Source organism: Orcinus orca, chromosome 11, assembly GCF_937001465.1.
Source record: "Orcinus orca chromosome 11, mOrcOrc1.1, whole genome shotgun sequence".
Taxonomy (NCBI): Eukaryota; Metazoa; Chordata; class Mammalia; order Artiodactyla; family Delphinidae; genus Orcinus; species Orcinus orca.
The window spans coordinates 75,400,594-75,688,951 of NC_064569.1; the positions used below are offsets into that span (position 1 = coordinate 75,400,594).

Sequence of the window (288,358 nt, forward strand, 5' to 3'; positions counted from 1 at the left end):
CCAAACGACTTAATTCGGTAACATAAACAAATTTCAATACGTAAACAATTTAGTCGGGGGGGGGGAACTGGACTCACTTATGTTAATTATCTACAAAACATAACAGATACTAATGTTAACTGGGCATTCCCTATCTGCTCTGGTGAATTATAAGTTTTTATGTGAAATTTCAGACACCTTTTTTCTCACCTCCGTCTCCTTGTTTGCAACAGATTCCGCACTCTGCTCTTCCTCATTAAAGATGCAGCCACCTGCTTGCAGTTATCCTCTGGAAAAGGACGAAGTCACACCCGAGGAAGAGAGGCACCTGAAGGCGGAACTGGAACAACCTCAGTGCGGTCGGGAGAACAGCAACTCTGACGGCGTCCCCTGGAAGCTTCCAGCAACCGGGCCTCTTAGTGGCGTGGAGAAGACGGAGCCATCCTTCCCAGAGGTGCAGCGCCCAGACTGCGGGCCCTCTCCTCGACCCCCCCTAGAAAGCCTGTCCAAGAAGCACTGTCAGAACCAGGGGAAACTTCTCCACTTTGACCGGCTAGCCCCGGACCGCGTCTCCACCTCGCCCACACTGAGGAGGTTAAGAGGCCGCAGCTGCGAGAGTGTGCGCGGGCTGCGCACCGCACTGCGCATGCGCCGCCTCAGCCGGCGGCCTTTAAAGGGCCCGCCTGGGGGCAGCTGCAAGGAGACTTCCGGCTCCTCGCATTGCTTTTCCGGCGCGCTATTTGGAAGCCCCGAGGAGTCTTCGCGCTCCCTGTGGCCCCTGAGACTCCACTCGAGATTGCCTCCGGAACCCGAAAGGGCACTCAACGCAGCCGACTCGTTTGAGCTCCAAATGGCGCCCAGTGATGAGCTTGCCCTTCCCGTGCCTCAGCCCCTCAACGAGGGGTCGCTTCCTCAGGCCTCCCTTCCACGGAGTGGAGGCCAGCCAGCACCCAGCCGCGCCCCACAGCTCCCCAGGCGTCAGGTAACACAGTTCTAAGCCTCCTGCCTCTCATTTGGTGGATGCAAAGCATAGTAGGTCTCGAGGTTGCCATATTGCCCGGTCGCGGGGTGGGGTGCTGTGTTGGGAGACGGCTGGGGGGACGCACAGTGTTTAGGACAGTTGGCTGTCAAGTAAAAGGGGTGCAGCAGTTTGAGGAAGGAGCGTGGAGGTCGAGCTCACTTTCTTCTTCAATATACTTGAAGGCACTTTAAGAAGGAACCCAGGCTAGAGATTGTCAGTCGTTAGATAGTAAAGGTGGCCCTCTTGCAAATCCACGCTATGTGAAGACCACCTGGCGTGGCTGGTTTAAAAGGGCAGAAGGAGCAAACTACTTAAATTTCTAATGTTCTAACGTTCTCCCCCTGAAAAGAAAAATTCCAAAACATTTTAGCTAGGAAAGTTAATGACCTCTCCCTTCAAGATGTCTGCTTTGGAATTTTGGGTGGGTTTGAGCACGACTAAAACATGTATTTTTAAAATTTATTTCAGAGAGAAGAATTGCATCAGTCCAGGTATGTGTGTCTTTATTTTCTCTAGTGCTATGAAGTCTGTTGACTGTTTACTTTTACGTCTTTTACTTCTGTTCTGACATAGCAAACCTGATGGTGTATTAATCAGGGCAGTTTGTTTTACATCCCTCAAGTCACTCTTCGTATTATGGGTGAAAGAGTCTTAATTTCAAGAGTCTCCTTTAAGCGCCCAGCCTTTTGCTGTGGCTTTTGGGGCAGGGTATAACAGCCACAGGTGAGCATGGTTTTCATTTTGAATTGTCAATGACTTGGTCCTGTGGCTTAATTAACATCCACCAGGAATAGGTTTTGTCAGGGAGAGAAAATGTAAAGGCCAGAAACATTCAACAACTTTTCAAAGAGAAATTCAGAGGACAAGGATAAAAGGAACAAGATGTGCTGTTTAAATCTAGGATGACCTTTAAAATGCCTGTTTTGACAGACTGTGCTTTTATCTAGAATGCAGGTAGATTGTGTCACTTCAGAAACCAGCTCTGAACTTTCAGCTTGGTCCCCCAGCTGTGGCAGTGGATTTTCCATTTCTTTCAGGGATGAAGAGATTCTGTGGCAGTAAGGGAAAGATTCAAGCCCAGTTACATCCACCCAATTTGTAGGATTGGTGGGAAAGCCCTCAGTTCATTTGGAAAGTCATGGAGGAATTCTCAGGAAATTAGCTATTGTTTTATTACTGGACCTCAATCCTCAAGCAAGTTTGCTGTTCGTAGTAGGAAGGATGAGATCCATCTATGCAGTCTTTGTTTATTTTTAACCCTAGTTGACCTAAATGTCAGCTAAGGTAGAGGATATTTACAAAGCCATAGGCAAATACAAAGTATTGTGTTAGTATATTGGCTAGCTATTGCTACATAACAAACCACCCCAAACCTCAGTGGCTTAAAACAACAGCCAGGTATTGTTTCTTATAAATCTGTGTGTCCATTGAGGATCAGTTGATCTAGGCTGTGCTCAGCTAGGTAGTTCACTCCACATGTCCCTCATCCTTTTCATGGAACCAAATTTCTACACGGGGCATGTTCTTGTGGTGAGGGGAGAGGTTCAAGAGGATAAATGGAAACATGCAAGGCCTCTTGGACCCTGGGCTCTGTACCTTGTCTAATTCTACAGGCCAAAGCAAGTCACGTGGCTGAACTCAAGGGCAAAAAATTATGTGTCACCAGCAGTGGGAGAACATTTAAGTATTTCATGGCAAAGTGTTTGGATGCAAGGGTTGGTGAAGAAAGTGTCCTTTAATGGAAATCTTCCACAGGTGTGAACCAGAATAAAGCTCTAAAATGACACCTAATTCAGATGTGTCAGAGAAAGTGAAAAAGAGAGTAGTGTCAGAAAAAGATGATGTTGTTTAGAGTCAGTCATGCAGAGTTTAATAGGGTGCTTAGGAATTTTGTTCTTTACCCTAAGAACAGTGTGAAACCACTGAATGGATTGATATGATCATATGGTTACAGGGTAGACATGAGAGTTAGATGAGAGTGGATTCCAGCAGAACAATTAGAATGTTCAGGTATGAGAGGTTGGTAGGTTAGGCTCTGATGAAGGCAGTGGAGTTAGAAGGAAGTATCTCGGTTCAGGAGATACCATCACCTAGACTTTGTGAATAGTAGACCATCGGGGGAGAGGGGAAGGAAGTTGTCAAGAAGGACTTCCGAGCTTATGGCTTCCACTGTTAGGTGGCAAATGGTTCCATTCTCTGATCTAGGTAACCTTGGAAGGGAGAAGGGGATATGGGTAAGTGTGGTGTAAGTTTGAACATGTTGAATTTGAGGACCTATGGAACATCTGAGTGGATATTTTGAGTGGATAGTTGACTAGAGAAAGCATCGTGGATGGAGATATATATATATGAGAGTCTTTGATCAAGGAATGCTTCCTAGAGCAGGTAAAGTCTGTCCAGCTTTGTGTGTAAGATGGAGTTAGCAGATATAAAGGCTAACTGATGGGACACACCAAGCCACTTACAAAAGATGACATGCAGGTAATTTTTATTGACCTGCAGAATCTTTGTGAGGCAATAACAGAAATAGTCTTAAAAGATGCAAAGGGAAAACTTGGTCAGAGGGCTTGAGGCCTTAAAAAGTTCTGTGAGGTTCAGCATGTCACAATCACATACTACAAAATAGTGGAAGGTTACAGAAAATCACAACGGAATCAGAGGGGAAGTAATTTAGACATCTTGGTATCTGGTAATGACCCTGAATTATTCAGTATTGTTTTTTTCAGGACTTAGTACAATACTTGGCATGTAGTAGGCAATGTTTATTGAATGAATAAATGAAAGGCTAAGTAACTATAAACAATATGTTTAATAAACATTCATGCATTACTGCTAAAAAGAAGTAATTTTGCATCAGCTGCAGACCACTCAATCTATACTTTTTTAATCAAAAGTTCACCAGAAGCATGAATTTTTGGTAAACAGCTAACCGTCTTTGGCACAAAGATCCTCTGTCTGCCTGTCTTTTGCTCCCTCCCTTTCTCTCTCTCCTTCCTGTCACTACAGTCTTTTCAGCAGTCATTTGTTCAAAGGGCTTCTTCCTGCAGGTGGCTATTTCCCAGGCCTTGTAGTCAGATAATGTAAGGTAAAGGGCTCTGCACGAGGCCCTGATGTCCATTGAGGAGCTGGGGGACTCACCTCAAAAACTTATTTAAACTTTATTTAAAACATAACTAAACTTATTTAACTTAGGCCTTTAATATGCCTATGAGATGGTATAAACCAGGGGCTAGCAGACTATATAGCCTAAGGCCCAAATTCGGCCCACTACCTGATTTTGTAAATAAAGTTGTGTTGGAACACAGCCACATCTATTCATTTAAATACTGTCCGTGGCTGCTTTCGCACTGCAACCACAGAATTGAGTAGCCACTACAGAGACCATATGGCTCACAAAGCCTAAAATATTTACTCTGTGGCACTTTATAGAGAAGGTTTGCTGACCCTGGTATGTTCAGTTAAGAAATGCTTGCCTCTGTGGCTGTCAGTCAATCACAGCAACTTTTTTTTTTCCTTGTAGCCCTTTTGCAAAATTTTTTCTTTTAATATAGTGTTTTAACACATGGCCTGACAATTGGGCTGGTTTATATAAATGAGAAGGGCCCAATCTCCTCTCATTTCTGAAATCAGCTCAGTGTTGACTTTGATTCCAGGTTTTTCTTTGTGGACTTTTTTTCTTATTGTTGTTCCCTCTGCCTATATATAACATTCCAGTGAATTAACACTCATTCTAAACTTTTTTCTCCTATCACCAAACTATGCCTCCTGGAAAACAGTCTGTACAATTCATTCTTACTAAAGTGTGAAGGACTTCAGGCGTAAGGCATATCTACACTCATCTTTCCAAGTAGAGCAGTGTATTTATCCCTTTTGGGTTTCCCTACACCTCATAAATGCCTCCATCACAGTACCTAAAACACTGTATTGTATTTCTTTCACATCTGTCTCCCTTCAGAAACAAGATCTTCCTGAGGGCAGAGACCACTTATTTACCCTTCATCTCAGCAGCTATTACTCAGCTAGAGTCTGTCCCCAGAATACTTACTGAAGGAAAGGATGGGTGGAAGGATGACAGGCGGGCTACTTGGCTTACAGTTTACTTATCTGTCCCGGATGTATTTGAATTTTAACAGAGGACATGACTTGAATCCAAGCAGTGAAGCCATGTTAGTGGAATTTTAAACATCAGGAAGCGAGTGGGGGGATTTTGTGGGTAGGGACACCTTCCTGGCACCCCTTAAAATCGATAATCACAGAAAACTGCCTCACCTAACTTTTTAGTCAGCCCTGAAACTGAGAAAGGAAATGTACATACTATTACATCTATGAGAACAGACTAACTTTCCAGTGCTCAAAAGAAATAGGAAAGAAAACCTAAATATATCCAAAACATGAAAACAAAATGACAAGGAAGAGACCAGACAAAAACATTGAATGCCAGTAAAGCACTTCCCAAAGCCAGATTTATCTGGAGTTATCCTGGGGGGTTGGGGTGGGGGGTTGCAGTACGGCATGGTGTTAAGAATTACTGGAATCAAACTCCCTGGGTTTGAATTCTATCTCTACTTCTCTGGCAGCGTGACCTTGGGCAAGGCTGTGAACAACTCAAAACCTCAAAGTTTTCATCTGTGAAGTGGAGATGCAAATACAGTTGACCCTTCAGCAGCACAGGGGTTAGGGATGCTGACCCTCTGTGCAGTCAAAAATTTGCATATAACTTTACGTCTGCCTTCCTTATCTAAAGGTTCAGTAACCAGTGGATTCAACCAACCACGGATGGTGTAGTACTGTAGTATTTCATGAAAAAAAAAATCTGCGTATAAGTGGACCTCTTCAGTTCAAACCTGTGTTGTTCAAGGGTCAACAGTAGTACCCATCCAATAGGCTTTTGATATGATAAATAGTGTAACTTAAATGTTACCTTTTTTAAGAAACCATCATTCATTCATTCATTTAGCACTTCCTGTATGCAAGTCACTGACTTATTCTTTCTAAAATATTCTGACCCCAGAGTGAAATGATCGATCACAGGATGCTCATCTAATGTGTCTAAATGTTAGATTCAATACAATGTTAAATCCTCCCCAGACTTTTACCTAAAACCTGTTGTGCAGCTTGCACTGTCTGTAAACTCTTAAGTAACGCCATAGGGGAAGAAGGCCCTGTCTCAACTGTTGAGCTTAAAAGCTTATTAGAAAGTTACTAACTAATGATTAATAGATGGCATATTGGTTATTTTGTTTGCTTGCTTGCTTTATTTAAATCTCAGCCATCCACAGCATCATATTTTATTGTGTTGCTTTCTTTTTTCCTCCAATTGTATTGAGATATAATTGACATAGAACATTATATAAGTTTAAGGGGTACAGCATAATGATCTGAAATATGTATATATTGCAAAATGATCACCACAATAAGTTAACATCCATCACCACACATAGTTACAGTTTTTTCCCTTGTGATGAGATACATGAATACTGTTAATTAGTCGGAAGAGGAGCCTGCAGCCTCAGGGCATCAGGGAAGGCTTCTTGATCCGGGCATGGCTGGAGGCTAGAGTGGGAACCGGCAGCTTCCTTTCATATCAGGAACCATGTGTTATTCTTGCACTGGCATCAGCTCCCCCAGAATGTAAACTCCATGACAGCAGGAGTTGTGCCTGTTTTGTTCATTGCTGTATCCCTAGTGTCTAGAACACTACCCAGCACATAGTAGATGTTCAATGAAAGTTTAAGGAAGAAGAAAGGAAGTGCGTTTGTTGGTTAGTTAGGTTAGGTCAAGCCTCGTAGGGGAAATTGTATGATCCCTTTTTGGAAATTTTCTCCTCCAGCTATTTATCTCTCTCTAGCTCTTTTCAACCTCCCCCATCTTCCTAATCTGTTTTGTGTTCATCTCTTGAGTGTACATTGGGTTGCTGGGGATTCGTACAAGTATGGTTTGATCCCACTGGGTAGTATTTTGACCCTTGTCCAGAAAAGGTAGTAGCCTCAAAAGACGGCAAGAGTTCTAGAAAGTTACCAGTATCAGCAGTTACCCTGGTGCTCTGAACACGTGTGTGTTTAATAACCATTACTGATTGAGCCCAAAATGTCACAGCATGGTGTTTTCTCCATGCAGTTGGAACTGCAAAGACTGTCTCTGTTTCTGTGTTCAAACTGTGTCAGGAAGGGTTCCATTTGTTCACTCCACATTCATGAAGTGTCCGCTCTGTGCCAGACCTTGGACAGTAAGCTAGAGGCTCCCCATTCATTCTCCCTTCTCCGTTGGATTTTCAGCAAATGGAACATTTTGGTAGAAAATGGGAAATTATAATCAAAGGAAAGTTCCTAACAATCTTGTGAGACTCATAATGAAAAAATATTTCCCAGATTTAACCAAGAAAGCTACAGTTCCTTAAAGTGGCAGTCGAGTTGTCATTTCTCTGTTGATTATTTCTTAAAAGGGATTTTTTTTAAAAGATTGTTACTGATTCTTAATTGGCTCTTCCTGTATAATAAACTCAGTTATAAGCAAGCATTCCCATTTGCACTATATCTCTACCATACGGTAGAACACTATGGTTCCTAAAATAGAACACCTACTTTTTCTAGTCACACAGTTACTGGAAAACCGCCTGCTGGAAAAGGTATATTTACCACGAATTTCACTATCAGACAAGGAATGAGGCCTGATAAGCTTGCCTGATAAAAAAAAAACCTTTGGGTTATCTTACTATTGTCAGTCTACAACAGTGAAATTGAAAAAATATTAGAATAAAAAACTCAATTGTACTTTTTATTAAGGTAAAAAAAAAACCATTGGGCAACATTCACAGCAGAGGGGAAGGATTAGGCTGTGCCTTATCCAAACACTAGTACCTTCAATAAGATTTTTACTCCATTAAGACACATATCACTATAGGGCAGTTGCAAACCTCCCTCCCCATATTCTCTAATATCTTTGTTATTTTCCTTTAAAATTTGCACCTGGGAGTTAGAGCCAGTAGTCCTTGGCTTAAGCCGCCTGTACAGAAGGAATCTTTTTTTTTTACTTGCAATTTTTTTTATTTTTTAATTTTATTGGAGTATGGTTGAGTTACAATATTTTGTTAGTTTCAGGTGTACAGCAAAGTGATTCAGTTATACATATACATATATTCATCCTTTTTCAGATTCTCTTCTCATATAGGTTATCACAGAATATAGAGTAGAGTTCCCTGTGCTATACAATAGGTTATTTATCTTATACATAGTGTGGTGGGTGTATGTTAAACCCAAGGAATCTGTTTTTTAAAAAAATGCAAGTGATATATTTGTCATATTTCTGAAGGAGGAGCTTTAATTATTCATCTTCATACATTTCTGCCAAGATAAAGGTCATCACATAATTACTGCCCCACCCACTGGCAGGGAAGAAAAGAGCAAACCTAAACCCTTGATTCATAGATCATGAGGGATGGAAAGGGTCTCACTCAAAGTTGTTTTCCACATAAGGAAACTGAGGCCCTGGGAAGCGACATGCCATGGTCACACGTAATGAAGGTCAGAGTTGGGAATCACAATCCTAAGTCAGGTGCCCTTGCCATTCAATTGCATTGCCCCCTTCACTCACCTCCTGTGGCTGTCGTAATAAATTACCACTAACTGGTGGCTTAAAAACAACAGAAATTTATGCTCTGAGAATTCTGGGAGCCACAAGTCCAAAATCAAGGTGTCAGCAGAGCCACCCTCCCTCTCAAAGCTGTAGGGGAGGACCTTTTCTTGCTTCTTCATGCAGGTGTTCCTGGGCTATGGCTGAATTACTTTAATCTCTGCCTCTGTCTTCACATGGCCTTCTCTCCTTTTTGTGTCTCTTCTCTAAGTATCTCTTATAAGTACGCAGGTCATGGGATTTAGAGCCCACTCAGATAATCCAGAATAACCTCATCTCGAGATCTTTTATTTAATTACATCTGCAAAGACTCCTTTTACGAATAAGATCACATTCACAGGCTCCAGGAGTGAAGAGATGGACATATATTGGGGAGGGCGGGGGCAGGGATTTCCGTTCAACCCACAACACACCCTCTTTTATCTAAAGTAATAACTACCATTATATCAATTTTTAAAAACGCTTAGTGCTTTGAAATGGTTTGTAGTATCTTTTTCTCTCCTTCCATTTACAAGTCTTTTTGGAGTCAGACTTGGGTATTTGAATTGAATTCTTGCTCTGCTGTTCACTAACAATGAGACCTTAAGTGAGTTCCTGTCCTTCTGAGCTTCAGTTTCCTCAGCTCTATAATGAGAACAGTAATTTCCACTTCATAGAGTACTTGTGAAAATCAATATGATAATGCATGTAAAGCTCTTACCAGAATGTCTAGTAAAAGCCCATGCTCAGGAAGTGCCAGCTGATTTTAAGTTAGAATAATATTCACCGTGACCAATCTGTTCTTTACAAAGTGTATGTATTTGAGATCTACTGGGGGACACATTTCCCCCACCAGAAACTTTTCTGGCACCAACACGTGAGCACAAGCTCATTCCTGAGTGTGACGCGTGAGTGTATGGCCTGCTCAGCTGAGGTGGGGGGAGCATTCTCTGGATTCTCTAAATTGTTGCCATCCCAGCCCACACCGTGGACCTTCGGATCTTCAGCAGAAGACAGAAAAAGGAGAAATCCTGGTACCAGAAAGGAGACAAGATTATTCCAGCAACCATGGGACTAATCCCTTCAGATCTGACCGGCCTGGGGCAGCGCAGCTTAGGGTTAGTGAAAGTGTGGTTACGTTTGGGTTTGTGGGGAGTGGGGTGGCTGGCAAGCCCGAGAGGGCTGCGAAGTCTGGGTCAGGCACCCAGTTAGTTATACAACCTCCTGGGTCCAGAATTTTGTCCTGAAACAAAGAATCAGAACAGCCAAGCATTGAACCAAAAACAACAACAAAAAAAGTGTTTCCCATGGATATTTGTTTAGTGTACTTTTTCAAACAAAGGGTAGCAAGAAGCTATACTGTAGTTACACAGTGACAGTGGCCTGCCAGCCACACCCCAAACATTTTGCAGTTATTATCAGCTCATTCCTTAGTGTAATCTCCCTCTGAGGAAATTAGGTACCAAAAAATTCTCTTCCCCACCCTCTTCACACAGAATGCCATGACCCCATGCACATACCATTTTGTTTGGGGGAGGGAGATAAAAAGTCTGAATTTATTACAGTGATTGCTTCCAGTGGATAATCAATCCAGAACTGGATACAGTGACCCTGTGTGCATGCCATGTCTTATGAGAAGCAGTCCTTTTAGAATAGCAAAAATAAAATACCAATTTGGAACTACCAACACCTCTCCCCTCAGAGACCTAAATGCAAAGTCATTCTGAATTCACTGCAACTGTTTGCATTAATATCACTCATCCAATGATGAGCAACCCTGGGTGACACAGGCATGGGATCCTGTGCAGAGTGCCCAGAAATCTAGTTGGCTGCCAGGCATGGGTGATGCACGGGCATGTTTTCTGTACCAATTCATGTCTCTTCATGTTAGTATGTGCAGATGTTCTTTCTTGTTGTTTTCCTAAGTCTCTGGTTATAACTGTAATTCTTGATATGTAATTCTTGATAATTCTTGACATAAGAATGTCATCAGAGCTTCTGTTACGCCCTCCCAGGGGCATGCCCCCCTTTCCAGAAATAGCATCACTGGGTTTTGAACACCAAGGCAACAAAGCCAAGGTCATGGCTCAAGCACTATGCAAGCTAGTTGTCTTCCCTATGCTCCATATGTGCACATGGAACTCCAAAACCTGCCCTATGTGCTCCCAAATGGATGCCTTATGTCAGAAGGTAGCCCAGACAAGGAAGAAATGGATAGGGGTAACTTAATCACCTTTAAGGTCTGTGGGGGAGACTCAGATTGCACTTTGTGTATTGTATATGCATATAATTATACAATTGTGATCCAGAATGGAAAAGCAAATTCATTTGAGGACTATCTGGATATCATCCTGTAGGTCAACATAGTTATTCATTCAACAAGCTTATTTGATTACCTATTCTATGTCAGGTTCTATACTTGGTGCTTAGACTCTATGATATATAAGACACAGCATGAGCCTTCAATGAAATCATTATAAAGAGGCAGGGTGGAAGTAGGGAGGGAGAGAATTGGCTCTCTCTGAGCAGATCAGAAAAGACTTCTGGAGGGAGAGCGAGAGCATCTAAGTGGGAATTTAGAGATGAATATGAGTGTGTCAGGCTCAGTGGAGATAGGCAAGCAGATGGAAACTACCTGAGCCAAGGCATGGAGGCATGAAGTGCAGGGTGAGTTTAAAGAACAGTGAGTAGCTAGCTATTAGTGGAGTACACATTCTGCAGGAGATCACGTCAGGAAAGAGCAATGGATGACTCAGTGTGTACAGGTTTGGTTATTATTCATTTACTGAACAAATATTTATTGAGCCCTTACTAAACACAGGGATTTAGACCAGGAGGTAGGAACTTAGGATAAAAGGAGAGGAGATAAGACATGAATCTGCAAAACTACCTTATAAAGTAAGGTACTTTCCTCGAGGGAGGACAACATCAGAAGAGTCTTTTATTCATTCGTGTTCATCAGTAACAATGGATTGAGTACTAAATGGGCACCCACCAACACAAATTATAAGACATGCTTCTTGCAAGGAAGGAGGTAGCAGTCTAGTGGAATAAACAGACAAATAGAACATATTATACTATATTCAACCAACATAATCACATTTATTGACAGCTTACTAAATTCCAGACGTCGATCTAAGCGCTTTATGTTGATCAGTTGATCCTCACACAGTAAGTAGATATGATTATTGTCTACATTTCACAGATGGCAGTCAGGGCCAGAGAGGTTACTTGCTCAATCAAGATCACACAGCTAAGATTAAAATCCAGGCAATTTGAGTCCACATTCTTAACCACTGCTCCAGAGAACTGTAGAAGCATGGCAGAGAAACATATAAACCAGCCTAGAGGAGGCCGGGGAAGACTAATTCTTCCGCTCCACCATTAGTTATGTCCTCTCTGAGGTCCCCAGGGAATATAAAGATAGCTTATAGACTCATGCCAAATTCATAATAGTTATCAGATTGTGTACCATCTAGAGTTGAAGCTCAAAAGAGTAAACTTTTTTCCCAAAGTTTACCTAGCTTACATTTCTCATTCAAATTACTGTACTTTTCCCAACCCCCTCTATCCCCATAAACACCAAATCTCATTGTATGCTTCCAGGGTCTTTATCAAGAGAAGTATAAAGTTTACAGGGAAGCTTCTAATATTGCTTTTCAGGAGACTTCTTGGGGCTCCCAAGAAGAAGTTTATGTTATCTAATACCTTTTGCATAGCACTGTGAAAATTCCTGGCTGGATTTGTATACTGTTAATTCATTTTGTATCAGTTCCAATGTCCTGTTTGCAAAATGAAGAAACTAGAATTGTATTTCTCATTCAAATTACTGTAACTTTTCCAACTCCCACCTAATTCAGCCCCCTCTAACCTCATAACCACCATGGACATCAGGTTGGCAAATAACAAGAAAGGGAGAGTTGTGAGAAGTTGTAACTTTAATGATTTTGTTACAAACCTCATCATAAATAGATGGTGAAAAAGTCAAATAAGAGTGCAGAATGCTGAAAGATGACATTCTTGGAGAAGGAAGTCCAGGATGAGGAGATCTGTGTCAGTTAAGACAGCATTTGTCTGCATGTAACAACCAAACTAGAACAACCTAAGCAAATAATGTTTCTCTTATAACATAACCAGAGCCCAGGCCAGGACAGATGTCGGCATCCTGCCAGGCTCCTTCTGTTTTCCTGTTCTGCTGTTATCTTTGCAAGATCACAGGTATACTTTCAGGTATCAAGCCGTATTCATGACAACAAGAAGGACAAAGGGCAAAAGGTGAAAGGAAGAAGCTAGCCACCTCTGTCCCCTTTGAAAATTTTTTTCCAGAAGCCACACCCTGCAACTTCCATTTAAATCTTGTTGGCCAGATTGCTGCAGGGGAGTCGGGGCTTGTCAGTGCATTAACTCTGGCACATGCCACCCCCAGCAAACAGGGTTTTGATAATAATAAAAGTAGAGAGCATGCATGCTGGCTGGGCAGCTAGCAGTGCCTGCAACATTACTCTAAAATTCTCCAATTAAAAAAAAAAAAGAAAGGCAAGTCAAAACAGATTTTAAAATGCCAGGAAATGCAGCTAATTGAATAAATCTGAGCCTGATTGTATCTAAGTAATTCCTGTAAAGTTACTTAGGTAATCCATGGCCCTAAATCTCATGGGATGAATAGGAGTTAGACAGGTTCAGAGAGGGCAGAGCATTCCCAGCTAAGTCACTGACGTGTGAAACATTTTGCGTGGGAAATTACAATCCATTCCCTGTTTCCAGAGAATAAATTGCAAAGTAAAGAATATTAGGAAGGTAACTGGGCCAGATTATGGAAGGCTTCTGTGGATGCTTTAAAAATGTGTTTATCGGAAGCCAGGAGGGGCTAAGTCAGACTTACAAAATTCCTTTGTATGTAAAGCAACCTATATGCTAAGCTATTTGTGATGAAAAGAGAATTTAGAGGTTACATTGGTCAGTAAATAGAAGGAATTGCATCTCTTATTCTCAGAATAGACTAAAGGAATATCTGAACAGCTATTATGGGGAAGCTCTGAAAATCCTTACAATTCGGTGCAATCATTCCTTACCCATTTTGTTCCTTAGTGATCACAGAGCAAATGCCCAGTGGCTTTGGAGCTACTCCCCACTGTGTCTGATGTCAAGCATTTATTTTCTGAACATCCAACAGACAGGAAGTTTCATGAAATAGGGTGGAAGAAAGGAGAAGGTAGATAGGCCTGTTTGCTAAGCTTTTCCAACAACAGTCCTCATTTTTCTCTAGGAAAAACAAAAGGGCTGCCTTTAAACAACCGGCCTCCAATATCTAGGGGTGTCGTGGCCATGGCCATGCCCATGCATCCTGTTCCCTCTGAGGCCATGTTCATAATTTGCAAAGACTCTTGTGTTTAAGGGCTTTCTCCTAGTGTCCTCCTGAGTCAGGACATACCCAGTATGTTTATGTTGACACTTCCAGGTGAGCTTTTCTGCTTTGGATTAGTCAAAATCATAAGCAGTCAGTAAGGCTCAAAAAGGTGTCAAACATGGGGCGGTGTGTGGGTCATCACAGCCCTCCATGCCTGGAGCCTGGAGTGGCCTCCTGCAAAAGCAGGCATTAATCAGGCTGCCAGCAGTCACTTCCGAGTGCCCACGCATGGGCATGTAAGCTGTAAGCTCTCTCCTTCCATCTCTTAAACACAGATTCTACGAGCACAGGAGGAGTTCTGTGGTGCTCAACTCATCTGGACTTGAGGTGTTCCCCAGGGACCTTCTGGTGTCAGATGGAGCTGCCAATTACGTGTGCCACCCGCTTCTGCTGCTGAATTCAGGTCCTGTCCATTCACCATACTTATATTACATACCTGCTATGGGATGGGTGTTATAATAAGCAAAGGGTATTTTCAGAATATTTAATGACTAATAGAACATGGGCACTGACACATTAGAACAGATGTCTCACCAATTAGGACGAGCATCAGCCATGAGTTACTGGAACCAGCTGAATACCGCTCTTGGTATTGGGCATTCCACTTACAGAGATGGATAAGGTATAGACCTTGCCTCAAAAGGTCCTCTTGTCAAATGATATACCCCGTATCTAGGACCTGGAACAGGTACACCAGTGACGGTCACCATCCTGGAGCAGAATGCCCTCTCTGGGCTGGTGGGCAGCATCGCTGTCATTGCTGTAATGCCACCCCCCACCCTGTTCTGGCCTTCAACCTCACACTGGTATCTTCTAACCACGGTGGTACCGTGGGGAGGCAGCGGGCCCAGTGACAGCAGATTACTGTTAGAGCAGATTAGAGAGAGGCAGCCTTAGGGATAAATCTGCATTTTGAACTCAGTTGTGAAAGAAAAGAACAATTGTGGTGTTCAGGACACATTCCCATGATTCTGATGGTAGCCTTTGAGAGCCAAAAGGAGACTTCAAGATCATCATCCATCCTGGTAGTTTTTAAACTGGTTTTGTTCTTAGCAGAGTTCTTTTTACAAAAGAATCCTTACTTGGAAATCCAGTCTATAAAACAGATCCAGGTGGAGTTGTAGTGCTTGAAAATGGGGCAGGTCCCAAAGACTTACCTCCAAGGCATCCCTAGAAGCCCAGGATAGCCTGTGACAACACACATGGAAAATCACCAAGCTCTTTCCTCATTCACATATGTGCCAAGTGAGACACAGGAAGGAGAAGTGGCCTAGCCATGGTGCCAGCTGGTTTGTGTCAGAGGAATGGGATCGAGACTCCTGACTCCTAACCCTGTATATGCTCCACCAGTCTGCATCAACCACCCATTACACAGGCAGCTGTGAATAAAGCATAACTAACATATGTATAGCTCTTCACTCTTTATAGAGCCCTTTCACATCTACTGTCCTATATGACACAACAATCCAAATGCCCAAATGAATGAACCAAGCGGGAATTAAGTGATCTACTCAAGGAAGGCCCCTAGAAATTAGAGCTAGTTCTAAGCACAGCTAACCTTAAGAGGTTAGTACATGTTCTGTGATGCTTTGCAAATGCTCTAAACTGGTTAAAAACTAAAGCAGTACTTCTCAAATACTGGTCCCAGACTAACAGCTTCAGCATTGCCTGGGAAATTCTGGGGTCCCATGCCATACCTTCTGAATTAGAAACTCTGGGGGTGGGGCCCAGCAGTATGTTTTTTAATAAGCCCCCCCAGGTGATTCTGATACCAGCTAAAGTTTGAGAACCAGCATGCTAAGGAACAAGGTCATAATTGCTGCATGCTGTTCTTTGTTAAGTTCTCTGCTAGGCATGTGTGCCTGGCATCACAGTAGATACCGCGTAATAAAAGATATGCAGCATTCTTCACCATATCCCTCCAAGCCCTCTTCTCCAGGAGGTTAGAATAGAGTTCTCATGTCCCCATCATGGTCTGATGCAGTGCTTCTCAAGCTCTGATGTGCATATGAGTCACCTAGAGATATTGTTGAAATACAGATTCTGATTCAGCAAAACTTAATATTTAATAAAGGTAATGACAGATTAGGGATTCAATAGAGAGACAATTTAAATTTTCTTCTGAATACTTGTGAAGATTTCCCAAGGCCCTAAAATTACCCCTGAAGTTAGAAAAGCAGAGGAGAGAAATTTGCTAAGACAAGAGATCCCAATTATTGCAGTTCAAATTGTACATAATAATTTACCACCAGGCATTTGAAGCCTAAGAGAGGTGAAGCAGATTTGTCTCTGAGGGAGGTTCCACCTAATCTCCCCTTTACAAAGGTCAAAAAGGTGGTCAGAATGAGCAGGATAATCGGTTGGATTCCAGGGTTCCAATGAAAAAAGTCCCTCAAGCACACTGATTTTTAGTAAATGCTGCTCAGGTAATTGCTTGCATCTGATGGAAGTATTATGCAGTCTCCTGATAAACTGGTAGAAACAGAGATGAACCTTTAAAACATCCATTTTGTGTACTGAGTTATCGGAACATCTCACCAAAACCTAAGAGATGATTCCCACGTTTTTCTGGGTAGCGTTAGAGATTGATGCAAATGACATAAAAATCAAGAATCCACAATCTAATCTCTTTACTTCCTGATCATCAAAAGAATGTGTTACTGAAAAATGACTTCCTTTTCAATTTAAAGCAACTCCTAAGGAATATGTGGATGGTGGCCAATAGAGATAATAAGCCCCCAACCTAAAGATTGGTGACATGGGTTGATGTGCCCCTATTTCAGGAATCTACACTCAACCACACATGGGGGTTATCAGGCCGATGCAGTCTCTGAGTCTCAAGTTTGGTCAGGCTATTGAAGTTGCATATGCTGGGGTGGTTTCCAGTATAAAAATAAAGTCCTTTCAGCCCTAAAGTCCTGTGACTCTGTCTTAAAAGAATACTCAACATTTTATTGCATTTTATAGATTTCTCCTTGAATGATGGGGGGGAAAGGAGGCTGAAACAGGACAATATCACCATAAGGTAGCAATAGTACACCAGCCTTTCAGTTGGAACATCGCTTCGTTTACTCATCTGCATAAATATAAGTATTCATCCTGTGCATTCTCAAGAGAAGGAGAATTAAAGCAGGACAAATTCTGTTCGGCTCATTTGTAAAGCACTCCATTGATCTGTCAGTAGTTACTCAAAGTACTAATATGTCTTCTTTAATTTCACCCACCAGAATCCAAAAAGCCAAGATGGCCTTTCTCCAAGAGAGGAGTGGTGAGTGTTGTGCATTGTCATTTTTGTTTTAATTAAGCCTCCAGTACCTAGGAAAGTAAGAAATGGCTAAAGAGCCTCTTCATCCTACTTTATCTTTTCATGACAGCAGATGGCACATGAAGTTTAAATTGTATCATCACATTCATAGTAGTGGATACAGAACTTGCCAAATGATGCCGCTTTTTGCAGTGATACAGTGCTAATTGCCAGTGGTTAATGAGCTCTGCAAGAAAACAAAGCAATCCTAATATTGCAGTGCCTTACAGCTCCAAATTTATAACTTGACACAGTGTGGGAAACAGCTCACTCGATGAAGAAAACTTGCACAAGCGTATGCCCCAGTTTGTAGTCTGTGCCCAGTATACTGGGAACATTGAAAAATTAATGAGATATTACAGAAACAGATTCCACAAATACACTTCTATTTCTGGGAAAGCCAGTTGGATTAGACCTAGCGGGTTTTCTTTAAATTCATTCTTGCACCCTCAATTATTGAAGACTTATAAATTGAAATCAGTAGTGCCTGATTCTTTCCTGCCTAGGTCAGGAGTTAGCCACAGTGAAGCCTTTCTCGCAAGCATGCTGGGGGCAGAGGGAAGGAGTGTTCCTCGCTTCTGGAGTGAGGAGGAAGGAGAAGGACTGACTGTGTTCTCCCCACAGTACCTACACACCACAGCCAGCAGCACCAGGAGGGCCTTATGAGTAGTTACTGCACTTCTTTCTGTTAAAAATCTGCCCACATGGCCTCTGCAGTTGGCCACCAATTATCGACATCTACCTTGGAGGTTCTATGGATGCACACACATTGATACTTAACTACTGTAGCTAAATTAAAAGTCCTCTGAGGTTTCAATCCCAGCTGCTCCATGTACTGCCCTGTGACCTTGGCCAAGTGAATCCATGTCTCTCTCAGCTTCAAGTCCTTCCTGTAAAAAGTAGGTGGTAATAGTGGCAGCCTCTTAGGATGGTTGTGACAAGTGAGTCAAATAATGCGAGTGAAGCTCACCCCGGAGCTGGGCACCTGAGACAGTCGTTACTGGCCATATTATTGTTAGTGTTGTTCATAACCAGGGCTTGGAAAACTGTGTGTTCCCATAATCAAGTATAGGAGTGACTTTCACATTATTTTTTCAAGGGTTAAAAAGTTGTGTGAGTGTCTTACTCCCCTTGGGCTGCTGTAAAATATCACAGACTGGGTGGCTGAAACAACCAGTATTAGTTCTCACATATCTGGAGGCTGGGAAGTCCAGGATCGGGGTGCCAGCATGGTCGGGTTTTGGTGAGAGCTCTTTTCCTGGCTTACCAATGGCCATCTTCTCTCTGCGTCCTCACATGGTGTAGAGAGAGCTCTGGTGTCTCTTCCTCATCTTATAAGGGTACTAATCTCATTGTGAGGGCCCCACCCTCATGACCTCATCTACGTGTAATTACTTTCCGGTGGTTTCACCTCCAAATACCATTGTGGGGTTAGGGCTTTAACATATGGATTTTTTGGGGGGGAAAGAAACATTCAGTCCATAGGGACACAGTCTAAACATTACAAGTTTCAAATCATAAACTGTTAGTAAAACTATGATACCATTGTCACCAAGGCTGTTGCTCACCAATCTTTCTCATTTTGCCCCTCTTTAGGGACATGATTTGACTGTTTTCCTGGCAGGCCTGAGACAGGGCCTGTGGTGCAACCTCTCCTGGGATCCTTCCTTCCTTCCACCCTCCCTTCCTTCCTTCCTTATTTGATATCTTTATTGGAGTATAATTGCCTTACAATGTTGTGTTACTTTCTGCTGTACAACAGAGTAGATCAGCTATACATATATCCCCATATCCCCTCCCTCTTGTGTCTCCCTCCCACCCTCCCTATCCCACCCCTCTAGGTGGTCACGAAGCACCGAGCTGATCTCCCTGTGCTATGCAGCTGCTTCCCACTAGCTATCTATTATACATTTGGTAGTGTATATATGTCAGTGCTACTCTCTCACTTCATCCCAGCTTCCCCCTCCCCGCTGCATCCTCAAGTCTGTTCTCCATGTCTGCGTCTTTATTCCTGCCCTGCCACTAGGTTCATCAGTACTGTTTTTTTAGCTTCCATATATGTGTGTTAGCATCTGGTATTTGTTTTTCTCTTTCTGCCTTACTTCACTCCGTATGACAGACTCTAGGTCCATCCACCTCATTACAAATAACTCAGTTTCATTCCTTTTTATGGCTGAGTAATATTCCATTGTATATATGTGCCACATTCATCTGTTGGTGGACACTTAGGTTGCATCCATGTCCTGGCTATTGTAAATAGAGCTGCAATGAACATTTTGGTACATGACTGTTTTTGAATTATGTTTTTCTCAGAGTATATGCCCAGTAGTGGGATTGCTGGGTCGCATGGTAGTTCTATTTTTAGTTTAAGGAACCTCCATACCATTCTCCATAGTGGCTGTATCAATTTACATTCCCACCAACAGTGCAGGAGGGTTCCCTTTTCTCCACACCCTCTCCAGCATTTATTGTTTGTAGATTTTTGATGATGGCCATTCTAACTGGTGTGAGATGATATCTCATTGTAGTTTTGATTTTCATTTCTCTAATGATTAATGATGTTGAGCATCTTTACACATCTTTCATGTGTTTGTTGGCAATCTGTATATCTTCTTTGGAGAAATGTCTGTTTAGGTGTTCTGCCCATTTTTGTATTGGGTTGTTTGGTTTTTTTGATATTGAGCTGCATGAGCTGCTTGTATATTTTTCCTTCCTCATGTAAATGAAAGCAGGGTCAGTTGTCAATCGGGTCTAGGGTCTCAGGAGAAGGGGCATCTCCCACCAGCTTGCCAATTCAAGGTCAACCACTACAGAATCCATATATTCTCATACTGTCAGCCCTCTGTGTCTGTACATTCTGCATCCTTGAATTCAACCAACTACAAATGAAAAATATTTGAAAAAAAATTCCAGAAATTTCCAAAAAGCAAAACTTGAATTTGCCATCCACCAGCAACAATTTACACAGAATTTACATTACATTATGTATTACAAGTAATCTAGAGATGATTTAAACTGTATGGGAGGATGTGTGTAGATTATATGTAAATCCATTTTATAAACTGGACTTTAGCATCTGAGGATTTTGGTATCCGAAGAGGTCCTGGAACCAATCCCACTAGGATACTGAGGGACGACTGTATATCCATTTTACTCCAGTTCCGTGTCACCAGTGCCTACTACAAATTTCCATTCCACACGCCTCTTAGTTATTAAATTTGAGGGCCCAGAGTTAACCTTGGCTTCTTTTCTTTATCCTCCATATCCTCTGATACCCTTCACATCTTCTCATTGCATCTCCTAGCCAATGCCACCATAGTGGAAGCAGCACAGGTTCCAACAAAGGGTCTGTAACTCTAATGAGTTAATGTTTCCTCCAAGAGGACTGTCCCCTCCCTTCTCACTAGCATATCCACCAAGCACTTTGGCCAGGAGGTCATTCAGACCCTTGGAAAGCCACGGTGATTGTCCTTCAAGACAGAGGGCTGGCGCCCCCTTTCCCACAGCTCCAGTGCCTCTTCCGTTGCCTCAGCTTCTTTATTTTCCAACTGGCTGCTGATTTTTAATTTCCACAACATGCAGTCACTGTGGTTTCAGACATCAACAAAAGGCATACGTCCCAGCTGCTGTGTAGGTCCCCAACCAGCTCCAGGATTCCTTTGCTACTGTGAAGCCTATAAGTCTCTAGTAAGTTTCTTCTTTCAGTGCCGTAGCCCTAGCAGAGAAGTCAGCCACAGCCCTTTAGCACTTTCTGAACCGATTGTGGGGTCTCCTTTCAGACACACAGGGAGCTGCCTCCCCACAACGGATAAGCTGTGCCTTCTCTGGCTCCTTAACCTCAAGTCAGAAAACGCCCACCAAACTGCTTAGATCCACACCAGCGTCATGTGCCCTGAGGCAGTAGAACAAGTTGAAAAATGATTTGTGCTAAATATTCATTTGAAATGCAGCCAAGTTGACTTTAGAAAGCCTCACACTTCGTTATTTGATAGCTTCTTCCTGGTTTAGTTGGTAAAATGAGCTCTTTAAGCAGGTAATTCATGACATTGCACCAGGATATTGAATGAGTCAGAAAAAATTGAAAGGTCACGATAAAGTTTAGAAGCAAGTTACAAAAGGATGTATAAATATGACACCATTAAAAATTAATTATAAATACAATCAGAAAAAGGTTTTCAGTAGTTACCCCGAGGGGAGGAAGGGGCGGTGGAGATTACAGGTAACTTTGTGTAACTTTTTTTCTTTGTGGTTTTGTTTCTCAGATTTTCTATAATAACCATATATTACCTTTGTAATCCAATTTTTTTTTTTCTTGCGGTAGGCGGGCCTCTCACTTTTGTGGCCTCTCCCGTTGCGGAGCCAGGCTCCGGATGCACAGGCTCAGCAGCCATGGCTCACGGGCCCAGCCGCTCCACGGCATGCAGGATCCTCCCGGACAGGGGCACGAACCCGCGTCCCCTGCATCGGCAGGCAGACTCTCAACCACTGTGCCACCAGGGAAGCCCTGTAATCCAATTTTTTAACTAATATTATTTAAAATAAAAATTATAACAAAAATGAGTCAGAGGTTCCATCCTAAGGAAACTAGAGTTTCTAGCATATCCTGGTATTCTCCAGCTGTGAATTATCATGTTAAGAAGTTGCTTTAACGCTCTGGGCTTTATTTAGTCATCTACTAAGTGAGGGGTTGAACTAAGACATCCGAGGCCCCTTCTCATGGTAAACTTCTATGATCCAACATTTGGAAAAGTTAGAATATGAGGACTCCAGGACCACAAGGTAGTGCTAGACTGAAATCCATCTATTTGCTATAGGAGTGTTCTGAGCTCTTTTTTTTTTTTTTCCTATTAGTAAAATGAGAGATTTGCATCAGACATCCTCACCAGCCTCTCTCCTCCATGTCTGACATTCTGAGGTCCTGTGGGTCAGACTATGGCTCAGAAATGGTGTCTCACCTGTTAGTGACTCATAGACAAAATGTGCAGTCTGTTCTCATGCATGTTGGACAATGAACCAAAGATGCCGAGGCTACCAAAGGTGTGTTGTTAAAAGATTGAAAATCCTGTTTCTAACAATTTTTAAGGGGGCAAAGACAAACACAAGCACATATCTGCCTCTCCTCTTTGAAGGTTACAGACTTCAGGGACTATGGGTTCCACAGACTGAAGGTATCTCATGCATTGTTTTCTGTGTGGCATAGCTTTTTTTGTTATTTCAGCCATTATTTTAAGTTGTCAGATTATTGGCTTGTTCATAATGACAGCAAAGTGCAGGAGAGAAGCCCAGACCTGGGCAGACCGAGGTCTGCTCTCTCTAAAGCAGGGGTCACCAACCCTACCAGTCCGAGGCCTGTTAGGAACTGGGCCACGCAGCAGGCGGTGAGCAGCGGGCGAGCAAGCAAAGCTTCATCTGCCGCTCCCCATCGCTCGCATTACCTCCTGAACCATCCCCCTGCCCCGCCTTCTGTGGAAAAATTGTCTACCACGAAATCGGTCCCTGGTGCCAGAAAGGTTGGGGACCGCTGCTGTAAAGCACACTGAAATCTCAGGAAAGTCATTTCACCTTAAGTAAGGTAATGGACGTGAGACGACTTTGTAGACCATGAAGCCCTGTACAAATGTTAGTAGTTGTTACAACCATTCCCCTCTCTGGGCCTTAGTTTCCTCATTTACAAAACAAGTTGGTTTTGATAAGACAATTTCTGAAGGTCTCTTAAAAACTTTAAGTCTCTTATTTCATGATTCTTCAGTAATTAATTTCAACAAGTTTTACCAGTGGAACCTGGATCAGACTTCCCAGTTCCGGGTTTGCGGTTCTTTTGGTGGGTTGTTTTTTTTTTTTTTTTTTGCAAAAAACTGAAAAGGACTTATAAAATTCGCAAGCATAGTTCAAAACATCAATTTGAATTCGTTTTCATTTTAAACTAAAAATAGCATGTCCATCCCATGTGTGGGAGGAATTGATACCCCAAAGCCATGCAGAGAGAACTGTGGTTTAGATAACTCTACCCAGAGGGATGTCTGGGGCTTGCAGTGAGAAATCATGATTTGGGGGATTGCTTGTTCCTGCTGTACTGCAAGTCAGAGGAAGGGTGAACAGGTCAACCCATCGAAATGTTTTGTTCTCTCTTTTCTCCCACATACAGGATAAGACCTGGAATGAAGTCGTGGAAACACATCAAAAACTTCCTACTAATCAATTAGACTTGAGAAAGCAGCAAGAGGCTGTGTGGGAACTCTTCACGAGTGAATGCACTTATTTCTTGGACCATTTATTAGTTCTTAAGATGGTAATGCTGGCTTTAATTTTTGTAGTAGATGGAAAACACTGCTTCTTTAGGGACTTGTTTCTCTCTTCCATGCTGAAGGAAGGAAGGAAGTATGGGGTGGGCTCCCCTCTTTCAGAGGATCTTACGGAAATTTTGTTTATTTTTGGTTATCTGCAACTTGGTTTCTCTTCATTCTTTTCTTAAACATAGCCTCTTAGGATTGGGTGAGACCTTCCAGCTCCCCATGTGATGTCTGAATCTCTTCTGCCTGATTCTCACCCTGTGCTTACATACTCCTCAAGTCAGGGAGCTCACAGCCACCCTCAAGGCGACCATCCCACCTTCGTTCAGCTTCCTCTTTTGGCTCTTATACTCCCTTATGAACAGTGCCAGGCAAATGCTTTTTATCAGATATGGAGCCACAGTTTTTCAGGGCAACCATCCACGTGTAACGCGGGGGTGGGTGGGGAGGGGTGGATTATACGGTGTGTTCACGATGTCTGTCATGTAAATGGTGCTCCTGAGGTTGTGCAGTGCAGTAGCCCTGATCTGGGGAGGCTCTGAGCAGAGAATTCCTTATAGAAGAACCACAGGGCAAAGGATAGGAAGGGAGCAAATGCCTTCTAAGACCACAGAGGAGGATGGGCCACATTGCTCCAAAGGTTGCCTCTGCCCATAAGCATTTTTGAATCCTGGCTGCTCCCTTACACAGGAAAAGGCACTGTGTTGGGAGACACGAGCTCAAGTCCTGGATCTGCCTCTGACTTGCCATGTGAACTTAGGAAAGTCTAGTCCTCCATTCCATAAAACACAAGTTGGCACATGCTTTCTGTAAATGTCCAGATAGTAAATATTTTAGGCTTTGCCAGCCATGTGGTCTTTATTGCAACTACTCAGCTCCTCCATTGCAGTGCAAAAGAAGCCATAGATAATTTGTAAAGAAATGTGTGTGGCTGTATTACAGTTACACCTTATTCACACAAATGGGTAGCAGACCTGATTTATCCCACAGGCTGTCGTTTGACAATTCCTGTTCTAAGCTATAAAAGAGAGATGGCAGTACTGTCTCTGACTGTCTGATAACATCTGATCATTGAGATGATCAGATTAGTTTCCTTTGAAATCAAGTGCTATACAGATGTTCTTTTCTGTAAGTAATATTTATTGTGACAGTCCTACTGCTAAGTACTTTAGCAAAATGTAAACCACAAAGACACTCAGAAAGTTAAAACTTAGAGACTGTATCAGGATACAGAAAACTAGCTTAAGTAAGGATCTTATTGACCCATGTGACTGTAAAGTCCAGAGTTGAGACAGAATTCAAAGTTGGTTTGATCAAGGGGATCAAAAGCAAGGACAAAATTTCTTTTCGTCCCTCATCCCTGCCTTCCACAATATCAGTGTCATCCTGTGTCTGGCGTCTGTTGTAGTCACAGAGTGACTGCTGTCCTTGAGGCCACGGAGAGAGTGAGAAATAGAAGGGGGAGAGAGAGAATCTCAGCGCACTCATAGCCAAAGTCTTGATTGTCATTCTGATTGGACTGGCTCAAGTCACATGCCCACTTCTGAGCCAACTACCCGGATAAGGAAGGAAAGTGCTCATTGGCTTAAGATGATCACATTCAAGGTATGAGGAAGAATAGATGCTGAGGTGAAAACTGGGATGATATTAGGGAAGGGGGGGCACTGAAGCTGAGTGGTACCCAATAGATGTTCACTGCAGAGCACTCACCCTGTGAGCTCTGCTACCTCCCTTGCCCTAATAGACAGTACAGAACTTTCCATCCCACTATAAGCTACATAAGCTTTTTAAACTAGCATTTTTCTGCTTAAAAGAAAGCCAATTTGAGTTTATTTTCAAATGCCCCAGTGTATTTAAAGTATATAAATACCTCTCTTTACACAATCAATATGAATTTCCCAAAGTTGCTTGTAAATTGGAACTTTGTAACTCAAATAATAAAATAAATTCACTGAAAGGCTCAATGTTTTTCTTAAATGGCAAAAATTTCTATAAAGAAAATAATCTTATAGCACAAAGATGATTTTTTCTAAATTTTCCCAATTTATCTGAACTAATGATTTCTGTTTCTTACAATTACATGCTTTAAATGCTTGGATATTGACAGATTTCCAGACAACTGATGCTTCCTGGACTGGGGGAAACTCTGAGCCAGTGGTTCTCAAAGTGTGGTCCCTGGACCAGTAGCATCAGAATCACTTGGGAACTTGTTAGAAACCCATATTCTCAGACCCCATCAGAGACCTACTGAATCAGAAAGACTTGGGGTAGGTCCCGCTAACCTCCAGTTTAACAAGGCCTCTAGATGATTCTGATGCAAGTTCAAGAACCATTTACTGCATTAATTAAGAAATATGGAAATGGGAATTGGAGAACGCTGGTGGTCTAAAGTCCAGTCTTTTCACACCTACAGTTCTTGAAATATTTGGTTCCTTTGAATGCTTCATCATATTTATACAAAGTATTCCTGTTTGAATAAATTGATCTCTCTTTAGTTTATAGAATGAGAGGCAGGTATTCTGTGAGGATCGACTTGCTGTAGTTTTTCTCTTGTAGGAAAACATCAAATCAAGTAATGACATAAAGCCTCTCTCAGTGTTTTCATTAATATTTAATGGCTTTATCCACATCTAAACATCTTACCAGTTATTCAGGTAGAACTCATTAGTTCTCTATTTTTAATTTCCTGAAAGTAAAGGACATTTGGGTCTTTCACAGAGAAAGGAATAAATAAGAACTCAGTATGAATGTTGTTTTGGTCTCACGTGCTGTTGGCAAGAAGAGAACCTTGGCGATTTCTTTGGCACTGGGAGCAGAGAAAGCCCATCTGGACAGATTATGTTCAACAGGAGTGTTGTTAGGGCTCATAAAGCAGCAGCAGCTTCACACAGAAGAGCACCTCTCCCGTATGTTCTGTGGGGGCTTAAATGTCATCATTCGTGTTTAGCACACCTCTTAACGATTGAAAATACTGATCTCCAAGTTGTTTTGTAAAATTATACTCGGGAGGTTTATGTTTAATGTTCTTTCAAAGGGCAAATATCAAAATTGAAAAACAAAGTAATATGCTTTTTTTTTTTTAAGATCTTCATGAATACATTAAAATACCTACAGACTCATGAATATCTCCTGGATGTGGATTTATGGAGACTTTTTGCAAACCTGGAGGAGTTAAGTCAGGTGAGCCAAAGTAGGAAGATTCCAGTAGCCATGTGTTAAAATTCACCAGAGGACGATGAAAATTCATGCTTAGTCTATTCTTCTGGCTTGTATTCCATATTGGAACATGGAATATGGTTTCTTCCATATTTCATCCCCATTCAATCTTATGGTCGGGAGTTCAGGTTAATAAGGAAACCTACACATCCATTGGTATCCTTCCAATAGATGGCAGTTATTAGTTAGCCTTCAGTAACATTTTAAAAAATTCTTCCATGGCTGTTTAAGAAAGTAAACATAGGGCTCACTTCAGCAGGACATGTACTAAAATTGGAGCGATAAAAGGATTAGCATGGTTCCTATGCAAGGATGACACAAAAATTGGGGCAATGTTCCATATTTCCTCTAGAATACAAGCTCTGAACACCTTCTAGAATATGCTCAGGAACCCATCTTGTTCACTGCTGTATCCAGAAGACCTTGAACAGTGCCGAGTACATGGGAGGTCTCAATAAGTAATGTTGAATACATGAATTTCCTCAATAAATGATGATAAATACAAAAAAAAAATTCCTAAGATCTCCGTCATCACCATAAATGTCTATTGTCAAATGAATGTTCTTTCTCACATATATTATAAATAAATAATATCTTTCCTCTAAAAAAGGAAGTGAGGTACCAACAAGAATTCATTTATAAGAAAAACTTAGAAGAAAATATGTATTGGAAAGTAGAGGAAAATAAATCTTTGAATTTTGCCAGGAGATAAATTTGAAATGGAAAACATCTGTGAGAATGACATTTGAAGTTCATCAGATTTTTATTTCTTACCCCTGGAAGTATACCTACTCTTGTTTTCTTTCTCTCTGGCCCTAGACAAGCTTTGGTTTTGTGAACAGTCTTTTCCACATCTTCAAGGACTATGTCGACACTTCTGAGACTTTACCATCGTTGGATTTCATTTCTGTGCTCACAAAGGTAAAATCCATATGGGAGATCTCAGCTTCTATGTGATAAATTCACCTACCTCTCAGGATAGTTGTTTATATCTCCTTAATCGTTGTTATTGTTGTTCCTGGGAAGGTTCCACCTGCACCCTCCCACAAGCTAACTATCCCTTTCCCCACCAATCAACATTTTCAGAAATAACTTGCAGAATCTGTTTCTCCATTGTCATCTCTCCTGTGTGGGTTTTATTAAGACAAAAATCTGCATGCATGGAAAAGCCCTTTTCAAGTCTGGTTTTTCAAATGACTTCAATTTAAAGCTGTATTCATGGCAGTAGTTTGTGTAGGCTAATTACATGGTTCAGTTGTTCTTCTAACAAAAGTGCCAGGCTCTCTGAAAGGAACAAAATAAACCTTCAAATCCATTAACACCCTTAATAAGACTTCTGTGTATGAAAGGAGGAGAAAAGAGGAAAACTTGTACCCGTGGTCTGATAAATGCTATTTTTTTTCTTAAGTAGGTATTTGAACCTCTTCCCCTACTTTGAGCTTTTTAATTCAGTCCCTGTCTATGCTCATTTAGCAAGATTTAAATTGTTGCAATCTACTTAAAGAAACATAGATTGAGGTTTATTGAGCACTTACTAAGTACTTACGTGTGGGACTGATGCCCTGTGCACAGTAATGTGCAGAATTAGACACGCCCCCTGCTTTGGGGGAGTTTTCAGTCTAGTGGGGAAGAAATTAATCCAATGATGACACTAATGATTATATAATCAAATTGAGATCAATGCTAGGGAAAAAAGGAACATAGATATTATGAAGGAAAACTTCTAGGTTGGGGCAGATGGTGAAGTAGTTACAGACAGGAAATTCTTCCTGGGGCGATGATGCTGGGCGATGATGCTTGAGGTGAGATATGAAGAAGAAGGACAGTTTAACAAGGCAAAACAAGCAAAAATTAGGTATAAAGTGGGGAGATCTTTCAGTGACCTTCGAAAGCAGATTAGAATAAGAAAAGCTTTGAAAAACAAGAGAAAGAATGTAAAGTGTTGGGAATTACCTAAAATCTCACACTCTCTCAATTCCTTTAGAGTCAGAAATTATCTTTTTTTTAGGACCATCACATGCTACACATTTTTTGTTTTTGTTAGACAAAGGGGCAGAGCCCTTAGTAAGTTACATAATGGACATGAATATTTGGATGTGTATTGGTTCAAGGTCTGAAGTCCCCTTGGTTTTCTTGATAATTTCTTTACTCCATCAAAGGCTAGGACAACTGGTGGGCTTTGCTCCACTTGGCTCTATCCATCTCCTTGGATCAGTGCACTAGCCTGGTCATCCTCTTCTCATGGTAATGGGTGGAAGCACAAGAGAGCATAAACACCCATTATATTGGGTGTTTCATTTTGTGGCTCTTGCTTGGGACATAGAAGCTGGTGGCAAACATATCCGGGAATACTCATCTAAAGGCTGACATCTTGCTTGGGACATTAGCACCAAGATCTGGCATCCTAGAATTTATTTTTAATGTAGTTTTTAGTAAATAGTCTGGAGAAATATCAACTTCTCATCAAAACACGTAAGTTGTCTTAGTCTGCTCAGGCGGCTATAATGAAGTGCCACAGACTGCGTAGCTTATAAGCAACGGAAATCAATTTCTCACAGTTCTGGAGGGTGGAAGTCTGAGATCAGGGTAGTGCCCAGGTCATGTGAGGGCCCTCTTCCAGTCAAAGACCTCTTACTGTATCCTTTGCATAGCGGAAGGGGCTAGACAGCTGCCTGGAGCCTATTTTATAAGGGCATTAATCTCATTAATGGGGGCTCCACCTTTATGACCTAATCATCTCCTAAAGGGCCCACCTCCTAATACTGTCACACTGGGGGTTAGGATTCAACATGTGAATTTGAGGGGAACACACATATTCAGACTGTAGCGTAAGTGCACTTACAGCCTACTACAGCATAGACTCTTTGCTGAAAGTCAATAATAATACCCACATATGAATGCTTCCTGTTACATTACAGATGTGTAAAGATGGGCTATAAAAGTGTTTCCTAAATTTAAAAAGGCCTACATGAGTCAGGTTAATTTCAGTTATACCACAGGAACAAACTCCAAATCTCAGTGGCTTGGTTTCATATCTCACCTATGCTCTGCTCCTACTTTGTCCTCGCTCTGGGACCGCTGCTGAGGGAGCACCCACCACCTGGAATGTTACCAGTCTCAAGGGCAAAGATGTAAGAGACTGAGGCAGAGCTCTTACTGACTCTTCAAGTTTCTGGCATGTCTGTTCACATTTCATCGGCCTAAGAAAGTCACATGGCCAAGCTTACCCTCGGTGGAGTGGGCCTATATATTCCTCCCCAGGAAAGGGAACTAGATGAGCAGTGATAACAGTCTACCACGGTGTCTCACAAGAAGCTCACCAGTGGAAAATTGGGACGTTTGTTATCTACACAAAAGCCATCTGAGAAGTCGCTGAGAAGGAAGCTGAGGCTTGGAGAAGTTAAATCACTTGGCCAAGTTCACATAGCCAGTGGGTTGTAGAGCTGCATTTCTAAGCCTGACTGTTTATGGTCTTCACAGCAGGCTCCTCATAATGGCCTTTCTCAAGCATCTCAAGGTGACCTGTGAGAAGACCTGTTTATTTCCAAGCCCGCAGCTATCACCAACCCCCCAGGAAAAAATTAATTCACATTATCAGCTTTCAAATTACTTCTTCTTGAAGGCAAAACTTGACATTTCCCCCCATAGCGTTTTGTCTTCTGAGGTCCTATAGCAAAATATTTTTCTAGGTTTTTGTTATTTCTGCCTTTACTACTGTCACTTCCTTTACTGGCCTGTTAGGCTTGGTCTGCTGTCTCTACTCACTGCAGTTATAATGTTACCAGCAAGTGCGTCTTCCTTCTCCCATTCACCACATTATGACACTTGGAAATTCCGTAATGGGACCCATTACTCATTATACTAATTAATAAACCTATCAAGGAGCACGTAGGCTTAGCAACGTGGTAGGCACTATGGATTCCTAAAGAGAGTGTCTGCCAGTAAGGAGCCAGAAACATTGGTGAAGAGAAAAGAATAACTGTCATTCCCGAGACAGACACTTAACTGAGATGTGCCCAGTTTGACCATTATACATATGAATGTATACATACGAATTGGCCACTTGCCTCATTTTAAAATAAATTTGATATGGCTTACGAATGTGTAGTCATTATAGCAAGTTTAAGGCATTACGTAAGCATAATGAAGAAGGAACACAAGTGTTAGATTGGGTAAGACAAGCACATAAAACGCACGCTACGAAACTACATTTAGTAGAAGTGCCCCAAATTTGACTCTCTATTTTTAGAAGCTGGAAGGAGAATTCAGTATGTGGATATTTTTGAGGAAGATTTCGTGAAAGGTCAGATGTTGTCACTTTAATCACTTACTACGAACACAAGCTTGACATCAACAACATGAGCAGTGAAACCAAAGGAGGTGTTTGTTATCGGGTTCCATGCAGTGTGTGTAGGCCTCAGCAAAGCATAAGTGCAAGGGTGAATTAAATCAGTATGTCCTAAATAGAATTTTCTTTATGGGCAAAAAAAGGCAACTTATTGAGGAGTTAACTGTTTATTATGGGGATATCGGGGGTTTTTTAAACAATGTTTATTTTGAAGATTACCTGTTACTATCCATGCAGTCATAGCTCCTACTTGATAATGGTGCCTCCTCCACTTTCCCTGTTCTAGTTGCTGATAAAAGTGAAGAGAAAGAGAAAGTCTGTCTGTGCTCTCTTTGCTTCCAATCATTCTCCTTCTGTCCTTCTCCTCTTGCAGTATTTCCAAGGAAGCCTGTGTCAGAGCCACCAGACCTACTGCCTGAATTACTCAGCTGCTGTCTTTTATCTTGAGAGTCTGAGGCAGAGAGGGGACTTCGGAATTTATTTAAAAGTAAAGGACCAGGTTCTTTTCTTTTATATTTTTCCTGAGACTCTTTGGATATAACAGGTACTAGGGATTATTAGACCCAAATTAAATGGGAAAGAAGGAAAATAAATGATCAACCATACATTTTAACTACAAACCTGCTTTCCTTATAAAGACATCATCCTCTGCATACTTAGGATTTTAAATGGTGCACTTCTGGAAACACTGATCATCTAATGTCCCTCCTGAGATTTTGGCTGGAGCTTTACAGTGCTTTATTTGTTCATTGGTTTGTTTTTGGAAGGAATTGGTGAGAAAACTAGAGTAGGAACTGAGGCTTTGTTTGTTACTAGAGGTTTGGCTCTTGCAGGATTTGGCCCCAGCAAGGTCCTGTTGCACAAAAGCTGGGCGCACCATTTACCTTGTATTCTGTGTGAATGGTGCTTCCTGGAGGACGTCAGAGCACACAGTGTAAACACTGCCCCTGAAGTTGTCCAGCATGGTGGCTATGGGTCCCAAAGTGTTATTAGAACAAGGAATCTCTGCTAGGGACCTTCAGTGTTTGCTAATAAGCAAAACAGAAAAGAATTTTCCTTGCCTTCCCTACTTCCTTTAACCCCTTTTTGACATGTCTTTAGTCTGAACCGTACCTTTCAGCCTTTCAGTATTATGCCAGAGCCCTTTTCATGACCCAAGAAAATGGTCCAAGCCTTTCCAGAAAACCAGCTCTTCCCTGCAGCTGCAGGAAGCACCTGCCAGAGCATCACCTCAGAGCTGTGGGAGGAATGGCCACCACACACAGTTTCCAACAACTTTGCTGTGAATTGGTGCATCTTTGCCATGGCCAGGATGTGCCGGGAAACCTGGGCGTGGCATGAATGATCTTGGAAAGAGACTTGGCTCTATTTTTGTAGCTTCATCCTTTCAATGTTTTCTTTGCTACTCAAACCAAAACCTGAAAGCTCATTAGATTTCCAGGGTATGAATAATCTTGTTGCAAAAGTTTTCCCTGGAAGTTTATGGATGAGACCCTCGCCAAGCCCCCAAACTAGGGAGAATCCAGGTTCATTCCTCTCCCTTCTGCTAGGGCAGAGAATAATTTAACAAGGCTCAGACATTGTTTTCAAGTAACTGGAAAATCCTGTAACAACTGTGACACAGAAGTTTATATTTATATATAAAATACATACAGCATCCAAAGATATTTAGGGAAAGGAATAAAGGATGCACTGTTGTAATGATGACATATGATACTTTTATAATGCATAATGTTTTGCCAAGTACTTTCTCAAACAACTCTTTTTTTTAAATAAATTTATTTTATTTATTTATTTTTGGCTGTGTTAGGTTTGCGTTGCTGTGTGCAGACTTTCTCTAGTTGCAGCGAGCAGGGGCTACTCTTCATTGCAGTGTGCGTGCTTCTCATTGTGGTGGCTTCTCTTATTGCAGAACACGGCTCTAGGTGCATGGGCTTCAGTAGTTGTGGCACGAGGGTTCAGTAGTTGTGGCTCACGGGCTCTAGAGAGCAGTCTCAGTAGTTGTGGCACACGGACTTAGTTGCTCCATGGCATGTGGAATCTTCCTGGACCAGGGCTCAAACCCATGTCCCCTGCATTGGCAGGCAGATTCTTAACCACCACTCTCCAGGGAAGTCCCAATACCATACTGTATAATGACTGTAGCTTTGTAGTATAGTCTGAAGTCAGGGAGTCTGGTTCCTCCAGCTCCATTTTCCTTTCTCAAGATTGCTTTGGCTATTTGGGGTCTTTTGTGTTTCCATACAAATTAATTTTTTTTCTAGTTCTGTGAAAAATACCATTGGTAATTTGTTAGGGATTGCATTGAATCTGTAGATTGCCTTGGGTAGTACAGTCATTTTGACAATATTGATTCTCCCAGTCCAAGAACACAGTATATCTTTCCATCTGTTTATGTCATCTTTGATTTCTTTCATCAGCATCTTATAGTTTTTGGAGTACAGGCCTTTTGCCTCCTTAGGTAGGTTTATTCCTAGGTATTTTATTCATTTTGTTGCAGTGGTGAATGAGAGTGTTTCCTTAATTTTTCTTTCAGATTTTTCATCATTTGTGTATAGGAATGCAAGAGATATCTGTGCATTAATTTTGTATCCTGCAACTTTACCAAATTCATTGATGAGCTCTGGTATTTTTCTGGTAGCGTCTTTAGGATTTTCTATGTATAGTATCCTGTCATCTGCAAACAGTGACAGTTTTACTTCTTTTCCAATTTGTATTCCTTTTATTTCTTTTTCTTCACTGATTGCCATGGCTAGGATTTCCAAAACTATGTTGAATAATAGAGGTAAAGTGGACATCCTTGTCTTGTTTCTGATCTTAGAGGAAATGCTTTCAGTTTTTCACCATTGAGAATGATGTTTGCTGTGGGTTTGTCATATATGGCCTTTATTATGTTGAAGTAGGTTCCCTCTATGCCCACTTTCTGGAGAGTTTTTATCATAAACGGGAGTTGAATTTTATCAAAAGCTTTTTCTGCAACTATTGAGATGATCATAAAGTTTTTATTTAACGATTTGTTAATGTGGTGTGTCACACTGATTGATTTGCAGATGTTAAAAAATCCTTGCAGCCCTGGGATAAATCCCACTTGACCATGATGTATGATTCTTTTAATGTATTGTTAGACTTGATTTCCTAGTATTTTGTTGAGGATTTTCATGTCTATGTTCATTAGTGATATTGGCCTGTAATTTTCTTTTTTTGTGATATCTCTGTCTGGTTTTGGTGTCAGAGTGATGGTGCCTTCATAGAATGAGTTTGGGAGTGTTCCTTCCTCTGCAGTTTTTTGGAATAGTTTCAGAAGGATAGGTGTTAACTCTTCTCTAAATATCTGGTGAGCCATCCCATTTTTAATTTTCTAGTTTCTAGTTGTGCCCTTTTTTCCACTTAGAGAAGTTCCTTTAGCATTTGTTGTAAAACTGGTTTCGTGACGGTGAATTCTTTCTGCTTTTGCTTCTGTGTAAAGGTTTTGATTTCTCTGTCAGATCTGAACGAGAGCCTTGCTGGGTAGAGTATTCTTGGTTGTAGGTTTTTCCCTTTCATCACTTCGAATATATCATGCCACTCCCTTCTGGCCTTCAGAACTTCTGCTGAAAAATCAGCTGATAGTCTTATGGGGATTCCCTTGTATTTATTTAATATTTTCTCTTTGTCTTTAATTTTTGTCAATTTGATTACTATGTTTCTTGGCGTGTTCCTCCTTGGGTTTATCCTGTAAGGGACTCTGCACTTACTGGACTTGGGTGACTGTTTCCTTTCCAGTGTTAGGGAGGTTTTCAGCTATTATCTCTTCAAATATTTTCTCAGGTCCTTTCTCTCTCTCTCCTCCTCTGGGACCCCTATAATGCAGACATTGGTGTGTTTGACATTGTCCCAGAAGTCTCTTAAATTGTCCTCATTTCTTTTCATTCTTTTTTATTCCGTTCTGCAGCAGTGATTCCCTCCATTCTGTCTTCCAGCTCATTGATTCATTCTTCTGCATCACTTATTCTGCTATTGATTCCTTCTGGTGTATTTTTTCATTTCAGTTATTGTATTCTTCAACTCTGTTTGGTTATTTTTTATATTTTCTATTTTTTATATTTTTCTAACTCTTTTATATTTTCTAACTCTTCTCACTTTATATATCCATTCTTTTCCCGAGTTCTTGTATCATCTTTATGGTCATTACACTGAACTCTTTTCTCGGGTAGATTGGCTATCTCCACTTTGCTTAGTTGTTCTTCTGGAGTTTTTATCTTCTTCCTTCGTCTGGAACATATTCCTATGCCAACTCATTGTGTTTAAATTTGTTTGTATTTTTGTGTATGTAGTAGCTTAGTTACATTTCTCAGTCTTTGATAAGTGATCCCCTGAAGGGGACGTCCTATACGTGCCAACAGTACACTCCCCTCTCATCAGTCAAGGGCCAGGGACCAACTGGTCCCAGGTTAGGTTCTGACCTATGTTTGTGGACTTAGTTCTGCAGGCTGCAGGATCGTAGTTTCCTTGCTTCTGGTGTCTGACCCCTGACACTGCTCTAGCCGTTATGCACGCTTCCTGGTGGGAGGGGCTGGTGGTTGGAGCTGGGTCTTTGCCCTCTGGTGGGCAGGGCTGTGTGAGGGGGTGTGGCTAGAGGTGACTGTGGGCTCAGGATGACTTTAGGCAGCCTGTCTACTGATGGCTGGGGCTGTGTTCCCACCTTGTTGGTTGTTTGGCCTGAGGCGTCCCAGCACTGGAGCTAATAGCCTGTTGGATGGGGCCAGGTCTCAGTGCCAAGGACCCAAAATGTCTGCCTCCAGCTAGAGTTCACATAGGTCCCCGCTATGTCCACCACCAGCTTTTATGACTCCAGAGAGATCCATGGCCACCCCTGCCTCCCTAGGAGACCCTTCAATACCAGCAGGTAGGTCTGGCCCAGGCTCCTGTGTAGTCACTGCTTTGCCCTGGGACCTGGTGCACATGGGACCTTGTCTGCACCCTCCAAGAGTGGAATCTCTGTTTCCCCCAGTCCTGTGGAGCTTCTGCAATCAAGCCCTACTAGCCTTCAAAGCCATATGTTCTGCTGACGTAGGGCTCAGAGCTCTCACTCCTGTGGGAGAACTTCTCTGATATAATTATTCTCCAATTTGTGGGTTGCCCACCCGGGCAGTATGGGATTTGATTATATCATGAGTGCACCCCTCCTACTGTCTCATGTTTTCTTTTTTATGTCTTTGGATGTAGAATCTTGTTTTGGTAGGTTCCAGTCCTTTTTATCAATGGTTGTTCAGCAGTTAGTTGTGATTTTAGTGTGCTCGTAAGAGCAGGTGAGCTCAGTGTCCTTCTGCTCTGCCATCTTGTCTCCCTCTACTCCTTGGTCAGGTTTATTACTAAGTATTTTTTTTTGATGTGATATTAAAAAGGATTTTTTAACTTTCCCTTTCTGATATTTCATGTTAGTGTAAAGAAGTGCAACAGATTTCTGTGTGTTAGTCTTGTATCCTGCTACCTTGCTGAATTTGTTTATCAGTTCTAGTAGTTTTTGTGTGGAGTCTTTAGGGTTTTCTATATATAGTATCATGTCATCTGCCTATAAAAACAGTTTTACCTCTTCCCTTTCAATTCAGATACCTTTTATTTCTTTTTCTTGTCTGGTTGCTGTGACTAGGACTTCCAGTACTATGTTAAATATAAGTGGTAAGAGTGGACATCCTTTTCTTGTTCCAAATTTTAATGGGAAGGTTTTCAGCTTTTCACTGTTGAGTGTTATGTTGGCTGTGGGTTTGTCAAAAATAGCTTTTATTATGTTGAGTTATGTACTTACTTTGGTAAGTGTTTTTATCATGAATACATGTTGATTTTATCAGATGCTTTTTCTGCATCTATTGAGATGATCATGTGGTTTTTGTCTTTTGTTGATGTGGTATATCACATTGATTGATTTACATATGTTGAACCATCCTTGTAACCCTGAGATGAATCCAGCTTGATCATGGTGTATGATATTTTTTATGTGTTGTTGGATTTGGTTTGCTAATATTTTGTTGAGAATTTTTGTATCTGTATTCATCAATATATTGGCCTGTAATTTTCTTTTTTGATAGTGTCTTTTTCTGGTTTTGGTATCAGAGTGAGGGTGGCTTCATAGAATGAATTTGGGAGTGTTCCTCCTCTTCAGTCTTTTAGAAGAGTTTGAAAAGGATTGGTATAATTTCTTCTTTGTAGGTTTGGTAGAATTCCCCAGTGAACCCATTTGATCCTAGACTTTTGTTTGCAAGGAGTTTTTTTAATTACAGATTTATTGCATTTCTAGTGATCAGTCTGTTCAATTTATTTATTTCTTCTTGATTCTGTTTTGGTGGGCTGTATGTTTCTAAAAACTTGTCCATTTCTTCTAGGTTGTGCAATTTGTTAGCATATATTTGTTCATAGTGTTGTCTTTTTTCCTCTTTCATTTCTTATTTTGTTTATTTGGGTCCTCTCTTTTCTTCTCTTTTTTTCTCCCCCCTGCATGGCTTTGTGGTCTCACTCATTGATGCCTTCTGTTTGCAGTGCCCTGTCAAAGCCTTGGTAGTACAGAGATAGACAAGGATAGCGAAATGTTTAAAAGCGCAAGTTGTGGAGTGAGAACATCAGACACTCAAAGTCAGACAGAATCACTGACCCACCACTTATGGGCTGTGTGACTTTGGGCAGATTACCCAATCTCTCTGAGTCCAATTTAATGGATTATCCTACTTTTCCTCACTGATTTTTTTTTAAATATTTATTTATTTATTTTTGGCCACATTGGGTCTTTGTTGCTACGTGCGGGCTTTCTCTAGTTGTGGGAAGCAGGGGCTACTCTTCATTGCAGTGTGTGGGCTTCTCATTCGGTGGCTTCTCTTGTTGCAGAGCATGGGCTCTAGGCATGCAGGCTCAGTAGTTGTGGCACGCAGGCTCAGTAGTTGTGGCACGCAGGCTCAGTAGTTGTGGCTCACGGGCTCTAGAGCACAGGCTCAGTAGTTGTGGTGCACGGGCTTAGTTGCTCTGTGGCATGTGGGATCTTCCCAGACCAGGGCTCGAACCCGTGTCCCCTGCATTGGCAGGCAGATTCTTAACCACTGTACGACCAGGGAAGTCCCGTCTCTTTTCTTCTTGATGAGCCTGGTCAGAGGTTTGTCAATTTTGTTTACCCTTTCAAAAAAATCAGCTCTTGATTTTATTGATTTGTTTCTATTGTTTTTTTGATTTCTATTTTACTTACTTCCTCTCTGATCTTTATTATTTCCTTCCTTCTGCTGACTTTAGGCTTTGTTTGTTCTTCTTTTTCTAATTCTTTTAGGTGGTAAGTTAGGTCATTTGAGATTTATTTTATTTTTTGAAGAAGGCCTGTATCACTATGAACTTCCCTCATGGGACTGCTTTTGCTGCATCCCAGAGATTTTGTATGGTTGTGTTTTCATTGTCATTTGTCTCAAGATGTTTTTTAATTTCCTCTTTGATTTCATTGTTGATCCATTGGTTTTTTAGTAGCCTGTTGTTTAGTCTCCATGTAATCATTTTTTTCTCATTTCTGTTTCTGTGGTTGATTTCTGGTTTCATGCTGTTGTGGTCAGAAAAGATGCTTGAAATAATTTCTGTCCTCTTACATATAGTCAGGCTTGCTTTGTGTCCTAGCATGTTTCCTATTACTTGTTTTCTTTATTTAGGAGCTCCTATATTGGGTGCATATATGTTAACAAGTGTAATATCCTCTTTTTGTATTGATTCTTTTTTTTTTTTTTTTTTTGGCGCAGGCCTCTCACTGTTGGGGCCTCTCCCATTGTGGAGCACAGGCTCCGGACGTGCAGGCCCAGCGGCCATGGCCCATGGGCCCAGCCGTTCCGTGGCATGTGGGATCCTCCCGGGCCAGGGCACGAACCCGTGTCCCCCTGCATCAGCAGACGGACTCTCAACGACTGTGCCACCAGGGAAGCCCTGTATTGATTCTTTTATCATTTTATAGTGTCCTTCTTTATCTTTCTTTATGGCCTTTGTTTTAAAGTCTATTTTGTCTCATACAAGTACTGCTACTCCCACTTTCTTGTCATTTCCATTTTCATAAAACACCTTTTTCCATCTCCTCACTTTCAATCTGTGTATCCTTCGCCCTAAAGTGGGTCTCTTGTAGGCAGCATATTGTAGGCTCTTGTTTTATTATCTAATCTGCCACTCTTTTTTATTATCTAATCTGCCACTCTATGTGTTTAGATTGGAACATTTTGTCCATTGACACTTAAGGTAATTGTTGATAGATATGTATTTATTGCCATTTTAAACCTTATTTTTCAGTTGATTTTTTATTTCCTCTTTGTTCCTTTCTTTTTCTTTTTGTTTTTCCTCTTGTGGTTTGATGATTTTTGTGTTATGCTTGAGTTCTTTTGTTTTTGGTTTTTCTGAATCTGTTGTATGTTTTTTATTTTTTGTTGCCCTGTTTTACAAGTATGTTAACCTATTACTATATCTATTTGTATTAGATTCATAGTCATATAGGTTCAACCATATTCTGAAAAAAGTCTTCTAAAAAAGTCTACATTTTCTTACCCCTCCCCCCACATTTTATGATTTTGATGTCCTCTTTTATATCTTCATGTTTATCACTTTGCTCTTTATTGTAGTTATCATTGCTTTCACACACACACAAAATAATTGTAATCTATATACTGGCTTATTTAAATGATTTATTTTCCAATTGTGACTTTCTTATTCCTATAGATTCTTCTTTTCTATTTAGAGAAGACCTTTCAATATTTCTTTTAGGATAGTTTAGTATTGCTGTGTTCTTTTAGTTTTTGTTTCTTTTTGTTTTGTTAGTTTTGTTTGAGAAATTCTTTATATCTCCTTCTATTCTAAATGATAATCTTGCTGGGTAGAATATCCTAGGTTGCAGGTTTTCCCCTTTCTGGACATTGAACATATCTTTCCACTCCCCTCTGGCCTACAACATTTTCTGTAGAGAAATCAGCTGAATGCCTTATGCGGGTTCCCTTTTAACTAACTCTGTTTTTCTCTTTAGAATCCTCTCTTTAACTTTTGCTATTTTAATTTTAATACATCTTCGTATAAGTCTGTTTGTGTTCATCTCGTTTGGGACTTTCCTGTACTTGGATATCTGTTTCCTTCTTTAGTTCGGGAATTTTTCAGCCACAATTTCTTCAAATACATTTTTGATTCCCTTTTCTCTTCTCCTTCTGGGATCCCTATTATGTGTAGATTGGCTTGCTTTATATTATCACATAAGTCTCGTATATAGCTTTCATTCTTTTACATTTGTCCTTTTGTCTGCTGTTCTGATTGCATGATTTCCATTATTCTAATTTCTAGATCACTTATTTGTTCCTCTGCATTGTTTAGTTTGCTATTTATTGCCTTTAGCTTGGCTTTTGTTTCTGCAAATGAGTTTTCTAATTTTAATTGGCTCCTCTTTATAGTTTCTAGTTCCTTGTTACAGTAATCTTCATTCTTCTCAATAGCCTTTCTTAATTTCTACAGTTTTCTTTTTATTACCTCCTTTTTGAACTTGGGATCTAGTATTATAGACTGGTCTGTTTCGTTGTTTGTTGGTCTTTCAGGGGATATCTCATGTTCTATAAATTGGGAGTGATTCCTCTGCTTTTTTTTTAATTTAATTTTTTATACAGCAGATTCTTATTAGTTATACATTTTATACATATTGGTGTATATATATCAATCCCAGTCGCCCAATTCAGCACACCACCACCACCACCCACACATTCCCCCCTTGGTGTCCATACATTTGTTCTGTACATCTTTGTCTCGGTCTCTGCCCCGCAGCCCGGTACATCTGTACCATTTTTCTAGGTTCCACATATATCCGTTAATATACATTATTTGTTTTTCTCTTTCTGACGTACTTCACTCTGTATGACAGTCTCTACATCCATCCACGTCTCTACAAATGACTCAGTTCCGTTCCTTTTTATGACTTGAGTAATATTCCATTGTATATATGTACCACATCTTCTTTATCCATTCGTCTGTCGATGGGCATTTGGGTTGCTTCTGTGTCCTGGCGATTGTAAATAGTGCTGAAATGAAGATTGGGGTGCATGTGTCTTTTTGAATTATGGTTTTCTCTGAGTATATGCCCAGTAGTGGGATTGCTACGTCATATGGTAATTGTATTTTTCGATTTTAAGGAACCTCCATACTGTTCTCCATAGTGCCTGTATCAATTTACATTCCCACCAGCAGTACAAGAAGGTTCCCTTTTCTCCACACCCTCTCCAGCATCTGTTGTTTGTAGATTTTCTGATGATGCCCATTCTAACTGGTGTGAGGTGATACCGCATAGTAGTTTTGATTTGCATTTCTCTAATAATTAGTGATGTTGAGCAGCTTTTCATGTGCTTCTTGGCCATCTGTCTGTCTTCTTTGGAGAAATGTCTATTTAGGTCTTCTGTCCATTTTTGGATTGGATTGTTTGTTTTTGTTTAATACTGAGCTGCATGAGCTGTTTATATATTTTGGAGATTAATCCTTTGTCCATTGATTCATTTGCAAATATTTTCTCCCATTCTGAGGGTTGTCTTTTCGTCTTGTTTGTAGTTTCCTTTGCTTTACAAAAGCTTTTAAGTTTCATTAGGTCCCATTTGTTTATTTTTGGTTTTATTTCCATTACTCTAAGAGGTGTATCAAAAAAGATCTTGCTGTGATTTATGTCAAAGAGTGTTCTTCCTATGTTTTCCTCTAAGAGTTTTATAGTGTCTGGTCTTACATTTAGGTCTCTAATCCATTTTGAGTTTATTTTGTGTATGGTGTTGGGGAGTGTTCTAATTTCATTCTTTTACATGTAGCTCTCCAGGTTTCCCAGCACCACTTATTGAAGAGGCTGTCTTTTCTCTGTTAGATATTCTTGCTTCTTTATCAAAAGTAAGGTGACCATAGGTGCACGGGTTTACCTCTGGGCTTTCTATCCTGTCCATCGATCTATATTTCTATTTTTGTGCCAGTACCATATTGTCTTGATTACTGTAGCTTTGTAGTATAGTCTGAAGTCAGGGAGTCTGATACTTCCTTATCCGTTTTTTTCCCTCAAGACTGCTTTGGCTGTTCGGGCTCTTTTGTGTCTCCGTAAAAATTTTAACATTTTTTGTTCTACTTCTGTAAAAAATGCCATTGGCAATTTGATAGGGATTGCATTGAATCTGCTTTGGATAGTATAGTCATTTTCACAATATTCATTCTTCCAATCCAAGAACATGGTATATCTCTCCATCTGTTTCTATCATCTTTAATTTCTTTGATCAGTGTCTTATAGTTTTCTGCATACAGGTCTTTTGTCTCCCTAGGTAGGTTTATTCTTAAGTACTTTATTCTTTTTGTTGCAATGGTAAATGGGAATGTTTCCTTAATTTCTATTTCAGACTTCTCATCATTAGTGTATAGGAATGCAGGAGATTTCTGTGCATTAATTTTGTATCCTGCAACTTTACCAAGTTCACTGATTAGCTCTAGTAGTTTTCTGGTGACATCTTTAGGATTCTCTCTATATAGTATCATGTCATCTGCAAACAGTGACAGTTTTACTTCTTCTTTTCCAATTGGTATTCCTTTTATTTCTTTTTCTTCTCTGACTGCCGTGGCTAGGACTTCCAAAACTATGTTGAATAATAGTGATGAGTGTGGACATCCTTGTCTTGTTCCTGATCTTAGAGGAAATTCTTTCAGTTTTTCACCATTGAGAATGATGTTTGCTGTGGGTTTGTTGTATATATGTCCTTTATTATGTTGAGGTAGGTTCACTGTCCACGTTCTAGAAAGTTTTTTATCATAAATGGGTGTTGAATTTTGTCAGAAGCTTTTTCTGCATCTATTGAGATTATCATATGGTTTTTCATCTTCAGTTTCTTAATATGGTGTATCCCATTGATTGATTTGCTTATATTGAAGTATCCTTGCATCCCTGTGATAAATCCCACTTGGTAATGGTGTATGATCCTTTTAATGCATTGTTGGATTCTGTTTCCTAGTATTTTGTTGAGGATTTTTGCATCTATGTTCATCACTGATATTGCTCTCTAATTTTTTTTTTTTTTTGTAGTATGCTTGTCCGGTTTTGGTATCAGGGTGATGGTGGCCTCATAGAATGAGTTTGGGAGTGTTCCTTTGTCTGCGATTTTTTGGAAAAGTTTGAGAAGAATGGGTGTTAGCTCTTCTCTAAATGTTTGATAGAATTCGCCTGTGAAGTCATCTGGTCCTGGACTTTTGTTTGTTGGAAGTTTTTCTTGTTTGTTTGTTTGTTTGTGCAGTATGTGTGCCTCTGACTGTTGTGGCCTCTCCCATTGGGGAGCACAGGCTCCAGATGCGCAGGCTCAGCGGCCATGGCTCACGGGCCTAGCCCCTCCACGGCATGTGGGATCTTCCCGGACCGGAACACGAACCTGTGTCCCCTGCATTGGAAGGCGGACTCTCAACCACTGCGCCACCAGGGAAGCCCTGTTGGAAGATTTTTAATCAGAGTTTCAATTTCATTACTTGTGATTGATCTGCTCATATTTTCTATGTCTTCCTGGTTCAGTCTTGGAGGGTTATACCTTTCTAAGAATTTGTCCACTTCTTTCAGTTTCTCCATTTTATTGGCATAAAGTTCCTGTAGTAGTCTCTTAGGATGCTTAATATTTCTGCGGTGTCCGTTGTAACTTCTCCTTTTTCTTTTCTAATTTTAGTTTATTTTTTAAACCTTTATTGGAGTATAATTGCTTTACAATGGTGTGTTAGTTTCTGCTTTATAACAAAGTGAATCAGTTATACATATACATATATCCCCATATCTCCTCCCTCTTGTGGTTTCCTCCCTCCCACCCTCCCTATCTCACCCTTCTAGGTAGTCACAAAGCACTGAGCTGATCACCCTGTACTATGCAGCTGCTTCCCAGTAGCTATCTATTTGACATTTGGTAGGTGTATATATGTCACCGCCACACTCTCACTTCATCCCAGCTTACCCTTCCCCCCACCCCAGTGTCCTCAAGTCCATTCTCTATGTCTTTTTCTTTATTCCTGTCCTGCCCCTAGGTTCATCATAACTATTTTTTTTTAGATGCCATATATATGTGTTAGCATACAGTATGTTTTTCTCTTTTTGACTTACTTCACTTTGTGTGACAGACTCTAGGTCCATCCACCTCACTACAAATAACTCAATTTTGTTTCTTTTATGGCTGAGTAATATTCCACTGTATATATGTGCCACATCTTCTTTATCCATTCATCTGTCGATGGACACTTAGGTTGCTTCCATGTCCTGGCTATTGTAAATAGAGCTGCAATGAACATTGTGGTACATGACTCTTTTTGAATTATGGTTTTCTCCGGGTATATGCCCAGTAGTTGGATTGCTGGGTCGTATGGTAGTTCTATTTTTAGATTTTGAAGGAACCTCCATAGTGTTCTCCATAGTGGCTGTATCAGTTTATATTCCCACCAACAGTGCAAGAGGGTTCCCTTTTCTCCACACCCTCTCCAGCATTTATTCTTCGTAGATTTTTTGATGATGGCCATTCTGACTGGTGTGAGATGATATCTTATTGTAGTTTTCATTTGCATTTCTCTAATGATTAATGATGTTGAGCATTCTTTCATGTGTTTGTTGGCAATCTTGTATATCTTCTTTGGAGAAATGTCTGTTCAGGTGTTCTGCCCATTTTTGGATTGGGTTGTTTGGTTTTTTGATATTGAGCTGCATGAGCTGCTTGTAAATTTTGGAGATTGATCCTTTGTCAATTGCTTCATTTGCAAATATTTTGTCCCATTCTGAGGCTTCTCTTTTCGTCTTTTTTATGGTTTCCTTTACTGTGCAAAAGCTTTTAAATTTCATTAGGTCCCATTTGTTTATTTTTGGTTTTATTTCCATTTCTCTAGCAGGTGGGTCAAAAAGGATCTTGCTGTGATTTATGTCATGGAGTGTTCTCCTATGTTTTCCTCTAAGAGTTTAATAGTGCCTGGCATTACATTTAGGTCTTTAATCCATTTTGAGTTTTGTTTTGTGTATGGTGTTAGGGAGTGTTCTAATTTCATTCTTTTACATGTAGCTCTCTATTTCCCTGGATGACTTTTTTTTTTTTAACATCTTTATTGGGGTATAATTGCTTTACAATGGTGTGTTAGTTTCTGCTTTATAACAAGTGAATCAGTTATACATATACATATGTTCCCATATCTCTTCCCTCTTGTGTCTCCCTCCCTCCCACCCTCCCTATCCCACCCCTCCAGGCGGTCACAAAGCACCGAGCTGATCTCCCTGTGCTATGCGGCTGCGTCCCACTAGCTATCTACCTTACGTGTGGTAGTGTATATATGTCCATGCCTCTCTCTCTGTCACAGCTCACCCTTCCGCCTCCCCATATCCTCAAGTCTGTTCCCTACTAGGTCTGTGTCTTTATTCCTGTCTTACCACTAGGTTTTTCATGACATTTTTTTTTCTTAAATTCTATATATATGTGTTAGCATGTGGTATTTGTCTTTCTCTTTCTGACTTACTTCACTCTGTATGACAGACTCTAGGTCTATCCACCTCATACAAATAGCTCAATTTCGTTTCTTTTTATGGCTGAGTAATATTCCATTGTACATGTGTGCCATATCTTCTTTATCCATTCATCCAATGATGTGTACCTAGGTTGTTTCCATCTCCAGGCTATTGTAAATAGAGGTGAAATGAACATTTTGGTACATGACTCTGTTTGAGTTATGGTTTTCTCAGGGTATATGCCCAGTAGTGGGATTGCTGGGTCATATGGTAGTTCTATTTGTAGTTTTTTAAGGAACCTCCATACTGTTCTCCATAGTAGCTGGACCAATTCACATTCCCACCAGCAGTGCAAGAGTGTTCCCTTTTCTACACACCCTCTCCAGCATTTATTGTTTCTAGATTTTTTGATGATGGCCATTCTCACCGGTGTGAGATGATATCTCATTGTAGTTTTGATTTTCATTTCTCTAATGATTAATGATGTTGAGCATTCTTTCATGTGTTTGTTGGTAGTCTGTATATCTTCATTGGAGAAATGTCTATTTAGGTCTTCTGCCCATTTTTGGATTGGTTTGTTTGTTTTTTTGTTATTGAGCTGCATGAGCTGCTTTTAAATTTTGGAGATTAATCCTTTGTCAGTTGCTTCATTTGCAAATATTTTCTCCCATTCTGAGGGTTGTCTTTTGGTCTTGTTTATGGTTTCCTTTGCTGTGCAAAAGCTTTGAAGTTTCATTAGGTCCCATTTGTTTATTTTTGTTTTTATTTCCATTTCTCTAGGAGGTGGGTCAAAAAGGATCTTGCTGTGATTTATGTCATAGAGTGTTCTGCCTATGTTTTCCTCTAAGAATTTGATAATTTCTGGCCTTACATTTAGGTCTTTAATCCATTTTTAGCGTATTTTTGTGTATGGTGTTAGGGAGTGATCTAATCTCATACTTTTACATGTACCTGACCAGTTTTCCCAGCACCAAATATTGAAGAAGCTGTCTTTTCTCCACTGTACATTCCTGCCTCCTTTATCAAAGATAAGGTGACCATATGTGTGCAGGTTTATCTCTGGGCTTTCTTTCCTGTTCCATTGATCTATATTTCTGTTTTTGTGCCAGTACCATACTGTCTTGATTACTGTAGCTTTGTAGGATAGTCTGAAGTCAGGGAGCCTGATTCCTCCAGCTCCGTTTTTCGTTCTCAAGATTGCTTTGGCTATTCGGGGTCTTTTGTGTTTCCATACAAATTGTGAGATTTTTTGTTCAAGTTCTGTGAAAAATGCCAGTGGTAGTTTGATAGGGATTGCATTGGATTTGTAGATTGCTTTGGGTAGTAGAGTCATTTTCACAATGTTGATTCTTCCCATCCAAGAACATGGTATATCACTCCATCTACTTGTATCGTCTTTAATTTCTTTCATCAGTGTCTTATAATTTTCTGCATACAGGTCTTTTGTCTCCTTAGGTAGGTTTATTCCTAGACATTTTATTCTTTTTGTTGCAATGGTAAATGGGAGTGTTTTCTTGATTTCACTTTCAGATTTTTCATCATTAGTGTATAGGAATGCCAGAGATTTCTGTGCATTAATTTTGTATCCTGCAACTTTACCAGATTCATTGATTAGCTCTAGTAGTTTTCTGGTAGTGTCTTTAAGATTCCCTATGTATAGTATCATGTCATCTGCAAACAGTGACAGCTTAATTCTTCTTTTCCGATTTGGATTCCTTTTATTTCCTTTTCTTCTTTGATTGCTGTGGCTAAAACTTCCAAAACTATGTTGAATAAGAGTGGTGAGAGTGGACAACCTTGTCTTCTTCCTGATCTTAGTGGAAATGCTTTCAGTTTTTCCACCATTGACAGTGATGTTGGCTGTGCGTTTGTCATATATGGCCTTTATTATGTTGGGGAAAGTTCCCTCTGTGCTTACTTTCTGCAGGGTTTTTATCATAAATGGGTGTTGAATTTTGTCAAAAGCTTTCTCTGCATCTATTGAGATGATCATATGGTTTTTCTCCTTCAATTTGTTAATATGGTGTATCACGTTGATTGATTTGCGTATATTGAAGAATCCTTGCATTCCTGGGATGTATCCCACTTGATCATGGTGTATGATCCTTTTAATGTGCTGCTGGATTCTGTTTGCTAGTATTTTGTTGAGGATTTTTGCATCTATGTTCATCAGTGATATTGGCCTGTAGTTTTCTTTCTTTGTGACATCCTTGTCTGGTTTTGGTATCAAGGTGATGGTGGCCTCGTAGAAGGAATTTGTGAGTGTTCCTCCCTCTGCTATATTTTGGAAGAGTTTGAGAAGGATAGGTGTTAGCTCTTCTCTAAATGTTTAATAGAATTCCCCTGTGAAGCCATCTGGTCCTGGGCTTTTGCCTGTTGGAAGATTTTTAATCACAGTTTCAATTTCAGTGCTTATGATTGGTCTGTTCATATTTTGTATTTCTTCCTGATTCAGTCTTGGCAGGTTGTGCATTTCTAAGAATTTGTCCACTTCTTCCAGGTTGTCCATTATATTGGCATATAGTTGCTTGTAGTAATCTCTCATGATCTTTCGTATTTCTGCAGTGTCAGTTGTTACTTCTCCTTTTTCATTTCTAATTTTATTGATTTGAGTCCTCTCCCTCTTTTTCTTGATGAGTCTGGCTAATGGTTGATCAATTTTGTTTATCTTCTCAAAGAACCAGCTTTTAGTTTTATTGATCTTTGCTATTGTTTCCTTCATTTCTTTTTCATTTATTTCTGATCTGATCTTTATGATTTCTTTCCTTCTGCTAACTTTGGGGTTTTTTTGTTCTTCTTTCTCTGATTGCTTTAGGTGCAAGGTTCGGTTGTTTATTCAAGATGTTTCCTGTTTCTTAAGGTGGGCTTGTATTGCTATAAACTTCCCTCTTAGAACTGCTTTTGCTGCATCCCATAGGTTTTGGGTCGTCGTGACTCCATTGTCATTTGTTTCTAGGTATTTTTAAATTTCCTCTTTGATTTCTTCTGTGATCACTTCGCTATTAAGTAGTGTATTGTTTAACTTCCATGTGTTTGTATTTTTTACACATCTTTTCCTGTAATTGATACCTAGTCTCAAGGCGTTGTGGTCGGAAAAGTTACTTGATACAATTTCAATTTTCTTAAATTTACCAAGGCTTGATTTGTGACCCAAGATATGATCTATCCTGGAGAATGTTCCATGAGCACTTGAGAAAAATGTGTATTCTGTTGTTTTTGGATGGAGTGTCCTATAAATATCAGTTAAGTCCATCTTGTTTAACGTATCATTTAATGCTTGTGTTTCCTTATTTATTTTCATTTTGGATGATCTGTGCATTGGTGAAAGTGGGGTGTTAAAGTCCACTACTATGATTGTGTTGTTGTCGATTTCCCCTTTTATTGCCGTTAGTATTTGCCTTATGTATTGAGGTGCTCCTATGTTGGGTGCATAACTATTTACAATTGTTATATCTTCTTCTTGGATCGATCTCTTGATCATTATGTAGTGTCCTTCTTTGTGTCTTCTAATAGTCTTTATTTTAAAGTCTATTTTGTTTGATATGAGAATTGCTACTCCAGCTTTCTTTTGGTTTCCATTTGCATGGAATATCTTTTTCCATCCCCTTACTTTCAGTCTGTATGTGTCTCTAGGTCTGAAGTGGGTCTCTTGTAGACAGCATACATATGGCTCTTGTTTTTGTATCCATTCAGCCAATCTGTTTCTTTTGGTGGGAGCATTTAGTCCATTTACATTTAAGGTAATTATCAATATGTATGTTCCTATTCCCATTTTCTAAATTGTTTTGGGTTCCTTATTGTAGGTCTTTTCCTTCTCTTGTGTTTCTTGCCTAGAGAAGTTCCTTTAGCATTTGTTGTAAAGCTGGTTTGGTGCTGCTGGACTCTCAGCTTTTGCTTGTCTGTAAAGCCTTTAATTTCTCCACCTAACCTGAATGAGATCCTTGCTGGGTAGTGTAATCTTGGTTGCAGGTTTTTCTCCTTCATCACTTTAAATATGTCCTGCCACTCCCTTCTGACTTGCAGGGTTTCTGCTGAAAGATCAGCTGTTAACCTTATGGGGATTCCCTTGTGTGTTATTTGTTGTTTTTTCCTTGCTGCTTTTAATATGCTTTCTTTGTATTTAATTTTTGACAGTTTGATTAATATGTGTCTTGGCGTATTTCTCCTTGGATTTATCCTGTATGGGATTCTCTGTGCTTCCTGGACCTGATTAACTATTTCCTTTCCCATATTAGTGAAGTTTTCAACTATAATCTCTTCAAGTATTTTCTCAGTCCCTTTCTTTTTCTCTTCTTCTTCTGGAACCCCTATAATTCGAATGTTGGTGCGTTTAATGTTGTCCCAGAGGTCTCTGAGACTGTCCTCAGTTCTTTTCATTCTTTTTTCTTTATTCTGCTCTGCAGTAGTTATCTCCACTATTTTATCTTCCAGGTCACTTATCCGTTCTTCTGCCTCAGTTATTTTGCTATTGATCCCATCTAGAGTATTTTTCATTTCATTTATTGTGTTGTTCATCGTTGTTTGTTTCATCTTTAGTTCTTCTAGGTCCTTGTTAAATGTCTCCTGCATTTTGTCTATTCTATTTCCAAGATTTTGGATCATCTTTACTATCATTATTCTGAATTCTTTTTCAGGTAGACTGCCTATTTCCTCTTCATTTGTTAGGTCTGGTGGGTTTTTATCTTGTTCCTTCATCTGATGTGTGTTTTTCTGTCTTCTCATTTTTCCTGTCTTACTGTGTTTGGGATCTCCTTTTTGCAGGCTGCAGGTTCGTAGTTCCTGTTGTTTTTGGTGTCTGTCCCCAGTGGCTAAGGTTGGTTCCGTGGGTTTTGTAGGCTTCCTGGTGGAGGGGACTAGTGCCTGTGTTCTGATGGATGAGGCTGGATCTTGTCTCTCTGGTGGGCAGGTCCACGTCTGTTGGTGTGTTTTGGGGTGTCTGTGGACTTATTATGGTTTTAGGCAACCTCACTGCTAATGGGTGGGGTTGTGTTCCTGTCTTGCTAGTTGTTTGGCATAGGATGTCCAGCACTGTAGCTTGCTGGTCGTTGAGTGAAGCTGGGTGCTGGTGTTGAGATGGAGATCTCTGGGAGATTTTCGCTGTTTGATATTATGTGGAGCTGGGAGGTTTCTTGTGGACCAGGGTCCTGAAGTTGGCTCTCCCACCTCAGAGGCACAGCACTGACTCCTGGCTGGAGCACCAAGAGCCTTTCATCCACACGGCTCAGAATAGAAGGGAGAAAAAGTAGAGATAAAGAATTAGTAGAAGTAGGAAAGAGGGAAGGAAGGAGGGAAGGAAGAAGGAAAGAAAGAAAGGCGGGAGGGAGGGAGGGACGGTGGGGGGAAGGAAGGAAAAAAGAAAGAAAGAAAGAAGATAAAGTAAAGTAAAATATAATAAAGTTATTAAATTAAAAAATAATTATTAAGAAAAAAATTTAAAACAAAAAACGGACAGATAGAACCTTAGGACAAATGGTAGAAGCAAAGCTATACAGACAAAATCTTATACAGAAGCATACACATACACACTCACAAAAAGAGGAAAAGGGGAAAAAATCATAAATCTTGCTCTCGAAGTCCACCTCCTCAATTTGGGATGATTCGTTGTCTAAAGGAGGGAGGGAGGGAGGGAGGGAAGGAAGGAAGGAAGGAAGGAAGATAAAGTAAAATAAAACTTATTAAAATTAAAATTATTAAGAAAAAAAACGAATGGATAGAACCCTAGGACAAATGGTGGAAGCAAAGCTATACAGACAAAGTCTGACACAGAAGCATACACATACACACTCACAAAAAGAGGAAAAGGGGAAAAAAATCATAAATCTTGCTCTCAAAGTCCACCTCCTCAATTTGGGATGATTCGTTGTCTATTCATGTGTTCCACAGATGCAGGGTACATCAAGTTGATTGTGGAGCTTTAATCTGCTGCTTCTGAGGCTGCTGGGAGAGATTTCCCTTTCTCTTCTTTGTTCTCACAGCACCCAGGGGCTCAGCTTTGGATTTGGCCCCGCCTCTGCGTGTAGGTCACCGGAGGGCATCTGTTCTTTGCTCAGACAGGACGGGGTTAAAGGAGCCGCTGATTCGTGGGCTCTGGCTCACTCAGGCCGGGGATGGGGGTGTGGGGGGTGTGGGGGGGGGGAGGGGCACGGAGTGCGGGGCGAGCCTGCGGTGGCAGAGGCTGGCGTGACGTTGCACCAGCCTGAGGCCCGCCGTGCGTTCTTCCAGGGAAGTTGTCCCTGGATCCTGGGATCCTCGCTGTGGCGGACTGCACAGGCTTCCTGGAATAGGGGTGTGGATAGTGACCTGTGCTCTCACACAGGCTTCTTGTTGGCGGCAGCAGCAGCCTTAGCGTCTCCTGCCCGTCTCTGGGGTCTGCACTTTTAGCTGTGTCTCGCGCCCGTCTCTGGAGCTCCTTTAAGCAGCGCTCTTAATCCCCTCTCCTCGTGCACCAGGAAACAAAGAGGGGAGAAAAAGTCTCTTGCCTTTTTGGCAGCTCCAGACCTTTTCCCAGACTCCCTCCCAGCTATCCGTGGTGCACTAACCCCTTCAGGCTTTGTTCATGCCGCCAACCCCAGTCCTCTCCCTGTGCTCCGTCCAAACCCCGAGCCTCAGCTCGAAGCCCCGCCCGCCCCGGCGGGTGAGCAGACAAGCCTCTCGGGCTGGTGAGTGCCGGTCGGCACCGATCCTCTGTGCGGGAATCTCCCCGCTTTGTCCTCCGCGCCCCTGTTGCTGCGCTCTCCTCCGCGGCTCCGTAACTCCCCCCTCCACCCCCCGCATTCTCTGTCTGCGAAGGGGCTTCCTAGTGTGTGCAAACCTTTCCTCCTTCACAGATCCCTCCCGCTGGTGCAGGTCCCGTCCCTATTCTTTTGTCTCTGTGTTTTCTTTTGCCCTACCCAGGTACGTGGGGAGTTTCTTGCCTTTCGGGAGGTCTGAGGTCTTCTGCCAGCGTTCAGTAGGTGCTCTGTAGGAGTTGTTCCACGTGTAGATGTATTTCTGGTGTATCTGTGGCGCGGAAGGTGATCTCCGCATCTTACTCTTCCGCCATCTTCCCCTCGTCTCTGCGTGACTTATTGAAGAGGCTGTCTTTCTCCACTGTATCTTCTTGCCTCCTTTATCAAAGGTAAGGTGACCATATGTGCGTGGGTTTATCTCTGGGCTTTCTATCCTGTTCCATTGATCTATATTTCTGTTTTTGTACCAGTACCATACTGTCTTGATTACTGTAGCTTTGTAGGATAGTCTGAAGTCAGGGAGTCTGATTCCTCCAGCTCCATTTATCTTTCTAAAGATTGCTTTGGCTATTCAGGGTCTTTTGTGTTTCCATACAAATTGTGAAATTTTTTGTTCTAGTTCTGTGAAAATTTCCATTGGTAGTTTGATTGGGATTGCATTGAATCTGTAGATTGCTTTGGGTAGTATAGTAATTTTCACAGTGTTGATTCTTCCAATCCAAGAGCATGGTATATCTCTCCATCTATTTGTATCATCTTTAATTTCTTTCATCAGTGTTTTATAATTTTCTGCATACAGGGCTTTATTCTCCTTAGGTAGGTTTATTACTACATACTTTATTCTTTTTGTTGCAATGGTAAATGGAAGTGTTTTCTTAATTTTACTTTAAGATTTTTCATCATTAGTGTATAGGAATGCCAGAGATTTCTGTGCATTAATTTTGTATCCTGCTACTTTACCAAATTCATTGATTAGGTCCAGTAGTTTTCTGGTAGCATCTTTAGGGTTCTCTATGTGAAGTATCATGTCATCTGCAAACATTGACAGCTTTACTTCTTTTCTGATTTGGATTCCTTTTATTTCTTTTTCTTCTCTGATTGCTGTGGCTAAAACTTCCAAAGCTATGTTGAATAATAGTGGTGAGAGTGGGCAACCTTGTCTTCTTCCTGATCTTAGTGAAAATGGTTTCAGTTTTTCACCATTGAGGACGATGTTGTCTGTGGGGTTGTCATATATGGCCTTTATTATGTTGAGGAAAGTTCCCTCTGTGCCTAATTTCTGGAGGATTTTTATCATAAATTGTTGTTGAATTTTGTCAAAAGCTTTTTCTGCATCTATTGAGATGATCATATGGTTTTTCTCCTTCAGTTTTTTAATATGGTGTATCATGTTGATTGATTTGCATATATTGAAGAATCCTTGCATTCCTGGGATATATCCCACTTGATCATGGTGTATGATCCTTTTAATGTGCTGTTGGATTCTGTTTGCTAATATTTTGTTGAGGATTTGTTTGCTAATATTTTGTTGAGGATTTTTACATCTGTGTTCATCAGTGATATTGGCCTGTAGTTTTCTTTCTTTGTGACATCTTTGTCTGGTTTTATTATCAGGGTGATGGTGGCCTCATAGAATGAGTTTGGGAGTGTTCCTCCTGCTGTATGTTGGAAGACTTTGAGAAGGATAGGTGTTAGCTCTTCTCTAAATGTTTGGTAGAATTCGCCTGTGAAGCCATCTGGTCCTGGGCTTTTGTTTGTTGGAAGATTTTTAATCACAGTTTCAATTTCAGTGCTTATGATTGGTCTGTTCATATTTTGTATTTCTTCCTGATTCAGTCTTGGCAGGTTGTGCATTTCTAAGAATTTGTCCATTTCTTCCAGGTTGTCCATTATATTGGCATATAGTTGCTTGTAGTAATCTCTCATGATCCTTTGTACTTCTGCAGTGTTAATTGTTACTTTTCCTTTTTCATTTCTAATTCTATTGATTTGCATCTTCTCCCTTTTTTTCTTGATCAGTCTGGCTAATGGTTGAACAAGCTTTTCGTTTTAATATCTTTGCTATAGTTTCCTTCGTTTCTTTTTCATTTATTTCTGATCTGATCTTTACGATTTCTTTCCTTCTTCTAACTTTTGGGGTTTTTTGTTCTTCTTTCTCTAATTGCTTTAGGTGTACGGTTAGGTTGTTCATTTTAGCTGTTTCTTATTTCTTAAGGTAGGATTGTATTGCTATAAACTTCCCTCTTAGAACTGCTGTTGTTGAATCCCGTAAGTTTTGGGTCGTCGTGTTTTCATTGTCATTTGTCTCTAGTTACTTTTTGATTTTCTCTTTCTTCAGTGATCTCTTGGTTATTAAGTAGTGTATTGTTTAGCCTCCATGTGTTCGTATTTTTTACAGATTTTTTCCTGTATATGATATCTAGTCTCATAGTGTTGTGGTCGGAAAAGATACTTAAATGCGATTTCAATTTTCTTAAATTTACCAAGGTTTGATTTGTGACCCAAGATATCTATCCTGGAGAATGTTCCGTGAGCACTGGAGAAGAAAGTGTATTCTGTTGTTTTGGGATGGAATATCCTATAAATATCAATTAAGTCCATCTTCTTTAATGTATCATTTAAAGCTTGTGTTTCATTATTTATTTTCATTTTAGATAATCTGTCCCTTGGTGAAAGTGGGGTGTTCAAGTCCCCTACTATGGTTGTGTTACTGTTGATGTCCCCTTTTATGGCTGTTAGTATTTACCTTATGTATTGAGGTGCTCCTATGTTGGGTGCATATGTATTTACAATTGTCATCTTCTTTTTGGATTGATCCCTTGATCATTACGTAGTGTCTTTCTTTGTCTCTTGTAATAGTCTTTGTTTTAAAGTCTATTTTGTCTGATATGAGTATTGCTACTTCAGCTTTCTTTTGATTTCCATTTGCATTGAATATCTTTTTCCATCCCCTCACTTTCAGTCTGTATGTATCCCTGGGTCTGGAGTGGGTCTCTTGTAGACAGCATATGTACGGGTCTTGTTTTTGTATTCATTCAGCCAGTCTATGTCTTTTGGTTAGAACATTTAATTCATTTACATTTAAAGTAGTTATCTATATGTATGTTCCTATTACCATTTTCTTAATTGTTTTGGGTTTGTTATTGTAGGTCTTTTCCTTCTCTTGTGTTTCCTGCCTAGCTAAGTTCCTTTAGCATTTGTTTTAAATGTGGTTTGGTGGTGCTGAATTCTCTTAGCTTTTGCTTGTCTGTAAAGGTTTTAATTTCTCTGTCAAATCTGAATGAGATCCTTGCTGGGTAGAGTAATCTTGGTTGGTGGTTTTTCCCCTTCATCACTTTTTATATGTCCTTCCCCTCCCTTCTGGCTTGTAGAGTTTCTGCTGAAACATCAGCTGTTAACCTTATGGGGATTCCCTTGTATGTTATTTGTTGTCTTTCCCTTGCTGCTTGTAATATTTTTTCTTTGTATTTAATTTTAGAAAGTTTCATTAATATGTGTCTTGGCATGTTTCTCCTTAGATTTATCCTGTATGGGACTCTCTGTGCTTCCTGGACTTGATTAACTATTTCCTTTCCCATATTAGGGAAGTTTTCAACTATAATCTCTTCAAGTATTTTCTCAGTTCCTTTCTTTTCCTCTTCTTCTTCTGGAACCCCTGTACTTCGAATGTTGGTGCATTTAATGTTGTCCCAGAGGTCTCTGAGACTGTGTTCAATTCTTTTCATTCTTTTTTTCTTTATTCTGCTCTGCAGTAGATATTTCCACTATTTTATCTTCCAGGTCACTTATCCGTTCTTCTGCCTCAGTTATTCTGCTATTGATCCCTTCTAGAGTATTTTTCATTTCATTTATTGTGTTGTTCATCACTGTTTGTTTGCTCTTTATTTCTTCTAGGTCCTTGTTAAACGTTTCTTGTATTTTCTCCATTCTATTTCCAAGATTTTGGATCTTTACTATCATTCTGAATTCTTTTATTTCCTCTTCATTTGTTAGATGTGGTGCATTTTTACCTTGCTGCTTCCTCTGCTGTGTGTTTCTCTGTCTTCTCATTTTGCTTAACTTACTGTGTTTGAGGTCTCCTTTTCTCAGGCTGCAGGTTTGTAGTTCCCCTTATTTTTAGTGTCTGCCCCCAGTGTCTAAGGTTGGTTCAGTGGGTTGTGTTGGCTTCCTGGTGGAGTGGACTAGTGCCTGTGTTCTGATGGATGAGGCTGGATCTTGTCTTTCTGGTGGGCAGGTCCATGTCTGGGGGTGTGTTTTGGGGTGTTTGTGGCCTTATTATGATTTTAGGCAGCCTCTCTGCTAATGGTTAGGGTTGTGTTCCTGTCTTGCTAGTTGTTTGGCATAGGGTGTCCAGCACTGTAGCTTGCTGGTCATTGAGTGGAGCTGGGTCTTGAGATGGATATCTCTGGGAGATTTTTGCCATTTGATATTACATGAAGCTGGGAGGTCTCTTGTGGACCAGTGTCCTGAAGTTGGCTCTCCAACCTCAGAGGCACAGCCCTGACGCCTGGCTGGAGCACCAACAGCCTGTCCTCCACACGGCTCAGAATAAAAGGTAGAAAAAACAAAGAAAGAAAGAAAGAAAGAAGAAGATAAAATAAAATAAAATAGTTATTAAAATAAATAATAATTATTAAAAAAATTTTTTTCAGTAGTAAAAAGAAAGTAAGAAGAGAGCAACCAAACCAAAAAACAAATCCACCAATGATAACAAGCACTAAAAACTATACTAAGAGAAAACAAAAGCAAAAAATAACAAAAAAAAACGTACAGACACAACCCTAGGACAAATGGTTAAAGCAAAGCTATACAGACAAAAATCACACACAGAAGCATACACATACACACTCACAAAAAGGGGAAAAAATGTATATATCGTTGCTCCCTCCTCAATTTGGGATGATTCATTGTCTATTCAGGTATTCCACAGATGCAGGGTACATCAAGTTGATTATGGAGATTTAATCTGCTCCTCCTGAGGTTGCTGGGAGAGATTTCCCTTTCTCTTCTTTGTTCGCACAGCTCCTGGGGTTCACCTTTGGATTTGGCCCCGCCTCTGTGTGTAGGTCGCCTGAGGGTGTCTGTTCTTCTCTCAAACAGGACGGGGTTAAGGGAGCAGCTGATTTGGGGGCTCTAGCTCACTCAGGCGGGGGGGAGGGAGGGGTACAGTGTGTGGGGCGAGCCTGCGGCAGTAGAGGCCAACATAACATTGCACCAGTGTGAGGCATGCCGTGTGTTCTCCCGGGGAAGCTGTCCCTGGATCACGGGACCCTGGCAGTGGCGGGCTGCACAGGCTCTTGGGAGGGGAAGTGTGGCTTCTGACCTGCACATGCACACAGGCTTCTTGGTGGCTGCAGCAGCAGCCTTAGCGTTTCCTGCCTGTCTCTGGTGTCTGTGCTGTTAGCCGCGGCTTGCGCCCATCTCTGGAGCTTGATTAGGTGGTGCTCTGAATCCCCTCTCCTTGCGCACCCAGAAACAATCGTCTCTTGCCTCTTAGGCAGGTCCAGACTTTTTCCCGGACTCCCTCCCATCTAGCTGTGGCACAGTAGCCCCCTTCAGGCTGTGTTCACACAGCCAATCCCAGTCCTGTCCCTGGGATCTGACCTCCGAAGCCCGAGCCTCAGCTCCCAGCCCCCACCCGTCCTGACAGGTGAGCAGACAAGCCTCTCGGGCTTGTGAGTGCTGGTCGGTACTGATCCGCTGTGTGGGAATCTCTGTGCTTTGCCCTCTGCACCCCTGTAGCTGCACTTTCCTCCGTGGCTCCAAAGCTTCCCCCCTCTGCCACCTGCAGTCTCCGCCTGCAAAGGGGCTTCCTAGTGTGTGGAAACCTTCCCTCCTTCACAGCTCCCTCCCACTGGTGCAGGTCCCATCCCTATTCTTTTGTCTCTGTGTTTTCTTTTTCTTTTGCCCTACCCAGGTACTCGGGAAGTTTGTTGCTTTTTGGGAGGTCTGAGGTCTTCTGCCAGCGTTCAGTAGGTGTTCTGTAGGAGTTGTTCCACATGTAGATGTATTTCTGATGTACTTGTGGGGAGGAAGGTGATGTCCACGTCTTACTCTTCTGCCATCTTGAAGCTCCTCTCCCTCTCATTTCTAATTTTATTGATTTGAGTCCTCTCCCTCTTTTTATTTTTTATTTATTTATTTTTTTGTGGTACGAGGACCTCTCACTGTTGCGGCCTCTCCCGTTGTGGAGCACAGGCTCCGGACACGCAGGCTCAGCGGCCACGGCTCACGGGCCCAGCTGCTCCACTGCATGTGGGATCTTCCCTGACCGGGGCACGAACCCGTGTCCCCTGCATCGGAAGGCGGACTCTCAACCACTGCGCCACCAGGGAAGCCCTCCCTCTTTTCTTTGTTGAGTCTGTCTAATGGTTTATCAATTTTGTTTATCTTCTCAAAGAACCAGCTTTTAGTTTTATTGATCTTTGCTACTGTCTTCTTTGTTTCTATTTCATTTATTTCTGCTCTGATCTTTATGATTTCTTTCCTTCTACTAATTTTGGGTTTTGTTTGTTATTCTTTCTCTAGTTCCTTTAGGTGTAAGGTTAGGTTGTTTATTTGAGATGTTTATTGTTTCTTGAGATAGGATTGTATTGCTATAAACTTCCCTCTTAGAACTGCTTTTACTGCATCCCATAGGTTTTGGATCATCGTGTTTTCATTGTCATTTGTCTCTAGGTATATTTTGATTTCTTCTTTGATTTCTTCAATGATCTCTTGGTTATTTAGTAATGTATTGTTTAGCCTTCATGTGTTTGTGTTTTTTACATTTTTTTTCCCTGTAATTGATTTCTAATCTCACAGTGTTGTGGTTAGAAAAGATGCTTGATATGATTTCAGTTTTCTTAAATTTCCTGAGGCTTGATTTGTGACACAAGATGTGATCTATCCTGAAGAATGTTCTGTGTGCACTTGAGAAGAAAGTGTAATATGGTGTTTTGGGATGCAGTGTCCATATATATCATTTAATCTATTTGGTGTATAGTGTCATTTAAAGCTTGTGTTTCCTTATTAATTTTATGTTTGTATGATCTGTCCATTGGTGTAAGTGAGGTGTTCAAGTCCCCCACTATTGTGTTACTGTCGATGTCCTCTTTTATAGCTGTTAGCAGTTGCCTTATGTATTGAAGTGCTCCTATGTTCGGTGCATGTATATTTGTAATTGTTATATCTTCTTTTTGGATGGATTCCTTGATCATTATGTAGTGTCCTTCCTTGTCTCTTGTAACATTCTTTATTTTAAAGTCTATTTTATCTGCAATGAGGGTTGCTACTCCAGCTTTCTTTTGATTTCCATTTGCATGGAATATCTTTTTCCATCCCCTTACTTTCAGTCTGTATGTGTCCCTAGGTCGGAAGTGGGTCTCTTGTAGACAGCATATAAATGGGTCTTCTTTTTGTATCCATTCAGTGAGCCTGTGTCTTTTGGTTGGAGCATTTATCCATTCACGTTTAAGGTAATTATCAGTATGTATGTGCATATTACCATTTTCTTAATCGTTTTGGGTTTGTTTTTGTAGGTCCTTTTCTTCTATTGTGTTTCCCACTTAGAGAAGTTCCTTTAGCATTTGTTGTAGAGATGGTTTGGTGGAGCTGAACTGTCTTAGCTTTTGCTTGTCTGTAAAGCTTTTGATTTCTCCATCGAATCTGAATGAGATCCTTGCTGGGTAGAGTAATCTTGGCTTTAGGTTCTTCCCTTTCATCACTTTAAATATGTCCTGCCACTCCCTTCTGGCTTGTAGAGTTTCTGCTGAGAAATCAGCTGTTGACCTTATGGGAGTTCCCTTGTATGTTATTTGTCGTTTTTCCCTTGCTGCTTTCAGTAATTTTTCTTTGTCTTTAATTTTTGCCAATTTGTTTACTGTGTGTCTTGGCATGTTTCTCCTTGGGTTTATCCTGTATGGGACTCTCTGTGCTTCCTGGACTTTGGTGGCTCTTTCCTTTCCCATATTAGGGAAGTTTTCAACTATAATCTCTTCAGATATTTTCTTGGGTCCTTTCTCTCTCTCTTCTCCTTCTGGGACCCCTATAATGCGAATGTTGTTGTGTTTAATTTTGTCGCAGAGGTCTCTTAGGCTGCCTTCATTTCTTTTCATTCTTTTCTCTTTATTCTGTTCCGCAGCAGTGAATTCCACCATTCTATCTTCCAGATCACTTATCCGTTCCTCTGCCTCAGTTATTCTGCTATTGATTCCTTCTAGTGTATTTTCATGTCACTTATTGTATTGTTCATTTGTTTGTTTGTTCTTTAATTCTTCTAGATCTTTGTTAAACATTTCTTGTATCTTCTCAATCTTTGCCTCCAGTCTTTTTCCAGGGTCCTGGCTCATCTTCACTATCATTATTCTGAATTCTTTTTCTGGAAGATTGCCTATCTCCACTTCATTTAGTTGTTTTTCTGGGGTTTTATCTTGTTCCTTCCTCTGGTACATAGCCCTCTGCCTTTTCACCTTGTCTTTCTGTGTATGTGGTTTTTGTTCCCCAGGCTGCAGGATTGTAGTTCTTCTTGCTTCTGCTGTCTTCCCTCTGGTGGATGAGGCTATCTAAGAGGCTTGTGTAAGTTTCCTGATGGGAGGGAGTGGTGGTAGGTAGAGCTGACTGTTGCTCTGGTGGGCAGAACTCAGTAAAACTTTAATCCGTTTGACTGCTGATGGGTGGGGCTGGGTACCCTCCCTGTTGGTTGTTGGCCTGAGGCGACCCAACACTGGAGCCTACCTGGGCTCTCTGGTGGGGCTGATGGCATACCCTGGGAAGTCTCACGCCAAGGAGTACTTCCCAGAACTTCTGCTGCCAGTGTCCTTATCCTCACCATGAGACACAGCCACCCCCTGCCTCTGCAGGAGACCCTCCAACACTAGCAGGTAAGTCTGGTTCAGTCTCCTATGGGGTCACTGCTCCCTCCCCTGGGTCCCAATGTGCACACTACTTTGTGTGTGCCCTCCATGAGTGGAGTCTCTGTTTCCCCCAGTCCTGTCCAAATCTTGCAATCAAATCCCACTAGCCTTCAAAGTCTGATTCTCTAGGAATTCCTCCTCCCATTGCCGGACCCCCAGGTTGGGAAGCCTGATATGGGGCTCAGAACCTTCACTCCAGCGGGTGGATTTCTGTGGTATAAGTGTTCTCCAGTTTGTGAGTCACCCACCCAGCAGTTATGGGATTTGATTTCATTGTGATTGTGCCCCTCCTACCACCTCATTGTGGCTTCTCCTTTCTCTGGATGCGGGGTATCTTTTTTGGTGAGATTCAGTGTCTTCCTGTCAACGACTCTCCTCTGCTTCTTTGTTTTGCTTATATTTCTTTGACTCTAAGAATTTAGGAGAAACAGTTATCTACTGTGGTCTTGAAGGGCTGTTTTTACGTGAAAGCCTCCGTTTGTAGTCTATACGAGTCTAGTGTTTTTGGTGCAAGGGCTGTTGTTAGTATGGATGCCTGCCGTGTCTTTCCTCTGTGTATGCTGGTTGTTATCCCCTTGATAGGGGGTCTTATTGTTTCTGTGGTGACCAGAGCCTGCACTGGAAGTTGAGTGGGGCCTCCTCTTTGCTCTGTGCTTGTCACAGCCTTGTTGGGACAGGGTCTGCTTCCCAGTTGTTGGGGTGGAAGCCCCCATGTCTGTTTCTGAGCTGTGGTGTGAGGTAGGCAGTACTGGAGCACTCCCACTGGGAGTCACTGAGTATTCCTCCTCAGGAGCTGCCCACCGGCAAGTGCGATCTGTGGTGTCATCTGTCACCCACTGTGCGTGCTCAGAAAGTACACCATTGCTGGCACTGCCCTCAGGCCCTCCTCAGCCATGGGAATGCAGGCAGTCAGGCTGGATGTCCCTCAGGTGCTGTGCTCACAAAGCCACCAGCGCCGATCCATTGGCACAGAATTCGTAGAGGCGGAGCCCTGCCCGCTTCGAGCCCTGTGCGGGTGAGGCTGCTCTGGCGGGGCCCCACTCCTCCCTTCAAGGGCTTGTTAACAGTGGGGCTTCTTTGGTGGACCCAGGCTTCATCCTGCACACAGCCCCAGTTGCAGCCCAGGCCACACTCCAGCCCCTCCAGCTTCTCCACAGAGCCACCCCCAGTCCTCTCCCCAGCTCTGTCCACTGAAGCCCAAGTTTCAGCACCCAGCCTCCACTCATACCAGGAGACACATGTCTTGGGCTGGGGAGTGCAGCAAGGTGGCCAGGACCAGGTGTGCTGGTGTCTCTCTCTCCTGCCAGCTGTAAGCTGGTTGCTGCACTCTCCTCTGAGCCTCTCAAGCTCCCTTTCTGTCCCAGCTGATCTCCCAGCCAGTGAAGGGAGTTCCCAGGGTGAGGGAGCCTTTCCTCTTTCACAGCTCTCTCCCAGGGGTTCAGGTCCCGTCCTGCTTTCTTTTTTTTTCTTTTGTCCTACCTGGTTACACGGTGATCTTTCTCGCAGTGTTGGCTGTATGAGGTCTTCTGCCAGCATTCAGTAGGTGTTCTGTGAGAGTTGTTCCACGTATAGATGTATTTTTGATGTATTTGTGGGTGTCATTGAGCTCCATGTCCTTCTATTCCACCATCTTGGTCTCCCACCTATAGATTTATTTATTATAAAACTGATGCAGAGTCCATTGATCTAGACCCATCCACGAAAAGGACTTTTATGTCCAATCTCTCATGACAGAGAATTTTTTTTCTTTCCCTAATGTTTCTGAAAAGTAAAGCCAATAGAGAGATGAAAAAAAACCTTATAGTTTTACTTTTAGAATCATCAAATATCTTTTTTTTTGCTCTTCTGAGACCTTCCAAAACACTAAAAGCTTCCAGTATCTCTGCCTGGATCTTTGTCTGAATTATTTACCACTGGTGTTTCTTTTCTGATATGTGGGGGAGATTAGGTGTTTTTATATTTACCCTGAACGCCGGTGGGTACTGGCAGCCAGAGCTGTTCCCTACAACATGGAAATTTGGAGCAGTGGCTCAGGGTTGTGTGTTTTGAGGGAATCCCTAACTGCTGCTGAGAAATCAGTTACTGGAACTCCCCAGCCTCCCACAAGGACCAGCAGGTAGTGCTGGAATGCTGCTGCTAGTGACTCAGCATGGAAATCAGCCACTAAGGCCACAGACTACAGCCTCTCCACACCTCCTCTTTCCACTCCTCCCCACTTCCAGCCTTTCCACGTCTGCAGTCCCTGCTCCCTTCATCCCTTCCAGCCCCAATGAGAATCACTGCCATTTTGAGCTGGTTGAGGGGAAGTCATCTAGTGCTGTCCCCCATTTTAAAGAAGAATCTGAGGTGCAGAGACGGGGGGCTGGTCCCTCTGCCTTGAAGCCTGGCCCCTAGAGCTCCATCCTCCATGCACCTTTCTGACCTGCCATCTGTAGGTGGGGTGGTAGGAAAGATCACTCCCGGCAGAACTCCTATAAGGAAGAGTCCCGGATGTTTTTAAAAGAAATGTGATAAAGCTGCTAGTGTAGGAGGGTACGACCCTCCAGGGACATGGTCAGGCTATGAAAGACCAGGACAAATTGCAAAGCACGAGGCTAGGAGAGAAAAAGGGGAAGTTGGAGAGGAAAGAGAGAGAGAGAGCTCTCTCCTTTCAAAGAAGAGAATGGAGCCAGCAAAATGGGGTGGTGGGTGGTGACTGTGGGCTGTGAGCCCTCCCCATGATCTGAAATCTTCAGTAAAATAAACACATACACTCATAAAATGTTTGGCATGAGTGGGTTTACAGTGGAAACCGACACAGGAAACCTACCAAAGGGCTAAGTGTGGCATTTGGCCCATGCTGTTCAGCGAAGAAACAGAATGTGTACAGACAGGAGCCCAGGGGCCAGAAGAAGCCATTGGAATATCTCTTTATACATATCTAAGAGAGTTTTGGACTTGTTGGAGGTTTGAGCCAATTGTACCGACCTCTCTGAAATGCAAGGGCTGACACCTGGGCATAAAGATGTATGAAGATATCTTTGGGAAAGCAGAGGGAGCCTTCCGCAGTGCACAGTCGTCCCTTTGTATCCACAGGGTATTGGTTCCAGAACCCCGACAGATACCAAAGTCCGAGGATGCTCAAGTCCCGTATATAAGATGGTATAGTATTTGCGTATGACCAATACACATCCTCCCGTATACTTTAAATCATCTCTAGATTACTCATAATACCTAATACAAGATAAGTTCTGTGTAAATATTGTAAATACAGTGGAAATGCTATGTAAATGGTTGCTGCTGTGCCGCAAATTCAGGCTTTTTGGAACTTTCTGGAATTTTTTTCCCCAAATATTTTCAGTTCACAGTTCGTTGAATTTCAGAATGCAGAACCTACAGATAGTAGAACCGACTGTACCTTGACCTACCTGAGGTTGGTCTTGAGGGTCTGGGTCATGAGGGTCAGGACTTAACCTGGGCCTGAAGTGAGCATGAAAGAGGGAAGAGGCGAGAGCCCGCAGCAAGAAAAATATTTAGTGTGAGAGCAGGGTCCATTTAGAGCTGAACTCAGGACCAGAATGGTGTGAGCAGGTGGGAGGAGAGAAGAGGAAGTGAACACACTCCTAATAATACTTCTTGATGTACCTGTGTGTGCAGTAGCCACAGACCTGGCTCCAGGCATCATGTGTCACCTGCACAAAGCCCTGGGACCCCTCAGGTTCAAACGGTGTCACATTCAAAGAAACAGTCCAGCAGATGAAACAAATGGAGGCGCTATTCTCATGTTGCTTGCATTTCTCAAAATACCATTTATGGAAATCCAATGTATCACCCATAGCAATACTTAACTAAAGTTTCCTTTCATGTATTCCCCATTGTGTGTACTCCTGGCAACTGCCTCTTTGAACAAACTCTCCCTATTGACAATTGTCTACATCTTTTTCCCTCTCCTCTCTTTTCTGTATCATGTAGAACAATTTAGCGTCCTCAACTTCTATTTTCATTTTCTCTTCATTATCCTGATTCCCTCCAACAAAGGAGTCAAGGAACTGACCCACGAAGCAAAAATCCTTCCTTTTCCTGTCTACCTGTGTAGTGTTGACTCTCAGTTCTCCTAACTGCATTGCAGCAAGAGTGGGAGCACAGTTGGCAAAACCAGAAATCTCCCCCAAGGGCCAGGGAAAAGGAGAAGGCAAGGGGCAAAACTAAACTCTTCAGTGACAAGGGTAAACAAGCCTGAAATATGTGTATTAATACATCTTACACGGCCACTGATGGAGTATGCAATTTCTAGGGGATTTAACCAAATTCAAACTTTTCCTGTGCATTCAAATCTTGACATCAGTTTCCCCATTTAGGAGGTTTGAGGGGGTGGTGTTATAGGTGGTGCTGATGACCTCGTCCTTCATCACCATTGCTGGGAAGGCAAGATATCTGAAGGAAGATTCTTTCATTTCTTTAATTGGAAAGCAGCAATGTTTCAGTCAGTAATATTCAATAATACTTCTTAAGCACATTGAAAAAACCCATTTCAGACCCTGAATTTAGTACTGGTAGATAGATGCTTGCTAAGACAATTTAATATGGAATTTTCAAAAGCAAAGTCTAGTCCATGGCTTATAAATTTTCCTAGCAAGCTCACAGGTGTGTCACGTCATTACTGAGTGAAATCTCTAAGGGTTTCTTGTGTCCGGACTTCTCAGTGTCTTGACAGGAGAAGTGATGTTCTGATCCACCTGCTTTTGCCTTCCCCAGTGGTGTGAGGACAATGAACAGTGCAGACGCCTTCACCTACCTGAGCTTCTAGTGGCCCCACTACACAGGCTGACTCAATACCCCTTGTTGCTGAAGAGCATCTGGAAAAGGAGTACAGACTCTACGGAGAAAATCATGATCTACTCCATCAAGGAAAAAGGTGGAAAAGTCAATCTGTAAGTCCCTGAGATGAGTGACCCAGAGCTCCAGTGTCAGCTTTAATCAAAGAGTTGGGGGACCCTCTGGCTCCTGGGAACCATTTGGGCTTCCATCCTAGGAGGTAATTCCATTGCCTTGAGGTCATGGCTTTCCGAAATGTGGATTCCAGTTTGAGTTTGCATTGTAAATCAAACACGCTCAAAACAATGGGCTCCAGTCACATCCTGGCGAACCCTATGAGAACTCTTAACTCCAAGTTCACGCAGGACGTGGCCCCGTCTCCAAGGCTTTCAGATGTGAGTTCAGGCAGGAAAAGTTCTACTTCCCAGATGATGAAGCCACTTTGTTTTTAACATCCATACTGAACCCACACACAAAGCAAATGGGAGTAAACAGCATGGGAAGCCTTTCCGGAGAATAAATTACCATCCGTCATTTTTTTTAGGTCACTGAAATCTAGGGCCAATCTAAATATAATGCCAACTGCAATCTTTAGACCCGAAATTTGGGAATAGGAAAAGAGAAAGCCCTGTGATGACTTAAGTTTATTTGGGTAGCTCTGTATAATCAAATTCAAATAAAGAAGTTCGTGGTATATGTCCATAAACCAAGATTTCCTGGGGAGCATCAAAAGGGAACAATTCAAAATGATGATTATCAGCTGTACAGAAATGACATATTTCTTTTTCTTTTGCATGTTTAAAAATAAAATGACCATTCACTTAGGAGTTTCTTTCCTTTTTAAAAATTTTTTGTTGAAATTCTAAAATAACCCAAGGAACTAGAATTCAGCTTATCAAGTGATTAAGACAAAAAATTCAGTTAAAGACAGACTTTTTCAAACTTTTAAAGTAATTTTGCAGATTATTACTCATTTTGATAAGTTTGTGAGGGAGATAACATCTCTTCTAGGAATTTCTCAATAAAATGAATTCTTATTGTTGGGGAAAGAGATCCCTGTGGCCTTCCTTTAAAGCTTAGAGATGGAGAATTCTCAAGGATTCCCTAACCCTGTGATTCTGTGGGTCTACGACTTGCCCTCCATGTTTTCAAAAATCATTTCAAAACCTCAATAGCAATATGTTATTAAAAACATTGGAAAATTAATATAGACCTTCAAAGAGAAAATGAGTTCTTACCAAAAGAAATAATCAACCTTACCATAAAGTGAATATATGTTTTATGATTAAGACAAAAGGATATGTTTGTCCTTGTTAGTCTGATTTTTTTTTCCTTCCTGTAATCACAAGCTGTGTGATGTAGGGAATATGAGAAAGCTACTAAGGGAACTGTTAGTATTATTGAAATAAAAATGCACAATACATTTCCAACTTACTGAGTTAAATTAGTTCAGCTTCATTTTTCTCTGCAAGAGGCTGATTTCAAATTAGTGAGTTTTTCTAAGGCATTTAAACAGCAAGAAATATGTTAAATGAACCTAAGATATGGTTTGGCTCCAGGGGCGGTCAGTATCTCTAAATGATTCCTGTGGATCTTGGTTAAATTTTATGCTGTAATGCCTTATGCATTTAAACAGATACTGGATGTGTCTTGTCTTTCAGGGGATCTTGAAGGAAAAGTGAAGTAGCTTGGCAATTTTCAAAAATGCAGACATCTACAGGAGATTATAGTGTGGCCTCCACTTTGGGATAGAGATAAAAGGTTTTTCATTCCAGAGGTACAGAAAGGATCAATTAGAACCTATGTCCCTTTCTAAACGTTTGGCATTCAAGTGGAAGTATACTAGTCTTACAAAGTCCCCAGCTGCCCACTAGAATTAAAAATCTAGCAAGAAGTAAAGCCTTCATCCACATGACATTGTGTGTGGGGAGGCTGACCTCCTCATGCCATTCCTGAACTGGTCTTTCTAAGCATTTTTCCCATTCTTTCCCATTCCCATGTGCATTTACTGGCATTTCCAAATGTCAGGAACTTTCTAGGCAGAGTACGTTGCCCCAGCTTCTAGAATATGCTGTCCTCCAATCACTAACAACATCTCTTTGATTTCCTCCCTTGTTTTGCCAGTGCCTGAAACACGTTTTTAAAGAACACATGGCAGAAAACATCCTGTCAGCAACCAACAGACACCTTCTCTATGAAGGAAAATTAACTCTTGCAGGTAAATAACTGCTTCCTTTACAAACCCAACATCTTTGCTACCTTGTGACTTGTCCAACTGTTGCTTATTGAAGGGTGGCAAGAATTGTATTTCCATATGGCCAAGGCAAGGAAGATGTGAATCAGAGAGCTCCTATGGAGTCACACAGACTCCAGCTTGATCAAACCACGACGTAACTAGCCACACGCCCTCCATTTTCTTTCTGTAAAATAGGATAACGATATCTGTCTTATAAGCTGGATGTTAAAGTGAAGTAACATATGTGAAGAGCTTAGCTCAATGTCTGGAATATAGTAACCACTCAATGTCAGCTGTTACCACCCTCATTTTACTCCTCCAGTGAGCTGGGCAATCATACTCTCAGTGTTGACTGAGAACCTATTATGTAACACACGTTGCATTGTGTAGGTACCACTGGAGGATAGAAAAGTCACTATTCTGGATAATCCTTTCCCTCTAGTTGGGAAGCGCTGCCATAATGAGCAGACCTGCAGTCTAAGTCCAGAAGAGAGTCTGATGCTGGAGTACCCAGGAAAGGCTTCATGTGGTCCATGGGACTGGAGGCAGGCTTCGGGGGGATAGAAGGGTGTAGTTCAGTGAAAGGACAGGAGGGAGGACATCCCAGATGAAAAGCACAGCAAGAGAAAAGGCTTGGAGGCAGAAGCCACTTGAGAGAATAGGCTCACGGCAGCGTGGTTAGGAGGGAGATCCCCGAGGCTGCCTGCCAGCTTCCCTTCCCAGCTCAGCCTTTGCTGCCTGTGTAACCTGGGGCCACTTAACAGCAATCCCCCCATGCTGCAGTGTCCCCTCTTTGGTGTGAGGATTAAATGAACTAATGGATGTATAAGCACTTGAAAGAACCATTGGCAGAGAGTCACGGCTCAGTAAATATTATCAGAAAGGGCTACCCGACTGAAATGAGATTTGCATTCATTCATTGCTTCATTTCTTCACAAAATCTTGATTGAGCACCTGCAGTGTGTGAAGCCCTGTGGGATGTGAGGTTGCCTGAGATCTTTTGGGGGGTGCCAGGCAGTAATTCCTTATTCAGTACACACCTGTTGAGAACCTGCTCTCTTTTAGGGATAGCGCCAGATGTCAGCTTGGGACATAACCCCCGCAGGCAACTGCCAACTCAAAAGATAGACATGCCCAGCTTTTTACATCAAAGGGCTTTTTCATGCGTGTTTTCCTTCCAGTGACTTATGCAGAGAAGTTACATTTTATCCCATGTCACAGGGGAGACTCGGGGAGGTTGTCTGTCATGCTCAGGGTCCCTTGGCAAGCTAATGGCAGCATCCAGACCCAGGCCAGGCTGCCTCACCCTAGCAGGCTTCCAGAACCATAGCCACTGCCCTGAAAGCCAGAGGGACCCAGCCAGGACACTGCAGGCAACAGGAAGCCACTGAGCGCTCGGGGACATGAGAGGCTTAAAAGGGTGCTGGAGAAAGAGCTATGGGAAGCAATGCCCAAAATGGCTAGAAGAGGAGACCAAAGCAGAGAGGCCAGCCTGAAGGCGTCACAGTGACGCAGGATGGGGTGGGAAGAGCCTGGGCCTGTGTTTCTCAACCATTCTCCACCTGTAGACCACTCCCCTCCCACTTTCGTTTGGAAAGATAACAATCTTACCCTTTCTTTTACAATTTCAAAACTAACTATATCATTGTGACAAAGCCAGATCCAACCAAAACCAAAAGTCGTGAAGCAAGACACAGTTCTGTGTACAATCCTGTGCCTGTCCCTGCAAAACTGGCCTCCACCTGGAATCATCAGAGATTTTATCTCCCCTCTTCCCTTTATCTACCAAATTCCCAACTGTGAGACCCACCAGCCTATCCTAAAATGTTAGAAATGGGCGTGGATCAAAAAGGATAAATGTGAGAGCTATTTCAAAGGCAAAAATAGGAGAGCTTTATGGTTGATAAAATGAAGAGGAAATGAGTCGAAGACCTTCAGGTGTGCTTATCTATCTACCTGAAAGGTTGGTAGATGACCCTGAGGGTGGCGGAGGGAGTGGGTCAGGGAGTCCGTTTTAGCGTTCAGGTGTGGACGTGATGGGAGGCCATGTAGGGGCTGGATGAACATGACCATGAAAAATCTCTTGGTGAAAAGCCGTGTCAGATGTGTATTCACATAGCAAGTGGGATGGGGGTGCTTGTCATGGAAGCATGGGTGGGAGACTGGCCTAAGAAGGAGTCGTTATGGTTCAACCCAACTTTTCAGGAAAAGTTTCTTGTAGAGTCAGATGTGGTAGAATGGGGATGACCTACGTAACCATTACTAACACCAGGCTCCTGTCTGACAGCACATGCTGTTAGTCAGATTTCATCAGAGAGGGGTGTGTCGTATAGTAGTGTCAAATCAAGTTTAAAGTCACTGGGACTTTGGCTCGGAGTTGGCATAGAGATATGGTGTCGGTGGGGGTAATAGTGTTAAAAGAAACAGGACATCATTTTGAATGGAAAAAGCATTGGACCAAGAATTAGGGGGTCTAGCCCCAACTGTGGGCTTTGGGGAAATTGTTTAAATTCTCTTAATCTCTTCTGTAAATGTTGATGATGATGATGGTGATAGTGATAACCATGACGATGGTATCTACTGCTTAATATGTTTCAAATTTCTTCTAGCCTTAAAAACTGTAGTGTTGAAATGAAGTGCATTTTCTCATTCCCAGAAGGTCCAAGTTTTTATAACTTTTGGAGCATAACCAGCTTCCCACTGGAATTCATGCCAACACGCCCTTCACAAACGCATTACTACTCCCCACAGACTGGTATTTCTAAATAGAAAAAGAGGTAACGTTCAGACAAATAGGATGGCACAGCAGCTGTAGCACCTAGAGAACACACGTTGTTCAAGCTGCTGCAGAACTAGAATAAGTCAGTGACGCTGCTCTGTTCTCTAGCAGTGTGATGAAAACCCCACAGGCCAGACTCTGAGAAAAAATAAAGACCTAATCGAGTTAGAACTGCACACGTTTGTAAGTCTCAGATCTGGTTGTGTGGCACATAGCTTGAAACTCCTGGGATAATAAATGTGAATACTCTAACTCTATGCCTACAGTCTTCCTCCTTAGTCGTCCTTTATCGTAATCCCATATTTACTTTAGCACTATCAGTTCTTGAATTTATCTTAAATCTTGTTTCTGTTTATTATGTATCTGCTCTCACTATAATTAAAGCTCTTTGAAGGAGAGATTTTTGTCTTAATCATCGATGCATAGGAGGTGCTCAGTATTTGTTGACTGCTTAGTGGAAAACGAGGGCCTTAATAAACGGTAGCTAAAATAATCATCATTTCCTAGAATGAAGTCTAGGACATAGAAGATGCTCATACCTGTTTGTTAAAATACTTGAAGTTAGAAGGAGAAAACAAAGCTATTTCATTTTGACAATGATCATTCACCTAATCAGATAGGAGTGGCAGAGGGTGAGGAAAGCAGTATGTAACAGGTCTTAAAGGTCTAGCCCCATTCCTCACCCTATGTGTTAGTTAGGATATTAAGCCAGCTCTTGGAGACAGACCGGTTTATTTATCTCGCATGTAAAATTCTGAGCTATATGACAGCTTTACTCCATGAAGCCACAAGAGATCTATCTGGCTTTCTTATGTCCTTTTGCTCTGCCATCCTAGAGACTGCTTTCTTCTGTGGCCCCAAGATGAGTCACCAGTGTGCCTACGTTCTAGCTCATATTCCATTGGTCAGAATTTAGTCACTTGGTCATATTTAGCTACAAGGAAAGCTGGGAGATGTAGTATTTATTCACAGTGAGCGTCTACCCACTAAAACTTGGAAATGTCATTACTACAAAAGAAGGGAAGAATGGTTTTTAAGGGACAACCAGCAGTCTTTGCTGCATCCCAGTTTGCAAAAAGGAATTTCTAGTAGTGATGGAAAACCTTAAAAAAAAAAAACTATTCAAGGACAATTCAAGATTGAATAAAATATCTACTTTCTCTTCTATGTAAATACAGAAAGTATCTTTCCTCTAAACTTAGACTAAAAATGAATCCCAGATATTTTATTTAGTAATTTAACCTTAGACGTCTCGTTTCCACAGGTAAATGTATATGAGAAAGAACTTCTAGAAAAATATAAATAAAATAGAATAATAAAAAATATTTACTGATTTTTCTTGTACTTTAAGTGCCTGTCACATCCCCCTCAAGGACTGCCTGTTCCTCTAAAATCATTTAAATTTAACCATTTCTTTTTTTTTTGGTATGCTAATATAAATTACTATTTTGGGAACTTTTAGAAAGGGTAACCTTTGTCAGATTAATTTTAAATTAAAAATTAATTTAAATTTTTAATTTTAAAAAATTAATTTTAATTTTTTTTTAATTTTAAAATTTTATTTTTTTATACAGCAGGTTCTTATTAGTTATCAATTTTATACATATTAGTGTATATATGTCAATCCCAATCTCCCAATTCATCCAACCACTACCACAAGCGCCCTGCCACTTTCCCCCCTTGGTGACCATACGTTTGTTCTCTACATCTGTGTCTCAATTTCTGCCCTGCAAACCGGTTCATCTGTACTGTTTTCCTAGGTTCCACATATATGCGTTAATATACGATATTTGTTTTTCTCTTTCTGACTTCACTAACCATTTCTTTTTCTAATTTCTAAGGGATAGAGTTAAATTGAGAGGGGGATATCTCATTCTAATATTTTATTTCTCTTCTACGAGTATCCCCTTCTTAGGGAAAAGTAGAAAAGCCTGTTTGCCTTCAGTTATTATCAAAAGTGATATCAGAAATATATTTGTAAATATAAAGCTTCATGAAGATTATTTAACGCTTGTATAGACACATTGTAAAACTTAAGAAACAAATTGTTTTAGTGACAAATTGTTTTAATCAGCTAGGGCTGCCATAATAAAATACCACAGACTGGGTGGCTTAAACAACAGACATTTATTTCTCACAGTTCTGGAGGCTGGAAGTTCAAGGTCAAGTTGCCAGCTGATTCAGTTTCTGGTGAAAGCTTTCTTTCCAGCTTTCTCAGTGTCCACACGTGGCAGAGAGAGAGAGAGGGAGAGAGCATGCTCTGGGGATGACATTCACCCTGTCAGATCAGGGGTCCTCCCTTAAGCTTTCATTTAATCTTAATTATTTCCTTATTCCAAATACACAGTGGGGAGGGGGGTAGGGCTTCCACATAGAATTTGGGGGAGATGCAATTCAGTCCACAGCTATGACAAAGTGCCTTTTTTTCTGGTAATGTATACCTTTGCCAATGACCACACAGATGAGTCAAGAGGCCAAAATGCTGGAGTTCTGTTAGTCAATAGATGTGTCCTAGGCTTAGCTGAAACCACGACAAATATCATCCAGGTAACCTTAGATCCACGTGAAATGCCTTACAAATACAATGTCTTTAAAGTTGGAAGGGTGGGCTCATATCAAGTCCCTGCCTTGGGGAGAAATCAGTTCAACCATAATGCAGTTTTCTGACCCACGTGATTGTAGCCCCCTGAGCTGCAAGCCTTGTGTGCCCTGATCCCCGGCCTGTGTTGTTTTCTAAGGGATTCTTTGATTTAAAAAGAAAGAAAAAAAAAACTCTGCTTACTCTTTCCAGCCCCAATTTCCTCTTCTTTCTTTCCTCAGAAAGCACAAGATTCCTAGGTGTTTATCTGTTTCTCTTTGATGATTTCCTCTTAGTTATGAAAACTAAGCGCAACAAAAAGGTAAAATGCTGTTGTCTCTAAATAATTCTGCTAAATGAGTTTAGAAATATTTCTGAATAAGTTGAGTTAAAAAGAGAAAAGTTTCTTATACATCAGATCGGACTTTACCCTCTAAAAAATGGAGGCATTTTAAAATACTGGCTTTTTCCATCGTAGAGTGCTGGACTGAAAACAGTAACAAAAGTAAGTCCCATTTCTTAAGGATGTCAAAGGGTGTGTATATTTTTAGAATGACTTAGTCTGTATACTTTCGAGGAGAGTCCCAGAAGCCACAGGACTTTAAGCCTGGCCTGCCTCAGCAAATAAAATTAAGATACTTTTGTCCATATCCGCCTTTTCCTCATCCAAATTGACTATCACAACAAAAGATGCCAGAGCAGGGGGCCTCTCTAAACCGTCTGCTGCCAAGTGCTGAGGTGATATCCACCACCCCTTCTCACGTTCTTCCTGAGAAATAATGCTTTGGGGGCTGCAGGTGGGAAGGAGCCCTGGTCTCTCAGTGTCTGCCTATAAGTAAGAACTGCAGAAGCCAAACAAACGTACAGTTCGCATCACAGGAAAGAAACGAGTCACCAGGGGCTAGAGCCACAAAATCCCTTCTAAGAATAGGGATTTCTCCCTTAAGTATTAATGGTTACCATTACTGTTGTTACTCCCCGTTAAGCCATGGGTCTCATGGTCCACCAAAGGCTTTCTATCTAATGTCCCATTTCACAGTTTCCCTGACTGGTGTGTGTGAGTGCTTTCAGGAAGAGGCCTCCTCTACAGCTCTCAGACACCTGCCCTTAGAGATGGGAAGAGGATCTGCAGTATGTTTTTGGCTGTCGGAGATAACTAATGTTGTTCTAACCCACTCACTTCTTTACTAAACGACTAGCCTTACACAGATGTAAGATTATGAGACTAGATCTCTCAGATCTTTTAATAACCTAAGCTTTTAGATGGCATGTTGGTTAGTTGAGCTAAATAATTTAAGTGTCTTTAAGCAATAAAATAGACACCCATTAATCCGTGCATAGTTGATCAGTGGTTGAGGGGGGAATGGGTGTTGGAGAATACTAAGTCAGAGTTTTGAAACTTGGATGGCCTCTTATTTTCAGCTACCCAGGCTAGCATGTCTGACAGGCAAGCTCTGAAAAATCTCTGTCCCCTTCTAAAACCTGACGTTAAGCACAGCTTACCTTCTTTTTACATGATGGCACAACTCAGAGCCCATGAACTAGTGGCAGCCCATTATTGGCCATATTATAAGATAATGTCCTGGTTTCATCCTTCACAACTTGATTCCAAAATAAGTAATGTTATCTGTTTAAAATTCCTCTTTAAATTCTTCCGTCTGATAAATCTGAGAGAACCACCCGGAGAAGACACCAGGTTTCATTTTTTTTTTTGGAAGAAGAAATAAGGAATGTTATCTGTTTTAAATTTCTCTTCACTATTTAATGCACAAATTACTTCACGTACATCCCAATCTCTGACACCCTTTTTTAAAAAATTCAGTATTTTATATATTCAAAACAATTTCAGTTATTTACAAATCATAGAGCATGGAATTTATTTATTTAGATTTTAGTATAAGATCCCATGGACAGAGTTGGCCAACATGAGGCTTCTCTTTTTTGTTCATTTAACTCAGTACCATAGAGGGATACTACTGTAAATGAAGATCTTCCCATTGATGTGATAATGATTTAAATGTTTCCCAGCTATGAAATTACCCTGTTATTTAATTAAACTTGGGGATCAGAAACACTATGCTTTAAATCACTGTGTACTTTGGGAAATGCTTTTCGAGACCCAGAAAGAATAGTAAGCTGTATTTCAAGCAATTGTTTCTAAAAATCAGTTTGCTTAAGGATGTACCTGAAGTATGTGCATCAATATTTACTTCCTACTTATTGCATTATTTTCCTCCTTAATTTTAGAAACTTGGAGGCTCAGACCCGGGTTTAATGTGCCCTTCACTTATTCCTGAGCTACAAACAGTAATCAAAGAAGGTGGTTCATGTATGGTACTCGATCAGCCCATTCCACTAGACAGATTGGTTGTCAGAGGTCTCGATCCACTCCACATGTCAGGTATGTGTCTATTTTCATCATTCAGCTCATCTGTTTGCTATCCCAGAGTTTTATGTTGGCCTTTTTTGGTAACAGGACATGAATCTAATTTAAATCTTCATGAAAGATAATACTGGGTTCCTATGTAGCTAAATATCACTCACTCTACAGGCTACTTACGGAAAGAGTATTGGATTTGCTTCCAATGTTTGGATGACCCAGCTCTGCCACTTGCTAGCTGTGTGACCCTGTGTGAAGGTACTTAAATTTTCTAAGCCACAGATTCATCTTGGTAAAATCAGGATAATATCTACCCCAGTGAGCTGTCATGAGAATTAAATGAAATAATACAGGTAAAGCACTCAATAAATGATAGCTATTATTAGGATTGTTATTCTGTTAATCATTTTCAGTACTGTTGCTGTTGTTAAAGCACTGGTAAACCATGACATGCTATGCAAGCCTAAGATATTTTATTGCAATTGCTCTATAGAAAAATGCCAGAAATAAATATATAAATATGTACATGTACATACATATATACATCATGTGTATAGATCAGAAATGTATATTTTTATTTTTCAAGCATTTCCTGAGCGTCTCCTGTGAACAAGGCACTCTGTAAGTGCCCTGGAGTTACAAAGATGGAGCTCTCAGAGCAATGAAAGATCAATAAATCCTGTCAGGAAAGCCCTGGGCCTCGGAGGGACTTGAAGGACATTCTGGCCTACTTACTACTGGGTGGGTGGCAGCAGTGTTCAGAAGGAAGCATCCATCATTCTGTCTTGGGTACAGGCTCCTAGAAGACCAGCAAAGCCAGGCAGGAGTGGAGTGCCTTCCTGTCCCAAGGGAGGAGCAGGAAAAGAGGGAGCACCATCCATGTCCTGCAGTTCCCACTCCAGCAGCCAAGCCCAGAGCACCAGTCATTAGCACGGGACCTACTTGTACTCAGCAGAGCCACATTACACAGTGAATACACCAATGAATAATAATAATAGCAAAACTTCACATCATTAAGTTATGTAAGTTGTACATTTAAATGTTTAACTCGTGAATGGATGCAAACTCTCTCCCCAAGAGCAGCAGGGCTCCAATGAGGGGAAACCTGTATCCAGAACTAGAGCCTTCTGCCTCTTTTGTCTATTCTTTCTGTGTCTACTAAGATTTGCTGAAAAGCAACTGGGCAGCCCTTAAGGCCTCTTAGATCAGATTTGGCACGGACCAATCACTGTCACAGGCCAAAGTCTGCATAAACCAGAGAGCTTTCCCGAGCAAGCCTAAAAGGGGGCATCTCAGAGGAGCACAACCTTCTTACTACAGTGGCCATAGTTAGAAGATTCTGCCATGATAAATGGGTGTGAGTGGAGGAAGGTGTCAGATCCCCCAAGCAAGAGAGGGAAGCAGCATGGGCTCAGGTCAGCCACAGCCCTGCCAGCCAACTGGACTTTATGGGAAATCTGACATCACAGGATTCCCTTAGGAGATGCATGTTTTTTCTCCTGTATTCCTTTTTCTTTTTCTTTTTAAATAAAATCAATACCTTTTTAAAAACCATACTTCCACCATCTTTTGTTACTTTTTGACTTGTCACTACCATTTCATTTGTTTTTTAAGTATTTTTCTCATTGCTCTGGTGGCTATTTTAACTGTTCAGACACAGTGCATGAGGTAGAATAGCTGTAGAGTGAGAGTGTGTAAAGTGTGAAAAAAGAAGAGATTGTGCTTTGGAGTGGCAGAGACCTAGTTTCAAATCCTGGCTATATTATTCACAAGCTGTGTGACCTTGGAAAAATTCACCTAATCTGTGCCCTCATTTGTAAGTGGGAATTAGTTGACTTTTTTTTTTTAATTGAAGTATAGTGGATTTACAGTGTTCCAAGTATACAACAAAATGATTCAGTTATACATACATATATATTCTTTTTTAGATTCTTTTCCATTATAGGTTATTACAAGATATTGAACTTAGTTCCCTGTGCTACACAGTAGGTCCTTGTTGTTTATTTTATATATAGTAGTGTGTACCTGTTAATCCTAAATTCCTAACTTACTCCTCCCCACCTTTTCCCTTTGGTAACCATAAATTTGTTTTCTATGTCTGAGTCTATTTCTGTTTTGTAAATAAGTTCAATTGTATCCCTTTTTTAAATTCCACATATAAGCGGTATCATATGATATTTGTATTTCTCTGTCAGACTTACTTCACTTTATATGATAATCTGTAGGTCCATCCATGTTGCTGTAAATGGCATTATTTCATTCTTTTTTACGGCCAATATTCCAGTGTGTGTGTGTGTGATGTGTGATGCGTGTGTGTGTGTATGTGTATATATATATATATATATATATATATATATATATATATACACACACACATACACACACACACGCATCACACATCACACACCACATCATCCTTATCCATTCATCTATTGATGGACATTTAGGTTGTTTCCATGTCTTGGCTACTGTAAATAGTGCTGCTGTGAACACTGGGGGTGCATGTAGCTTTTCAAATCATAGTTTTTGTCTTTTCCAGATATATGCCCAGAAGTAGGATTGCTGGATCATATGGTAATGCTATTTTTAGTTTTTTAATGAACATCCATACTGTTCTCCATAGTGGCTGCACCAGTTTACATTCCCACCAACAGTGTAAGAGGATTCCCTTTTCTCCACACCCTCTCCAGCTTATTATTTGTAGATATTTTGATAATGGCCATTCTGACCAGTGTGAGCTGGTATCTCATTGTAGTTTTTATTTGCATTTCTCTGATAATTTGTGATGTTGAGCATCTTTTCATGTGCCTGTAGCCATCTGTGTATCTTCTTTGGAGAAATGTCTATTTAGGTCTTCTGCCCATTTTTTGATGGGTTGTTTTATAAGTTCTTTGTATATTTTGGAAATGAATCCCTTGTCGGTCGCATCATTTGCAAATATTTTCTCCTATTCTCTAAGTTGTCTTTTTGTTTTATGGTTTCCTTTGCTGTTCAAAAGCTTTTAAGTTTAATTAGGTCCCATTTTTTTTATTTTTGCTTTTGTTTTCATTACTCTAGGAGATGGATCCAAAGAAATGTTGCTGCAATTTATGTCAGTGTCCTGCTTATGTTTTCCTCTAGGAGTTTTATAGTATCTGGTCTTACTTTTAGGTCTTTAATCCATTTTGAGTTTATTTTTGTGTATGGTGTTAGAGAACATTATAATTTCATTCTTTTACAATAGCTGTCCAGTTTACCCAGCACCACTTATTGAAGAGACAGTCTTTTCTCCATTGTATATTCTTGCCTCCTTTGTCGTAGGTTAATTGACCATAAGTGCTTGGGTTTATTTCTGGGCTTTCTATCCTGTTCCATTGATCTTTGTATCTGTTTTTGTGCTGCTACCATACTGTTTTGATTACTGCAGCTTTGCAGTATAGTCTGAAGTCAGGGAGTGTGATCCCAGCTCCATTCTTCTTTCTTAAGATTGTTTTGGCTATTTGGAGTTAGTTGACCTATCTTATACAGTTGCTGTGTGGTGTTAATGACACAAAAAGGAAAAAAATACATAGCACTGTGCCTAGTACATAGTAGGTGCTGAATAAATGATGTCAACTATTAATTGTTAATCATTATATTAGAACATCAGAGAGAAAAAAGCTATTCCTGACCATTTATTATCTCCTTATTTTATTTTCTAAGCCTAGCCATACCAGGTCATTTTGTTTATTAAGCCCTTAGTAGCCATATTACAAACTAAACAGATGAGGGATACCTTAAATAACTGAGAACTACAGTTACAATTTTGAGGAACATGGAATCTGAAATCCAGCCAAGAACAACAACCTGATCTTTAAAGCCTCACTTACTATAGGGAATTTATAAAGAGAAAAATCAGGGAGTAAAACAAAAACAGCCAGATCTTTTTTTCCAGAAAGTCATTTTAATAGGTTTAAGTCCTCTCACCCCAGAGAAGCTGGACAGAATTTCATGACCTTGACAGGCTTTGTTGTGGTAGAATTTAGGAATTATGAGGTTTAGTCTATTACAATCTGTAATAGTGAAGTAGTTCTTGCAGTTAAGAAAATAAAAGTCTCACATTTGCTTTGTTTCTGAAATGAGGCCCAACTTGCCTCAGTGAGTCTGAATTAAACCCACAAACTGGGCTTCCCTGGTGGCGCAGTGGTTGAGAGTCCGCCTGCCGATGCAGGGGACACGGGTTCGTGCCCCAGTCCGGGAAGATCTCACATGCCGCGGAGCGGCTAGGCCCGTGAGCCATGGCTGCTGGGCCTGCATGTCTGGAGCCTGTGCTCCACAACGGGAGCCTGTGTACCGCAAAAACAAAACAAAACAAAACAAAACACAAACTTCAAGGAACAGAAATAATGACTGTGAGCAAGCATCAGCTTAATGGTCATCCAGGAAGAGTCAGTGTTCTCCTCCTCCTCTCTGAAGTACTTGTTTTGACCCAGAGCCAGCCCTGGTTTGGTTTTGTTTGTTCCTGAACATAAATTGACTGTAGAAAGAATGTATAGGCTGCAAAATTTTATTCCTGGTGCTGTATAAATAATTCAAGGAAGAAGCTTTCATTTTAAGAGCTCCAGCTGTATAAAAAGAGGAAAATCTGCTCTCCCAGTATCTCCTATCATTTCTTTAAGAGACCAGCTAGGAAATGACAGAACAGACTGTTTCTTTTCAAACACAGAAACCATGCCAACATTTTTTGTTTTGTTTTACATTTCACGTAATTTAGTGGATGTTGGATTTTGAGTCCATTTTTTTGGCTTTTCTTGGACTGCTGTGAAGCATTCAGGTGGTTTTGTATTTTTGCTACATCTTAACTTGTTTAACTGTTGTTTTGATGTGACTTCCCTTTAAGTACAAAAATAAAACATTTTTAAAAGGAGTGGTGGAGGTCAAAGAAACAGTGATTGTATTATTTTTCATATTTGTATTATCTATATTTTACACACACAAAATCTACCTATTATGCTAAGCTTTTTCCTTGGGAAGGAACACATTTTCCATCACTTAAGCCATAAATGCATTTCCTCAGGCCCCAGAAGTCATTGGCTAAGGAAGAAAAGGTTTTCATATTTAAGTGGTCTCTCTTTGGACATAGCAGTAAAGTCTTGGTCTTGGAATCAGATTCTTTTTTAATCGACATAAACCTCCCACACTCATTAATAAACAAACAGAAATCCAGGTTCTTGTATTGAGGAACTGGATTTCATATTAAATGCTTTGGCTTTTTGTCTTTAATCTTTTTCTAGTCTTTGGGCTGAGAAACTCTTTCCTCATACAACATGAAAACAGCTATCAACAGTGTATAGCAGCATTCTTATTACAAGCCCAAACAGAAAACATCAAGGTATGTATTTCAATTTTGTAGGTTTTGATTCTTCAGACTTAAGGAAAAAAATCTCACCCCAAGCTCATTAAGGAACAGTGAATGGAAAGTTTTGTGTATTTTCCTCTCCTGCTTTGGGAAGGGGGGAGGTTGGAAGGAGGGGAAGGATATGAATATCTAGACCATACCAGGCTCAGAAACCTCAGAACTGACCATCTTCTTACATCCCCAGTGTGGACACAGCCTCCCTCATTTTTTCCTGCGGCAGAAGCTCAAGAGCTGCCTCTGACTTCTGGGAGGTCTGTAGGAAATGAGGGAAGAACTGCTTTGGATTGCGTGCTGGATTTTTAAGATGCTCCGATCAATTTCCAAAGCCCCAGTATGCACACAGTATGATGCCAGCTTAAGTGAGGGGCTCCTGCAGAAATGAACTGTGTCATGTCTTCTTTTCACCCTTTGAAACTATGCTACTGTTTTTACAGCTATGGAGCTGAAGAGCAGCTGCCTATCTGACTCTGGTTTCTTTATCTTAGAAGTTTCCATTTTTGTCTTTCCCCTGGTAGGCTTTCATCAGGGCAGCAATGTGGCCAGACAATTAATGGAAGACTACATTATTTTCAAGGAGTCAGTTTCCTCCCTCAGTCTGTTTTTCAAGTTATGCCACTGATTAAGAACTTCTGTTTCTACACAAAGTGGAAATTCAAGAAATTCAGCTTTCAAACTACTTATATTCCCAGTATTCATCTTTGTAAGTAGTCGTCATTGACTATTATGGTTTCTTGACTCCTCACAATTGTTTATCCAGCTTGCATACCATATTCATCTAATCCATTTGCATTTTCATATGTGATTACAGGTATTTATGATATATTCGATTTAAGAAAGAAAATGGGAAACATAGGCAAATGTTTCATCAGTCTTCAGTTTTAAAGAGCAAGTCAACAAATACAAAGGAAAATATTAATCCAAATATGTGAGAAATTTAACATTTTCTTCTCTCTATATATTTTTTCTTTCTTAACAGAAAACATGGATTGCACAATTAACAGCAGCAATCTCTTGCTTCACCAAGAGTCAGGAAACCAAGATGATGTCCATATTCACTTTGCCTGCAGAATCCTCGGAAATTTAAGGACCCAAAACAAGTGGCACACCTTTTTACACGTTGGGGATTAAGGTATTCTTTCATTCAAACTTGTAACACTTACCTAGTGATGAGCTAAAAGAAAATGTGCATTTTAAAGAAGTTCCAGAATTTAAGCTAGGAAATTCCTCAGCGTAGAGTAATAATGGCTGCAACAAATTTGAACCAGAAGGAATTTCTTGGTAAGTGTATACATGCTGATATCCAGACTACGTTATAATGCTTCAGTCAGGCTTGCAAGAGGGGTGAGGGAAGTATGATGCTATTATAATTCGTAAAAGGCGAATGATCAGGTAAATGCAGTATCAGGAGGAAAACAATGCCCACTGCTTGCATCTGATATGAATTCTAGCATCTTACTTTGTGTGTATCTGTAATGAAACCAAGTTTCCTACATGACTTATAAATCAGCCTTACTGCTCTACAGTCCTACCTCATACAAAGCTTGATTGCTCTTTTAACATACTAAGCAATGAATAATAAGGTCTCCATCTTAGTAGCAGTTTTTAAATTCCTAGTCTCCAACAGTTTATTTATCTCAGGTATACTTTATATAACTCTTAACATGGAAGGAGAAAATCCCAAAGACTAAATTCCATTGTTTTAAGAAAGAAAAAGCAAATATCTGTTCCAGTTTCACCAGTTAACAGTTTTACTTGGGAAATTTCATAGAAATAGTAGGATATCTTTCTCTAAATCTCACTTTTTGAAGAACAGTGGAGTTTGTCATAAAACTTCTTTCTGGTTTTGAGTGTGTGTATGTGTGTGTGAGAGAGAGAGAGAGAGAGAGAGAGAGAGGGGCACAGTACAGTTACTTCGTCTTATTTGGCAGGACTTGAAACATCATTAGAATTTCTTAAGAAAGAGAGCTTGAACTATTATCATGGTGGAATATACTATTAACTACATGTAAGGAACTAGTTCTTATAGTCAGATTATATCAAAAGGAAATCCACAGATTTCAATTTCAGACATGGTACCTTTTTCAGTTTCCAAAATGGAAGTAGTAAATTTATCAACTTGGACTGCAAGACAAATTATACCTTAACTGATCTCCTTAAGCTGGAGAATGGGATAGAAAGGATGATGCTTGGGGAAGTCACATGCACAGTTAATTCTTTGAGAAAAATGTGATTTCACCATGTAAACCAGGCAGTATAGACAAGTGCAGCATAACAGTTATTTTCAAGGGCCAAGCACCATTAGAATGGAGGGTCACAGCCCATGTATAATAATGTCATATTTATTAGGAGTAAGTGAAAATGAAAGGAAAATCAGGAAGGCAGTAACTATGGTTAATGCCTAAGAATAAATGAGAAAAAAAAGGCAAAGTACAGGAGAACAAATTTCAAGTGAGTTCTTAGAGATGAAAAATATGTACTTTTTTAGAAAAAAGTTAACAATTTCTTGCAAGGATTTCTAGATATCAGCCAACTTAGGAAAAGGGCAATGGACTAGGTGATCTCCCAAGATTCCTTTTAGTCTGAGTCCAGTAAACATATATTTGTTTATATGTATAAAACTATTTTCTCCCTTAAATCTCATTAAAGGAAGAAAAAGACTGACTAAATTAACATGTAAATTTAATTAGTTAAGATGTAAAACAGCTTTTACAAAGAAATATTAGCACTTCTGTGTTCACTGCAGCACTAGTCACAATAGCCAAGATATGGAAAAAACCTTAATGTTCACCAACAGATGAGTGGATAAAGAAACTCTGGTACGTACATACAATGGAATTCTATTCAGCCTTGAAAAAGAAGGAACTTCTGCAATATGAAACAACATAGATGAACCTTGAGGACATTATGCTAAGGGAAATAAGTCAGTCACAGAAAGACAAATACTGCATGATTCCACTTATATGAGATTTCTAAAATACTCAAATTCATAGAATCAAAAAGAGTGGAATGGTAGTTGCCAGAGGCTGGGGGTAGGGGGAAATGGGGAGTTACTAATCAATGGGCATAAAGTTTCAGTTAAGCAAAATGAGTAAGCTCGGGAGATCTGCTGTACTGTACACTTTTACAAGAGTTGTCAAGAGGGTAGATCTCATGTTAACTGTTCTTAGCACAATAAGATAAAACTTAAAAGAATATACTATGTATTTAAAGTGAAATTCTATAAAGCTCACAAAAGAGCATATCTAATATATAATATATTAAGTGCTTGAGGATATACATGTTATTGTCTTCAGAGGGAAACACAGAGTAAAATGAAAAATCCCTTCTGGAACTTTGGTTCCCAGGGGAAAAAAAAAAATCAGTAAAAAGCAATGGTACATTGAGCCTTTAAATGGTCACCTGGGTATTAAATGTACAATGAAAGAAGAGATTAATATTGTTTAATATTTTTTAGTTTTATTATTTTTCTCAATAATGAATGAAATGAAAAGGGGCTGTCTCGAGCAAAATAGCATTAGTAATTTCTCTTGAAATATGAACTTAATTACTATTCTTAGTTGAACATTAAAGCACACCCATTGTGAGGTTGGGCTTGACATATATATATACACTATTAATACTATCTATAAAATAGATAACTGAGAACCTACTGTATAGCACAGGGAACTCTATTCAGTGCTCTGTGGTGACCTAAATGGGAAGAAAATCCAAAAAGGGATATATGTATACGTATAGCTGATTCACTTTGCTGTACACTAGAAACTAACACAACATTGTAAAGCAACTATACTCCAATAAAAATTAATTTAAAATAATAAAGCACACCCATTGTCTATATCCAAGTGCAAAGTTCTAAATCTGTAAATAAATTAATGTAAAATGGCTAATTTTTTAAATAGACAAAATAATTTAGTCACAGAATATACTAGAAATTATTTTTTAATATCTTTAGCATATTTTTTAAAAAAGCAACAATTCAATAAAGGATTCTTCCATTGTTCTTTATACAGATTCAAATGTTATATAATTTATCAGTTACATTTATAATCAATAACCTTCCACTCACTGAGTTTAGAAACCACAGTATTTACTGAGCTAAACTCTCTCACAAATAAGGCACAACTACATGATCACAAGTAGTAAACAACACAATGAATCCAAAAACTAAACAAAATATTCATGCAAAAGTATCTACAGAAGTTATGAATATATGATCCAGTTCAAGAAGTACAGAATGTCATATACATAACTGCATCATGTTACAGTAAATTCACTACTTCTACAGGGAGAGGACCTAGCTATTTCCAATTCTGCTTTATACAATTTTACATAAATTTAGTAAGTTTATGCACAGTATTCACATTTGCAACAATAACTGATCATTAAAATTCAGGCAAAGGGCAATTAAGACAATAATGTGTGGTACATTATATAATTACAGAATACCATTCATCAAGCTCTTGTCTAGGAATACTAAATTGATGGCACGTTTAAATTTTGTGGATCAAATCATCCATGGTTTCATAGCCAAAGTGCATTTAAAAAAAACTGCTGTAGTCAAATAGGTCATGAATATCAAAATATATGATCATAATTTGCTTTCCACTTAAAAGCTAAACATCTTTATGCAAATGCAAGGTTAAAAAAAAGTGGCTTTAAAGTTCCCAAAACTATAAAATAATCATAAAGCCTCTTCAAGAGAGATGGGGAACTAACAAATTTGGCAGTTACTATGTAACACTACTATGAAGAAACTATTAAACTAGCTAATTCCACATTAAGAGGTAGTTGAACAAAATTACACACTGCATTGAGGTTGTTGTGTTTGTTTCCCTCTTTTCTTCAAAATAAACAAATCCTATACCAGCAGCTTTGTCTTCTTTCTACTAAAAATTCTGTAGGTGTAGGTGTAGTTTATTGTACACTAACCCAGCAAGACTTGATTTTAACTCACGTTTCTGTGCTTGGGTTTAGAATTTACTAACAGGTGATGCCAATAGGCTTTGCATTAGAGCTGAGAGCTGGGACTCCATACGTGCCAGCTCTAAATCACTGACAAATAGTACCAGCAGACATCTAAAATGTCGAACCAGTAAGCACTCAGAAGATGACTTTTTAATTAAAAGAAACAGAAAACCCTTTAATTTTTGTTTCCAAAACACCTTATTGGTGGGATTAATAGCAAAATATTGTTTCATTTCTAAATATAATAGCCTAATTATTTGGGGCCTAGGAAGTGAGATTAGCTAGATGAAGAGTAGAAAATCACTCAAATACATATGGTTATATTTGTTGTCCCCACAATTTTTTATGAATATGTGGGTGGGGGGACAAGACAGGGATAGGCCTTCAGTGCACCCAACTGGGAGATGAGTGAACAAATATTCTAAGCCAGAAGAATTCCCGTGAAGTTTCATATCATAAAAAAATAATAACAATAGTGCTGTGAATGTTTTTCCAACATGCTTATTAATTTACTTATAAGTATAGAATTAAGACTATTTGAAAGAATTTATATGAAAATGCATAAATAATTTTAGCTCAATTTTTATTATCCAACTTATTTTTAATAAAGATCCACTGTATTTCTTCATTCTATACGCTCAAGGATATATGTTTATTTGAGTCCAGGGACTCAATCAGGGTCCTTAGTAGCTACTGACAACAGAGTTTACTTAAATGGGTTTTTTAAATAATTAAATGAATATATGGCAATCTCTTTGTTTGTATACATTATAGGAAGAGCATAAACATAATTTCAGCATGATATTTGAAAGCAAGTGTACATTATAAACTATGTATTATAAATGAAATATTAGCTCCCATCCTTCCCTATTACCAAATGATTGCACTGAATGAATATATAGCTTTACTTTCTTCAGAGTAATAAACCAATATTAATGAGTTCTCTCTTCAGATGTTCTCCAATTTTCCAAATTAATAAGACTGATAAAGTTCAATTCCATTGTTCAGCATCCAAATAAGCTAATTTTTAATTACCCTCAATTTGCCAGTCTGTTTCAGTTCTAGTTATAATTTGGGGATTCCTAAATACATCTGTTTTTGGCGATACTCTATTATCCAACTGTTATTTCAAGGTAATTTCATAGCATTATTTTTGCAGAGTAAACAGATACACAGTTGATATGGAACCCCAAATTCAGAACCTTTTAAAATTTAAGTCAAATTTAAAACTTAAAAAATTTCTTCCCTATTAGGTAAGAAGAGAATATAAAGCAGAAAATATAAAGCAGAATATTTAATGTCTCCTTACCATTTTGTATTTGTTTTCACAGATAAGACTATAGCAATATCAGTTACTAGCTTTAAGATGCAAAATCTATAAAACAATTACAGTGAAGCTGAGCTATGCTTGAGAAGGTTAAACCAAATTACCTTGAAAAAAGCAGATCCATTAAAAAAGCAAATTCAGATTCTTGAAGATGCTGGAGAGACAAAATGAGGATATAAAATGAAGGCTAATCTCAGAAGACTTCCCACTTAAACAGAGAATACAAGCATTATACAACTTCTATTATTCACCTTCCAACTGGGGATGAGGGTGGGAGTTTAAAAATGAGATAGAAAAAGACAAAAAGAAAAATTAACCCTAATCTTTAAAATACAACCCGAGGATAACCATAAAATAATTTTCCAGAGGTTTTCATAAAATCCACCCAAGAGAATTTAATCAGTATTGTTAAAATAAAAACCATGTTTGAATTCATAGTTAATATTTAAATATAATCTGTATTTGGAACACTTGAGTAGTAAATTTGTAACATAACAATGCAACTGAGCTATGGACCTGTGTATAAGGGAAAAAAAGCTTTATAGTTCTATGCATTTCACAATGAGAATATTTAATATAATGTGTTATTGTGCAACATAGCTGATATGGTAACATCACCCATGTACATTTCTTGATACTAAATGTGGGAGAAAGAAGTAAGCTATGGAAGTGCATTCATGTCATTTCTGAACAATGAAATTATATTTAAAAAAATACATTGCTATTTTCCGTCCAAAATTCATTTCCATCCAAAATTTATTTACATTTCATTGGCTACTTCTAAACTTGGCATGAAAGCTATTCCAGGGTAAATGGAAAAAAGTAATGAAAGATGGGCTCGAGTCTCACAAAAATAGAAGAGTTTTACTTGATAACATTCCAAAATATATGAATTCTAATTTGGTTTAGTATTGCAACCACTGTCCAAACCGAATAGTAGTAGTCCAAGATATCTATTAAGTGTATTATTAAAAATCTAATGTTAGTGTAATATTACTCTGAAGTTGTGATAACCCATTATCCTTGCAAGTCATTGAAACATGCATCACAGACACGAACAGGCTTCTTGGAAGAAGGAGTTAAGGCATTTTTGGCTGAACACTCAGCACAGAAGATATTTCCACATTGTCTGCAGTGATGCTGTAAATGACAAAAATTAAACATTTTTAAGCATAAAAACTACCAAAAGTATTATGAGACTACAAGAATACAGCAAACTTCATTGTGAAGGTATACTAACTTTCAAGTGATTAGCATTTAATAATATAAAATCTCAGTATGTCGATTTAATCCCTTAGTTAATTTGAATGCTTCCTATTTAATCAGATACTGTACTAAACATTTAATATGGAATTTATCTTGGAATTCTCAGAAGAACCTTAGGAGGCATTTTAATGCCTTAATAAAGTGCTTAATAAAGCACTTCTATCAGGTGAAAATTATTCCTATTTACAAAATGTTTCAGGCATAATTTCTTCAATAGGAATATAAACTTGAAACATCACATAATGGCATTATTTAAAATGATTTGATTTTTTTTTTTTTTTTTTTTGCGGTACGTGGGCCTCTCACTGTTGTGGCCTCTCCCGTTGCGGAGCACAGGCTCCGGACGCTTAGGCTCAGCGGCCATGGCTCATGGACCCAGCCACTCCGCGGTATGTGGGATCTTCCCGGACCGGGGCACGAACCCGTGTCCCCTGCATTGGCAGGCGGACTCTCAACCACTGCGCCACCAGGGAAGCCCTAAAATGATTTTTTTATCTCTGCTTTTTTTCCTTTAAGAGAACCCTATGATGACTAAAACATGAGTTTAATACTGATGCACTGGTTCAGAAAATGATTATCCAAGAGAGTAACTCAGTAGGAAGGTAATAACTGAATTTAAAACTAAAATAGAAACACACTAACCAGAAACAAGATTTCATGAAACTTAACTCTATGTAGTTGTAAATTAAAGTTAATAAATGGCAAAACTTTTAAAATCTGTCAAATGCAGGACAATTTCGATGGTTAAAACATTGTCACTGAGAAATAAAATCAAGAACCACAGCAATATAACAAAACCATTTACCCGTCTCACGGTTACTGAAAAGCCTTTCCCACAGGCCATACAGTTTTGTACTTCATTGTCTTCAGCCCACTTTCTATTCAACGCTTGTGTATGTTTGATCTATTCAAAAAAAAAATACATTATAATGTTCAGTGCTGTAAAGAATGATAATTTCTAAGTTGGTGGCCAAGTTTTAAAATGGATAAAATTTTAAAAATCAGAAATACTTTGGTCAACTTCCATTATCAAAAGTTGTTACATAATTAAGTCTGAATGACAATAAATAAATAAAGCAAAGCAAGTTTTATACCTCAAAGGCATTGGTAATTTCTAACCTTTGGTGATTTCCCATTCATTCTAACCCTAAGGATCAATCCTTCCTTGGAACTCTGAGCATATAATCAGATCACTTCTTTATCACATAGCAACTCATTCATTCCTTTGTGCTCTTCCCAATAATGACAATTCATGAATGATGTGGCTCTCTAATCATTGGGGTCTCAGATAAGTTCTTTAAATCTTATATTTAATTACCTGTAACACCTGCAATACTGCTACACAGGCAGTAGCCATTCAAAAGTATTATTAAATATGAGATTTTTTTTAAATGCTGAAAATATGCTTTTCACTAAGAGGTAAATTCTAGACTAAAAAACTGCCTCATACACCAGGTGACTCACTTGAAGGGACTGATTCTCTCTGCCCAGTTCCTGCACTGCTGCAGTTGTATTATCCAGCTTTCTTTGCAATTCTAGTACTTTGGTTTGAAGCTTTTCTATTTCACCTTCTCCTTTAAGACACCTGAAATAGATTGCAAAAACAATTCATTTTTAAAAAATCATTAAAGACCCTCTCTGAACACAGATAATGAACTACTTTAGTAACTTTAAACATAATACATTAATTTCAACTCTGTTGTAAGGGTTAATTTTTAAATGGCTACTTAAATACCTGCAGGAGCACTTTTCTCAAGACTTCTATTTTTTTAAATGTGGAGTACAACAACCTTTTTATCACTTAGCATGGAAATAAACTAATTTTAATAGACATCAACCACCTTTCTAGTAGTGCCCTCCTTTCATCTTGATTATTTTGAACCGTTGCTTCCAATACTGCAATTTCACCCCGTAAGTCGTCCGTCTGTTTCTCAAGCTCACTGACTCTCCGTTGACTGGACTGCCACTCCTTCTTTATGGTGCCCAAGTTTTCATTTAATGCTGTAATCTGCATGGTAAGTTTAGTCTCATTTTCTTCATGCTGCTTCATTCCTACTTCTTTTTCTTTTATTTCGGAAAGCTGAGAAAAGGAAAAACAGTGGGTAAAAAACCTATTACAAAAGTAGTGCAAAATTTAAGTTAGTTGCTGAACTTTAAATATTGGCAACATAAATAATAACTTCTTCAGGGAAGAAGGCACTGATAAAACTGATTCCACAAACATCTGTGTAGGTTGAACTGACAATGGTCATAACATTGAAATGGTGGTCAGCAAGCCTCTTATAAGATCAAACTAAAGTAAAGCAATTTGAGATTTTCCTTTTTTCCACTAGAACAGGGGAAGAACACATAGTTAGGGATAGCAAGGTGCCCTGGAGATAGAGCTGGCATTTTCTTATGTCTCAAATTCCAAATGCATCCTTTTGTCTCTATCAACCTGCCAAAAAAACAGTACTTCAAATCACTGTGTGAACTTGAAATTGCAGTTCTTCAATGAAAACATTCAGCAGTCAATTTATCTGGGGATATCTGGACTTAATTCAACAGAGGAAAGCCAGATGCTTCCCATTTGGCATGCACAAGTTAGGGAAGGAAAAGTAGACTTTGGTCATTGTAATTCCAAACTGAAGTTTCCGTTCCCCCTTATCAACATTCAGTTTGACCAAACAAATGAGTTTAACATGATTAGCATTCATGCCATTTACCTCAATCTACATAGTTATAGGTTTGTTTGTTTTTCTGGCACTAAAAGTGCCCCCCCATCATGTTTTATTGAATTTTCACTTATATAAACCAAAATATAATCACAGAATAAAATATTTCCAATCACATGTCAGCTATTTAGACAAATCAGATCTCTTGTCTTAAATCAAAAATTAAATGTTAGGTGAGCATTTGAATCATAATTTTTAAGTAGAAAAACCCTCTCTTACTGGATTAATTTACAAAATCAATTAAAAAACACACCTCCCACCACTAACTTACCAGTTTAGCTTCCTTCTCCATAAATTCTTTCTTCAGCTCATCTTCTTCCTTTTTCATCTGCTCTTTTAGCATTTGCTGGGCTTTCTTCTCCTGTTCAAGGGTTGCCTTTAGGGAATCTACTTTCCCTTGAAGCTCTAATTTCTGCTGAATCAAAAGCTGTTTGGCATCCTTGAGATTTGTTACCTCCTATGAGAAAGTGAGGCCAAAATAAACCATCCTTTATAGTAAAAACAAAAATGTAGCTGAAATTTATGCAACTTATTACAATATAAACAAAGAGTTTTAGCCTCTTACAAGAGTCTTAAAGTTCAGTATTTCAAACAGTTGATTAAAAAGGTGAAATATTATGTACTTCCTGCTCAACAATCATTTAAATTCAAGTGATGCTTTGCATGCATATGTTTTGATTAAATTATGTGAAAATTTTCTACCCCTTATTTTCCCTTTCTTCATTTAGGAAGCATTTATTGGTTCAACATTTAGGCATCACACACTGTGTCACGTTCTAGGGATATATATATAAAGATGAATTATATACATTCCCTGCTTTACGGAAGTCACAGTCTGGAAGAACATAATGACATAAAGAGGTAAGTAATTATAAAGCAAAATGGCAAGTATACTGATAGACATAAGAGGTATTATGAGAGCACTCAAGGGAAAATCCAACCTTTCTCTAAGAAAATGACATTTTACAAACACTTTACAAAGCAAATTATAAGCAGTTAATTTTTTCAGGTGGCATGCCAGTCATGCTAATGATAGGAAAAATGTTCTAAACAACAGATTATTAAAGGATTTTAGGAAGAAAAACGATTAAAAAACAATCCCTTAAAATCTTAATTCTAAACTCTTACATATTTTGAAGTTTACTATCTGTAAGCATAACGGATAGCTCTGTCGATTATCACCTCAATAAAATCTAAACTTTTAGGGTTACTTTGCTTTATTCAGTAATTTGAAAACAAAGGTAACATAATTTCAATATGTGTATAGATATTATGCAACACGAGCACTGTGAGAGCGAGAGTATTTGTCAAAAAACAGCAAAACAATGTGCCTGGCACATAGTATGTCCTAAAATAAATAAATAAAATAAATATATATACACAAATCTTTTTAACAACACTAACACAATACAAAAGGAAAAACAATGATTATCTTCACATACCTTTATGCTTTCTTGCTTGTGAGACTTGAGTTCTTCACTCAATTTAGCAATTTCTTTTTCTTGTCTACACTTAATTTCCTCTATCTCTGCCAATTTACATTTTTCATTTACTAGTTCTTTTTCTTTCAGTGACTATAGAAAAAATGATTTATTAAAAAAGTTTTAAAGTAAATACTTAAAAGTAATATAACAAAAATGACTGCTACTATTTATGACTGCCCCTTCCACCTTAGTTAACTTGAGCAAATTATTTACCTTCTCTTGCCTCTGTGTCCTTATTTATACAATATGAACAAAAAGATCATTATAAGGATTAAATAGTTACAGTAACTATTAAAATTAATAGTGCCTGGCTAAAGTTTAGCTAAAACTACCATCTTATGCTTATTATCATCATCACTATCTTTATATAGGGCGCCTAGGGAGGAGGAGTATACATTATCTAATCTCTATGCCAGGTAGCTCTTTTTAATCATTTTATAGGTAAAGGAACAAAGACTTAGAGCAGTTAAATAAGCTATTAAAAGTAGAACCATAAAACTAAAACAAGATCTGCCTGATCTAAAACCCTTGTAATTAAAGGCCTCTAAACTATAGTTCTGTCAGAATTTTCTAACCTTGAGGCACAAATCATAAATTTCATGCCAGCCTCACCAGCGCCATCACTACAAAAACATCCACCAATTTTTAAAAATAATTCAGAGGTAATTCCCTGGCGGTCCAGTGGTTAGAACTCTGTGCTCTCACTGGCAAGGGCCTGGGTTTGATCCTTGGTCAGAGCACTAAGATCCCACAAGCCACACAGTGCAGCAAAAAATTAAAAAACACATAATTCAGGAACTGCACAAATAAAATATACCAAGAACTTCAGGAACTGTACACTTCAGAATAATATCAGCTGATGGAAATATAAAATTTCAATTATGAAACCAAAAACTGTTTCCTAGAATTTGAATTTCTCATTCATATAAAATTTTAACTGATCTTTAAACGTACTGGTCATAATACAATGCTTTCAACTTTATAACTTAGCATCATTTATATAAAATACACCCCTACTTACCTTTAGAAAAAGCTGGTTCTTAATTTTAAATACTAAGATTCTAGATTTAGTCAGAAAATAAAATACCTTTTCTTTCTGTATATCCTGTAGTGCTTTACTCTGCTCCTTCAATTGCTGTTCTTTCTTTGCTAAATCTTGCTCCAAAGTAGCCTTGGTGGTCTTCAGTTCTTGAATCAATTTATTTTGGTTTCCAATTTGATTTCTATTTGAAATCAAGTCCTCCTGTGCTAGAGAAAGCTTCTCTTCTACAGACTTATAAAAACAATTTCCCCAAATTATTATGTCATTTTTTGGCAAATTTCAACAGAAACATAATAGTTAACAGTTATACATAAGTTATGCATAGCATAGTGGAAAGTAATATATTTTAAAAAGATAGTAAATGGGCAGAAGACCTAAACAGACATTTCTCCAAAGATATACAGATTGCCAATAAACACATGAAAGGATGCTCAACACCACTAATCATTAGAGAAATGCAAATCAGAACTACAATGAGGTATCACCTCACACCAGTCAGAATGGCCATCATCATAAAATCTACAAACAATAAATGCTGGAGAGGGTGTGGAGAAAAGGGAACCCCCTTGCACTGTTGGTGGGAATGTAAATTGATACAGCCACTATGGAGAACAGTATGGAGGTCCTTAAAAAAACAGAACTACCATATGACCCAGCAATCCCACTACTGGGCATATACCCTGAGAAAACCATAATTCAAAAAGAGACATGTACCACAATGTTCACTGCAAGACTGTTTAGAATAGCCAGGACATGGAAGCAACCTAAGTGTCCATCGACAGATGAATGGATAAAGAAGATGTGGCACATATATACAATGGAGTATTACTCAGCCATAAAAAGAAACAAAATTGAGTTATTAGTGAGGTGGATGGACCTAGAGTCTGTCATACAAAGTGAAGTCAAAAAGAGAAAAACAAATACCGTATGCTAACACATATATATGGCATCTAAAAAAAATAGTTCTGATGAACCTAGGGGCAGGACAGGAATAAAGAAGCAGACATAGAGAATGGACTTGAGGATATGGGGAGGGGGAAGGGTAAGCTGGGACAAAGTGAGAGAGTGGCATGGACATATATACACTACCAAATGTAAAATTGATAGTGGGAAGCAGCCACATAGCACAGGGAGATCAGGTCGGTGCTTTGTGACCACCTAGTGGGGGGGATAGGGAGGGTGGGAGGGAGACGCAAGAGGGAGGAGATATGGGGATATATGTATAGCTGATTCACTTTGTTATACAGCAGAAACTAACACAACATTGTAAAGCAATTATAACTCCAATAAAGATGTTAAAAAAGTTAAATTAAAAAAGATAGTATGTTATGCCCTTCAGTAAGATGATGTAAAAGAGAAAGAATGCTAGATAACTAACTCTCTTGCCTATGCAAAATACTTGTAGTATTTTGCCTAGGCAAGTATAAAATAATAAAACGGAAGCAATTCCAAAGCTTTAGAAATAATCTGTATTTACTAGCTAAGTGATACGAAGAATATCAAATAAGTAGGAACCATATCAAACACACTCAGAGAACATATACATAATGAGAAGATATGGGGAGACATGGGAAGAAAGCAATTTAAAAAGATAGTTAAACGTGACATATATGCATACATGTTTTGTAGGATCTATGATGGCCCTTGACACGCTAAAAGGTTTATTTAATAAATAGAAAGGGATTTTTGTCTTGGGGGAAAAAATGTATTTCTAATCTGCCAACTGATTAAGTGAACTAAAAGAGTAAAGTCAACCAGACATCTGAGGCTCTACTTCTAACAAGGCCATCACCCCCATCCTCTTAACTTCTCATCTGTGTGGTAGAAGTAGCTCTGTCAGTTAACACAGTCCATAGTTACTAACTGTTCGAAGGCCCAAATATTTCAAGAAGCTGAAGCTGGGGGAAACAGCAACTTTTTGACTCATTAGGTTTTGATTTGGAGGTGGATATGGTAACAGGTGGGGAATGGAAAATGGCAGGAACCTTGCCACTCTCAGCTGCTAAGGGAAATAACTCTAAGATGCTCTTCCACCATCTAGAAGTTGTTTATCTTTCTTATTCTGGAGATACAGTTTCTTTGGAAAAAAAGGCAGAAGATACAATTCAGGAGGAATCACTGCTATCTAGGCTTGGCTACAGTAAGCATTTGATAAAGAATCGATGAAAAATAAATGAATAAATGAAAACCTTATTTAAAGGGCTTTACTTAAGCTTCCTGAAAGAGATTATTCCTTACAAATAACCCGGTTCAGAAGTCTTTTCTGATATAAATCAAATTTCCATTTTCAATAGTTTCCAGTAGAACACTAAAAACTGTAAGACTTGCTTTTTGGAAAAGACTTAAAGTCATCTAGTCCTTTACTAATCAAGCAGCTAAGCTTTAATTGAGTATACTACTAAGGTAGACAGGAGGGTAAAAGATGGTCCTGGACTTAAAGAAGCTGACCATATAGCCTGGAAAACAGAACCAGGGTATAAAATGGAAGTTGTACAGGGTATTAGAGCATCTGCTATGTGCCAAATGCACAGAAAAACGAGTGTGAGTGTATTCTCTGTGGAATGTTTAAAGAAGGCTTTGTGGGCATGTCGGAACTGACCTAAGTATCACAAAAGGTGAGAGTGATTTCACAGAAAAAGAATAAAATTTGACAAAGCCTAGCCCATGCTGTTGTAATTGTAATTGTAGCAATTGTAATTCGGTAACAGAGGTCCTGATCTAATGCTAAAGAATACCAACACTTGCTAGAGCCTAAAAGCAAGAACACCCCCAATCTCTGACCACAGAATTCCAAAATGCCCATGGTTTAAATAACAGCCTATAAAATTCTGAACTCACAAAATCCTAGTGACTAAATCTTTAAAGTCAAGTTCAAAATCTGCACTATTTTCTGAGCCAAGACATGTTGTTCTACCTTGCCTCTGAATATTCATCTATGTCATTCAGCAGTATACTGCCGTTTCAAATTTTCCGTTTATCTTTCTTGCTTCCGACTATATTATTTTCATCTGCTCAGCATCTTTTCCCTTGGAGAACTCCCTCTTCCATTAGATGGTTTACTGGGGCTATCTTTAACCCACCCACTGCTACTGGAATAAGCAAATCTCTGAGTATATCAAGTACCAACCCTGATCCTGAATACCCCAATCACATTATAGTAATGTAGCAAAGAAAAAGATTTTCTACACTGTTCTGTGGTAGCTATTGGTGGGTTTTTTTTGGGGGGGGGGGGTCTGTTCAACAATTTTTCTCTTTTCTCTTTCAAAATAAAACTTTAAAATTTTTAGTTATTATTTTTTCTTGATGTTTGATGAAATGACATAAAGAACAGTACTAGGCTAAGAAGATTTACATTTAATTCTAAACTTTTTATCCTAGAATTTTCACTTCACTGAGGGTGCAAAATTTACAGTTAAACGCCACTTCTACCTTTCCTGGAAAACAAAGAATAGCACACAGCATAGCCAGTTTGAAATATACAGTCAACAAATTTTAGTATTTCATAAATAATCCAGCAGATGGGGCTAAAGGCATAGATCAAGCCAGCCGGTCTTGCATTCTACTGGTGTCTTAGTATACACTATCAGCCCACAGATGGCAGCCTTGACTTATGTGTCATGTTACAAGGTTCTGAACGTCTCCCTTTCTCTCTTATACATAAGGTCATATAATAGTCACTGAAGCAAAAGAATGGCTGATCCATTATTCTGGCCTATTATAAATATTATTTGAACTTTCCTAGGAATTTCTTTTTTAAAAAATTAAGTAGTTCAGATACCTGTCATTTTGGAAGGATTAACGTCCAAATATCCTATTTCATAAAAAAATAAAACAGGATATTTTGTCAATATCCTATTTTATAAAAATTTGTCAATATCCTATTTTATTAAAAAATTTCAATATCCTATTTTATATTTGTCAATATCCTATTTTATAAAAAAAATTCTAGTGAAATGATGGTAAAACAATAAAGGGCTACTGCTCTTCCCCAGTGGCATAGTGGTTAAGAATCTGCCTGCCAATGCAGAGGACATGGGTTCGAGCCCTGGTCCGGGAAGATCCCACATACTGCAGAGCAACTAAGCCCGTGCACCACAACTACTGAGCCTGCACTCTAGAGACTTAGAGCCACAACTGCTGAGCCTGTGTGCCAACTGCTGAAGCCCAAGCGCCTAGAGCCCACGCTCCGCAACAAGAGAAGCTGCCGCAATGAGAAGCCCGCGCATCGCAAGGAAGAGTACCCCCGCTCACCACAACTAGAGAAAAGCCCACGCACAGCAACGATGACCCAACACAGCCAAATTAATTAATTAATTTTTTTAAAAAAGGGCTATGAATCAGAAGAGCTGAGATCCAATCATCGTTCTGTTATTGTGCAAACACTAGGCCTGTCACTAATCAAGCAGGGCCTCAGTTTCATCTGCAAAAGGAAGCTTTGAAGAGAGAGTCTATCCATGGCCTCTCAACAGTTGTTAAACTCCACAACAGCCTTATCCCTCTGTCTTTCTCTTCTTGCCCATGTTTACATTTGAATTTTTCTTTTGTGTATAAAATTAGAACATGATGTAGCTTTCGGGCATAATAAAAATAATTGTTGGCTTAATGAAAGAAATACTGATTTAAAAGATCTAAGTCTTATTACTGTGTTATGCTCTTGGGTAAATAATACATCCATATGAAGAAAAAACGTGATTTCTACAGAACTTCTACTCAGTCATTAGGTTTCATCTTCTCTATCACCTCAGTGTCCTTGGAATTCATGCACATTCTGCATCCTTACTACTACCAGCCCGAGCTGTCACCATCCGCACTTGGACTACCACAAAGTCTCCTCTCTCATCCCAACGTTCAGCCACGTTCCCCTACAATCCATTCCTTCTCCTGCAGCCAGTTATTGGCCTAAAATACAAATCCGAGCACATCCTTTCAGTGGTTCCCTCCTGCCTTTAGGATAAAGTCCAAACTCTTCCACAAACCCTCCCTGACTTGCAACAGTATTGTAAAGGAAAGCTAATAATAATTTAAAGCTACTTAGAGAATATAGGAAGTAAGACACTTTCTAAATGTCAGGTGGTATTTTTTTTAAAGAACTCTTGCTAATTGTGAACTATATATATATATATAATATCTACTGTTGGCCCTATGAAAATTCTTTTACCCAGTCTCCTGTTTGTCAGATCATTAGTCACCACTGATTCCTTCACTTCCTTGCACCCTGTACGTTTTGAAACGCCCTTTTGTTTCATATTCTCTCTCCCATTAATCTCTTCTGTTCCATCCTCTTTAACTCCAGTTCTAATCAGCTCACAGCTAGATTACTGGAGTTTATGGAGGAAGGAAGGGAGATAGCCTCTTAACTAATCTCCCCAGCACTAGTTTACGCCAGATCCAAACCAAGCTGCTATCTATAAACCAGTTCCAGGTTGTTGCCTAAATTATACCTTCTTCATTTTATTCCTCTGCTTAGACTCTTCATCCCCCCCGCAACCCAATATAAAGTCCAGTCAGTCGTCCTTGCTAGGCATCTAAGATACCTCACAGTTTGATCCCAACCTTTTTAACTTTAACTTCCAAACACAAACCAGCACTCTAGCAAGACAATTATGGTGACTGCCTCCTGGCTTTGCTGGTTCCCACTGCTGCACCTTTTCTCAAATGTGCCCCTGAGTGAACTGATCTTTCTCAGGACTCTCTGTGTATTCAAATTCTTATATCCTTCAGGACCTGGTCAAGTCCTACCTCCTTCATAAAGCCTTCCCTATAGCAGCCTATGAATAAAGTGACATAGCATATTTATGTATATTATATATAAAAATATTCTGTGATTTTCAACAGAACTTTTCAATAAGGCATTTTAAATTAAGAAACAAAAATCCAAACATAGGAAAGAATCAAAAAGCATACTATTTCACTATGACAAAAAAGAGAAATGGCCGGGGCTTCCCTGGTGGCACAGTGGTTGAGAGTCTGCCTGCCAACGCAGGGGACACGGGTTCGTGCCCCGGTCCGGGAAGATCCCATGTGCCGCAGAGCGGCTGGGCCCGGGAGCCATGGCCGCTGAGCCTGCGCGTCCGGTGCCTGTGCTCCGCAATGGGAGACGCCACAGCAGTGGGAGGCCCGCATACCGCAAAAAAATAAAAAACTCCTTAGATTTTTTTAACAGCAGTCCGTTTTAAAAGTTATTTTTTTTACATAAAGGCAGCAAAGTCCTTAGATAAGCCAATGTAGCAATTAACAATTTCCAAATTATTTCTATTAAAGATGTTATTTTTAAATGCCTGTATTTACATATATATTTTGTTATATAAAACAATTTAAAAAGCATGTTTCTCCAAATATAATAATTCAACAGAAAAGAAGCATGATATTCCACAAATACTAACATTCCTGTGCCCATTTGTGTTCAAATCAATCATTTAATGAATGTCTATAAACAACTTATTGGTTTTTATCATATAATATAGTTCACTATACCTTAAGATCTTGCCTTGTGGCAAGAAGTTCAGATTCCTTCCCATAGAAATCAGACTGAAGCTGTTTTAGACTTTCCTGACTTTTTTCATAGGTATTTTGTAACATTGATATTTTCTGTTTCTCTGCTGCAAGTTCCTGTGCTGCTTGTGTTGACTGCTGCTGTAGTTTATCCTCAAGTTCTGTCTGAAACATACAATAGTTTTTTAAAACAGTATGCATACCAAAAACCAGTTACAAATATAGAATGAAATCCACACAACTAAGATTCCTAAGAACAAACTGAATTGTAGTTATGCCCTAAAATTCTACTTTAATAAAGTGTAACTTACCTTATAGTTACAAAATTAAAGAATTACAAAATTCAACAAGTCCTAATTTAAAAGACAAAAAATGAAACAGCAATTAAATAAAGAAAAAAGAATTTCACTGAGAATCCCAAGTACCAAGGTCTCAGGAGACTGAAAGTAACAACTACATTCTGATGGAAGATACAGTGCTGCATGCTTTAAAAAATGATATAATTTAAGGTTGAACTATGGGAAATTTCTACACGAAGTAATTAAAAAGCCATTACTAAGTTGAAGTATACTGTTTCTACTCCTTGAAATTCAAGAATAACAAGAAATTTCTACAGGTCATCTTTATTAACATCAAGGCAGAAGAAGAGAAGAAAATGTTGCAAAGGTGCAACTCCTCTAAACTCTAAACCTTCAGTCTTTAAGAAGGTTCAGGAGATATGCACAAATTATGACATAAATAAAATATATGTAAGCATAGCATGAAAAGCAGCACTTGGCTTTTAAAATAAATACACTTCAATGAAACTGCTGTTGAAGTCATCAGCGACCCCCTTGTTCCAAAATCCAATATTCATGTCCTTGTCCACATCTCATTGAACATCCCAGCAGTCCTTCAAACAGTTGATGATGCCCCCTCCTAGAAACATTCTTCAACATGGTTTCCAGGACATCTTGTGTTTTAGGTTCTCCTCCTACCTCACTGGTCATTCCATCTTAAAATCTTTTACTAGCTCCTCTCTTGTTTGATCTCTCAATACTGTGTGACCCCAGGGTTCAGTCTCTAGCCCTCTTTTATTCTATATACAGTCTCTATTTAGAAGATCCCAACTAGACCCATTTTTATTAAGAATATAGATATAAAGTACTGTAGTTTACAGCTAGGCCTTGAAATATCTTTTTTAGGATCTGTTAGGAATAAGACTGATATTGTATTGTGTGTAAACTGCACAATGTGGAAAGCAGATATATCTGTGCAAAATCTTTGCCTCTGTGCTGTCAGTGTGATGTGGTTTCTGCATGGTTATATATTACTAGTGATTTTATCAAAACTTCTAAAACTTAAATTACATGGTAAAAGATCTGTAAGAGGCTGCCTAAGTGTTAGTTGGCACATAAAGATAATTGTAGAAGTTGAAGACATGATTGCTATATTTCAATGTTTATTCCCACTCAACATATTGCCTTCTAAGCTTTTTTTGTTCAAAGCATGATCTTAAATATATGTTTAAGTTAATGGACGTAACGCAGGGTTCCTACACTGTATTGGCGTATGTTGGTGGCCCTCTGTGCCCTAGATATATGCACACAGGGTGCAATTAAAAAGCTACAAAGTGAAAGTTGGTTTGGATCCTCTTCATTTCATTTGTTTAGCTTTTCTGTTATTTTTCTCTACTTACAAGTATTCCTGTGAATAAATCCTTGTTAAGTTAAATATTTTAAAAAATATTGTTTATTTACAATTGACTCCTGAATTTATGTCTCTAGCTCCAACCTCTCTGCCTGAACTCTGGGCTCATTATATCCAAGTACTTCCCTGACATCTTCACTTGAGTGATTGATAGATATCTATCTCAAGTAGAAATCTTGATCCCTGACAGGAACCCTGCTCCTCAAAAACATGCTACTTCCCCCAGTAAATATGGCCATCTATCCACTTGTACAAGCCACAAACCTAGAATTATTCTAGACTCCTCTTTCCATCATCTCTCACCATCTAACCTATCAGCAAGTCCTGATGACTCAGCTTACAAAAGATATTCCCAAATCATCCACTGCTAACACTTTAGTTCATGCCAGCATCTTGTACTTTCTAGACTACTGCAATAGTTTTTCAATGCCTTTCCTGCTTGCTCCTTTATGTCCCTTTAGTCAGATCCCACCATTCTCTGCTCAAAAATCTCCTAATCGATTCTAATTATCCTTTGAACAAAATACATCATTGTTATCTTCAAGATATATAATCTTCAAGATTATAATCTTCAAGTTTCTATGTTTATGCCTTTACCCCTGTCTACTTCTCTGAGCTCATCGCATATTACTCTTCCTCTCTCCACTATACTTAACTTATACTGGTCTCCGTTTTTAGAAAATACCAAGCTTGTTCTAGCCTTAAGATCTTTGCATTAGTTGTCCCGCCCCGACCACTATATGGATAGCTCTTGTATTTCATGTTATCAGCTCAAATCTCTTCAGAGGGGCTTCTTTGATCACTCAACCTTTTAGTAGGACTCTGTCCCATCACTGTCTTTCACATCACCCTGTTTAAGTTTCTTCCCCCCAAGAAAGTTTAAGTCCATGAGAATAGGTTCCTTGTCTGTTCACAGCTACACCTCCAACACCTAGAACTGTGTCCATGGCACAGAATAGGTGCCTAGTAATATTTCTTGAATGAATAAATGACAAACAGATGGGAGGTGGACAAACAGAGCCCACGACATCCATTAAGAGACTCTTATAATAGTCCACGTAAGAGAAAAAAATAGCCTAGACTAAGACTGTGGCAGTTGGGAAATAAGAAAAGGGGATAGATTCAAGAGAGCTAGGAAGCAGATTGCCAGGAGGTAGTGCTAACTGCCTATAGAGGAAAGGGGGCTCATCACCACACACATTATCTGATAACATCCCACATTACCTCCAATTTAGAGTCTTCACGATGAAGAATTCCTGGACATTGTTTTTCGTGTTGAAGACTACACTGCATTTTTTTTTTTTTTTGGTAGAATACTACTTCTTTTCTTTAACATTTCCCCCCCCCCACAAATCTAGTTTTCTTTCTCTTCAATCACCTTTATGGCTCAAATAAGCCCTCTACAAAGTCTCAACACTAATCATAATTGCCCTCTGGGTTCATATTTGGGCCTTCATTTTACTTACTCTAAATGACAGGCTGATTCATTCATTCATTTTTTTAAAAATCACTGATAGCTTATTTGTTAGAAAACACAGTTCTCTGACTTTGAGGGATTCAAATCTATTAGTGGTTAAGTTAAATAAAAGAAAATAAAAAAAATAAAAAGATCAACGTAACAGCTTGATAATGGGTTTAACAGAAGTAAACCCAAAGTTCCAAAGGAGAATACAGGAGGGTCAATCATTTACAATTTATCCTTCACAAGCTTATCAGTTTTTGCTCTAAAACAGGTCTGACTACATTTCTCCCTTCTAAAGATTTTTACCTTTAGTCTTCCAATATTAAAAATTTAAAGTGGAAACAACTATACAATATCTACTGTGATCTGATTTCATCCAATTCTGTAGCGTTATCTCCCCTCACTTCTCCACTTACGAGGTATTCCAATAGCAAATCTTCTATAACGACATTTTTTTTAAGTTTCGCAAACTTTGCTAATATTGTTTCCTCTCCTTTGAAATATCTAATTTCCTCTTTTTTTTAATCTATCAAAATTAGCATAGTCTTTAAAGACACAGTTCAAATGCTAGCTCCTCTAGAAAGCCAGTCAAAATTTCCATTAAGTTCTAATTTTTCTCATTCTCCTTTCTACTAGTTTTCTTTTCCCCTACATACCTGATTCCTCATTAAATTATAGGCTACTTGAGAATAGGGGCCATATCCTATTCATTCTGTATTCCCACATTAGGTTTCAAATAAGGTTGGTACAGGAACTGATGACTTATATAGCCTTGCTGGATTTACCTGTGACTCCCAAACAATCACAATCACATTTAAAAAAATGTATGTATATGTGTGTTTCATATAGATAGATAGATAGATGTAGATATAGATATATATGGGGTGTGTGTTGTGTGTGTGTGTGTGTACTCATACACATCTATACCCATTTAAACTTTATCCTTGTTTTTCCTATTTCACTGTGGCCCAGTGAAAAGTTTCCAGAGACCATCACTGTATGGTTTACCAGGCAAAATGACACTCTTAGATCATAGTTTGCTACACTTATATATAATATCCAACAACTATTTTGCTTCCACATGGCACTGGGCACACACAGTACTAGGTACTTTAAATATATTATCGCAATCTTTTTTTTTTAATAGATCTTTATTGAAGTATAATTGCTTCAAATTATCTCAACCTTTACAACTCTATGACCCTATTTTGTTTAGTCCAGAAAGATGGATCACTTTCCTGTGACCATAAACCTAATGTGTGTCACACAAAATTTAAATTCAAATTTGCCTGCCTCTAAAATTTATCTTCTTTCCATGATAGTACACTGCTCCTCAATAAAACCAAACAATTCTTGCCTTTCAGTGATTCTCTAGGTACTCCAAATCCCAAGTCTAATTTACAGAGACTGGCTATCTACCCAACATTCCCCCAAAATGCTGTCCTCCCCAAGGTTAAAGGTGTTCCTTTTTCTAGCATTCATACACTGACACAAGTGAACTACTGCTATGAATGTTTGTGACACACACACCTCCCCCCGCAAATTCATGTTGAAGCCTAGATCAAATGTGATGGTATTTGGATGTGGAGTCTTTGGGAGGTCATGAGGGTGGAACCCTCGTGAATGGGATTAGTGCCCTTATAAGAAGAAACACAAGAGATAATCTCAGTCATATAAGGATACAGCATATAAGGATATAGCAATAAGACAGCTGTCCACATGCCAGAAAGTGGGCCCCCACCAGACACTCAATATGCCAGTGCCTTTATCTTAAACTTCCCAGTCTCCGGAACTGTGAGAAATAAATGCTTATTTTTTAAACCACCAAGTCTATGGTATTTTTGTTATAACAGTCCCAAGTAAGACAACTACCAATAAGAACATTTCCTCTGAATCTCAAAATCCTTAAGGTGTCATCTAGTAAAGCCATGCAAAGTATAGGCAATATATATTAATCATAAATCAGGAAGAAATCTTACTATAATTAATAAGTTAATAAAAAAGAAAATATGCTAAAAATAGTTGGGTTTTTTTTTTAATTTACTAAGTCATACTGTTATAAAAATGAAGATCTAAGGAAAACTTGAATATGAGGCTAATAGATTTTGGGAAAAAATGACCTCAAGATATCAAATCATAGAACAAAATACATACTATGATAATTATATCCTGATGTATGATTATATATAACACACACAAAAAAAGGATAGACAAATTTGTCTACTCTTGTTTCTGTTATTAGAAAATTACTCTTTTGCAAAATGGCCATAATAATAGTTATAAAAATAGTGGTCAACATAAAATATGTATTTGTGGGGTTAATTTTTTTTTCCTCTAGTAATGTGACAAGCCAACTATTAATAACATGACATATTTTGCTTGTTTTACATACTAGGGATCTTATATCTTTCTACTCCATGAACTAATTAATATGCATACATCAACAGTGGGGAAAACCTCATTTTGTTCAAATATTAAGTTCAATCCACTTTTATCAACTCTTAGTCTGGACAAGTATTAAAACATACTTAAGGGGCTTCCCTGGTGGCGCAGTGGTTGAGAGTCCGCCTGCCGATGCAGGGGACACGGGTTTGTGCCCCGGTCTGGGAGGATCCCACATGCCGCGGAGCGGCTGCGCCTGTGAGCCATGGCCGCTGAGCCTGCGCATCTGGAGCCTGTTGCTCCACAACGGGAGAGGCCACAACAGTTAGAGGTCCGCGTACCGCAAAAAAAAAAACATACTTAAGGATGAAGAACGGATGCTTAATAATAAATCAGGATAGGTTTGGAAATGGAAACCATTATAACTTAAAAAACCAAACAATTATAAATATATGAAACCTATACTACTGAATATTTAAATATATCTCAATTTATGATTTTTGTTCTTGATTATATTCCCTTAATGAGGATAATTTATTTTTAAATTCCTGTAAAATTTTCTAATACACTAGAAATGTATAAATTATTCTCTTAACATTGTTAGTTATATCTTATCTTACAAAAAGGTAGTTTTATGCCTATCAGACAAATGATTAGTGCTAGAATTTCAAATAAGAATTATCTAACAACATGGTTATAGTGAATGGAAATCCAGACATAGATATTTAGTCATATAATTAAGTGCATTTATACATTTAACTTAGAAAAAATTTGAGCATATGTAAACTTTTCTTCGTTGTAACTCATCTGTGTTACTATCATATTGTTATTTTAACTGCAAAGTTTTTCTTCCCATAAAAAGTAAACAAATATATCACTACCTTCTGTGAAACAGCAATTTTAACCTCTCCTTGGAGTGCTTCAATTTGCTTTTTCTTCTGTTCAGTCAATTGCTTTAGCTCATTTATGTTACCCTGAAGTTGTTGTTCTTCTTTTTCCTTTTGTGTTAAACTATTCTGGGCCTGTATGACTTGTCCCTGCATTGAACTGAGCTCCAGCTTCAGCTGATGAGAAGTCTAAAAGAAAATAAAACCTGTTTAGCATTCATTTATCCATGCAACACACATTTATTGAGTACCTATTCATGCCAAGCACTACTCTAAGTAGAAACTACTGAGTCTATTGGCCACAAATAATCAGTAGTAAACCAAAAAGAAAAATCCCTACTCTCATGGAGCTTTCATAACTGACACTATTCACTACTGAATGACATGCTGGATTAATCTTCAATATTTGTTTAATCTTGCCTTCCTTTTTAACTTATACATCTGGATACAGCTTGCAAATGAACTAGATTAGTGTTCTCTTATATCAGAAAAAGGGAAAATCAACATCAATCTTTAGATTGCTGAAATGTCTACTGTTTTGAATATTCTCAAAATGCTAACTGCATTCCCTGACAGTCCAGTGGTTAGGACTCGGCGCTTTCACTGCCAGGCCTGGGTTCGACCCCTGGTCAGGGAACTAAGATCCCTGCAAGCAGCACAGTGGGGCCAAAGAAAGTAAAATAAATAATTTTTTAAAAAAATGCTAAATGAGCCTGTTGGCCACAGTGAATCAGAAAGGATAGCTTCATATTAACTGTGATAAAACCAAGATAATTTTTGGCAAATATGTTTAGTATCTGTCTGATGACACTAAACTATACCACACAATTGTTTCCTCATTTAGAGATTTGAGGCATATTTTGCTACTACCTTATTTTAACAATCTACTAGGATATATTTCTGTTCAAAATTAGATACCATATAGAAGTCACACTGAGGTTCCTCTGTGGCCAAGGTGAACTACACTACCTCTCACCCATCCAACCGAAGTCATGTTTACATATTTTATGCATATTTCATTAAGAACCTAATTTGAGCATCTGACCATTCAAAGTTACTTTTGAAAAAGTTTCAGTGCTATATATGGATGCTTCAGCTTATCTCCAATACAAAGGGAAATATTTTTGTGCAAAACAGGAGTCAGGTAGTGTTAATAATGATTATGTTATGATAACCAATAATAAAGTAATAGCTAACATTTGACCATTTATTTTGTTACAGCTGGTATTCTGAGCACTTTGAAATATATTAACCCATTTAATTCTCGCAATAATCCTATGACACAGATTCTACTATTAGCCCCATCTTACTGCTGAGGAAACTGGAGCACAGAGAGATCAAGTCATCTGCCTAAGAAGGCAAGGCAAGACAGCATAGCTAATAATTGGCACAGTCAGGATATAAATTTACACAATCTGGATTCACAGCTTGGGTATTAAACCTCTATAATTTTGCCACTTACATGGCTGGCATATAAAGCACAGGTGTCTTCTTTCAATCAACAACCAGAACACAATCACACTAAAGACTTGTCAGGACCATGTTTTGCTGCTTTATCAAATCTGATCTCTAGAAAGCTACATGCCTGGACTCTAGCTGCTAGAGGTATGTCTTCAGAGAATAACAATATATATTATACCCATTTATTTCCTCATTTGCTTGTTTGTTTTGATGGAGAACAAAAGAAGCATTAATCATAGAAAAATCTCTGAATTGTTATAAAACCATTATCAAATATGCCATTAATATAAATGTCCATGAAATAAAGAGCCCTTAAAATGTCATTTCTATGGAAAATCTATTAAGACTTTTTTTATCCATAGTAATGTTCCTTAATCTAGATTATCTAATTATAACTCTATAGTTAGTTGACTCAATTTTCTACCTTTATTAATAATAATCCTTTATTTTGGGCCTTTTATTAAACTAGCTTGAAACTTTTTAGTAGTAGGTAGAACACAAATGAAAAAACCTTCTTTTGACTTAAGTATTGTGAAAATATTTTGAAAATATAAAGACCTTATTATGCTTTACATATTTTTTGTTATAGAAAAAAAATCTTACCTCCTTCTCTTTTTCAAGTGACTTTTTCAGTTCATTCTGTTCCTTATGCGTGCTTTCTGTCTGTACTTGAAGTTGCTGCTTTAATTCTTTGCACGTTTTCTCCTAAAAAAATGGAAACTACATTATGCAGAAAATATTTGTAGTGAATTTAAGAATTTTGGTTTACAATCTCAGTAAGATCCACACAAGGAAATAAACCAGAATCACTGATGATTTAAGATGGGACAAAATCATCCATTTCAATAATAAAAACAGGCAAATATTATAGCAGTAAATGGGGAGGGAGAGGAAAAGGCTAAGAGTTTCTATTATCAACCAATAGTCACAATAAATACTTTAGATAATATTTAGACAAGATTTTAGAATACTTTGGAAACCACATTTTTATGTCACAGAATTAATTAACTTATACTATTTTAAAAGTAGAATAATGGGCTTCAAAAAATGGAAGCAAATTTTTTTAAAGTATTGAAACAACAAATAAAAATAATTACATATAACTTAAGTGGGAACATATACAGATAGAAGATGTTTCCTACAAACAGAAAGGAACATAAAAGCAACATACGAAAATCATGTTTTTTATGGTACTCAACACTTTCACTGAGCTTCATATTGAGAACAAAAGAATTTTACTTTTGCTGTTATTCTGGGTTAAAATATTTCTGAGAATACATTCCTCTTTACGCATTTCCTGAGACTCAGATTTTTTTTCTCTATAGTTTAAATATTTTTTACAGTATCTCTAAGACATGGTATTATCTAGAGTTTTAGAAAATTGAATGAAGAATTAAGAAAGCTTATAGCACCAGAGTTAAAAATCATTTAGATCTTTCTGGTCTTCTTTCTTTTTTTTTATAGTCAAGTGAAAAACATTTCAACTAGTAGCTATATTCTCTGTGGAAGTGTCCCTGAGGACAAACATGCTGTAGTCTTTCCCAAATCTAGCACCAGACCCAGAATAGAGAAAAACTATATACTCAACTGAAAATTTTCTGGGCCATTGGAAAATTACACACACAAACACCAATATCTTTTTCTCAGGTTAAGTAATCCCAATTCCTTTCCTCTAAGAACACTTAAAATCACTTAAATGCAGGGTGAAAAGTCAACAGTGAATTAAGCAGAAAAGTCACTACATTTTAAATAAAAATCACTTCTACCTAAGACAGTAAACATAAACAACTAACCAAATCTAATACAGCAGCTTTTCCTTTCTGGTTTTCCTTTTCAAATTCACTTTTGGAGTTCTTCAAAGAATCAGAAACTTCTGATAATTTCTCTTTTGCTGCAGAAAGCTCTGCTACTAGAGTTTCTTTCTCCATCTTCACTTTTTGTAGTTCTGTTACTGCTGTGTGAACTTTGTTATTCAATTCCTTGTGCTGCATCTTTGCATCTTGACTTAAATTTTCAATTTCTTGTTTAAGGACTTTTTTTTCTTCTTCTTGCTTGGTAAGCATTTGCTTAATATTTTCAAGCGCTTCAGATTTCTTCTGTAGATCCAACTTTGTATTGGATACTCTAAATATTTAAGAAACAATTTCTTTAATAATGCATAATTTACCATTCAAATAAATTATTGAGTTTTAAAACTTTCTTGTGTAGTTAAGAAGTAAAAACAATAATTTAATATCATAAAACCACACAACTGAAAAATGCCTTAGAACATCTGATCCAATGATTTAACAGATGAAGATGATTTTCCTCAAGTCAAATAAATTAGTGGTAAAGCCAAGACCATCTAAGCCCATGACTTAATCCAGTCTTGTTGACCACAATGTATCACCAAATAAATCTGTGCATATAGCAAACCCTCTAGTGTATGACAGCCAGAAATGTTTTCCCATGTGCCCTAAAGAACCTATTTATTACATTAGCCCCCATGCACAGAGAACTCTGCCTCTTTCCTTGAAAAACTAAAACACATTATGTGTTTGCCAGGTCTTAAACTTGAAAACACATAAGATAACCAGGAAAAATAAAGTTAAAAAATAGAAGAAATATTTCATTTCAAACATGGAGGAAAGACAAAAGATTTACTTTAATCCTAGAGCCTAGCAGATTATATAAAAGATTTGTTATCATTTAATATAAGTTTTCTACACCGGAATGAATTAAAAAGTTACAAGAACCTGAAACTAACAATGATATTGTAAATCAACTATACTTCAATTTTTTAAAACAGGAAAAAAAAAGTTATAAGAATGAGGAAATGAAGATATTTTTTAAGAAAGTTAAACTAAAGACTTTGCTTTCATAAAATGAATAAAATTATGCATATTACATATCAAAAGAAAAGAACACATTAAAGATCAACCATATTTTAAAGTGAAAATGAAACCAAGTGCAAAGTAATATTTCTAGAACGCATACTATTTCCAATGTACTTTACTATCAATGTACTTTATTATAAATTCAACAATATGTTAAAGAGAGGTTATTAAAAAATGTACCAGCCACATAATTGAAGTTGGGTATTAAAACAATACCAGAACTGCATCTACACCTTGAAGTTTTCTAACTTTTAGTCCCAGAAACTTACTTTTACTTTAAAAAAAGTAGCTAGAACATATGAAGGCACATTCACAGGATCCTGTACCTCGTGGATTTTTAAAGGTCTAAATAGAAAAGTCATTGTACTAATATTACTTTACCATTTAATATAGTTAAAATCCCTGTCAAGCAATCCTAAAATTGGGACTTGATATATTTACTATGCTACTTAACTTTTCCATAAGTAATTATTATAAAATCATAAGACTATGTGAATCAAAGAAAGTAAACAGAAATAAAGGCTTGCACAAATACCGTATGCTAACACATATATATGGAATCTAAGAAAAAAACAAAAAATGTCATGAAGAACCTAAGGGGTAAAATGGGAATAAAGACACAGACCTACTAGAGAATGCACTTGAGGACATGGGGAGGGGGAAGGGTAAGCTGTGACAAAGTGAGAGAGTGGCATGGGCATATATACACTACCAAACGTAAAACAGATAGCTAGTGGGAAGCAGCCGCATAGCACAGGGAGATAGCTCGGTGCTTTGTGACCACCTAGTGGGGGGAGATAGGGAGGGTGGGAGGGAGACACAAGAGGGAAGAGATATGGGAACATATGTATATGTATAACTGATTCACTTTGTTATAAAGCAGAAACTAACACACCATTGTAAAGCAATTATACTCCAATAAAGATGTAAAAAAAAAAAGTCAGTTTTGATATCTATCTATATCTATACCAGCTCTCTATTATGTAAAAAAGTTAACAGTAGATCCCTATTTATATTGAAACTTGTATATATATATCACACAAATACATACAGAATTTTATTTTAAATATGCCTGTTTTCTATTACACTAAAACCCTTTGAGACATATCTCATTAAATATTTTAAATTAGTGGCTTTACATTTCATGACAAACCTCTAGACATAAAAATAATAAAAAATTCTTTAGTACAAAAAAAAAAGAAATAAAGCCTTGCATAGTGACTATAAAACTTAGTTTATTTTTTTCAAAGTCACTTAAGGAAGTAATAAATAAATCCACAATCTGGGAAACCTTAACATCCCTTTCTCAGAAACTGACAGAAATGACCAGAGAAAAAAATTGGCAAGGATATAGAAGATTAGAACAACATTATCAACCACCTTAACCTAACTGATATTTATAGAACACTTTACCCAAAAACACATATATGTGTACATGGAAACTTAACCAAGATAAACCATACACTGTGCCCTAAATGAAAATTTGAAATGTCTGAATTTTACTGAGTATGTTCTCCTACCAAAATGGAATTAAATTAGAAATGAATAACAGTAAGATATCTAGAAGAGTCCTAAATATTTGAAAAGTAAACAATATACTCCTAAGTAACCCGTAAATCAAAGAAATCACAAAGGATATTTGAAAATACATTAAACAGCAGAGTAATGAAAATACATTATAAGATGGAACTTGGAGGGAAAGAGTTGCATGCAGAGTGAAGGTGGCCCTTGAGAAAGTGGAGCTCTGTACCCTGTTATTTGGGCTGAGTCCTATGACCAGGGGTGAGGTTTAGTCAAACCTCAGATGTGTTTACCCAGCCCTTCTTTCTTAGGCAGTACTCTAGAAATGCAGGACCCCACATAAGAAATGTTTGCATAAATTATAAAGGCAAAAATTTTAAAAACCTCAGTAGAAATGGAAAGAAACACTGGGCCCATAGCGGGCCTTGGGAAAGAGAACAAGAACCAACTCAAAGGTCATCTTCACAGACACATGACTGGGTTCCAGAGGTGACAAATCACTCAGTGGGTGATACAAAGGATCAGATGTACTCCCCAAATACCTAGGCACTGGAAACGACGATGTTAAGAGAAGAAGTGCCACTTGAGGCACAAAATGCATCTGTATATCCTCAAGTTCACAATGTCAGGACCCAATTTACTAGCTGTGAGAACAAAAACATTTTGTCATCACTCCCAAAACAAGGATGAAACCATGAAGGTATAAAACAATTTAACTATCATCAACTTTGATGGGTTTTATTTCATTTCCCTGAAAGGTACTGAATACCTTTCCCAGGCTCTCAGCTTCCAGCTTTACTACTGAGAGTCAAAAACCCTCACCATCCTGACACAGATCCAGTCTGCCAACTGTCAGAGTGGTGTATTTGGCCTTTAAAGACAAAGTCTACTGAAATGTGACTGGTCACAAGCCCTCCTATTTAACCATACTGTGATGGCTTTATTTTTCATTCACATTAATATCAGTAGTTTATAGAATCAAATAAATCTTTAAGCACTGTGATAGCAAAATTGAAATCTTATGAAACTTAGTTTATAATCCTCTCCCTTAAGTAGTTTAGCTTACGTTTCTTTCTCCTTTTCAAGTTGTTTACTCAATTCTGTGGCTCTAAGCTCTAAATCTGTGTTCAGCTGTCTTTGCTCTTGTAGATCCTGCAAAGCTTGCTCCTTGTTTGCTTTAACTTCAAGAGTATCAGCTTCTAGTTTCTATGGCAGAAATATAATATAAAACCATTTTAATGTCAACAATTATCTATTAAACATTATAACATTTATTTACACTCAAATTGGTGTTGACATAACACACAAAAATAACCAAAAATATTTATGTTATAATAAAAAACACATTCTGAAGCCATCACTGAATAAAGAAGCCATTTATCTTGGAATCTTTCAGAAGACCTAGCAGCTGGCTTTATATATGACAGGCAGTCACTAAGTTTTCACTTTTTAAAATGAACTCTGGGGCTTCCCTGGTGGCGCAGTGGTTGAGAGTCCGCCTGCCGATGCAGGGGACACGGGTTCGTGCCCTGGTCCGGGAAGATCCCACATGCCGCGGAGCAGCTGGGCCCGTGAGCCATGGCCGCTGAGCCTGTGCGTCCGGAGCCTATGCTCCTCAACAGGAGAGGCCACAGCAGTGAGAGGCCCGCATACCACAAAAAAAAATTAATTAATTAAAAAATTAAATAAATAAATAAAATGAACTCTGAATAAGAGAATAAATTTAATTATATTTATTACTTGAGTAAAAGTTATTAGCTCAAGTATGAAAAAACTAAGTAACAGGTTCACACATGGGCCCACTTAAAATATATAATCCTGGGACTTCCCTGGTAGAGCAGCGGTTAAGAATCTGCCTGCCAATGCAGGGGACACGGGTTCAAGCCCTGGTCTGGGAAGATCCCACATGCCACGGAGCAACTAAGTCCGTGCGCTACAACTACTAAGCCTGTGCTCTACAGCCCACGAGCCACAACTACTGAGCCTGCACACCTAGAGCCCGTGCTCTGCAATAAGAGAAGCCACCACAATGAGAAGCACGCACACCGCAACAAAGAGTAGCTCCCGCTCGCCACAACTAGAGAAAGCCCGCACGCAGCAACAAAGACCCAATGCAGCCAAAAATAAGTAAATTTATTTTAAAATAAATAAATAAAATATATAATCCTTTATATTCAGCTTACAACACTGTTATATAATTATAAATATTCAAAACTAAAATGGAGTTATCATGTCATCCTTCTCATTAACACCTATTGACCCTAAATATAAAGCCAATTAAACTTCTGATTTTGCTTCTTTAATCTCTTGGTCTAGAGATTATTATTCTTCACACTATGGCTTCTATCTCATACATATACATATAACTGTATGTATTTTTACGAAGTTACAAAATCAAACCGTTAAATATATAGTTTAAACATCTATAAGCAATGCTTTTCTTGTATAGTTGTAAAAATTTTGCATACTATTTTATAAGCCAATTTAGGTACCCGTGGCTCTTACTCAACACTTACACTGGATATTCAATGTAACTATGTTAATTCTATTAACTACATATATACACAAACACACACATATATATATAAAACAGGTGGAATACTTCCTAAAATAATAATTACAAAATATTAAATATCCGACATTGTCATGGATCACAATAGACACTAGTGGTTCTAAATATCTTTTTTTTGGGGGGGGGGCACGCCACGAGGCATGCGGGATCTTAGTTCCTTGACCAGGGATCAAACCCGTACCTGCCCTGCAGTGGAAGCGTGGAGTCTTAACCACTGTACCACCAGAGAAGTCCCTAAATAACTATTTTTAAAAGATACTCAAATAGAATTCTCATTAGATGCCTTTCATCTTAAAAAAAAAGATCAAAAAAAAGTTTTTCTGTTCTTTTCAACCATTACATCATGTAATTGATCATACCATTATCATTGACCATAAAGAAAAGGGAACCCATAAATAGAATTGTAAATGTAATTTTCTTCTTCCATGTTATATTGCTATAGATGCACATATAGAAATATACATAGCCCATGATTCTATAATTGTACAGAAGTGCTTCATCTGACTGTGAAGGTATAAGTTACATATATAGTAACTTGAGAAATTTTTCTGTAACTTATAGAAGTTCTAATTTAAAGGACAAAGGACTCAGGTCAAATCCTTCTCTAATATGTGTAGTCAGTCATTTAATCTCTTTAGTATAAATCAATACTTTCACTTGAAGTTGTGTTAAAGAAAGAAGCAATTTACCATAACCTAAATTATAATAGTTTTAATAATATTAAATTAGAAACAAAATCCAAAGGGTATAAATGTAAAATGTAAAAAAAGGAAGAAATATACCATACCTGAATATTACATTGGAATAAGGAGGGAAGGAGACAGGAATGATAGGGCAGAAGAGACTTCACAACAATAAAAAACTAAGTTCCTTGTAATTACAGAGTAGATCCTTGGTTGGTTGTCTCTTTAAAACACTTACACATTACAATGCAACCCGTATATATGTAAACTGCTATTTGTAAAAGCCATCCATTAGTGAAGAAATTAAAAGTAAAGGTGGAATCCAAAATTAAGACATGAAAAAACTACAAGTAATTTTTTAAATTGGTATATCACAACTTCACACTTGTTTGCAAATTTAAAATCTTTGATTCCTTCTAGGTCATCAATTTCCATTGCTACAGCAGTAGAAAATATGGCTACAGTTTCCTTTATACAAACCTTAATTTGACATTCCAGTTCTTCAGTTTTCTGTTCTAAAGAGAGGTGTTTCTCTTTATATTCTTTAAGATGACTTTCCAGCTGACTGCAATGTTCTTGCTTATCCTGCAACTTTGTAGTGACCTGATCCAACTGAGTAGTGATCTTATTTAACTCCTATAAAAAGTACAATTAAAGATAACTTTGGTAAGGTTTACTTTGCTGTAATGCCCAAATGTTTGTTCAAAGTAAAGCAGAAAACTCTAACTTTATTTAAGAAACTATTGTGAGTAAGACCATAGATAAGTCTAATAATATATCAGAGGTTATATTTACCCACCAATGTAAAGGACCTGAACTGAAGTTGTACATAGTCTGAGATACTACGTTTACATACATAAGAGCTCAATAACTTTTTCTAGGAAGAGTTATTTTAGGAGCCAAAAGATACAACAGAATATTAAACAGGCTAATAATAAAACAACACTTTTATACTATAATTAAATGTTTTCAATGTTCAAAACACCATTTTTTAATATAATTTTTTAATTACAGGGATTACATTATAAAACTTGAGCAATTCGTTGGGAATATCTAGTTGCACAGAAAAAAACAAAATAAAAATTACGAGTAAATCCACTACCCACAGATAATTACTATTTTTTTCATAACTTTCCTTCTAGTCTTTTCTGTATGTTAGTTTCTATTTTTTGATTTGTACTTTTAAAATAAAGGAGGTCGCTTTACATACTGTTTTACTGTACCCTCCTTTGTTTTTTTTGTTGTTGTTTTGTGGGTTTTTTTGCGGTACGCGGACCTCTCACTGCTGTGGCCTCTTCTGTTGCGGAGCACAGGCTCCGGACGCGTAGGCTCAGTGGCCATGGCTCACGGGCCCAGCCGCTCCGCGGCATGTGGGATCTTCCCGGACCGGGGCACAAACCCATGTCCCCTGCATCAGCAGGCAGACTCTCAACCACTGCGCCACCAGGGAAGCCCTGACCTCCTTTGTTTTTACATAACAATGCGTCATGAAACTGTGACATTATTTTCTAAAATATCATTATACATGACTGCGTAAATTTCTATTTTATCAATACAGACCATTTTTTGCCAAATGTCCTATTTTATATTCTTAGATTGCTACAAACTTTTCTGCAGATATGCTAACAGCATGCTTAAAACTACGATTATTCCCTTAGGGTAAAGGACTAAAAGTGAGCTAATGAATATGAAAAATCCTAAAGGTCTTAAAATAAATATATTGCCAACCAGCTTCCCCTACCACCATCAAAAGGTTGAACTAATGTATACTATCGCAAGCAAGGTATGGAAGTGGCTTGTTCTTCTACACCATGTCCAATCCTTCCAGTGTTAAACACTTACACACAAACATTTTACCTTAATAAGGGCATATTCCATTATTGTCTTAATTTGCAATTGGTTCTTAATGAACTTGAGGATTTGCTAATATAGTTTTGATCATTTACTTTTGTTTTTAGTCACTTATTTCTTATGTAAAAGTGTTTTAAACATCAAAAATATTAGCCCTTCATCAGACATACTTCAAAAAATGTTTTATTCTTTTGCTACTTGCTTTAGAATTTTGTAATATTTTTGGCAGGTAAATTTTAAACTTTTATGTGGTTATTCTTATAAATACTTTTTCCACTATAGTTCCTGGCACTGACCTAATACTTAGAAAATACTTTCCAGATGTGTTTAGCAATAATGTAAATAACAATATAAAGTAAAAAGCAAGCTGCAGAACGACATATATAATGATAGTATATGTATAAAACAAAAAGATCTGTGTGTGTGTATATACACACACACATATATTTTTGTTCAATGTTTATATATGTCTGGAAGGATACATACCAAATTTAAAAGCAAAATTTCCATATAAGGAGAAAAGACGGATTGGGGTTAAGGGTTAATATAGAAAATCATTTTGTTTTGTTAACTTCATACACTACTATATTGTTTAAAAACTGTTTGGACCAACAACCAGTATTTACTTCTCAAGCAAAAAGTAAACTTTAAAAATTCCTACCTGGTCAAAGGTAAGAAAAATCTACCAGCATTTTGAGCTTGGCCCTAAAGGAGGAAGCTTTTATTCTACCAGAAGTGTTGAGAAGAGTAACTTGTGTATGCTTTCCAGCCCTACTTACTCCTACCCCCAAGAAAAGAGAGTAACTCTTACTATTGAGATGGAATACATGGTGCTCTTTTCCTGCTTCCAAGTAGGAAGTATACCTGGGTCACAGCCTGATTACCTACTTAAAACAGGTGTGGAAATCTGTCTCTTCCCCAGTCATTGGCACTTGATGGGATGAAGCAACAATTCAACAATTAGGAGTGAACATTTCAGCTCCACACCAAGGTCTATATTATGGGAGAAATACAATATTAAGAAGCTCAACCATAGCTGCACAAGTCGAGCTTTATCAAAAGCAAAGATGGGGCTTCCCTGGTGGCGCAGTGGTTGAGAGTCCGCCTGCCGATGCAGGGGACGCGGGTTCGTGCCCAGGTCAGGAAAGATCCCACATGCCGCAGAGCGGCTTGGGCCCGTGAGCCATGGCCGCTGAGCCTGTGCGTCTGGAGCCTGTGCTCCGCAATGGGAGAGGCCACAAGAGTGAGAGGCCGCGTACTGCAAAAAAAAAAAGATGTTTTTTGTTTTTGTTTTTTTGCCACACCTCTTGTCTTGTGGAATTCGTAGTTCCCCAACCAGGGATTAAACCCGGGCCACCACGGTAAAAGTACCAAGTTCTAACCACTGGACTGCCAGGGAATTCCCAAAGATGATACTTTTATCTCCATCTGTCTGACTCTTGCATCTACCACTCAACTGGTTCTGAACTCAGGGAGAAATTAAGGAGAATAAGCAGGTCAATCACAATATTATATAAAACTGAGTATCATTTTTACATGTTTCCAGTTAATTTATCTACCAAAACATTAGGTTATGGTAAGAAATTGCATCAGGTTCTCCTACCTGCTGTTTATCTTGTAATGCGTTTTGGGCTGTGTCCAAATGATTCTGAAGATCTGCTCTTTGAGCAGTTTTTGCTGCTTCTGCTGACAGCAATAATTCAGTTTTGGCTTTAATCTGTAACAAAATTTACAAGTCATTTAATTTCTATTTACTTCTTGATTTCCCCTTGCTTGACTGTACATTACTTTTGTCACTAAATAATTTTAAAAAATTAAATCTTTTGGCAGAAAACATAAAGATTTAGACATTAAAAAATAAGTATGTGATAATTCCCCAAACAGGAATGAGTAGGAGAGAATACTCCTAATAATGCTTGAATAAATGATAAAAAGATGCCCCTATATAACAGCAAAACACTTCCCCCTCTCTAAAATTGGACATCCACATATTGAATTATCTTTAACTCATCTAACAAATATATTTTTAAAAGAAATGTGTATCCTTTTTTTCCAAATTCTAATAGTATACTTGTTATTTTATTATATCATTTCTGATTTTCAATGGAATTATTCTCCTCAGATAAAGAAAATTAAGGCTTAGAAATGTTTCTATAACTTTCTCTACTATAGTATAGAATAAAAAACCAATGATGAGAATGAAGAAAGGAATATGTCTTAATTTCCACACCATGACTGACTCACTGAGCAAGGCTTCCATACTGGCCTCTGAAAGTAAACACATTAAAATACATAATGGGCGCTTCCCTGGTGGCACAGTGGTTGAGTCTGCCTGCCAATACAGGGGACACAGGTTCGTGCCCCAGTCCGGGAAGATCCCACATGCTGCAGAGAGGCTGGGCCCGTGAGCCATGGACGCTGAGCCCGCGCGTCCGGAGCCTGTGCTCCGCAACGGGAGAGGCCACAACAGTGAGAGGCCCGCGTACCGCAAAAAAAAAAAAAAAAAAAAACAATACATAATGGTACCATACAAAGTTGGGTTTTTTGTTTTGTTTTGTTTTTTGGCCGTGCTCGAGACTTGCGGGATCTTAGTTCCCCAGCCAGGGGTTGAACCTGGGCCCTCAGCAGTGAAAGTGCCATGTCCTGACCACTGGACCACCAGGGAATTCCCTAAAGTTTTTTTTTAACCAAACCTTTTAAAAAATAAAATTCAAAATAATTCAAATATATGTAACAGAAATCTAATGGTATAATAATATCAAACAACTTTGAACTTAGGAAACAATAATAAGGGCTTCATGAAAAAAAAAAGTGAAAAGATCTGGTAGTTTCAGGAAGAGTAATTTGTTGGGAGAGAGAGAAAGAGACGGAGGGAAAGGGAGAAAGGCAAACAGGAAGGCTCAACAACTGTCTAAATACAAACTTTATTTAATTCCTATTCCTAATTTTTTTTTCCATTAATAAGTAAGGCAGGGGTGGGGAGGGAGAGAGAAACGATTTAAAATATGTGATGGCCTAAAATTGGTGTTTTATTCATGCAAACTCATATTAAGTTACATAATTCGATATTACCTGTATATCAAGCTGGGAGACCTTCTCCTTGCTTTCATTTAATTGACTACTTAATTCATTAATGCTGGATTCTAGGGAAAGGACGCGGTCTTGTGCAGCTCTGAGATGTGCCTTCTGCTCTTGCACCTGGTCATGCAAATTCTCCTGGGCTTGTTTATGACTTTCTGACTGATTCTTCAGCTTCTCCGTTAGTTGAGTTACCTACCATATAAGCAAGACTCTAATTACGAAGGTCACAAATGATGTAACAAGAACTAAGAAACCCAAATTTAAGGACCATGAGAATGTTAAAGTGCTCTATGATAGATTATCTCAACTTTTTTTCGAGAAACATTATTCACATCTTTCCAAAAATAAGTAAACATAATCTCTCAAAATCATAAGAATAACATCAAATTCAGAGATTCCTATTATTTTTAAAACCAACTCTACTGAACTATAATTTAGATGTAATAAAATTCACCCAATTCAATTGTACAGTTTGAGGAGAGCTGATAAATACATTCATTTAACCATCACCACAATCAAGCAAGAGAACATTCCGATTACCCCCAAAAGTTTCCTCATGCTCCTGTGCACTCAGTACCCACCCTCTGCTCATCTCTGGCCCCAGACAATCACTGATCTGATTGAGTAATAAGAGTTCCTTATATATCCTGGATGTTTCTGAATTGTCAGATATATGTACTACACATATTTTCTCCCAGTCTGTCTTGGCTTTTATTTTTGTAATGGTGTCTTTTGAAGAACATTCATTTTTCATTTAGGTGAAATCCAATTCATCTGATGTTTCTTTGGGGTACTCTGGTTAGAATGCATTGAGTTTCTTGAATCTGTGGTTTCATATTTTTAATCAAATTTACAATTTTTTCAGCCACTAGTTCTATAAATATTTTCCTCCTTCCCACTCTTCTTTGACACTCATTATATGTATGCCAGATTACATGATACTATCCCACAGGTCATTAAGGCACTGTTCATTTTTTTTCCAGCCTTTTTTCTCTCTCTGCTTCATTGTGGACAGTTTCAATTACCTTGTCTTAATGGTCACTGATACTGTTTTCCATTTGCTTAATCTATTACATTCATCGAGTGAAATTTTCATTTCAGATTTTTTTTTAATCTCTAGTTCTAATTTTTAGTTTCTATTTCCATTATTATAGTTTTTTCTTTATATCCATAAGCATATTTTATTTTTTTAAGTGTAAAGGGTTTTTTAAAGTTATGTGTAACATAGGCAAAATTATTTTATTTATTTATTTTTGGCTCCGTTGGGTCTTCGTTGCTGCCCACGGGCTTTCTCTAAGTTGCGGTGAGCGGCGGCTACTCTTCGTTGCAGTGCGCAGGCTTCTCTGATTATGGTGGCTTCTCTTGTTGTGGAGCACGGGCTCTAGGCGTGCTGGCTTCAGTAGTTGTGGCACAAGCTCAGCAGTTGTGGCTCACGGGCTCTAGAGTGCAGGCTCAGTAGTGTGGCACACAGGCTTAGTTGCTCTGTGGCATGTGGGATCTTCCCGGACCGGGGCTTGAACCCATGTCCCCTGCATTGGCAAGTGGACTCTTAACCACTGCGCCACCAGTGAAGTCCTGGCAAAATTATTTAAGTCAATAAATTTTTAAGGAATTTCAAGTGTTCTGATTCTTTCCACTGCCAATCACCTTAGTTCCTCCAAACTCAAAATCTGCAAGATAAAATAGCCCTTTCAAAAAGAAGTTGTCATGTGAGTCAGCCCACAATTCTTTTAGTTGGGCTTCTTATATCTCCAATGGAATATGAACACACTTCAAAATTTCCATCCTGTAATCTTTGGGATCCAATTTCCTCGAGCAATTTACTTTAGGACCACGTTTAGGGTCAGGAGTTGGATCTGCCTGGTTTTGAATTTGACACCCTTTAAAAATGTATTAGGTTCAGGGCTTCCCTGGTGGCGCAGTGGAGCGGCTGAGCCCGTGAGCCATGGCCGCTGAGCCTGTGCATCTGGAGCCTGTGCTCCGCAACAGGAAAGGCCACAACAGTGAGAGGCCCGCGTACCGCAAAAAAAAAAAAAATTTATTAGGTTCAAATCACATTCACTCCTAAGCCATCACACCCTAGAACAGTACAGATCGTTGGGATATGCCAATACCTTTTTAATATGATATTTTTTAATTTATTTATTATTTATTTTTGGTTCCACTGGGTCTTTGTTGTGGTGCATGGGCTTCTCATTGTGGTGGCTTCTCTTGTTGTGGAGCAAGGGCTCTAGGTGTGCAGGCTTCAGTAGTTGTGGCACGTGGCTCAGTAGTGGTAGCTCACAGACTCTAGAGCACAGGCTTAGTAGTTGTGGCGCACAGGCTTAGCTGCTCCATGGCATGTGGGATCTTCCCGGACCAGGGCTCGAACCCGTGTCCCCTGCATTGGCAGGTGGGTTCTTAACCACTGCGCCACCAGGGAAGCCCACCAATACCTTTTTAAAATCCAGACACTGTGTTCAAGATAAAAGCCTAAAAAAAGAAGCCATCTTTGTTTCATGTCAACATTAAAATTAGAGTACTAAATCAATGCAGCTGGTAATTTAAAAGCTTAAGATATGAGGGAAATTATCAGCTCTATAATCCTGGAAGCAATCTTTATGTTTATCAATACACCCCCATCACTTGAGTCTCTTTTAGGTATCATGTTCCTTCTTATCTGTATCAAAACTCATACTGAACACTGAGTTCTGAACACTGAGCAGCTTTCAACTATAAAAGCTAGTCTAAATAATTCTTCATCAAAACTGGTAACCTAGGCTAACTTTGAAATTTGGGGGAAAAATTTGTGTCATATTCTAATACCCAAATTAGAAAAGTGATATGACCTACTAATACTTTAATACTTTCTCATTTAGATAATTAGAATTCTCTTATTGGACAATTCTTCCAAAAAGTGACTATAAATTCTTTACAGTTTGAAAATGTATTAAGCTAACTTTTATAAGTTTCACTTAAACTAACACATAGATGTTAGAACAATAAGGCAACTTACCAAAATTATTATTAGCTATTCCAAACACATATACAATATCAAAATATAGGTAACCACTAAGCCTGGTTATTAACCAATACATAATAACAACTAACACTTGATTAGTGGTTTTAGTTTATAAATATATTTTGTTATTTACTTTTTTCAAAACATCACAAAATGCCATGAGGCAAGTATATATTATTAATAACTTTTCAATATGAGCTAACTATACTTTTCAAATGAGCTAACAAGGGGAAATGATTTGCTCATGGTCATCACAGGTAATAAATTACATCCTGGGACATGAACTGAGAGTTCCTTCATCATATCATGTTAGCTTATTTTCACTACAATAGCAACCCACCTCTAAGGTAAATAAGATAGTATTTGTCAGAAATACATAATAATTTTTAAAGTACTAAAAATAACAGAAGAATCATTTAGATAAAGCACTTAGTAAGATTTAGAGAGATAAAAGTAAATTTTAGAAATAGAATACACTTGAAAAGTAAATTTTAGAAATAGAATACACTTGACAAGCTTACTTGTTCTTGTAATGTATGGTTTTTTTCTTGTAACTGGTTAAGAACAGCAGTCTCTCCCTCACCAGCCTGAATTTTTGCATAAAGGTCTTCTCTTTCCTTTTCTAGTAAAGAAATATTTTCTTTACTCTTCTGTAATAAGGCTTCAAGGTTCTGGATCTTTTGGTCCTTATCACCAATTTGACGTAGTACTTGTTCTAAATCATTCTGTAAAGAATTGAAAACTACTACCTTAATGATAGAGAACTTAAAAAGTTATTCCTCAAACAAAATGATAACAAATAAATTTTAAGACTCAAACTCTTAGTCTTACATATTTTTTACTAATCATTACATTTTAACATGGCAAATTTAATTAAATAATTAGAACTATATACTTAACAATATAAACCTATATTATTGATAATAAACTAGAATTTAACCAAAATACCCCTTCAATTAACCACATTCTTACTCTAACACTCTGACCTCACCACCTACGACGACTCTTGTTTACTCCATTTCAGACATGTGGGACTCCTCATTATTCCTAATCACACCAGGCACATGCCCACCTCAGAGCCTTCACACCAATTGTCTCTTCTGCCTGGCACACTTCCTCACAAAGTCACATGGCTCATTCCCTCTCCTTCCAATGTTTGCTCAAATGCCACCTTCTCAATCATACCTACCCTGATCATTACATTTAAAATTGCAGCCTTTCCAAATACTCCCTTCTCCTGAATATTTTTTCTTTCCATAGCACTTATCTTCTAACACTAAATAATTTACTTATTTTTCATGTTTATGTGCCTCCCTCTGCCCCCTCACAAGAATGTAGGCTCCAAGAAGGTGAAGATTTTTATCTGTTTTATTCATCAAGGTATCCAAGACCTGTATGTTCTAAGATATTTACTGAATGAACAGAAAAGTAAGTGACTGTACTCTAACGCACATACACTCATGAAAGATCATTTCAATACCCCAATAGGACTCTTCTGTCACTACATAAAGGGATCCCTCTTCTTTACTTCACCAAGGACCGTCATGTTACACAGAGCACATGCAAGAGGCCACATCCAGAGCAACACTCATTAATGTTGAGAGCTATCTGACCCACAGCCTTTGCCTCTGCCTCAATCATTCTAAGAGAGCCAGAGAGCCTCCACCCAGAACAAGGCCCTACCAAGCCCTTATGCAAACTTTATAGCAGCCCACACCACCTTCCTGAGACAGAGCCAGCAACCCCCTGGTACCCTCAACAAAGTGTGCCAATATTAAAATATGTGAGATCGGGGCTTCCCTGGTGGCGCAGTGGTTGAGAGTCCGCCTGCCGATGCAGGGTACAAGTTCGTGCCCCGGTCCAGGAAGATCCCACATGCCGCGGAGCGGCTAGGCCCGTGAGCCATGGCTGCTGAGCCTGCGCGTCCGGAGCCTGTGCTCCGCAACGGGAGAGGCCACAACAGTGAGAGGCCCGCATACCGCAAAAAAAAAAAAAAATGTAAGATCAGTCACTTTCAAACATGTTTCTCATCCCTTTAAGTTTCAGTCACGAAACGATGAAAAGCAACATAATCTCTCTGCTCTCATCCTCTGTTCCTGCCACTAAGAACCCTCTCTGTACATTCTACCAATCTTCTGGAAACACAGTTCCAGGGCTAAGCTTTTTCTAGAACTATCACTCTATTTCCAAGTCTAACTGAAGTTTGGTGCTCCCTGTACAGATGCTGATTCCCCATCAGCCCTCTCTGATATGTAAGGACTGTTCTGTTGGGCAAGCAGGAGAGGTTGACTTTTTCTAGATTTCTTCACTGCCATTACTCTCTCCCTCAAGTAAAAGGTTTATGCTGCTTTGGGAATTATGTATTCATTTATTCTACCCTCTATGCTGTGTTGCTATCATCTATAAATCCCTACCTCATTCACTGAAGACTTGAGACCTGATTTAGTCTTTCTCTCAATCCCAATTTCTGCCAATTTCCTGGGAAATACAAAATACATAGAGAATTAAGAGGACAGCCTCAACATTCATATCATCTTAATTCCTGGACCTTTATTCATTCTATTCAATCACTCACATGCAGGATCTTGTAATCACCTGAAATTGTTCTAGATTAAAAAAATGTCAATTATCCTACTCTGTGACCACAACTTCCTGACTGTCTTCCAGTTTCATGACCTCATTTCTGCTCTTCAATGTCAAAGAGACATTAACCTCAATTTTATTCTAGCATATTTAGCATACACCTAGCTTTTCTTCCTGAACCTCATATATGGATATGAACTAACCTTAACTATTCTTTCATCTAATTCTCCATTTCCTTTTACCTCCCAAGTTTCCAATACAGCCACTCCAAACAAAAACCCAATCCTAGATCAATGGTGCAATCTGCTTTCTCCACACCTACATTTCTAAGCACTATTAGAGCAAAATCACAAACCTCCATAGATTGGTGCCACCACAAATTTCTAGACTCCAACCTCTATTATATACTCAGAATCATCTTTTCACTCCTGTCACTTGAGTGAGGTTCTCATCCTCAAATATTCCCCTAAATAACCATTTAAAAGCTTAATCTTAATCTCCAAATTCTTAATCTCTGTCCACCAGACATTCAGCTATTACTATTCAAACTTAACCTGGGGGGTGGGCGGTGCTATATTATCTTCAGGAATGACCTACCATGACTTTTCTTCCTCTTACCTACAAAATTATACATAGACATATATAATTCAAAAATATTTACACACTACTATATGTAAAATAGATAACCAACAAGGACCTACTATACAGCACAGGGAACTATACTCAATATTTTGTAATAACTGTAAAGGGAAAGAATCTGAAAAATAATATATGTATATATATATACACACACACACATACATATGCATATGTATGTATTTATGTATAACTAAATCACTTTGCTGTACACCTGAAACTAACACAATATTGTAAATCAACTATACAATAAAAATAAATAATGAAGTAAAATATATTTAAATACACACACACACACACACACACACACCTCCTTTCTTCAAAGGATATCCTTCACAGGATAAGTTTGAATTTACCACCACCCATTGTATCAGTGACATCATAGCTTATAAATACCTTATTCCTTCAGTCACCTCCCCTTCTCCAATATCCTCAATTATTCCCCCTCTACTAGTCCCTTTGTCCTACATTATAAACACATTCAGGTATCTCTGGTTCTCAAAAACACTTCCTAGACCAAGTCCCACTCCAGCTTCTGCCCAGTCTTTATGCAATTCACATTTTAACTTCAAAAGTAATGCATATTTACTTTCCCCATTCCCTCATCTCTCATTTACTCATCAATCAAAAATCAGACATTCATGTCTATCACTTTATTGAAATCATGCTTCACAAGGTCACTAATTCTTAACTACTTAACCTAATGAATATTTTTCATTTATCATACTGGGCGTCCTCTCCACACACCCACATTTGAAGTTGCTGCTTACTCCCAACTTTTGACTCTCCCTAGTCCTTTGGCTTTCACTCTGCAAGGTCTCCTTAATTGCTCTGATCATTCTTTCTTTGAGCTGTTCTTCCTCTACTCATCCATCCCTTAAATGTTAGTGTTTCCCAGAAGTCTTGTGTCACCAGTTGTCTGTTTTTCTCATTACACTCTCTCCCTGGTTGATCACATTTATTGTAATAATTCCATTTACCCCATAAATACTGTCTCTCACAGCTAATATATAGCATGGTCCTCTCCTTCAGGCTTTTTAAATTAATACATCCCATAGGTGCCTCAAGACTTGTCCAAAACTGAACTCACTGCACTGGCCATCTTTCTCAAGTTCATTAACACAGCTGATGATACCTCCATTTACCATGTACCCAATGTTATCAGTCTGCAAGCCATTCCCTTCTCTGTCATTCCCTACAACTATTAATTTACCTCCAAAGTAGTATTCATATTTGTCTTAAGTAGTATTTTACCTCCAAAGTAGTATTTACTCTACCTCCAAAGTAGCATTCATATTTGTCCCTATGATATTTTTTAGCAATTGCTTAAACTAAGACCATCATTATTAGGCTTCCCTGGTGGCGCAGTGGTTAATAATCCGCCTGCCAATGCAGGGGACACGGGTTCGAGCCCTGGTCTGGGAAGATCCCACACACCGCGGAGCAACTAAGCCTGCCCACCACAACTACTGAGCCTGCGCTCTAGAGCCTGCAAGCCACAACTCCTGAGCCCACGTGCCGCATTTACTGAAGCCGGGGCACTCTAGAGCCCGTGCTCCGCAACAAGAGAAGCCACCGCAATGAGAAGACCGTGCACCACAAAGAAGAGTAGCCCCCACTCGCCGCAACTGGAGGAAGCCCGCGTGCAGCAACGAAGACCCAACACAGCCCAAAATAATAAATAAAAATAAATTGATAAAAAAAGGACCATCATTATTTTTCACCTAAACTACTGCATATATTAGTCTTTTAACTGATCTCCTGTTTCAGAATATTCTCTCCAAAATTCATGTTTTACAAAACCATGAGAATAATCTATTTAAAAATCAAATCTGGCTATGGCACTTCTAAAGACCTTCAATACCTTTCTATCTTCAAGCATAGATAGAAAGGCCTTCCATAAATTTACCCATGTCTAATGCTCTGGGCTCTTCTCCAACTCATCTCTAAGTTACACTTTAAGCTCCAGCAAAACCTAACAGTTTCGTTCATACCAGCTTCACTATTCTTTTCCTTGTAACTTCTACTTGGAGTATACTACTCACTATCACCATCTTTGCAACCCAGAAACATCTACACAAACTTTGCAACAGACTGCCCCTTCTAAGGAAATTTTCTGTAACTGCTCTTTTCCAAATTTTATCAGAGTTACATAACTGTCTTCTCTATGCTATCATAATAATTTTATACACATATATACACCTAGAACTATACTCATCACATCTCTTTAATTAGTTTTTAGGACTTTTCATAATGAGAGACTTTGCCTGGCCTCTTTGCCATCCTTTTCTTATTCCTCCCCAGAGATTGAGAATTTAACTAACTGGAAAGCTTGGAATAAGGAATCAAGAATGTTTAACTCAGCCCCTTGCTCTCCCCTCAGTCTAAGAGACAACCTGCCTATAAGAAGGTAAAAGGCTGTCATTTCCAGCTTTGTCTGTGATTGGATGAATAAATTTAATTCTGCGGTACATTATAAGAAAGTCCTCTTGCCCGCAATCTATACCAAATTCTCTACCTCATCTTTACTACTCTTTTTTTTTGCTACTTTTTATAATAAAACTCCTAGAGTTATCTATATCCATTGCATCAAACTTCTCTCTTCCCATTTTCTTTTGGACCCTCTCCATCAGGCTTTTGCCCCTCCTTCTCTTTACAAATTGCTCTTACCAATGTCATCAGTGACTTCATGTTGCCAAATCCAGTAGGATTCCCAGTTTTCATCTTGTTTGACCTCCATCCTTCCAACTACCCAAGCCAAAATCCTTGTAATCATCCTTGACTTCTCTGCCAATGCCCCATATCAATCTATCAGTAAATCTGTCAGCTTTGAAAGTATATCTAGAATCTGACCATTTTTCACTACCTGCACTGTTTCCACTCTGATCCAAGCCATATCATTTCTTGTGTCAATTATTATAGTAGTCTCTTAGTGAATTTGTTTCTACTTATGTGCCCCTACGGCCTACTCTCAATACAGTAGCCAGAGTAATCCTATGAAATTATAAGTCCGATCATACTACTCCATTGCTCAGAAACCTCCAATGATTTCTCATCTCACAGTAAAATCCTTAAAATTACTTATGAAGCTCGACCTGTTCTGATCCTCTGTGATCTCTATGGCTGTGATCCCTATGGCTTTTAACTCTCTTATCACTCACACCACTCCACTCACTGGCTTCTTGATGTTCTTGTACACCTTCCCTTCCTTTAGATCTTCTCAAAGATGCCTTCCCTGGCAACCATATCTAACATTGCAGTCCCACCTCCAGATCCCCAGATACTTCCTACTCCCCGTCCCTTTTTTCATCTCCATAGCACTTCCACCATCTAACACACTATATATTTTGCCTATTTACCTTGGCTAGTATTTGTCTTCCTCACTAAGCTCCATGAGAGCAGACATCTTTGTCTATTTTCTTTGCTGCCATATCCACAAAATCACTTCCTTGGCTAAGAGTAGACATTAATATATATTTGTTGACTGACTGAATGAAAGAACAAATAAATGAATACAATATTTGGATCTCTAACCACCTGACTCCCATGCCACTATCCAAACTCAGAAGGGAAAGAAAGGCATATATTACTTACTGCCTCCTTTCAATTCCAACATTGCTTCTGTGTGTATATCATTAGATTGCCATTTCCTAGAAGGCAGGCACTGTGTCTTACTCAGCTCTCTAATTTCAGTGCTTACCACTGGGCCTGACACACAGTGCTCAATAATATTCAATGAATTAGTGAAAGACCAAAGAAATAAATGAATGTCAAATTCAAATTCATTTCAAACATATGGGTACCGTCTTCTGCTCACCATAACAAAAAAAAAATTTAACTTATTTCAATCTTCTGAGCTATACTATAGAATCTGTACAAATTTAACTCAGTCACATTTTCTATACCTACAATTCCAATGTTCATATGATAGCTCTGAAACAGGGAAAGACATGACCAATAAACAGTAAGTTCTACTGTAGGAAATACAAAATGTTATTTTTTACTGAGGTAAACTAAACTGAGAAATTTTATTTGCATTTTTAATTTCTAAAATAAGGTATTTTTAATAAACAATAATAAATAATTTATTATGTATAAATAACAATTTAAATAATATATTCTATTTAAATAAATTTCTTTAACAGAAATTTAATAAATTTAAAATTTTTATATAAATTTATAAGTAACAAATTATTTATAATAAATATTTTTTAATATTTTATAAAAATTTTTCAACAGAGCAATCAAAAGAAAAAGATTTTCTGATTATCCAGATACTGAAAATTATCAAAACTCTTCATAATCAAGTACTTTGCATTATCTAGTTTCACCACAACAAAAGGATAATGATTTGGTTAATTTTTGTTTAAAAGGCTAAAAATTCAAATACTGTTTACCTGAGCTTCACGAAGTTTTGCTGTAGTGCTTTGCTGAAGAGCTTGTTGTTCTTGATGCTGTTGCTTTGTTTTATCTAACTGATGCTGCAATTCTGTGGAATTTGTTACTTTTTCCTTCAACTTAAAAAAAAAAAAATGAAGACTGTCAGTTGACAACTTAAAGGCATAATGCTAGCATATAAATATCTGGTAGTACTTCAGATCTCACAATTCTCAAGTCTGAAGAGAAAATTCAATTCAAACAACAGATAAAAATCAACTTTAAAAGCAATATCTCATTACTTATAGAATCGTAATCTCATGATTAAGAAATTATTCCTTAAGAATTCATTCTCATCCTGAAAAGTATAAAATTCTTTCTCCAGGTTGGTATTTAGTTTATTATTGTTTTTATATACTAATATGATCAAGGAATTAATTATATATAATTAATTATATATTTATTTTAATTAATTTTAAATTAATTATATAATTATTTTTGTAACAGTATCAATATTTGTTTTATTTTTTCACAACAATCATAATTATCACTTACTGGGAAATAACAGCATGATCTACCACACTAAGATTTTGGGTCTAGAAGAAAATCTTTTGCTGAAGCTACAGATTTTAACTCTCAGGGTTTGTTCAATTCTAATAAAAGAAGTACTTTAATGATAACTTTTACTTTAACCAAATATCAGTTACCATTTTTGCCAACTACAGCTTAAATTAGGATAGCATACAATCTTATGTTTAATTTTTAAAAGAGAAAATCCTTAAATGCAAACTCAAAGTTTATATGCACCAACTACATGTCATTAATGCCCTCATCAACTGTTCATTTTCCAGAGTCATTAGGAATTGGTCCTTCCTGGATAGGAAGACTCTTCTTGAGCAGCCTGACAGGTTCACCCCAAGAATTTATCCTGCCTAAAGCTGAAGAGCAGCCTTCTTTGCACATTTTTGTTGAGAACTTTAGGGAATACAATCACAACAAAATGACTTAATGCAGTTAATAAATAGGACATTTTAACTGGGGAGAAATAAAAGTCCCAACTTAAAGTTAAAAAAATCCAATTAAAGCTCTTGACCATAAAAAGATTAAAAACAATATTTAAGATGCCTCAAATCTATCAATAAATGTACTAATGTAAACTCATTTGAAATGCGAGCTTACCTCTTCTTCTAAACGAGAAAGTTTGAGCTGTAGATCAGCCACTTGTTGCTCTTTATCCATCAGCTTTTCACTTGAAAGCTGTCTCTGTTCCTTCAGCCTACCATGAGCTTCCCCTAGTTGGCGCTCTGTCTCCAGAAGTTTGCTATGTAACTTCAGAAAAGGAAAAAAAAGTAAGTACATATGTATAAACACACCTACGATCACCACCATTACTACTACCACCTACTTTCCAAACAATGTTTTATTTTTCACCAATATAAAAATAATATATTAATTTTCCTGATACTTTAGAGGAACCTAAGAAACAACTGAATTTTAATCACATAAATTATGACTCATAAAACTGTAACCAAACATCACAGATTTCAGGGTTTTTGCACTCTTTAAAAAAAAAACAAAAACCAGCAAACCTGAAGCTCTTGTTTAGATATAAGTGTTGTAATCACTTGAGGAACTTAAATAAAACAAAACTTAAAAATTAAGACACTTAAGGCACATTCAGACCTATTCCACTGTAGTTTTTAGAATCCCAAAGTGATTCTTGTAGTTTTCCCATAATTATGAACCACCACAACTGACTTCTTACATTTGGGTACTGAATAGAGCACAAAGTATTCTCAAGTCCTCAAACTGGCACACAATTTCTAAATAAAATAGAGGAAAGAATAGTTTCTTAAAATATTAGGTGATTCTCATTCATTAGCTTTAAAATTGCCACCTAGCTAAAACTAAAGGAGAAATTTTTCTTGGAGCTAGAACTATCACTTTCTCAAATTCCTTATTTTCACTAATATTACCAGAAATAACAGCTGGTTTCTCTTGTGGGACTGGCTGGGGGTGGGTCCATTAAAAAAAAAAAAGTTTGTACTAATTTTAGAATTACTGCACAAGTGCTGGGAGTACAGAACAAAAAAAGAGTGGCGTGGAGATAAAGATGCAAGACATTCGGCAAAGTTTACACACTAAGAGTATTTCTACACCCCAGCCTCATAACACATTAAATCAAATCTCAGCATGTGCCTCAGCAAAACTGGAAATTAGTAACAAGCATACTATACAATTGCTTTCAATCAAACCCATTCATATTAAATCTGAAAATATTAAGAGTCTATAGCCTTTGTGTCATATATACACTTATATGCTCTACACTTGCATATTTCTCCATAAAAATTCACAGTTGGCAAGGAAAAAAATAAAGTTCTACCAGAAGAGTGGACACCCACTATTTTCTTATGCTATGAAACAAGCTGCAGCTGTCAAAATATATCCTATCCTCAATAAAGAAAACCAAAGTGGATTTCTAAAGTAAAGCATGCTTCAATCTAACTAAAACAGGAATCAGTAACAGTTAAAGAAAAGACATTTATTTTATTCTTGTCCTAAGCCAGCACCCTGACATCTCTCCGTTTTCTTCTTCTTCTTCTTAAAATGCAGTGAATTAGCCTGTAGTAACTACCCAAACCCTCTCCTTCTCACTACAAGAAGTAGATCCAATCCTGGTATGTGAAAGCAAAGGAGGCCTTCAAAGTAAATTCATATTTCAAGCATCTAAGTGCTTGATCTCTTACAGACAGGCATCCCCTACATCTAGTTCCTGAACTTGTTGGATAAGAATCACCCAATATCATTATTAACACAAAGATAATCAGACTTCTCCCCTAGAAGTTTAGATTTAGTACATTTGAGCTGAAGCCCAGAAATCCATGTTTTCATAACAAGAATCAGATGATATTTAGTTTCAGGAATCATTTGCCAAAAAGCAACACTTTAAAAAGCAGCAGTTTTCAATCTCAACTACACAGTACAATCACAGGGGAAACATTTAAATACACCAATGCCCAGGCCTATGCCAGAGATTATGGCATAACTGAGTGGAGGGTGAGGCCTTGATATTGGTAATTTCTTAAATTTCCCCAGGTGATTCTGGTATGCAGACAGAGTGAAGAACCACCAAATTAAAGATAAGTGTTGCTCTGGATGTAGAAAACAAACTTATGGTTCCCAGCAGGTGAGGCGGGGGGGTGGAATAAATTGGGAGATTGGGATTGACATGTACACACTGCTATATATGGAATGGATGGCTAGTGAGGAGCTACTGTGTAGCATGGGGAGCTCTACTCAATATTCCTCTGGTGGCCTATATGGGAAAAGAGTCTAGAAAAGAGTGGATGTGTGGATGCGTGTGGCTGATTCACTTTTCTGTGCACCTGGTACTGACATGGTATCGTGGGTCAGCTATACTCCAGTAAAAATTTTTTATTAAATAAATAAAGATAACTGTTGCTCTGAAGCGAAGATTTACTAAAGGGGTGAAAAAAGAGATATTATATATTATAAATAACTGTCATTATATATTATAAATAACTGTCATTCTTTACTGTACAATCCTGATAAATCCCTGATCTTTAATAAAGAGATGAATCTCAAATCAAAGCTGCCCAAGGGTGTAAGCAGGCCAAAGTCCCTTAAGCCGTAATGCCTATATCATTTTAGAGTAAATATGTTAAGGAAAAAAAAGGATAAACTAAGAGCAAGAATAGTACATCCTGGAATTATTAATAGAATGGTCTATCCTAAAGTTACATTTTGAGATATACATACATGTATATGTTCTCTGAGAAATTTAGTTTTGTAAACTTATATACATAATTCTTTATTCATTAAGTTGCAATTAATGTTTGCTAAGTGCCAGGCCCTATTCCAAATGCTTCACAAATATTAACTAATTTAATCCTTATAATAACCCTATGAAGACAGTTCCATTCTTATCCTCTTTTTGATAGATGAGCAAACTGAGGTACAAATTAAATAACTTGTCCAAGCTCACACAGCTTGTAGGCCACAGAACTGGAACTCAGAAAGCTGGTTCTTAAATCCACACTCATAAACCACTATGCTATTTGAGATGGCATGTTAGATAATTTTTTTAAATGAAGTTGGACATATGGGTTGGGGAGTGGGGGATACAAACTATTGGGTTAGACAGGCTCAAGGACATACTGTACAACATGGGGAATACAGCCAATATTTCATAATAACTGTAAAGAAAAAGAAACCTTTAAATATTGTATAAAATTTTTTAAAAATTAAAAAAGTAAATTGATGACTAATTGTTTAATTACATAACATCATTATCTGCACATCTGTGGCTATTTTAAAAGTGCTCACGAACACAAATATGAAGAATATGGGGTACTTTGTTTTCAAGTCCTTTGTTGACAATTGACAGCTATCTATTTTTGTCAGCACTGATATGGGAGCTGAGGATACAGTGGAGAGCAAAACAAACCCAGTTCATCCCTACACTCTTTAAGGACGCTGAAAGAAGGTTTAAGGTGAGGTTCACTTCCATTCTTCCAATAAATACTTACTGAAAGCTCTAAGTATAGAGGCTGATACAGTACAGAATAAAACAGATTCCTCAAATTAAGTAGGTCACCATCCAAAGGGAATGGTAGATAATATACAAGTAAACTAACTATACAATATAAAGTATTATAAAGAAGCAGCTTGCTGGAATAAAGTAGGGTCAGAATAAATGGAAAATAAGCTATTGAAATAGAATGGTGCAGAAAAGCTTTATTGAGGAAACAATACCTGAGCAAGCCTTATGAAGAACTGAAATCAAGAACACTCTAAGAAAAAAACATGGGCAAAGGACCTAAGGCAGGAAAGTGCTTTGAAGTGTTGGGAGTGTTTGAGGAACTGAAAGGAGATCAGTATGGCTGCTTCACATGTTGGAGACAAGCTTGAAAACAGACATAGTGTGGACCATACTACACACAAGTGCTTACATGACCAAGTAAGATATTTGGATTCAATTCAAAGTGTAAGCAAAGCCACTGAGGTTGTTAAGCAGAGGAATAAAGTGATATCCTTCACATTTTAAAACAAGGCCTCTGGCTTCCATACGGAGAATAGACTAAGGAGGTCTCTAGAAAAAGGAAACCTGTAAAAAGGCTAACAGTAGCCCAGGTGAGCAATGGCAGCAGCTGAGATTAAGGGTGGTAGCAGTATAGATGAAAAGAAGTGGACAGATTTGAGTCATGCTTTGAAGGTAGAATCCAGACAGCATGCTGAAGAGAAGAAGATAAATGGTATCACTTCAAGGTCTTCAGTACAACTTCTTTATTTTGTACAGAATTGTGACTAAACCAAAAAATTAGGTACATTCAAGTCTTTGAATAAAAATATTGAGTAGGTTCTCAAAAATTCCTGATGCCCCTCCACCCACTGACAACCAAATGAAACCCAAATTCCTCAGCCTGCTATTCAAAAGCCTGCATAATAAACTTCCAAATGCTCTTTGGATTCAAAATAGTCCATTACTATTACACATACCCTATCAGAGCAAATGCGTGTCCCTCCCTGGTTCTTGTGATACTTCCCTGCCTCTAGTTTACTTTTCTGCCTGGAAGACCCTCCTGCCTTCAAACTGCAACTTGTCAAAACCCATCCAATATTCACAATTTCAAGCACCATCTCTCTCTCTCACACAAAGCTTTTTTTGATCACATTAACAGGACAAAATAATTATACAATATGAAGTACTATGGGGCGAGGGGGAGAAAACAGGAGAGGAACTCTTCCAAATTCCCATGGTATATGAGATCATTTTATTTTAATTCTCACATTCATTGGTATAGGATAGTACTTGCCTCATCCTCAATGAGATTTACATAATCATTTAAGGTAGGTACTGTTTCCTTTTTCATTTCTGTATCTCCTAATAAACAAGGCATAGTGTCTTTCAGAAACCATAAATGCCCCATTTGTTCATTTGAACTGAAAGGCAAATATCTAAGTTATATTTAAGTTATTCATTGATATCCCCAAGCCTCTGTTTCCTTCGATTATGAATGCCTGCATTTGTTCATTCACTTACTTACTAAAACATCTGCTGATTAATAAGCAAAATGCCAGGTAGTTGGGGAAAAAAATGAATAAGACATGGTCTCTGCACCTGAAGAGTTCAGAGTCTAGTGAAGAAAGATACATAAGTTATGATAATATACTATACTGTGATAAGTAAAACAATCAAGATATGTAAATGCTTGGGCTTCCCTGGTGGCGCAGTGGTTGAGAGTCCACCTGCCGCTGCAGGGGACACGGGTTCGTGCCCCGGTCCGGGAAGATCCCACATGCCACGGAGTGGCTGGGCCCGTGAGCCATGGCCACTGAGCCTGCGCGTCCGGAGCCTGTGCTCCGCAACGTGAGAGGCCACAACAGTGAGAGGCCCGTGTACCGCAAAAAAAAAAAAAAAAAGATATGTAAATGCTTAAGCCATCTCTGGAGGGGGTGGTGGTGAGAAGTGGCAACATGCAGAAAAAGATTTCTGGTAACGGGACAAGTGGAGTAAATTGTATTTATCAGGGAGAAGAGAAATAGGAAGAGTATCTCAGACTAAGAAGACAGAGGACTGATGCCACAAAGCCAAGTATCACTGCCCTATAAATGAAAATAGTCGAAAATTATCAAAAAAAAAAGTGGCTGAGGACTTTAATCTCCCCCAAATTTCCATTTTTCTACCAACTTTAATGTTACCTATAAGAAATAATTAGAATAGAGAATTCAAAATTTAAGTTAATGGCAAAGTCAAAACTTCCATGAAACTTCTGAGAGATATTATTTACCTATAAAAAATAGTTGTTAGGACTAATTTGTTTTCTTCTTTTAAAATATTTAATTTTTATACTATTGGTTTAATAGTAATTATATTTTTAAAATTTAGCAACAAGAAAAGAAAAAAGATAAGAATTTTTAAATAAAAGAATGATCAACAATTTGAATTATTATAATAGCTAATACCTGCGGAGTACCTACCATGTACCAGGTACCATTCTAAGCAATTTATATGTATTAATTCATAAACACTTCACAATAATACTATATGATAGATACTATCATTTTAAGGGAAATTGAAATTAACAGAAATGAGATCTGACTCAATACTATAGGTTGTGAAAATTAAGAGTTTTTTTTTTTAAATGACAACTTTTTTATGAACTATATTATGATCAAACAACCATCAAACACACTAAGAAGAAACCATAGGGGGAATTACAATAAATAAAAGTTAACAGCTCTTACTTGATTAATTTCACTTTGGAGTTGTAATCCATGCTGTTCCTTTTCTTCTCTCTGTTGTTGTAGCTGTTTAAACTCTGCCTTAAGGTGCTGGTACTTGGTCTCCACTTCTGATAATTCTTCTTTGAGCTTTTGAGTAGCCTCTCCCTTTTCACCTAGCTCTGCCTGTATTCTCTGCAGTGAGGTTTCAGATGCAGATAACCTTGACTGAAGCTGTTGACAATCTAGGTCTTTTTGATGAAGGCTTGCTTGTATATTCTTTCTACTCATACATTCTTCATTATGTTTCTCCTCTAACTGAGTGTAGTCCAGTTCTTTCTTCTGCAACTTTTCAGTCAAGTTCTGAAATAACAATTTAACAATTTTTTTCTTTTCCTAATATTTTTAATTATTCTAATTATTCAAATAATCTTTAGAGCAATATCATTTCCTACTAAATGTTTTAGTAAATAATATAAACACAGTGAAAAGATTTTAATCAAGAAGAATTAAATTGTTATATACTAACTTATGGTTTTATTATTGGTCTACTTGACTAAGCTCTATTAATATAATTTAAGAATTACCAACAAAATTTTGACATAAAATGAAAACATTAAAATCTACTAACTAGATTCTTTAGGCTATGCAACATATTTATAATCTCCCATTTGAGTTAAAAATTGAAACTACCCCTCTATTATCAAAAATTACTTTAAGTAACAATATGGCAATTCTGATTTTTGGCTTTGCAATTTCATAATTGGTAAGAGCTTTAGCAATAACAATACCATTTACTGCTCTAGTATGCCTGATTCTACTGATTCCTCATTTTTGCTCTTCTTGACAAACATCATTTTTAAGAGTCACAAGTTTAAGACTTACTCAAATTTCTTTCTAGGTGTGTAAAACAGTGATCTTTTTTAAAAATATCACTTACCTGCCTTATATTTGTTATTTTACTCAACACTATCAAGTACAAAATATAAAAATGACACCTCCAATCAAAGACCTGGATCAACCAGCCTAATCAAATGTTAAAGTCTGGGCTCAGTGGAGTTTTTACTACTAATATTGAACATTTTTAGTCAAGATATTTACACACAAGATATGGATCAGAATTTTGACTCAACTCTGTAAGAAAGATAGCCAGGAAAAGAAGCCACTATAAGCACCTGATGAGTCAATCATGGACATTTACTATACTCATTTTTATATACAGTGTGCTAGAAGGGGATAATACAGAAATAGTGGAGGGGAAGCAAAACTTCTGGCCTTTAAACAGACTATAATCTAAATGAAACACATTTAAAAATTTTTTCTAAGTTAAAACATAATGCACAAACACAGATTAATACAAAAGCTGTGTTAAATTTCTCAAGTGCACAATTTTTTTTTAAATGAAAAGAGCAAAGTCAGGTGGGGCTAACTAGTAAGTTAAAATCACCTGAAAACAAAGTTTGAACTTGGTAAAGTAATGAGAGGAGTTAAGGACAAGGTATATATACATGACTCATGCTATCTGCTCTATACAAAAAGACACAAAGGAACAGACAAACAAGTTGCAAGAGGGGACACAGGGGAGTAATAAATTTAGATAATAGAGTGGGAAAGGCAGCAGTAATGGTTCTTAAACACATGTCTGAGAAAAAGTTCATTAATGTAAATTACCAAGTAGAAATATACTATAGAAAAAGCAGTGTCAAAAAGATATATGTCAGAAAGACAAAATGGGAGACAAAGTAAAAACAGCACCCAGAAGTTTTCAGCAAAATTAGCAATTAGCAATTAGTTGTGTCTTGACTGACCAACAGACACAGAACAAAAGAGGTAGAGCCAAAAGACTAGAGAAAAAAATAATAATTTTGAGTCAAACTACTTGTTAGGAAAGTTCTCTCTTTATAAACACTTTGTCTTACTCGTTAGTAACTCCACATCTTTCTTGACTTGATTTCATACTTTTTCTTTTAAGAAAATAGTATTTATTTTAGAATTCATAAGCTAAATTAAGTCTATTCATTGATCATTATAAATGCCTTGCATCTTTTCAAAGAAAATTCTAAGTTACTAAATTTTATGAATGCAACCATGCTCACAAATACTTGGGTGGGATATAATTTTAAAACATGCTACAAAAATTAAGTCTAGCAGTGAGGTAGTGAGCCTTCCTCATAGGCTTACTCATAAAGTGCCCAAGTAATCCTACTAGTTCTATACAAAAAGGACCCCTCAGACAGCTTTACTCTTTAAGAAGCAAAAATACATTACAACCATTCACTTTAAAATTCACTTACCCTAAAATATTAATCAAAATCTTCCTGCTTTATTGCACAGATGAGATAATTAAATTTTATTTAAAAGAACCTAAACCACTTTCTTTTTAAATAACCTAATCCACTCACATTATATATTTTTTATATGCAAAAGGTTTACTATATCTAGTATCACAAACTTTTTATCCTTATTATGGTCTTCTCATGGAATCTGAAGCAGAAAGTCTAGTGAATACATGGTTTTTGAAGATTGATTTTTTTTTAAGTACAGTAGAATCCATTAAAGAAAACAGTAATTGCACTTTCACTTCTCCATATTAATCCTTACAACAAAAGATGAGATAGACATTATCATCCCCATTCTGTGGATGAAGAAGCTAAAGCTGAAAGAACCTGATATGACTTGGCCCGGTAGCAGAGTCACATATGATGATTCTAAGTCCAATAAAGTTTTCACAACACAATTCAGACACTCCGTGAGTCAATTCAGGCCTTCCCAAAGCATACACTATTCAAGTTTAAATTATAAAATGAATGTTAAGCTTAACTCATAATTATCATTTGAGTAAGCAAAATTCTTTCCTTCCGAATGTCCAGTCCTCTTTTGACTTCCTCACCAATTGTTCTTTCAACACATTTCCTTACAGAGACAATTTCCCTGTATTAGACTCTGTTATTCACTTGTGACTAACCCAGGTAATGAGAAGAAATGCAAAAAGAATGGCATTTTTTATTGCTTGATAGCTTACAAAGTGGTTTCAAGGATCTCATCTCGTTTGTTCCTCAAAACAGCTTTGTGAGAAAGAACAAACTGAACTACTTGTACCTCTCCAACATCTTATATTTTGTGCTCTTACATGTCCCCAAGCCTTCTGTATCTAGCTCTCAAAATGAAATGCCATTAACCCCTCTGCCATGTGACATGCTCCCAAGCATCCTTAAAGACTAAGCTAAAGGGACTTCCCTAGGGGCGCAGTGGTTAAGAATCCGCCTGCCAATGCAGGGGACATGGGTTCAATCCCTGGTCCAGGAAGTTCCCACATGCTGCAGAGCAACTACGCCCGCGCCCGAGCACCACAACTACTGAGATTGCGCGCCAAGAGCCCGTGCCCCGCAACGAGAAGCCACCTCAATGAGAAGCCCGCGCACCGCAACGAAGAGCAGACCCCACACACCACGACTAGAGAAAGCCCGCACACAGCAACAACGACCCAACACAGCCAAAAATTAATTAATTAATTAATTTAAAAAAAAAAAAAAACAAGACTAAGCTAAAAAGTTATGTCTTCAACAAGAGTCTTTCCTGATTTACTAGGCAGTAAGTTAGGAAAACATCCACCTTGGTCTTGACTCAACTCTGTATCACAAAACTTACAGTAAATAAAAACAGTAACAACAAACATTCACTGAGGTGCTTACTCTAAGCCAGGCAGTGGTCTAAGCACTTCAACATCTATTACTTTTTTTAATACTCATATCAATCCTAAGAGGCAAATAAGTATAACAGTACTTCTTAGCAGAAGAGGAAAGAGACTTTGAGAGGCTCTGGGTTACAGCCAGTCAGTTACAAAGCTGGCATTTAAACATGCCTTTCACCACTGTACTATGCTGTTCATCTCAATATACCACTTTGCAATACAGTGGTAATACACAGCAATACAACTACTTGCCATATCTGGCTTCTGCTTTGGCCTATGAACATCTTAATACTGAGACTGTGGGAAAGCGGAGAGCAATGAAGGATGGAAAATGGGTAAGAGGTGAGACCCAAAAAATAACTCAGTCTCTTACAATGACCTATATTGATCACATTAGTAGCTTTAAATAAGCATATGATTTTGTTCAGAATTTATATGGAAATAGTTAATTAAATTGAGCTGCAGAATTTTGTTTAAATGTCAGCATATGATTCTTATTAGAAACTAAAAAGGAAATATCTTCAAGATTCCTGGCTTGTTTTTAAGTTTTCAAAGCCAGTGATTAAAAAACACTGGTTTAATGCTGAAAATCTTGACATTAACAAAAAAGTAACTATTTTTTCAATTCATTATATTTTATAATGTTATCTCTCCACCTTGATGCTGCCTGTGATCCACAAAAGCTGCTCAAGGCATTTCATTAATAGCCTTCAAAAGACCAGGCACAAGGGCTTCCCTGGTGGCACAGTGGTTGAGAATCTGCCTGCCAATGCAGGGGACACGGGTTCGAGCCCTGATCTGGGAAGATCCCACATGCCACGGAGCAACTAGGCCCGTGAGCCACAATTACTGAGCCTGCGCGTCTGGAGCTTGTGCTCCGCAACGAGAGGTCGCAACAGTGAGAGGCCCGCACACCGCGATGAGAAGTGGTCCCCGCTCGCCACAACTAGAGAAAGCCCACACATTGAAACGAAGACCCAACATGGTCAAAAATAACTAAATAAAATAAATAAATAAATAAAATTTAAAAAAAAAAGACCAGGCACAGAGATTTCCAAATTCATAACACTTGGATATCACCACTGTCAACAATCATGGTTTGCCAAGGACTTGGGTGAGGAGAGGTGGGGGAGCAAGGATAATAAAAAAAGGTAGATGCACATCTGTGCTTGCTCTAACCAGTGAAAAAAATCCTACACAGGAAAACACTTCAAAAAAAAATTTGAAGTCTTACTTATGTAAAGATTATTAAGATTAGTAGAAAATCCTATTATTCCCTAATCAAAACTATCCTAATTTTACCACACTAAACCGTCTTGAGTCCATGTATTATTCATAAAAAAAAATAGTACTTCCTTTAACAGTGTGAATGTATATATGCATGTGTGAATATATATATATATATACACACAATCTGTGCTTCATTATCCCTTATTAATAGTTTAATGCTTCAAAAATACAAAATAAATTACACTGATCATAAACATCCATTGTGTGTACACCTCTGGTAAATTTCCAAGAGGTAGAAGGTCAACTCTGAGCTCAAAGACATTAAAAATCAAACTGAGGGACAAAGATAAAACTAGAGTATATGTGGAAGCTGTCTACATATAGCTTGACAGGAGGGAAAAAATGGGGTAGGGAGACACAGAGGTTTTCATAAAACGTAAAAAAGATTAAATTTTAAAAACCAATCAGCACCAGGAGTATACGGAAAAATGGACAATGGTAAACTGGTATAATTACTCTGGGAAATAGTTTGGGATCATCTAGTAAATTTGATTATGTATATAGCCTATAACCCAGCAATTTCACGTGAGACTACATAACAGAAATTCTTACACAAATGCATGAGATTTGTATGTGAATGTTCATAGCCGCAATATTTGAAATAGCAAGAAAAAAGAAAAACTGTGAAAAAATAGGAAGTATATTTGGGTCACTTCTGCTGCATACCAAATAATATAACTGTCATACAGAAGAGCATTTATGTGATTGAATTATAAACTGAACTAGTTGCTTTTTTCCATGAAACACCATTTTTAAGAATGACAGACAAACTATGACTATTCAGATTTGGGGAGGAAGAAAATCTGTCACTTCAAAGGATAGAACTGATAGTACTGGTTGCCAATGATAAAATTCAAGCTTCCAAATGAAGCTTAGAATTTTGGAAAACTTGTATCCACCACCGTGACCTTGACACTTCCTCATACCTATAAAGTATTCTAAGATTGATGGTGATATTGACAAATGTGATTAGTTTTATATTGTACAATGAAATGTGTCAATATTTGGGAAAAAAATCTGCATAACTCAGTGAACCAATATTGTCCACATGACTAATGCATAACGTTACAAAATCATGCACAGGAAAGACCCATGCAAAAGGCAAGACAGAGAAAAAAATTTTATTGTTACAAAGTACAAAAACTGCATTACTATGGTTTCATATTCTACACTGTAATTAACTTTTGAGAAACTATACTTTTGTTTCAGTATAATATCAAATAAAAATAGCTACAATTATCTGAAAGGGCTATTAAGATAGTCCTCCCTTTTCCAACTACACATCTGTGAGACTAAATTTTCTTCACACGCTTCAAACATATCACAACAGATTAAATGTAAAAGCAGATATGAGAATTAAGTCATCAAAGCAAAGCCAACAAATTCACCATATCTCTGAGTAAAAATATTTAATAACTTCCTATTCCTCTACCACCAAAAAAGTAAAGACATGGGGAAAAAAAGTATTGATACCAATACCTGCCCTATCCCAAAACTAAATATTATCTGTTGCTCATCTTTAAAGAACCAAGGCGGAAAATATTAACATGACAGAATAAGAACAAAGTTGGAGGTCTCATACTTTCTGATTTCAAAACTTATTGAAACATACAGTAGTCAAAACAATGTGGTACTGGCATAAAGAAAGACATATAGACCAACAGAGGAAGACTAGAGCGCCCAGAAATAAACACTCACATACATGGTCAAATGATTTTCAACAAGGGATCCAGGACCATTCAATAGGAAAAGAACAGTCCTTTCAACAAATGGTGCTGGGAAAACTGAATTTCCATATGCAAAAGAATGAAACTGGACCCTTACCTTACACTATAAAAAAATTAATTCAAAATGAGTCAAAGACCTAAAACTATTAGAAGAAAAGCTTCATGACGCTGAACTTAGAAATGATTTCTTGGATATGGCACCAAAAGCATAGCAACAAAAATAACTGATAAACTGAATTCTCTCAAATTTAAAACTTCTGTGCATCAAAGGTGTGATACCGTAAAATATACATTTGGTCCTGGTTCCCATTTCTGGAACCAGGCTCCTAAAACCCCAGGAATTCCCTATGTGATAAGAGCAATAAAGATATCCTTTGCTATTCCTAACAAGCCCCTTTCAACCACCTATGCGTTCGTATTAATGAGGTGATTTTTTAGAAAGCCTTAAGGATGGGGGTTGGTTGCCAGGGGAACCAACCTTGAAGAAAGGGTTAGAACTTTCAGTCCCACCCTGACCTCCAGGGAGGGAAGAGGGGCTAAAGGTTGAATTAATCACCAGTGGTCAATGATTTAATCAATCATGTCTGTGTAGGAAGGAGAGGGTTTTGAGAGACTCTGAGCTGGTGAACACATGGAGAGCACCCAGAGAAAGCATGGAAGCTTCAAACCCTTTCACACATATCTCGCCCTATGCATCTCTTCCATCTCACTGTTCTTATGTTATGGTCATCTATAATAAGCCAGTAATCTAGTAAGTAAAATGTCTTCCCAAATTTTGTGAATTACTCTAGCAAATTAATCACACCGGAGGCAGGGGATTGGGAACCTCCCATTTATATAGCCGGTTGGTCAGAAGTACAAGTAACAAGCTGGACTTTCAATTGGTGTGTGAATTGGGATGTGTGGCGGAGGTGGGGTTGGGGTGCTCAGGCAGCCCTGCAGGACTGCACCCTTCATCTGTGGAATCCGATGCTAGCTCCAGGTAAGCCGTTTAAGAACTGAGCTAAACTGTAGGACACCCAGCTGGTGTTGAGAACTGTTAATATACGGAACACCCTCACATCTGATGTCAGAAGTGAAGGTGTAGTACAGTATTGAGAGTAGAGACACACAGGAGCGTTTTTCCTTTATAAAAAGATACAATCAACAGAGTGAAAAGGCAACCTAAGAGGAAATATTTGCAAATCATATATCTGATAAGGGGTTAATATCAAAAACATATAAAGAATTCCTACAACTCAACACAAAAACACAAACAATCCAAAGAAAATTACATAGCCAACAAGCATATGAAAAGATGCTCAACCTCCTAATCATTAGGGAAATGCAAATCAACCATGAGGAGATACCACCTTAACACTCAAAAAAAAGACAAATAAAAATCACAGAAAATAACAAATGTTGGCAAGGATGTGAAGAAACTGTTGAATCCCTGTGCACTGTTGATGGGAATTTAAAAGGATACAGCCACTATGGAAAACAGTATGGTGATTTCTTCAAAAAACAGAACATAGAATTACCAGTACAATCCAGCAATTCCAATTCTGGGTATCTACCCCCCAAAAAATGAAAGCAGGATCACAAATAGATATTTGTATACCCATGTTGAAAGCAGCACTATTGACAATAGAACTAGCCAAAAGGAAGCAACAGATGATAGATAATACAATATATACATACAATGTAATATAACCTTAAAAAGGTAGGAACATGAATGAACCTTGAGGACATTATCCTATGTGAAATAAGCCAAACACAACAAGACAAATACTGTATGATTACACTCATATGAGTTACTTAGAATAGTAAATTCATAGATATAGAAAGTAGAAGGGGTTTGGGGCAGGGGAGACAGTGAATGGGGAGTTGTTTAATGAGTGTTAAGTTTTAGTTTTTCAAGATGAAAAGACTTCTGAAATTGGTTGCATAACAATGTGAATGTAAATAACACTTAAAAAAAAAAAACCCACACAGAACAAGTCATACTGTACTGTGCCAATATATAAATAACATACACAAGATTAAAGTTTAAGATCTATAAAATCAATTCACCATTATATGTAGTTTTTAAATTCTTACCTGATTTTTTTGTGTTAATTCATTAACTGAACTTTTAAGTTTTTGTAGTTCCTGCACATATACAGCAACTTCCTGGGGGCCTTTGGCAAGTTCACTCCTCAGCTGGTCTATTATGGCCTAAAAGGAAAAAAAAGAAAATTAAACTAAAATGAAAAAGGAAATGAAAGCATCCAAAGGTTTTCAGATTACATACATTTTTGTCATTGTTGTTGAACTGAAATAACTCAGAAATTTCAACCTGATTCTTTATCTTACCAGCTCTACATCTTTTCTGGCTGAAAATTAATTTTTAAAATTTATCCAAAATATACAACTTCATTTATTTAATAATACATGAAATGAAAAGTTGACATCCTATTTTATGTGTCTGAAGTAAGCACCAAACTGCAAACTTGAATTTACTGGCTTTAAATTCTATACTTTAATCCTCCTGAATTTAAAAAGGATATGCCAAGTTATGTCTATATTTTCTCCCAGTTTCTGTGCACAGCCTTTTTTTTTTTTTACTTCAAAATCATGTTAAATGCAACAACCAACATAGAAATACCATTGAAAGTGGTGATTCATCTTTTGGACTGTAATGGAAAGTATTTGTCCAAAGAAGTTATCAAACAGAAGCTATATATAGTTTCACTAACCTGGATCACTCTATGACCATGAATAATAGCTGGGTATGAATTTGCTTTAATGCATTTAATATTGTTTAAATGAAAATTAATGTCTATTATGAAAACAATGGTTTAATCATTTAATAAATAAGGTAAGAGAAAGATAAGCAAAGAGCCTAGAAATACAAGCTTCCTATACATGAAAGCTTCAACCACTAGAGAGAGACTAAGTACTGCCTTTTAAGTATGGTTTCCTGCAAGTGATATTAACAGGAGAACTTTTTCATTTCTAATACTGCTTACTGGCTTTACTTTTTACATTCTTAACATTACGATTATTTTCAATTGCCTATATTCTTCATCAGTAAATAAACTATAATATGAATACAATAAATTTCTTAATTTTTTTAAATGAACACATCGGCAATTACCTATATCATACATTACAAGTGAGTACTTTCATCTTCAAGGAAAAAATCTTAGAAGGCTACTAATTTATTGTGACAATAATGCCAAGTGATCTTTTGCTACTTCTTTTGGAAAGCCTTCCAGAATGTGTGGCCCTTTTTTTTGTTAAAGGATTCTCATTATAATAAAACCAAATCCATTGTGGATGAAGGGATAAGGATAATGGATGAAGGTATAAAGTTTTAGAAACAAACTAGTAAACAAGGTAACTGAACTGAATGATTAAGCACTTGGGCTTATTTTAATAACCATAAATTAATGAAACTAGTTTTTTGAGTGCTTTCCAAACTGGTTTAAAGTCAATAAAAAGAGGTTTCAAAAATGTTTTGGGGAATGACAGCATGTCTGAGATATGTTTATGACCTGATTTTTTAAGGAAAACATGTATATAAAATATACTTCAAAGAAAATATTTAAATATTCATGTATTTTTAACTGTGTTCAAGTAAAAAGTGTATCCTAAACGCTTTCTGTCTTGAACTGGTCATGTAACGTTGAAATGGATATAGGTATTGGAAGTTTATTTCAATTTGTTATGTCTAACAACTTTGAACCTCAGAATCACTTTCTATTAGCAATATTATGGATGTTAATAAAAATATTAGGAACAATCCAGCTACTTTAAATTAGTATGTTTTAATCATGTAGTACAAATGCCTACTTATCACACAGGAAAATAAATTATCATATTTAAATCCCTACTTCTAACTCTCTTTCAAAGGAATTACTAGAATATTTCACACATAATAAACAGAAATAAGTAACAATGTATTAAAATGCAAATTTTGAGTATATTTCATTAAAATACCATGATTCCACATTAAAGTTTATAAGATACAGTTAGCCATGTGTAACATCTATCTAGTATCTATCTTGCTGATAAATGCCAACATATAAAAGGAACTAAACAAAGAAAATGTAAAGCAAATGTATCCAAAATTATTTTGTTATATCTTATACCTTTTAGATACAGTAACATAAATAATTTTATAATGTATCCTTCGTACACTAAATATGTATATGTTTCTAAACTAGAATTTTTAAAAATATAAAAGCAAGCATTTAAAATTTTTCACTTTACTCAAGGGGGGAAAAAAGAAAGATGTGGGAAAAGTATACACCTAAAGGTATATTTTAGTTATGGGGAAGGGGAGGAACAGGAGTGAATTATAGGACACTTTCACTCTCTCTACTGCACATTATGAGTCGTTTTAATTTTTGACAGTGATCATATGTTTCTATTTTAAAAAATAAAGACTGAAGACAAAATTTCAAAGAAAATAAATACATTCACTATAGCAATATCACTGGGTGAAATTCAAAAAGAAGTTCTTCAAGTCACACAGACAGTCCTCACTAGTTAATAGGACAAGCTCATTTGTGGCTAGAAATCTTTAGCACTTGCACTTCCTGGGAATGCTGCTCCCAATTCTTCACCCTGCTTCTTGCTTACTTCATTCTTCTCCCATGTATCCTCTTTGAGGATACCTTCCCTGATCATTCTATCTAACATTGTCCCACGTTATTGCCAGCCCCACTACTGTCCATATCCTGTTTTGTTTGTCTACATAGCACTTAGCATTAACTGACTTTCTATCATGATTTGGTTTACTTATATATTATTTGGTTTCCACAAAGGAATATAAGCTTTATAAGAGCAGGCACTGTATCTTATTCACTGTTGTATTCCCCACATGTAAAATAGTTGCTGACACTCAGGCATTCAAAAAATACTCGCTAAAGGGATGAGTGATTCTATCTCCAAGAAGTTACTAGATATTTGTACACAAGGAAACAGTATATAAGACTCTATAAAATAGTTTGCATTTCCTTGAAGCCACATTATTGAATTTAACATCGAATTTTTACTAAAAAATTTTAAATTACAAAATAATTAAGGAAAAATATTTCACGCAAACCTGCTAGTGCTTTAAGATTATAATTATTGTCCTAATATTCTACTAGTTTTAGTAAATAATCATTTTAAAGATGGTTAAAAATTTGCTTGATTAATAAAACAAAAATGAGCATATGTTTGAAGTTCTGAGATTGCCTTAAAACACAAAATTGCCATATGGTGCTATGGTACTATTAAAAGTAGTACTAATATTAAAAGCCTTCCAAAAACACATTACCTCAAGTTTAAGCATCTCCATTAGAAAGCAGAAAAAAATAAAATAAAATGATGGATGAAAGGTGGAAGACTGACAAAAGTACACATTGAACATACAATAAAAAGTCCAAACACACCTCTAAATCTGATCTCTTATACTAGGTTACTTTTAAATGATACTTAAATGCTCTCTTTAGTAACTATGCATGAGTATAATCATACTTATTCCATCTCTTTATAACCTTATTAGCTTTAAAAATTGGGATTCAAATAAGTATATTTGGAATACAAATAAAATTCTTAAAAAATCATTTCCATTAAAGACAACACCAAATATAAGTTGATGACAGCTTTGATATGTTTAATAATGTAGATTTTTAGGAATAATCCTTTTATTAACCTTAATTTCTGATCTAAAGAAAAGCTAATTATTCTAAAAGTACTTTTAAATGCTTTAGAATGAGTTATTTTTCTATATGCCTTCTAAAATATCTAGATTTTTTAAATGTCAATGAATTCATAAGTTATATTTTTTTTTTTTTTTTTTTTGCTGTACGCGGGCCTCGCACTGCTGTGGCCTCTCCCGTTGTGGAGCACAGGCTCCGGACGCGCAGGCTCAGCGGCCATGGCTCACGGACCCAGCCGCTCCGCGGCATGTGGGATCTTCCCGGACAGGGGCACGAACCCGTGTCCCCTGCATCGGCAGACGGACTCTCAACCACTGCGCCACCAGGGAAGCCCCATAAGTTATATTTTTAATGAAAGGAATGGAACATATTTAACAATGTATAATACCAGATTGTATATCTTGAGCCTCAACGAGAAGTATCAAACAAATCATTACATTTTTAGTTTCTTTAACTCCTTTTACTGTTTTGTTTCTGATTCCAATATTTTAGGTTCAGTAAAGCAGTAATATATAAAATAGTTTTTTTTCTATTAAGTTCAAGTTATATAATTCACTAACTGAGAATAAATAGAAATGAATTTTAATAAATTAATAAAATACATGCCAGTTTTCAAGGAGTAAGCAGAAGCTAAAAACAGTTATAAACAAATAAATGAGATGGAATATTTAGACAGTAATTTTTTTTCATGTGGAAATGGTACTAGACACAACTCAAAAGTATTTTAAGCTATACTCAATACAAATATACAATATGTCAAGATATAAAAAGTAATAAAAATAAGTATTAGATCAAGATTAATAGCACAAATTTACTTCTAAGGCAATCACCAGACCACCTAAAATGGGAAATAACATGATATAGAAAGAACACGAGTTTCAGACCAAACTTGAGTTCTAATCCAAGCTTCTTTATGTTCGGTGCATGACCTTGAACAAGTTATTTAACCTCATTGAGCCCAGATTCCTTAAATATAAAACAAACTTAATACTTAACTTCCAGGGTTAAAAGAAATTTCTACTCAAGCATTATCTGGATGGGATTTTACCTCATGAGACTTCTTTGATTCAGACTCTCCTTGATTATACATTAGGAGCTTTTTATTGGCTTTGATAAATTCATGAACTCCCTGAAATTATTTGAAAATTTGTGGTACTATGGTCATTGGGCTACAAAGATCACTTTTGGGAAATCTGCACCTGAAGTTCCTAAACTTTAAAGTCTGAAATGTTAAGCATCATAAAGCCTCACATGCCTATGCATGTTGTACCCATAAACTTTCACCATTCCTCCACTAATAAGATACAGGAGGAACTAAAATAAAGGATGACATGGGTTATCTATAATATTTATACTCCATAGCTCATTAATAAGTTACTAATTATGAATAGAGTGGCTTTTAGATCACCAGCTGAAAAACTCTAAGAAAGAGATGCAAGTTGAAATGTCACTATAACAACTTTTTAAACTGAAAACATGAAAAACAGAGGTCCACATAATATATGGGAGCTTAAGAACTACACATAGTACTAGTTATAACAAAATACCTCCTATGATACAGTAGGAAGGACAAAGGCATTTTTAAGCAAATATATTTACTACACATCCTAGAGTTTGTCACATGCTGACATAATTATATAAGGGATTTACAGGCCAAAGTCATGCAAGAAATAGTACAAGAAACTGAGAATGTTTATCCTGGAAAAGAAAAAAACTCAGAGTAAATATGAACAGTCTTCAAATATTTCATGTGGAAAAGAACAGTTTACTATGTTTAATTCCTGAGAACTGGAACCAGTGCATGTAAATTATAGGGAAACAAATGCCAACTCAATGGAATGGCTGACTTAGGAAGAAATATGCACCCCTACACCACCTAGCAAGAGTTGTAGATCACTTATCAGAGATGCTATAAAGGGAATTCCTGGATGGAGTGTTAGACTAGATGATTTTTATGACTTCTTTCAACCACAAAATTAAATAACTGATAAATGAAAAAGAAGTCGAATAGAAAATAAGTCTTAAATACTTTTTCTAAACAACATTGGTTATACAAATGAAGACAATGAAATCATACTTCCTTTACCCCTACCAAATTGAAATAAACTTAATTACTACTTACTGACTAGTCTGGAGCAAATTTAACTTTAAATGTAATTTCTATACAATATACATCATTTATTAAACAGAATAATACTCTTGTATGCAAACATTCTTCTCTAAGGCTCTAGCTTCATAGAGCAAATATTAAAAATATTGACTATCAGACTATATTGACTATATACAAATATTACTCAGACCAGATGAAAGAAAGGCAAATACTGCTTGATAGGTCACTCGGAAAAATTCTGGCTTCACTCAAGAGTGCACACTAAACAAGTTAACATAAATCTCATTTAAGTGCATTAAACTTCATTACCTGTGAGTGAGCATGTTCTGCTTGTAACTTTTTGCATTCATCTTTGAGTTTTTCAGATTCTCTCTCACGTTCCAAGGTCATGTTGTCCATTAGCGTTTGCACTTGTACCAGTTCTTTCTTAAGCACAGCAACATCTTCTATTCCAGGTCTCTGAAGCTGTGAAACAACACATTTTAATTAAAAATCACAGTGAAACTAAAATAACACACTTTTTTTTTCTTTTTTTTGTGGTATGCAGGCCTCTCACTGCTGTGGCCTCTCCCGCTGCGGAGCAGACACGCAGGCTCAGCGGCCATGGCTCACGGGCCCAGCCACTCCGCGGCACGTGGGATCTTCCCGGACCGGGGCACAAACCCATGTCCCCTGCATCGGCAGGCGGACTCTCAACCACTGCGCCACCAGGGAAGGCCAACACACATTTTTAAAATAGTTTTACTACTAAGAAATCAAAATAAAACAATCTTTAATATCAATTACTAGATTCCAAACATCAAACACTGATGTCTTCCCCCAACCACCCTCTCCTTTTCCCGCTCTATCTTATACTTGATAGTATTAGCACTCAAGGTACAAAACCACAAATTCACAATTATCCTTAGCACTTTAATTGCTTTCCTTTCCTTCACAAAGTACACCCACTGGTGATAACAATCACTTGATAAATGCTAAATTCCTTCATTTTTTTATCCTAGGAAACTGGTCAATAACATGAAGAAGGAACAGGTATAAGCATAATTTGGGTTTGTTGCAGGTTGAATACAGTTGATTCATTTATTCATATATTTCTTGAGTGCTAAATAAAGGACAGAAAGGAGGCAAGGACAGATCCAAAGTTGTTAAGCCTGGGGAGAGTGATGAAAATACATGGTACCAATGACAGAAATACAGTTACAGAGGAAACAGGATGACTTGATTTTATACTTGTTGAATTTGAAATGAAAGCTAGAAATGCAATCAGAAGTACCCGAAAAGTATAAATTTATACAACTAAAGTTCAAGGGATGGTAAGATCAGAGATGCAAATATGGAAACTACTAAAAAAGACACGATATTAAGATAGAAACAACAAAAATGTTAAAGTCATAAATTATGTGTCATAAAATTCCATTTGTACTTTAAAAATCATATAAAGTATATACATTTACATGGAAAAACTAAAGGGAATTTTTTTCTTTCCTCCATTCTACTCAAGCTGTACTTCCAAAAATGTTTCATCAGTGTATACATTTAATTTTTCGATTTCAAATAAGGTACATTCTAATAAATGGCTTCTAAATTACCAGTTCAGTCTTTAGATCTTGAATTATAGTTGCTCCTTTGTTTAATTCTTCTGTTAGATTGGTCACTTTTTGTTCGGCAGCTTCTCGAAGACTCCTTTCTTCATCATATTTTGACTTTACATCTAATTAAGGATAGTTATACAAATGACATGACATTAACTCTAGGGAAGAACAGTTTTATAAATTCTTGTATATTCCAGTATATATCTATATATCACTCTAATTCACATTCCTTTGATAACCATAAACATATACAATAAAATTATACTTCTGATTACATTAAATGATAAACTATTTTTTTTTACTTTTTGAATTTTATTTTATTTATTTATACAGCAGGTTCTTATTAGTCATCAATTTTATACAAATCAGTGTATACATATCAATCCCAATCGCCCAATTCATCCCACCACCACCCCCAACCCCCGCCGCTTGCCCTGCTTGATGTCCATATGTTTGTTCTCTACATCTTTGTTTCAATTTCTGCCCTGCAAACCGGTTCATCTGTACCATTTTTCTAGGTTCCAAATATATGCATTAATATACGATATTTATTTTTCTCTTTCTGACTTACTTCACTCTATATGACAGTCTCTAGATCCATCCACGTCTCAACAAATGACCCAATTTCGTTCCTTTTTATGCCTGAGTAATATTCCATTGTATATATGTACCAAAACTTCTTTATCCATTCGTCTGTCAATCGGCATTTAGGATGCTTCCATGACCTGGCTATTGTAAACAGTGCTGCAATGGACACTGGGATGCATGTGCCTTTTTTTTTTTTTTTTTTTAAACATCTTTATTGGAGCATAATTGCTTTACAATGGTATGTTAGTTTCAGCTTCACAACAAAATGAATCAGTTATATATATACATATGTTCCCATATCTCTTCCTGCTTGCGTCTCCCTCCCTCCCACCCTCCCTATCCCACCCCTCCAGGCGGTCACAAAGCACCGAGCTGATCTCCCTGTGCTATGCGGCTGCTTCCCACTAGCTATCTACCTTACGTTTGGTAGTGTATACATGTCCATGCCTCTTTATTGCTTTGTCACCGTTTACCCTTCCCCCTCCCCATAGCCTCAAGTCCATTCTCTAGTAAGTCTGTGTCTTTATTCCTGTTTCACCCCTAGGTTTTTCATGACAATTTTTTTTTCTTAAATTCCATATATATGTGTTAGCACACGGTATTTGTCTCTCTCTTTCTGACTTACTTCACTCTGTATGACAGACTCTAGGTCTATCCACCTCATTACAAATAGCTCAATTTCGTCTCTTTTTATGGCTGAGTAATATTCCATTGTATATATGTGCCACATCTTCTTTATCCATTCATCCGATGATGGACACTTAGGTTGTTTCCATCTCTGGGCTATTGTAAATAGAGCTGCAATGAACATTTTGGTACATGACTCTTTTTGAATTATGGTTTTCTCAGGGTATATGCCCAGTAGTGGGATTGCTGGGTCATATGGTAGTTCTATTTGTAGCTTTTTAAGGAACCTCCATACTGTTCTCCACAGTGGCTGTATCAATTTACATTCCCACCAACAGTGTAAGAGGGTTCCCTTTTCTCCACACCCTCTCCAGCATTTATTGTTTCTAGATTTTTTGATGATGGCCATTCTGACTGGTGTGAGATGATATCTCATTGTAGTTTTGATTTGCATTTCTCTAATGATTAGTGATGTTGAGCATTCTTTCATGTGTTTGTTGGCACTCTGTATATCTTCTTTGGAGAAATGTCTATTTAGGTCTTCTGCCCATTTTTGGATTGGGTTGTTTGTTCTTTTGTTATTAAGCTGCATGAGCTGCTTATAAATTTTGGAGATTAATCCTTTGTCAGTTGCTTCATTTGCAAATATTTTCTCCCATTCTGAGGGTTGTCTTTTGGTCTTCTTTATGGTTTCCTTTGCTGCGCAAAAGCTTTTAAGTTTCATTAGGTCCCATTTGTTTACTTTTGTTTTTATTTCAATTTCTCTAGGAGGTGGGTCAAAAAGGATCTTGCTGTGATTTATGTCATAGAGTGTTCTGCCTATGTTTTCCTCTAAGAGTTTTATAGTGTCTGGCCTTACATTTAGGTCTTTAATCCATTTTGAGCTTATTTTTGTGTATGGTGTTAGGGAGTGATCTAATCTCATACTTTTACATGTAGCTGTCCAGTTTTCCCAGCACCACTTATTGAATAGGCTGTCCTTTCTCCACTGTACATTTCTGCCTCCTTTGTCAAAGATAAGGTGACCATATGTGCATGGGTTTATCTCTGGGCTTTCTATCCTGTTCCATTGATCTATATTTCTGTTTTTGTGCCAGTACCATACTGTCTTGATGACTGTAGCTTTGTAGTATAGTCTGAAGTCAGGAAGCCTGATTCCTCCAGCTCCATTTTTCGTTCTCAAGATTGCTTTGGCTATTCGGGGTCTTTTGTGTTTCCATACAAATTGTGAGATTTTTTGTTCTAGTTCTGTGAAAAATGCCAGTGGTAGTTTCATAGGGATTGCATTGAATCTGTAGATTGCTTTGGGTAGTAGAGTCATTTTCACAATGTTGATTCTTCCAATCCAAGAACATGGTATATCTCTCCATCTATTTGTATCATTTTTAATTTCTTTCATCAGTGTCTTATAATTTTCTGCATACAGGTCTTTTGTCTCCTTAGGTAGGTTTATTCCTAGGTATTTTATTCTTTTTGTTGCAATGGTAAATGGGAGTGTTTTCTTGATTTCACTTTCAGATTTTTCATCCTTAGTGTATAGGAATGCCAGAGATTTCTGTGCATTAATTTTGTATCCTGCTACTTTACCAAATTCATTGATTAGCTCTAGTAGTTTTCTGGTAGCATCTTTAGGATTCTGTATGTATAGTATCATGTCATCTGCAAACAGTGACAGCTTTACTTCTTCTTTTCCGATTTGGATTCCTTTTATTTCCTTTTCTTCTCTGATTGCTGTGGCTAAAACTTCCAAAACTATGTTGAATAAGAGTGGTGAGAGTGGGCAACCTTGTCTTGTTCCTGATCTTAGTGGAAATGCTTTCAGTTTTTCACCATTGAGGACGATGTTGGCTGTGGGTTTGTCATATATGGCCTTTATTATGTTGAGGAAAGTTCCCTCTATGCCTACTTTCTGCAGGGTTTTTATCATAAATGGGTGTTGAATTTTGTCAAAAGCTTTCTCTGCATCTATTGAGATGATCATATGGTTTTTCTCCTTCAATTTGTTAATATGGTGTATCACGTTGATTGATTTGCGTATATTGAAGAATCCTTGCATTCCTGGAATAAACCCCACTTGATCATGGTGTATGATCCGTTTAATGTGCTGTTGGATTCTGTTTGCTAGTATTTTGTTGAGGATCTTTGCATCTATGTTCATCAGTGATATTGGCCTGTAGTTTTCTTTCTTTGTGACATCCTTGTCTGGTTTTGGTATCAGGGTGATGGTGGCCTCGTAGAATGAGTTTGGGAGTGTTCCTCCCTCTGCTATATTTTGGAAGAGTCTGAGAAGGATAGGTGATAGCTCTTCTCTAAATGTTTGATAGAATTCACCTGTGAAGCCATCTGGTCCTGGGCTTTTGCTTGTTGGAAGATTTTTAATCACAGTTTCAATTTCAGTGCTTGTGACTGGTCTGTTCATATTTTCTATTTCTTCCTGATTCAGTCTTGGCAGGTTGTGCCTTTCTAAGAATTTGTCCATTTCTTCCACGTTGTCCATTTTATTGGCATAGAGTTGCTTGTAGTAATCTCTCATGATCTTTTGTATTTCTGCAGTGTCAGTTGTTACTTCTCCTTTTTCATTTCTAATTCTATTGATTTGAGTCTTCTCCCTTTTTTTCTTGATGAGTCTGGCTAATGGTTTATCAATTTTGTTTATCCTTTCAAAGAACCAGCTTTTAGTTTTATTGATCTTTGCTATCGTTTCCTTCATTTCTTTTTCATTTATTTCTGATCTGATTTTTATGATTTCTTTCCTCCTGCTAACTTTGGGGTTTTTTTGTTCTTCTTTCTCTAATTGCTTTAGGTGCAAGGTTCGGTTGTTTATTCGAGATGTTTCCTGTTTCTTAAGGTAAGATTGTATTGCTATAAACTTCCCTCTTAGAACTGCTTTTGCTGCATCCCATAGATTTTGAGTCGTCGTGTCTCCATTGTCATTTGTTTCTAGGTATTTTTTGATTTCCCCTTTGATTTCTTCAGTGATCACTTCGTTATTAAGTAGTGTATTGTTTAGCCTCCATGTGTTTGTATTTTTTACAGATCTTCTCCTGTGATTGATATCGAGTCTCATAGTGTTGTGGTCGGAAAAGATACTTGATACAATTTCAATTTTCTTAAATTTACCAAGGCTTGATTTGTGACCCAAGATATGATCTATCCTGGAGAATGTTCCATGAGCACTTGAGAAAAATGTGTATTCTGTTGTTTTTGGATGGAATGTCCTATAAATATCAATTAACTCCATCTCATTTAATGTATCATTTAAAGCTTGTGTTTCCTTATTTATTTTCATTTTGGATGATCTGTCCATTGGTGAAAGTGGGGTGTTAAAGTCCCCTACTATGAATGTGTTACTGTCGATTTCCCCTTTTATGGTTGTCAGTATTTGCCTTATGTATTGAGGTGCACCTATGTTGGGTGCATAAATATTTACAATTGTTATATCTTCCTCTTGGATCGATCCCTTGATCATTATGTAGTGTCCTTCTTTGTCTCTTCTAATAGTCTTTGTTTTAAAGTCTATTTTGTCTGATATGAGAATTGCTACTCCAGCTTTCTTTTGGTTTCCATTTGCATGAAATACCTTTTTCCATCCCCTTACTTTCAGTCTGTATGTGTCTCTAGGTCTGAAGTGGGTCTCTTGTAGACAGCAAATATATGGGTCTTGTTTTTGTATCCATTCAGCCCATCTGTGTCTTTTGGTGGGAGCATTTAGTCCATTTACATTTAAGGTAATTATCGGTATGTGTGTTCCCATTCCCATTTTCTTAATTGTTTTGGGTTTGTTATTGTAGGTCTTTTCCTTCTCTTGTGTTTCTTGCCTAGAGAAGTTCCTTTAGCAGTTGTTGTAGAGCTGGTTTGGTGGTGCTGAACTCTCTCAGCTTTTGCTTGTCTGTAAAGGTTTTAATTTCTCCATCAAATCTGAATGAGATCCTTGCTGGGTAGAGTAATCTTGGTTGCAGGTTTTTCTCCTTCAACACTTTCAATATGTCCTGCCACTCCCTTCTGGCTTGCAGAGTTTCTGCTGAAAGATCAGCTGTTAACCTTATGGGGATTCCTTTGTGTGTTATTTGTTGTTTTTCCCTTGCTGCTTTTAATATGTTTTCTTTGTATTTAATTTTTGACAGTTTGATTAATATGTGTCTTGGCGTATTTCTCCTTGGATTTATCCTGTATGGGACTCTCTGTGCTTCCTGGACTTGATTAACTATTTCCTTTCCCATATTAGGGAAGTTTTCAACTATAATCTCTTCAAATATTTTCTCAGTCCCTTTCTTTTTCTCTTCTTCTTCTGGAACCCCTATAATTCGAATGTTGGTACGTTTAATGTTGTCCCAGAGGTCTCTGAGACTGTCCTCAGTTCTTTTTTCTTTATTCTGCTCTGCAGTAGTTATTTCCACTATTTTATCTTCCAGGTCACTTATCCGTTCTTCTGCCTCAGTTATTCTGCTATTGATCCCATCTAGAGTACTTTTAATTTCATTTATTGTGTTGTTCATCGTTGCTTGTTTCATCTTTAGTTCTTCTAGGTCCTTGTTAACTGATTCTTGCATTTTGTCCATTCTATTGTCCATTCTATCTCCAAGATTTCGGATCAACCTTACTATCATTATTCTGAATTCTTTTTCAGGTAGACTGCCTATTTCCTCTTCATTTGTTAGGTCTGATGGGTTTTTATCTTGCTCCTTCATCTGCGGTGTGTTTTTCTGTCTTTTCATTTTGCTTATCTTACTGTGTTTGGGGTCTCCTTTTTTGCAGGCTGAAGGTTCGTAGTTCCTGTTGTTTTTTGTGTCTGTCCCCAGTGGCTAAGGTTGGTTCAGTGGGTTGTGTAGGCTTCCTGGTGGAGGGTACTAGTGCCTGTGTTCTGGTGGATGAGGCTAGATCTTGTCTTTCTGGTGGGCAGGTCCACGTCTGGTGGTGTGTTTTGGGGTGTCTGTAGACTTATTATGATTTTGGGCCGCCTCTCTGCTAATGGGTGGGGTTGTGTTCCTGTCTTGCTAGTTGTTTGGCATAGGATGTCCAGCACTGTAGCTTGCTGGTCGTTGAGTGAAGCTGGGTGCTGGCGTTGAGATGGAGATCTCTCGGAGATTTTTGCTGTTTGATATTATGTGCAGCTGGGAGGTCTCTTGTGGATCAGTGTCCTGAAGTTGGCTCTCCCACCTCAGAGGCACAGCACTGACTCCTGGCTGCAGCACCAAGCGCCTTTCATCCACAGGGCTCCTTAATTTGGGATGATTCGTTGTCTATTCAGGTATTCCACAGATGCAGGGTATATCAAGTTGATTGTGGAGCTTTAATCCGCTGCTTCTGAGGCTGCTGGGAGAGATTTCCCTTTCTCTTCTTTGTTCTCACAGCTCCCAGGGGCTCAGCTTTGGATTTAGCCTCGCCTGTGCGTGTAGATCGCCGGAGGGCGTGTGTTCTTTGCTCAGACAGGATGGGGTTAAAGGAGCCGCTGATTCGGAGGCTCTGGCTCACTCAGGCCCGGGGGTAGGGAGGGGCAAGGAGTGTGGGGCGGGCCTGCGGCGGCAGAGGCCGGCAAGAAGTTGCAGCCTGAGGCGCGCCTGTGCGTTCTCCCGGGGGAGTTGTCCCTGGATCCCGGGACCCTGGCAGTGGCGGGCTGCACAGGCTCCCCGGAAGGGCGTGTGGCTAGTGACCTGTGTTCGCACACAGGCCTCCCGGTGGCGGCAGCAGCGGCCCTAGCGTCTCATGTCTGTCTCTGGGCTCCGCACTTTTAGCCGCGGCTCGCGCCCGTCCCTGGAGCTCTCTCAAGCAGCGTTCTTAATCCCCTCTCCTCGTGCACCAGGAAACAAAGAGGGACGTAAAAGTCTCTTGCCTCTTCGGCAGGTCCAGACTTCTCCCCGGACTCTCTCCCGGCCAGCCGCGGTGCACTAACGCCCTGCAGGCTGTGTTCACGCCGCCAACCTCAGTCCTCTCCCGGCGCTCCGACAAAAGCCGGAGCCTCAGCTCCCAGTCCCGCCCGCCCCGGCGGGCGAGCAGACAAGCCTCTCGGCTGGCGAGTTCCGGTCAGCCCGATCCTCTGCGCTGGAATCTGTCCGCTTTGCCCTCCGCACCCCTGTTGCTGTGCTCTCCTCCGCGGCTCCCAAGCTCCCCCACTCCGCCTCCCGAAGTCTCCACCCGCGAAGGGGCTTCCTAGTGTGTGGACACTTTTCCTCCTTCACAGCTCTCTCCCGCTGGTGCAGGACCCGTCCCTGTCCTTTTGTCTCTGTTTAGTTTTTTCTTTTGCCCTACCCAGGTATGTGGGGGGTTTCTTGCCTTTTGGGAGGTCTGAGGTCTTCTGCCAGCGTTCAGTAGATGCTCTGTAGGAGTTGTTCCATGCGTAGATGTATTTCTGGTGTATCTGTGGGGAGGAACGTGATCTCCGCGTCTTACTCTTCCGCCATCTTCCCGGAAGTCCTCCGCATGTGCCTTTTTGAATTGTGGTTTTCTCTGGGTATATGCCCAGTAGTGGGATTGCTGGGTCATATGGTAATTCTATTTTTACTTTTAAGGAACCTCCATACTGTTCTCCATAGTGGCTGTATCAGTTTACATTCCCACCAATAGTGCAGGAGGGTTCCCTTTTCTCCACACCATCTCCAGCATCGGTTGTTTGTAGATTTTCTGATGATGCCCATTCTAACTGGTGTGAGGTGATACCTCATTGCAGTTTTGATTTGCATTTCTCTAATAATTAGTGATGTTGAGCAGCTTTTCATGTGCTTCTTGGCCATCTGCATGTCTTCTTTGGAGAAATGTCTATTTAGGTCTTCTGCCCATTTTTGGATTGGGTTGTTTGTTTAATATTAAGCTACATGAGCTTGTTTATATGCTTTGGAGATTAATCCTTTGTCCGTTGATTCGTTGGCAAATATTTTCTCCCATTCTGAGGGTTGTCTTTTCGTCTTGTTTATGGTTTCCTTTGCTGTACAGAAGCTTTGAAGTTTCATTAGGTCCCATTTGTTTATTTTTGTTTTTATTTCCATTACTCTAGGAGGTGGATCAAAAAGATCTTGCTGTGATTTATGTCAAAGAGTGTCCTTCCTATGTTTTCCTCTAAGAGTTTTATAGTGTGCAGTCTTACATTTAGGTCTCTAATCCATCTTGAGTTTATTTTTGTGTATGGTGTTAGGGAGTGTTCTAATTTCATTCTTTTACATGTAGCTGTCCAGTTTTCCCATCACCACTTGTTGAAGAGACTGTCTTTTCTCCATTGTATATACTTGCCTCCTTTGTCATATATTAGTTGACCATAGGTGCGTGGGTTTATCTCTGGACTTTCTATCTTGTCCCATTGATCTATGTTTCTGTTTCTGTGCCAGTACCATATTGCCTTGATTACGGTACCTTTGCAGTATAGTCTGAAGTCAGAGAGTCTGATTCCTCCAGCTCTGTTTTTTTCCCTCAAGACTGCTTTGGCTATTCGGGGTCTTTTGTGTCTCCATACAAATTTTAAGATGATTTGTTCTAGTTAAGTAAAAAATGCCATTGGTAATTCAACAGGGATTGCTTTGAATCTGTAGATTGCTTTGGGTAGTATAGTCATTTTCACAAGATTGATTCTTCCAATCCAAGTACATGGTATATCTCTCCATCTGCTGGTATCATCTTTATTTCATCAGTGTCTTATAGTTTTCTGCATACAGGTCTTTTGTCTCCCTAGGTAGGTTTATTCCTAGGTATTTTATTCTTTTTGCTGCAATGGTAAACAGGAGTGTTTCCTTAATTTCTCTTTCAGATCATCATTAGCATATAGGAATGCAAGAGATTTCTGTGCATTAATTTTGTACCTGCAACTTTACCAAATTCACTGATGAGCTCTAGTAGTTTTCTGCTGGCATCTTTAGGATTCTCTATGTATAGTATCATGTCATCTGCAAAGAGTGACAGTTTTACTTCTTCTTTTCCAATTTGTATTCATTTTATTTCTTTACTTCTCTGATTGCCGTGGCAATCTATTGCCACGGCAATATTGCCACTATTGAATAATAGTGGTGAGCGTGGACATCATTGTCTTGTTCCTGATCCTACAGGAAATGCTTTCAGTTTTTCACCATTGAGAGCAATGTTGGCTGTGGTTTTGTCATATATGGTTTTTATTATGTTGAGGTAGTTTCCCTCTATGCCCACTTTCTGGAGAGTTTTTATCATAAATGGTGTTGAATTTTGTCAAAAGCTTTTTCTGCATCTATTGAGATGATCATATGGTTTATATTCTTCAATTTGCTAATATGGTGTATCACATTGATTGATTTGCGTATACTGACGAATCCTTGCATCCCTGGGATACATCCCACTGGATCATGGTGTATGATCCTTTTAATGTGTTGCTGGATTCTGTTTGCTAGTATTTTGTTGAGGATTTTTGCATCTATATTCATCAGTGATATTGGTATGTAACTTTTTTTTTAGTATTTTTGTCTGGTTTTGGTATCAGGGTGATAGTGGCCTCATAGAATGAGTTTGGGAGTGTTCCTTCCTCTGCAATTTTTTGGAAGAGTTTGAGAAAGATGAGGGTTAGCTCTTCTCTAAATGTCTGATAGAATTCACCTGTGAAGCCATCTGGTCCTGGACTTTTGTTGGAAGATTTTTAATCACAGTTTCAATTTCATTACTTGTGATTGGTCTATCCATATTTTCTATTTCTTCCTGGTACAGTCTTGGAAGGTTATACCTTTCTAAGAATTTGTGCATTTCTTCCAGGTTGTCCATTTTTTTGGCATAGAGTTGCTGTTAGTAGTCTCTTAGGATACTTTGTATTTCTGCAGTGTCTGTTGTAACTTCTCCTTTTTCATTTCTAATTTTATTGATTTGAATCTTCTCCCTCTTTTTCTTCATGAGTTATCAATTTTGTTTATCTTCTCAAAGTACCAGCTTTTAGTTTTATTGATCTTTGCTATTGTTTTGTTTCTATTTCATTTATTTCTGCTCTGATCTTTATGATTTTTTTCCTTCTGCTAACTTTGGGTTTTGTTTGTTCTTCTTTCTCTAGTTCCTTTAGGTGTAAGGTTAGATTGAGATTTTTCTTGTTTCTTGAGGTAGGCTTGTATTGCTATAAACTTCCCTCTTAGAATTGCTTTTGATGCAACCCATAGGTTTTGGATCATGGTGTTTTCATTGTCATTTGTCTCTAGGTATTTTTTGATTTCCTCTTTGATTTCTTCAGTGATCTCTTGGTTATTTAGTAACATAGTGTTTAGCCTCCATGTGTTTGTGTTTTTTATGTTTTTCTACTCTAATAGCGTTGTGGTCAGAAAAGATGCTTGATATGATTTCAATTTTCTTAAATTTACTGAGGCTTGATATGTGACCCAAGATGTGATCTATCCTGGAGAACGTTCTGTGCGCACTTGAGAAGAAAGTGTAATCTGCTGTTTTTGGATGGAATGTCCTATAAATATCAATTAAATCTATCTGGTCTATTGTGTCATTTAAAGCTTGTGTTTTCTTATTTATTTTCATTTTGGATGATCTGTCCATTGGTGTAAGTGAGGTGCTAAAATCCCCCACTATTACTGTGTTACTGTCGATTTCCTCTTTTACAGCTGTTAGCAGTTGCCTTATGTATTGAGCTGCTCTTATGTTGGGTGCATATATATTTATATTTGTTATATCTTCTTCTTGGATTGATACCTTGATCATTATGTAGTGTCCTTCCTTGTCTCTTGTATCATTTTTTATTTTAAAGTCTATTTTATCTGACATGAGTATTGCTACTCCAGCTTTCTTTTCATTTCCATTTGCATGGAATATCTTTTTCCATCCCCTCACTTTCAGTCTGTATGTGCCCCTAGGTCTGAAGTGGGTCTCTTGTAGACAGCATATAGATGGGTCTTCTTTTTGTATCCATTCAGCGAGCCCGTGTCTTTTGGTTGGAGCATTTAATCCATTCACGTTTAAGATAAGTAGCAATATGTATGTTCCTACTACCATTTTCTTAATTGTTATGGGTTTGTTTTTGTAGGTCCTTTTCTTCTCTTGTATTTCCCACTTAGAGAAGTTCCTTTAGCATTTGTTGTAGAGATGGTTTGGTGGTGCTGAATTCTCTTGCTTTTTCTTGTCTGTAAAGCTTTTTATTTCTCCATCGAAACTGAATGAGATCCTTGCCCGGTAGAGTAATCTTGGTTGTAGGTTCTTCCCTTTCATCACTTAAAGTATATTATGCCACTCCCTTCTGGCTTGTAGAATCTCTGCTGAGAAATCAGCTGTTAACCTTATGGGAGTTCCCTTGTATGTTATTTGTCATTTTTCCCTTTCGGCTTTCAATAATTTTTCTTTGTCTTTAATTTTTGCCAATTTGATTACTATGTGTCTCGGTGTGTTTCTCCTTGGGTTTACCCTGTATGGGACTTGCTGCGCTTCCTGGACTTGGGTGGCTATTTCCTTTCCCATGTTAGGTTAGTTTTCAACTATAATCTCTGCAAATATTTTCTCTGGTCCTTTCTCTCTCTCTTCCCCTTCTGGGACCCTTATAATGCAAATGTTGTTGTGCTTAATGTTGTCCCAGAGGTCTCTTAGGCTGTCTTCATTTCTTTTCATTCTTTTTTCCTTATTCTGTTCTGCAGCAGTGAATTCCACCATTCTGTCTTCCAGGTCACTTATTCGTTTTTCTGCCTCAGTTATTCTGCTATTGATTCCTTCTAGTGTAGTTTTCATTTCAGTTATCATATTGTTCATCTCTGTTTGTTTGTTCTTTAATTCTTCTAGATCTTTGTTAAACATTTCTTGCATCTTCTTGATCTTTGCCTCCATTCTTTTTCAGAGGTCCTGGATCATCTTCACTATCATTATTCTGAATTCTTTTTCTGGAAGGTTGCCTATCTCCTCTTCATTTAGTTGTTTTTCTGGGGTTTTATCTTGTTCCTTCATCTGGTACATAAACCTCTGCCTTTTTATCTTGTCTAACTTTCTGTGAATGTGGTTTTTGTTCCCCAGGCTGCATGACTGTAGTTCTTCTTGCTTCTGCTGTCTGCCCTCTGGTGCTAAATGATAAACTTTAAATGATCAAATGTCTTTGTCTACATAAATTCCACACAGCGATAAATTACTAATTAGCATTTTAATGTATACTTAATCACATACAATATATTACCTAAAAGCATGTATATGTAGTTAAAAAAATTATATGCGATTGTTAGCATAACCAAATGTTAAATCTGTACTATATTACTTAACTTCTTCAAAATGTTACTTGTTAATCTTTAAGCATACCCCAAAAGAAAATTCATCTTCTCTAAAATTCAAGAAGAATTTTAGAGAGAAAATCAGTCCTTTGAAAGGAGGAGGTGAGAGAACAAACAAAATAACTTATATAGCAACTCTATTATCATTAAATGGCAGTAATCACCACCACAATCTATAACAAATGCTTTATCACACTAAAATACAATGTTTATTTCTAGGATATACAATGGCAAAATTGTAATGAGACTGATATATTGGCTAAATAATTCTGATTTAATTTACCTGCAATTTCAGTGGCAAGTTGGGCTGCTTTCTGTTCAAATAAGTCTTTCATTTGCTTAATATTAAAATTTTCTGTTTGGGCTTCTTCTAACTGCTGTTCCAGAGACTGTAGTTCTACAAAAAAGTACAGTAATTATTCAAATACAATGTGAATTACATTTCCTAAATTGTTATTACTTATAATCACTGTAGAAGTTAAAGACAATCAACATGTGTCTACTAGCCAATTACTAGTAGAGTATCTTCACATTTTAAGAATTAAGCATAGGGCTTCCCTGGTTAAGAATCCGCCTGTCAATGAAGGGGACACGGGTTGGAGCCCTGGTCCAGGAAGATCCCACATGCCTCGGAGCAAGTAAGCCCGTGCGCCACAACTACTGAGCCTGCGCTCTAGAGCCCGCTAGCCACAACTACCGAGCCCATGTGCCACAAATACTGAAGCCTGCGCGCCTAGAGCCCCTGCTCCGCAACAAGAGAAGCCACTGCGATGAGAAGCCCGCACACCGCAACAAAGAGTAGCCCCAGCTCGTCGCAACTAGAGAAAGCCGGCACGCAGCAACAAAGACCCAATGCAGCCAAAAATAAAATAAATGTATTAAAAAAAAAAGAGAATTAAGCATAGCCAATTCATTTAAGGCTCAAGTCATAGTTTACAAACATGTAAAACAAATGAAAGGAATATTTAGCAATCATACCCAAATAATTTATAAATATTTGTTTAAGGATTATTGTGACTTCACATTTCTCAGTTATTTTCCTATATCTGTCAACTGACCAAAAAGAAATATATCCTGCACCGCTGATGAAAAATGTAACAATGCGAAATGAAATTAGAACTGTTTTAAGAACAATCAAGGTCTTAAATAAAATAATCAATTAAAATATGCAGTCAACTCCTACTACTTCATTCTCATAAAGAAAAGGGATTTCAGAGGGACATTAAATACAATAGCTAATCTCAAAATATAATTTTGATTATTCATTGAGCATTCCTCCAGTTAAAGTCCATTACCAAGATGCTAGTATCATCATTTTTTTATTTCAAGAGAAAAAACTGCATCGCTCTTTAATACAGATCTAAATTTTCATTAACCACCATATTAATGTAATATTTCAGAAGTTTCTTTCTAACTTCAGAATATAATGAACTAAAACAGGACTAAGATTTCATTAACTGATTAAGTTACAAAGTTCACAGGTAATAGATACTCTCAGCCTAGAATATGACTGTTGTCTTCACTGTTTTAAAGCCATAAAGTATAATCACAAAATAAAATTCATGTAGCAAGCATCACAGAAAAAGAAAGAAGAAAGGATGAGAAAGAAGAAAAAGAAAAATGAAAAAATAACAGCTTCAAGTAAAGTTACCTGCTGATGAATCAGTCACTAATCCATCAGGTTTAGAGTCCTCAATGAAAACAAAAAACATAAACAAATACATTAAAAGGAAAAGACAATACTGTTACAATTGCCAATGTGAAAAAAATCTCTGAAATCCACATTCTGTCAGGTAAGTAGCAAGATTTTGATGAAAATCAAATCTTGGCCTGCTCACATTCTTCTAGATCTCTAAGGTATGACTAGGCAGTCTGGAATAATGATGTAACTGTAGCTCACTGATTCTAAGAATTATTTTATGTTAACATATATTAAATTTTTATGAGTCTTACCAAGATGGCATCTTAAATTCCATAAATACAGTAATAAGTAACATAAACTATCACAATTATAAAAATAGATTCTAAAGCAAATACTTAAGTTAGCAGACAAGATTCAATCCTATAATAGTCAAAATTTTTCATAAGCTGAAATATGCCATGAAACTAACACTACTAAAAAATTGGCTTTAAAAACATAAATTTTTAATTCCAGATTATAAATTGTCTTTAAAGGAGCCGAAATAAAGAATGTATTCCATAAGGTTTAATTTATCCCATGCATTAGGAATAAAATAATATACCACCTAGTCATTATTCCCATATTCTAAAGAATTACATATACCTGAAAAAGTTTCATAAAGTATCTCATAGTACATCTGACTTTTTATTTTCCTATACATTGGATTTAGACATACTGATTGCTAATAATCATCAGTAATTAAAATACATTTTCCCCCAAAGGTAAATTTCTTATCAAGGCAATTGCACTGTGGGAATGTATTTAATTTATATTATAAATGTAAAATAGCCGTATCAAATATAGTAAACAATTTCCTCTGTGTTTTCAGGTGCGGAAAATAATACAGCTCATGTTTGAATGATTGTTAATGGCATCTATGTAAAACACACATAAGTGAACTATAAGTATTTTGGATTACTAAAAACCTCTTTAATGCATCCTCAATTATAGAAGCTGAGCAGTAATAAGACTGATATCTTTTTTATCCATTTATTTGTTTTTTTCCTAGTCTAAATCACAATTTTTGGTGAAAAGACAAAAAGACCAACTGGGAGTCATAATGTGCTAAGATAATGTGCACAGGGATCACTAATTACTTTATAAAAGTATTAGAGCTATTGTTAAAGGGTGTCAGTTTTATTCTTATAAATGAAAACTATATATGTATTTGGTAAAATTCATTATTCTATGATTCTTTATGTAAGTTTAGTATAAAAGTCAAAATAATTTTAGTATAAAAATCATAATTGGTTAAGACATTGTTTAGAAAATACATTAAGCTATAAAGAACATATATATATAAAGAATCTAAGATATCAAGTGAAATCCCTCAAAATAACCACTTTTGATACCACAATGATTTGCTTGTTCTTTTCCCTATATATTATTTTTATGTAAAGTTGTATAGTACGTATGTGCCTGTGTGTGTACAAAGACACAAATGTTTTTTAACATCATTAATACATCAGTTTTCCCAAGTTTTCAAACAATCTCCACTAATATAAACTGTAAGCAGCTACTAATGGTTCTGTCCTTATTAACAGACATTTTAGTGATTTCTAATTTGTCACAAACACAAATGCTTTGAAGAGCTTCACTACTGTTTGAACCTATATTTCTTAACCATTTAGGTATATTGTCAGAAAATAAGAATAATGTTTTAAACAATCCATAGGTAAATGATTCTTAATGGAGCACCTTTAAGGAGTTACATCTGACCTTCCCACATATTAGTTATATTGGTTTGCATTCATTAGTACTACAAAGGATATACATGTAGGCTAATACACAGAGAAACAAATTAGGAAGTTATTCATATCAGGCCACCTGTTTACAAAAAAGTATTATGCTTAATTTTCAACAATGAAAATAAACAACTAATAACACACTTCAAGTATTTAAAAGCAATTACTTGCTGCTGCAGCCCTTGAAATTTTTCTAATTCTTTCTTTAATTCTTCTGAGTACCATTTTTCCTCCTAAGAGAAGAAAACAGTTTTTAATTAGTAAATTGTAAAAGATTTTATTTATCTGAAACACTGAAAATAAACAAGTATAATCATTTTTAGTCTTACCTTAAGTGAAGCCTGTAGGTCTTGGACCTCTTGTCTGAGTAGTGTTATGTCATCTCTAAACATAAGTTGAAAAAAAAGGAATTAATAGTTAATGTTCTTTAACAAATCATGGCCAGTGACTGCATATTAGTATTCTAATTTTCTCAAGTCTTAAAAAAATACTATAGATTTTATGTATAGTGGCATACATATATATATAAAATCCTTGGGAAAATAATTTTATTCCTAAAGCACATTGTCTATAAAGGGAAGAACATTTTCTCATGGAAATGATAAAACTGACTGTCAAGAACCTGAGCCCAAAGCAAAATATCTCCCATTAATTTACCAGCAATAAGCATCAATAGATTCCTATTGCAGTAGTGTAAAATCTAAACTCATTAACAAGGACTATAAAATCTGCACAATCTACTCCCTGCCTTACCACTCTCACCCTCATTACTTTAGCTCTAACAATTCTGGCTTCTTTCTGTTTCTTGAGTCTGAAATGCTCTTTCCTGTCAAAACTTCACATTCTGTTCACTTCACCTAATTCTCTGTCAGTCTGACAAAGAATGGTGAGCAGACACCTCAAGGACCTAATGCAGGAAAAAGATTCCATGAGAAAACACATTTAGGATTATTCTTGTGGATATGAGGAACATATCTTCCCCTGTTGGATTATAAATAGCAGAAAAAGGGACTCTCCTTCCTCCACGCCACTCCAATGGCTGCCATGGTAGAAGACACAAAACTGAACTGAGCTGATTGGGAATACTCAAGTTAACTGATTCTAGTACAAAGGGAACAGAACAGGATCAGTTCTAATGTTTCAGAAGACCAAGTCCACACCAGCACAAGCGTTATCAGAAAGTAAAAGATAATGGGACATACTGGTGCGAGAATTATTCTCTAGGATGGGAGTGGGGGTAGAGAACAAATAACAGAGTCAGCTTCATCTGTGAAACATGGTTAATAATAGAAAAAGAAGGAAATTGCCAACAAAGAAAAATGTGAAAGATGGAGAAATAAGTCCTCTACCTTTGGTAGCCATTCATATGTAAAGAACTACTTCATTATTCAACAGAACTTGTCTATGCCAGACTCTCAAGCTGTTCAGTTTAATGGGGCAAGTAAACATGGAAAGAAGAGTAACAGACCATCAGTTCTATGATAAAAATAAAAACAGAGACATAGGGACTTCCCTGGTAGTGCAATGGTTAAGAATCCACCTGCCAATGCAGGGAACACGGGTTCGATCCCTGGTACGGGAAGATCCCACATGCTGTGGAGCAACTAAGCCCGTGCGCCACAACTACTGACCCTGTGCTCTAAAGCCCACGAGCCACAACTACTGAGCCCGCATGACACAACTACCGAAGCCCGAGCGCCTAGAGCCCATGCTCCACATCAAGAGAAGCCACCACAATGAGAAGCCCGCACACCACAACAAAGAGTAGCCACCACTCGCCGCAACTAGAGAAAGCCCACACACAGAAACAAAAACCCAATGCAGCCAAAAATAAATCAATTAATTTTTTAAAAAAACAGAGGCATAAAGATAGTGATCACTTCTACTTACAAGCACTTCATGATGGAGATAAACTTTGAGGTGACGTCTTTAATCTCTGAATACAAAAGTAAAACTGGATAATAGATTCCTGTTTCTTTTGTTGACTCTTAAAATTTGTCTTTTTATGACACTTTCATTAGTTTTCTTTACTTCGTGTGTGTGTGTGTGTGTGTGTGTGTCTCCCCTCCCCTCCCTCTCTCCCATGTGGCCCTAGGAACTTACCCAACTTGTAGAAACCACCTGCCAACTTAGTCTTAATATGAGAAGAACACAGGGAACACTTAGTTTTAATATGTGTACAGAAAAGTGTATATACGTTTTAGGTTTTCCCTACTCTTTATTAATCTTCCAACTCTATGTATAAACTAAAATGATGAAGAGAGGAATTAATAACAATATTCTTGAAAGGCTAATACTAAATTGAATGAAATTGCAAGGAAGATAATTCCAATTCAACTTCTAATTGGGTGGGCTCAGTTACTCCAATTAATCTTTTAAAAAGTGCCACTTAACAAATTTTTACTTTTTTTTTTTTTTTTTTTTTTTTTTTGCTGTACGCGGGCCTCTCACTGTTGTGGCCTCTCCCGCTGCGGAGCACAGGCTCCGGACGCACAGGCTCAGCGGCCATGGCTCACGGGCCCAGCCGCTCCACGGCATGTGGGATCTTCCCGGACCGGGGCACGAACCTGTGTCCCCTGCATCAGCAGGCGGACTCTCAACCACTGCGCCACCAGGGAAGCCCCACTTAACAAATTTTTGAAGCAATTTGCCTAGCAAAGAAAATCTTTTGAAACGTGTAACATATCAAAGCAATCTAGGGTATTTACAAAAGAAAATTAGGAAACATCAATCAAAATTTTAAAGGGAAACTTTATCCAAAAATTCCATTTCTAGAAATTTATATTCCAGATATATTCAAACATTTGCAAATGTTATGTCCACAAGGACATATACCACAACATTTATAATTACAAAACACTGGAAATAGCCTAAATGCTATGATCAGGAGAATGATAAAATTCCATGCAGTCATTAAGAAGAATGAGATAGCTTTACCTGCATTGATATGAAACAATCCATAAGATACACAGAGAAACAAAAGGTATAGGACAATGTAGAACTTCTCTTTTATGTAATTACATACATTTATATATTTCTTTATATATACACAGATATAAGCATATGTGTATACATGCATACACTATCTCTGTAAATATACACAAGAAACTGATGATAAGTAAGAGGCTAGGGGGAAAGGGTGGCAAGGAGTCAATTTATACCACATAATTTTTTGAACCATTTGAATTTTGTATTCTGCATATGCTATCCATACATCTAATTTTAAAATCTGGACCCAAGAAAACTAATGCATCACGTTTCATATATATGATTGATGTTGATGGAATTCTCAGTTTGTCATATGTTAACTGTAGAGCTTTAAAACAAAAAGGTTTCATGACCCACCTAAGTCACGTGGGCTTTGATCTAGAAGACATATCTTGCCCATAGTCACATGCTACCCAATATGTTATAGAAGGGCAGGATGTAATTTTAAGAAATTGGAGAGGTACAGGAAGATGGGAAGAACACATATAGTAACAAATAAACCTGGAAAAGTATACACTGACTATTCCATAAACAATGAGAAACTAGTGAAAGTTAATATTCAGAATAAAGCAATCAAATTTCCATTTTAAGAATACTAGTCTGGGGCTTCCCTGGTAGCACAGTAGTTAGGAATCCGCCTGCCAATGCAGGGGACATGGGTTCGAGCGCTAGTCCGGGAAGATCCCACATGCCGTGGAGCAACTAAGCCCGTGCGCCACAACTACTGAGCCTGCGCTCTAGACCCCGTGAGCCACAACTACTGAGACTGCATGCCACAACTACTGAAGCCCATGCGCCTAGAGTCCATGCTCCACAACAAGAGAAGCCACTGCAATGAGAAGCCCACGCACCAAAACGAAGAGTAGCCTCTGCTCACTGAAACTAGAGAAAGCCCACATGCAGCAACGAAGACCCAATGCAGCCAAAAATAAAATAAATAAATTTATTTTTTAAAAAAAGAAAAAGAATACTAGTCTGGCAGCAACATGGAGAGTTAAGTAGAGAGGTACAATACATAGGGAGAGAGCCAACTATAAATACTGAAAAATATTTTTGAGTGAGAGATGATGAAGCCTAAACTAAGCCGTAGCAGGGAAGATAAAAAAAGGTTATAAGAGGGGCTTCCCTGGTGGCGCAGTGGTTGAGAGTCCACCTGCCGATGCGGGGGACACAGGTTTGTGCCCCGGTCTGGGAGGATCCCACATACCGCGGAGCGGCTGGGCCTGTGAGCCATGGCCGCTGAGCCTGCGCGTCCGGAGCCTGTGCTCCGCAATGGGAGAGGTCACAACAGTGAGAGGCCCGCGTACCGCAAAAAAAAAAAAAAAAGGGTTATAAGAGCTTTTAAGGAGATAGAATTAACTAAACTTTGTGACAGATCAAATAGGGGAGGGTAAGTGTGTAAAAATGAGCATATCCAATTTTCTGGCTTTAGTAACTTGGTGGAAAGATAATGTTGCCATTAACCAGAAGATGTAACAGTAGGTAAGGAAAAGGTTTAGAAGGAAATATAATGAACCCTGTTTTCAAATGTCAACAGGGAGATGTTCCTTTGGAACATCTAAGAGAAGATACCTAGTAGGCAACTTGGGAGATAATTCTAGGTTGGAGATGTAGTTTAGGAGGAAGTCATGGATATGGATATTACCCCAAGTACATTATATAGAGGAAGGGAGTACATTAAACAGATCAAGAAAGAATTATCACAATGATGTGCTGTCTCAGAAGAGTAGAAGGAAAGAGAGCCAGAAGAACCAAATTGTGCAGAGATTGTAATAAATAGTCTACAAAGATGGCTGCCATCAAGTTCTTCCCTTCGTATACACAGAAGCCACTCCTCCACTGAAAGATAGAGCTCACTTCTGGGCCTCTTCAATCTGAGCTGGCCCTCAGTTTCCTGAGCACTCCTGTAGCTACTATGACCAATAAAATATGGCAGAAGTGACACTCTGAAACTTTTGAAGCCAGGCCTTAAGATAACTGGCAGCTTCTGTTTCTTTCCTCTTGTAATGCTCTTTATTAGAACCCAACTGCTGGCCTGTAAGTCCAAGCAGCAGCATAGAGAGGCCTACATGAAGGAGAACTGAGTCCCCTGATATACAGCCCCAGCTGAGCTGACAGCCAGCATCCAGCATCATCTCCCAGCCGTGAATGTGAGGTCATTTTGGACCTTCTGGCCTTCCCAGCACTCAACTCTACATAACTTAAAGCAGAACCATCCAGTCAAATCAAAGAATCATGAGAAGTAATACAGAGTTACAGTTTTAAACCACTAGGTTTGGAGTGGACTATTACACAGTTATAGATAACCAAAACAGAGGTCAAGTAAAATAAAAACTGAAAATAATCCAGGTTTTTTTTTTACCGTTGACCTTTGAAGAAGTATTTTCAGGAGAATCGTAGAGCAAAAACCAGGTTTTAGTGAGCTAAACATTGGATGAAAAGTTAAGAAGCAAGAACACAGGTAGACTATGGATCTTTTTATGTTGAAAGTTCATGTATTGGGCACTAATTCACAGCTGAGAAAGCAACTCTGTTAAACTGACACTAAATATATAAACATTTATATATAAGTATATATTTTATATCTATCTCCTAACAAATGACAAAAGAACAGTACCCAAAATTATTGATTCATACATTAAAATCCTAAAGAGCACTAATAGTCATGTAAAAGGGAAGATTCACATTTCCCAAAAGCTCTGGTTTTCCCACATATTTTAATAAATTAAAACAACCATATTTTATAGTTCTACATATCTATCAACCAAAATGTGGTCATAATACTTTTCCTTAATGTGGTGTCCTTTATGCTATAGCATATTAACCAACTAAGAGGCTTTTTTTTTTTAAAGAAAAACATGAAAAACAATTTTTTATAAGTAGAATAAAATCAAGTTTTCTTCCTTAGTGGGAATATAAGACAAGAGTCCTTACCAGTAGAAGAAGAAAAGCAAAGTCATACTGTTGAATGCTGTTCTAATTAATTATATTTTAGTTTAATTCTTAAAATGGTCAGGCAAAATTGTCAAGAAGTAGAATGTGTTATGTGTGCTTGCTGTTATACTGGTGATTACAAAAAAAATGTTTTTTTAATAATTATTCAATTTAATTCTTTGCTAAATTCATTATTTTAACAACTTACTGTAAAATCTTCTAAACAAAGCATATCATTCTTTATTAAGCAGAATTGCTAAATAAAATTTAACCTTTTAAAAAATCACAATCTTTATTAAAAATATAAACCAGTGAACCATATTGTAGATGCTGGTATAGATAGTTTTTGGTCAAGGATAGGATTGGTTATAACAATAAAAGATGAAGGCTATGCTAAAAGAAAATAGATTTAAATTAAATAATATAAAAACACTACTCTTTTCGAAAACTAAGTATTCATGATAAAACAATGATATCACATGCATTCACTACATTACACTTCAAAACTATTATACTGTACCGCTTCAGAGCCAGAGCTTCTCCTCCATGACTCGAATCATTACCAGCATCGTGGACTGCCTCATAGTGTTTGAAAAGTTCATCAGCAGATCCAAGAGATTTCATACACTGCGGACATATGAAACCCTACAGAAAAAGGTTTCAAAATAGTATTTAGTATTGCAAAATAACCATTTGTATGTTATTAAATACAGTCATATGTATTATTCATACCAACAGGTAAATTGTAATTTACAGTGTTAAGCCCAAATTCTGGTACTGTGCAAAGGTACATCACTGCCTATCCTGGTTGCAGTTTACAAAATGTTTTTTAAAACCCTTACAACCATCTTTTAGGTTGAATAAATTAATGGCTAGAGTATAGAATTCTAATCTGAGAAGTTAGTTCTAATCTAGAAGTCTAGTTGAGAAGACTTGCCATCATATCCTCCATCTCTCTAGATATCTCCCTCAGTAAAACAATATCTGCTCCAATCTACTACACAGGAATAACCAAAATATTAAGAACATGAAGCACTCTGATCATTGAGAAAAAAGGTAATATAAATAACTCATAATTACCACAGAGTATCTACAATGGTTGAGAAGTATTTTCATCAATAAATTCCTTGCTAACTTAAGATTAACACTATAAAAGCTTAAAATTAATATATAGTCCCATAAAATATTAAAAACTTATAAATAATCCCAGAATTATTATATAGTTATGGCATACAAGGTCCTGCAGATATAGTTCCCCAATGACCTAACCAATCTGATCTCTGGACATTCCTTACTCTATATAACATGCTTCAACTATACTGAAGCACCTATGTTTCCCTGAACACACCACAGTATCTCACATTTTTACGCCTTTGCATATATTGCTTTTTTCCTCCAGCATTCTCATCATCAGTTTGTCAAGTTTCTACATCCACTATAATGCACAACACAATGAAGCTTTTAATCTACGTTTCCCTAATGGCTAGTGCAGTATTTTGAACATACCATATACTTTCTACAGAGTGTACTTATTTAATGAAATATGAATGAACCTAGCGGGCAGAATTTGGCAAAAAAACAGAAGAGCTTTAACAGCTTGCAGATTATAAAACCTTCCAAAGGATAGACTGAGCTAAGTAATAAGTACTCCGGACACATAAAAACTAAGAATAAACAAATAACTTCTGCTCCTTTGTTGGCTGCTATACAAATAACATACCTTCACATCATTTATGCACATCATATGGCAGAATCAAGGCTCAATGAACATAACATTACCAGACAATGGTATAACAGAAGTATTGATATATATAAAGAACTACAGGAACACAAGAGGAATATCCAAATCTGCCTGCAGCAGCAGTTAATGCTTTCCAAAAACTAAACACACACACACACACAAACACACACACACACATACATATTATGTATGTGTGTATATACATATATGTAGAAATATGTCTATATGAGACACTGGAATTAGGTACTGAATAGGAATTTACTTGTCAGAAATAAAGGCATTCTAAGCACATGGAGGAGCATGAACAAAGATATAGGAAAAGGTATGAAACACAGTCATGCTGCATTTGGGAAACAGAGGTATGTTCTGATCACAGAGCCAGAGTGAAGGGCAGGGGCACTACAGGTGAATGAATGCAATGATGTCTTATGAAACTCCTAAAGTAAGCAAAGACAGTAGTACTGAGGATGCGCCTTTGGACATCAGAATAATGCCATTAGGATCCAGATATGTGATGCTCAGCACTGTCTTCTGAATGAATGAATGCCCCCAGCCTGTGTTTTAATCTACTTGGTATTATCTTTTTTCAAAGCCATCTATTATCTACCATCATATTTCATAATGGCTCTATATTAAGCTCTATTTGGTATTCTTATAACTTCTGCCCAGTAACTGCTGTACCACACTAGTTAACATGCTTTTAGTGCAACAGCACATAAACCCCTATAATATTTAGCTTGTCATTTCTCTTTCGTGTCTCAGCTTCTGCTAGTAACTAGAAGGCAAATTACAGTGTTCCTCAGGAAATCCACATCCCAATTATGCTGTTTAATCTTCAAAACTTTGGCTTTTTGACCACTGTCTTTACTTCCAGGTTTTGGCTCGAGATACCCAAGGACGCCAAAAAGCTAACGATCCCATTAGGGTATGCCATACTTTCTTAAAGCTTCTAAACATCACCAGGTTAATACTCCAGAAAGAACTGATTCATCCCTAAAGAGAAATTTTAGAAATTCAGTAATACATATTTAGAAATATTCCACCTAAGTAAATTTTCCATGTGATTAGAGCTTGCATGTTTAAATAAAACTTCAATTTTGGGACATTTCTGATGAAAATAATTCTAAAATACATATATGCACTTCCTCACCTACTTAAAAAGATGATATTAAACCTTTGCTTAATGTCCCAGAAGCATAAATATTAATCACTGAATGGGTGTCTTCCACTCTATTAATTCTGGCAAGTCTCTAATTCCTGTACCCACATTCTATAGTTTTTCTTACACCCTGTTTTGTCTTTCAACAATCATTTCTAAAAATTATTCCTATGCTATTTCTAGCAGCACTTGCCTGATATGGATAGGAAAGACAGATTAAGGGAAAAAAAGTTTATTAAACCACATCACTCATTTAAAATAAAAGTAAAGGGACTTCCCTGGTGGTCCAGTGGTTAAGAATCCACCTTCCAATGCAGGGGATGCGGTTCGATCCCTGGGCAGGGAACACATGCCATGGAGCAACTAAGCCCGCATGCCACAACTACAGAGCTCATGCGCTCTGGAGCCTGCGCGCCACAACTACTGAGCGTGCACGCTGCAGCGAAAGATCCCGCATGCCGCGTGCCGCAACTAAGACCCAACGCGGCCAAAAATAAAAATAAATATTTTTTTTTAAAAAAAAGTAAAATAAGCTCAGAATGAATATCTGAGGGATGTCCCATGAATAGAGTACATGACCTTTAGTTCATGGGCTTTGTGATACTAATTCTGGATATTAAGAGACTCCTCTATTTTTTCTAAACTATCTTCAAGGGAATTAAGGTTGCTAGATAGATAACTTACAAACAGTAAAACAGCAAAAAATACACCAAAATAGCCAGCTACATTTTATTTCCCTTAATCATTCCAAATATCTCACCTACTCTCTCTCTCTCTCTCTCTCTCTCTCTCTCTCTCTCTCTCTCTCTCATACACACACACACACACACACACATAGTGTTGACTTAAGGTTAAATTCCTTACTGTTAGTTTTCAGTTATCTGTAATCCTTTCTCAGATCCACCATAGCTAAGAACTCAGGTTAACTTGATACTTATGATATCCTATTGTACCAAGTGTCCTTTCAGTTAAAAGGAAAGTTCTTATTTAAGTGACAGGTAGGTAAGATAGTCACTTTTGATTTTGGCTAACCCATAAAGAAAAGTTGACCCATATGTTCTGTAAGGAAAACAACTGGTAAAATGCTAAGCAGAGTTCCAAAAATCTTTTATGCCTCTATCTTTGCTCACACTGCCTCTGTAGTTTAACTGGTTTCCTATTTGCACTCATTTCCCCACCACCCTAGAGAATGTCTGGTTTAATTGTTCCCCTCTTCAAGTTCTTCTGCAGTTCCCCTCAAGCTGAATCAGACATTGTACTCTTTTTGCAAATATCTATCAGAAAAACTTCCTGGCATAGAGACCATATCTTATTTACCTTTTTATTTCCTGTACCTACCAAAATACCTGGCACATAAGAGGTACTCTATTAATGTTAAATAAGTGAAAGTTTGGTCAGATCATTTTCTTATACATCATTAACTCATAGGAAAGAGTAAGTCTGATTTTTTTGTCTTTCATGGTAAAAAAAAGTTTCATTCTTTTAAAAGATTTGTAAAAGAATTTTTTAAAAAGCTATGTCTCCCTTTGTTTTTAGAATACTGTAGTAGTTTTCCAAGAAAGGAGATATATCATCTGAGAAATTTTTTCCAGATTAAAAATGGGCAACACTTCCCCTCACTCGCTCCCACTCTCAGCCTTCTGTATACACCAGCCTCACACACTACAGAGAACATTTGGGTGACCCATGATTAATAACAGGTGTATATCATTCTGTCACTTCCAACAGGTCTGGGGAATCAAAACAAAGACTGAAACAGTCGTAGATCCAGATTCTAATGCTGTATATTTTTCCAAATAAAGACAGTAACAGTTGACATGCAAAGTCCTCTTTCTATGTAAGAGTAAAGCATCTTAACCTAAAGCATTTTAAAACATTCATTAATAAAACATTAACTACATAATAAAGATATAACTTACAAATGTTGAAATAAAAAGCATTCACTTTATATTTCAAATTTCATGGCAAATTTTATGCAAAAATATAAACTTAAACTTTTATATATGTTTACAGATTCACAAAAAGACTGCTGCAAACAGTAAGAACAGCCAACTTCCCAAGAGCCTCTTTTCCTTATTAAACCTTCTTAGAGCATGCATAATTAAAGCAATCCACATTCCCTTATAGCAGAAAAAGTTAAGCAACACTGAGGCAAGGAAAAACAAAGCTATTTTGAGCAACCCAAAACCAAGCTGCTAAAACAAAATATTCAGGACCCACAGTAACACTGGAGTCATTAAGAAGAAGTTCCTGTCCTCTTGTCTCATTTTCAGCGTGCACTTTCTGGTAATGCTCCGACAAATCAATAGCAGTTATACATCTTTTCATACATAATGGGCAGATGAAACCCTGTGAAATAACAACTTTTAGGAGGATATATACAAAAAGTTATTTATGAAACAAAATAGAAACAATGAAAATAGACATAACAGGAAAATAATAGTATATTTCTTTTTAGTATATGGAAGGGAAATTTTCAAGTAGTAACTGTACAAAAGGTGAAAGACCTATCCAAATTAGGACTCTGAAATTAGTTTCCATCCTTATGCTATAGATTCCCATTGGTCAATTTTATTGAGTAACCAGTTGCTTTAGTTGGAATATTACTATTCTTTTTGTTTATGATAATTTGTCCTTACTCATCTAAGAGCTAGTATTGGCAAGGTAGCTTTTATTTTAGATCAAGAAATGACTGGCAGTTTTAACAAATACTTTTATGTAGATGATGTTCTCAACAAAAAAGTTGTTATAATGAAAGCAATTTTTAGTCTTCACCATATTCCACTAGCCTAAGATCCCATTCTTGCCCATACCCATAATTCCCAGTAGGTTACCCTTCCTTCTAATTTTATGAGCCAAATAAAATCATTTTAAAACAATCTCCCAAATTCCCCATACCTAACAATATATGTATTTTAAAATGTGGGCTGTTACACTGATCTATGGTTTGGGGTTTTGTCAGATAGGAACAGTAAAAGGATAAGAGAATAAAGGAGTTCAGAGTATCAGGGAGAAAGTAAATTAAATGAAGACAGTGGTGAAGGACAATAGGTTACAAAGGTTATAACGTCATGAATTTTGGTGTCAGAAATAGATGTGGGTTTGAGTCTCAACCAATACTGACTATATGACTTTAAAAAATTCACTTTACCCTGCTAAATGTCAGTTTCCTCATCTATAAAATGGGACTAATATTAGCACCTATTTGTCTAGAGTTATTGTGCAGTGTATAAAATGCTTAGTACAGTGCCTGAGACATTGTAAGTGCTCAACAAGTATTAACTGTCATTAGATGTATGGTTAGAGAGTAAAGGAAACGAAGCGAAGAAAGGTTGACAGACTAGAAGAAAAAATAAAAATTAAAAATCTAAAATAATCAGCAAGGCCAAAGAAGGTAAGTAGTGAGACTATGAAAGTTTTTGAGAGGATAGTCAGTTGAGGTAAGGAACGCAGAGATATGATTTTAACATGTCAGGTAAAATTATTCTGCCTGATAAGAAGATGGAAGGTACTGCCATGGGCTTGAGTAATTAGAAAAGAAAAGTAATAAAGATCATTGGCACTGATAACATTAAGAACTGGGAGGCTAAGATGTTCCTTGAGTTCCTTGATGTACGTTAGGATCGTAGCAAGGAAGAGGAAGACTACAAACAAGGTTCCAAAGTAAGAGGCAAGACAGGGTAGCAGTTAAGAGCTAGTCTTGGGCTTGAATCCTGGATCCACACCACTCTTAGTAGCTTATATTACCTTCAATTTCCTCATCTGTTAAATGAGGTAACAGTAACACCTACTCCATATGGGGGAGGGGGTCTCGTGAGAATTAAATAATACATACTAAGTCCTTATCACAGCATCTGATACAAAGAAAACATTCAATAAATGTTAGCTATCATTAATATCATTAATATCATTGTTCCTCTTGTTAACAACCCTTTAAGGAGATTAGCCAGGGGATGAAAGTGAGGAACATGAATTCACTTATTTTTTCTTTTTACTGATGAAAGGGTTGTCTTCCAGGCAATCACAGGCCCAAGTATTAAAACTACAGAATAATAGGGCTTCCCTGGTGGCGCAGTGGTTGAGAGTCCGCCTGCCGATGCAGGGGACACGGGTTTGTGCCCCTGTCTGGGAAGATCCCACATGCCGCGGAGCGGCTGGGCCCGTGAGCCATGGCCGCTGAGCCTGCGTGTCCGGAGCCTGTGCTCCGCAACGGGAGAGGCCACAACAGTGAGAGCCCACGTACTGCAAAAAAAAAAAAAACTACAGAATAATATTTTTTTTTTTAACGTACTGTTGCATTGTTTTTTACCACAATATCTTTATGCTGCCTGCCTCTTTACTCATTTCTTCACTTTAAGTTTCCACATATCATCATTCAGTCATACGTTCAAAAAGTATTGGGACTTCCCCGCTGGTCCAGTCGGTAAGACTCCGTGCTCCCAATGCAGGGGGCCCAAGTTCAATCCCTGGTCAGGGAACTAGATCCCGCACGTATGCCACAACTAAGAAGTCCGCATACTGCAACTAAAGATGGAAGGGAGGGAGGGAGGGAGGGAGGGAGGGAGGAAGGAAGGAAGGAAGGAATAATTTTTTTAAAAACTATTTACTGAGTGTGATTACTATGTCATTATGCTATGTTGTTGAGAATGCAATGGTAAAATAAAGCAAAGACCCCATCCTCAATAAGCTTGCATGCTTCTTGAAAGAGCTATAAAAGAAAATACCCCACTAATCAGAAAATCCTACTAGAACTACCTTCAAAATGTGTTTAGAACCTCAGGGCCTCCACAACTGCCCTGATCCAAGCCACCCTCATGGTGTACATGGATCACTGTAAAAGCCTTCTAACAGTCTCTCTGCTTCTATCCTTACCCCATTAACAGCTTTATTTTGCACACAGCAGCTAGAGTGATCCTACAAAAATATAGATAAATTTTGTCCTTTCCCTGATCCAAACTCTCCAATGACTTCCTATCTCACCAAGAGTAAAACACTAAAGTCTGTGCAAAAGCCTATAAGGCCCTACATGAGGTGGGCCTGATTACCTCAATAACCTAACGGCCCCCCATTCACTGTGCTGGAGCCACACTAGCCTCCTGGATGCTTTTTCAATATGCCAGGCATGCTCCCACCTCAGAGACTTGTTCCACATGCCTGCAACATGCTTGCTCCAGAAATCAACATGATTTCTCACTTCATTCAGTTCTTTCTGAGTTACCCCCTGCTCAGAGGCAACTTCAGTAGTTGTGGCATGTGAGCCCACATGCCACAACTACTGAAGCCCGCATGCCTAGAGCCTGCGCTCAAGAGAAGCCACTGCAAAGAGAAGCCCCCGCACCACAACTAGAGAAAGTCCGCGTGCAGCAACAAAGACCCAACACAGCCAAAAATAAAATAAATTAAATAAATAAATTAAAAATAAATGTCACCAGCATAAAGATTTTTTACTATTTCACTCAGTGCCATACCTCCAGCATCCAGAACAGTGTCTGGTGACAATAAATATTTGATAGATAAATGAATCTCAGACTAATAATCATTACCAAAAGGATAGAGAATTCCTTTCCACAGAAGCATGTGGAAGAAGCATCTATCCAACATGTGAGTCAGGAAAGTTTATTGGAAAAATTATCTGTGATGAGACTTGAAGGATAATCAGATGTTAACCAAGAAAAAAGAAATAGCAAAACTAGGTAAGGCACAGAGATCAGCATATACAAAAGTTCAAAGGTAAGAAAAAACTTGGCACACCTTAAAATCAGTTCATTATGCCTGGATCAAAGAACATAAAAAAATATAACTACATATATAAGGTCAATTGATTTCTCACAAAAGTGAAAATTTAATTCATTGGGAAAAGGTAACATTTTCAGCAAATGGTACTGCAACAAGCATATGGAAAAATGTTTCCATATTCACATGGAAAAAATGAACCTCAACCGCTATCTCATACCATATACAATAATTTAAAATAAATCATACATTTAAATGTACATGCTAAAATGATTTTTTTAATTTTTTTAATCCTTTCGTCTTTTTTTTAAATTGAAGTATAGTGGATGTACAATATATGTAAGTTACAGTTTACAATATAGTGATTCACAATTTTTAAAGGTTATATTCCATTTATAGTTATTATAAAATATTGGCTATGTTCTCTGTGTTGTACAATATATGCTTGTAGCTTTATTTTTTGTTTTTTTTTTAATCAGAAGCAAGCATAGGAGGAAGTTTTGCAACCTTGGGGTAGGCAAAAAACTTTGTAGTACCCAAAAAGCAAAAATCATAAAAGAAAAGGCTGACAAACTGTACTTCACCAAAATTTAAAACTTCTTCTCTTTGAAAGACAACATTAACAAAATGAAAAATAAGCCACAGACTGAGAAAAAATATACACATCACATATTTCTGATTGTGGTGTAAGGGCTAAAATTAAGGCCCAATACTTTGTGTTGCCTTAACAACTGGTGAAACTGGGAGGGCTTCAAATGGCCTAACTGCAAGTTCCCCTCCCCACTCTGCTCTCACAGATAAGGAGTTCTAGCCAAACAGCCCTCCTCTTCACAGGCAGCAAGCACAGGGCCTGCTTATCCCTGAGAAGGTTCTCTGCCGGCCCCTGGAATTATTCAAGCAAGCCAATCACATCTCCTTTAGAAACCAGGGGGCACCTTACTTTCCTGATACTACAATGCCTGCCTCTGAACAATCCCTGGTTGTTCATTTTGTTCCCAAGTGCAATCCTCATGCAGCCCTGCATGGCACACCGTGTCCTCCATCTCTGGGCTGTGAGTATATGTGACTAATAAACTGCTGTTGATCTCATTTGTCTCATTTGTCTAATTATGTGTTTAGCTATTCCCATAAGCCTAGGACAGGAATCCTTCCCTCACTAATCAGATGAATAGGAGGCAATCAAAACATTGACAAAGGATAAAGAACTCTTATAATTCCTTAATATAAAGATAAATACTCTAATTTTCAAAATGGTTGGATTTCCAGTTCCAGACAAAATGGAACAGATATACTTCTCTATTCTTCCTGCTAAGTACAGCTGAAATCCAGAGGCTTTATATATAAAACAAAACAAAAAGAAAGCTCTGAAAGGTAAAGAGAAGAAGGCAGACCAGCTGAGGATCTCAGGAGCCAAGGACTGAGAGAGTGGTGAGTACTCTGGGTTTTCTTTTCATCTCATATATTCTGGACTGGCTGCTGGAGAAGCCAGCTACCTGGAAACTTCAGTGGACACCTACCCAAAAAGCTCCAAGAAAAGTCTGCTCTCCCTAGCCAAATGACTAGGAAAATGAAGACCTGATTTGGTAATATGCTGGTCATTAGTGCGTTTCAGTGGGTACTAAGGATGGAAGCCAGATTAGAAATGGATAGAGTGAACAAAGAATTTGCTTCTGCAATGCAATATACTAAATAGTCTGCACAACTGTCCTGATGAGAACAAATGATAGGATATCACTTATTACATTATGTATTATACAGATTATATATTTGTTACAGACTGAATGTCTATGTACCCTCAAAATTCATATGTTGAAATCTTAACCTCCAATGTGATGGGGCCTTTGGGAGATGATTAAGTCATGAGGGTGGAGCCCTAATGAATGGGATTGGTACCTTTATATAATAAAAGAGACCCCAGAGAGCTCTCTTGCCCCTTCTGCCATGTGAGGACAGCCATCTACAAACCAGAAAGGAAGCCCCCACCAGACACAGAATCTGCCAAATCCTTGATGTTGAACATCCCAGCCTCCAGAACTGTGAGAAATAAATGTTTGCTGTTTAAGCCTCTCAGTGCTTTTGTTATAATAGCCTATAACTGACTAAAATACTATTATATATATTATTATACATAATATATAAAATATGATATAAATGAGCACTAAAGCAAGGTACTGCTTTATTTCTGACCATTTTTTTTAAATCCTGGAGACCATGATATTTCAAATTCCCATTTAGATGGATGCTAAGGGCACAATGTTAAAACCTAGAATTTGTTCAAAGTGGGAAGCCAACATCAGGGTAAAAGGGAAGATTAAGCGAGAAAAAGAGAAATTGAGAGAGGTGGGGAGAGATATCAACTGAGACCTTAACAAGTCAATACCTTAACACTGGGCATATGGAAAAAACAATACCCCCTGAGAATTCATAATCACCAATAGCCCTCAATTAGGTTAGAAATTTACACTAGTGGGTAATGTGCAAAATTTCAAGTACCGAACTTAATTTAAGGGAGTCCCAGGTTAATGGCACCTCTAGAGCAGTATTTGTATGCTGAAGGGAATAATCTGTGGCATAGGTAAAAACCAAAGTTGCATGAGGGAGAGATGATAAAATGAGAATGGAAGAGAGAATGGAATCCAGAGCACAAGGGAAAGGACTGAAATCTGATAGGAAAAGAGACCTGTCTTCCGTGTACTAAAGTAATAAAGAGAATACAGGTGCAAGTATAGTTTTAGGGGCAAAATGAGAACATTCATCTTTTCTCAATGGTATAGAAGGTGACGGTGAGAAGGCGGGACTAAGGTAAGACACATGGAAGGTTTGAGGACAAAACAGAGAGTACAACTATCACAGAGAGTAGAAAAGGGAGCCTAATAAGAAAATATAGCAGGATTATCAGGCACTGCTCATTTACCCACTGGAGATTTTTTTTGTTGTTTTTGGTCTAAATGAGGTCAACAATTAATACTAAATTCCTCTCCAGGGTTACAACCTAGTTCTCTGAGCTCATCATATCATAAATACCGTTTGGAATGTTTTCCTTAAAGATATTTCCTTAAACTTGCTCTTAATAAAGTTCAACTGATACTGTTCTTCTCACTCTCACAGTCTTGTTTGATCTTGTTATGGTTAACATACATATACGTGAAGACAGATGGTCAAAAAGAGACAAAACAGAGAAATGAATGGATAGAGAAATACCCAGAAACATACACATAATAGACTCACCAACCAAGAGATGGGAAAGAATAGGGAAAAGGGGACTGGGTAGGTGGTACAGCTGGGCCGAGAAAGGGGCAATTGACAAAAAGTGTCAGAGCAGAAATGTGAGTGTGTTGATCTCTTAGGGGCAGCGTTATGGGTGGTTTTTATGTTCTCTTACCTTATCTCCTTTTTCTATAATGAGTATATATTATTTGTTAAAAATAATGATAGTAATGTAGCAACTTCTAAGGCTGACCTCAAAAAATTTGAGTTATTTCTTTTTTAGACTTATTTACTTTCTCCATTAATTTTTAATAAGCTATCAAACATAGAAGTTCTTACAAAGTCATAAATGAAGACAACAAATAATGTATAAATGTTATAGTTCATCTAATTCTTCATTAGCTTAGTCGTTCATGGCAGTACAAACACATAAGTAGATACTAATTAACTGGTAATTCTTTACAAACAGATTTTTAAATCTTCATTAAGTTGAGATGATTTTAACATTAAAGATAAATTGTCAATATTATTTTTCAGTCTTAATATACACTTTCACAGTCTCACAACTAAGCATTATTATCTATCTACAAGTGAGATTCAAAAATTGCATTCCAATTTGTAAGAAAGATTTATGAGACCTTTCCCTACAAAAGTTAAAATTATCAATTGTTACTCCATATATTTGCGATTTTTCCTTAAATAAAACAATATTTATTGCCAAATTATTATTTTCATACCTCTGAAGAGCTTTCATTATTGACATCCACTGTGTTTATAGGAGCTGATGATGAATCTAAATCAGAACCTTGAGAGCCAACTCTCCCAGGAGTCTGAAACACAAGCAGAAAGGGGGGAAAAAAAGTAAATATCAACAATATATTCATAAACTATTTAATAACCTAAACAGTAATCAGGGCTAGCCTTACACATAAAGGTAGATGTCCTCTCAAACAGCACTAGAAGCTATCCTTTATTAAAGACTGACTGGACCTAATACCGTATCAAGATCTCTATCTGCCTTCTCTCAGCTTTAGTCTTTTTAAATTAATAAAAAGTTTACTTTTATATATAGTGCTTTATCATCTTCACCTCACTTTTACAGAATATCTTATTTAATCATAAAGACATCTCTGAGAGAGACAGGTAAAATGTTATATCCATAGATGAGAAAACAAATTCAAAGCAGCTAAGGGACTTCTCAAGATTCTACTGTTAACAAAAATCAGAAAGAAGCAGAACTAAAATGCTGAAATTTTAATTCCTCTTGCATTGCTCCCCACTACATCAAGTGAACTACAATGATTTGAGGGGAGCTAAAAAGATCAACACAGGCCACATTATCTAGTCACCCATCCATCTACTACCCATGCCAACCATTACCAATCTGTTTCCAATACTTAATATTCCACCATCAAATATACAGTTTGGAGGGTTAAAGGCCTTTTTTTCCTCTCCTGCAACATTTATCATCTAACATTATTCATTATACTTAGGTATGACATTAAAGGAACTGGAAATCTAGTAAAATATTGACTAAAAGACAGATTCAGAGCACAAGAACTGACTCAATAATCCTTACCAAAAACATTTATGGTGCACACTATCATTATTCCCACGTTATACAAGAGAGAATAAAGGTGTAGAAATTAAGTTACTTGCCCGAAGTCACATGGCTAATAATTGGAAGAAAGGATTTTAACTTCAGCAGTCTGATTCTTAATCACTAACTCATACTGCTTGACATCTCCACTGAGATATACCTCAAGCACCCAAGATTGAGAACAAATCGCTAAACATCTGTCTCAAAACATGAACACCCTGTACATCACTTACATATTCAACATAAATGCCAAAGAAGGATGAACTGATACTACTTCAAAATTAATCAATTAAAATAAGGATTATAAAAACTGCATAGAAAAAATGAAATAACATGTATATACTATGATTATAATTATGTATAAAAACTAATTATATAAGAAAAGAGATTCAAAGGAAATATCCCAAAATGCAAACAATAATTTCTTTAGCAAGAAGCAATTATGGGTTTTTTGGTCTTTAGTTTCTCAGTTTTTGTTTTTGCTACATTTTTTTCAGAATTTTAGATTCATAGTTAAATTACTTTTACATTGAGAAATTTTTGATATTAAAAATAATCAGAGTTGTCCAAATTGGATGATCTATGTTCCTATCATATTTTCGCAAAACATAACTCTCTCTTTCTAAACTTATCCAGACTATGTCTTTATTGTGTTTACTTAACATCCACAACATTCTCATGTTTGAACTATTACATCAGCTACCCTCCTCCAAAAAAACAAAGTGAAATTCTTTCTCAAAATGATATACTTGAGACATGAATTTGTAAATAAAAGCCTGCTATCTGAATTTGATGATATACTCATGCATGTGACAAAAAAAGTTAACTAAATAGTAAAAAAAAGTAAAGAGCATTTTAATTATATACTTAATATAAATAACTGTATAAAACTAGAAATTCATTTTTGACTCATCAACATTTCAGAGCTTCACATCATAATGGTTTTTAAAACTACTGACCCCATCCCCAAAAGCACTGCAAACAAAAGCTGTACCTCCCAAGAACTACTTTCCCCATTCTGTATCCTAAGTTTTTCCAGAGTCCAGGTGGCTTCTCACCTGAGATTTACCTTGCCTGAGAACAAGCAATTCACAGAAATATCTACATAATCCTATTATCATCACCAAAAATACCCTTCCTTAAATTTGCCTAAAATAATCCTAGTAAACAGACCTAAGTAAGCCCAAGAGGCATGGGGAAAAAAGAAGAAACAATAAAATCATCATGAGATGCTTTTGATGTGCATATTTTACACATATTCCCTCATTCCCTCAGATTGTTGCTAAATTGTCTAAGAACTTCTTTTTCTATTATTAGGCTGCCAAAATCCTATCACTTCAATGAGAAGTGCAATTACAGTAACAATGACCCTGAGGAAACAATATAAAGCATTCTAACATTTACACTTATAAAAAGTTTTACTTTGTAAATACAATGGGATAAGAATAACTTGTGCTAAAAACTTAAAATGATAGGGGATAAAGATCTTCCAAATTGTGCTTTTTAGGAAAATTATTACATAATTTAGATATCTTTTACAGTGACTAAAAGGTACAAAACACATTCATTTTGTTTATGGTTTCTTCAATAGATATTTATCCATCTCCCATGAAGTACCTAACATTCTATAAAGCTCTGCATGCCAGACAGAGGACACTGAGTATGAGGACAATGTAAGAGAAACAAGGAGCAAGCCTTCAGGTAGACTATACAACTTGGCTGGTGAAACCAAGCTAATGTGTAAAAAAAGAGATCAGAAACAATTTGAAAAAAATTAAATGCTAAAGGGGGGAGCTCTGAGTGTGAGCAGAATTATGAGAAAGAAGAGATCAATGCAAGTTGTGGTAACTGAAAAAAATCTTATTTCTTAAAGTTAAATTTAGTTAAATAAAATGACAATCATTCCAAATAGATGAAAAAAATGCACAACAGCAGACAGGGCAGAAATAAGAACACTGTATTTGATAAAAAATACATATGTTTGAAATAAAGTAATAGACACACCAACAGGTATTAAATAGGTTAAACTGTGGAATAGGGTATGTGGAATAGGCTAACGGATATAAAACACTGAAATATGCCATGGTAAAGAGAGAGCGTCCACAACTCCAGTCCAGATTGCACTCACAGTTAGCACAGAAACTAAGCTGCCTCAGCTCCAATCAACGATCAACAGCTGATTAAAATTTTTTTAATGTTAAAATTGTAGACGTATGCTCAAACACAAGGTAAGTATCTCAGTGGACAAAAAATAAAACAAACACACAGAGTATAGAGTTTGGGAACTAAAGTAGATAGAGGCAAACAAGTTCTAATGAGATAATAGGAAACAAAACACCCTACATGTGACAGGTAACAAGAAGCCAGGCCCACTGTGGGAACTCAGAAAGTTGGCCAAAGCTACTACCCCCTGCCATAAACAACAATTTTTTAAAGCTGTAAACCCAAACAAGCACTGTGTCTGGGCTTGAAGCTTGATCAAAACTTTTCCAGGCAGGGATGAATGGGCATTCCAAGCAAAGCATTGTTTACAAAAGTGGAAAATTATGGGAGAGTTCAAGATGGTAGCATAAAAAGATCATGAACTGACCTCCTCCTACAGACATAAATGTACAACCACATATGGAACAGTTCCCCCAGAAAGGGATCTGAAAACTGAATGAACAGAACCTCCACAACAAAGGGTGAAATAAAAGGACAGCAATGAGATGTGTAGGACAGGCGAAGATATGAAAACCACACCCCAGCTTCAGCAATCCACAATTGAGAGGGACCACAAAGGCACGGATCCTTTCCCTGAGGAATGAGGGATTTGAGCACATCAGGCACCCCAACCCTTAGATCCTGCACAAGAGAGATGAGCCTCCAAAACACCTGGTTTTGCAAACCAACGGGAAATATGTCCAGGAAAGCTACAGGGAATAGAAAACCTGCTCTTAAAGGACTTGCACACAGATTGACTTGATCTGAAAACCAGTGCAAAAACACCAAATTGAAAAGTGCATAAGACCATAGGTGAAGGGGACTCACCTACTAATCTTGAAGCATCAGCCAGAGAGGAAGGAACCAGTTGGAATGCTCCCCACGGGCTGAGTCACTGGCAGGAGCCATTTATGTGATCTCAGGCTACCTTGCTAATACTGGTGCTGGAAGGCACCACTTTGGAATCCTCCACCAGTGGGCACATCCCACCAGGGGTGAGAGAGCACCTGCCAACCCCCACACCTCAGGTGGGCCTCATAGCTGCCCAAGCAACAGCCCCACCCACCAGCACCCCACGGCAGCTGTGTTCCCACAAACTGCATGTAGCCCACATAGGAGACACCCCTCGAGCACCTGGCTCTGGTGGCTAGGTAGGATTGTGCTTCTGAGCCCCATACGACATCTCCTAAATAAAGCCACTCCTTCAAGACTAAGAGAGATAGCTGATATACCTAATACATAGAAACAAACACAAAGAATTAGTCAACATGAGGAGACAGAGGAAGATATTCCAATCAAAAGAGTAAGTCAGAACCTCAAAAAAAGAACTAAACAAAACAGAGATAAGCAATCTACCTGATAAAAAGTTCAAAGTAATGGTCATAAAGACACTAAACGAACTCAGATGAAGAAAAAATTAGCACAGTGAGAACTTCAACAGAGAGAGAAAATATATGAAAGTACCAAACAGAAGTTATAACTGAACTGAAAAATATGCTAGAGGGGTTCTACAGCAAACTGGGTGAAGTAGAAGAACAAATCGGTCAGCAGAAAGATAAAACAATGGAACTCACCCAGACAGAGCAGGAAAATGAAATAAGTATTTTAAAAAGTGAAGACAGGGACTTCCCTGGTGGTCCAGTGGTTAAGAATCCACCTTCCAAAGCAGGGGACACGGGTTCAATCCTTGGTCGAGGAACTAAGATCCCACATGCCACAGGGCAACTAAGCCCACGTGCCGCAACCACTGAGCCTACTCATTCTGGAGCCCATGCACAGCAACTACAGAGCCCATGCACCACAACTAGAGAGAAGCCGCCGCACCGCAACAAAAGATCCCGCATGCCACAACTAAGACCCGACGCAGCCAAATAAATAAATATCTTTTTAAAATAATAAATAAAATAAAGATGAAAAATGAAGACACCTTAAGGGACCTTTGGGGCAACATCAAGCAGAATAACATTTGCATTATAGGGGTGCCAGAAAGAAAAGAGTGCAAGGGACAGAAAACCTACTTGAAGAAATAGTTGCTGAAAACATCCTTAATCAGGGGAAGGACACAGACATCCAGGTCCAGGAAGCACAGAGAGTTCCAAATAAGATGAACCCAAAGAGACACACATCAAGACACACTATAATTAAAACAGTAAAAAATAAATGATTAAGAGAGAATCCTAAAAGCAACAAATTGTTACATACAAGGAAAACCCTATAACTCTACAAGCAGATTTTTCAGCAGAGCCTTTACAGGCCAGAAGGGAGTGGCAGATCATATTCAAAGTGCTGAAAGAAAAAACTTCCAACCAAGAATTCTCTACACAGCAAAGTTATTCAGAATTGACGAAGAGATAAAGAGTTTCCCAGATGAGCAAAAGCTAAAGGTATTCATCACAACTAAACTGGGCCAACAAGAAATATTAATGGGACTTCTTTAAGCTGAAAAGAAATGGCACTAGTTAATAATAAGAAAACATATGAAAGTAAAAATCTCACTGTTAAAGGTAAATGTATGATAAAGGCAGAGGATCAATCACTTATAAAGCAAGCACAAAGGTTAAGAGACAAAAGTACTAAAAATAACTAAAATTACAATAATTAGTTACAGGATGCATAAAATAAAAAGAAGTAAAATGTGTCATCAAAAGTAGGGAACATGGGGAGGGAGTAAAAAGATAAAGCTTTGGAATGATTTCTAATTTAAGTTGCTAGCAACTTAAAACAGGCTACTACTTACACAGAATGTTATAGGTGAACCTCACAGTAACCACAAGGAAAAAACTTATAGTAAGTACACAAAAGAAAGTGAGAAAATCTAAACATAACACTAAAAGAAACCACACCAAAACACAAAGGAAAAGAGAGAAGAGAACTACAAAAATAGCCAGAAAACAATTAACAAAATGGCAATAAGCACATACTTATCAATAATTACCTTAAATGTAAATGGACCAAATTCAATATAGTCTTACCTCAAGAAACAAGAAATCCCCAATAAACAATCTAACCTTACATCTAAAGGAACTAGAAAAAGAAGAACAAATGCCAAAATTGGTAGATGGAAGGAAATAATAAAGATCAGAGCAGAAACAGAGACTAAAAAAAGAAAAAAAACAAGTTCAATGAAACTAAAAGCTGATCCTTTGAAAAGATAAATAAAATTGACGAACATTTAGCTAGACTCACCAGGAAAAAAAAGAAGACTCAAATAAGTAAAATCAGAGATGAAAGAGGAGATGTTATAACTAACACCACAGAAATACAAAGGATGTCTCATGATCTATGAATATATGCCAACAAATTGGACAACCTAAAGGAAATGGAAAATTTTTTTAAAACATACAATCTTCTAAGACTGAATGATGAAGAAATAGAAAAATCTGAATAGACCAATTACTAGTAAGGAGATTGAAACAGTAATCAAAAATCTCCCAACAAATCAAAGCCCAGAGCAGACAGATTTACTGGCGAATTCTAGAGCATTCAAAGATTTAATACCTATCCTTCTCAAATTCTTCAAAAAACTGAAAAGAAGGGAAGGCTTCCAAACACATTCTATGAAGCCAGCGTTAACCTGATACCAAAAGCAGACAAGGAGACCACAAAAAAAGAAAATTACAAGCCAATATCCTTGATGAACACAGATGCAAAAATCCTCAACAAAATGTTAGCAAACTGAATCCAAAAATGCATTAAAAGAAGCATACACCATGATCAAGTGGAATTTATTCCAGGGATGAAAGGATGGTTCAACATCCACAAATCAATCAACATGATACATCACATTAACAAAATGAAGGATAAAAATTATATGGTCATCTCAATAGATGCAGAAAAAACATCTGACAAAATTCAACATCAATTTATGATAAAAATTATCAACAAAGTAGGTAGAGAGGAAATATAACTTAACATAATAAAGGCCATATATGACAAATCCACAGCTAGTATCACACTAAACAATGAAAAACTGAAAGCTTTTCCTCTAAGATCAGTAAACAAGACAAGGATGCCCACTATTGTCACTTATTTTCAACATAGCATTGGAAGTCCTAGCCAAAGCAATTAGAAAAAAAAAGGAAATAACAGGTTTCTAAATCAGAAAGTAAAACTGTCACTATTTGCAGATGACATGATACATATAGAAAACCCTAAAGACTACACATACACATACACACACACACACACACACACACACACACAATGTCAGTACTAATAATATAATAAATGAATTTAGTGAAGTCACAGGGTACCAAATCAACATACAGAAGTCTGTGGCATTTCCACACCAACAACAAACTATCACAAAGAGAAGTTAAGGGACTTCCCTGGCAGTCCAGTGGTTAAGACTCCACACTTCCACTGCAGGGGGCACGGGTTTGATCCCTCGTTGGAGAACCAAGATCCCCGCGTGCCATGGCACGGCCGAAAAAGAAAAAGAAAGAGAAATTAAGAAAACAATCCCATGTATGGCTGCATCAAAAAGAGTAAAATACCTAAGAATAAATTCAACCAAGAAGGTGAAAGACCTGTTACAGTGAAAACTGTAAGACACTGATGAATGAAGTTGAAGACACAACCAAATGGAAAGATATTCTGTGTTCATGGATTGGATGAATTAATATTGTTAAAATGTCCATACTACCCACAGCAATCTACAGATTTGGTGCAATCCCTATCAAAATTCCAACAGCATATTTCACAGAACTAGAACAAATAATTCTAAAATGTGTATGGAACCACAGAAAAATCCCAAATAGTCAAAATAATCTTGAGAAAGAAGAAAAAAGCTTGGAGGTATCACACTCCCTGATTTCAAACTATACTATAAAGCTAGAGTAATAAGACAGTATGGTACTGACACAAAAACAGACACACAGATCAATGAAACAGAACTGAGAGTCCAAAAATGTAAACCTACACATATATGACAATTAATTTATAACAAAAGAGCAAAGAATATACCATGGAGAAAAGATAGTCTATTCAATAATGGGGCTGGGGAAAACGGACAGCCACATGCAAAAGAATGAAACAAGTAACTCAAAATGGATTAAAGACTTGAATGTAAGACCTGCAACCATGAAATTTCTAGAAGAAAACTTCACTGATATCAGTCTTTTTTTTTGTCATTTAAGCAGTGAGTTTTATTTTGTTTTTGTTTTTTATGAATTATTTATTTTTAATTGAGTTTTTTAATAATTTTTGAGATATATTTGACATATAACATTATATTAGTTTCAGGTGTACAACATAATGATTCAGTATTTGTATATGTTGCAAAATGATCACCACAATAAGTCTGGTTAACATTTATTGATATCAGTCTTAGCAATGTTTCTGTGGCTCTGACTCCAAAGACAAGTGAAAGAAAAGCAAAAATAAACAAATGGGATTATATCAAACTAAAAAGCTTCTGTACAGCAAAGGAAACCATCATCAAAACAAAAAGGCAATCTACTGTATGGGAGAAGACATTTGCAAATGTCATATATCGGATAAGGGGTTAATATCTGAAATCTACAAAAATCTCATACAACTCAACAACAAAAAAACCACCAAATCAAAAAATGAGCAGAGGACCTGAACAGACATTTTTCCAAAGAAGACACACAGACGGCCAACAGGCACATGAAAGGATGTTCACGATCACTAATTATTAGGGAAATGGAAATCAAAACCACAATGAGATATCACCTCACACTTGTCAGAAAAGACAAGAAATAAATGTTTGAGAGGGTGTGGAGAAAAAGGAACCCTGAACTAGTGGTGGGACTATAAATTGTGCAGGCACTATGAAAAACAGTATGGAGGTTACTCAAAAAATTAAGACTAGAACTACCATATGACCCAGCTGTTTCACTTCTGCCTGTTTATCTGCAAAACACAAAACCACTCATTCAAAAAGATACATGCACCCCTATACATTACAGCATTATTTACAACAGCCAAGATATGAAAAAGAAACTAAGTGTCCATTAAGGATGAATGGATAAAGAAGAAATGGCATACACATATATATATACACACACACACACACACACACACACACACACACACAGGACTACTCCTCAGCCATAAAAAAAGAATGAAATTCTGCCATTTGTGACCACATGGATAGACCTTGAAGGTATTATGCTAAATGAAATAAGTCAGACAGAGAAAAACAAATACCATATGATTTTGCTCATACACAGAATCTAAAAAAAAAAAAAAAAACAAATGAACAAATAAAATAAAACTAAAACAAACTCATAGATACAGAGAACAGATTACTGGTTACCAGAAGGAAAGGGGGTTGGGAAGTGGGCAAAATGGGTAAAGGGGGTCAACTGTATGGTGATGGGTAGCAACTAGACTTGTGGTGGTGATCACTTTGTAGTGTACACAGATGTCAAATCATAATGATATACACCTGAAACATATAATTCTTAAAAATTTTAAGTGAAAAATTACAAGCAAACTATGTTTAAAACAAAGAACAGGTTAACTAAATTGTGACATACCCAACTCAACAAAACTGACAGTTAAAAATGACAAGGGTGGGGGACTTCCCTGTCAGTCCAGTGGTTAAGACTCCACACTTCCACTGCAGGGGGCATAGGTTCAATCCCTGGTGAAGAAACTAGGGTCCCGCATGCCACGCTGCACAGCCAAAAATTTTTTTTAATTTTTTAAATTGTTTTTAAAAGTGACAAGGGTGAAGATTGTGCAAAGAAATTATAACACATGTGATATAATGTTGAATTTGTAAGACAGGCAAAATACAAAGTTTGGATATATTATGATTTCAGTTATGCAAAGATATAAACACAGATTGAAAGGTCACAGAAGACTGATGTGTTTTACATCAGGGCTATTTTTGTTATTACTACTTTTCCTCTATGTTGCTGAAAGAATAAGATTTGTGCTGATGATTTAGTTAACCACCTACCCATCTCCTCTCAAAAATTTTTATTAGTGTGGTCATATTTTTTTTTAATTTTCAGATTTTTTTAATTAAAAAATATTTGGGCTAGCAAAAGATCCAAATGATTAGAGTTATCAAACACCTATCATTAATGCTTAGTGGTGTCAGCCAAACAGATCAAAATTTGAAAACATGGGGGAAAAAGGTTATATGGTATTCAAAGTATTTATTGCAACCAAATAAGAATAGATGCCTGCAATATATTTGGCTACCTTAGGTTGTTGATAATATAAAAATACATTCCTACTACCAACAACTAGAAGATCAACATAAAGCAGCATTAATCTCTCCAAAAACTACTTTCAAAAATCACATACAAGTTTTTGAAGAAAGAACAGCACTTAACTGGGAAAAAAAAAGTTACTATTCACTGTACGCAATACCTTGAAAGGTAGTATCACTATCAAAGAAGTTTTAACAACATGAAGTTTCTTTAAAATGCATTTTATCTATTTCAGACTAGTTGTTTATTAAATACAACTTTAAAAATCTACTTGTGAGAATCATAACTACACTGGTGTAATCCAAAGCAACCAATAGCTATGTCTTCCAATTATGACTGAAAATCTAATAGCAAAGAAAAACAATCAAAACAAACATCTAGTAGCATATAAAAAACACCTATTTTATAGATGAATAACAAAAGTTTTTCTAATATCTGGTGATATACTGAGTCAGAGCTTCCAAACTCAACATATTCTCCCTACATATAACTCTCCCCCTACATACGACTTCACTACAGAGAAGGTCAAGCAGGAAGACAGCAATAATTTCATTGAGAACATAACTCAGTTTTACAACCTAATTGCTACTAAAAATAAAGAACCTCATCTCTAAATCATACCTATCTTCAAAGCACTAAAACCAACTAAAAGAATAACTAGTCTTTGCACACAGAAGAGATGTAGTAAATGCTTAATAAGCAAATGCACAACCCATACCACTCTAGCTGAAACTAGAATGGGAACAAGGCAAACCAGCAGAAGCTGAGTTAGTAACACATTAATTGCCAGAAAAAGGTGAGTTGACTAGAAATAAAATATTGCTTTTACGAAAATCTTTGAAAAAAAATTGTTGTAAGATACTAAACACACCTTATACTTAGCAAAATTATTTCTGAAACTGGAAAGGATACAAGTATTAGAAATTAAATGACATACAACCTCAAAACCTTGGAGACTTACAAGACATCGACAAGGATTTCTTATAAAATGTAACTTTCAGCATTGATTTTGTCACTGTTTCACCCTCCTCCCACCATAAAGACCAATTAGGAAAATTTTCACAAATTCAAGAAGTTTGAAAAGCCATCTATTATATTCAGACCTTAAGAAGGGTGTTTTTGGGACTTCCCTGGTGGCACAGTGGTTAAGAATCCGCCTGCCAATGCAGGGGACACGGGTTTGAGCCCTGGTCTCGGAAGACTCCACATGCCCTGGAGCAACTAAGCCTGCATGCCACAACTACTGAGCCTGCGCTCTGGAGCCCACAAGCCCCAACTACTGAGCCCACGTGCCACAAATACTGAAGCAGGCGCACCTAGAGCCCGCGCTCCGCAAAAAGAGAAGCCACAGCGATGAGAAGCCCACACACCACAATGAAAAGTAGGCTCCACTCGCCGCGACTAGAGAAAGCCCGTGCACAACAATGAAGACCCAATGCAGCCAAAAATAAAACAAATAAATCAAAAAAAAAAAAAAAGAAGGGTGCTTTAAATACATTACCTGATCCTTGTACTATAAATGAATAATCAAAGATTTCTTAGGGCCCTCACTATCTCTTTCTTACTATTAAGAACTAAGAACTTTGCACATACAGATGAACTGAAAAGGTATATTTGCAAATGACAATTTTCTTATTTCATGGAAAGCATTCCAGGGCTTCCAGGGAATTTTCATGTTCAACCTCTTAGCTTACCATACACTGTCAGGTGATCTCACTTATTCCCTTAACTTTACTTATCCCCCAATGCAGACAAAAATAAAATTCTAAATCTAATCCAGATCTCTGCTGAACTTCAAATTCATATTTTCCTTTCCTGCTAAATATCTCTACCAGAGTGCCGTGAAAGCACACTACAGTCATTTTATTCAAAACCAAATTCATTATCTGTTCTCATAAACCTTTTATCCATCTGCATTCTCTACCTGAACTTACAGAAATATCACATACCCATCTTGTTTAAATCCAAAGCATTACCCTTAACTCCCCTCTTTCTCAACCTTCACATCCAATCACCAAGTTAACTGAATCACCTACATAAATTTTGAATCTATCCTTTCTTCATCTCCTTTGCCATTAACTCAGTTCAAGACTTCATCATCTCTCACCTGGACTATAAAAGAGAGACTAATTGATTTCCCAAAGCACCTCAAACGAATCATTTCCAAAATCAAACCACGTATCTCAACCCTTTACCACCCCAGGGAAAAAGTTTTCTTTTCCTCCTATGTTCTCTAGCTTAGTTAATAATAATCCTCATTTATTTAAAACCTCAGCTAAAGTCTAACTGAACTCGAATTGATATCTATACACCAATGTTCATCGCAGCATTCACAATAGCTAAAGGGTGGAAACGACCCAAATGTCTACCGATAGATGTATGGATAAACAAAATGTGGTATATGCATACAGTAGAATATTATTCAGCCTTTCAAAGGAAGGAAATTCTAATACATGCTACAACATGGATGAACCCAGGAAGCATTAGTCTAAGTGAAATAAGCCAGACACAGAAGGACCAATATGTATGACTCCACTAATATGAGCACCTAGAATAATCAAATTCATAGAGACAGAAAGCAAAACAGTGGTTGCCAAAGGCTGGGATAGGGGGAATAAGGAGTTGTTTAATGGTACAGAATTTCAGTTTGGGAATGATAAAAACATTCTGGAAATAGATAGCTGTAATGGTTGCACAACAATATGAATGTACTTAATGCCACTAAACTTTATACTTTAAAATGATAAAAATGCTAAATTTCATGTTACAATTTTTAATTTCTTTTAAATTTTAAACCTAACTGAATCTCAAGTTAATGCTATAGCCACACAAAGAATATAATTATTTCAAGTGTTTTAAGAACACAATGTTTTGACTTTATAGCCTTAGCGAGCTATAGTATAAGGACAAAAAGAACTGCTAAAAAAAAATTAGTAAAACTGATTCAGTAAGCTTATTAACAGTAATATTAGTATTGTTATTTTAAAGCTATGTTATATATATTTTTAGGAAAAAATAATTATGTTAACGTTAAGAGCCAAGATGTTCAGTATAAAATTTCAAAATACAAACTCAAAGAAGGAAAAAATACTTTAATTTGAACTCATGTTGTTTTGCTTTTTAAATCTGTCCATATGTACATGTGTGTGTGTGTGTATATATATATATATATATATATATATATATATATCTCCTAGTTCTTATCTTAAATGCTTAAAAGCAATGACAACACAGAAGCAATGAGAACCCTAAGTGCCCAGACAGTGGTATTTAAATAGCATTCCCCATTAAAAGGAACCAGGACTCTTTGGAGAAATGGATGATTCCAGCCTGGAGGAGAAATTTTACTAGATGAACCTGGCACATGTTGTGCCACAAAGCAAGGAAGTTATCAAACACTAACAGGGTCCTGTCAAAATGACAAAAGTCACCTTGAAGGCACTTCTACTAGGTAAAGCTGGGACAATTTGCATACCAAAAAACCACACTGACTTCAATTGACTGAAACCCACTAAATATATATAAATCCTTGAGTTCATGAAATATATTTAAAAATCCATGAGTGCTTCTTCCTCTTCCGGGGATGGTATCTAGAGGCATTCAGGATGGTCCAGTGTTTGAGACACCATCGTAGGCTATCCTACAATACAGCCTCTAACAAAACCAGGCTGTCCCAAACCCCTGGTGTTTACCTTTATACCAAGAAGGTTGGGAAAGCACCAAAATCCACATGTGGCGTGTGCCCAGGCCAACTTTGAGGAGTTTGTGCTGTGAGACCTAAAGCTCTTACAAGGTTGTCTAAAACGAAAAAACGTATCAGCCAGGCCTATGGTGGTTCCATGTGTGTTTTAAATGTGTCCATGACAGGAACAAGCACGCTTTCCTTACTGAGGAACATAAAATCGTTGTGAAAGTGTTGAAAGCACAAGCACAGAGTCAGAAAGCTAAATTTAAAAAATGAAGTTTTTCTGAGTAATTAAAAAATTAAAAGGCAAAAAAAAAAAAATCCATGAGTTCTCTTTCCTCAAGGAAAGAGAAAGTCAAAAGACAAACAAGCAAGCCTCATTGATCACTACTAGAGTAGTGTATCGATTCTTATTCTGAAAATTCATAATTAAAGAAAAAGAATTAAGCATTTATCCTGACCATCCAGTATACTCTGAAATTCATGGCAACCAAATCACCCTGGTTTAAACTGAAAAGTTCTTTACAGAAAAATGTCAGTTAATATATGTAGAAGAAATTAAAAATCTGGAAAATCAACAGTCTGCAACTGTTGATGGAATCAGTCTTTCTAACTTAAGTGACATCAATAAAACCTTTCCTTAGACAAGAAATCTTTCTGTACTTTAAACTGTTATATCTCTTATTTATACTTCTCTTGTAACACTTACCAATACAAGGAAGAAGAAAGTGGTGGTAGATTGTTACAGTAATGACTCTCAATGAATCACACCTATGTTTTAATGCCCTTGCAATTCTCCTGTGTAATCCTCTCCCACATGGGCTCTGGCAATGAGACTTGCCTTGGCTGATGGCAGAGTAGCAAATAACATACAAGTAGAGTGCACAATGGGATATGCTCCCTCATTGCTGGAAACTCTTCTGTCACCACACAAGCCCAGGCTAACCTTGGACACATGTGACCCAAGGAATATTATCAACAATATGAGAGAGGCTGTTAGACTATCACCCCAATCAAACCAACAGATAACTCCAGCTGTATTAGTAACTCCAAGAGAGACCAGCAGAAGAACCATTCAGCTTAGCCTAGCCAAAACTGGTGATCTAGAGAATCTAGAGCAAATAAAATGATGGTGGTTTTAAGCCAAAGCCAAAGTCAAAGTTTGGGGATGGTTTATTATGCAGCAATAGACACAATTAGATACAGTAAATATAATGTCATATCTTCTCCACAAGAGAGAAAAGAAACCTTTCTGAGGATGGAAGTCTTATAAAGAATGAGGTATTCATCAAATTTCCTAGTAAGGACACAATAAAAATACCCCCTGAGTTTAACTAACACACAATACTTCTCATTACATTAAAAAGAATTAATGTAACTACTCCAAGATTTACATTATTCTATTTTCCATTGTTTCTTTTTAAACTTTCTAAGTTAAACAAGAGACTAGAAGACTAAACTGCCAATCTGGTTTTCAGGGTATTTGAATAAAATCAAAAAACTGTTTTTTGGGGGTTTTTTTGCGGTACGCGGGCCTCTCGCTGCTGTGGCCTCTCCCGTTGCGGAGCACAGGCTCCGGACGCACAGGCTCAGCGGCCATGGCTCACGGGCCCAGCCGCTGCGCGGCATGTGGGAACTTCCCGGACCGGGGCACGAACCCGTGTCCCCTGTATCGGTAGGCGGACTCTCAACCACTGCGCCACCAGGGAAGCCCACAAAAAATTTTTTTTCTTTGACAATACTCATTGGTGGAAAGAGTATTGCAAAACCAACACTCTCAAACATTGCTTATGGGAGTGTAACTAAATACAAAAAATATGCATACTCTCTCACTCACTGCTAGGAAATTACCCAGTGGACAAATTCATTAAAGGACCACCTATATATGTATAGCAAGCATGCTCACTGCAGTGTTATTTGTTAGCAAAACTGGAAACAAACTAAATGTCCTTCAATAGAGAAATGATTAAATTTTAATAATCCATATAATAAAATATAATGTAGTTATTAAAATAAATAATAAGAGGCAGTTCTGAAAGTGCTGATACTGAAAGCTCTCCAAACTATATTAAGTGAAAAAAATCAAATTCATATAGTATAATGTTAATGGATATATGCATTAAAACTTTGTGGAAAAATACACAAGAAACTATTAGCACTGATTACTGGGAAGGACCTTCTACTTTTCACTTTATATCTTCTATACTCCTAATCCTTAACTCCTGTCAGCCTCAAACTTCATATAAAATTTGTCTCTTAAGTCCTTTCCTGCTTGCTCTCAATCTTCAACCTTGAGAATGGTCACTAATACTCTTTGTTCTAATCTCCATTACAAATCTAACAACTTTAAACTTGTTTACAACTCATTTTTGGTAATTCCTTTTTTTTTTGTCCTCTGAGTTCCTTCTCATTGCTCCACCTTCTTCTTAAAACCGAATATATCCCAATCTATATCAAATCCTGATGTAGAAGACTTACTCAGACTGTTGCAGTACGACCTTGACCCACCATGTAACTCCACAGATGCTTTTCTATCCATCATAAAACCATGTACAATAGTAAGATTCTTTACAAATATACCACATTTAACACTAATTCATTTACATCAGCTTTCAACTGAAAATAATTCCTATTTTTTTAAATGTGAGCAGTTCCGCCTAACCTAGAGCCATCTACAACTTTAATAAGCATCAAATAGTCACCCCCGTTGTTAAATTACTAATGGTGAATTGAGTGCAATTCCTATTCGTCTTTCTAAGGTGTCTCTAAGAGGCTATATTCCCCCGTTGCACCTGATTCCAGCCTACTCCAAAATTTCTCAAGTGCCAGCACACAATATACTTCCGCATCCTAAGTCTTCCCTGCCTAACCTAGTGACATAGACTACGATACATACAATACAGTATGCCAGAGAAGGAGGGTGAGAAGCATATACTTATCTAAATGCAATTGGCTCTTGTTTTCAGCAGGGCATATCAAGCGTCCCCAAAACAAAAGTACATCTAAATCTGATTCATAAAATAATACTGATTCATAAAATACTGATTCATAAAACATACTGATTCATAAAACAGTAAAATAAAACAAAAAAAACATTAAAAAAACATAAAAAAAAACATAAAAAAAATACTGATTCATAAAACAGTAGCTGGAGTCACACAGACCTGCATTCAACTTCCAGTTTACCCACTTAGAAGCTTTGTAAAAGTACTTAACCTCTGTAAGCCCCAAATTCCCATTTGTAAAGTGGAACTAATGTCAGCCTCAAAGAACTGTTGGGAGGATTAAATGAAATAGTATGCATACAACGTTTAAATCGGTGCCTGGCATTTGTTAGATATACTATAAGTAGTAGATACTTACATTATTACTAAGTGCACTCATAAAAAAAAGACCTAGAATCAAAATTTAAAAGCTGGAAAACATCTCAGAAATCATGTTCCAACTGTAACACTCCATAGATGAGGAAACGAAGCCCTAGAAAGTACAACTGGCTTACCTGACATCATGCTATCTAACGATAGAGTTGCAATTAAAACTTAGGTTTCCAAGTCCTAATTCAATATCCTCTCTACTGTCTCAAATATTTCTTGGCCATCTCTCTGATACCCATCAAGACACTTAATTTCTCTAATCTCAACTTCTTCAATGACAAACTACAGAGACAGGACAAGATCATGGGTCTTTCTAGCTCCAAAATTCTCATTCCATGATTCATGTGGGCCTTAAACTGGCTAACTTAAAAGCATGCCCATAGAAACAAAGTCAAATATATTTCCAATTTTTATATATGCTTAGCTTTCTTATGCATACTTTCAAAACTCTAAAATTTAGTTAGTGGTTATTAATAGGTATATGAAAGCAGTCAAGTCAGAAAAAAAAGGCAGCCTAGTCAATAAGAGACTGAGACAATCAAAACTAATTATAGATAAGTTACTAGCAACTAAATTGGGTTTATAGACATCATACAATTAACTCAATATTAAGTGAAAGAATAAAAGACTTTAATATCTAACACTTTTTAAATATCTAACATGTAATTAAATATCTAACATATAATTAAAATTGATTCACATATTTTAAGCAAGTTTAGGCTATCAGGTGTCTTGATTCAATAAATATGGAGAGACAGACACAAAAATATATCAAAATAAGAATTCAGAACCTGGGGGAGAATGGATACATGTATATGAAAGGCTGACTCACTTTACTGTGCACCTGAAACTATCACAACATTGTTAATCGGCTATACTCCAATATAAAATTTAAAGTTTTTATAAAAAAAAAGGTGCTTGCCCATCTCTCAGGACCGACTGACCTATGTTCGACTGCTGTTCACATGCAACCCTTCTCTACTTTGGCCTTCAAAGTTCTCATCTGAATATTTGCTACTACCTCCAAGATCTGCACCTGCAGCGGCTCCACCTGGGCCCACACCCTAGGCTTCAAGGCTCAACGCAGCCCTCCTACCTGTCTCAGAGCGGGGGGGTGGGGTGTGTGTGTGTGGAAACGACGACTACACCCCACCCCAAGGGAGGATGGCCCACACTCCTGCTCCCGTCCCTCACACGGCACTTTTCATTTTTTAAGTCTTAAAATCACTTGAGAGAGCTGGGAAAGGTGCTAATAATAAAATTTCCTAAACAGAGAATCTGTGGGCCATACTCAAAATCCCAAAATGTGCTTGAAGACCTACTATGTAAAAACTTCAGAATCTAACAAAAATCCTAATCTACTGGCTATGGATTCCTGTTATAAAAAATATGTAGAATGTCAGTTTCAAAGAAGTGGAACATAATATTTATAAAATTAAAATCCATCCTGAATATTATCATCTTTTACGATGCAAAAATCCCTGAGAAAGACTATCCAAATAGCAGATGACTCGTAATTCAGGTTCCCAAGGAAACAGAGTTTGAGATTGATATCTGCAAGCAGGTTTACTGGGGAGTGCTCTCAAGAACACCTGTGTAGGCACAGAGGCAGCATGACTGGGCCAAGGGAGAAGCTGAACAGTATTGATCAATAACAGTTGCAAGAGCAGCCTCAGCTAAGCCTAGTAAGAGTCCTGAAGGTAGAATGACCCTTCATGTTAGTCTCTAATCAAGGCAAGAGGATGATTCTTTTCATCCCCCACCATTAACCAGGAATGAAATGCAGGCGGCTTCCAGGAAGGGGACATAAACTTGGGTGAGGCAGCCATGACCCCAAGCAACTAAGAGAATGTGTCTCTATCCTGAAGGGGAATCTATGGCCCACACCAAAGCATCCACTAAAATGAATGTACCTTACTTGCATTTGAGACACGCATAAAGGGCTATACACTGGGGAAAGGGAGTGGCAGAGGGAACTCAACAGAAAAGGAGACCTACTCTCTTCTGGAGGCTACTATGTGGCAGGTGCTGTGATAGTCATGTTACATGAGCTATGGGATTTTATCACTGAATCCTTGCTTCCTGAAGACAGTGTTTTTTCTCAGCAAAGAGGCTAGGAAACAGGGTAAAAGGTATCAGGATTTGTTATGTAACACTTAAAATGCTACTTTGGGGTTGCAAATGGTCTGCAGACTCAAAATCCTGGTACTTCCGTGATTTTCAACTAATACTTTTACCCTGAAAAGCACTTCAAAAATCACCTAGGTGGTGCCCTCATTGAACAGATAAGGAAAGTGAAGCCAGGAGAAGCTCATGATTTGCCTAAGATCACACTGATAGCAGAATTTAGAACGTGGACTCAAGTCTTTTGATTCCAAATTCAGTGATTTCTCTACTTGATGTGATGTCTTTACATTCAAAAACTTAACAAAATCAAAATAACCCAGAGACATGAATCTTATTGTAAAGCTCAGAATATCAACTTCTCCTAGATCATTTGTACTTGCAAAATCAGGCACATAAGAAACTTGAGTTTTACACTAGTTAAAGAAATGTCAATTGGTAGTGTGCTAAATGAAATATTATATCTTTCTATTAATAATAATAATAGCTAACTTACAACCTCTGTGACAGGCACAACATCAAGATCTTTATTCACATTATATCATTTAATCATCACAACAATCCTTTGGATAAAATTAAAGGAATTGTTCCCATTTAACCAAGGGGGAAAAATAAGGTTAAAGAAACTAAGTAAGTTGCTAGCTAAGATTACAAATGTAATAATGCACAGAGCTGGAGATTCCACCTGACTTAAACAAAATGCTCTCAAAATTAAAACATCCACTATGCTACAAGCCCTATGCTTCTTCTCAATTTTCCTTTTCTGAACTTTTCAGACTTCCATGATGTACATGATTTATTTTTATAACCAGAAATATATTCTTTTATTATTTCTAAATATTCCATTTTAAAACTAAATCATTGCTTTGAATATTTGGAAGTTGCAAACAGATATAACAAGGTTTCATCAGAAAAATTAATGTCTTATAGAACAAAATAAACCCATACTTCCTTATCAGAGGTCCAATTCAATACAATTACCTCTTAATCAATCCCCCACAACAGAGTGTGTTTTGGCATAGCACTACACAAAGTCAGGAATTCTTAATTAATTAATTTATTTTACATTTATTTTTGGCTGTGTTGGGTCTTCGTTTCTGTGCGAGGGCTTTCTCCAGTTGCGGAGAGCAGGGGCCACTCTTCATCGCGGTGCGCGGGCCTCTCACTGTCAGGGCCTCTCCCGTTGCGGAGCACAGGCTCCAGGCGCGCAGACTCAGTAGCCGTGGCTCACGAGCCTAGCCGCTCCGCGGCATGTGGGATCTTCCCGGACTGGGGCACGAACCCGAGTCTCCTGCATTGGCAGGCGGATTCTTAACCACTGCATCACCAGGGAAGCCCCACAAAGTCAGGAATTCTTAAAACACTTTCCAAATATTATTTAGCTAATAAAGTCCCAATAAGGTATCACTGAGGTGCTAGAAAAACTTATATTAGCATACTTATGTAAAACTTAACCATAGTCTAATATTAAACATTGAAACGAGGGAAAGGATGTGGTTTTTATTAAACTCCATCTGCTGCTATGACCCATGCAATACTTAAACAGATGTCTATGCAACTAAGTCATTCATGTTCAGTATGTCAATCAGTCACAGTGTAAGCAATGGCCATGGATCTATCCCAAAGTAAGTTATCCTACCACAGCCCATATTGAGAACATAGTCCAAGACAGCCAGGGTATATGACCCCATGTCTACTGCCAATCGACCAAATGTGATCACCTGGACCCAAAAGCAGCCATTCACAAGCTAGCTAGCAACCAATAAAATGGCTCAGTGGCAAAACACACACACAAACAAACAAACCCCAGTGGGAACAATGAACTACTGCTGAGCTCCATGCTTAGGCCTTTAAACTGCAAACTATGAAGAGAAATGACTAGTCACACAGAGACTTCCCTGGTGGTCCAGTGGTTAAGACTCCACGCTTCCAATGCAGGGGCCCAGGTTCGATCCCTGGTCAGGGAACTAGATCCCGCGTGCCTCAACGACGAGCCCGAATGCCACAACTAAAAAAGGTCCCACATGCCACAACGAAGATCCCACGAGCCGCAACAAAGATCTTGCACGCGGCAACGAAGATCTCACGTGCTGCAACTAAGACCCAGTGCAGCCAAATAAATAAATAAATATTAAAAAAAAAAATTAGCCACACAAACTGGCACTAAACAGATACACATCAAAGTCATGAGGTAAATAAGAGTACAGGAGGGACTTAAGTAAATCAAAGTTATAACCCAGGCAAAGTTTCAAAACACCACTGACTCTTGAGAATGCAGAAGCTATGAAGGAAAAAACTAGAATAGAGGGTAAGAAAATTAGCTGGCACCAAATGAACCTAACCAGAACTATAATCACTATTTCAGAGCCACAGTAAAGCTTATTTCTAGAATAATCTGTAAAAGATGTGTTTCATGGTATCACAATTCCTAAAAGGAGGAATCCTATGAATCAAATGACCTCACTCCACTCTCAACCTCAGCTGACTAAACCAGCAGCAGACACCTGACCCAGAGGAAGTAACTCCATTACTGTCCAGCCAGAGACCTACGCATGACCCAACAAGAAAAGATGAGGAGGACATTTTTGATTCTTCTCGTTGGGGTTTGGAAATTGAGCCAGTTGGCTATGCAAAGGTAAGGTGAAAAGCAAGTAGAATCATGTGGTCAGATGGCCATCTGAGGTCTTGAGCATACTAAGCAAGGAGTAGCAAGGAGGATGGACACAGAAATGCAGAGGCAAAATGCCAGTGGTCCAGGAGATTGTGTGAGACAGAGGGGAGTACTGCCTCTGCCCCGACACCTTTCTAGGTCCTACTGTCTAGAGACCCAACTGTACAGCAATTCTTATTCTTAGATCACTTTGAAACCTTACAATAAATCCTCCTTTCAATTTAGACTGATTTGGGGAAGTTTATAATCCTTGAAAACAAAAAGCACTCATTAGAATATTGTCCAAGGATGACAGATTACATTCATGCATTTAATATTTAATTACTCTTTCCTCTCCTCCATATATCTTGGAAGAATAGTCTGCACTCCCTGTTTCTACACCCTTACTTCCCAGCCAATCATTTCTCCCCATGACTCTCCTGAAACTGAACTAGGTATGACCTAACTGTTCCATTCAGTGGATACTTCTCAGTCCTTATTTGAATTGACATCTCTCCAACATTCACACATGTCTAATACTTGCCTCCACTTGTCTCCTGAGTGCTGGACCTACATATTTCCACCTGCCTAGTGAACATCTCTGTTGGGATGTCCATACCTCTAGTTCACACTTGTCTTCCTCACCAAACCTGTTCTTCCTCCTCCTCTATTCTTCACCTTAGTTCCTTCCAGCCAGACTACCCACAAGTCAGTAAGTCCTATTAATTCTCCTAACTTTCTTGAAAATCTGTTTTTTCTCTAGCCCCAAAGCCATTGTCTGATTCAAGCTTTCATCATCCCCTGGATTAACAACAAGAGATGCAGAAATTCTGATTCAATGGAGGGACTTGGGAATTTTTTTTTCTTTTTTTTTAAGGATTCCAAATGATTCTAATGTGCAACAATTTTAGGAACTAAAACGTTATTACTTTCTAGCTGGTCTCTTCCTTTATGGAGCCATCCTCTCTACACAGCTACCAAGTCAACATGTATTACTGAAAATACACCAAGTATCAAACATTAATGTAGGTCCGACACACTAAGGAAGAAAAACAAAATCCCCACCCTAAGGGAGCTCAGTCTAGCAGTGGAGAAGTCAAGTATCACAAAAACAATGGAATAAGTTTTGCAGAGATCTATATACTAAGTGTTTTAGTATACTGAGCTACTACACACTAAGTGTTTATTGAATGCTGATACTGTGGTGAGTCTTCATGAACATTATTTCATTTAATCCTTCTACAATACTGTAAAGTACATATTATGCTCAATTTACAGATAAAACAGCTGGGTCTCAAAGAGCCTGAAATTTTGCAAATGATCTCACGCTCGTGAATAGAGGAGGCCAGGGCTTAAATGATGGTCTAATTCCAAAAGCCCATTCTCTTAATTAGTATGGGGTGCTTTGGGAGAAAGAAAAAATAGCAAGCAACTAACTCCTAGTATCCCCTAAACTGAGCAGTGTGGACAAGTAATGGTAGGGCACTCACAGCAGAATAAAGAGCTTCTATGGAGATGTGAAGGAATGAGAGATCAGGGGAAGTTGTGGGAAACACAGTTAGTGAGGATGGCAAGGTCAGTGAATGTACAGAGGTACGTGGAGATGAGCCTGAAATGGAATCTTTTTTCCCAAGGAACCAGAGCAGTATCGGCCTTGCATGCCAAGGTAGAGAGTCTGGACATCTCCTATGGGTGCTGAGTTGTCACCAACAGATTTTAGACAGAAGACTGATTCACCTGATACACTTTTTATAAGGATTATAAGGGGCAAATATTTTTGGAGGGTTTTCCTTATTACAAATTTGATTATTTAAAAACCTTCCGTGGCTCCATATTGTTTACTGTATAAAGTCCAAAATCCTTTCCAGTCTCATCTCATAACTATCCCCATCCACATGCGAAAATATTCACAATTCCCCTATGCTGTGCTAGGCTGCTTCAGGTTTTTGCATTTGCCTGGTCACTGTCTGTAAAAATGCCTTCTCTCCCTTGTTTCTCCTTGCCTGAGTCTGTTCAGCTTCTGTAAGGCCTTTAACAATCTCCATTCCGTCTCTCTCCCTCCTCCTTTCACCACAGAATTAGTTACTTTTTCTTTTGCACTCACATTCTTCCTCTGTATATCTATTGACACATCACACTGCTTTGTAATTATTTAAGTATCTGTCTCCCCCATTAAATCTCTGCCAGCCCAGCACAGTAATGAGCACAGAATGTTCAACAGTATGACAAATGACTTTCTACACACACACACACACACACACACACACACACACACACACACACGAAGTTAAAGAAAAAAAAGATAACAAGGGAGTGATAAGAAAAGCATTCCTTGAAGAAATCTGAAGTATGTAATAACAAAAAACCAACATTAGCAGCAAATAACATTTATAGAGTTTACTGTGTGTCAGATACAGCTGTAAAACCTTCACATGTATTCATTCATTTAATCCTCACAACAACTCTATGAGAAGGGTACTATTATTATGACTATTTTAATGAGCCACAGAGAAGTCAAGTTACTTGCCCAAAGCTACCCAGCTAGTAAATAGGGTGCAGATGCCACCCCAGGCAGTCTGGCTCCAGAGTTCAGGTTCTTTTTTGTTCGTTGTTTTTTTCAGAGTTCAGGTTTTTTACCAATAATTATATTGGGTTGCCCAAAAGGTTCATTCGGTTTTTTCCATAAGATGGCTCTAGTGGCACTCAGTCATCTTTAACTTCATTCAGAACAATTTTGTTAGACTGTATGTGACAGCCGTCATATCAGCATGCATTAAAAAAAAACTTATCAAAATCAGTGAATTTGGGCTTCCCTGGTGGCGCAGTGGTTGAGAGTCTGCCTGCCGATGCAGGGGACACGGGTTCGTGCCCCAGTCCGGGAGGATCCCACGTGTCGCGGAGCGGCTAGGCCCGTGAGCCATGGCCGCTGAGCCTGCGCGACCGGAGCCTGTGCTCCACAACGGGAGAGGCCACAATAGTGAGAGGCCACAATAGTGAGAGGCCTGAGTAACGCAAAAAAAAAAAAAAAAAAATCAGTGAATTTTTGTGTAGCCACTTTAATGTTGAAGATGGAAGGAAAAAAAGCAACATTTCGGCATATTATGCTTTATTATTTCAAGAAATGTAAAAACGCAACCGAAATGCAAAAAGAAAGATTTGTGCAGTGTATGGAGAAGGTACTGTGACTGACTGAACATGTCAAAAGTGGTTTGCAAAGTTTTGTGCTGGAGATTTCTCACTGGACGATGCTCAGGGTCAGGTACACCAGTTGAAGCCATTTGATAGCAATCAAATAGAGAAATTAACTGAGAACAATCAACATTATACCATGCGGGAGATAGCCGACATACTCAAAAGACATACTCAAAATATCCAAACCAAGCGTTGAAAATCATTTGCACCAGCTTGGTTATGTTAATCGCTTTGATGTTTGGGTTCACATAAGTTAAGGGGAAAAAACCTTCTTGACAGTATTTCCACAAGCCATTCTCTACTTAAATGTAATGAAAACATTCCGTTTTTTAAAACAAATTGTGATGGGCGATGAAAAGTAGATACCGTACAATATGTGCAACGGAAGAGATCGTGGGGAAGAGAAATGCAACACCACCAACCACACCAAAGGCCAGTCTTCATCCAAAGAAGGTGATGTTGTGTATATGGTGGGATTGGAAGGGAGTCCTCTATTATGAGCTCCTTCCAGAAAACCAAACAATTAATTCCAACATGTACTGCTCCTAATTAGACCAACTGAAAGCAGCACTCGACAAAGGGCGTCCAGAATTAGTCAACGGAAAACGCATAATCTTCCATCAGGATAACGCAAGACCACATGTTTCTTTGATGACCAGGCAAAAACTGTTACAGCTTGGCTGGGAAGTTCTGATTCATCCGCCGTGTTCACCAGACATTGCACCTTTGGATTTCCATTTAGGTCTTTACAAAATTCTCTTAATGGAAAAAATTTCAATTCCGTGGAAAACTCTAAAAGGCACCTGGAACAGTTCTTTGCTCAAAAAGATAAAAAGTTTTGGGAAGATGGAATTATGAAGTTGCCTGAAAAATGGCAGGAAGTAGTGGAACAAAAGGGTGAATACGTTATTCAATAAAGTTCTTGGTGAAAATGAAAAACGTGTCTTTTATTTTTACTTAAAAACCGAAGGCACTTTTTGGCCAACTCAATACTATCTCTTTAGCTCAAGCAAAAGACACCAGTATAAGGATACAGTTCTAGCCTTGGTTCTTTTATATTTTAATCTTTTTTATTCTTAACACACTAAAAATAAATCTACACAGTAAGAAAAAATTCCACTTCTTAAAATTCGCTTCAATAAATGAGTAATAATTTCATCAAACTTAAATGTGTAAATAATCTGGGACGCCTTCCCTAACATCTTAGTTTAGATCAGGGCCCTCTTGCTGTACGCTCTTGGGGCTCCCTGTGCTTTCCTTCCTAACATTCACCCAAGGATGTGACCATATACTTATGTGATCCTTTCAACAGTTCCTCTGTCCTCCCCTGGATACTCAGCTCCACAGGGGTTCATGTCTATTTTACTCATCAATGCAGCTTCAGCATATAGTAGACCCATAATAGATGTTTGAGAAGTAGATATGTCCAAAAGGTCTTCCCTATTCATCACTTCTTTTTTTCTGCTCATGTTGCCATCATCATAATGCAAATCATAATTACTTAGTGCCAAAAATATTAAAATAAATCTCATCTGATCTCTGCCTATATTCTCCTATGGTTTTATACATCTCATGCAACACTGACAAATTAATCTTCCTAAAACATTCCTTTACTCGTTCAAAAAATATTAACTCCTACTATGTGCCTAAAGGAAACCAGAACGTCACACCAAAATATGTCACTTTGGCATATTATTTTTAATTAAAGGCATTTAAGGAACAGCAGGTACAAGAAGGACATTCTGGGGACTTCCCTGGTGATGTAGTGGTTACGAATCTGCCTGCCAATGCAGGGGACTCGGGTTCGAGCCCTGGTCTGGGAAGATCCCACATGCCGCAGAGCAACTAAGCCTGCGAGCCACAACTACTGAGCCTGCGTGCCAGAACTACTAAAGCCCGAGCACCTAGCGTCCCTGCTCCACAACAAGCCAACGCAATGAGAAGTCCATGCACCGCAACGAAGAAGAGTAGCCCCCACTGGCTGCAACTATAGAAAGCCCGCAGGCAGCAACGAAGACCCAACACAGCCAAAAAAAAAAAAAAAGGACATTCTGACCCTTCTTTTACTTTCTGAAAGCAGGAGATAAAACTCCCGTGTGAAAGGGACCCTCACTATACCAGGAGTAAAGAAGACGTCCTCATCACTAGAGCCAGAGAATTTAGGGCTGAGAAATCTGTACAAACAAACCTTGTTAAACTAACCCTTATCTTCCGAGTTACTTCTTCATCATTTACTACCTCAGCCCAAACCCCTTTGTCTTGTCAATTCTTCACAAATCTTGTTTCTCTGTCTAAAAGTTGTAAACACTTCCTGCTCTGGTCCCTTCACGTCTTCATTCTCTTGTGAAGGCTCCCATGTACATGTAAAAATTTAATAAAATTTGTATGCTTTTCTGCTGTTAATCTGTCCTAGATAGTCTAATTCTTAGGCCCAGCCAGAGACCCAAAGAGGGTAGAGGAGAATTTTCCTCCCCTACATACCAAATATATTTCACTGCTTAATAAAATCCTATTAATTTCCTAACGCCTATAGAATAAAATTCAAAATGTCAAATTTGTCTATTGAAAGAAATAAATAAGAAGGAAAACTACCCCAGACCTTGGTCTCTAATACCATTCCCCCCTAAAAGAAATAGGGCTCCTCAGAGAAATGGCCAGTTTCAGCGCTGGGAATGGGTAGGTAAAGGATAAGGTTGGAATACCTTACTACGCCAGAAAGTAAGGAAGAGTTCAAAAAAATGATAGGGGCATGACAAAAGGACACTGGAGCCACCTGAAGGGACTCCCACTGTTCAAATCTGGGACAATTTGAACACCAAAATAATTAAGTACAGTGATGAGTTATAGGCCATTTTTATAAAAATGAACTTACGAGTCCATACCAACAGGAAAGGAAGGAAGGTAGGTAAGGGTGGGGGGCAGCGGGGGGGAGGGGGGAGGGAGAGATGTGAGGCAAGGGAGGGAGGGGAAATCCAAGAACCAATTGGTAAAGGTGCAGGAGTTCTAGAGTAGGAAAATCATCATCTTGCAGTCATTATGGTGAAGACTAGATCAAGCAAGAATCAACAATGGTAAATATAGGAGAAATTCTTGATAAAGAACAGGATATTTGCATAGTCTTATAAGTATCTGCCTATTTATTGCAAAGGAAGAAAAAATAATCATTATGATAAGGTCAAAAAATTGGGCTACACCTTGAATTTTGACAAGGTAATCAAAATTAACATCACCTATGAAGGACAAAAAGACATGGGCCTCCAGATGTAATAACCAGAGATGGACACAACAAATTCTAGGCCACATTTCAGCCAAGAATGCACAATCTCAATCTACTCACAATGAAACGTCAAACAACACAACATGAGGAACATTGTAAGGAAAAAAAAAAGCAGGAGGCGATCTGTATTCTTCAAAAATGTCATAAATTACAAAGAAATGCTATGGAAATGTTCCATATTAAAAGAAGCTAAAGCAACATGTCAACTACATATAATACCTAACCCTAACTGACCCTATACTGGTGAGGGGTAAATGCTACAAAGGACATTACCAGGTCAACTGAAAAAAAATAGAATTATGAATAGTAAATGGAATCAATGTAAATTTATGAAGTTGACAACTATACTGTAGTTATGTAAAAGAATATCCCTATTCTTCATTGAAGCATTCACAGGTGAAGAACTATAACTGATCCTCAAGTGATTCAGGAAAAATAAAGAAAAAGTACACACATACAGAGAGAGAAAAGAAAAAGGATAGGAGAACAAAGTGTTTAAATGATAAAGCAAATAGGATAAAATGTTAATAAGTAAATTTAGATAAAGAGTATACAGCTGTTTCTTGTATTATTTTATTCTTGTAACTTTTTGTAAGCTTGAAATTGGTTCCAAAAAAATTAAAAATTATATATGTATTCAACTAGACCTGCAATACAGTAGCCACCAACTATATGAGGCTGTTGAACAGTTAAAATATGGCCTGTCCAAAGTCAGATGTGCTGGGACTTCCCTGATGGTCCAGGGGTTAAGAATCCGTCTTGTAATGCAGGGGACGCTGGTTAGATCCCTGGTCAGGGAATTGGGATCCCACATACCGCGGGGCAACTAAGCCCGCGCACCACGACTAATAAGCCTGCGCACCACAACTAGAGAGAAGCACACACACTGCAACAAAGAGCCCACGCACAGCAACGAAAGATCCCATGTGCCGCAACTAACACCCGATGCAGCCAATAAATAAATAAATAATTTTTTTTTAAATAACAAAGTCAGATGTGCTGTTAGTGCAAAATACACACCAGATTTCAAAAACTTACTATAAAAAAAACTCATCTATAATATTTAAGATACCTCAATAATTTTTCTATTGACTATATGTTCAAATATTTTAGATAGATTGGGTCAAAGGAAATATATTTTAAAAAGTAATTTCACCTCTTTTCACTTTTTTAAAATGTGGCTACTAGAAGCTTTAAATTATGTATGTGATTCCTATTTGCATTGGACTAGAGCTAGAAGATCAAGAATCTCCACAATGAGGTGTCACACTATAAGTTTCTCTCTCAATTTCTTTCTGCTCTAAACAGAGCTCTCTCTCTAAGTCACTTGGTTTTAAGCTACTCAAGGGTAAGGATCAGTTTTACTCACTGTTGTACCTCCAGTATCTAGCACATATCCAGTGTTATAAACATTTGTTTATTGAAAGGCAATATGCAAGCAAAGGCAGGAGGGAGGGCAGGAAGAATGAAATCATTCCCACCTCTGAGTCTTTGTTTATACTGTAACTCCTTCCTAGAATAAAAGTAACTCTCTTCCTCTCCTAATCACCTTTTCAAAACCCCATCTCTTGCCCATTTTCTCCAAGGAGACACTTCACTCTAACAGGTTCATTCTGTCTGACTGGTCCTCCTCTGTATTACTACAGCCTTCACTGTCTATATAATTTACTTTGGCACTTAATCATATAAGTTCCCTGAGAGAGAGGTCAGATCTCGTATTTTTCCCGTATCTTCCACAATGACTGGCATAGTGCTAACCATATGAGTTGAGTGGTGGAGGAAAGGGCAACAAGGTGCTAAAAAAAGGAAATGGATTGAGTTGGGAAAACTTGGCTCTAGTCTCAGCTTTGACATCTAACTGTGTTGCCTTAGATAAATCACTCAATCTCTCACTTCCTACTTCCTCATTTTTAAAATCAGAGAGACTCGTTACCCATAAAAGAAGCCTTCTATTTCCACAATTCTAGAATTAAACCCATTTTTTTCTTTAGCAATCTTCTTGATATATACCAATAAAAGGAAATCTAATACACTTAAGGATCTTAGAAATAGCAAAGAAGTTTATAAACTGCCTAAAGTACTAAATGCTGATGTCTTTCCAGCCATGAAGCACTTTAAATCCCCATTTCTCTTCAAAGTCTATTAAGTAAAATAATCAATACATACATATTGGAGCTACCCCAATTTTTTTTTTTTTCAGATTCTTATAAGCCTCAAAGAAACACCTTTTAGTTGCTAATAGAAAAAAGAAAAAGAACCAGAAACTAAATTTTCTATAAAGTACCCTAGGACCTTATCGGTGATGTTCAAAGATGCTGAGTTACAATTGATTATAAGCACATTATCTGTTTCTTCTTTCAAAAATGCTACTTACAGGACATTATTCAGGGACTTCCCTGGTGGCACAGTGGTTAAGAATCCGACTGCCAATGCAGGGGACAGAGGTTCAAGCCCTGGTCCAGGAAGACCCCACATGCCGCGGAGCAACTAAGCCCGTACGCCACAACTACTGAAGCCCAAGCACCTAGAGCCCGTGCTCCGCAACAAAGAGAAGGCACCGCAATGAGAAGCCCCCGCACCACAACGAAGAGTAGCCCCCGCTCGCAGGGACTAGAGAGAAAGCCCATGCGCAGCAATGAAGACCCAACGCAGCCAAAAATAGATAAATAAATTTATTTTAAAAATATAAAAAATAAAGGACGCCATTCAGAAGAAAATTACAACAGGTAAAATGAAAAGGTCATGTGAAAACAGAATGCTAAAGGTATGCGACTTAATTTCAAAGCATTAAGACCATTTCAAACAAATCTCTAAATCAGCAAACTTAGTTTTAATCTTATATCTTATGACCTCTGCTGAGAAATAAGATTATAAGGGTGGAGTAAAATAAAATGGTTGCCATGTTACATAATTTAAAGATTCAAGTCATACTTGTTAGTAAATAGCACCTGTGGAGTTCATACTAGTAATACAAATTACAAGATTTCTTTAAGGCTTTATCCAAATACCCCTATTAAATGCTGAGCATTAACAGTGACCCATCTGTAAGAGCCAAACTCCTCCCAGGTGGCTCTAGGTCCTCTCCTGATCTGGTCTGAGCTACCTCTGCAGCCTCACCTCCCACCAATCCCTGCATATCATTTCACTCCCTAAACTTAAATGTTCACATTCCCCTTAATATTACTTGCCCCATTTTACGACTTCTTGTCTAGGCATTTGCGGTTCCCTCAGCCCAACCTGCCCTCCACTCTTCTGAGCTGCAAATATGCCCTACTCCCAGAAGCTTTTCCTGATTGCCCCAAAACCCTCCCACAAAGTGGCCCCCAGGCACTATTCATTCTTCTATTACAAAGAACTGCCATTATTTTTAAATGTCCACTTCCCCAACCAGCTGTGAGTCCTAAAAGGCGGGCCCATATCTTATTTAACTGGTTCCCAGCCCCTAGCAGATGCTTTGCATTTACTGACACTCAATATAAGGACATTAAAAAAAGGAAGTTAAGTGGTTAACGATGAGAAACAATTCAAACTTTCCTATAAAAGAGTATATAAATTTACGACAGTGGTCTCAACCAGGGCAATTTTGCCCCTAGGTGACATTTGGCAAAGTCTTCAGATATTTTTGGTTGTCACAAGATGGGGGAGGGGACTTGGGGGTGCTACTACATCTAGTGGGTAGAAGCCAGGGATGCTGCTCAATATCCTACAGTGCAAAGGACAGCCCCCAACAACCAAGAATTATCCAGTCACAAATACCAATAATTCCATGGTTAAAAAACTCAGTTGTCAACTGACTTATTCATGTGTGATGATTCCTTATCATACCTCAGCAATAACCAGAATAAATTCCAGTTTTGTGGTTTCAGCTGAAACTTCTGTAGCCATCGATGTGTATGCACCAACACTCAAAATGATCTTTATATAATCGTAACGCTTAACAACATTAAACCAAGAGTACTGGAAAGCAGTCCATATTTCTGAAAACTAATCTACAACTACTAGAAGCTACTCTTAAGTCAGTAAACACTTTATTTATAAACTATAAAGCAAACCACAGGCGAACTAATTTTCAGCTGTGGAATTATGCGACAAAAACACAATCTGAGGCATGAGGTAATCAGTCAGGTCTGACAAGAGAAAAAATCTCTAAGTAGTGGAAGTAAATCACGCACAGGTGTCTTTAATGTTGAACACAGCAACTGATGACCAGAGTAAAGGGCATGCCCTCGCTACTGCCAAAATCAGCGCTTATCAAGATTTCAAAAAACTCTGACAAAACATTGCAAAAAATCATCAAATGTCAATACAGGGTGGAAGATACAGAAGTTAACTACTTCTCCCCCGATATATGACCAAGTTCCACATGACTTGAACATTTCCCAAAGCTATGCAGGAGCAAGGACACTCCCTTTCTACACAGTGGATGACTCAACTGTCTTTGGTACATTCCTTGACTGCATGCTACAAGTTCACTAACTCCTCTTGCCCTTGGAACTAGTTATCCTACTCTCTCAGTAACCAACTAATGGGTTTGGCACCAACTTTTCAGTCATTTACATTTTGTTGCACCCCATCCGTCTCAAAAGGAAATTAAAGGAAAAAAAAAAAAGCTAACCAAAACAAAAAATTGAGTAACAGTGACTCCTATAGAAAAGATTTTGTTATTCTAGGAACTGATTCCTAAACAAAACACCTACAGCTTTCCAGTGCTCTAATCTTTGTATCTTCAGGCTTTTCCAGATTTGACATAGAGAGAGCACTGGCAGAAAGTAAAGGAGTGTACCGTTGGATTAAGCTGACAACGGATCTATACTTGCATGGCTCAAACAAAAAGGTACCGGGCTGGGAGGGGAAAACGCATTTTTAAATGGGGGGGGGGGTGTGTGGGGTAGGGGAGTTGCCAACAGTGAGTAATAGCTTCCTTCGCAGCTGACTTTAGCCAGTTAAGTGTCGGTACAGCGACTGGGCCAACGTTAGGCCGGGTTTCACCACATTACCCTGCAGTGCTGCCCAGATGAGAATCCGCGTGAGGCAGGTGCGTGTCGGGTAAAGTTGCGGGGCACGCCGGGCGGGGCGCTGGGGGAAGAGCCGAGCTAGCCTCCCGAGGTCTCCCACCCGGCGTGCTCCAGCCCGGCGGGCGGCTGGCCGGCCGGACCCGGGGGCACTAACTCTCCATTTTCACTGCCATTCCAGAATCTGGAAGGAACGCGCCGGCGCCACACCCTCCCGCCCGGCAGCCCGCTCGCACTGACAGCCCGCGCGGGTGCGGGGCCCGGGCCTGTGAGCCGGGGGCCGCGGAGTACCCGGCCTGCTGCCCTGCCGCCGCCCCGCCCGCCCCCTGCCCCCCCGAGGCCCGCCCCCAGAGCAGACGACCGAGGCCTAATCGCCGCCTGGGCTGCGGGGCCTAAAGGAAGGGGCCGGCGCTGAAGAGGGGGCGGCCACGCCGCCGCCGCCTCTGCTACTCAGCGAGGCGGCGGCTTCCGCGGCCCCGGGCTCCGGCTCTCCCGCTCACGTGCTCCTGAAAGACGGTTTCACTCTCTTACCCTCTGCAAAATCCTCCTTAACATGGTTTAAACACCACCCGGCGCCGCCCCGGTGACTCTCCAAACCTTCTGTGGGGCCACTCAGTACTCGGGGGTACGCGGGAGGGAGGGACTGAGCCAGGAAAGGACTGGGAGGAGGTCGGGGCGAGGCTGTAGCGGCGGCCGCTCGGGCTGCCCCGACTTCCCCACAGGCGGCGAGAGGGAGCGCGCGCGAGCGAGCAAAGAGGTAGCCAGCGAGCGCCCGCCCGCCCGCCTGCCGGGCCGCCCCCGTAACTGACAGCTGGGCGGACCCGCCCGCCACCGCCCCGCCCTCCCGGCCTGTCCATCCGCGGGAGGCGGGGCTGGAAGGGGCCTGGCCCGCCCCTGCGGCCAATCGGAAGCGGCGGCGGCGTGGGCGGTTGCGTGACGGACAGGCGGCAGGACGCTGGCGCCGCCGCTCCTTCCGGCGGGCCGAGGGACAACGCGGGCGCCGAGCACGCCTGCGCTCTGTCAGAGGACGCGCCCGCGCGCAGACAGCGTACTCTCTAGGGGAACCTGGAGGGGGTCCCTGACCGCGACGCAAGAAGGGGTCTCTGGGCGGGTACCTGCGACGGCACCTCAGACTACTCTGTAAAATATGTCACTGTGACCCCGGCCTTGGCCATTCCTGAACTGGATCCTCATTTCTGCTGGAAGCGCTTGGAAGCAAAGGAGAGAATCGCAGACACGATTAACTGGTCTGGTGGGCTTTTTTTCTCCCCTGGTCCAACCCCTGGCGCCTTTCCGTACTCCCTTCCTGCTTCTAATATCAGCCAAAGGGAAAGTAAAGAATCGGAAGAAAGGGTAGGAAGAAACTGGAATTTGAGTTGGTAAGAGAAGTTTGCGGTTGTCATCTTTGGACTATAGCAACAATAATGGACTGATGTCGCTAACATGTTGCACCATCTAAAGCCCACGCTTGGCCCATTCTCCTAGGGAATTTTAAATCCTCTTCTGACAATAGATGTATGAAGTGAATCTACCTTAATGCGTCTGTTTCATAGATTAAGAAAAAACAATGAGGTCACAGATAAACAGTGTGCCAAAACAAGGACGTGGACTTGGAAGTGGACTTGGACCTGACTTCCAGGCACGATGTTATTATTTAAACTCAAAAATCACAGCTGCGGAATCCTACCATTCTGCCAGTATTCACGAGCTAAGAGGTTCAACTTTACCCTGAGCGGGGGAAAGAGAAGCCTTTAATAATGTTTAAGTAGGAAAGGAGAGGAGGAGAATAATGCAACTAACCTTGCTGGGGGTGGGAGGGGAGGGTGGGGATCTGAAGTCTATTAAGCAATGAATGGAGCGCTTATCAGAAAATACCCACAGATCTTCTGAAAAAAATGCAGCAAATCTTATTTTCAAATTACTTAATGGAAAAGTGTTTTGTAAAATGTAAATAAAGCATTATATGATGTAATATGTTGTTTCCATCCAAAACATGTCTGTTTTTTAATGTGTGTCGTGTCTGTAGTGCAGCAAAACAGTCGTGCCTACAACTCATACATTATTAATCACTATTGATGATAGTGTACTTAAGTACTTCCAGGCAAACATAGCAAAGCACACACTTTTCCACCTTTCCAGACAGAGGTACTTTATTTTCAGACAGTATGGGAAATATTTTCACTGAAGCAGAATAATAAAACTGTGACATAATAAATATATTGAATAGATTTGGTCTCTGCCCCTGAGTGATAAGGTGATAAGAGCATCTTTTGGTGTAATGTTTGATCTACTGAGTGGTTGGGTGTCCCTAGATAGCTTTAGGGTGGGGGCTGAGTCATGATTAGAAGGTTGGAATTTTCTGGCCCACCTACTGGAGCCAAGAGGAACTTCAAGACTTAATCCCCATTGGCCAGTGATAGAATCAATCATGTCTATGTAATGGAACCTCCATAAAAACCCTAAATAACGAGGTTTGGGGAGCTTCCAGATTCAGGAACATCAAGATGCTGGGAGGAGGAAGTGTCTGGAGAGAACAGGCAAGCTTTGCACCCCTACCCCCATACCTTGCCCTATGCATCTCCTCCATTTGGCTGTTCCTGAGTTGTAGCCTTTGTAATAAACCGGTAATAGTAAGTAAAGTATTTCTGTGAGCCAGTATAGCAAATTATCAAAGCTGGGGAGAGTATTGTGGGAACACCCAATTTATAGCCAGTTGGCCCAAAGTACAGGTGACAACCTGGAAGTTTCAACTGGTATCTGAAGTAGGGGGCATTCTTGGTGGGACTGAGCCTTTAGTCTGTGGGGTCTGTGCTAACTCTGGGTTGTTAGTGCCAGAACTGAATTAAATTGTAGGACTCACTGTTGGTGTGCAGGGAATTGGAGAATTGCTTGGTATGGAAAAAAACTCCACACATTTGGTGTCATAAGTCTTGTAAGTAGAGAAAGGAAGCAGTTTTTTCCCTTTAAAGTGACATTTGTTTTTATTTTTCAAAAATTAGTTTAAAGCTGCTTATTAATGTCACATGCTAAGGCCTTCTCCACTGGAATTCTCCAGTGGAATCTTTTGACTAATATAATAGACTCTCATCTACTGATTAGCTAGATGGGTTATTCAAAAATCTGTGCGCTCCCCTGCAGCTTATGATAACTCCATCATTGGAATAATATACTAGGGAACTGAAAACTCCAAGAAAATAAGCAGTGGATGAGAAATAATCATGTAAGAATATCCTTCACTAATGTAGCAGCTTCCCACACAAAACATTCCTATTTACCCATCTGGCTGCTAGTTCCTATCCATTTAACTCTTACATCAACATTCCATCAATTCTTTGACTCCATCATGACCTCCAGTCCATTGGCCCTTCTTAACGTTCTTGCTATCGGCCATTTCCCTAGCATCCTCATTTCCATCAAAACCCAGCTTAAAGCTATGATCCAACTTTATAGCACCGCCACCTTTTGCAAATATGCTTAACTTCAGCTCTCTCTTCCTCTGTTGTTTTTGTCTAGCAGAACCCGAACTTGACTACCCAGCTCCTCTGTGCTGTACAGGAGCTGCTGAATATCACTAGAGATACATGTATACAGCTGGAGCTGCTGGGCTCATTTTACATTAACAGCCACAGATCTCAGACACTCACCACAGTCCAGCAACAATCCTGTTATACTTTCCTCCTGTCTTCTTTTAGATCCCCAAAGTGGCTTTCACACCTATAGTACTTTCACTGTCTTACCTTGCATTTTCTTCCTAACCCACTCCAATCAAGTCTCCTTCTCATCTACTCCAATGAGACTGCTCATATTAAGATTACTAACGATGTACATGTTGCCTAATCCAGTAATGACTTTATTATTTTTTTTTACTTTATTTGAGTCTTGTTCACACTGAGAACAAGAGACCACTCTCTCCTTGAATTATTTTATTCCCTTGACTTCCTTGACAGTATACTTTCTGGTTTTTCTCCTCAATGACCATTCCTTCTAAAACTTGTTTGAAGACTTCTCTACCGCATATCTTAATGTTAGAGAGCCCCCCACTCTGTTCTAGGCCCCTCCTTTCGTCTATGGCACATGGCCTAGAAGTGATCTCAACCAGTCTCCTGGCTGTAATTTTCACTTGTCTGCCCAAGTCTGTATCTCCAGTGCTGAACCTCCCCAGGTTTCCAGACTTGTATGACAAACCATCTACTTCATATTTCTTCTTGGATGTCTAATGAGCATCTCAAACTTAATATGACCCAAACAAAACTGTTTCATTTTTATTTTCAGAATTGCTTCTTCACCAGTTATCCTGTCTCAGTATGTCCTACCCCCAGCTACTAAGTTGTATCAAACCAGAAATCTTGACGTTATCTTTGGTTTCTCTCTTTATCTCATCACATCCCCTCCCTCCATCCAATCCATCAGAAAATCCTGACATGTCTACCTCCAAAACATACCCCAAATTTGCCACTTCTTTCCATTATCACCTCAGCCCACAGCACCTTCATCTCCTGTCCAGACTATTGGAATAGTTTCCTGGTTGGTCTCTCTGCTTTTACTTTGGCTTCCCTATAACCCATTCACTACACAGCAGCCAGAAACAACTTTTAAAAATGCAAATTAAAGAATGTCACTGCCTTTCTTGATTGTAGCTCCCCATCACAATCACAATAAAATCCAAATACCTTATCCTGGCTCACACAACCTGTCGATCTGGCCCTGCCTGCTTCTCTGCCTTCCACTTATAAACACTTAGCTTACTATGCCCCAGCCTCCTTGAACTTTTTTTTTTTTTTAACTTATATTTGGATGCGTTGGGTCTCCGCTGCTGTGCGTGGGCTTTCTCTGATTGTGGTCTTCGTTGCGGTGCGCAGGTTCTCATTGCGGTGGCTTCTCTTGTTGTGGAGCGTGGGCTCTACGCACGCGGGCTTCGGTAGTTGTGGCACATGGGCTCAGTAGTTGTGGCTCACGGGCTCTAGAGTGCAGGCTCAGTAGTTGTGGCGCACAGGCTTAGTTGCTCTGCAGCGTGTGGGATCTTCCAGGACCAGGGCTCGAACCCGCATCCCCTGCATTGGCAGGCAGATTCTCAACCACTGTGCCACCAGGGAAGTCCCTCCTTGAACTTTTATTCCTCAGCTGCACAAAGCTTACTCCTGCCTTTGCACCAAACAGTTCTTATTTAGGAAATGCCTTTCCCTGAGATCTTGTGATTAATTTCTTGGCATTCATAACTGCACTTTAAAAGTCATCTCCTCAGAGATAGCTTCAGGGATCACCTCATCTAAAGTGCTAAAGTGGTCTCCAGTCTATCACATTACCCATTCTAATTCTCTGCATAGCAGAGAAAACTATCATTTCTGACTTTTCTTTTTTCTCTATTCACGTCCCTCCCAACAAGAATATAAGGGTCTTGTCTCTTGTTCACTGGTGTGTCCCCAATAATTAAAACAATGCTCAACCCATGGTTAGCAATAAATATTTATTGATGAATGAATGAAGAAAGGAAGGAAGGTACTATGGCTTAAATGTTTGTGCCCACCTAAAATTCATATGTTGAACTCCTAACCCCCAAAGCTGACAGTATTAGTAGGTGGTGCCTTTGGGAGGTGATTAGGTCATGAGGGTGGAGCCCTCAAGAATGGGATTAGTGTTCTTATAAAAGAAACCATAAAGAACTCTCTAGTCCTTCTATGTGAGGATACAAGGGGTCTGTGACCCAGATGAGGCCCTTCACCCAACCACGCTAGCACCCTGGTCTTAGACTTCCAGCCTCCAGGACTGTGAGCAATAAATTTCTGCCACCCAGTCTGTGGAATTTTGTTATAGCAGCCTGAACTAAGACAGAAGGGTGTATAATCATTCCTATAACAGTTGCCTTACAGAGTTCCTCAAACTAAGATCTTCCTACTTGTGAAGATATAGTCCATATCTAACAATCTTGAGAGTGATCCAACATCTTTTGATCCTACTCAGCAGTCTTTTTTCTTTTGATATAATATATATGTGTGTATGTTTCTTTTTTTTTTTTTTTTTTTGTGGTATGCGGGCCTCTCACTGTTGTGGCCTCTCCCGTTGCGGAGCACAGGCTCCAGACATGCAGGCCCAGCGGCCATGGCTCCCGGGCCCAGCCGCTCCGTGGCATGTGGGATCTTCCCGGACCGGGGCATGAACCCGTGTCCCCTGCATCGGCAGGCGGACTCCCAACCACTGCGCCACCAGGGAAGCCCTGTTTCTTGACTCTTCAAAATTTTCCCAATATTTATGAGAAACAACTTATTCTCCACCTTTTGTAAATTAGAAATTTTTCTCCTTCTTAATTTCATGTGTGACCACCAAATAATTCATTTCCAGTTAGAAGCAAATCTATGAAAAATCACAACACAACAAGCAAAGTGCAGCTGATGGCTCTGTATAGGTAAAGCAAAGATAGTTTAGGGGCTCTAAGGAATACACACAGGACTGCTAACCAGCTATTTGGCAGCAATTCGTTTTTATTTTTCTCAACGGAATTGTTCACTTTTAACAAATTATGTTAACATCATTGAACCAACTAATTGAAGTCTAGTATCAATTTGTGCTTCTTTCAGCCCTTGAGGGAGGGATGAGGAGGGAGGCAAAGACGAGAACTTCAAAGGAGTGGGGAGATCCATGAATTCTACAGAAGTCCCTACTGATTTTCTCCAAGTTGACTTGAGTAACTCCAAGAAAAGTATCAAGTCTCCATTGAGTTTCTTTGGAAGCAGGTTTAAGGAAGATCCAAAACAATAATTATGTTTTAAGAGCTATTAAAAATCATATACATGTATATATATGTATATGAATACACACACACACACACACACACACACACACACACACACACACACACACATATATACTACGTATATGGCCCTGGCTAAGCCTATTGCATTCAAACCACATGTTGAGTTGGTAGAATACAAAATAGTCCATGGAATCATGTAGAGGTGGCACAACAAAAATTCCCATCTAATGTAAGTTGGTGCAGCCACTATGAAAAACAGTACGGAGGCTCCTCAGAAAACTAAAAATAGAATTACCATATGATCCAACAATCCCACTCCTGGGCATATATCCAGACACAACTCCAATCCAGAAAGATACATGCACCCCTATGTTCATAGCAACACTAGTCACAATAGCCAAGACATGGAAACAACCTAAATGTCCGTCGACAGATGAATGGATAAAGAAGATGTGGTACATATATACGATGGAATACTACTCAGCCATAAAAAAGAATGAAATAATGCCATTTGCAGCAATATGGATGCAACTAGAGATTATCAAACTAAATGAAGTAAATCAGAAAGAGAAAGACAAATACCAGGACTCCCTGGCAGTCCAGTGGTTCCACTGCAGGGGCACAGGTTGGATCCCTGGTCGCAGAACTAAGATCACACATGCTGTGTGGCATGGCAAAAAAAAAAAAAGAAAGACAAATACCATATGATATCACTTATATGTGGAATCTAAAATATGACACAAATGAACCTATCTACAAAACAGAAACAGACTCATGGAAATAGAGAACAGACTTGTGGTTGTCAAGGGGGAGGGGGTTGTGGGAGGGATGGGGTGGGAGATTGGGGTTAGCAGATGTAAGCTGTTATATATGGAATGGATAAACAACAAGGTCCTACTGTTTTACTGTATAGCACAGAGAACTATATTCAGTATCCTATGATAAACCATAATGGAAAATAATATAAAAAAAAGAATGTATATATAACAGAGTCACTTTGCTGTACAGCTGAAATTAACACAACATTGTAAATCAACTATACTTCAATTTAAAAAAAGTTTTTAAAAGAAAGAAAGAAAGGAAGGAAGAAAGAAAAGGGGGAAAAATTCACATCTATGATAAGAGGGTGAAATCTTGAGTGCCAACCTGACTCCTCCAGTCATACACAGAAAGTTCATGGTTGGGACTTTCTGACCTGAAAGACTCCTCATTCTGCTTGGGTTTTCCAAAACCACACATTTGGGGAACTAGGAAAACAGTGGGGAGCTAGGTTAACTCATCTTTTTGATCTTGTGAAGATTCTTTATTTTGCCTATTTGAAAAAAAAATCAGTAGTAAATCAAAATGAAATTGATGTTAAATCAAATCCAAATCATCATTCCTATCAGTCTTCTAACTGAGATCAACCTGTGGACCCCCTACCTGAACAGCTAACTAACATGGACTACTACAAAAGGTGGTGGTGTAGGCGAATTGTAGAAATGGAACTAACACCTGAAGTTCTGTTCTCACATGTTTCTAAAGAGTGTTTGTGAAGTCAGGTGAAGTGATTTAATGAGTTGGGTAGAGAGATGTCATCTGAGCGTTGGTCAGGGCTAGCATTTCCTTGGATTTGCTCAGTCCAGTGTTTTTCTAAGTATGTTCCTCCAAGCCCTAAGTGGTCCCTCAGAGGCCACCTCAGTAGATGGGGAGAAGCAAGCAATTGAGGCCCTTACATTATTCACCCTTGCATCAGCTGATGTAGCTTCACTTTTACCTGTTTTACATAATGGGTTCTGAGTGAGATTTGTTTCCAAAAAAAAGTAAAGTATCACTCTGGGGCCCAAAAGCAGAAGTATAATTGAAAATATTTTAGAGGAGGGGACAACTGAAATAGGTATGGTCAAAAGTTAAGAAAACCAGTAAGAAATGGTGAGGCACACCTAGGTTAGCAGCAGCAGGAGTTACCATATATCTAGTTGGACCAGTGCCCGAAGGGGCAAGAAGAGATAACAGTTAACCAGAATCCAGAGACAGCTATGAGAGAGAGCTGCAGGACAGAAGCTGTGACCTTCAGTAGGGAGTATTTAGAAAACACTTAGATGTGAAAGAGAGGATACCAAGGGACTATATGTCCTGTCTCCATTCCCTTCCCAACTTCTGGATTTCCTGCTTGTGCTTTCCACTGGCCCAACTCAATAAGGAGCGAAAAGGCAAGGGAGCTTGTGGATGTGGTAAGTCCCCTACATACGAACCTTCAAGCTGCGAACTTTCAAAGATGCAAATGTGCGTTCACCTGTCCAATCACATAAGTTAGTTCATGTGTCTGGAGTATATTGTCACATGCATGCATCCTCTATAAGTGGTTGTGCTTTTGTGTATTTTACTGTACAGTACTGTATAGAGTACAGTAGTACAGTATCTTTATTTCAAGCCCAGGATGTCCGGAAGCAAGCGTAAAAGCAGCGGTGATGTAGCTGGTACTGCTAAGAAGCACCAGCTGTTGTACTGTACTACTGTACGTTTCAAGGTACTGTACTGTAAGATTAAAAATGTTTTCTTTATTTTTTGTGCTTGTTTGTTTTTTATGTATTATTTGTGTGAAAAGTATTATAAACCTATTACAGTACATTACTATATAGCTGATTTTGTTAGCTGGGTACCTAAGCTAACTTTGCTGATCTTACGAACAAGCTGGACTTACAAACGCGCTCTTGGAATGAAACTCGTTTGTATATAGGGGACTTACTGTAGTGAGTGGATCAGTTTCAGCCTCAAGAGGCAGAGCAGTTAAGACCTTGTGTTAAATAGGAGTCAAGCTATCCTCCCTTTGGAGAAACGTTGGAAAATAAACTAGATTCAGTATGTTCATATACACTAGATCTAAGCTATGAAGAGCAAAGAGCCTGCCCAGTGCTAGACATGTCATATCTGCTGTCTATAGCTCTATGTTAAATATTATAGGTGAGTTTGCTGAGGATCAGAAGTTTGGAATTTATCCATGCCTACAAAGCTGATTCTTTCCATATACTCCATTGAAGGGAAATACAAAAATAATGGTCAGCATTTTAAAACTCTTTTCCACTACAAAGTTCTGGAAATGGATAGTGGAGAATAGTTCCACAACAATGTGAATCTACTTAATGCCACTGAAGGATACACTTAAAAGTGATTAATATGATAAATTTTATGTTATGTATATTTTACCACAATTTTTTTAAAAAAGGAGATAGAGATTGAACACAGAGGAGGAAGTGGAAGACATGACAGTAGAAGCAAGAAGCTGGAATGATGCAGGGAAGAGGTCCTGAGCTAAGGAATGCAGGCAGCCTCCAGGAGCTAGAAACATTCTCCCCTTGAGTCTCCAGAAGGAACCAGCCATTGAAGATACCTTGACTTAAGCTCAGTGAAACTGATTGCAGCCTTCTGACCTCCAGAACTGTAAGGTAACAAATTTGTGTTTTTTGTTTGTTTGTCTGTTTGTTTAGGATGCAACATGTGGCATGCGGATCTTAGTTCCCCAACCAGGGATCAAACACATGCCCCCTGCAGTGGAAGCTCGGAGTCCTAACCACTGGACTGCCAGGGAAGTCCCAAATTTGTGTTGCTTTTTTTAAAAGAAAATTTTTTTTCAATGAGCAATATAGCATTGAATTCAGAGTTTATTGATTGTGACACAGTGTGTAGTCAATATCTGTAAATGAGTTTTGAAAGATAGGAAGGAAGGAAGGGAGGAAGGGATGGAAGGAGGGAGGGAGAAAGGAAAATGTAAATTTCAGACCAGTCGTTGGTAGTAAACTTACTGGGTAAACCTTCCAAAACATGTAAATGTAGCCTCTTTTTCCCCTGACGGTGGTGATTTTTAAAACATATCTGCAAATTCTTTGACACTCCTCCCACCGACAGGCAGAGTTTAATTTGCCTTCCTTTGAAGGTAGGCTGGACTTAGCGATTTGCTTCAAATGAATAGTCACTGTGTGACTTCTGAGGCTAGCATAAAGCTATTTAACAAATACAAGTGGAATGCTTTATTATGTGATTGTTAGCTCAGTATGCCTTCCAAGAAGTTGCCTACTTTGGAAAATCATGTCATGAACTTAAACTTTAAGCTCTCAGTCATGTACTAGAACTACTCAACTTTGAAAGGACATTGCCAGAATGTATACAGAAGAGTGACTGGTATTATTAGTTGCTGATCTTAGTAATTTGGCTAAACAAGGTGGATTGCACCAAGGTTACAGGACCATTATTATCCACCTCCCATACACTTTCATTGGGTTACCAGACACTCTTAGGGTTTCTACTACATGTTATTTATTTGCTGTTGATTCTAAAATCTGCAGTCTGGCTCTCTCGTCTACATATGAAACCCAAATGTTTAACAGCCTACTGAACAAATTCACTTCGATATCTCCCAGAATCCTCAAGCTCAATTCAAAATGTCTGAACTCCAAACTGACTCATCATGGGCCTCTTCTGCCCTTCACTCACTTCCCTATGACCTCCTGGGATCCTATACCACTGCTGGCACCACCATATGCCCAAGCTAGAAATCTGCCATCTTTGTCCATTCTCTTTTTATTTCTGCCCATATTTAATTAATCACCCAGACCTGTCAATTCTGTCTCACATTGCCCCAATTTTCAAGTCACTCCTTTCTGACCTAGAAGTAACTCATCTCTGATCTTGGTCTTGCATCCATCTAATTCATTTTCTACCCTGCAGCCAGAGTGATCTTACTGAAGCACAAAACCGATCTTCATTACACCCCTGCTTAAAATTCCTCACTCATCCCCATCATTACTGTGATTTGCAAGACCTTCCATGCTTTTGCTCCGGCTACCCCTCCCCGCTTATCACGTGACATTATTTTCTTTGCACTGTATGCTTCAGGCATGCTGAACTACTGCAGTTTTCAGGCTCATCACAGTCTCTCCCTGACTTCTGGACCATGACATATACTATTCCACTGCCTGGAATGTTCCCTATGTTCACCCTCCTTTTATCTGTCCAGTTCCTACTCATCCCAAACTCTCACCCCACCCCAAACTAAGCTACATGGCCTATATGTACCTCCATTTTGTACTCAACCCTATTAAGGGTGAGAAGGGAACATCACAGACTCAAAACACTCTAGGCTACATGAAAAGCCTGTCCCTGAGGTCCATCATTCAACTACCTCCTCTTGTTCTGAATACAGACCCTTCAAATTTTCAATTATAATTGGCTTCCCAGGTAGTTTTGTCTTTAAAGAGTAAATGCACTTATCCTGTTGAGGCAAGCAGAACAGTCCACACGACTGTTTTATTGTCCATTGTATATTAATAAAATGACATTTCAGTCTCTGTATGCTTGAATAAAATGAGTTTGCCAAGAGAAGATTTTACTTTTAATGTGCTGACAGAAATTCAAGTTTTGAGCCTGCAAAGCAAAGATTCAGAGCTTGTACCACAGTGATTTTACCTATGTAAATAAACTTCCTGAGGTCTCTTGACAGCTAGCCAGCTGGCCTCCCTAGGCAGCATAATTAGAATGATGAGTGGTATACAATTTGGACCCACTGCACTTCCATCTCCCCTTATGACTTGACAGAAACGCAGTGACAGAAGATTCCAGAGGCCATTGAAATTCAAACAGTATGTTGCTTAAGCCCATAGACCACTTAGAATAGTTTGAAAATCTAAAGCAGAGTATTGTGGTCAGGGCTCAAATACATGGTCCATTGTAAAATACTAATCTGAAAATGTCTTGCCACCACAGGTAGCATGAGTGAGGAATGGGAGATGATAAAGTACTTTACTTAATATAATTATTATTAATAGTTAAATTATTATTGTGTAAAAAATATTCTAGGTGGAAGAGACTCTCTTTCTTTCTCTCTCTTCTCTCTCCCTCTCTCCTCTATATTTATCTGTGTTAAAAAAATGTTTTCTTTGCTAAGGGAGGAAAAAAATCTACCTAATAACTCAGGGCAATCATCTCATTCATGTTATCACTTGTAAATGATATTACAATAGTGTACTTGATGTCAGCATTGCAAGATTACATAAAAAATAACACATGGTACACTTTTTTTTTTTTTTTTTGCCGTATGCGGGCCTCTCACTGTTGTGGCCTCTCCTGTTGCGGAACACAGGCTCCGGACGCGCAGGCCCAGCGGCCATGGCTCACGGGCCTATCCGCTCCGCGGCATGTGGGATCTTTCCAGACCGGGGCACGAACCCGTGTCCCCTGCATCGGCAGGCGGACTCTCAACCACTGCACCACCAGGGAAGCCCGTGGTACACTTTTTAAAAGTGATTTAGGAACCATGCTTGTTACAGGTTAGTTGGCTAAAAATAGGATCCAAAAATATATTTTACTTGACAGATTTTGGTTAATATATAAAATGGATACTTAGTTGACAAACAAGCAAACAGATTAATCTGGGAAGAAAATTAAAGAACAATCTTTGGAAAATACAGTCTCCTTCTTCTCCCTTTTACCTTGTAGGGAAAGAAAATCTTTTCCTCTACCCTCTTAGCTCAAGTACCTGGGGAGATACAAATTAAACTAACAAAAGACAGATTAACAGGAGAAAAGGCATACAAGTTTTATTAATATTTACATGTGCATGATAACTTCACCAAAAAAAGAAGTGAAAAATCCAAAGAAGTGGTTAGACTCAGGGGCTTATGTATCATTTTAACAAATGGTGATATACTGTAGAGAAGTAACTAGACAAAGGAAAGGGAGTTTGGGCTTCTAGGGCAGATAAATTGTGGGAAAGTGACAAGAAAATATATGGGTAGAAGGAATGGAGGATAAGTGTTATTTTAGTAAGTTTTGTTTATGCAGACTCATCTCAGTGCCAGTTCTCCATCTCCAATGTTATAAGTTAATTAAACAGTAGGCAATACCTTAGCAGCCTACATAAGCAAACCAAAACCTAAGGCTGAAATGCCTCAAGGCTAAGAAATCAAAACCTAAGGACAACCTGTCACAAACAGCCCACTAAGCTTTCTCAACTAATGCAACTGCTTAAGCTATAGCTAATCAAATAATTTCCTTGATTTGCTTCTGCCTCTTCTCTATAGAAAGTCTTTCCCCTGGCTCCTGTTTGTGGAGTGTTTCTAACTACTTCCAACTGGGTATTGCCCAATTCAAATCAATTTTTGCTCAAATAAACCTTATCATTTTTAATATACCTCAGTTTATCTTTGAACAAGCGATAAGGATAGCTCTCTTCTTCCTCATACAGCAGAGGGGATAAATGTATGCCCTGCTTTTGGGCAGAAAGAAAGAGGGTAGGCAACTCTGTTTAAAAAATAAAGAAAACAATTCAGGTGATACAACAAATTTTAATACTTCATGACATTCATAGTCTCCTTTTGGAGAACTGCAAAATGAGGTAGAAAGCAAGACATTTTTTTATGAATAAAGAATAAAGAACAGGGCTTCCCTGGTGGCGCAGTGATTGAGAGTCTGCCTGACGATGCAGGGGACACGGGTTCATGCCCCGGTCCGAGAAGATCCCACATGCCGCAGAGCGGCTAGGCCTGTGAGCCATGGCCACTGAGCCTGCGCGTCCAGAGCCTGCGCTCCACAACAGGAGAGGCCACAACAGTGAGAGGCCCGCGTACCGCAAAAAAAAAAAAAAAAAAAAGAATAAAGAACAAGGAAGAGACAAATGAAAAATATCTGATGGGCTAGGGCCATATAGTCAAACTTGTTTGGGTGAGAAGACCTGGAGTTGGCTTGGCATTTGAGGTTTGGCTGAATAAATATTCAACTGGCCCTCTGTATTCATGGGTTCCACATCTGCAGACTCAACCAACCATAGATTGAAAATATTTGAAAAAAGAAACTCCAGAAGGTTCCAAAAGGCAAAACTTAAATTTGCCACACTACCAAATTCATTCTATGAGACCAACATCACCCCAATAACAAAACCAGACAAAGATATCACAAAAAGAGGAAATTGCAGACCAATATCACTGATATGAACATAGATGCAAAAATCCTCAACAAAATATTAACAAACCGAATTCAACAATACATTGAAAGGATCATACACCATGATCAAGTGGGATTTAGCCCAGGGATGCAAGGATGGTTCAATAACCACAAATCGATCAATGTGATACACCATATTAACAAACTGAATGACTAAATTACAAGAGAATCTTATAATGGAGAAGGCACCAACTTAAATGTACATAAGAAATTTTACCCTTCATTACCAGTCTTTTCCTGGCAACCTCCTATAACTGGCCTCCTCCCACCAACAGAGACACAGACACAGACACAGATTCACACAGCTTTCTTTTATCTTTAGCTGAAGATGATCTTTCAGCTGGTAGCTTAGGCCACCTAGGGTGTTATTCATTTTTCCCTGGGTATCTCCCATGTGTACATGAGGTACACATGTTAATACAATTCTATTTGTTTTTCTCTTGCTAATCTGCCTTTTATTACAGAGTGTCCCAGCCCATAACTCAGAAGGGTAGAGGCAAAATTGTTTTTCCTCCCCTACAGTTCACTCAAGAAACTACTACATATGTTGCAATTGAATTGGAAGACCTTAGGATGAAATTTAAAGCTAATAATAAATAATTTAGTCTTATGATGAAAAATAAGTGACAAAAATCATCTTTAAATCATTTTATATACTGAAGAAAAATTCTGAGATAGCATATGTTAAAAAGAAAAACTATAAGCCCAAAATGGTGTCACTTGTGCTAAAGCTAAATACTAAACCTAGATTTAATACCAACCTGCAGTTTTAATCTTCCCCAGGAATGTAATCTTTCTTTTTTTTTTTTTAGGTAACTCTGGTTTAAACGTTATACAGTTGAAACTTGAACATATGTTTGAACTGTGAGGGTCCATTTATATGCAGATCTTTTTTCTATAACTATACAGTCAACCCTCCCTATTCTCAGGCTTCACATCTGCAGATTCCACCAACCACAAACCAAAATTTCCATCCACTGTTGGTTGAATCTGAGGATGCAAAACTCACAGTTAACCGAGGGCCAGCTGTATCCATTGTACTATGCCATTTTGTATAAGGAACTCGAGCATGTGTGTATCCATGGGGGCTCCTAGAACCAATCTCCCATGGATACAGAGGGACGACTATATAAATTTCATGTGTACAACATTATAATTCAAATTCCATATACACTACAGCATTCTTACCACCCCAAATCTAGTTTTATCTGCCCATACAATTGACCTTCTTTACCCATTCCTCCCCCAACCCCACTTCCCCTCTAGTAACTACCAATCTATTCTCTGTATCTGTTTGTTTTCATTTTGTTTTGTTTTGCTTGTTTGTTTTTATATTTTACATATGAGTGAAATCACATGGTATTTGTCTTTCTCCATCTGACTTACTTCACCTTATTGCCTTCAAGGTCCATCCATGCTGATGCAAATGGCAAGATTTCATCTTTTTTTAATGGCTGAATAATATTACATTGTATATATATATATCTCACTTCTTCTTTATCCATTCATCCACTGATGGGCACTTAGGTTGCTTCCATATTTTGGCTGTTATAAATACTACTGAAATATATCTTTTCTAATTAGTGTTTTCATATTCTTTTGATACATACCCAGAAATGGAATTGCTGGATCATGTGGTAGTTCTACCAACTAAAGAATGTCGCTTGCCATTCAGTTCTACAAGCATTGAATCATTAGCCACTGCAGCAGCTTACCTTTAACACACCCTGAAAGGAGTTCAGGATGGAGATCAGGAATGAAGAACTCTGTGCTCTGGGAAAACTGGCAGAACAGGGCTTCAAATAGATATTTTCAGGAGAAACATTTTATAAACCTGGATTCTTTCATCTTCCCATACTTAGAAAAGCACTACAACCATAAACTAAGATATTTGTTCCTCCTGACTACTGACAACCTCCTACCAAGATATATGCTTGGTTGCATGTACCCCCTTTGCCAAAATCACATATATACTGACCTCCCCCCTTACCTCTTTGGAACAGTTTCTCAGAGCTATCTGAGAGTCTGTCTCTGGAGTTATAGTCCTTAGTAAGACACTGAATAAACTTGACCCACAGCTTTTACATTGTGCATTTTTTAAATCAACAGTACTCAATTTTTTGAGAGAAGTCCATACAGGCTGCACCAACTTATATTCCCACCAACAATGCAGGAGTATTCCCTTTTCTCCACATTCTCGCCAACACTTGATATTTCTTGTCTTTTTGATAATAGCCATTCTAACAGACATGAGGTGATAGCTAATTGTGGTTTTGATTTGCATTTCCCCAATAATTAGTGATGCTGAACATCTTTTCATGTGCTTGCTGACCATCTATGTGTCTTCTTTGGAAAAATGTTGTTCAGATTCTCTGTCTATTTTTAAATTGGGTTGTTTGTTTTTCCTTCTTGTTGTGTTGTTGTTGAACCCATGTTCATGTGCCCCATGCACAGTGAAGCCAAACAAACCAAAACATCAGGGTTTGGAGCAAAGAAAGGTTTATCGAAGGGCCAAGCAAGGAGAGTGGGCAGCTTATGTTCAAAAGACCCAAACTCCCCAATGGCTTTCAGGGAAGAGTTTTTAAAGGCAACATTTGGGGTGAGGGGTACAGGGGGCATGACTTTCTTCTAATCAGTGGTGATATAATAGGGTGGTGTTCCAGGGATCTCAATCATCAACCTTCTGGTTCCAACCAGTCTGGGGTCTCAGCATGTAGTTACCATTTTCCACCTGGGTGGGGTCTTAGTTCCTGCAGAACAACTCAAAGATATGTGTCAAGGAGGAACTAGGACTGTTTTATCACTGAAATATTGTTTCTTGACTGATTTTCCTTTATTTCTGCACTGATTTTCCCTTGTTTCTGCATTCCCTCACTTCCCTAACTAGTAACTGGTTGAATCTGCTCTTTAGAACTCAGGGAAGGCCTAGGAGACTGAAGCCTTTTGCTATAAGCAAGAAATGGGGGTCCCAGAAAGGTTTTTGTACCAAGGAGAGCCTCACAGAATCCTGCTCATTTTCAAGCTCCCCTTTTCTTTGACAGCCCTCTATCCTGAGAGGAACAGGTACAGGACAAGAAAGGGAATAAAGTTTTGGATAGAGAGGTTAATCATAAACTCAGCAGGGGAAACCTGGTTTCAGGCATACTCAGTTTCAGTGTTGTATGAGTTCTTTTTATATATTTTGGATATTAACCCTTATCAGATATATGATTTGCAAATATTTTCTCCCATTCAGTAGGTTGTCTTTTCATTTTGTTGATGCTTTCCTTTGCTGTGCAGAAGTTTTTTAGTTTGATGTAATCCCATTTGTTTACTTTTGGTTTTGGTTCCCTTGCCTGAGGAGAGGTACCCCCCCAAGATATTGCTAAGACTGATGTCAAAAAGTGTACTGCCTGTTTTCTTCTGGGGATTTTATGGTTTCAGGTCTTACATTCAAGTCTTTAATCCATTTTGAGTTAATTTTTGTATATGGTAGAAGATAGGGACCTAGTTTCAATCTTTTGCATGTGGCTGTGCAGTTTTCCCAACATGATTTACTGAAGAGACTTTCCTTTCTCCGTGGTATGTTCTTGGCTCCTTTGTCATAAATTAGTTGCCCATATATGTGTGGGTTTATTTCCGACCTCTCGATCTCAGAAATGTAATCTTAGTCAACCAGTTTGGAATTTCCTGGTCATCACCAGTGAGGTAACCTGTCATGTGGGCCCTCTAGCTCCCAGAGGAAGAAGAGACAATCTGCATGATAAAACTGTTACCATTCTCCTCCCTCTAAAAAGATCTCCTGGCCCAAAATAACTCTTTTCTTCTGCTAATGACTTCCTTGCCCCACCTTCCTTTTTATAAAAGCATCCCATTTTGTACCACTCCTCAGAGTGCCCTTCTAGCTGCTAGAATGGGCTGCTTCCTGATTAATTGAATCATTGAACAGAGCCAATTAGAATCTTCAAATTTACTTGGTTGAATTTCATTTTTTGTTTGTTTGTTTTTAACACATACAACCAATTTAGTGGAGTAATTTACAGTTGAAAACTTAAAGGTATTTTTAGGTAGATCAATATTTCTGTCCCTCAATTTTGATAATCTTGGTGAATTTAAAATACTGTGAGGTAGTATAGAATAAAGGAATCCATTGTACCATCTGCTCTGACTTTGAAAGTTGAAGACATTTGGAAAGACCAACTCACTTTTTAAGCCTGCATAGTGTTTGCTGACCCTGATTAGAAAGTTGGCTTGAATAATTGTGCCAACAGTTTAAAAGGAATTATATCTGTTTTTGTTTTATTTCCTTTTATTGTATTTAATTTTTTTGGCTTGTTTGTTTCTTTTATTTGGAAAATTAATAACTGCTAAAGTTTGGAAGAAGTGGATTTACTGGTAAACCCTCTAAAGAAATGTCTGCAAGGTATTTTCTTTGTATTGTCAATTGCTTACTCAAGCAACAGTCAGTTTAGAAGTTTCTCTTTCATGCAAATGAAGTACTAGCTGTTGAGACACAGGTTTGACTAGAAAACCAAACTTACTTGTGGTTGTAAAATGTTCCATAAAATAGAAGTAAAATACAGGACTATGGTGGTGTATAAGAATTAATCCCTTTTTATTTGAAAGAAGCTCTCCAGTAAGTAAAACTTTTCAACATTGAATAATGTTGTTCTATTAAATATTGCAAACATTGTGTGTTGTTTTTATTTATTTATTTTTAAATTATTTTTATTTATATATCTATTTGGCTGCATCGGGTCTTTGCTGTGCATGGGCTTTCTCTAGTTGTGGTGAGCAGGGGCTACTCCTTGTTGTGGTGCACGGTCTTCTCATTGAGGTGGCTTCTCTTGTTGCAGAGCACTAGCTCTAGGTGCGCAGGCTTCAGTAGTTGCTGCACATGGGCTCAGTAGTTGTGGCTTGCAGGCTCTAGAGTGCAGGCTCAGTAGGTGTGGTGCTCGGGCTTAGTTGCTCCGCGGCATGTGGGATCTTCCCGGACCAGGGCTCAAACCCGTGTCCCCTGCATTGGCAGGTGGATTCTTAACCACTGCACTACCAGGAAAGAGCTGTGTGTTGTTTTTAAAGTCATTTACATAATGATATGAAGTTGCAGTGTTTACTTACTTGCTCTACATTACCTTGTATATCGTAAATTTTTCATTGTAAGAACAAAATAAACAGAAAGCTGGTAGCTAAAACGTATCAAGCACTTACCAGCAGTTTTCTGAACTTCTTACTTATATTATTTCATTTATTCCTCACAATAATCTGATAAGATAAAAGGTACTGAGGCTTAGATTAAACAAAAAAAAGAACATATTGCCCAGACCAAGGAGTGGTTGAGCCAGGAAGTCTGAAGCCAGGTAGTCTGATTCCAAAGCTTATTCTCTTAATGATTTCAAATACTTGAATACCTAGTAAACCAGTAAAATAGGCAATATCATTCTAGGAGTTTGTTTTATTTATCTATTGTGAAATTAATTAAATAAGGAGTTCATTAGACTGAGGTGGTTCTAATATCTTAGTAACCTATCTAAGCAAACCAACACCTAAGTCTGAAATGCCTTAAGGTTAAGAAATCAAAATCTAAGGACGACCTATCACAAACATCCAACTAGGCTTTTCAAAATAAGGCAAACACTTAAGCTATGGCTAATCAAATAGTTTCTTTGCTTGGCTTCTGCTTCTTCCCTATAAAAGTCTTTCCCCTGGCTCCTATTGGTAGAGTGCTCCTAACCACTTCTAGTTTGGTATTGCCTGATTAAAATAGATTTTTGCTCAAATAAATTCTTAAAAATGTTAATAAGTCTCAGTTTACCTTTTAACACTATATATTTTTAAAACATTCTCATAAACTTTTATCTCCTATAACTGTATGGTCTTCATAATTTTCATTTCTAATGCCTAGTATTCAATCAACATTAGAATGTTAAAAATCAACCCACAATTTTTTTTTAAAAAAATTTCTATTATGTTATATATTTATATCTTTTTTTGTTTGCTCATTAAAGATACTTAGCATATCAGAATTACATAAATCACATTCTATATGTTAATATGTCATTTTCAAAAAGTTAAAAACTATGATTCTCATTGTTGTTTACCTCATTAATGAGAGAATTAGCAGAATAATAAACCTGGTCCAAATGGGGCATAAGAAGACAAAGGTATTTATAGTCACTGAAAGGGAAAATAATGCTGGAATAAGATTACTAAATTGTATGTATATATATATTGTATGTATATATATAAGATTACTAAATTACATAAAAATTGCTTAATGCCCCATAGGGCAATGAAACTAATATTTGGGTTACAACCCAATGTCTTCTACTGGACACAGATCATTTGCATCCCTATGAAACAAAGTTATTTGCATTGCTGAAACACATTTATTTGCATCAATCACTGTCTGGTTTTCTACAATTTAACATCTACTACTACAGAATCATTTTTACCATTTATCACTATCATATTATATATTTTACATATTTACCTTGTTTATTGTCTCCTTCCACCATTAGAATATAAAGGCAGAACTTTTCCCCTCTTTTGTGCATTGCAGTATCCCCAATACCTAAAATAGTGCCTGGCCTGTTCCAGAGTAGGCACTCATCATGTGTCGAATGAATAAATGAGTAAAAACAAAAACTGATATGGTTGACTTTAACTTTAAAAACATAGGCCATCCAAGGGGGGAAAGTGGTGGGTCAGGGGTGGTGGTGTGATGAATTGGGAGATTGGGATTGACATATATACACTGATATGTATAAAATGGATAACTAATAAGAACCTGCTGTATAAAAAAATAAATAAAATTCTAAAATTAAAAAAAAATAAAAACATAAGCCATATTAAGAGGAAAAAAATGTAAAGTAACCAAGCCCAAAGTAAATTAAGAAGTAAACTAAATCCTAAAGGAGAGCCAAACTTTCATATTGATGCCTGAATAGAGGAAATTTCCAGCCCAACTTTATGCAGAGAGATTAATAGAAATGACATATGATGAGATGGAAAAACAAGCAGCACCTGTAGAAAATCTGTTATCCTCTCATTCTCAAGGTGAAAGTAGAGAGGAAACAACTATGTGCTCTCTGAAGAGAGCTGGGGTGAGGGGGTATGGGGTAAGGGGGAGAAACCAGATCCAGATTGTAAAACTCAATGAAATAAATTCCACCTCAAGAAGCCACTTGTTACTGAAAGAACTGAAATATACTACTTTGGCATAAGGATTATTTTGAGCTGAAGGCAATTAAGAAACAGCAGGCATGGGGGAAAAAAAAAAGCTCTCTGCCGTCCCCCGATTTGGCCAAAAGCAAAACATACATTTCCATTTGTAAAAATGTCTCCCTCTCCTGTACCAGGAAGAGAAACCTATCATTCCCCATCTTAATCACTGGAGATAGCTCCACAAGCCCAGAGACATACCGAAAGCCATCTAAATGACAGACCTTACAAGTACCCTTATCTTCCATCTTCCCAGAAACTCAAACCCCTTTTCCTTTGTCTTGCACTTCACAAGTGTAGTATTGTTCTTTGTTGAAATGGTATATAAGCCTTTGGGTTTGATGGCTTCTTTAGGGTTTTTACTTCATTTCTGTAAGGCCTCTGATAGGCACATTTAATAAATCTTCTTCTGTTAATCTGTCTTTTGCCAGTTCAATTTGCATGGCCCCAGCCACTGAACCTCAGAAGGGAGAGGGAAAAGATTTTTCCTCCCACACATTTTCCAGCCACTTGACCTCCCTTGTCGGCATCTACTCTGCAAATATGGTCATATTTTTGACATGATATCTTTAAGGCTATCACCTAAATCGTCTTTAGTCACTTTAACAGTAATATATTAACTCAACTCAGTTCAAACCATTTGATAATTAGGTGAAATGAAGGACTTTATTGAGATAAATCCAAGTTGACAATCTTTTTAATGTGCGAACATTTTGCTGTCTCAGTCAGAGACTTATTTCACATCACATTAGAGAAAATTTGGCTCCTAAATTGTTCCTTGCATCCTCAAAAATACCATACATATAGGGTATGTTATTTGGTCTTTAGCATAGAAGCTTGTTATTGTAGATTCAAATCTCTAGTCTAGAGGCATCTGCTAAAGTAAGGTAGTAATGCAAATAACTTTTTTAATGTTAATATTTTCTATGAACTTATTTTTAATTGTTATAAGACATTTATGAACTATATAGCAGGAACTAGAGAACTTGCTCTATAAAGGACCAGAGAGTGTATATTTTAGGTTTTGCAGGTCATATGGTCTCTGTTGACTTCCTAGGGAGGCTGAGCATTTTTCCATGTTTTATTTGACATTTAAGTTTCTTCTTCTGTGAAACTCCTATTTTTATCTGTTGTCCATTTGCATATTCTAGATATTAGTATTTTGTCTGTCATTTGTGTTATAAATATCTTCTTCCAGATTGTGGCTTGTCCTTTCACTGTCTTTGTTTTATTTGTTAATAAATGGATTTCTTAATCTTAATGAATTTAAATGTATCAATATTTCCCTTTATGTGTTGTTTGAGAAATCCTTTAATATGCTGATGTCATAAAAATATTATACAGATTTATAAATATTTTGTCTTTCACATTTAATTCTTTAGTCTATCTGAAATTGATTTTATAAATGGTGTAAACTAAACATCCTTTTATTTTTCCACATGGATAACCAGTTGTACCTGCTTTCTCCCACTGATATCCATTTCCAGCTCTGTCAGATATCAGGTTTTTCAATACACATATATGTAATTTGGGTGGGTGGTTTTCTGTTCTATTTTATTGATCTGTCTATCTATCTCTTGCCAGTTTCATATTATCTTATCTTATTGTAGCTTTGTGATATGTCTTGATATCAGCTTGTTCTTTTTTAGTCTAACTTTGCTAGTCTTGGCCCTTTGCTTTTCATATGAATTTTAGAAACATTTTGATAAATTCCACATAAAAAAATTCTGTTGAGATTGAAATTGATTAGAAACAATTTCATCAATTTTGGAAGAATTAAATATTCAATTATAGAGTCCTCTAATTCATAAATATGTTTTGTCTCTCCATTTATTTAGATCTTCTTTAATACCATTCAGTAAAGCCTTACACTTTATTACAAAAGGGTCTTACATATTTTTATTAAAATTATTCCTAGGTATATTTTTGTTGCATTTTCTAACTTTAGATGCTGTATCAAAATATAATTAACCTTTTATATTTTGAACTTAAATCTTATGATCCTGTTACACTCTATTTCCAAAATTAAGTCAAGATATACATTTGTATTTTCTTTGTAGGCTATTATATCCTTTGTGAATAATGACAGTTTTTAAAATGTATTTCCAGTCATTATTTCTTTATCTTGTGGATTGCTTTGGATAAGACTTTCATTGCAATGTCATATAGAAACAGTGATAAGAAGCATCCTGGTATTGTTCTTGGTTTTAAAAGTATGACTTTAATACTTCATTAAAATATGTTTGCTCTAGGCCTTTTTTTTAAAATTATCAGGTTAAGGTTGCTTTTTAAACCACAAATTGCTGCTGAACCTCATTGAATTTTTAACCTATTGAGATGATCATATTGCCATTAATCTCTTGATGTAGTGAATCACACTAAGTGATTTTCTAATGTTAAACCAATTCTGCATCTTTATAATCAACTCAACTTGGCAAGGCTGTATGGTCTTTTTCTATGTCTTATGGTATTCAGTTTGCCAATATTTGTTTTAGGATGTTGACATCTATGTTCAAAACTGAGAGAATCTATAACTTGCATTTCTTACACTGAAATTGTTTGGTTTTAATATCACCATTATACCTGTTGACTTGAAATAAGTAGACTGCTGGATATTTCTCCAGCAAAGATGGGTTTATTCCTGATCAGCAGAGAATTGCAATTTGGGGTCTGCAACCATGGCAAGACAGGTACAAGTCCTGGCACAGCAAGGGGAGGAGGACGCTTTTAAAGAGAGGAAAAGGAAGTTGGGAGGGCTGTAGTAAACAGAGAGTCCATGGCTTTTCATTGGCTGAGTCCTTGACAGGAAAGCAGTGTCTTTCTTCCTCACCTTGGGCTTTACTATCGTGGCAGGGTGTAGGAGCTCCCCCTTCTGGTCTCCTGACTCTACTTATTTGAGGTTTCTGTTTATTAATTTTACATACCCAACTTCTGGAAATGAGTCCAAGAGTGTTTCTTCTCCCCTACCCCCATCTTATATTCCTTGAAAGTGTGTTAAAACTCACCTATAAAATTATCTGGGCCTGGTGGGTTTTCTTTGCATGCGTGAGAAGATTTTTAAATGCTGATTCAATTTTTTACAATTTTAACAACTTTTCCTAAATTTGTTCATTTGTGTGTTCTGTCCTTTTAATTTCTGTTTATCATTATTTTGCCCTTTTTGCCACTATCTTTGGTTTTATTCTTTTGTTTTCTCTTGTAATCTCTTAGATTTGAAGCTTAGCTTATTTACTTTCAGGTATACTTTTCTTTCTAATATAAGCATTGAGAACACGCATTTTCCTCTCCAAGAAGTATGTTTCAAAATTTTCAGACATACGCTGTTTTAAAAAATCTTTTAAAATGCATTTCTAATTCAACTGCATTGTGTTTAAAGAATATGGTCTGTGTATGCCAGTTCTTTTAAAAATGTATTCAAACTTGCTTTTTGGCCATATACCTGAACAGTTTTCACATAAATGCTTTAGGGGCACCTGACGGGATGTACGTAATCTAGTTGTCAGGTCTAGGGGTCTATATGTATCCACTACATGAAGTTTGTTGCATTTTTCAAATCGTATATATTCCTACTATTTTATGATTGGCCAATTAATTATTGATATGATATATCAAAATCTCCCACTCTGCCGGGGGATTTGTTGATTTTTCTTATAATTCTGGCAACTTTTACTTTATGTATTTTAAAGCTGTGCTATGTGGCCTATACAACTTTAGAATTACTAAATTGTGATGAAGTAAGTGAATCTTCTATCAATGTTTTTACCTTATTACAGTAATATTTTTTTGTTTTAAAGTCTATTTGAAAGTCTAATATGAATATAGTCATACCACCTTTATTTTGGTTAGTATTTGTTTAGCATACGAGTTTTACATCCTTTGAATTTTAGTCTGTCTCTTTTTTTAATGGTTTAGGCAGTGGTGTGCTGGCAAATGCTTAACAACCAGCTCTCTGGGAAGGCAAAGGTAGAGTCTGATTTGCAGAATTTACTGATTTCTGTTGTCTCAATACTGCCACCTGAGACTGCCAGATAAAATACAGGCTGCCCAGTTAAATCTGAATTGCAGATAAACAATGAATTATTTTTAATATAAGTATGTCCCAAACAGTACATGGAACTCACTTACTTTTAAAACATATTTGCCGTCTTGTTGCCAAAATGGTGACCTCTGGGGGAGGTCACGCCAAGGGATATTCCCTGGGGCCTCTGCCACCAGTGTCCTTGCCCCCATAGTGAGCCACAGCCGACCCCCTGCCCCCCCAAGAGACCCTCCAAGTCCGGCAGAGATTGTTGACACCTCCTAAAGCACAGAACTATACTTGCAAACCAGACAACACTAGGACATGATGACCAAGGCTGATACCATTCACAGATGAGATTCCAGAACAATGTTTCTAGTTAGGAGTCTCCTGGTGTCCGATTGCTAAATACTGGCTTCAAACAAAGCAGTACCCTGCTTGTTTCAGGTGTCTCTTGTAGACAACATATGGCTCTGTATTATAATTGCCTACTTACTTATCTCTATTTCCCTCTGGCTTATCAGCTACACAAAGATAAAGACTTTGTTCACTATTGTATCCACAGTTCCTGGTTTAGTGCCTAATACTTGATGTTTAATTAATTAATGCATATTGCATGCCTGAATGAAGTATACAGCACAGTGGTTAAGAATGAGGTGTTTCTGAGTCATTTAAATCTCAGATATGCCACCCATGTAAATGTAGAAAGGCTAGCTAAGTTACTTAACCTTTCTAAGACTTAGTATTTTCCTGGTATAATGTGGTGAACAGTAGCACCTCCTTCAATAGTATTTTGTGAGCATTTAGCATTTGCCTGGTACATTTTAAATACCCAGTAACAAGTGGTTAATATTGTTATTTGTGTTGAACAATATTGATAACCCACTTGACACCATGATATCATAATTCCTTGCCCGCAGTCTTCCCATTCACATTGTGAATGGGAAGACCACGTTTGAATTTGTCATCACTGAAAGCTACTTCATTGACGACGAATTAAACTCCCAAATCCCACTCTCTGATAACAACCTTACTCACGGAACTTGCACAGCCAATATTAGGATTGTTCCTTTTAAAAAACTGCCAATTTAGGAGGAAAATACTATCTAGTTGTCGTATGTATTTCTCTTCCGATTTAGGAGGTAGAATGTTTTCAGTTTTTTGGAAATAGGTGTTTATTTTGTCACTTTCCTCTTCATGTCTTCTGCCCATTTTCTACTGGTATGTTAATCTCTGTCTTTTGAATTTGTAAGAGCACTTTATATATTAGGAATATCAACCCTTTGTGCAGCATGTATTTTGAAAATAATTTTCCCAAGTTTTCATTCATTGCTTCTCATGGTGCTTTTATTTTATTTTACTTTTTATTTTTTATTGGAGTATAGTTGACTTACAATGTTGTGTTACTTTCTGCTGTATAGCAAAGTGAATCAGTTATGCATATACATGTATCCACTCTTTTTTATCATGGTACTTTTAAATATACAGAATTTTTCTTATTTCTAGGAAGTAAAAAATATCAGTCTCTCCTATTTAAACATTGTAGAAATATATGATTTAGAATGTGAAAGTCCCACATATTTTTACACTCTGCCCACCCTGTGAAAACCACTGATGACAATTTAGTATATCTTCATAACACATGTATTGATACTCAGTATGTAACATCAATTGTCTACTCTTTTCCATGCTTAATGCTGCCACCTGGTCTGGGCCACCATTGTCTCTTGCCTTCCTCTCCAAATCACTGTTCTTATCACAGACAAAATGGTCATATTCAAACATAAACTAGATTTTTTTCTAAACATACACTAGCATATAGATCATTAACCAATGAATACATACTATTCAGTCCCTTGCTCTATTCTCACTTAACTGTATACATTGAGCTTCTCTATGTTCAAATATTGCATGGAACATACTTTTTTTTTTAAGTATTCCTTGTGTATCTGAAATTCGAATGTAATTGAACGTCCTGTATTTTTATTTGCTAAATTGCACAGTCTTACTTCTATTGTTGGTCCAATGTTCTAGTCTCCTCTCAGCCAGGGGAAGGGGTTAAGGAGACTTGAGGACCATGCAACCAATTCTATTAAGGGCAGAACCTGGATGTGTCACATATTACTTCTGCTTATAGCCCATGGCCATAACTTAGTCACATGGCCACATAGAACTTCTAGGGAGGCTTGGAAATGTAGCCTTTTTCTGGGCAGGTGTTTGGCCAGCTAAAACCCTATTACCGTGGAAGAAGGGAAGAATGAACGTTAGGGAACAACTAGTTCCCTAGATAGGCACTATTGTTAGAGATAACAATCTTTGGATATAGTCTCGGGAGGACTATCATTAGAGGTACCCAATTCCTCTCCCCATTCCAACCAAGGAATGGGCATGTGACCCAAACTGAGCCACTCAGACACTCTCTGAAACTGATATCTTAAGCAAAGTGACATAGAAACTTCAAATAGTTGAAGTTCATTCATCTTGATTGTGGTAACCTGAAGAAACTAAACATATGGCTTCATGCTACTTAGATCCCTAGAGTTTTCTGGTTCTTGAGCTTGCCCTGAGTCTGCCTTCACAGATTCAAATTTTCTTTGGATCCTGTAAGATATCCTTTTTTTCCCCCCTTAAGTTGTTTAGAATTGGTTTGTGCAACTAGCAATTATAGAACTTTAACTGATCAAAGCTCAAGTCTGGATGCATTCCTAGGTGAGGAGATAAAAAGTCAGTTCCCAACCCCTGAGGATCTCTGTCTAAGCAAATTTTCACTTCTGCATTACGGTTTTGAGACTTAAGGTAACAAGACAACAATAGCATCAAAAATAGTGGTTTAAAATGGAAACAGAGAGAGAAGTGAAAATGAAATTTGACTAAGCTAATAGTTGCACTTACTTTGTGCCTACTTGCAGAGATTACTGATTACTAGTTGCAACAACTCTGTGCTTTGTTAATATTTTACATGTATTATCACATTAAACCCTTGTAGCAACAATAATAGGCATTATTATTCTTCTCATCTTGCAGATGGGGAAAATGGGGCTTATAAAGTTAAGTGATTTTCCGAAGGTCTATAACTGATAATGGTTGTAGTCAACATTCAAAACTAAGTTTAATTTCAGCACTTGATATGGTATTATACCATACCACCCCCAGACCTTAAAAAATAAAAAAGATATTTGCTATCTGAACAGCCTTTTAATTTAACTTCTATTTTTTAACACTTATTATTTATTTATCTGAGGTTGTATCTTATGAGAAAATTTCACACTTACAAAAATAAAAAGAATGGTATAATACAGCCTCAGGGTACCCATCACCTAAATTCAACAATTATTCCCATTCCACCATCCTTTTTTCATCAGTCCTCTCTCCAAATTCACACTGTATTTTCTTTTACCCTGGAGTATATTTTATTTAATTTATTTTTATTTTTTAGAAATTTATGTTTGTTTTATTTTTTATTTAAAAATTTTTATTGGAGTGTAGTTGATTTACAATGTTGTGTTAGTGTCAGGTATATAGCAAAGTGAATCAGTTATACATATACATATATCCACTCTTTTTTTAGATTCTTTTCCCATATAGGCCATTACAGAGTACTTACAGAGTACTGAGTAGAGTTCCCTGTGCTATACAGTAGGTCCTTATTAGTTATCTATTTTATATATAGTAGTGTGTATATGTCAATCCCAATCTCCCAATTTATCCCACCCCCCCTTATCCCCTGGTAACCATAGATTTCTTTTCTACATCTGTGACTCTACTTCTGTTTTGTAAATAAGTTCATTTGTACCCTTTTTTTAGATTCCACATATAAGTGATATCATATGATATTTGTCTTCCTCTGTCTGACTTCACTCAGTATGATAATCTCTAGGTCCATCCATGCTGCTGCAATGGCATTATTTCGTTCTTTTATATAGCTGGGTAATATTGCATTGTATATATGTATCACATCTTCTTTATCCACTCCTCTGTCAGTGGGCATTTAGGTTGGTTCCGTGTCCTGGCTATTGTAAATAGTGCTGCAATGAACATTGGGGTACATGTATCTTTTCTAATTATGGTTTTCTCTGGGTATATGCCTAGGAGGAGGATATGATAGCTCTATTTTTAGTTTTTTAAGGAACCTCCATACTGTTCTCCATAGTGGCTGTACCAATTTACATTCCCACCAACAGTGTAGGAGGGTTCCCTTTTCTCCACACCCTCTCCAGCATTAGTTGTTTGCAGATTTTGTGGTGATGACCATTCTGACTGGTGTGAGGTGATACCTCATTGTAGCATTTCTCTAATAATTAGTGATGTTGAGCATTTTTTCATGTGCTTCTTGGCCATCTGTATGTCTTCTTTGGAGAAATGTCTATTTGGCTCTTCTGCCCATTTTTGGATTGGGTTGTTTGGTTTTTTTGATAATTTACATTTATTTTTTATTATTTTATCCTGGAGTATTTTAAAACAAACCTTCACCTATAAATACCTCAGTATATTTCTCTAGTGCATAAGAACCTAAAAGAGAAAAATAACATCATAACATTATCATGCCCCCCAAATTAATAACAATTCCTTAATATATTTAATATCCAATCTAAGTTCAATATTTCCTGATTGTCTCAGAAATATCTTTAACAGTTCACATAAAAATTCAACATCTGACATATGTCAGATATTCTCAAGTTTCTTTTAACTTATGACAGTTTCCCTTCTCTTTCTTCCTCTATGCCATGTGTTTGTTGAAGAAAAAGGGGGCTTTTGTCCTGTGGAATATCTAACCTTCTGGATTTGGCTAAGGTACCCTCCTAGTGTCATTAACAGGTTCTTCCATCTCCTGTCTGTCCTGGAAGCTGTTAGTTAGTTCAAGAGATCTGATTAAATTAGGCTCAAAAAAACTTTTTAAAAAAAATTTTGGCAAGAACGCTCCATAGGTGGTGTAATAGCTGACTTTTTAAATCAGCTGTAACTGATTTATTAAATGTGCTAAATCAGTGATTATAATCTGTAAACTGCTTTGTCTTCTCCCACCACTGCCTTCAAACAAGCAAATCTTCCCTGTCTCCCCGGTGACATTTCAGGCAGATCCTTGACCTTTGGGGCTACTCTCAGATGTGAGAAGAGTCTCACTTTCAGCTACGGGAAAATTCCAGTCAAGTGTAAATTAAACTTTAATTTCTCATCCATTTCAAATCTCCCTCCCCCCCCCCCCCCCCCCGGCCCATTACAGCTGCCAAGCATGGCCTTTCCTTTCACTCCATTGGGTAGACAGTCTCCACTGGGACCCTCCAGTCCCTGGGAAACTTTGTGCATTCTTGCCCAGCCAAATGGTGGGAGTGTAACTTGCAACCCCTCGTCCTCACCCAGCCACTAGGGGCAGCTCCAGCCAGACTTCAGTGTGCAGATTTCTCTATATCCCTCAAACTCCAAAGAACCCTTGTCACATTCTTCCAAAAACTTGCTCATCTTGCACTCCTGTAATAGCACAGGGTAAATGTACACATTCCTCCAGCCAGGCAAGCATCTGGCCAGGGATTGAAAGCCCCATATCCCTTTCTGGCTGGCACTCCAGAGTGCTGAGGGGCTCTCTCGCTGCCTCCCTTCACTTGGTTCCAGTGGGAAGAACAATGGTCCATTCAGACCAGGGAAGAAATGCCACCATGCTCACTCCTCTTGGGAAGTCCCCGTAAAGATGCATCTGCCCATCTTTCTCTGCTAAAGGCTGTGGGAGTGATGGTTGCTGGACCAGAATGTCCATTTCATAGTGAGACCTGGGCACATGTGTTGAGGGCCCTTCTTTAAAATAAGGGGTTGCTTCTTACCTATTGTTTACACCTCTGAGGTTCTATCTTACTCTTATCAACAGGAAAATCCCAATTTACACCCATACAAGTCTACTAAGATTTACCCTTGATTTAACTTTGTAAAGTAATTCTGCTAAATATATGGAATTTCCTATTATTTTTAAAATTTTTATTGGAGTATAGTTGCTTTACAATGTTGTGTCAGTTTCCGCTGTACAGCAAAGTGAATCAGCTATATGTATACATATACTCCCCTGCCCCTTTTTGGATTTCCTTCCCTCCTAGTTTATTTTTAAATGAATGATTTGGAGAAACTCAGCACTCTCCAGGACATTTTTTCATGTATCACTGTGATGTTGGGGAACACCATGCACAAGGCAAACACATTCTTGTCTGCTGTCCTTACTCAAGAAGACCTGGGTGGTCTACTAAATACCAACAACAACAAGGCAAGAAAAGGGAAACATTTCCAAAAACAGCAGAGGACAATGAAGCGGGTCCACAGTGATATATCAGCTAAATTAAATTCACCCAGTCTATGTCATATGTAGAACTGTGTGCTTGTTTGATTCCCATGTTATATTAAATACAACCTATAACCATTTTAATTGATGTGTTAAGATCCGTGTGTATGTTTTAAATAAATGGGTTTAATTACAATTGCTGGGTGGAGAGCTGCTTACTCCAGCCTTAACTAGAACTTGAATTAGGAAATGAAAAGGCTTACTGACTCACTGAAGAGTCAGCTGAGTACATTTTTATTTTGCTCTCTGCCAAAGTTGGAGTAAACAATAAACTAACCAAGAACAGCATGGTGGTGAATCAGTATCTACAGATGAATATGTTAATGTGTGGGGTATAGGGGGAGGCCAACACTATTACCTCAAATTGGGCTGAAATAAGGAGTTTAAAAATGTATGAGAGGGCTTCCCTGGTGGCGCAGTGGTTGAGAGTCCGCCTGCCGATGCAGGGGACACGGGTTCGTGCCCCGGTCTGGGAAGATCCCACATGCCGCGGAGCGGCTGGGCCCGTGAGCCATGGCTGCTGAGCCTGCGCGTCGGGAGGCTGTGCTCCGCAACGGGAGAGGCCACAGCAGTGAGAGGCCCGCGTACGGCAAAAAAAAAAAGAAAAAAAGTATGAGATGCTTCTGGAGATGTACTGTAATGGGCTAATCGAATCATGTTAAACTCACTCTGGATGTAGCTGGTTAAATATGCCTGAATCCAAGTATTATATATTCAAAATGTGTGCTCCTAGCAGGGCTCCAGGCTCACATTAGGATCTTAATAAATGCTTGTAGAAGGAGGAAGGAAGGGAGATGGGAGGGAGGAAGGGAAAGAGGGAAAGAGGGAGGAAGGAAGGGGGAGGGAGAGAAGGAGGGTAGACCAGCCCAGGAAATTGGTTTTTATTACCTCATTTGAACAACTGAGTAAGCATAAATTGGCTAATGGCCTTTTCATGGTGTGGTTAAAACGTTGAATTTAGGCCTAATTGTGCAACTGAAAGAAAAGTAAGAGTTTAATAAAAATCATGTTATGGTAATAATTGAAAGGCTAACAGCGCATGCGTTTGAAAAAGGAATGTTAAACGTTTGGTTTTTATGTTTTTAACTGTGGCCATCATGAATTAACTTTGTAACATATTTAACATTCCAGAATATCAAGTCATTGACTTGTTCTTTTAGAAACCCCATTTTCCAAGTCATTTGAATTAAATTACAAATATATTTAAACACAAAGACACTGCCAATTAATAGGAAGTGACTGTTCCATTAAGGAATGCAAGGTAGAATGAACGTTTAAAGCCAACCTGATGAAATAGAATACCAGGATAAGAGCACATTAGTCATTCTTCCCAATTCTGTGTCATGTGCAGATTTCATAATTATTCTGTTTTCATGTGAATCTTGGATACAAATGCTGCAGAGAGGGTCAAAGCCCAGATCCTGTGACACTCACCTAAAGGTGCACCCTCAAACTTCCCTCCTTCTTCTCCCTCCCTCTGTGGCATTTGCCACCTGGTATTGTCATCCACCCTCATCCATCCTCTTGGAGAAATCTACAAGGACACCAGGGAGACTTTGTGAAATTGTCTCATGGCCAAAGTAAACCTTCCTTTGGTACCCTCTACAAGCCTCTAGTATTGAGCTTACCACAGTGATCATTATAATTTCTTGTCTCTAGAATACAGACTCCATATAAATAGAGTTCATATTCATTTCTGAATCTCTACTAAACAGTATTTCTTGTGTGCCAACACTGGTCAAGGTCTGTGTTACATGTTGCATTTAGAATTGAACAAAATAGATGCAGTCCTTGGATTTTGGAGGTGTGTCATCTACTGAGGAAGACAGTCATTACATAAATCAACAAGCAAAATAGGAGATTGTTAAATTGTGTCATGAAGGAAGAAACCAGGGAGGCAGGGGCCAGAACAAAAGGAGAGACAGAATGGAACTGAGCGTTTAGCAAGGCTTCTCTGAGGAGCCAACATTTAGCTGGAGGCCCACTATAACCAGGAGTTATTCAGCTTATGCAGGCTTGACTGAAAAAAGCATGTCCAGCAGACACAGCCGTGTGTGGGAAGCCTGGGGCACTGCGGCTGGAACGGACGGAGCAAGGGGAGAGGGATGGGAGAGAGTCAGGGGTCCAGACACTGTGGGGCCTTGGGATTTTGTGTTTTATCCTAAGTTGTAAACCACTGAAGGCTTTAAGGAGGGGGCTAATGTGATTTGTATACCGTGGTGCCTTGTGTTTACGTGCTGGGTATTGAAGATTTACAAATAAATGGATGAATTAAACATAATGAATAGCGTTCTTCTATGCCATTTTGGAGTTTTACCAACCTCAGGCAATTAGATTAATTTGATATAGCTGGTTCTTAGGAAACACATAATGGGAATTTGTTGATTCTCAGGCACTCACCATTTATTTTCCCTTTCTACCAACCCCCCTCTTAATTTTAGGTAATATATCTCCCCATTGTGTGCATTCTTGATGCCTGGCTCTCCCTTGGCCAAGAGGCTGGCATGAGAAAAAAGCTGTTCCAACCTGACTCCCTCTTCTGGGACTTAGAATCTTTGGTAGAGTAACTGATAGAGAAGAAAAATGCTTGAAGGAACTCAGTTCGGCCACTGCAACTGAGGCTCCAGTGCCCATGGCTTCCCTGGTTCCTGCCGTGGTTTTAAGCCTGAGTGTCTAGTTTCTCATCTTTCCTCCCAGTAAAAGTCCCACCAGTGCATTCACTTTTTCCTTAAAATAGTTAGCATTCATTTCTGTCACTTACAATAGAAGAATCATAGTGGAATGAAAATCTGTTTTAGCTCTAAATGGGGATCACATTTTGGTCTCAAGTTTTAACAACATTTCTTTGGATATATTACTTGTGTATTTCCAATCTGATGGAAACCTTAACATTTTCTTTTACTTCTCAAAACTGATTTTCGTAGTTGGAATGTACTTTCTGGGCTGAAAGATTTGAAATCCTTGAAACTAGTTAAGTAATCTTTTCCTCTCTCTCAAATTTCCTCAAAGACAGAACTGTAGTTTCCTTTGTCTTTGCACTATTTATTCCACATGCTTTTGTTAGAGACCATTCTCCTTGTTTTCCAAGCATGTTCCACCAAACACTAGTCCCATGAGGTGCTTCCAGATAAAAAGTGTCAATTATTACATATGTCTGAATAGCAGTGAAGACGCTACCCCTCTTTTAGGGTTTCAAAGAACATTGCAGCATCTTAAAGCATCTGAAAAGTCCTGCAGTAAAGAAATCTGTGTATTTTCCTAATGTTTCCCAAATGTATTTGGTCATGCAACTCTTCCTTCTGCAAAACCCACTAAAGAACAAGCATTTTGTGGCACCCACTTTGGGAAAGGCTGTTTTTGAAAATCAAAGCAAAATGAAGTTTTTCCATGTTCTCTGTGCCATCTGTTAACATTGCATCATGTTCCCTTGGCAGTGGGTTTATCCCTTTTTTTGTTTCTCCTGCTTCAAATACAGGTTGAACATTCTTTTAGGTATTGTCTTTTTTAGAATTTTTAAAGGCCTCAGTCCCTCCTGGCACATGCTACTCTTTGGATTTATTCTAGATATATCCCTGACTTGCCTCTTACAGTAAAGGCCCATCAAGGTGCTCTGAGAGCAGCCACAGTGTTTTATTTACTTTTCTGTGTGTGAGTCTCTGGAGTGTCCTTAAAATTAGGGGTAATATGGTAGAGGGAAAGCTCAACATTCAGCCCTTGCCAGTCTTTTATGCACAGACATGTGAGAACACACATATATACATGAATACATATCATAGAAAAAATGGTCTATTCTTCAGTCACCTCCAAGACATATGATTCTCCTTGGGGGTAGTCCCAAACTGTCCAAGTTGAGATGGGAAGTGTGGATAGAAAGTGAGCTATGGGGACAGATCATCTCTTTCCCAACTTCCCTGACTGGTCCAACAAATGTGTAAAGAGAGAAGGTCAGGGGTTCCAAAAAAAGACCAGGTTGGAAGGAGGAGGAACAGGGGCCAAGGAAGCAATGATGGCTTTGACCTTGGTCCAAATAATGACAGTTAAGCAACTGACACAATTTTGTCTTTTAAGTCTTCATTCACTTACTAATTCATTCAACTAACAGTATTATTTTTTACTGTTCTATAACATTATATAAGTTTTACACGTACAACGTTGTATTTCAACTTCTGTCTACACTATAGCGTGCTCATCAGCAAAGGTTTAGTTTCCATCCATCACCCTACAGTTGACCCCCTTTACCCATTTTACCCTCCCCCACCCCCTTTCCCCTCTGGTAACCACTACTCTGTTCTCTGTATCCATGTATTCATTTTTGTTTGGCTTGGCTTATTTATTATTAATTCATTAATTAAAAATTTAAAAATATTCCAAATATGAGTGAAATAATATGGTATTTGTCTTTCTCCATTTGACTTATTTCACTTAGCAAAATACCCTCAAGGTCTATCCATGTTGTCACAAACGGCAAGATTTCAGCTAACGTTGTGGAGCACCTACTCTATTACGGAATTCTGCTTGGTTCCTGCCTTCAAAGAACTTACTGTCGTATTGGGTCACTGGGCATCTAAATAAAAATTTCCAGTATAACCTAGAGAGTGTTATGTTAGGCGTAGGAACAAAGTGCTTTTATGCACTTTGCATTAGGTATTAGATATACTCTATAACTTAAGCTTGTGTTACTCTAGATATATATCATTTCATAAGTGTGCCTTCAGTTTTCTTTACTAGCTCATGTTCATCCATGTTCACTGCTTTATAGCATTTTTATAGCATTCCATTGCAAAATATAGTACAAAATTTAAATTACAATAAATATTTGTTACTAAATCAAACATCCATTCTATTGGTGAATGTTTAGGTAACTGTAGTTTTTTCACAATGCTGCAGTAACATTCTTATGTATACCTGATGGGTGTGAAATGGTACCAGTTGTGGTTTTAACTTGCATTTCCCTGATTGCCATTGAGGTTGGGTATCTTCCATTTGTTCATTGGCCATTTGGGATTCTATAAATTCTTTTACACTTCCTTTCCATGAAATGTAGCACAGGGCGGTCACTGAGCACACTCTCAATGGGTACTGCTCATCCGCCTTGCCATAGAAAAGTTGCTTAGTTTCCTAACACTAATGTTGGTTCCTACCTTCAAAGCTGGCATCACTGAGACCCACATTTGCAAGTGGGTAGGTTCTAGAAATAGTTGTCTTTCTGTACACCCAGTATCTGTGATGCCTGTGGTGGGTTCACTGAGTTATAACACTTGCCTAAATCTCACAGTGGGGGTCTGTTTTGTGTGATTAGACTTCTGCCTCAATTTCTCTGATGAATAGAGCCCAGCTCTACTCTGCTAGAGCACTGGCAAGTCTCACCATTCCCCTTCCTGGGGCACCGGAGGCACTCCACTGACCCTCAAGTTGCTGGCTGTGGTTATACTCTAAAAAGATGAACCATTTGTAAGCGTGATATTAGTTCCCTGTTAACATGAAGCTTCACCTGGGTATGGAGACCTTTGCTGACATGCTCCATCTGTAAACTGGACCCCCTGAGATATCAGCATTTATCCCTCCTCTTTGAACATCAACTTGGACCATCACCCAGTGTCTTTGGGTCAGAGCCACAGCCATATTATGATTCTTGAGCTTGGGTCCAGCTTCCACCTCCTTCCCACCAGCCAGTCAGCGAGGTCCTGCATGCCCTAAGGCTGACCTGCTAGAGTATGACAACCTGTCCTTTTTCCTCAGTTATGTCTCAATTAAATATAACTATTATTGATTTGAACTTTTTTAAAAATTTTTGTTTATTTTTTACTTTTGGCTGTGTTGGGTCTTCACTGCTGCACAGGGCCTTTCTCTAGTTGCGGCGAGCGGAGGCTACTCTTCGTTGTGGTGCGCGGGCTTCTCATCGCGGTGGCTTTTCTTGTTGCGGAACATGGGCTCTAGGCGCACAGGCTTCAGTAGTTGTGGCACGCAGGCTTAGTTGCTCTGCGGCATGTGGGATCTTCCCAGACCAGGCATCAAACCCGTGTCCCCTGCATTGGCAGGTGGATTCTTAACCACTGCACCACCAGGGAAGCCCTATTATTGATTTGACCTTATAAGCAAATAGAACTTACTTTGCTCCGTGAAAACTCCTTCTTAGAGGCCAGAAAATGGTGATGGGGGAGTCATATATCTTCCTTCAGAGAGGAAGTGGTACTTATTCAACCTCTTCTTGTGACTTATTTTTATTTCTTCCCTGTCTGGGACTCAAAGATTTTAATCCAAGTTAGACATTAATTTAAAATCATTTGGGGGATGTTAGGCAAGTATCTCTTTTGAAATTTAAACAAGGAAAAAATCAAGTCTGACATCTCAATGATTTTCATATTTCAGGTCAACATATTTCTTCTAATTTGGATATGTGGAACTACTGTGGTATTTAGTTTACAAAATAGGCAATTCACTAAGACAGTAACGTGGACAGAAAGTCCTGTGGAACATAACAGCATGAGGAAGCAAGTGATTTTCTGCCAAGCTCACTCCAGGCACCTAAACATGACCCATTTCTGCACTGGAGGAGAAGTAATAACAATTCTCTAACCCTGTACCTTCTTCTGTTCTTATGCACAAAACTGTATCCCCAACTCTTGCCCTGCACCTCCTCTTCCCACACCTCTGCACTTCTGGGGTATTGACTATACTGTTTGATCCCATTTATTTAGAAATATATCAGGCAGATTCCAACATTCTGAGAAAGGAAAACACTGTACCTTTAGGAAATTTTATTCTCTGTTGTCACTTGGAACAAATCATTTACAAGCTCAAAGTGTTTCTCATAATATATCTTAGGAAAAAAAAGATTAAGTTGCAGGTTAAGAAGCATTTCAGAGAGAATTTTATCTCTGCAAATCACTAGTCATATTTTATTGCTTGACAGAACAAATGAATAGGAAGCATTTGTTCCCATAAAAGCACAGCCTTTATTGCAAAAATTCTGAAATTTGACATGGTTGCTAGTGGAAGGATTCTGCCTTTGACCTCTAAGCAATGACCTTTTTCATACTTTAGGGTTGAGCCTCTCAACTCTAAAGTGGAAGGATTAGTCACACTTTTGAATTCTAGAAGTCTGTTCAGTATGCTCAAAAACATTAAAAGATGAATGATGATTTTTAAAAAGCAAGTTTTGAACATTGAAACGCCTTTCTAGAGTTATTTTACTATTTCCTGGTTCACCCTTATTGCTATGTAGGCTTTGAGTAGTTACAGATCTGACAAGGGTTCCAATTCGCGGTTCCCAGGGAGAGGTGATGTTTCTCAAGTATGGAGAGTGGGATACACATTGCCCAACTCACTTTGCATAGTCTCCTGTCACACATACATAAAAATGTGTAGCATCAGCTGGAGGGAAGAAATCAATTTTATATATTGATCAAAATCTGGTAACAAACAATGAAAATACATGGAACACCACTGTTCTGTGCACCCAGATACAGAACTACAGCTTTAGGTTTGGCTTAAAAACAAAACAAAACAAAACAGCTTTCCCTGTTTACAACAGCCAAGACATGGAAGCAACCTAAATGTCCATTGGCAGATGAGTGGATAAAGAAGATGTGGTGTGTGTGTATATATATATATATATATATATATATATATATGGAATACTATTCAGCCATAAAAAAGAATGAGGTAATACCATTTGCAGCAACATGGATAGACCTAGAAATTATCGAACTAAGTGAGGTAAGTCAGACAGAGAAAGACAAATATGATATCACATATAGAATCTAAAATATGATGCAAATTAACTTACTTATAAAACAGAAATAGACTAACAGACATAGAAAGCAAACTTCTGGTTACCAAAGGGGAAAGTGGGGGAGGTGGCATAAACTAGGGGTTTGCGATTGGCAGATGCAAAGCTACTGTGAATAAAATAGCCAGACAACAAGGTCCTACTGTATAGCACAGGGAAATATATTCAATATCTTATAAACTATAATGGAAAAGAATATGAAAAATTATATATATACATAATGGAATCACTTTGCTGTACACCAGAAACTAACACAACATTGTAAATTAACTATACTTCAGTTTAAAAAGAAACAGCTTTCTCTGTCTGAGTGCTGACCCATATTTGTGGCTTACGGTCTCAGCTGATTAGGGTAGGGTAGTGTTGTAAAAGTGCTTTGTGAATAAGAGATGAATTTTAGTCATATGTGAACAACAGCAGTAACTAAAATAGAATCATATGATTCCTTTTTAAATTCTCTAATCCTTCATGTCACCTCAAAGAGAAAAATTCAGTTTAGTACTAAGTTGTTTTTGGTTTTTTTTTAATACTTTTTTTGCCACACCACATGGCACGTGGGATCCTAGTTCCCTGACCAGGGATCAAACCACACCCCCTGCATTGGAAGCGCAGATTCTCAATAACTGGACTGCTAGGGAAGTCCTTAGTACTAAGTTTTTATCACCTCTCTTCTGAAGAGTGACACAGAGAGAGGGAACAAGGAGATCTTAGATTTAGAGCTTTCAGGGGACAATCTTGTTTTGTTAGGATTTAACAGCAGTGTTTTATTTTTCTTGTGATTGCACTTACAATTACCTTCTATTTCTGACAAATGACACTGGTTGTGTAGCACAGTGGTGAAGCACATGGCAGCTTGCTTCCCCCAGAGCCAGGGGAGAGAGAGGGGGGAGTGATGGTTGTGGGGAAAACCCATGATCAAAGCCAGGGCCTTTTTATTACCTAATCTCAGAAGTGACATCCCATTGCTCTGGCATATTCTATTTGTTAGAAGCAACTTGCTAAGTCCAGCCAACACTCAGGAGAGGGGATTACATAGGGCATGAATACCAGGAGGCAGGGGTCATGGGATATCTTAGAGCTTCCTACCACAGGGATATATTGCAATTGCTTCTTTCCTTCTTTTCCCCAATGGATAAATAGAATGTTCCATGGGGGCAGAGGGAGTATCTTGTTCATTGTGGTATTCCCAGTACTGGGCACAGTGCCCCAAATTTAAAACTGCTCAATAAATGTTTCTTTCAAGGAAACAAGAAGGAAGGAGAAGAAGGAAGGAAAGGAAGGAAGGAAGGGGGGGAGGGAGGGGGAAGGAGGGAAGAGGGAGGCAGGTGAGGAGGAAGGAAGAAAGAAGAGATCTCAGTGAGAAGCTCAGGGTACTCTGCTAATCCCTGGAGAGCAGGGATGGATCTTCAGGAAAGGAAAACTCAACTATAAAGACTCTGGGAATGGAGTCAGGATTTGCATCTCTTCCCTAGTCCTGAGCATAAATGAGCCTCCAGGGAAATGGAGGCCACTCTGTGAACAGACTGCACCCACCATCCTGCTCCGAGCAAAGCTTCTGTGGATGCTGAACAGTTGAGCTCTAAGATAGCATAAGAGTCACCCACGGAAGGACAACCTTGATTGGGGTCCCTAATAGGGTGTATACAGGTTTTGCTGAAGGAGCTGTAATTGTTGGCAGATAGATCAGGGAGAACTCTGAGGTGTTGCCCTCCTCTTGTAGAGAGCAGTGAGAAGTTCTACTGAATGTGTGTATGCTGCTTTGTCATTTAACATTATAAAGTAAAGATATTACTTAGTTACGAATTCTTCATGAGCAAAATTTTAATGGATCCATAATATTTAATCAAACAGTTGTAATGTGAGCTGTTCAGCCATAGCTCTGCCCTTGCGTTTATGGGTTGTTCCCATTTCCCACTGTTATATGTAATGTTGTAATGAATGTTTTTATAAACCTGTCTTTTCACAATTGTGAATATCTCTTTAGGTTAAATTCCTAGCAGTGAAATTGTAGGGTAGAGTGTATATATGCACACTGTGTATGTGTTTGTGCTCACACATGTGTGTGTTTGTGTATACTGTCAAACTGCCCCCAGAAATGATGTACGAATCCTCATTCCTGATGTAGAATAGTGCCTATTATTACACACTAGCTGAGACAAGGTTTCACTATCTTTACAAAGTTGTCAGTCTGATAGCTGAAAAATAATAGCTTGTTATTGTTTTAATTACATGATGAAGCAAATTATATATTTTGTGAAAAAAAAATTACATGATGTAGCCATTAATGCTGCCCACCAAATATTTCTGACTTGTCACCTCCTGAGCATATAGTAGGATTGAATTTCATGGCATTTGATATTCGGTGGGGCCATGTGACCTGTTCTAGTCATTGAATCGTGACTAGAAATAACATGTATTTCTCTGAGCTGAGTATTTCATTGGCAGCGCAAGATCCTACAAAGCTCTCCTTTGCTTTGGCTATTGGTTACCAGCAATATTCCTGAAGGTGGCCTGGGTCCCATGGCCCAGGGACATGCCATGTTAATTCCATGGAACAAAGCCTCCAGCTAAGCCATGCCGAGATATGAGCAAAAAATAAACCTTTCTGTTTTTTTAAGCCACTGAGATTTGGTGTTGACTGTTACTGCAGGATTACCTAGACCATCCTGACTGATGCATTAAACATCTTGGATCTTAATGAGATTGAACACATTTTCCTATGCCTATTGACATTTTGTATGTCCTTTTTTGTGAATTTTCTATTCATGTCCTTGCATGTTAACTTTTTAAGCTTATGGTACTCAGCTACACATTTGTCAAGGCTGAATCTGATCCCTTCTGAGGTATCAGGGAGAAGAATGAAGTCTGTGAAATACAGCATAAAGTATAGGTCTACCACAGCACACTTTTTAATGTTTTTTAAGTAATGTACTTTCATTTCAATGATAATGTCAAAAAATACATAAACATATTCTGGATCATTTAAATGGCCACTTTATAACTGAGGGATGCTCTTTATTTTTGTGACCCAAATGGTTTCTTATGGTGTCAAGTAGCACTACTCGACACACAGACCAATAAGAATAAACATGGACTTAAAACATAATGTTTTTGCACCAAGTGAAGGACAAATGATGTCTCCACATATTGTCCACTGTAAGATCAGAGGTTTCACAGCAGAATAAGTAGGGAAACTTGTAGGAGCACTGAGTCATCACACAGCCCACATCAACACAAGCAGGCTCAACTCAGAAGACTCTGGCACAGCACTCAGTACCATTTTTATGTGGTCATTTGTCTCCGTTATGGTCCTTTGCTTGCAAACAACATAACTGATTCTGGCTAACTCAAGCACTAAATAACTGATTGAAATGATAAAAGAAAATGCAGAATTGAAGAAGAAAACCAGTCTCAGAAAGAGCCAGACTAGGGCAGCTCCAGGGATCTCAGTACCATGAATTCCTGGAATAGTACATTTTGGAGACTGCCAACCAAATGACTCAGCCCCAGTCATCTTCCATCTGTGTGTCTGTATGTCCTAGATTCAAATTCCTGGGTCCCTTTGAGTCATGTCCTCATCATTTTGCTGGCAGGGGTGGGGGTAGGTTGGGGGGGGTGAGAGGAGGATGTATGGGACTTCAAAATGCTCAAGTCATCCAGATGCCTGATGAAAACAAAAGGTTGTATATTCTCAAAGTGTGTGTGAGATGTCAAGGGCCACTCCTAGAAGGTTTGGGGGATTTAATCCTTCCTAGGCAGGGGAGTGCATGGGGGTCTCTTTCTTATGAAGGCTTTTCCTTGTTTAAAGAAAAGGAAACTAAAGTGAATATCCAGAAGGCATTCAGGAAAAACATAAATTACTAAAGAACAACCTGCAGTCTAAGGAGAATGTAAAAGATGGAAGTACTCTTCCATGAAATGGATGAAGGAAAGGAGGAATGAACAGGGCTATTTCTGGGCCTCATGAGATTCGGTCTTAGACTCACAGTCAAAGAAACAGCCGTCTCCAAAAAAATTAAATCAAAAGAAATTTAGATCTTTGCTCAGTCTTTTGATAAAATATTGAAGTTGGGGTATATTTTTAATATGCAGCAAAACTCTTTGAAGTATACTTTAGGGTTTAGACACCTTTCTCATGATCAAGTTTTCTTATGTGCTCTGCAGTGGCTTCCACCAAAATCATGCTCTCCGCTGTCTCCCTCTATTTCAGAAATTTCTACTTGACACCTTCTTTAACTTGTCCTCAGTTCACTTTTATGGATATCAGCTGAACCTCCTTGAAATTTTTAGTTTTCTTTTTTCTTTACCCTATTACCTGGATTCTACATAACAAAGAAGAACCTAGGAAATGATCTAGAAACCAACAGGAGGGCCTTGATAGTGGGTGGAATCCATAATTCAATCATTTCCCTATAACACTGATTGTATGTCACCAATATTTTTCATTTTCATTTAATACAAAATATTTTCCCAATTGCCCTTGTGACTTCCTTTTTTGGCCCACACGTTATTTAGCAGAGTGTTGTTTAATTACCAAATATTTAAGGATTTTCCAGATATCTTTCTGTCATTAACATCTAGTTTATTTATGATGTGCCTCAAAAGCATATTTTTGTATTCTCTTTTGGGATGGAGTGTTCTACAAATGTCACTTAGGTCAAGTTGGTTGATCTTTAGTTAATTATAGTCTACCTTCAAATAATATTATGTCTTCAACAGTATACTTCCAGTTCCTACCTCCCATTTTTGTGCTACTCTTGTGCTGTTTCATTTTACGTGTGCTATACACACATACTACAGTGAAACTATTTTTGCTTTAGCAAATCATCAGTCTTTCTAGAGAAAATAAAACTTTAAAAATTTTTTGTTTTTATCTTCACTTTTGCGATTTCTAGCACTGTTGATTTCTCTAGGCAGATCCAAGTTTCTGTCTGATATAATATTGTTTCTGTCTGAAGAAATTTCTTTAACATTTCTAGGAGTGCAGGATTGCTTTATAATTCATTCTCTCAGTTTTTGTTTGCTGGAAAAAGTTTTTATTTATATTTCATTTTCAAAAGATATTTCTGACAGTTTCTTTTTTTTCTTTCAGTACATTAAGGATATCACTCTATTGTGTTCTGACTGGCATAGCTTCTGACAAGAAGACTGCTGTAACTCTCATCTTTGTTCCTCTGTAATAGGTCTTTTTTTCTCTGGCTGCCTTAGAAATTTCTCTTTATCCTTGGTTTTCAGTAGTTTGACTATGATGTGTCTAGGTGCTCAGTTTGTTTTGTTTGTGGAACAGCTGTGTCTTAGAGCAATGCTTTTTAAAACTTAGAGAGCTATTTGTAATGAGGTGGATGGACCTAGAGTCTGTCATACAGAGTGAAGTAAGTCAGAAAGAGAAAGACAAATACCGTATGCTAACACATATATATGGAATTTAAGAAAAAAAAATGTCATGAAGAACCTAGGGGTAAGATAGGAATAAAGACACAGACCTACTAGAGAATGGACTTGAGGTTATGGGGAGGGGGAAGGGTAAGCTGTGACAAAGTGAGAGAGTGGCATGGACATATATACACTACCAAACGTAAAATAGATAGCTAGTGGGAAGCAGCCGCATAGCACAGGGAGATCAGCTCAGCTCAGTGCTTTGTGGCCACCTAGAGGGGTGGGATAGGGAGGGTGGGAGGGAAGGAGACGCAAGAGGGAAGAGATATGGGAACATATGTATATGTATAACTGATTCACTTTGTTATAAAGCAGAAACTAACACACCATTGTAAAGCAATTATACTCCAATAAAGATGTAAAAAAAAAAAAACTGAGTGTGCAAATGACTCTCCCAGGGAGCCTATTAAAATACAGATTTGATTCAATAGGTCTGTGGTTTGGCTTGAGTTTCTGCATTTCTAGTAAGCTACCAGATGAAGGCAAGGTAGCTAAGGTCTTAGAACAGCCTGTCAGAGGTAGGAGAGGCGAGCAATTTACCTGACGGCAATTTCTGATTTTTTGTCTCACACTGGTCAGGTTCATCTAGTGGGGTGTTAACACTCCCCTATATTTCTGAGCTGTATTACTTCCCCTTCAAGCAGCCACTGAGGAAGCCTAGCCTTTCTGGATCTGGGTGCTAAGGCTGCTCCTAAAGCTATGGAGACAACAGAGCCTGGCAGGTTGAAGCAACCATTGGTCTTAGAAAATGAGAAATGGGCACTGACAGCCACAGGAATGAAACACATCAGAAGTAGGGTAAATAGCAAGGTCTGGAGTGGGAGGGTAGGTGAATCTGCATAGTTGTGTAAACTGAGTCCAGGCCCAAGGGAATGCCTCTTAAGGGCATGATCTGGAACCGGCATACAACACCTATGCACATCTCATTAGAAAGAAACTAGCCACATAGCCACAGCCAGCTGCAAGAGAGAGTGAGAAGTGTTGACTTCAGCTGAGAAGGCTGTCATAAATTTGTATTTCTCATACATTCATAAATTATATTTAAGATGGTCTACTTACAAATAATCAAGGCTCTTAATCTGTAAAACCAGAATTTTAGGTTCAGTTCTGCTCCTGAAAAACTACAAATATTGAACAAATATGCTCATTAAAGGCCTCCAGAAAACCAGAACATCGAAATCAGGAATACAAGTCACTTCTTAGCAGAGCTGAGGACTTGTGCATAGATAGATAGATAGATAGATAGATAGATAGATAGATAGATAGATAGACGTGAATTTAGGCAATTAAATGGCATGTGACAGCCTATTCCATAATATGAAATTTACTATTCATTAATAGCAATCAATTACCATATTGACCCAAACTAGGTAATTTGGAATATAGATGTCACCAAGAAAGACAAGAACTCAAAAAAGAATATGTCACACACAATGTGTTTTCAAGTATGGGGGAAGAAAACCCAAACGAAAACACCTTATAGACATAGTTAAGACCTTGAAAAATCTCACAGGTAGCTTTTTGCTCTGGTCACACACAATTTCAACCCACTGCAAACCTCTCACTTGACCATTCAAAAAGCAATTTCAAAGTACCTTAAGAAGTTGTGAGCCATGGCATGGCATAATTCAGATACTCTATCTAACCCCAATTGCTTTTCATACTTCTTCATTAACCATTTATTGATCACTTGTCATGTGGTATCTATCATCATGTCTTTCCAGAAACCATTTCTTTTTGGGCATCAGTCTATCATTTTGCCTTATGACTACCATGAGCAACTCTCAACCTGGAAGTAAGCCCTTGAAGAGACCAATTTGATCTGCCAAATGTTTTAATTCTCATTCCTCTCACCCTACCCTTGGTCCCTCATGATCTCTTCTTTTATGGGACCCATGTGGTATGGCTCAACATACAACATGTAGGAGGCAGTAGGCATAGAGATTAGGAGTCGAAATTTAGGGACTAGATCTCTTGAGGTCATATTCCAGCTCAGTCAAGGTTGTAGCTGTGTAACCTTGGCCAAATTACTTAAGCTCTCTGTGCGCCAGTTTCTTCATATGTTAGAAGGGGGATAATAATAGTATTTAACACAGGGTTTTTGTAAGGATTAAATGGCTTACTTTATGTAGAGCACTTAGAATAAAGTACTTAGTACATAGACCATAGTAAGTTCTCAAAAATCACAATTATTAATATTTCTCTGGGACATGTTTGCCTTTTATAGGCATTTATTGGATACCTACTATTTATCAAATATTTACTGGGCTCATTGCTTATTGCTGCTATAATAAATTACCACAAATTTAGTGGCTTAAATTAATAAAACTTTATTTTCTTTCATTTCTGGAGTCCAGGAGTCTGAAATCAGTTTCATTGGGCTAAAGTCAAGATGCTGGCAGCGCTGGTTCCTTCTGCAGGCTCTAGGGGAAAGTCTATTTCCCTGCCTTTTGTACCTTCTCTAGCTGTATTCCGTGCATTCATTGGCTTATAGCCCCTTCCTCTATCTTCAAAGTTAGTAGCATATCATCTTCAAATCTCTCTCTGCTTCCATCATTGCATTGCCTTCTATCTGACCCTTCTGTAGTCAAATCTCCCTCTGTTTCCCTCATATAGGGATAGTTATGGTTACATTTAGGACCCACCTAGATAATCCAAGATAATCTCCCCATCTCAAGAGGAGGTGATCACATCTACAGAATGCTTCTGCCATATAAGGTAACATTCATAAGTTAAGGAATTAAGACATGGATATCTTTGGGGGTCATTATTAAGCCTACCAGATTCACTCTGGGCCAGATAGTTGGCTCAGCCTTGTACATAATTAACTCATTTAGTCTGCATGAAAATTCTGTGAAGTTGTTTTTAATCCCCATTGTTGAGATAAGAGCACTAAGGCATGGAAAGTTTTGTCAGGTATCCAGTAAGTGGCAAAGTCAGAAATCGAATGCAAGACCTTTGGATTCCAAAGCCCCTACTGTCAATCAATCACTCTGTTCTCTCTGCCAATGTTTGGTGGAACAATAAGGTGGAATAGGAAGAGGTGTCTAAGGCAAGGTACATCCCAAACTAAGAGAGCCCTGGGTGGTCTTACAGCAGCCTTAGGGGCAGGGAATATGGGCTTGAGGATTGTACCATCGCAGAAGACCTCTTGATGGACTTGGCAATGTTTTTATTTCTGATGGTTTTATTTCTACTTCCCCTCTCAAACATTTTCTCTTCTTTTGCCACTTCTCTTTGGGACTGGAGCTTCATTCTCTCTCTGGTAGGGAGTTCTATTCTTCACTGTTGGAGAGACACAATTTGGAACAGACCTGCAAATGACCACCAGCAGTCAGCTGCTACTTTTCCTATTCCCTGGGTCCTCCAAGGTCAGAACAGCATTGTTACACTGTCCTAGAAGAGTCCCCTCAGAAAAGAATGGCTAAGGCGGACATCACCCTGAGGAAGTGCTCCCAGGATGGGGGACAAATGATGATGAAAGGAAGACTTGCTGTTTCACCCCGAAGGTTGAAGTAGCAGGTGCATCCTGAAATGGCATGCTCTTCCTGTTTCTTAACTCCTGCAGCCTCACTTCCTACAGATAAGAATAGCTCAGAATTATTAACTACATCCTATAATTTAAAATAAATAAGAACAATCTGTTTATGCTTACCCACAATGTGTTAAGCTAAATGAAAAGCTATTCAACAAACCTGAAGATATTCAATAAACAAACAAACTCAAACCACTAAGTTCAGAGACAAGGTAGCTAAAGTGCTTGAGGAATAATTTTATCAACTCCCTTCCCCATTGTTTGCAACAGTCATCAAGCTTATACACCTGTTTCTTCATCCAAATTTCTGCTTAAAGTCACCTCTTCCTGGAAGCTCGGGATAACTATTTAAAACCGGCTGCCCCCATCACTCTCTAAGCCATGCTCCTGTTTTATTATCCTCAGAATACTTCTCACTCTCAGAAAAAAAGCATCTCTTTTCAAAATCTAGACTTTAATCTTCTTTACCTCCGTGTTAGAATACAAGCTCCATGAGAGCAGGGATCTCTAGGTGTTAGAAACTATAACAGTAGTTGACGCTCAGTAGACAGTCAATAAACATTGCTGAATGAATATACTGCATGAGCTTCTGCAAGTAAGTGGAGGGGAGGAGAGATAAGAGGAGTTGAGAAAGAGACCATCTCTTTATTTAACCTAATCTTCCTTCCCCCACTGAAGTTCCTCTGCTCTAGAAAAAGGGAGGCAACCAGCACATTAAAAGAGAAAAAAAAAGAAGCTAATTCATGGCTTTTATGCTGCCTGATAATTTCAGGGATTTTTCAGGAATAATTTTGACACTGTGATTTTTTTGCCTTAGACATTAGAAGCTTAACACTCTATGTGAGGTGTGACGTCTCATACTCATAAAAACGTTGGCCTACAGAGGGTGCTAGTTCACTGCAAAAAACTAATATAAGTGACTAAACTTTCATTGGGTCCTGGAAAGAGTTTACAATGCAAGCAGGGAAGCAGCTTAGTAACAACTAATGAAATGCTTAAATTTGCCACATTTGGCTTCATAACCGAAGTTTAAGAAAAAAAAAAAGAAAGCAATCTGTGAAAATGCCAGAAGCATTCAAAGACCTCCCCCGGGGAAAAGAAGTGGCATCGTTTTTAAAGAAGAGAAGCCAGGGAAGCATCCAGAAGTAGAGGATATTGTGCATGTTGTGAAAGAGAAGCCAGAGGCTGGGAGAAGTTGCAAACCTTGGAGGAGAGGCTGGCAGACCTCTGCCAAGCCCCACCCTGCACTTCATGCTGAGAAATGAGGGTTTTCAGGGGAGAGATGCCTGTAGACGGTCAAGATGGGAGTATTCTTCCTAAGCTGTTTAACTGAGCACAACATCCTTAAAACTGACCCTGGATTTCAGGGTTCAACAAGGCCTGGGGGGGCAAAGAGCCACTTGAGAGTTTTGAACTAGGTACTTGGTCACAGTAGGCTTAGTGGGAACCGCAAGGGAGCCTGGTAAGAGGGAGAAGCGTCTTCAAGGTTTGGATCCACTAAAAAATCTTCGGGAGAGGAAATGGAACCAGCAAGTTAGTTCTCTGTGAAAACTTTTGAATGATCTTAGAATGAAGAAACAGTTGAGGCAGCTTTGGAAGTCCAGAGCTAACCTTGAGGCAGAGATTCATAATCCTAGTACTCTAGCCTTCATATTCCAGTGATCAGATACAAATTTTCAAGGAAATCTGAACTCAAAAATCCATAACAGCTGTGACACAGCTTACTATGTGTGGTGCTTTCAGTTGGTGACTGTCCTTGCCTTTGTCAGTTCAAGGTAGATTAATCATTTTAATGTTCAATGGCTAAACTTTAAACCAAATCAATAAAGGGCATGAATGAGTTTGCAAAAACAATCAGCCACCTCCCTCAATTTTATCGTAAAAATCAATTAAATCAGGTTTTTCTTTGGCACAGTGTAGGGAAAACATCTATTTTCCCAATGAACTATCTCATTGATTAAATGATTCATTTGGAAGACATAGCTACAGTCTAAGATTTTAATCTTAAAAAAGAATGTTTATCTTTCAAACACATTTTCAAGATTCTGAAGTTTGCTTCTTTTTCCCTAAGGATTTGCTTCCTCTCAAATGCACTTCTAACCTTTCTTTTGTTGTTATTTTTAACCATTAGCCATGTACTCAAAGTAGAAAGTCTATTTAAATTCTTGAAACTCAGTGTAAGCCCACAAGCCTAAACACCAGCAGGTGAGGATGAAGTAGCAATTATTGAGGTCACAGAGGTCTTACTGGGGGGCCACTTTGCACTTTATTTTGACCTCAAAACATCTAAAAGACGAAAGTACCATTTGCTCCATGCCACGGTCAGGGTTAACAATGTAAGGCCACAGGTCAGTCACGTCAACGAGCAAAGCAGGCCAGTTATGAGGGCTTGTTCCCTATGGGGAGGTGCAAACAATGTTTCTGGGTCCCATTTTTCAAGAGAAGCCAGTAGATTTATGGGAAGTCTCCTGATTTTAAAAATGGTGCTAAATAATTAAAAGAAATGTTTTCAATACTGTGTGAACCACATAAAGGAAACCTGGGGCTGAACCTGGCCCAGGTACTGCCACTCAACAATGTTTGGTAGTGGGGTGACTATAAGTCTCAGGAAGGTGATGTCACCCCGCTGCATAGCTGGCAGGTGACACTCAAAACAGGCACGTGTTTCCCAGAGCCCAGGACTTCCTGACTACACCATTCTTAGATACTAACCCTCTGCTGATGGGTTACATCTATGAAGTCCTTTTAATATATGCAAACATAGCAAAATCCTTTTTTAAAAATTACAGTACATTGATTCAATTTCAGGGTTTATCTCATACTAAGGCAAGTAAGCACGGGTTTCTGGAGGGAGTGAAACTTCAGGCTGAGGCTCCTCTGAGGTATCCTTCCCTCTGACTGTAAAAATCATCAAATAAAAACCAAATCTGGATTTAGCAAGAAGGGCTTTGTTCAGAAGGATTATTGCAAGGGGAAGAAAGGGACTATGGTCTAGGGAGAAGCCTTGATCACAAGGTCCTCAAGTGTCTACAGAGTGAGTAAAAAGGGGTTTTCTTTGATAGGGAGAGCAATAAACAAGAACTGGGTGTGGGGAAGTGGGATGAAAGGAGGGCATGATGGGATAGCAGGTCACAGGAGGTTTCACCCTGAGGCCAGCCTATTTTAAGGAGGACCCTCAAGGAGTGGGTGTAGGCTGGCTCCTGCTGAGGGTGGGCCAAAGTTCAGGGACCTGGGATTAGGAGAGAAGTTTAAGCAAAGCTAGGTTGACAAACACTTTGTCCGGACTGATTGGTGGCGGCAGGCAGTCCAACCAGTCACTTATGAGGCAAAGAGTGGGAATCTGGAGTCTGTGTCTTGCCTTGTCACAGGTAAGCCAGGGGGTCCTTCGTGAGTCTTATTTAAGTGATATTGAGAAAGGTGGTTTCTTGCAGTAAGCCATTTTCCAGAACACAAAAGGGCAAAGGTTTTTCTCAACATTCAGGTAAAATTCAACATTGTCCAAACACAAGCACAAGACAAAGGCTGAGAGTGAGATAGACCTGTTGCCAAGGCCCAAACTAGTTAAGTCCAAGGTCGACTTTCCCCATAGAAGGAGGGACAGAAAGAAGCTAGGAAGGTCCTGGTTTCCTCTGGAGAGGGGCAAGCTATTGTAGAGTGTGGAGGCTCCCGCCTGCTGGCTCCGGGCACATAGAGGCCGGCATGGTTGGCTGAAGGCAGCAACTGGGAGGAGTGGCATCAGCTCCCCAACTGCCAAGGGAGCAGGTGCAGAACTGGCAGGTCATAGGTGTAGTGATCTCTGGTCCCAAAATACCCTTGAAATGATTGGGAGCCATTTCAGGATTGGGAAGCCAAGAGAATGTGTGGGACCGAAGGACCCCTTGGGTTTTACTCACAGCCACCCCCACAGCCATCATGAGCCATTGAGAAAGTCTCGGAAAAGTTCCAGGAATCAGCAGATGGGGGCTTGTGTGAAATAACAGTTTTTCTTTTAATTACTATTATCTTGCTTTCTCACTCTATCTCAGGTTGATGTGACCTGTGAGATAATGTTTGCAACATTACGTTTGTATAAATGGTCACATTCTCTGTAGGGATGCAAGCCACCAGGGAATGCCCTTCAGTTAACACTTCATTTCATCAGATCCTCCTTCTGTTTAACTTGATCTCATCCCTACAGTTCAACTCAGGATTTATTGCCCTTGTCTTACAGTCTAAAGAACAGAGGGCTGTCTTTGAAGTGGACATGAAAAGTGTCACCCCAAAGAGACTACCCATATATCACTGAAAGTTTAAAACAACAAACACAATAACACAAATGTCTTCCACTGTGTTGAGCATGCCAGCAGGTCTTCCCATTGTTTAAGTCATTTTTGAGTTTAAATTGCTATCATTCTACCAAATGTTAGTAAATTAGCTAACATCTGCTGTACATCTGGCAATGAAGCCCACTCTATTAAAAACCAAATATATCCTCAACTTGAGTCATTTATTTAATGTCCAGGACAGCACTGTCTCCCAGTAATATAATGCAAGTCACATGCCACTGTAAATGTTGTAGTAGACACATTAAAAAAAGAGAGGAAAAAACAGATGAAATTAACTTAATAATACATTTCATTTAGCCCAGTATATAAAAAATATTAAAAATATTCATTTCAGCCAGTAATCAATATAAAAAATTATTAATGAGATATTTTACATTCTTTTTTTCTTTATACTAAGTCTTCAAAATCTAGTGTGTATTTTATACTTAAGTCACATCTGAATTCAGATTTCCTACTGAAGGGAATTAAGATATGCCATCCCCAAATATGCTACTTTGGCATAAGAATGATTTTGAACTGAAGGCGACTAACTGAGAATCAACAGATGCAGGATGAATTCTCTGCCCTCCCATAATCTGCCTAAAAGCAGAGGATACACTTTCCTTTGCGAAGGTGCTCCTCTTCCTGCACCAGGAAGGGAAGAGCAACTCATCACTGGAGACTCGGAGATGAATTTGCATCAATAGGCCTTACTAGATAACGCTTATCTTCCATTAGTTCCCCCATATATTTCCTAGTCATTTCCCCATGATTTATTATCCCTTGAAATCCAAACTTCCTTTCCTTTGTTTAAATGGTATATAAGCCCCCAAATCTAATCACTTCTTTGAATTTCACTTCCTTTTTGTGAACTTCTGTACACATCAATAGTAGTAAAAATTGTGCCTTTTCTCTTATTAATCTGTCTTCTGTTAGTTTATCTTGCAGGTCCCCAGTCACTGAACCCTAAAGGATGGAGGAAGTTTTTCCTTCCTGATACTACATTTCAAGTGCTCAATACGACTTATGGCTAGTGGCTACAGTATTAGATAGAGCAGGTCTAAGAGAAGGACATGTAGTATTGTTCTAGTGTACACATCATTTCTAATCTCCCCTTTTTTGTCTTATATAAAAATTTTTTGTTCAGTACTTTCTATGATTGAAGAAATTCAACAAAAACAGTATTACATTTTAGCAACTGGTAGAATTAATAGCTTAATTGAGGGTATAATATCTCAGTTTTATATTCTTGAAGGTTCCAGACCAGGGAAAAAAGGTCAGTCCTTTTCAAGATTCCTTCATACTTTGGTCCTGAAAAAGCTTTTACTAATAGCTTTCCAAAATGAAAAAAAAAAAAAGTTAATCTCAATTCAAAAATTATATGTGATTTTAATTTAAAAACAAACATACAAACCAAAACCAAATCAAAGTGAAAATCAGATTTGTACCTTGCTGGATGTTCTATTATGTAATCAACGGTGGTTTCTAGCAGTGCTTTTATTCTGGATCCAGGGTGGGAAAACTCTTCAGAACCCAAATAAAATAACTACACGTTCTGAAGTTAATTAAACGTATAAATCATTAGGCTATAAATAGTAGGGTATCTTATTCGATGGTTTTGATTATTTTAGATCTTTGAAACAACAAATGGATTTGATTAAAGTGTAATTTGATTTATTAGAATCGAATAAAGGGCATATGTTTTGGCACTTCTATTATTTCTCCAAAAATTTAAAGATGTGCATTTCTCCCTTGGTATATTTTTTGGCTTCGTTTAAAATTTATACAAGTGCTCAATATCTAAAATCTAAGATTAGGATTAGGTGTAAAGTCACTTTATCACTGTTATTTTGTCCTTCCCGCCACAACATGTCAGACATAAAAAATGAATCGCAGACCTTTCATCCTACTTTTCTTACACGCCCCGCTTTGCTGCAGTACTTGTCTACTTTCTGAATGAAGACTCATGCTATAGCAGTTAAATCAGTTAAATGAAAATAATATTCCTTTCTCTTTAGCCTATTTTTACCCCAAAGGGTATTTTTCCATTGTACACTTCCTGGCAAAGAAGAAGATGAATATTCACCCATAATGGGCATGGTTGGATTTATGGTGATGCCAATTAAATATTTTATAAATGAATGACTCTATGAGTCAGCAGATGAATGAAGATGGCCATAACCCAGGATATGACAAATGACTAGAAAACTGGTGTTAGAATCAATGCCCAGTTCTGGGAAGGCTGAGTGTCAGCCACGGCCTTTGTCCGGTCTTCCAGGAGTAATCCATGATAACTATTGTCTAGAAGACTGTACCAAAGTAAATCTGCAAAAAGTTATGGATGTTTTTGGCTGTTAGCACTATTCCTCAAAGTGCCTGAAGGCCTGATAAGATTTTGTGCAACTTTGCACTCCTTACACACTACCACGCCGCAAACACAAAATCCATGGCAAGCTGCTGTTCAGTTTAGCTGAGCTATTCACCTACAAAACTGGAACTGTCCAGAAAATGAGCATATCCTTTGAGTGGCTCTCTGAAACTAAAAGTTGACTCCACTGTGATGCTTTTAGCCTTTTTTTCTATGCTTGCTCTATCTCAGGGATTTTAAATTATAGTCCACAGACCCCTACTCAGACCATGGCTTTGAAACCATGGCTATGAACTTCCAGAAATAATGTGTTTCTTTTCTTTTTTTCATTTTTCTGGAAAGAGCTTCCAGAGGATTCTTGAAAGATTAAGAACTCCTGCTCAAAGCAGACACTCATAAACTGGGAAGAGAGGAGAAGCACTGTTATAATCAGCCAACAGAGAAGTTCCCACTGATGCCTGACTTGCAAGGGCCTTGCTCAGCTATTTTGCATCAAGAGAACAGACAACCCTGGCCTAGCACGTTACACATCAGCAGTGGGGTGGCTTTTGGTGTGGAGGCCTCAGTCCACTCTACGCTTAACTGGACTTTATTAATTAGAAGTTTTAGCCGTAGAGAAAAGACCTTGTAGGAGCAGTATATCAAATGGTTGTATCTTGGATCTTCTGTGCCACACCTATACAGAGATGGTAATTGAAATTAAGAGCATCATCTTTTGATACAGAGAGGAAAGGGGGAGCCTGACCACAAGGTAACTGCCCTGTTATACTGTGGAAATAGCAGCACATGAGAACATTCATCTCTATGAATCAATCTCCAAGTTTATCTAGGTTATTGAACCAAAAAACCATGGGAAAAAGATAGCAATTATATTCATTCCTTTCTTCCAAATATTTATCGAGGTCACAAACAAGAGTTATTTATCTCCCTGAGAAGTTTTATGTGTCTGCCTTCACCCATGGTTCTTTTGATTAAAGAGGCAGAAAATAAGAACAAATTATGTTTTCAGTCAGCAAAATTAAGTTCAATTGCACTTTAACTCCTATAATTTAATTAATATGAAGAGCAACATGCTTTATTCTACATTATCTAATAAAAGAGAGAGTGAATTATAGCAGTATATTGTTTATTCTAGGAATGTAAGGACAGTTCAAAGACAGAAATTATAGCAGTGTAATTCATGTTAATGGATGAAAGGACCAAAATCACATGATTTTCTCTTATATATGCAGAAAATAAAGTTTAAATCAATTTCAAACTTTTGAAAAAGCTGTTTAGAAAACAAGGAATAGAGAAGTCCCATAACCTGATAAGGTAATCCACTAAAACTCAGCAGCAAATTTAGTATTTATTGACGAAATATTAGAAGTATTTCCTTTAAGGCTAAGAACAAAACTAGGGTGCCTTTTCTCACCCTTACTTTCCATGTGATATTGGAAGACTTGGCCACTAACATAAATCAAGAGAAAGAAAGAAATATAAAGATAGGAAGGAAAAGAGAGTCAAGAGGCTCAACTGTCATTATTTCAGGTGATATAAATAGTCACAGAAAACTTGAAAGAGATTCAATAGAAAAACTATTTAGAACTGTTGGTATGTTAATCTAGGAATTAACCTAACAAATATCCACAAAATCTCTTGGAGAAATCTTTAAAATTCTACTAAAGTAGTATTTTTCTAACTTTAATTACATACAAATCACCTGGTGATCTTGTTTAAAAAACAGATTTTGATTTGGTAGTTTTTGGGCGGAGCCTAAGAGTAAGCATGTCAGAACCTCCCAGGTGAGGCTCATGGAGCTGATCCATGGACCACACTTTGAGTATCACAGTACTTAAGCAGTTAAAGAATAAATGGAAATATAGGGCATGCTCAGGTGGAGAAACCTAACCATGATAAAGGTTCTAATTCTCTCCAAACTAATCTATGATTTTAATATAATTCCCACCAAGAGCCCAGTAAAATTTGGGGGCTAGGGAGTATTTGCTCAATTTACATGAAAAAAAATTTTTTTTCTCAAGAAAAAAACAAGAACAAAGTTGGGGAGGGAATTCCCCTACCATATATTAAGACATATTACAAAACCAAGGTAATTAAAAAACACAATTTGGTAGTGGCACAGGAACAGACAATAGGACAATAGAATATAGAGTCCAGAAACAGACCATAAGATTTTGATCCATGAAAGAAGTGGCATCAAAACTTAGTAGAGGGCTTCCCTGGTGGCGCAGTGGTTGAGAGTCCACCTGCTGATGCAGGGGACACAGGTTCGTGCCCCGGTCCAGGAAGATCCCACATGCCGCGGAGCGGCTGGGCCCATGAGCCATGGCCACTGAGCCTGCACGTCCGGAGCCTGTGCTCCACTACAGGAGAGGCCACAACAGTGAGAGGCCCGAGTACCGCAAGAAACAAAACAAAACAAAACAAAACAAAACCTTAGTTGGGAAAAGATAAACTGTTTTGGTAAATGGTGTGGAGAAAAATGGCTCACCATATGACAGGATAAAAGCTATAAGTCTAATACACACACACACGCACACACACACACACCCACCAAAAGACCTGCAATGCACTATGTATGTTTCTGGATGGGATTGATCTTGGGCTTCTGATTCTGAGACAGAGCAGATGGGAGACAAACCCTTTCCATCAGGATGGCTCACCACATGAGTAAATGGGATCTACCACTGACCTTCAATTACTTTCTCTTTGTCTTGTAATTCATGGAAATTCCTCTGAGAATTTCTCACAATGAACCAGTCCTTGGACATAATCTCAGTATACTGCATTGTGAGTTTTCAAGATTTTTCTGTCGTTTTAAGTATTTTATTGCAAAATTGCCAAGAGCCACGTAACAGCTACTAACCAGATGCAGGTTCAACTACACTCAACTTTTTGATTATTGACTCCAAAATTTTAGCAGTTTTTTCCAACTTTGTGCTGTCCACAAATGTGATTTTTATATCTTCTTTTTTTTCATTTAAGTTCATAATAAAAATATTTGAACAGGTCAGGGTCATGGACAAAGGTCTCAGACAAATAATTAAGAGATTTTCCACAAAACTGATATGGATCCGTTAATTAATCAACAGTGTTTGGGTAAGGCCCTTCCTGATTCCCTCTCTCTGTGTATCTACTCTCTCTATAGCTGAGGCTATAGAGATTTCCATCTATGGGCTTGGCCTGCCCATAGGTCTTGGAACAATCCCAGGAATTTGAAGGTCTCCAGAATTAAACTCTAGAACTTAAGAGTTGGGTCATGTTTCCTCCTAGTGTAGTATTGGCTCTCATCCAAGGTGTAACAGCTAGGCTTCTGCCATGTGGCCTATTCTTAAATTACTGTATTGATGAGCTGCTTTATAACCCCTGTTATCCTATGATTAGAGCACTTCCATTTAAAAAAAATAGTTAAACTTGGGTTCTTTTTATTTTTTTGGAGAGTTTTGTTTGTTTGTTTTTATTTAATTTATTTCAGCTGCACTGGGTCTTCATTGTGGGATCTTTGTTGCGGCACACGGGATCTTTAGTTGCAGCTTACATGTGAGACCTAGTTCCCTGACCAGGGATTGAACCCGGGCCCCCTGCACTGGGAGTGCGGAGTCTTACCCACTGGACCACCGGGAAAGTTCCTAAAACTTGGGTTCTTTTCATCTGCTTCCCCTAAGTCCCCATACAAGAACTTTTTTCCTCCCAAAATCCAACACAAAAATTGGAAGCCTGTAACCTGTCAGTTTTTCTATGGTGCCAACTCTTGCCTACCTAGGTTTCCAACTACCATTTGCACCCTATTCCTAGTACACTGTCCATGTTTTAGTATGCCCCACCATTTGTATTAGACACTTGTCAGCCTCCTCCCTCCTGATTGCCTGCCTGTACCATTATCTATTTGCTGTCATGGTACCCTTAAAATGCCATGACCTGCCAATCAATCAGTCTTGTCTTCCTTTAGCATTTTGAATTTCTTCAACATCTGCATCTTTCTCCAATATTTTCCCATTTTCTTGACCAAAATATTATAAGCAGTTTTATCTGAGGTTTACTAAACTCAAATATTTTCATGACTTTCTCTGATATATAATTTACTATCTAGTAATTTTATTAAAAATGAAATAATTTTAGCTTGGCACGCTTGGTCAAAGTAGATCCTACTGTTTATACCATTAGTTTCTCTAAATGCTTGCATATGAAATATTGTTCCATTCTCTGGAATGACTTTTATCTGGATATGGAGATTTGAATGTCCATCTCCCACAGAATTCTAGACAACAAAGCCACCAATTTATAGTCACCAATGTATAAACAATAAGGAAAATTTACTATCTGATATAACAAGAAATCCTGGGGTAGATTGACCCCCAGCTTCATTGAGTTAGCAGCTCAATGATATTATCAAAGACCCAGAGTCTCTCCATATCTCTGGTCTGCCGTTATCACTATGTGGCCTTGCCCTTGGCTGGCTCCCTTCATGGATGCAAGGGAGTTCCCACAGCTCTGAGTATCATGCCCAGCCAAAAAGAAGGACTGATTTTCCTGGAAGTGTTCTTTTAGGAGCAAGGAAACCTTTCCCAGAAGCTCGCTTTCACTGGCCTCTTGTTACATTTTATTGCACAGAACTGGGCACCTGCCCTTTCCAAAGCCATCACTGGCAAGCTCAGACTGATCAGAATCTAACCCTGAGACACATAGGGAAGGGATGGGCAACCCCTTCAAACTGGCTCTTTACCAAATAGGAGAACGTGGGCAGAGGCTCTTGACTAGGCAACCACACTGTCTGCTCCAAACAGAAGGAATTACTCCCTAATTTGGAGGGTGGGGATATCTGAAGACAGTTACTGAAGAAAACCCATTACAATAGCATGGATTTTTATCTGTTCAAAATAGTTTAAAGCAGGATTGTGTCCAAAACAAAGGGGTAGATTAAGTTATCTCTAAAATTCCCTGCCAACTGTTTAATGCTGTGATTCTGTTCTCATTGTTTCCACTGGGGAAACTGCTTGCAGTTTGGAATTGTGCACATCAGCAATGTCTGTGCTGCCAGCAAAAGTGCACAGTTGCTGATCTGTGAGCATTTCCCCTAATAGCACATTTGTGGAAAACTGAGTCACAGGGATTCTAGGTACTGCGAATCCATTGAACAATTTTCTGAATGCCTTACATCTTAGACACTGGCAGCTTCCCTGTAAACAAACTATAATGAAACAATTGACATATAATGTGGGGTTGGGCAAAGCAAAGCAGGTTGGGCTAACTGGTGTTTTGCTGGCAGTGTTCCTTTTTATTTATTTTAGGCTGAAAGCAGGAAATTGTGTTATATAAGGCAACAAATTAAATGTGGATGTTACTGCTGCAATGGAAGAAAACTTGCAGAAAAGTTGACCTGACTCATTTAATCATGTGCAGAGACATTACTGTGCTACACGGTAAGCTATTCAAATGAAATATAATCCATGTAACTTCCACCTGAGCAACCAAAGTCCTCCTAGAGAAAACTATAGGAGGGGGGAGAAAAACTGGGTAGAGAAGAAAGTTATTTTTGTGGCAGTCAAGGCATGATTATTTGTAGGTCCGTAAATTATCAGCCAAGGTTCTCATTTCTCTGGGAGTAAGAATAGAGAGGAGTAGCTGAATGCAAGGGATACTCAGGGCTAGAGTCATGGGACTCAGCAGCTGATTGGATTTGGGAAGCAAGAAAGAATTGAAGATAATGGTGTGCTTTTCTCAATATTACTGAGCAATTACTGCATTATGGACACCATGCTAAGTGCTTAATATAATTATTGGGTCTCTTATTTCTCCCAGTAGTTCTATTAAGTAAGTACTATTGTTATTTCCATTTTATAACTAAAGAAACTGAGGCTTCATGGAGTGAATTTAGTAAATGGCAGAGATGAGATAAAAATCCACATCCCAATTTTTAATTCATCGCTACCCTCTGCCTTTCTGGGTGGGAAGGAGGAAAGTGAGGAATTTCCATTTAGGCATACTGAGTTTTAAGTGTTGGCAGGACTTTTTTTTTTTTTTTTTTTTGCATTACGCGGGACTCTCACTTTTGTGGCCTGTCCCGTTGCGGAGCACAGGCTCCAGATGCGCAGGCTCAGCGGCCATGGCTCACGGGCCCAGCCGCTCCACAGCATGTGGGATCTTCCTGGACCGGGGCACGAACCCGTGTCCCCTACATCGGCAGGTGGACTCTCAACCACTGCGCCACCAGGGAAGCCCTGTTGGCAGGACTTTTGATTGAAGATGTCCAGCAGGCTATAGGAAATGTGAAACTAAGCTCAGGAAAAGATTTAGGATGGAGGATAGATTTGGCAGTCATTTGCTGAGAGGTACAAGTTAAAGCCATGAGCTTGCCCTTGGAGACTCTGAGGTCTACTAACTCACTTTTGCTGTGCGCATATCCTTATGCACCTCAAACATCAGGAATTGGAAGAAAGATTCATTGACCCATAGGCTCGTCGTACTGGTCTGACTGGCCCACTGGCTGCCTGTATGACTTTGGGCAACTCACTTCACCACTTTGAATCTCTGTTAAATGAAGTCTCTTCCAGCTCTGAAGTTCTAGACAAATGCAGGCCTGGACTAAGGCAGTTGCAGTGAGAGAGGAAAAGAAGATGAATGCAAGAGTTACTGCAGAGACAATTGACCTGATGCCAAAACATGCGAGAGAAGGAGAGATGGAAGATGAGGAAAACTTTCCTAGCCTAGAGTTTAGTGGAATTGGCACCATTAACCAAGATAGAGAAGGAGGTGGTGCCAAAGAGTTTTGGAGAGATGATAATGGGCTTTGTTTTGGATATGAAGAATTTGAAGTGTTGTCCACATGCTGTTTCTTTGGGTGTTGGTACGTAAATTGCTGGACTAGAAATATTTATTTCTATAGACATGGAGCATAGATCTGGAGTTAAGAGGGCAGAGCCCGATGATCCCCTGCATAACCTTTGAGATCTCTTCTGTCTCTCTGCCTCCCTGACCACAGTCTCCATAGCAACGTGACTCACTGTCCTTGTTGGATTACCTCTCTCTGGATCAGCTGGTTTTCGCGCTGCCTGACCAAGGGCAGAGCACCCTCCGTGTTTCCTGAATGAGTGGCAATGTTGCTCTGGGTAGTTCGGATATTTTCTCATACCGTAGTTCATTGCTTCTCCCTTTTCTCTTTATACTCCTTTCTAATAAGACCCACTTTTAACTTTTTACATCTTGATCTTCTTTCCTTTAATTTTTCTCCCCCTAGGCGCTTGCTCCTTTAGTGAGCAGCTCTTCACTGTTTCATTCATCTTTTTTCCCCCATTGCCTCGAGTTTCATTCATACCCTTTAGGCCCCATGAAAAGCTTCCTGCATCCTTAATTTCCAACCAACAATAATTCTACCCTTCAATCTCTGGCATCCTTATCCTTATCTTTCATCCTTATCATCATAATTAATAGCTAATTTGTCCCAGGTCTCGAATTAACTGCTCGGTATGCGTTAGCTCATTTAATTGTTACAATAATCCTGTGTGGCAGGTACTCTCAGTTCTATTATACAGGAAAGGAGCTGAGTTTTGGAGTGATTTCGTCACTTGCCTGAGTCCCACGGTGAATGGGGGAGCAAGGAATCGAACCCAGATTGATGCAAAAGCCCAAGCTCTACCCACCACGTGTCACTGCTTTCTCTAACCAAACTAATGGTTTATGCTTCTTACCTTTGACTAATTTAATTCCACTTTTCTGAAGTGTTTTCAACATTTCATTAATGAATACAACAATTATTTAAGCAACTAATCCTTAGATATAGATCTATAAAAAGTCCTTTTAGTTGCCCATTATCATTCCCAAACCAACCAGACCCACACATCATATTCTCCCAAACATATGTATACACAAGGCATTCACCTTTGTTTTTTTATCATTTCCTTTCCTGCTCATCTCAGTGTAATGAGGTTAACAAGAAAGATTTTACATATTAGGGGAGGGAAGTGTTACAAAAAGAATATGAGGCGCAGACCCAATTTTGGTAAAAACAACAACAACACGTATGAGATACAAGAGATACACAGAGTAACTAAATAAAGGTAAACAATAGTGAATGATTAAGTGTTCCAAAGAAAAATAAAAGCAGTAAACACTGCAGATATCCGTGGAAGAGGAAGACTTTAAGGATGAGTGGGATTTAGTGGCTGGAGGACAGAAACCAGAGTGAAGACAGAAACCAGCGTCTTCATCACTGACCACTATTTACCAAGCACCCCATGGGTTAGATATTAAATTAAAGTTATTGGGATAAAAAAAAGTTATTGGGATAAAGAGATGTACAAGCTGCTGTCTTTCTCCAAATACTTGGTTTATGGGAAAAGCCTAATTTACAGATAGTGAAATAAATAGCAATACAAAGAGGCGCAAAATATACAGAGCAAGAGTTTCAGTAATTCTGAAAATGAAATTTACCCCAACAAGAGGAATAAGCCCAGGAATAAGCCCAGGGACAGAAAGTAAGCCATTAGGCATGGAGCAAAGGGCGCACTCATTGTAACAAAGACTTCTATAAGCCAGGCACTGAATACAGTTGATACCAAGAGCTCAAAGCCAACAGGAGGAACCAGGAGTGTGATTTGTGAGAGCAGGATATGAGGGGAGGGGTACCTTTCCCAGTCACAGGCATCAGAGAAGGCTTCCCAGGGTGGGGGAGGGCAGAAAAGTAGGAATAGGAGTCACCTGGGCCAGAATGGGCAGGCAGGGAGGGTAGGACCCTTCTGAGCAAAAACACAGGTTAGAAGATGCTCTCATGTAGGGAGAAAGAACAGAACCTACTGGTCCTTTAGTGTCTCTGTGAGAGTGTGTGAGATGACACGGAAGACACAGGCAGAGGCTGGATGGGAAGGGTCCTGATGGCTTCGTGTTGGGAGCCTCAGCTTAATGTTGAGCCACTGAAGTGCAATATGTTAAGCATTCTTTAGGTTGAGAGGGCTGTAGGAATTGGATTCAGGTTGGGCCTGGGTTACAGTGAGCTTCATCCACGTGAGTTCTATGCTTACTCTTCTTGTAGTTCAGAGAACAAACTGGGCACTAGACATTCCAGGCAAACAGCTCAATTCAAAGTAGAGCTGCTGAAAATTTATCAGTACTGAAGAGCAAAGGATGCTTTTAATGGATGACTCAGTATTTCAAAGGGCTGTGGATGAAAGGTGACAGTTCTCTGAAGTCCAGTTTCAAAACCCAGAGCATCTCCCCCTCTAAGTTTCCCACTTATAACTAATGTCCTCTCTTCTTCTTGTTCTATCATTAACTTTTTTGTTCCCCTTGAGTCTTTTTCTTTTCCCCACGTATTAGGACCACTTGGTCCTAATGTGGACCAAGCGGAATGCCATTATCATCCGTTGAGTGCCTGCCGTGTCCCAGGCATTGTTTTAGGCACTAAAGCATGGTCTCATTTAATCCTCATAACAACAGTAAAAGGTGAGTGCCAGTTTACAGATGGAGAATCCAAGGCACAGACAAAATCAATATCTAATTCACACAACTAGTAATGGACAGTAGTAGGAGTCACATATGCTTTTCAAGTACAAATTCATACACACTCTTCTCCATTTCAAACGCTCGGTTTGAAATGATTTCTTAATGCTGTTAGGATTTTAAAACCAAAAATCTTTGGCATGATTTACAAAGACTAGCACAGAGATTCCTCTCTCTCTTTCACCC

General features: G+C 38.3%; 3 protein-coding genes, 3 non-coding genes and 1 pseudogene across 12 annotated transcripts; 5 read left to right on the forward strand and 2 right to left on the reverse strand.

The window, feature by feature from the left end:
• The first annotated feature begins 223 nt into the window (after positions 1-223).
• Positions 224-87,763, forward strand: PLEKHG7 (pleckstrin homology and RhoGEF domain containing G7). Its single transcript, XM_033427739.2, is given in 18 exon segments — positions 224-961; positions 1,469-1,491; positions 14,291-14,418; positions 17,243-17,287; positions 22,403-22,426; positions 22,429-22,487; positions 23,465-23,608; positions 26,694-26,789; positions 27,645-27,746; positions 31,547-31,660; positions 66,003-66,162; positions 66,197-66,211; positions 67,724-67,839; positions 68,187-68,280; positions 73,898-73,977; positions 75,903-76,056; positions 81,288-81,385; positions 82,389-87,763. Coding segments are annotated over 18 exon segments (2,280 nt in total). The 5' UTR covers positions 224-241; the 3' UTR covers positions 82,497-87,763.
• Positions 27,071-27,172, forward strand: LOC117201182 (U6 spliceosomal RNA). The gene has a single exon (XR_004483159.1). It is a non-coding gene; the product is annotated as a U6 spliceosomal RNA (small nuclear RNA).
• On the reverse strand, positions 79,938-223,786 carry EEA1 (early endosome antigen 1). 7 transcript variants are annotated; one of them, XR_004483140.2, is made up of 32 exons: positions 223,515-223,786; positions 189,412-189,504; positions 181,955-182,083; positions 177,355-177,479; positions 171,242-171,296; positions 171,080-171,145; positions 169,138-169,177; positions 167,770-167,883; positions 155,092-155,213; positions 153,812-153,967; positions 147,797-147,913; positions 139,034-139,372; positions 132,944-133,093; positions 131,785-131,904; positions 124,690-124,893; positions 121,159-121,359; positions 119,690-119,803; positions 116,716-116,871; positions 114,047-114,186; positions 110,377-110,707; positions 109,187-109,288; positions 107,117-107,311; positions 100,685-100,867; positions 94,256-94,441; positions 93,127-93,258; positions 91,956-92,141; positions 90,812-91,050; positions 90,435-90,555; positions 89,776-89,874; positions 88,702-88,844; positions 87,809-87,858; positions 79,938-80,339 (listed from the first exon to the last, which is right to left on the reverse strand). XR_004483140.2 is itself a non-coding variant. In XM_033427736.2 (31 exons), exons 1-30 carry the CDS (start codon positions 223,536-223,538, stop codon positions 88,722-88,724), a joined length of 4,362 nt encoding a protein of 1,453 aa, XP_033283627.1. In that variant the 5' UTR covers positions 223,539-223,786; the 3' UTR covers positions 85,336-87,858; positions 88,702-88,721. The 7 variants fall into 7 exon arrangements, 4 of the variants coding, with proteins under 4 accessions (XP_033283627.1, XP_033283626.1, XP_004269593.1 ...); XR_007470300.1 differs by lacking the exon at positions 79,938-80,339 and adding an exon at positions 84,958-85,102; XR_007470299.1 differs by having other exon boundaries at positions 87,809-88,844.
• TRNAE-UUC (transfer RNA glutamic acid (anticodon UUC)) lies at positions 120,679-120,751 on the reverse strand. The gene has a single exon. It is a non-coding gene; the product is annotated as a tRNA-Glu (tRNA).
• LOC117201163 (60S ribosomal protein L34-like) lies at positions 202,983-203,630 on the forward strand (annotated as a pseudogene).
• Positions 210,748-210,819, forward strand: TRNAW-CCA (transfer RNA tryptophan (anticodon CCA)). The gene has a single exon. It is a non-coding gene; the product is annotated as a tRNA-Trp (tRNA).
• On the forward strand, positions 222,773-224,955 carry LOC117201164 (sterile alpha motif domain-containing protein 1-like). The gene is made up of 2 exons (XM_033427740.2): positions 222,773-223,006; positions 223,165-224,955. The coding sequence occupies exons 1-2, from the start codon at positions 222,986-222,988 to the stop codon at positions 223,396-223,398; spliced, it is 255 nt and encodes an 84-aa protein (XP_033283631.1). The 5' UTR covers positions 222,773-222,985; the 3' UTR covers positions 223,399-224,955.
• Positions 224,956-288,358: the final 63,403 nt, after the last annotated feature.

What these genes read in the sequence shown, in the direction of transcription:
- LOC117201164 (XM_033427740.2), top strand. Translation starts at nt 222,986, where the DNA reads ATGAGAATCCGCGTGAGGCAG. An exon ending in TGAGAATCCGCGTGAGGCAG is followed by an intron (nt 223,007 to 223,164) that starts GTGCGTGTCGGG and finishes CTGCCATTCCAG; the next exon opens with AATCTGGAAGGAACGCGCCG.
- EEA1 (XM_033427736.2), bottom strand. Translation starts at nt 223,538, where the DNA reads ATGTTAAGGAGGATTTTGCAGAGG. An exon ending in GAAGCTCTGGCTCTGAAGCG is followed by an intron (nt 171,297 to 177,354) that starts GTACAGTATAAT and finishes ACTTATGTTTAG; the next exon opens with AGATGACATAACACTACTCA. An exon ending in CACTTGAAAAAGAGAAGGAG is followed by an intron (nt 107,312 to 109,186) that starts GTAAGATTTTTT and finishes ATTTTCTTTTAG; the next exon opens with ACTTCTCATCAGCTGAAGCT.